Source organism: Felis catus, chromosome B1 (genome assembly GCF_018350175.1).
Source record: "Felis catus isolate Fca126 chromosome B1, F.catus_Fca126_mat1.0, whole genome shotgun sequence".
NCBI lineage: Eukaryota > Metazoa > Chordata > Mammalia > Carnivora > Felidae > Felis > Felis catus.
The window spans coordinates 162,925,797-163,212,659 of record NC_058371.1 but is presented as its reverse complement, the minus strand read 5'-3'; the positions used below and the strand labels follow the sequence as shown (position 1 = coordinate 163,212,659).

Genomic DNA, 286,863 nt, shown 5'->3' with positions numbered 1-286,863 from the left:
ACTAAAGCACACAGAAGTCATGAAACCCACCCAGGTCTACACAGCTAGTGATTGGCAGAATTGAAATTTGAACCCACTGCTATTTGGCTCCAGTGTCCTAGTTGTTAACCACTAAGCTATACAACGTCTTTAAATTAAAGCAAGTTCCCAGGGGCGCCTGGGTGGTGCAGTCGGTTAAGCGTCTGACTTCAGCCAGGTCACGATCTCGCGGTCCGTGAGTTCGAGCCCCACGTCGGGCTCTAGGCTGACGGCTCAGAGCCTGGAGCCTGCTTCTGATTCTGTGTCTCCCTCTCTCTCTGCCCCTCCCCCATTCATGCTCTGTCTCTCTCTGTCCCAAAAAAATAAATAAAAAACGTTGAAAAATAAAAATAAAAAATAAAAAAATAAAAAAAGCAAGTTCCCAGAATTCAGGAAAGGCCACACTTTCCAAGGCTGCACAATTTTTTGGTATTGTTGATTCTATGTCATATTAGCCCTTGGAAGGGAGCGATACTGGTCATTTGTACCCAGTGGAACCAGGCTAATACCAGGAGTGGGGAAAAAGGACTTAGAAACTTTGCCAAGTGCTTGAGGCCGCTTCCCCAGCACCGCCCTGGACCACCTCAGGCTCTACCATGGCCACGGGAAGAGGGTGGACAGGTACAGAAGCCATTCTGGGCTGTTTTGGCTAAATGAAGAGGGGGGTGGGGGTGAAAGGGTTCAGGTCTTTAAAAGAAGAGTCTGACAGACCCCACCTGATCCATTCTCCATACCTAGAAGTAAGTGAGGCTCATCCCACTCTCTCAGGAGGAATGGGGGAGTCTAGCTCCTGAGCAAGCGGACCAGTCTTGCTCTGCGTCACAGTGCAATGATTTTTCTCTCTGAAAAATTTAAATGAAGGGACACAGAAACTGGGAGCTGAGACCTGAGTTTCACTAATGTCATCGCTGGTGAACCACACAGGCCTCGGGATCGGCTGTTCAGCTTCTCCTTGAAATCTGAAACAAATCCATTGAGTTCCCCTCTCCCAACCCTGCTACTTGCTGTTGGTTAAGAGAGCTTGAGTTGTTGGGGCGCCTGGGTGGCGCAGTCGGTTAAGCATCCGACTTCAGCAAGGTCATGATCTCGCGGTCCGTGAGTTCGAGCCCCGCATCAGGCTCTGGGCTGATGGCTCAGAGCCTGAAGCCTGTTTCCGATTCTGTGTCTCCTTCTCTCTCTGCCCCTCCCCCATTCATGCTCTGTCTTGCTCTGTCCCAAAAATAAATAAAAAACGTTGAAAAAAAATTTAAAAAAAAAAAGAGAGCTTGAGTTGTCTTTTCAATACATTTAGTAAGAGTCCCATATAGTCAAAACAGTAGTGGCGCTAGCTTTCATTTCATCCTTCCAAAAACCCTTCTCCCCGGGTTCACCCAACTGGAAGAAGTTTCCTTTACTTGGTTCTTACAAACTAGGTACCATACTTCAACTAGATGCTTCTAAAATAAACCAGTTCTGTTTACACTCCTAGGGTAAAAGCGCCCCGGGGATAGCAGTGTCGTCTGTTGCATTTACTTCTGCATCCCGAACACCTAGTGAAATGCCTATTACGTGGTGGGATTCAGTAATATTAATGATGGATGTATAGCTATGCATAAATAGTTTCTCCCATTTTACGCATTTACTTGCAATATATGCCGTTCTGCATGTTGCTTTTTTTTTTTTTTAAACTTATTCGTATGCGTTGGAGATTGTCAACTGTTAGAGAGGCAGGAGGCAGGGGGTGGGACTCTCCTTTCTGTAAAGCAGAAAATAGGAAAAAAAAGCAATTCTCTGACCCCTTCATGCACTAATCCCAGGATACAGCCATCACCCAGCATGAATTAAAACTGCCGTGTAGGGCATGCCTTGTATGTGACAGAGCCTTCTCTTTGTTGTTTTGAAGCAAGAGGACCCACACGACAGCCACTAGTTCTTAGTGCCCAGCATTCAGGATCTGGCTACATTTTTTAATGTCTATTTTGCCTGTGGACTCCTGTTATCTTCCTATCAAGCTAAATATGAGTGACGTCCACATCATGGGTATTCAAACACGTACGGGATGGATTAAAAGTTAAGGTGCACTACGACATAAGTTATATTAATTTTTCTAATTAGGGTCATTAAAATAACAATAAGATACCAGTACAGTGTCTGGCCAAAATCCAGAACATTAACAACACCAAATGTTGGAGAAGACAGAGCAACCGAAACTCTCACCCATTGCCGGTGGGAATGCAAAATGGTACAGCCACTTTGGAAGACAATTTGGCCGTTTCTCACAAAGCCTACAAAGCCAAACCATACGACCCAGCAGTTGTGCTCCTTGTCATTTACCCAAAGGAATTGAAAACGTATGTCCCTTTGCGAGGTGGATGGAGCTAGAAGGTATTATGCTAAGCGAAATGAGTCAGTCAGAGAAAGACACATACCACATGATTTCATTCATAGGGGGAATTTAAGAAACAAAACCGGTGAACATATGGGGGGGAGTAAAAGAGAGAGAGAGAGGGAAACAAACCGTAAGAGACTCTTAAAGATAGAGAACAAACTGAGGGTTGACGGAGGGAGGGGGATGGGAGATGGGCTAGATGGGTGATGGGAATTAAGGAGGGCACTTGTGACGAGCCCTGGGTGTTGTCTGTAAGGGATGGTCTGAATTCTCCGCCTGCAACCAATATTGCACTGTATGTTAGCTAGCTAGAATTTAAATAAAAATTTGAAAAGAAAAAAAGAAAGAAACCATATGTTCGTTCAAAAACCTGCACACAGAAGTCTGCAGCAGCTTTGCTCATAGTTGCTGAAACTTGGAAGCAACCAAGATGTTCTTGAGTAGATGAATAAATGAATAAGCTGTGGTATGTCTAGGCAATAAATATCATCCAGGGCTGAAAAGAAGAGAGCTGTAAAGTCATGAAAAGGTAGGCAGAGGCCTTAAACGCAAATTACCAAGTGAAAGAAGCCAGTCTGAAAAGGCTGGATATGGGATGATTTCAACCAGATGACATTCTAGAAAAGGCAGAACTGGGGAGACAGTAAAAAGATTGGTGGTTGTCAGGGCTGGGGGGGGGGGTGGGGAGGGTAGGAGGAGGATTTTTTAATGTTTTTCCATCAGGTAGCCTTTGGAATACCCTTGGGACTTAACACAGGCTACTTGCAAAGTCTTTTAAGTAGCTTGTCCCTGCTGCCTGCCCACCCATTGTCTTCATGCCCTAGAGCCAAATTCTTCTGTCTGCACTTGGGTGTGGACTGCTTCCACAAGAACCAGCTAATTCAAGAGTTCTATTCCCAGACAGAGTCAACTTTCTCATTTATGGCCAGGGACATCTCGGTTGCTTCCAGATTTTGGCAATTGGAGCAACATAGGATAAAAAGTGGGATGTGGGCAGACCTCTCGGAATCTAGAAGTTGTAACAGCGGGAGACAAAGGGGTCATCTGAGATCAAAGGGGACCATTTATCAGGGTTACTCTTGTCATAGACTGTTTCTTCAGGGCATTGACCTCACCCTCTGAAATCACTGTGACCAAGAGCTTCTTTGTGTCTCTGTCTCCTCCCAATGGGATGCATGCTTCATGAGATGGGTGCCTCTGCCCGTCTCGTTCACAGTTCTATCTCCAGTGCCTAAAATCACTCCTGGCATGTGTTTGGTGCTGAACGGTTATCTGTGGAACGCATGAACAAAGCAAAGAGAAGGATGGGGATGGTTTTCGGCTTTGTACCAGTCCGGGTGCTTAGGAGTCCTTCATTTGGGGAACCCGTCTGGAAATTATCTAAGAAAGCTTTTCCCTGACACACGAGAGGATCGTTGAGAAAGGAGCAGCCGTCTGGGGTTCGGTGGAAAAAATGCTCCGAAAATGTAGTTACGGCCTGATGTCAGTGGAGCCTGACTTCAAGTGTCTCCGGTCATTCTTCGGGCTTTCGCTAACATTCCTCTCCACGTCCTTCGGCCCACCACCCCACTCAAAAATCACACTCCTATTTTCAGGATTTTGTTATGACATCATCCCTCTTCCAAGTACCGATATCTACATTGGTTACCAATTGCTGAGTAAAAACATCACCTCAGAGTTTAGTGGCTTAAAACAATCATGGTATAATGGGAAATATATATCTGGTCTTTGTCCCCAGTCCCTGACACATAGCTCTTAAAACTCTTGGAATGTACTGAGTGATAAGTGTCTTTATATGCTAATGAGATGAGGGGCGGCCGGGGAACCCCTAGATAGCTTCAGGATGGTGGCTGGCCCCAAAAACACCAAGGCATGATTAGCAAGTTGGCTCAGCCCCTCCACACCCCAATGCCAACCAGTGGGGGGGCAGGAGGGGGAAGAGCTGAAGGTTGAGTTCAATCACCAATGGTCAATGATCTAATCAATCGTGTCTATATAACGAAACCTCCATAAAACCCCCTGGACAATGGGGTTCAGAACTTCTAGGCTGTTACACACAACAAGGTGCCGGGCGGGTGACGTCCCCAGGCAGAGGATGAAGGCTCTGCCTACCATCCCCTCCCCTATACACTGACCTGCGGATCTCTTCCACTTGGCTGTTCCTGAGTTGTATCCTTTATAATAAACCAAAAATAACAAGTAAAGGGTGTTCCTGAGTTCTGTGAGCAGTTCGAGCATGTTATGAAGCCTGAGGAGGGGGTTGTGGGAACCCCGATTTATAAGCTGATGGGTCAGAAGTACGAGAGGCCCAGACTTGGGGCTGGCGTCTGAAGTGCGAATGGTCTTCTGGGACTGAGCCCTTACCCTGTGGGGTCTGCGCTAACCCCGGGTAGTCAGTGTCAGAATTGAATCCAATCGTTCAACACCCGCCTGGTGTGCAGAGAACGGGAGAACCGGTATCGGTATGGAAAACCCACACACATTTGGCCTCAGAAGCGTTGTGAGTGAAAACAAGTCAACAATAGACGTTTACTACCGCGTAGTTTCTGTGAGGAAGGACTTAGGGAGCCGCTTACCTGGATGGTTCTGGATGGGAGTCTTTCTGTGAGGTCACAGTCAAGACGTCAGCCAGGCGGCGGCCACCAGAAGGCGTGACTGGGCCCGGAAGTCCACCTCCAAAGCTCCACTTCACCGTTGCCAAGTTGGTGCTGGTTGTTGGCAAGAGGCCTCTCTTCCTTGCCACTTGAACCTCTCCAGGGGGCTGCTTGGGACATGATGGCTCCCCTCCCAGCAAGTGCCCCCGGAAAGCAAGATGAAAGCTATAATGTGTTTTGGTGTCTGGGCCTCATAAGTCACACCGTGTCATTTCCACAATGTCCTGTGGGTTTCCCAGGTCCGCCCTAGTGTTTGTAGCCGGGAACTACACAGAACACGAATAGCAGGAGGCAAGAATCTTTGGCAGCCGTCTCGGAGGCTCAAACACAGGGCTCAAATATACTTTTCAAATCAATGAATGAATTACTTAATCAACTCCGCGTTTCTCTAAACCCAGTCCGTTTGGATCTAGTATTTAGCACAAGAGCTTAGGCTTCTGGCAACACAAAACTTTTTATGGGCTTTAGTGTTTTCACCCTGGAGAACCTCAGACAAATGATCTACTTTCATTGTGTCTCGAGTCTGAAAATGGGAGTTGTAAAATCACCATGAAATTAAATGACTTCAGAGCCATGAAGAATGTTCATTATTAAAACTCTCCCACAGGCCTGGCCCCAGGCAAAACTGTGAAGCCAGGGAAGCTTGGCTTTTCTAACTTGACTCTGCAAATCTCCACGGCCCTCCCCCCACCACCGTCACCTCACTGTGCAGTATCCCGTTTAGCGGACACAGACGTGCATTTTGCAGGACTCGCTTTCACACACTTTGAGAAAGTTCTGGCTGGAGATGGTAATACTGTGTAAGTGCGTGGTTAAGTAAATTCAGCAAGGTCAGTTTTTGTCCTCTGGCTTTGAAACACATCACCAAATCTTGGGGTGCCTGGGTGGCTCAGTCGGTTGGGCATCCGACCTCTGCTCAGGTCATGATCTCACGGCTCATGAGTTCAAGCCCCCCAGTCGGGCTCTGCGCTGGCAGCTCAGAACCTGGAGCCCATTTCAGATTCTGTGTCTCCCTCTCTCTCCGCCCCTCCCCCACTCACCCTAGGTCTCTCTCTCTCCTTGAAAAATAAATAAGCATTAAAAAAATTTTTTAAATAAAATTGTGATTCAAAGCACAGCCTCCCCACCTATCTTACTCTGCTGTAGGCTTTGTTTCCCAGCACTAGCAAGTATTGAAAGTATTCTAACAAATTATGTTAGTGTTACCCGCTAACATACTACAATGTACTTCCTTATTGTCTTTAATTTGTGTCTTTCTCCCACACCCGCATGCGGGGCCAGAATTTCAGCTCCACAAGGGCAGGAATCTTCATCTGGTTTTCTTTTGTTTGTTTGTTTTTTTCACTGACGCAGTGCCTGGCCCGTAATCCATACTAAATATCTGGTGAATGAATGAATGAGTGCTGGGGTGCTGGGGTACAAGAGTGAATAGAACAAAGTTGTGTCTTCTGCGGGTTTATCTTTCTCTCTCCCGCTCTCCCCATCCAAGCATACCGTCGCCGTTCTCTGGGTTCAGTCCGACAATGATGCAGGTATCCTGTCCTGATCTTCCAGTTTTTTCCTGCAGGGGCCTCCAGCAAGCTGTGACATCTCCTTTCCAGAGCAGCCCAAGTGCCTTTGCTGCAAAACCTACATCCCCAGGTCACTCCAGATTCCAATTTCACACTTGTTCTTAGGAAAATAAAGTTTGCCTTCCAAATGTAATCTGGGCTTCGGGCAGAACACCTGCCTGTTTTCACTCTCAAAATGTTCAGAAATGGGTTATAAGGCTACACGCTTTTGTCAATAAAGATTACCACCCGCCCCCTTTCTTTACTATGAAAGAGACAACGCTGGCTAGTCCCCAAAAGCCACATTAAGAGGAAGAACATTCCAGTAACAGTTTATTAAAAACACAGGACATGCCAAAGGGAAGCGCACAGAGAATGCCAACTGGAATCAGACAAGGTGGCCGGAGAAGCCAGATGACAGGAACACAATTAACAACAACCAATCGCGAACGTTTAAAGGGTTTCATTAAAGTGCAGGAATGCAGTAACCAGCTTATGTAACATCAACCACCCTTCTCCACAGATAATCACATTAGTGTATGTGCTCCTGATGCAGATTAGACCCGAGGACGTATTTTTCCAAGTACCAAAAAGAAAATGGGGACAAAAGGCATTGTATGTCATGACCAACTGGTTGAAAGACTGGAGAAGTAGATATTTTTAAAAAATAGTTATTCATTTTTGAGAGACAGACAGACAGACAGAATCTGAACAAAGCAGGCTCCAGGCTCCGAGCTGCCAGCGCAGAGCCCCACACGGGGCTCGAACCCACGAACTGCGAGATCATGACCGAAGGTCATGTCGGATGCTTAACCAACTGAATCACCCAGGCGCCCCCAAAGGCTAGAGAAATAAAGACAGAATGTGAGTGGGGGAAAGTTGCTGAAACCAGCTACTAAGAGCTACCTTGGGAATTTAAAGGAGTGTTTTGGGGGCAGGGAGTGGGGAGGGACGGACGCACAAAAAGGCTTTGTGACTTCTGGCACTTTGCTGAAGAAAGAAAGGCTAGTGGTACCGGTCCGCAGTCAAGGCCGAATGGCCAAACCTGGCCCTCTACAACTAAGCTGTCCCATAAGGCAGCCACTAGCCACATGCGTTATCTAGAATTAGCTAAAATGAATTGAAATTAAATAGACTTTAAAACTCAGTTCCTCTCAATTCCTCTCCTCTCTCTCTCTCTCTCTCTCTTTCTCTCTCGCGCGCGCGCGCTCTCGCTCTCTCAGTGTGCACCTTTGGAACCCTGAGCCACCTTGTAGAAAGTCCAGCTTCCTTAAAATTGCAATGCTGAATGTAGGGAAGCAACAGAGATATATAGAAAGAGCCTCGGGGCTCCTGCTGTTCTAGCGTCGAGGTGTTCAGCCCTTCCCCTGCAACAACTACCAGCCAAGTGAATGAATAAGTCCTCAGATGATCCCAGCCCAGTCTTCCAGTGTCCAGCTAAGGAGAGAGAAGCTGTTCCTGCTATGCTGTGTTCAAATTCCAGACCCATAGAATCCAGGAGCATAATAAATGGTTGTTTTCACCACTAGGTTTTAAGGTAGATTGTTAAAATTGGAATAGCCACTCTGGGATCATAGAGGGAATTCTCAGCCTTCCTAGGGAAGTCATATAAGATTGTGAAGAGCTGCTAATATTTGAACTCAATCCTGAAGGATGATACATAGGAACAAGGAGGAGATAGATAGTCTACCAGAAACAGAATAGAGTGTGGAAAATACCGAGGCCAGAGAGCAAGGGCTAATCTGGGAACTGTCAGCAGTCAGGTACAACTGGAGTGCAAGTGGGTATGGTAAAGGTAGGAGTTTCATTCATTGGTTTTTACTCATCCATCCAAAAAGTATATATTGAGTCCTATCCTGCTCCGCTTGTGTATCAGTTAGAATTGCTTTTGGCTGCAAATCCCACCTCCAGAAAAATTCGGCTTAAACAATAGGGACTCATTGTTTCCTTAGTGAGAAAATCAGAGGTGGGCAGTCTCAGAAATGGTTTGCCATCTCCAGCCAGTCTCTTGCCATCCTTCTAATACACTGACTCCAAATGTTGGTTTTTCATCTCGATGCCTCGTGGTTGCAAAATGGCTGCAATGGCTCCAGGCATCACAAGCACCACATTCTCTCCTACCACACCCAAAGGCGGGAAGTTACCATAAGTGAGTCACATGGCCACCCCAGCTGTGATGGGAGCAGGAAAGGAGGATGCTGGGAAAGTGAGGCTCTGAGGCACAGGCAAGGGAAAGGGGGCTTGGGAAAAGTTGGGGGAAGACCACCAGCAGTGCCTACCACACCTGGGCACAGCATAGCGCTTTAGACATCATGTCCTTTCAGGATGCCAGATGAGGTTGCCAATGGAGGCAGCACCAGGTTATGCAACTCAGAGCCGTAGAAAGTCGTGGAAACACTGCAGCTAACACACTGATTTGGTCAGTAACACGGAAAGCAGAGGACAGAGAAAGAAGGTGAATGAGAGCGTAGTAATTCCTATGCCACATCTTCACAACTGTTGCTAATCACACACACACACACACACACACGCATGTGCACACACACACGCACACACATACACATACACATACACACGCAGCCACCTAATTACTGTTTAATTCAATAAAAATACTAGGGCCTATTAGAAAAAGCTGGTGCTTGTGGGAAATGGATTGGATAGGACTAGGTCAGAGGCAGGGAAACTAGACTTTCCCCCCAAATCCACCTTGGTTTCAAAACAGAAATTGGAAGGTAAGTTTGAAAATCTTACTTGGTTACTGTATGATCTGCAGAAACATAAAGACTACCTTCTCCAGAACTCCCTTAAATTTCAGTGTTTTAAACATCCAGAGAAATAGGGTGAAGGGAGAGGGTGAAGGCAGAAGTAAATTTCTTCAGATTCAAAAAAGTTTCCAGTGCATTAAAATGGAACAACGTAACCTTATAACACAAAGAAGTATCTGCGCCAGAGACAACGCCCAGCCCCTCCCTAGCACAGGGCTCCTCTCTCCCTTGCAGGAGGGGAAAATGTTACCAATTTTTCACTGAACTGTCAAACCCCATTTTCTCTTCTCCAATTCAGTCCTGGGCTTGATAGATAGAAAGTGTTCAAATAAGAAATGGCTCTAAGATATTCCAAAATAATAAAGCCGCACACACAATTGCTCTAAGCGGAAAGGGTCTCTAAGCATTTTTCAATGGATAAAAAAATATACATGATTACCCGAAGGCTCTGGGTGTTAATATTCAAAAGGCGTATGGAGAGCAAGACTGAACACGAAGGATAAACTGAACATAAAGGTAAACTGGATTATTCTACCAGGAGAGGTTAACCTTTTTCGAGGAAAAGTGAATCCAACAATTAGGTGCTGCGTTTCTCCCAAATGAGTGTTCAGCCAGGAGATTTGGAGGATCTTTAGGGATGACAGAGGACAATAGGTAAGCGTATGTCTATGGATTTTGCGAGGGGATTGAATATAGCTCGTCTGTGGAGGGTGGAAAGGGGGGTGGAGGAGTCCATCTAAGATACTTAAGGCCCCCTTTGGAATTCTCTTCATCACCGAGTTGCCCCAGCCAGGTGTGACCTTAGATGAAATGAGAAAGCCCCCCCCGGGTGCAGTGAGGGGGAGGTCTGAGTAAGCAGAGCAAATACACATTTCTCCGTTGCCCAAGTTTCTTGGCGGCTGCCGAAGCCTGATGGAGCCACACTTTGCACCCCCCCCCCCCCCCCGCCACCAACTCTCCAGCCATTGCTTGGGGTCAGGCCATGCCCGGTTGTTGCCCAGTCCCGGCAGGAGCATGGTACAGGTGAGACAGTGACGTGTATGGTTGGGAAATAAGGGAAAAGGGGAGAGAGGAGTTACAGAGAAACTATACCTCCTCTTGCTCTTCCACAGTTTGTCTCCCTCTGGCCCTCACCCCCCCACCACCACCACACACACACACACACACACACACACACACACATTGTGATGACTAATTTTATGTGTCAACTTAGCTAGGCCACACTCTCCAGATGTTTGGCCAAACACTGTTCCAAATAGTCCTGTGAAGGCATTTTTTAGAAGAGATTAACATTTTAAACCAGAGACTTTGAGTGAAGCAGATTATACCCTCCATAATGCGGGTGGGCCTCGTCCAATCAGTTGAAGGCCTTAATAGAACGAACAAGAAGAGGGAATTCTGCCAGTAGCCCACCTTTGGACTCAAGCAGCAACCCTTTCCTGCGTCTCCAGCCACCATAGAGATTTTGGACTTGCCAACCTCCACTATTGTGTGAATCCATTCCTTAAAAAGCCCTCACTCTGTTGCTGTCATCTGTCATGCTAGGGGAAGCAAGCAGCCATGTTGGAAGTAGCCTTATGGAGACACCCATCAGGGCAAGAAACTGAGACCTCTAGCCAGCCTCCAGAGAAGTTCTGAGACCTGACAATAGGCATGTGAGTTGGCTTAGAAATGAACATTCTGTAGCCTGCCAGCAATGACCCCAAGTGGGCTTAGAAGACTGTCTTACAGTCAATGCTTCAACAGCCCAGGCCAACAGCTTGACTGCAATCGCATGAGAGATCCTGACCAAGAGGACCTCACATGAGTAACACTGTGACCTGCAGAAACTGTGAAATCATGGATATTTGTTGTGCTAAGCTGTTAATTTTGGAGTAATTTGTTACACAGCCATAGATGACTAATACATTTCTAATGGTAACACAACCACTTGGAAAGCAATTCGGCAACATCTACTAGGCAGAAGATCTGCCTGCCTTCGAACACAAAGTTCTAATTTAGGGTATCATAGTGAACAGTTATTATGCTTTTTAGCCACCAAACACTCTTTGAAAACTGTCCTCCATTGGAGGAATTTCCCACCCTTAGCTCCATGTCCCTTGGGCAAAAGCCTGCCTTCTCTTTCCCAGCCTCCCTTGCTGCTAAAGCTGAGGGATATGACCCAGGCTTCCCCATTCAGATGCACCCAGATGAACCTGTGATTGAGAAAAGAATAGGGTGACACTGATTCTGGCATGGGGGATGATGTGACATGGGCCCTTTGGAGGCAGTAGACATAGAAATTCCTAGTGATGACATCCCAGCCTGGCATCACGGGCAAACAGCAGCCCCCCTAAAGACAGTGGATATGTTTCCTCACTACAGGCTTCCAAACATTTATTCCTCACAATTCTGGAAGTTGGGAAGTCCAAGGTCAAGGTGCCAACAGATTCAATGTCTGGTGAAAGCCCTCTTCCTTCATCAAAAGGCTGCCTTCTTGTTATGTTTTCACGAGAGAGAGAGAGAGAGAGAGAGAGAGAGAGAGAGAGAGAAGGGCGGTCTCTTCCACGTCTTAGAAGGGCACTAATCCCATCATGGGGGCTCTACCCTCATAACCTCACCTCCAAAAGTTCCCACCTCCAAATAACATCACACTGGGGACTAGGGCTTCAACATATGAATTTTGGGGGGACACAAACATTTGGTTCATAACACTAAAGAGTTCTGCACTTTAGCAAACAAAAAGACGTGCTAAAATGGTTGCTGCAACCAGAGAATGGAAAAATAAACTGTGGTGTATTTACAGAATGCAATTCTATACGTAGGTTAAAATGAATGAAACATGTATGTGTCAACATAGATCTGAAACTGTAACGGTGAGTAAAAAAAAAAAATAGCAAGTCCTCTTGTGTCATTTTAAAAAAAACACACAACTGAAAAACTACTTTTGTTTATGGATACATACGTAACAACCCTAGTCTTAACATATACACACTAAAGATAAATACCAAGTCCAGGGAAATGGCTACTTCTGGGGTGGGGGGAGAGCAGGGGATTAGGAAAGTGTCTCGGGAACTTCAATCTGTTTTTTAGACAGACCTCGTGTTATGTTACTTCACTTTATTGGGCTTTGCAGATACTGTGTGTGTGTGTGTATGGGTGTGTATGTGTGTATGTGTGTGTGTGCGTCTGTGTGTGTTGTATAAATTGCAGGTTTGTGGCAGCCCTGTGTGGAGCCAGTCTATTGGCCCCATTTTCCCAAGCAGAATTTGCTCACTTAGCGTCACATTTTGACACTCACAATATTTCAAACTTTCTCATTATTATCATATTTGTTATGGTGATCCGTGGTCAGTGATCTCAACTTGCTGAAAGCCCAGGTGATGGTTAGCAGTTTGAGTATAAAAATAAAGGATTGTTTAACGACACAATGGACACAAAGGATTTTTTCAGACACAATGTTATTACACACGTAATAGACTGCAGCATAGCGTAAACAGAAGTTTTGTATGTGCCGGGAAACCCAAAAAATTTATTTGACTCACTCATCTTCTTTATTGTGGTGGTGCTTTATTTCTTTTTTCCCCAAATTTATAGATATAGTTGAGATAACATTGTGTAAGGTAAGACGTACACCATGATGCTGATACACATAGATTGCAAAATGATTGCTACAGTTGGTTGGCTAACACCTCCATCACCTCATGTAGTTACCATTTCTGTAGTGAGAATATTTAAGATATACCTTCTTGGGGCACCTGGGTGGCTCGATCGGTTAAGTGGCCGACTCGGCTCAGGTCATGATCTCGCAGTCCGTGGGTTCGAGCCCCGCGTCCGGCTCTGTGCTGACAGCCGAGAGCTGGAGCCTGCTTCGGGTTCTGTGTCTCCCTCTCTCTCTGCCCCTCCCCGCTCACGCTCTGTCTCTCTCTGTGTCTCAAAAATGAATAAACATTTGGGGCGCCTGGGTGGCGCAGTCGGTTAAGCGTCCGACTTCAGCCAGGTCACGATCTCGCGGTCCGTGAGTTCGAGCCCCGCGTCGGGCTCTGGGCTGATGGCTCGGAGCCTGGAGCCTGTTTCCGATTCTGTGTCTCCCTCTCTCTGCCCCTCCCCCGTTCATGCTCTGTCTCTCTCTGTCCCAAAAATGAATAAACGTTGAAAAAAAAATTAAAAAAAAAAAATAAAAAAAAATGAGTAAACATTAAAAAAAGTTTTTAAATAAGATATACCTCTTAGCAATTTTCAAGTATATAATACAGTATTGTTAGCTCTAGTCACCATGCTGCACATTAGATCCCCAGAGCTTATTCATCTCATAACTGGAAGTTTTTACCCTGTGACAACAGGTCTCCATTCACTCCACACTTCCCCGCCCCAGCAACCACTGTTCTACTCTTGTTTCTATGACTTTTAGATTTCTACGATTTTTTTAGATTTCACATATGAGGGATATCAGACAGTATTTCTCTTTTTCTGTCTGACGTCATTCACTTGGCATAATGCCCTCAAGATCCATGCATACTGTTGCAAGTGACTGAATAATAGTCATATATATGACATATGTAATATTTTATGACCTATATATATCACATCGTCTTTATCCAATCATCCACAGACAGACACTTAGGTTGTTTCCATATCTTGGCTATTGTGAATAAGGATGCAGTTAACACAGGAGCACAGATGTCTCAAGATCCTGATTTCATTTCCTTTGAATCTACACCCAGAAGTGGGATTGATGGATCATAAGTTAGTTCTAATTTCAATTTGGGGGGAACCTCCGTACTGTTTTCCATGGTGGCTGCACCAGTTTGCATTCCCACCAACAGCCCACAGGGTTCCCTTTTCCCCACATTCTCACCAACACTTGTTATTTCCTTTGTCTTTTTTTTTTTTATTAGAGAGAGAGAGAGAGAGAGAGAGAGAGAGAGAGCACGCCCTGGGGAGGGATAGAGAAAGAGGGAGACACAGAATCTGAAGCAGGCTCCAGGCTCCGGGCTGTCCGCACAGAGCCCAACATGGAGCTTGAACTCATGACCTGTGTTATCATGACCTGAGGCAAAGTTGGACGCTTAACTGACTGAGCCACCCAGGTGCCCCTGTCTTCCTTCCTTCCTTCCTTCCTTCCCTCGCTCCTTCCTTCCTTCCTTCCTTCCTTCCTTCCCTCCTTCCTTCCTTCCTTCCTTCCCTCCTTCCTTCCTTCCTTCCCTCCTTCCTTCCTTCCTTCCTTCCTTCCTTCCTTCCTTTCTTAACTAGAACCATTATAACAGGTGTGAGGTGGTGATATCTCATTGTAGCTTTAATCTGCATTTCCCTGATGATGAGTGATGTTGAGCATCTATTCATGCACCTGGTGGCCTTGTAGGTCTTCTTTGGGAAAATGTCTATTCAATCCCTCTGCCTGTTTTTAAATTAGATTGTTCGGTCTGCCTGAAACTGAGTTGTAGGAGTTCCTTATACATTTTGCATATTAACCCCTTAGCAGATAGGTGGTTTGTAATTATTTTTTTCCCATTTGGTAGGTTGCCTTTTCATTTTGTTGGTTCTTTTGCTGTGCAGAAACTGTCTAGTTTGATACAGTCACATTTCTTTATTTTTGTCTTTGGTGCTTGTGCTTTTGGTGTCATATGCAAAAAAAGAAAAAAAAAGAAAAAGAAAAAGAAAATCATTGCCAAGACCAATGTCAGGGACCGTTCCCTCTAGGTTTTCTTCTGGGAATTTTGCCATTTCAGGTCTTGTACTTAAGTCTGTAATCCATTTTGAGTTAATTTTTGTGAGTCGTGTAAAATCAGGGTCCAATTTCATTCTTCTGCAAGTGAGTATCAGTTTTCCCAACACCATTTACTGAGCAACTGCACTTTCCCCATTAAGCGGTCTTGGCTCCCTTGTCAAATATTAGCTCACATATATGCAGAGGTTTATTTCTAGAGTCTTGATTCTGTTCCACTGGTCTATGTGGCCATTTTCATTCTAATACTATACTGTTTTGATTACTATGTGATACAGTTTGACATCAGAAGTGTGATGCCTCCAGCTTTCCGTAATCCCCTCCAGTACGTTAAATTTACTGCTATGCACCGTACTCTATGTACTGCCTGTATACCTGTCAGTTTCCTTGAGGGCAAGGAAATTAAATTAAATGCCTAGATACCGGCAGAATGCTGAGCACATGGCAGATAATTGTTAAACAAATGAATATGGCTCAATCTTTTTTTTTAAGTTTATTTATTTATTTTGAGAGAGAGAGAGAGAAAGAGAGCATGAGTGGAGGTGGGGCAGAGAGAGAGGGAGAGAGAGAGTCCCAAGCAGGCTCTGCACTACCAGTGTGGAGCCCGACACAGGGTTCAATCTCATGAACCGCGAGATCATGACCTGAGCCAAAATCAAGAGTTGGACACTTAACCGACTGAGCCACCCAGGCACCCCTGGCTCAATCTTTTTTTTTTTTTTTTAATTTTTTTTTAATGTTTATTTATTTTTGAGACAGAGAAAGACAGAGCATGAAGGGGGGAGGGTCAGAGAGAGGGAGACACAGAATCTGAAACAGGCTCCAGGCTCTGAGCTGTCAGCACAGAGCCTGACTCGGGGCTCGAACTCACGGGCCACAAGATCATGACCTGAGCTGAAGTCGGCCGCTCAACCGACTGAGCCACCCAGGCGCCCCTGGCTCAATCTTTTATAGCACCTGAGTATTATTTTATATTTGCTTTACAAGGCACTCACCACTCCACCAGACATCTTGTTCCAGATTTAGAGAGTTCTAAATGTCAGAAAAATAAATCTTTCTTAGAATGGACTCACAACTGCCTTCAGGTAGTTTCCCCCAAGCTGCACTTAATAAGCTCGATGCCTGTTCCATCAATGACTCCTTGAACGTGAGGAGTCACACTCTCCCTTTCCAGACGGGGTCGACCATCTCCCCTTTAGTCTTTAGATCAAGCATCTGGATACTTTCAACACATATGACGTACGTATTTCCCTAGTGAATGCTGTTTATAAGAAACCAAATAGATTTCAGACCCAAAAGGAGTAAGACATTTCTCAGGGCCAAAAACTCCATGTTATTTTGTCTATACCCACTTCCAGCACTCAATGGATGCTCAAATTAAACTCTTTTGGCTATTCTTTTCCTGTCCTTGTATAAAAATGAAAAGATAAGCATGAGGTTCACAAAGTCTTCCCTAATATCACCCTTCCTCATTCTCACCCCCCATCCCTGTGGGAAAGAATTCACTGACCCTTCACGTACTTTCCACAGCACTTTGTACAAGCCTATCTCAAAGTACTGATCAAGATGTATATGATGGTGAAGTTTCTGTCTATTTCCCCAGGAGACCATTATTAACCCCTTGAGGAAAGTCTCATTTGTTATTGTATCCCAGCATCTAGCACCGCGCCTGGCACATAGTGGATATTCAACATCTGTTGTGGGCAAGTGCAATAAAATATCTAAAATAAAATTACCTTATTTGAACACAAGATTCCTTTTCCATCCATTTTTAATAAAGGGATAAAGGGGCGCCTGGGTGGCGCAGTCGGTTAAGCGTCCGACTTCAGCCAGGTCACGATCTCGCGGTCCGTGAGTTCGAGCCCCGCGTCGGGCTCTGGGCTGATGGCTCAGAGCCTGGAGCCTGTTTCCGATTCTGTGTCTCCCTCTCTCTCTGCCCCTCCCCCGTTCATGCTCTGTCTCTCTCTGTCCCAAAAATAAATAAACGTTAAAAAAAATAAATAAATAAAGGGATAAAGCTCTGTTTTCCTGGGTCGCGTTGGGGCAAGAAAAGATGACTGTACTTATACACTATACATATTTGGGGGATACTGGAAGGGAGTCCTTGCAGGCTTTTGAGAAAGAAGATACAGGTGTTAGGCTTCCATGTAAGAAATTTGCAGAGCACAGGGTATACCTTGAATTGAGTTTAATAGCATGATTGCTTCCATAAGGGCACTTTGAAGTTCCAAACCAAAGGCCCAGAGAATGCAAGTAACCCGTGCCCCTGTAGGACAATTTCCATGGAGAGGCAGGTATCTGAGCCAATACGCCTCCCCACCTCCTGCCCGTGGGGTACGAAAGCTTTAGAAGTCAACCCTTAAAATGAAATTTTCTTTCTTTTTTAAAAATTAATCCCCATCATCCCTTTAATCTTCTTTGGGGACCTACTGGATGGGTGGGTTAGAAGTCAATAGCCGTGGCAGCATTTTCCCAGGAGGTATGTTCATCAGCTGTTATGAAATCGGAAGTGTGCGTGTTGGGCGTGGGAGTGACAGACACGGCCAGGGTGACTTCCGTTCAAACAGAACCCGAGCTACTGGCATTGTGTTGAGATGCCCCCAAGGACAGACACTCAATCTACAAAAGTGGAGTCCAGAAGAGAGTCCATGGCAACCATCCCTAGGAGATAGGGGGACAGTAAAAGAGAAGGGAGCTAGGAGCAACAGATTGGCTTTTAGCGTGTGGCTATTTCAGGGTTGGCTTTTGAGAGAGCCAAATTTGTGACCCACCCATGGCAAGGGTGCCTTTACGATTTGTGCACAGCCTCTTTGCTGACCCCTTTTACATCTCTACCTTATTCTTTTCAGGGCCTCAAAACTTCATTCGGGAACAAAGTGAGAAAAAATGGAAACTCTGAACACAACGTTTGTGGACGGGTGGGCTTCTCTCGTAGGATATCAGGCTAGAGATCATCAATTCTTTTCTCTTGAGCTGCTTGGTTTTACCAGACAGGAATCCTCCAATTTTCTGCCGTAGGATGGAGAAGGGTACAAAGCCTCTTTCCGTGTCAGAACCCAGTGGGGAAAGGGAACTTGTTTGCGATTGAAGGTATTCACTGTTCACTTGGTGTCCTCCTGCGATTTCACCTTTCGTTGTCCCTTCACAAGATATTGGTGACAGGGTGGGGTGGTAGAATGAGGTAAGTGTATGTGTTCAACACTCTGTGACTAATGGCAAGTCTTTGCAGAGATGTCTGGGAGAAGTTAGCCTCCTGTCAGTGATTCTATGAGCAGGAATGTCAAATAGCCATATGACCTAGAGAATACACGATGAACTTTCTGTACTAGAACCAAAGCTATTATTCTTCAGCTTACCAGTCCAAAGTTCCTTGGACTGTATTAACGTAGTATTTTCCCAAGGGATTAAAAGGATCCATCATTGAGAGTTGCAGAAAAGGTCCATTTGGATTCTAAGCTACTCCCAATCACTAGAGATGTCACACTCTTTGGAACCACTGTTGGCAGAGGTATGGGAACATGCCAGGATGGTCTGGTCCCCCTCCTCAAAAGGGCTACTCCAGATTAAAGGCTAGCATCCTGCCAAGGGTGCCTCATGTCCTCCTCTGTGATCATCATCTCTGGAAAGTCCCTCCAGTGTCCTCAGAGACTGACAGCCTTCCAAGCTGACCCCCAAGCAGACTCAAACCCGGGAAGATTTTGTTAGCAGGTGGACTGGGGAGACCTCAGGCCCTGAGGCCTCGACCCAGCCTGTCCAGAAGATGTCCTCAAAGGTCTTTTTTGGTCATGAGAAAGAATTCAAGGACAGACCCAACACAGTGGATTAGCAGTACAAGCAGGAAAGTTTATTAAATCGAAAGTACACTCTGGAAATGTGAGAACGGGTGAGCTCAAAAGAGAGCTGAACCTGGGGTTTGGGTCTCTACTTTCTGATGAAAGTTGTTAACAAGGGGGAGGAATATTCATCACTTAAGGTGGGGATGAGCAGGGAGCAGGGTTTTCACATCTTACATTCTAGTGGGAATGACGCGGAGCTTATCTTGAAAGGCAGCAGGACCAATTTTAGGAAAGATCTACCCATGCATTCTAATTTGATAAGAAGAGATTCATTTGGGCTTGTAAGTCGTAAGAAACTCAAAAAGAGTAAAGGCAATGGCCCCGTGGAAGCAGAAGGCCAGGTGAGCGGCACAGCAGGATCCAGCAATGTTCCCTGACCCCCAGGGAGGTCTGGACTAGATGTCCCTCCCCATCCATTGCAGAGCTGGAGATCTAAGGTCCTAATTTCTAATGTCTGCATTTTCTCTATTACAGAAACACGTATAAAGGGCTGAACACAGTGCTCAAAGTCTAAGGGCTGATATTACAGCTGTTGTAATTATCTGTCCTCTTTTCTGCCTTTCGTCGTTGGAGGCTGTCAGTACGCGTACACGTTCCCAGAAACACCCTGCTTGTCCGCGACTTTATTCTCCCAAAGCACTCGGATTTTACACTCTAGATAAAACTTCTCAGACAACCCTGAGCCAAAAACATCGGGAAACTTGAAGTCTCCTTTTACCATTTAGGGAGTTACAGACCTCTTTGGTGATCTTAATGTAGAGGACAGGTTTAGACAGGAACAGCAATAGGCATTTGCTGATCTGGGGTCACCCGGTGTCCGTTCAAGCTACTTCCATTAACAGGCTCTGTTCTCATTCTTACGCCCTGGGGCTCAGATGCACACCACCCCTCATGTACACCTAACCCCATCACGCCCCCAAAGCACCAATGATGAAACACGTGACTTCATTCAAGGAGCTCATTCAGCTCCCCCCACCCGCTCCCCACAGTGACTGGTCTAAGGTATCAACAGGTGTTCTAATCAGTGCCGGGGAGGGGGGGAAACACAATGAGACCTTTTGCGGAAATGCTGCAAGGAAGCACGTGCTCTTTCCTCCTGAAGCTGAACTTCACATTGGAAGCTGGAGGGCCACAGCCGTCTTGGAAACAGGTGGGCACTGAAAACAGAGCTAACTCCGAGAGAAAAAAGCTGGAGGAGCAAGAGAGATGAAAGAGATAAAAGGAAAGAGGGATCACCAGATGGGATCTTGGTGGTATTATTTTGAAGCCTAGGCCAAACGTGCTAGAAGCCGGAGACAGAGCCCTGACGTTTCCACCACGTGAGGCAACGATCTCCCGTTTCTACTTGAGCCAGTTGGCACTGTATTTATGGTCACCTGCAAAGAAAGAAGCCTAGTTGTGGAGCTGAGTGGCAGCTACCTACCACACAGAGGAGGGGGAACGGATGCCTCGCTGATGTGACTTGAAGGAGAACAGGTCCAGGACAGCCGGGTGGGATGGGAGAGACGATGTGCCAGCAGCAGACTCCCCCGGTCGTGCTCCGCGAGTTGGGACCTAGCTTGGAAAGAAGATACCTCTGTGGGTGTCGTGCAACACCGCGCCTACTCGTTCGTAAGTGTGGGAGGACACGGGATTTGAGAAATTGCAATTAGAGTAACAGCGACGCCTGGGTGGCTCCGTGGGGGAAGCGTCCGACTTCGGCTCAGGTCACAAACGGCGGTTCGTGAGTTCGAGCCCCGCGTCGGGCTCCGTGCCGACAGCTTGGAGCCTGGAGCCTGCTTCGGATTCTGTGCCTCCCTCTCTCTCTGTTCCTCCTGCTCGCACTCCGTCTCTCCGTCTCTCAAAAATAAATAAAGATTTAAAAAAACGTTTAGAAGAATAACAACTGCCTAATAGGGTAGATGTCCTGGGTCTCTCAGATTCCAGAAAGGAAATGACTCTCGTAGGGTTCAATTCTATGGATTCATCAAAAGATCAGTGGGTCAAGAGAAAGAACCCAGGTCCTGCACTGTAAATCCCAAACAACCCTCTTTTTAATTTTTTTTAATGTTTATTTATTTTTGAGAGAGAGAAAGAGAGCACACGAGCTGGGGAGAGGCAGAGGGAGAGGGGGACAGAGGATCCGAAGCAGGCTCTGCACGGACAGCCCAATGTGGGGCTCGAACTCATGAACCTTGAGGTCATGGACCTGAGTCACAGTCGGATGTTTAACCAACAGGGCCACCCAGGCACCCTCCAAACAACCCTCTTTTTAAACTGAGGTACAAAGTAAACCCCTGTCTTAACTCAGGCTGTTATATCAAAACACCACAGGCTGGGACTTAAACGGACATTTATTGCTCTACGTTCTGGAAGGTGAGAAGTCCCAGATCAAGAAGCCAGCATGGTCGGGGTCGGGGAGGGCCCTCTTCCTGGCTTGCAGATGGGGCCTTCTCACCGGGTCCCCACTCGATGGAGAAGGTGGAAGCTCTGGTGTCTCTCCCCGCTCCTTGTACTGCCCCCCCTACTCCCACCATGGGGGCATCACCTGCATGATCACATGTAAATCTAATTACCTCCCACAGGCCCCAACTCCTAACACCATCCCTTTGGGGTTTGGGGCTTCAATATATGGGGAGGGGGGCGGAGAGGGCAACATTCAGTCCCTAACAATCACCACCACACTGCTGATATTCAGAGAGCTCCTGCCATGTTGTGGCTACTTAACTTTCATGCTATGACCAACCCTTTATGGTTTTCCAGAGGCTGCCGTGGCTATTTTTATAGCTGAGATTCCAGAACCTTCGTTTTGGTCTAGCATCCAGAACCAACGTGCCCCAGTTCTGCTGGAGTGGGCAGCTTTCCTCTTGTGTTTTCCTGCGATTCCAGGTTCGGGCCCGGTTTCTAAAATGGGTATGATGCCCTTGGCCGCTGACCGTGGTGACCTTCCAAAGGAGCTTAGCCAACAGAGTAATCCTTGCTCATATGAGAGACCCCTGCCGTGAAAGCTTAACTTAAACCACATTCCACAAATCACAACCCCCCAGGAGAAGCCTCTGTTCTAAGGAGATGATTGCACTTTTGTCTTTTAAGTAGAGCTCAAGCTCCTGTAAATTTTGTCAGGGATTCTCCATGGATAATGAGATTTGGGAATAGGATTAATACCAGAGTATGTGCTCCCCAAGTTTCTAAGAAGTACTATTATTTAAATCCCGTTTTTCATTTCGTTAGAAAATGATGTTAAAGGGAGTGCAAATTACTTGTTGGCTTGTTTGTTAATTAGAACAATATGAAGCGAGAATTCCATCTTGGGTCAGTTTGAACAAAGCATTCTGTAGCCAACGGACGTACCCCTTGAGTTCCAGAGTGTGATTTCTACTGGTCTGAGCAAAAAGGTTAAAAAAAAAAAAAAAAAGAATAAAAGAGAAGGAAACAAGGCAAATATTCTCATCCTCTCTGTTATGAGGGGCACACGCACAATTGCAGGAAATAACCCCCATCTTAGTGACTTAACTTGAGACCATCTTATTTCTTACTCATGCAAAGCTCAACTGACTATTGGGCAGGGAGTCTCGTGGGTGCCATGGTCTTCTGGCTGAGCCTTAGAGTTGTCACTAGACCCCTCTGGCCCAGGCCAGCAGACATGGAAGGCAGGAGACTAAGGACACATGTGCAGGACGATTTAGAGGCAGAAGTCTCTCTACCCACAGATGAGACTGAGAAATGCACCCTGCTCTGTCCCCAGAAGAGGAGGTTCGGGTTTGGGGAGCTCTAGCTGATTCTGCTACCTCTGTTTTGCCATGGGCCCAGCAAAGCACCCGGCTTCTAAGAAACATCCACAGTGACTTGCTGACCGCCGCTGTGGGAAGGAGACGAAAAACATCCAGACCCTTGTAGGGTCCCTGCTTACACCTCCAGGGTTTCCTACTGCAGAACATTTTCTCAAATTTCATTTTAATATAGAGAGAAAGCATTTCTGGCTGCATTTTCATTTTCATGACCACAAAGGGGTGCCCTCTGTCACTTGGTGAGGGACCCAGGGGCTAGGGCCCTCTCCCCAGACCATCAGTCATGTCAGTCCTTCTGCAATGGTCACGATATGCTCTGCCCCCCACCGCCCCAGACAGGGAGGCTACAAAACTGGAAACTACTTCTGAGGGGCCATTGAACAAGGAACCCTTTCCGGGGACCCAAGGGGGCCTTTGAACTTGGGGCGTACAAACACTTCAACTGTTTCAACACCACAGGTAACTTTTAACTATACCAAGGCTACACCAAGTTTCTGTGAACTCTGTCACTTACAAAGGCATTTCTCATTTGACTGTCCCACAAGTCCCCCAAGAGGGAGACATGGAAGATGTTATTACTCCCCATTTCTAAGGCTAAGGAAACCGAACCTTGAAAAAGATCACTTTTTCCAAAACTATACGGCTACTGAAGAGCCTGGTCAGTACTGGAATATGCCAGAATACGAAGTGTTACTGCCTTTCTCGGTATGGAATCCTCAGAAGCAGATTCTGAGACGAGGGTTTGAAAGCAAGTGGTTAGAGGTGATCCCAGGAAGTGGAGAAATGAGAGAGGAAAGGGAAGGAAGCCAGTAAAGTGTCCCCCGTGGGCAACTGAGGCTCATCCTGCTGGGAAGCTCTGGGAGACACTGAGGGATGTTTATCCTCTAACCTCTGTCTGTTGTTGGCTGAGGGATCTTCCAAGGGCATGAGCTCCCTGGCCTGCTCAACCTACCTCATGCCTAGACTGAGAGCAGACCTTTGTGTGGAGAATCCCCGGGGCTGGCAGTAGGATGCTTCTGCCACGAGTCTGGATGGTGAGCGTGGAGGGGATTTGGGTGGGGCGCCAACAGCATCTGCCAGGCTCCCGTGTGGGACCAGAGGCTCCTGTAGGTGCCCCTCCCTCACCCCAATATCACTCCAACCTATTGCCACTGACTCCTCAATGTGCAGCCCTGGTGAGGACTGTGACTTTCCCAAGGGCACCACATGTTGCCTGAGAGGGCAGGAATTAGAAATAGCTTACGAGGGGCGCCTGGGTGGCGCAGTCGGTTGAGCGTCCGACTTCAGCCAGGTCACGATCTCCCGGTCCGGGAGTTCGAGCCCCGCGTCAGGCTCTGGGCTGATGGCTCAGAGCCTGGAGCCTGTTTCCGATTCTGTGTCTCCCTCTCTCTCTGCCCCTCCCCCGTTGATGCTCTGTCTCTCTCTGTCCGAAAAATAAAAATAAAAACTTTGAAAAAAAAATTTAAAAAAAAGAAATAGCTTACGATAAGGATGTAGGTCCAAGACTGAATCTGGTTCTGCCATTTTCTAAGGTAAAGAGCCCTAACCTATTAGTGCCTATTTCCCCACCAGGAAAACAATATATATTGCAGTGGATGGTTGGGAGAATTAAATTTATAAAAGCTAAAGGGTGAGCCCAATGGCAGCAGGAACTGTGCATGTCTTAATCATCCGTGCATTCCCAGGACTTAACACAATGCTGGGTAATGGGAGGAAGGAAGGAAGGAAGAGGAAGGGAGAAAGAAAGAAAGAAAGAAAAAAGAAAGAAAGAAAGAAAGAAAGAAAGAAAGAAAAGAAAGAAAAAAAGGAAGGAAACAGGAGGAAGGGAGGGAGAAAAGAAAGAAAGAAAGAAAGAAAGAAGGAAAGAAGACAAAGGAAAGGAGGGAGGGAGGAAGGAAGAAAGAAAGGGAAGAAAGAAAAAAAGAAAGAAAGAAAGAAAGAGATGAAAAGAAAAGAAAGAAAGAAAGAAAGAAAGAAAGAGGAGGAAGGGAGGGAGAAAGAAAGAAAGAAAGAGGAAGGAAGGAAGAGGAAGGAAGGAAGGAAGAAAAAGGAAGGAAAGAAGAGGAAGGGAGAAAGAAAGAAAGAAAGAAAGAAAGAAAGAAAGAAAGAAAGACAAAGAAAGAAAGAAAGAAAGAAAGAGATGAAAAGAAAAGAAAGAAAGAAAGAAAGAAAGAAAGAAAGAGGAGGAAGGGAGGGAGAAAGAAAGAAAGAAAGAAAGAAAGAAAGAAAGAGGAGGAAGGGAGGGAGAAAGAAAGAAAGAAAGAGGAAGGAAGGAAAGAAGACGAAGGGAAGAAGGGAGGGAGGAAGGAAGAAAGAAAGAAAGGGAAGAAAGAAAGGAAGAAAGAAAGAGATGAAAAGAAAAGAAGAAAAGAAAGAAAGAAAGAAAGAAAGAAAGAAAGAGAAAGAAAGAGGAAGGAAGGAAAGAAGACGAAGGGAAGGAGGAAGGGAGGGAGAAAGAAAGAAAGAAAGGGAAGAAAAAGAAAGAAAGAAAGAAAGAAAGAAAGAAAGAAAGAAAGAAAGAAAGAGGAAGGAAGAGAAAGAAGCTGACAAATGTCAGTAGCACAGAACCTGATCCTCTAAAGTTTCTCAAAAAGTGTTGTTTCCCAACCTGCCTTGCAGTTTCTTGGCCTGGTGATATACTACAACATCATAACAGCTGAATCAGGGAGAAAATGAAAGTTTTAAGCACTATTAAACGTAGTTTCATTTTTCAGGTGAACCATGAAGTACCGACTTGGAAAAGTGTTTCCCAAGAGGCTCGATGTCTCTCTAGCTTATCTCTCTGTGAAACATTGTGTGGATTTGCCCTCTCTCCTCCCTCTGACCCTGTCCTGTTGTTCCTTCTACCGGGACCAGTAGTTTATCTGCCCGGGACTGCCAGGTGCAAAAGGCAGGGGTGGGACAAAAGCCCTGATTTTCTTGCTGCTTTCTGTACCTTTCTTCTTCCATCCTGCTTGCTTGCCACACACCACCCCTGCCTCCCCGCCTCCCCCTCCACCACCGCCTGTCATACACCATCAGCGAGCCCACGGGAGACCACCTATCACATAGAATCTTCTACCCATGTTGGGTTCCAGTGAATATTACTGTGAATGCTCATGTATCATGAACCCCAAAGCCAGAAGCGTGCTGTGCACATTGCAAGTCATCATGACAAGGCTGAGACACCACGAAGCAACCCGCTCTTTCCACAAACCTTTATGGAGCAACTTTTATATGCCAGGCACCGTGCCTACCTCTGGGGATACAGTGGTAAATTTGGTGGAGCCTATCTCTCCTCTTATGGAACTTGAAGCCTCGTGGGTAGGCAGAGAGCAAACAAGTAATCAGCAAATAAATATTTGAAATATTTATTTCAAATAAATATTGAAATATACCTTTGAATAACGTGGTGGTCAGGGGTGCCAACCTACTGTGCAGTCAAAAACCCACACAGAACTCTTGACTTCCCCCCAAATGTAACTACTCATAGCCTACTGTCGACTGGAAGCCTTACCAATGACGTAAGTGGTCAATTAACACAGATTCTGTATGTCATGTGCATTATAAGCTGTATTCTTATAAGAAAGTAAGCTAGAGAAAAGAAAATGTTATTAGGAGCGTCATAAGGGAGAGAAAATACATCTACAGCACCGTACTGTGTTTACGGGGAAAACGTCTGCATATAGGTGGACCCACACAGTTCAAACCCGTGCTGTTCAAGGGTCAGCCGTAAAGACAGTCATACACAAGGTGGAGGAAATGTACAAAGTCCTATGAGATTCTGTAATAAGGAGAGGTCACCTCACCCGGGAAGTGTCGTTTGGTATGTAGATGCTAAGTAAGAGAGGAGGTATGAGAAAGAGGGGGGGACTGCCTGGTAAAAACTCTTTAGGACGGAAGAAAGCCAACATATGCAAAGACCCAAGAGGCTCAGTGTGGCTAAGGCATAGTGAGCCAGGCACAGCAGGGCCCCGGAGGGAGCCTGAGAATTTCTTCCTAAAGTGATTCTTCCCAAAGTCACGCAGCCAGCACATGTGGGGCCTGGCTAGATTCTGAGCTAGATTATGCAAAGCATCGTTTAAGTCATTCATTCCATGGACGTTTATTGAGTACCTATTGTGGCCACGCACTGTTTTAGGCTTTGAAATAGAGAAGAAAAGGAAACAAAGTCTCGGGACGCCTGGATGGCTCAGGGGGTTAAGCGTCAGACTCTTGATTTCGGCCGAGGTCACGATCTCACGGTTTGTGAAATTGATTGAGCCCCCGCATCAGGCTCTCCCCCTGACAGCTCGGAGCCCGTTTGGGATTCTCTCTCCCTCTCTCTCTGCTCATGTGTCCGCTCTAAATAAATAAATAAATAAATAAATAAATAAATAAATAAACTTTTTTAAAAAATTAAAAAGGAAGAAAACAAAGTCTCTTCTGTCAAGGAGTTTGATCTCTTGTCCAAAGAGCCCCAGATGCCCAAGGGGGACTTTCAGGCAGGAGATAGCCAGTGTGACAGAGGACTGGAAAGAAGTGTGGATGCATTCGAGAGGTATTTCAAAGGTAACGTCCAGGGACATCAGGGTGAATGTGATGGGGAGGCCGCAGGTAACTTCTGGGTGAATGTGATGGGGACAGCACAGGTAACTTCTGGGCCTCCAAAAATATGCAGTGCCTTCTGAATCATCCAAGAGCGAATAGTTTATGTGCAGCGGGGTTTAACTATTTGGATTCCTTAAATGCACAGATACTGTTATGGGACCCCGTCTGAACCAGAACCTGCTCTTTCCCTAGCTGTGTTTTATTTAGGATAAATAAAAGGTGAGTGTGTGAGGAAGGGGTGTCATTTGTCCTAGCAGAAGTACAATATCTAGGTCTACACTGTAGCTTTCTTCAGTCTCTGATTTAAAAATTTCCAGAAGAGTGCTCACTTCGGCAGCACGTACACTAAAATGAATTTTTTTCAGAATGTTTTTTACTATCATGAGGGTTAGTTTCCCAGTGCTGCCATAACAAATTACCACAAATGTGGCAGCTTGAAAGAAGAGACATTTATTCTCTCAGAGTTACAGAAGCCAGAAGCCGGAAATCAGAATGCTGGCAGAGTTGGTCCTTTCTGGAAGTTCTGAGAGAATCCACCCCCAGAGCCCCGCTGCTAAGTTCTGGAGATCCCTGATGTTCCCTAACTTGCTGACATGTCACTCCAAGCTTTACTTCAGTCTCCACTGTCTTTCCCCTTGTGTCTGTGTCTCTTTTTCTGTCCCTTATAAGGACCAGTCATTGGATTTAGAGCCCACCCTACATCCTGGATGATCTCACCTTTAGCTCCCTAGCTTAATTATATCTGCTGAGACCCTATTTCCAAATAAGTTCACATTCACAGGTACCAGAGCGTGAGGACTCGGACACATCTTTTGGGGAGATACATTCAATCCGCTACAAGAGAATAGATACCCATATTAGAAAATGTGATTGCAGGGAAAGACTTTCTGGGTTTTAAGGATGTACACAGAAAGGCATCAGTTTTCTCTTTGTTGCTAAACATTAATTATGACAGTCTTTTTCTCCTTCCCGAAATACCACAGAGAAGAGCAGAGATTTCAGTAAGTTACAACCCACAGTTTATGTATAAACAGAGGAAACAAAAGATTTGTTTCATTGTGCATAGCCTTGGAGATATATACAAATTTTTTCAAGCTAGGACTAATTGTTTAGTTTAAAGGTTGATCATTTATTTGCCAAGGAGTCAGAAAATAACCAGAGATTAAAGAACAGCTGTGGATGAATTAATTTTATCCCCAGTCACATGAGCAAGATCTGGAAATGTACCAGGAGGAAAAGAAAATTAGTTGAAAATCCTGGCCATGTACATCATACTTAAGCCGATCATTCTCAATCTATTTCCCACTGCAAAGAATAATAAGAGCTCAAAGCATACCACAACCCTGACAGTTATCACCCCATATTGCAGAGGAGAATATTGAGGCCACAGGGAATTCAGTAACTTGCCCAAGGTCACAAAGCTGCTAGACAGTAGAGGCCGGGATTGGAACTCAAGCACATATCAGAGCACCTACTTTTTTTTTTTTTTTAACGTTTTTATTTATTTTTGAGACAGAGAGAGAGACAGAGCATGAATGGGGGAGGGGCAGAGAGAGAAGGAGACACAGAATCGGAAGCAGGCTCCAGGCTCTGAGCCATCAGCCCAGAGCCCGACGCGGGACTCGAACTCACGGACCGTGAGATCACGACCTGAGCCGAAGTCGGATGCTTAACCGACTGAGCCACCCAGGCGCCCCCAGAGCACCTACTTTTAATCAGTATGCAACTTTTTTTTAAACGGTGATTTTATTTTTATTTATTTATTTATTTTAATATTTTTATTTATTTTTGAGAGAGAGAGATAGAGTATGAGCTGAGGGAGGAGCAGAAAGAGAGGGAGACACAGAATCAGAAGCAGGCTGCAGGCTCTGAGCTGTTAGCGCAGAGCTGGACGTGGGACCCGAACTCGTGAACTGCGAGATCATGACCTGGGCCGAAGTTGGATGCTCAACAGACTGAGCCACCCAGGCACCCAGTATGCCATTTTTAAGGTCTTTGTTATTTCAAAACTATACATATAATAGTGGTTATTTTTCTGCTGAAGGCATAATGTTGGGGAAACCCCCGCTGGCCTCTACTGAGCACCCACACGTCTATTTCACCCTCATTTTCCTACCTTCCAAAATGATCACTGGACTATATTTTATGTCTTTCTCCAAAAAATGATAGGTGTAAAAATGTCTCTTAGGGCAGGTTGTGTCTATGTGCACAGCTAGCTGGTATAACAAGGGAGTCCAGGCACTGGGGCAACGTCCTGTCAAAGACACCCTCCAAGATTAAAACCAAGAAAATCCTGACTGTGGATTTTGGTGGGGAGGAAAAAAAGGATAAGAAGAAACTTTAGATTAAAAGAAACTCAAAAGACGTAACGATTTTTTTGAATGATGAAAAATAAACAAACCATAGTGCCCAAGGATGCACAGCAGGTGATGAAACTATTTTAAAAACACAAGAAAGTGATAGCAAGAGAAGTCAGCAGAGCGGTTACTTCTTGAAAAAGAGGGACACGGGGCGCCTGGGTGGCGCAGTCGGTTAAGCGTCCGACTTCAGCCAGGTCACGATCTCGCGGTCCGGGAGTTCGAGCCCCGGGTCAGACTCTGGGCTGATGGCTCAGAGCCTGGAGCCTGTTTCCGATTCTGTGTTTCCCTCTCTCTCTGCCCCTCCCCCGTTCATGCTCTGTCTCTCTCTGTCCCAAAAATAAATAAAAACGTTGAAAAAAAAATTAAAAAAAAAAGAAAAAGAGGGACAATGATAAGGCTGGGGCACATGGAGGGATGTGTCTCAAAGTTCAGTTTCGTCTCAGTAGTTACAAGGTGCTCGGCTCACTATATCCCATTAAACCATTCATTGACTTTGTGTGGTGCTCTGTGTCTGTATTCTATTTTGCCTTAAATGCATCTTTTAAATTTTAATGATAATGCAAGCGTATTATTTACAAATCCAGAGGTAAACACCAAGAGAAATGGCTAGAACAGGTGAGTGTGGGTTACTTCTGGGTGTTGCATGGCTTATGGGTGATGAATTCCTATATTTCGTCATAAATCTTTGATGCTGAGCTTTTCTGATTAAAAAATAAATTTTTAAAATAAAATCAACCAGGGATAGTGAAACCTTACTTTTGGCAGGACTGCTAAAAGATTTCATAAGGGATATAGGGCACCCAAACCCAATGTCTAGGTTGTCCCAGGCCCCCCATAAGTAGTTGTGATTCTATTCATTCCCCCATGCCAAATTGCAGGGTGAAGAAATGTGTCCATGACTCTCCAGCACCGCCTGGCACATGGGATGCACTCAATAAATATCTACTTATTAAATAAGTATGTGAATATAGAGGTATCTTTACAAAATTAAAACTGTTTCAATATAAACTTCCTGGCCAAACCTTGTTAGTTCTGGCTATGAACCAGCTTGGAAATGCCAAATCATATTAAAGCATTTGGAATTAGCATCAGGGAGGTATTGGAGCAGGTTCTGATCACAACACTTCAAAAGAATATAGCCCCTCTGACCCCAGAAGCAGTTGAAAAAAAAAAATTTAATTCTAAATGGCGAAACTAGCACGTACGCTCACAATTTTGAAGCTGCCTTTGTCCCCACTCCCGCCCCCAAATGTGAGCTGGATTTGGTGACTTGTTTCCAAAGAATGGAGTATGGAATGGGAAAAATAATGTTATAGTGGTGAAGGGTGTAGATATGACCTTAGCCAAGGGACCAAGATTAATCCGACAGTGGTAAGTCCAGTTGGTAGGACACACCCATTGACTGGAGACAATAAGAAGACCCCTCACCTCAGAGGTTTTCTTTCCAAAAATTCATATCGTTGATCCCATGATGAGAAAAGCATCAGACAGGGGCACCTGGGTGGCTCAGTCGGTTAAGCAACTGACTTCGGCTCAGGTCACGATCTCACGGTTCCTGGGTTCGAGCCCCGCATCAGGCTCTGTACTGACAGCTCAGAGCCTGGAGCCTACTTCCGATTCTGTGTCTCCCTCTCTCTCTGCCCCTCCCCTGCCCGTTTTCTGTCTCTCTCTGTCTCTCAAAAATAAATAAACGTTAAAAAAAATTTTTTTAATAAAAAGAAAAACATCAGAAAACTGAAATCAAAAGACATTGTATAAAATATCTGATCAGTACTCCTCAAAACTGTCGAGATCATGAAAAACATGGTAATTAACTTGATCGTGGTAATTATTTCACAATGAATACATATATTGAGTCCTCATATTGTACTCTGTAAAAAGTATCAGTAAAAGTTTGTTGAATGATTTTTTTTTAAAAAAATCATGAAAAACAAGGAATAAACGCAAAACTACTCCAGCTCAGAGTAGGCTGTGGAGACATGTCAACTGAATGTGTTGTCCTGTCCTAGATTAGATCCTAGGACAGGAAGAGAACATTAGTGGCACAAGTGGGGAAATCTGAATGAAGTCAGGAGGTTAGTTACTAATAATAGGCCAGGGGCGCCTGGGTGGCTCAGTCGGTTGAGTGTCAGACTTCTGCTCAGGTCGTGATCTCGAAGGTTGTGGATTCGAGCCCCGCATCAGGCTCTCTGCTGTCCTCGCAGAGCCCGCTTCAGATCCTCTGTCTCCCTCTCTCTCTCTTTCTCTCTCTCTCTCTGCCCCTCCCCCACTCGCGTTCTCCCACTCTCTCAAGAATAAATGAACATTAAGAAAACAAAAAATAACATGGCCGTCTTGATTCCTTAGTTTTGACAAAGTACCAAGGGAAGGTGAGATGTTAACAGAGGGAAGGAGTGAGGGGATTTACAGGAACGATCGACAATCTTTGCAACCTTGCTGTAAGTCCAATTAAAAGTTGATTTTGAAAATGCTGCCTTTTAGATTCTCTTGTTGTAAAAAAAAAACAAAACAAAACACTCCACCAAAACCTAAGCCTGTCACACGGAGTTGGGGTTGTACATCAGCGTGTGCCAAGTCCCAGTTATAGCTCAGCCTGCCTTTTGGGCAATCTGGCATTAAAAACTGAAGCGAAGAGAACGAAAGACAAGTAGCCTTAGGGAGGTAAAATGTTTTTAACAAAAATCGTCTTGCTGTGACTTCCATTTCAAAATAATGGTGATTCCTTTCTCTCTCTCTCTCTCTCTCTCTCTCTCTGCTATAGTTGAACTCCTGGAATGTACAGACTGACCAAATGCAAGTAGAATGGGGTGGGAAGAGCTTCACAGGGACAGGGGTGACCGGCTCAAGGAACTCGAAGAAGCCCAGTGTGGTGGGAGTACAGGGGGAGGAAGGGAGTGGATGGGAGGAGGGAAGGTAAAGAGAAGTGGCCATGAGGCGGTGCGGGGCTCTGTGGCCAGGGCGTGGAAAGGTTACCTGAGGGAGAGGCCACCGGAGGGTGACAAACCCACAGAAGCACCAGCTGTCCAATGGTCTGTCGGATCCCTGCTGTGATGCTCTGAGAAGGAGCCTACCCAAATGAATCACCTGCATTTACTCGTGAGGAAATCTCAGACAAATCCAAAGGGAGGGGTGCTCTATAAATGATCGGCCTGTACTCTTCAAAAATCCTAATTTATGAAAGACAAAGTCTGAGGTTAAGAAAGCCTAAAGACATGGCCACTAAATGTACGTTGAGGCTTGGATCCTAGAAGAAAAAAATTATAAAGGCGATTTTGGGGACAATCGGTGAAATTTAAATGTGGACCGTTTATTAATAATGGTATTGAATCGATGTCAAATTTCCCGAATTTGATCATTGGGCTGTATGTAGTTAGTATGAAGAGGATGCCCTTGTCCTTGGAGGACACAGACTGAAATATTTAGAGGTGAAGGGCCATGATGTCTCCTGCATACTCGAAGTAGAGCAGCAAGAAAGAAAGAAATAAATAATAAATAAATAAATAAATAATTGTAATAGTGATAGCAATAAGATACACATATATAGGGGCATCTGGGTGGCTCAGTCGGTTAAGCATCCGACTCTTAATTTCAGCTCAGGTCATGATCTCCCCGCTTGGTGAGTTCAGGCCCCACATCTGGCTCTGTACTGATAACGCGGAGCCTGCCTGAGATTCTCTCTCTCTCTCTCTCTCTCTCTCCCCTTTTCTCTGCTCCTCCCCTGCTCATTCTCTCTCTGTCTCTTTCTCTCTCTCTCAAAATAAATAAATAAACTTAAAAAAAAGATACACATATATAAAGAGATAAAGCAAATACGGTAAAATATTACAATCAATAAATCTAGGTAAAGGTATATATGTGCTTATTATTCTATTCTTGCAAGTTTTCTGCAGATTTGCCATTTTTCAAAGTAAAAAGGTAAAGGCAATCCCTCAGGCTGCTGTGCCATGAATAGACTGGAGGGAGCAATCCAGAAGGCTGGTCCAGGCAAACAGAAATGTGGCTTGGTCTAGGCATTTGACAATGGACGTGAAGGGACGCCCATGTGGTTGACATTTTTCTTGAAGGTGAAGGAGTAGGCCTGCGGCATGAGGAGACAGAGGTATCAGATTTACACTTGTCATCGTCACGCAAGTCTACATGTCAGTTTCTTTCACGTTGACCTATCAGCCTAATACTATCTTTCAATATATTACGATAATCCTTAAAGTCACCGTAAACATAAATGTAGTGTTATCATTCATGTAATTATTGCAGACTACATACTCATAACTTGTTCCCACTGATGTAACACATGTTCGTGGAGAGCCATAACCACTCCTGGAGTCTGTGATTAGTTAGACCTGGGGTACGTGAGGGTGAGACCCGGGACACGGTGCTGCTGAAACCTTCCCACTGGCCCTGAGACACAGTCAGTTAGAGAGCCACTGCTCCAGGCATAGTCTTGGCTTTGGACTTCAGTCTCTGACTCCTGTTGTATTCACCTCCCTCAGTGTTTGGGAGTAACCCTCCACTCGGGCTGGACGGGGTTTATTAACCGTTGTCCCAGGGATGGTCTGACAAACAAGATTATTCAAGAGAGTCTAAAGTCAAAGCAACGTGCGACGGCATCACTTTCGTGAAGACTTTGAAACTGTAGCTTCTGAAGTCCTACCTGCTCCTTTCCAAGTCCTACTCTTCACATTTCAGATCCCTCACATTTTATCTCAAGAAGAGCAGGATGAGAATACACTCTGCGGCATTTTTAATTTAAATCGTGTGACTTTGGCAACTGTTGAAACCCACTCCCAAATCAAGGAAAAACATTTCAGCAAAAAGATAAGTCTCACAATTGAACCAGTTGGAAATTCTAGACCCTGGTGAAAGGGTAACAATGGAAAAACACACATAATCAACTTTCAAGCCTCTTTTGGCTCTAGGACACTTGAAAGAATCCAAAACACCAGATGAGAATAGACATCAAGCCCATTTTATACTGTGTTCCAGTAATCTTAAAATTATGCCTGCGGTTACTACCCTTAGATGATAGCTCCAGGGTCTATGTATGTCAAACAAACATGAAACTAAAATATCTCTTTGGGCATTCGTAAGCCCAAATAGTTCTGAAGTTCAGTGTTAGCTCTTGTCCAAAAGGTTTCACAGGGGGCATCTGGCTGGCTCAGGCCATAGACCACGCAACACTTGATCTCAGGGGTCATGAGTTCAAGTCCCATGTGGGGCATAGAGATCTCTTTAAAAAAAAAAAAGTTTAATGAGTCCCTTGCAAAGATACTTACTACAAGGTTGCTTATAATAGCAAGTAAAGAACATAACTGTTCTTTAAATAAGTTATGATATATCCATGTTGTAGAATTATAGGAAATGACTTTTTAAAAAAATTTTTTAACATTTATTTATTATTGAGAGACAGAGAGAGACACAGCATGAGCATGGGAGGGGCAGAGAGAGGAGGAGACAGAATTTGAAGCAGGCTCCAGGCTCCGAGCTGTCAGCACAGAGCCCGATGAGGGCCTCGCACTCACGAACCACAAGATCATGACCGGAGACAAAGTTGGACACTGAACTAACTGACTGAGCCACCCAGGTGCCCCAAGGTAAAGTATCTCTTTAAAAAAACAATAAACACATCTGACCGGAGCTAGGGAAAGCAAGGGTGTTTCTGGATTTAAAAAAAAAAAAAAAAAAAAAAAAAAAAAAAAAAAAAAGCCCAGTAGGAGATCCCTAAATGGCTCAGAAAAGGGGCTGCAAAATTGCTATAGATTTGGAGCAGCTGGGCCAGTCTTCAGTGGATGGATAGGAAGTGAGAAGCCCTTCCACGTGGGCCCCCGTGACTGTCCCTTTAGGCCCGGGAGAGATCCCAGTATCTGTGAGTCAGGGCCTCTGCAAGCCCCGCTGAGGCCCAGCTGCGTGCAGGAGGGCGGCCAGCAACCGGCAGGCCCCTTGTCCTTTCCCAAGTGCAGAAACGGCGCTTATGGAGAAAATGCTGACTTATGTAGACACCAGCAGCACGAACAGCTCTCGGGAGGGCAAAATTTGTCCCAAAGCTGCTCACAGGCCAAGTTCACTTCAAGTACAGGAATGATGAGTTGATGACCTCAGCTCCTTCTGCCCTTTCTTTCCACGGATTGGCCAGAGCAGCAAGCACCTATGCCTAGACCCTGATCTGCTGACTTTGTTGCCCTAAAGGAAAAGAAGACATAAAACACTAACCTTATGTTCTCTGACATTAAGTCTCTGCTCTTTAGCCTTAAACTGCACCGGGTGGGGGGAAGGGGCATGCGTTCCTTCTAGTAATAGTAACTTCACTGTTAACCTGTTTGGGCCCAGAAGTGTTCCTCATCTGTAAATGTGATTGAAAATCTGAGCTATGAGGGGCTCAGTCAGTTAAGTGTCCAACTTTGGCTCACGTCATGATCTCGTGGTTTGTGAGTTTGAGTCCCGCGTCGGGCTCTGTGTTGACAGCTCAGAGCCTGGAGCCTGCTTCGGATTCTGTGTCTCCCTCTCCTCTCTCTCTGCTCCTCTCCTACTCACACTCTCTCTCTGTCTCAAAAAATAAATATTTAAAAAATGAATAAATAAAATCTGAGCTATGAATATGTTTTATTTATTAAAACAAAAGGTTTACATGGCGGGTATGGAGGCGGAGCAGTAACCTTGGAATTAGGCCACAGCAGGGGCACCTGGGTGGCTCAGTCGGTAAGCATCCGACTTCAGCTCAGGTCATTCATGATCTTGCAGTTCATGGGTTCGAGCCCCGCGTTGGGATCTATGCTGATGGCTCAGAGCCTGGAGCCTGATTCTGTGTCTCCCTTGCTCTCTGCCCCTTCCCTGCTCATGCTCTGTCTCTCCCTCTCAAAAATAAATAAATGTTAAAAAAAAAAAAAAAAAAAACTATAAGGAAAAAAAGGAACTAGGCCACAGAAGACACCAAACATGAGCTAGCACCTCTCAGAGGCCATCATCCCTTAAAAGAATAAAACCAGTCATCTAAATGGTATTAGCATAGTCTCACTTCTTCTCTGAGATTAATCCAGGCAACTTCGTTTGTTCCTATTTTAAATATGTGCATGAGTGGAAGGTTTGACTTGTGCCATCGTGTTCAGCCAGTCCAGACCTATTAATGAATTAATAATGACAAAATAATAACTAATGCTTTCTGAACACTTATAGCATCGAATGTATTGAATGCACTGAACTCAGAGGCAAGAGTTGTGTTACGTGTCTGACATATTTCATCTCATTTAATCCGCATAATGTTTAGACATAAGTACTATTATTATCCTCATCCCCATTTTACAGATAAGGAAACTGAGATTGACAAAGAACACACTGCAGGTAGGTGGCAGAGCCTGTATTCAAATTCACGGTGATTTGATTTCAACGCCTGTGCTCTTAACTGCTCTGTTACTGAAAGAAAATCTGTTCTTCAGATGAACGAAAGCTTGGTTCTAAACCACCTCATTATTTGTACCTGGAATTCGAACCAGGTAGCTTTGGTGGCAGAAGTGCCAGCCTCAGTTTTCCCATCCCTAGATGGGAATAATACTAGACCCCATCTCACAGGGTTGCTGTGGGAACCCAAGGCGGTAACTCATGTAATGTGCTTGGCTTAGTATCTTGCACAGAGCAGTTGCTCAATAAATATGTAATACAAATAACTAGTACTTACAAAAGGGTACAAAAGGGTAGACACAGCAGCCAAATGGATTTACCAGGATAGCCAACAAACTCCGTGCAGAAATAGGGTCTGAGTCAGGGAATACTGAACAGAGAGAAGTCTTGATGGAAGGACTGAAGAAGCCATGGGCATCAAGTTCACCTGCTTGATTGATTTGGCCCTGGAACCCACCCAGGCAGAACAAGGTGACTACTTTATCCTCCTTTCCATCCTCCGACCAACAGCGCTATCTTAGAGAAACAGTCAAAATGAGCTCAATCAACCTTATCTGAAAGTTGCTAAGAGAGTAGATCTTAAGTTCTCACAACAACAACAACAAACAAACACTGTAACTATTTGAGGTGAAGGTAATGGTGGTCATCGTTTTGCCACATATATATGTATTATATCATTACCTGGTACACTTTTTTCTTTACATGTTTATTTTTAAGAGAGAGACAAAGCGTGAGTGGGGGAGGGGCAGAGAGAGGGAGACAGAATCTGAGCTGTCAGCACTGAGTCTGATGTGGGACTCAAACTCACAGAGTGTGAGATCATGACCTGAGCCAAAGTCTGACACTTAGCCTACTGAGTCACCCAGGCGCCCCTTACCTGGTATACTTTAAATGGATACAGTGTTGTGCGTCATTTACATTTCAATAAAGCTTGGGGGAAAATCAGCTCAATGTGCTCATCTTGGGGGGGGGGGTGCGAGCCATGAAAGGGCAGCATTAAAGGCTGAAAGATGTTTGGGTAAGGAAATAAAGGAAGCCTTACTTTTTGAAGACCAGATTGGTAGTTTTCAAACTGTGTTCCACACAACCCTGCTTTCAGGGGTTCCAGAAATGTTTTCATCAGGATTTTCCTTTTTTTTTTTTTTTTTTTTTTTTTTTGAGAGAGAGAGAAGGCACAAGTGAGCAAGGGGTAGAGAGAGGAAGAGAGAGAGAATCCCATGAGTTGCAGAGAGAGAGAGAGAGGGAGAGAGAGTGTGTGAGACCAGATGGGGGCCTGAGCTCACCCGGAGATCATGACCTAAGCTGAAGTCAGATGCTTAACCCACTGAGCCACCCAGGCACCCCATTAGGATTTTACTTTTTAAATATAATGTGGTTTAATAATCAACAGACATACTCAAGTGTGTTATAAATCATATTTAAATTCATTGGAGACTTCCAGCTGAAATAACTTCAGAGGTTAACTTATTTTTATGAAGATTTCAAAAACAAAATTCCCCCACTTTCTCTACTGAAAAGAATACTGGAATTTGCGAGACAGCTTTTTAAAAAACAACAGAAACAAAGAAACAAAAACAAAACCCAAAACATTATTTGTAATCATATATCTGTGTGAGCTTGGATTTTCTTAATCCTATGCAAGCAAAACAAAATTCATAAAGCTGGGTCCCGGGACCAATAAAACGCGGCCACTTTCGAAATACCAGGTTCATCAAATAGTCTCATTGTTCTCATTAGCTTTCTAAAGCTAACTTATAAAAGGAATGTAGACTAATAAAATGTGATATAAACTACTATATACACCCACAGTGAGGTTCTACATAAGATTTTATTTTTCAGAAAAGATCGTGCTACTAAGTGAAAAGTTTGAAAACCTCAGCCCTAGCCCATTTGGACAACGGGGTGGGGAGGGAGAAGTCTCATGCACAAGACCCTCAGGTCTCTGCTCTACCCCGACTGCTAAGACCACCTGTTTCTCTTTCCCTGCCCAGACCCTGCAGCTCTGCGGTCCTGTCTGCTGCCGGGCCCTCCTGCCTGACGCCAGGCCACACCAGCTTGGAAAGCAAATCGAGCAAGTCTTGCTAAGAGCTCAGGGCATCAGGTTCCTGTTAACCCGGAACTTCCTTTCCACGTTAGCATTCATCCGTTTACTCCACTTATTGGCGAGATCTGTTCTTGAGCTGGCGGGAGGGAAAATACCAACAGGAAAGGATGGAGGCAAATAGAAATGTTGAGCCTGGCCCCATTTCTCTGGAAAATTCCAGAAAGAGAAGGGGTAGATGGAAAAGTGACGACCTAGAAGAGAAGGCGTATGAGAGAGATCGGAGCCATAAAACTTCACTTTTGCATAAACATACGGAGGACCGTCTTCTAAAATCTAGATTAGTTTATAACTAATAGAAGGGCCATTGTTGTCATCATTATTTTCCAAATAAATGTGGTCACCCTCAAACCCTGCAGCTTCAGCATTATATTTCATATTATTTAGCCATTATACAAGTTAAGCCTACCTCCACCATAAATCTCTGTATTGCAAAAATGTCTCCACTTGTATGCAGAAACATTTCAGGTTCAAGGAATGACGTTAGAGGAATGACAAGATAGACAGGTAATCGCTTAGAGCAGGTTGTTAATCTGAACTGTACTAATGCCTCATATATTTATTAGATATCCAGAAGAGTTGGAGGCTTGTGAGTTTGGGTAACTTTCCAGTGTGAACTGAAAATTCTATCAGTCTAACACAAGACCAGCCATAACTAACTGCTGAAGACCGGTCGTGGGTTCATGGACGTTCAGTATTCTATCCTACTTTTATACATCTTTAAGTTTTCTTATAATAAAGTTTAAATAAGTGTGTGTATTTATTTGCACTGAAATAAATCTGAAATCTATTTTAGAATAGATCCTTCCTGAAATCTATTTTAGAATAGATCCTATCAGTCACCTTCATCTGAATCTCAGTGTGACAGAAGTCACACACTGACCAGCCATGCCTGAGAGGAATAACCGTTATCTCTCCCTGTTCCCTTTGGCTCCGCGATGCATTTTTTCTTCCTGGATGTTCTTCTCACACCTCATTCTCTCATTCACAGCTCCTGTCCCCAAATGTCACTATAGACGTTCTGTCCATACGTCACTCCCTCATTTGTCTAAATGCAGAAGAGAAAAACCCTGAGCCTAATTGTAATTAAAGTTCTGTTGTCTATACCCTACAGTTGAGGGTCAGCAGACATGATTACAAATACACACCTCCAGAAAAAATAATGTAAGGCTGCCCCCAAATGCTAAAGAGTTTTCCAGAAACTCTAAAACAATAAATGAATCCCTACCCCCATATCACCCTTGCAGAGGTCTTACGGTGTTTGTGCACAAAAATCAATAGCTTGCAAAGAACGTTCACCAAAATGTGAATAGCAGAAAAAAGAGAGAACAGTATCTTTTCCCTTGGGCAAAACCGTAAGGATTAAAATTACGCCTTGTCACCTTAGCTGGCTTGCTGTGGGGCACTCTGTCCTTTTACCTCCCAAACATGAAAGTAGCCGTCAGATGTTTCACTGAACTCTTTATATCAGTTCCTCAGTGATGCCATATTTTTTCCTTTCTTTCTTTTTCTATTCTTTCCTTCCTGCTTAGTAACATTAACAAGCTACATAGGACCAGGAATCAACTGCCCTCTGCTCTCCTGTCTTAGGTTCCTCTCCTCTAGCTCCTGCCTGATATCAAGCGCTTGTTTTCACTCTACAGCCTTTTCCAGGCATGAAGCTTCGGATGTGAAAGCAACACTCCTCTGTCTTCAAAGAGATCGTCTTCTTCTCTCCTGTGACCCCGCCCATACCTTGCTCCACTGCGCCGTCTTGCAGAAAAGTGAGGGCCTGTTTAACTAAAGCCTCGATGTGGATTCAACATAACTGTTGTCAGGTTTAGGGTTTGTTTGTAATGAACAAAAAAACCCATGGACAAGTAACGTATATAAAATAAAAGCAAACAGTAATTCTTTTGAGAAAATTCAGGGGTATTTTTAGGTCATTCCCATTAGAGGGCACTGGACCCTGCACCACTAGGGTTCTCAATCACCTCTAGGACCCTGGGCTTCCCCACCTCTCAGTGGCCCTCACCCCTCACTGCCTCTGTAATTCTAAAAGGCTATTCAGCATACATAACAAGGTCCAGACAGAACTGAGACCTTCTTCGTTGGTGAGAATGGGAATTCCTCAGTAGAGTTTGCACCCTCCCTACAGATGGAACTCAGGCCCATCTCACGAGTTTTCAGACCCTGCCTCAAAACTGGGGTTCTGACACTTGGGTGAACTCAAGGGGGCTCTGGAGGGAGTCATACCTGAGCCTGAGAAATTCTAAGTGTGGGTAAATATGCAGGTACCAGGGATCCATAAACAATGAGCAATAGATATCCTATTCTGCTCATAATCCTCACGTTGTATGCCTACCATACTCTCCAGCGGTTTTCTGCTCATCACAGTCCTGCTCTAACTTCATTTTACAGGTTAGGAAAAACTGAGGTCTGGATTTATCCGAAGTCACTTGTAAGAAGCCTCTACAGGAACTGCTAAGTTCCTGTAATGACAACCTTGAATGTGTGTGGCTCATTTTCCCCAGCCAGGAGGATAGCCGATCCAGGCCAACCCCAGGAAGTGGCTTATCTGTCAGTGTAGGACACTCCTGTGTGGATGCTCTCCAGCCGGACCACCAGGAACACAACTGAAGCTGAATGGATCGTGTTTAATGTTCACAGCAGCGAGACCACACATGGTGCGGAAGCGTGGGGCCCTCGGGAACAGCGTGTAGAAAGATCCAGTGGGATTGGGGCTTTGGTCTGGTAATTTGGGGGAAGGTCCAAGGAACAGGGGTTTGCTCTGGAACGAGTGCTGTCGGGAAGTGGGGATAATTCTTTGATGGCGTATCACAATAAATCTCACCTAGGACAGATGAGAGCAAAGCTAATGCTGTCACCAGTAGAGCAGCGGCAGTGACTCAGACTTCGGTGGGAGAAATGAATGTTTGGTAGTTTGTGGCTTGCAGTGACCGTGTTTTTGCCTGGGCTTAGATAAAATTATGACGTGGTCTTGTTTTTTGTGTCACTTCATCGTGGTCACGGCATAGCCTTGTTTGAGGTTGGTGTTTTGTGACATTGGGTGTGTCCAACCAGAAAACACGGTGGCCCAGCCGGAGTGCCAGGTCAGCTCCTAACAACATCTAAAATGTTATCTGTCGCAAGCTAGCTCCCGCCTGTCCGGGCTGTTTTTCTTGTTCTCAGCTCTGTTTAGTCTTGTCTTTCACGTCTGGAAGATGTGGTTAGATTAAAAAAAAAAAAAAAAAAAAAAAAAGCAGTACACCATGGTATCCCAGAACTTAATTATTGAAACTGGGTGGCTCAGTCGGTTAAGCATCTGCCTTCAGCTCAGGTCATGATCTCACAGTTCGTGGGTTCAAGCCCCGCGTTGGGCTCTGTGCTGACAGCTCAGAGACTGGAGCCTGTTTCGGATTCTGTTTCCCTTGGTCTCTGCTCCTCCCCCACTTGTGCTCTGTCTCTGTCTCTCTCAAAAATAAATAAACATTAAAAAAAAATTTTAAACTAGCAATTACTTGCTTTCCATTGTTGTCAGCAGTTGTGTTTTTATCTGCCTTAGAGGCCTGTGGAGAAGGGCCCCTTTGCAAATACCATTCATTAGCACCCTAACCCCAACATTGTGTCCGACGTCTGACTTAGGTGACAGATCTCTAGCACCATCCAACTAGGATGGCAGTTAGGACTTGAACTCAGATTTTATGGCTTTTACTCTGGAAAACAGTGTGGAGGTTCCTCAAAAAATTAAAAATAGATCTACCCTATGACCCAGCAATAGCACTGCTAAGAATTTACCCAAGGGATACAGGAGGGCTGATGCATAGGGGCACTTGTACCCCAATGTTTATTTTTTTTAATTTTTTTCAACGTTTTTTATTTATTTTGGGGACAGAGACAGAGCATGAATGGGGGAGGGGCAGAGAGAGAGGGAGACACAGAATCGGAAGCAGGCTCCAGGCTCTGAGCCATCAGCCCAGAGCCCGACGTGGGGCTCGAACTCACGGACCGCGAGATCGTGACCTGGCTGAAGTCGGACGCTTAACCGACTGCGCCACCCAGGCGCCCCTGTACCCCAATGTTTATAGCAGCACTCTCAACAATAGCCAAACTATGGAAAGAGCCTAAATGTCCATCAACTGATGAATGGATAAAGAAATTGTGGTTTATATACACAATGGAGTACTACGTGGCAATGAGAAAGAATGAAATATGGCCCTTTGTAGCAACATGGATGGAAATGGAGAGTGTGATGCAAAGTGAAATAAGCCATACAGAGAAAGACAGATACATATGGTTTCACTCTTACGTGGATCCTGAGAAACTTAACAGAAACCCATGGGGGAGGGGAAGGAAAAAAAAAAAAGAGGTTAGAGAGGGAGAGAGCCAAAGCATAAGAGACTCTTAAAAACTGAGAACAAACTGAGGGTTGATGGGGTGTGGGAGGGAGGGGAGGGTGGGTGATGGGTATTGAGGAGGGCACCTTTGGGATGAGCACTGGGTGTTGTATGGAAACCAATTTGACAATAAATTTCATATATTGAAAAAAAAAGATCATATTTGTCAGGAAAAAAAAAACCTGAGAACAAACTGAGGGTTGATGGGGGGTGGGAGGGAGGGGAGGGGAGGATAGGTGATGAGTATTGAAAAGGGCATCTTTTGGGATGAGCATTGGGTGTTGTATGGAAACCAATATGACAATAAACTTCATATATTAAAAAAATAATAAAAAAAAAAAGATTTTATGGCTTTTGATCCCTTGCTCTCCCCACATGCTCTGCCGAGGGCACCAACTGGCGACCAACCCGCACGAGAACCTGGAGCGGATTCCGAGTCCGGAAGGACTTTCCACATTGCCACTGAATTGAGCCTAAAATTCTCTCGTCAGAGATCAGGACAGTAACGAAAATGGCGTAGCATCTGTAGGCTCTACATGGGCCAGAGGCACCTTTAGGGTTCCCTGGGGCTCATCTAATCCTGCAGGGCAAATGCAGATTGGGGCAGGTGCAGCAGTGAGACCCAGGCTAGAAGACTGGTAGATGGGTCTTATTCCCCTCCAGAGAGCCACACCCCCTTATTCTTCTACATTCTGTACAAATTCCCACTCGAAGACAGATTCTGAGGTAAGTTTCACAAACTTCCAGACTCCTCAGAGGACATAATTGAGGGACCAGGTCAATCAATGAACAGCCAGGAAGAGGGATCGTCTCCACAGCCTTCACCCCTCCTTCTGTTCAAAGTCCAGATTGGCACAGAGGACCAACTTAGGTTGGCAGCTCATACTTATTTTTGTTCTCTGGGCTTTGGGGTTGCAGAGATGGAAAAATGAGCAGAAGCAACCTCTTTTCAGAGTTTTCCCAAACAATTTATTCTGGGGGTGGGGGTGAATGAGTCTTCACGCAGCTTTTATCACCCATTAAAAATATTTTCCGGGGGCGCCTGGGTGGCGCAGTCGGTTGAGCGTCCGACTTCAGCCAGGTCACGATCTCGCGGTCCGTGAGTTCGAGCCCCGCGTCAGGCTCCGGGCTGATGGCTCAGAGCCTGGAGCCTGCTTCCGATTCTGTGTCTCCCTCTCTCTCTGCCCCTCCCCCGTTCATGCTCTGTCTCTCTCTGTCCCAAAAATAAATAAACGTTGAAAAAAAAAATTAAAAAAAAAAATATTTTCCGGTGTGCCTGGGTGGGTCAGTCTCGCGTCCGGTTCCACACTGACAGAGCGGAGCCAGCTTGGAATTCTCTCTCTCCAAATTAAATAAATAAACTTAAAAAAAAGATATTTTTCTACCCCTCAGCATGGGAAACAGGGAATTTTCACCTGGAAAAGAGCTCCTTAGTGAAGAGCCTCAGCTTGCTACAGGAAGGATGAAGGCTCGCTCTTAAATTGTGTGTTTATTTTCAGTTATCCCAGTACAGAATGTTCTCTCAGGTAAGGTGGATTAAAAGCCTCTTGAATACAAATACAGTTGAGTTGGATCTCAGGAGGACTTGGTTAAATACACAGAAATGGTGGCTTCAACTATTAAATTACATTGCCTCTTGCCAAGTCAAATCTACATCTGTTTTCTTCTCCAAGCTCCCTCCTGTGAGAAGGAGGAGGTAAAAACAAAATAAGAATTCAACCCACAACACAAGCGCCCAACCTTCTCGGAGTTTCTGTGGAATCCCACACTGCCTTAGTAGAACCTGTGTGCTCACTTGTGAAGATGCGTCCACGTGAACTTACAACGCGGATATGCGACGCCAGGGTCATCAATAAAAACTTTATCATGAATGATCGTGTGGGGAATGAGCACAAAATTAGGAATCCTTTTTACAACATTTAATGTCGTTTCTGACTCTGGTGTCTCACAACCAAAACGGAGCTTTTCATTTGTTTGTAGGCTCCTACCTAATGTGCTTTGCTCAAAGCACTTGTAAAACAGAAGGGAACTTGGGACGCATGGGTGGCTCAGTTGGTTTAGCGTCCAATTCTTGATGTCGGCTCATGTCATGATCTTGCAGTCCTGGTATCGAGCCCCACGTTGGGCTCCACGCTGAACACGAAGCCCTGCTTGGAATTCTCTCTCCCTCGCTCTCTGTCCCTCCCCCACTTGTGTTCCCTTGCTCTCAAAATAAATAAACATTAAAAAAATAATAAAACATAAAGGAACTCAAAAAAGGGAACACAGTTGATAAGTCAATAAAGTCATTAGTCGCATAGCTTAGAAACTCTCCTGCCCTGATTGGTCTTGCTAAGTTCAGACAGGCTCCAATTACTTGGTAATAATGTAAAGGGATTGTTTACCTTATTCAAAAATCCTCTGTTAAGACTTTCAAAATTCTGGCTCTTTTGACATGAAATTAAGAGGCAAAACGTTCAAGTCCATTGCTGCAACATAACAGATTTATACACTGGTTTTAAAGATGTGCTGGGACACCTGGGTGGCTCAGTTGGTTGAGTGTCCAACTTTGGCTCAGGTCATGATCTCACGGCTCTTGAGTTCGAGCCCCGCATCAGGCTCTGTGCTGACAGCTCAGAGCCTGGAGCCTGCTTCCGATTCTGTGTCTCCCTCTCTCTCTGCCCCTAGCCCACTCGCATTCTGTCTCTGTCTCTCCCAAAAATAAACAAACATTAAAAAAAAAATTAAAGATGTGCTGTCCCTCCCTCGAAGGCGCAGGCAGAGAGGAACATGGGACTCCGAGGATGGGACCCAGGGGAGAGAGGAACCCGCCTGCCTTATCTAACTGCCCCCCTGCTCCTGGAGACCCAGGCCAAAAGCCAAACTGTGCTCAGTTGTGAATTCCCCTCACACACAGTACTTCCACAATTTCAATCTCTTTTCCACAAATCTTTTCTTTCTGAGGTTATGAGAAAGGAGATCCTCTGTTTCCTCCTTTTGTCCCCCAACTCCCAACACACCTGGCATGTAACAGGTGCTAAATGATGGCTTCATTAGAAATCTCTCCACTGGGGGCATCTCTGGGACAGGTCTAAGTGGTTTATTTTTTTTTTTTTAATTTTTTTTTTCAACGTTTATTTATTTTTGGGACAGAGAAAGACAGAGCATGAACGGGGGAGGGGCAGAGAGAGAGGGAGACACAGAATCGGAAACAGGCTCCAGGCTCTGAGCCATCAGCCCAGAGCCTGACGCGGGGCTCGAACTCACAGACCGCAAGATCGTGACCTGGCTGAAGTCGGACGCTTAACCGACTGCGCCATCCAGGCGCCCCGTAAGTGGCTTGTTTTTAGTACTATCCCACAATCAAAACCTTCCCTACTTAGCAGATATTATCTTCATGTAAATAGAAGGCAAAGGGAGACTTCTTTCTCTGTTAAAGGTGTTTTAGGTACCAAAATACAGAAATGGAGGATAAATGGAGAACACTCCTTATTCCCCAGGAACTGGGTTCCTCTGGCGGCGACAGACCTATCCTACAGACCCCATTTAACAGTTGGCCAACACCAGGCCTAGAAAAGAAAAAGGCTTGCCGGAGGTCTTTCCTTCCTACAGCCTTCATGGAGGATACAGATGACTTTCCCACAAGCCTCTGTTGTTCCAGCTCGGTCACTCAGCTGACTCGACCTGAGAGAAGAGGGACAGAAGCTGAGAGACTGAATGGCACACTGTCCCACTCTTGGCCTGTGGGTTTGCATTTCTCATAATTGGGCCCAGACAGATGCATTCAGATGACAAGTTCCTGCCCACAGGTGGCCCCTTGAAGTGACTGGCTGGGGGCGGGGGGCTGGGGTGCGGTGGGGAAGCCTTGAGCTTTTTAACAGCAACCTTGAGTCTGGGGCTGGAAGCCACATACTTGCCCCTACTCTGGCAGGCCAGTGTAGGCAGTGGTGTGCACCCCGCTGGGGTCCCTCCCACCTCCGCTTGGAAACCACCTAGAGGTCCGGGGCTGGCTGTCACTACAACAGGGCCAGGGCCACACTGCCCGCTCTTGCCTAGAAGCCAGAAGCAGGAAGCTACTTTCTTACTTAAGGAACGGATCTTTTATTTCCTAACTGGGAAAGGACGTGTTGATATGCAGAGTCCCAGCTAAGGAATTCACTGTGATGCCTAATATACCGCCCCCAATTCACCCCACCCCCTCCCCACTGATACCCTCAATTTGCTATTCCCCAAATACAGGTTTCTGGATTACTTCTGTTGATCTTTTTTTACTCGGCGCAAGGGATGAGTTACCTCCAGAACCTTGACAGTGGCATTGCCTTTATACGTCACAATGACCAGAATGTTCTATACATTTCCACCGCTTCAAAATTACATTTGGAATGATTAGCCAGACATGAGACTTGCCAATAACTCACATTTTATAAAAAAGGATTTTAAGTCCATGTGTGTAACATTACCAAGATATAATTCTCCGGGAAGGGAATTCCTATTTTATTTATTTATTTTTTTTGCAAACAATTTTAGAGGCAGGGTGTTAAACTGATTGAAATTTCACAAGATTGACATTATTGCTTAAAGTGCTTGACTTGGTTACAAAAAAAAAAAAAAAAGATTAAGGTACAGATCATTTTAAATAAAAACTAAACTTGTTTTCTTTAGCAACAAAATGAAATGAATGCCACACAAATACAGTAACTATTTTGGTTACAAAGAAATGGAAGCCCAAAATAAATTAATGTAATACTGGAAAACAGAAATTTAATTAGGCAGAAAAGTAGGAAATAATTTTCCCTGACCCATGCCATTTACATGAGTTAATCACAATAGTGCCGATAAATGCCTTGACCATATAATAGCAAATGAGGGCAAAACATTTAGTGCACAATATTTTAATACACGTGAATATACAAAGTTGATCAAAATGCAATGTTTAAAGATAAAATCCATCTGTAATAAAGCTACACTCCAATATCTAAAATAAGCCCTAAGCTCCAGTTAGAACATAGTTCATTGTTAGGCATGCCCATGAAATTAAGCATATCCATGAAAATAAATGCATAGGGACCACTCCTGTCATTTTTTTTTTTTTCCCATTTCACCTGAAATCCAAAATATACCAGGCGGTAAAACCAAATATGACTGGCTTCCGAGTCAAACCAACACCCTCCTGCGTTGCGTTCCTTGGCTCTCTGAGAACCAGTCCATTCGATGTTGCCTTGGAAGGAAAAATGCATCCACGGAACAGGACTGGATGTCAGCTCATTTTGCCAAAAAGCGACTTTTAAACAAATGCCTTTTTAGCAAACTGTACCATAATCTAGACGCTCGGCCAGTAAGCCACCAATAAAGCAAATACTCTTCTCTTCTCTAGGTGTAAAACACTGTAACTTGTTTTAAAACCCTGCAGCAGTTAAAAGAAATACAGCAGGCCTACTCACTCCTGCCAGAAAAGGACCCACAAAAACCCTGCCATTTGAGGGAATATTGCTGAGCCTTTGTGCTATCGTTCACCTCAGAATGGTCTCACCTACCTCACACCATTCCCTGCCCTGCACGAACGATGAACAAGGGTGAGAGAGAAAGTGTTTGCATGCTACTGTCTTTACATAAAGTGAAATGATTCTGGGGAAATGTAGCTGCCTAGTGTTTGTTCCATTTACTGAAGAGGAAAGAAATTACCAGATAGCTCAAAGTTTAAAAGCTGTGATGGAGTGTTGGTGGATAAGTGTGTTTTGGTCTTTCTCCAAGCTTCTTCTCCTGCATCACACAACCATTTTAATGCCTTCGCATTTTATCTTCCATACTTGTTTTTATTCCTAAACTCTATCCATGAATTCAGAATTTTAACTGACCCTTTCAATTACTTCTGTTAAGTCACTGGGAAAAACTCTTCACACATACAGACCAAAAACAAAACAAAACAAAACAAAACAAAACACCCAAAACCAAACCAAACAAAACAAAAAAATCCAAACAAACAAACAAACCAACAAACAAAAACAGTAGTGAATCTGTGACTTAGCATTTAGATGTTACCTCTGTAGGCTTCCAATTGAAACTTTCTTTCTCTAACAAATTAGCCTCAAGAGTCATTCCAAAGATAATTTTAATAGTTTTTCTTATGAACCAGCTCCAAATATATTAGATATGAACCATCATTTTTTAAAAAAAAACTTTGCAACCTACAGTCAAATATATGGGTTATATATAGTACAAACAGTTCCTCGGATCAGTTGCCTTCAATTGCAAAGCGTCTCCTCTTAAAAACGGAATAAATACTCACCTTCCAGGTAAGTGATTACTGCATATGTTTCATGAGGAAAAAAAAAAAAGACAAAATATTTATAAATATGAATTTGCCTCTAAATAAGGCAAGGTATATTTTCATCACTTGTATAAAATAACGTGAAGATCACCCTGTTTTTGTCTTCTCCAGTGAAAAGTAAACCATTTCACTTCAAGCATGAACAAATGAAGTGTTGGCATGCTTATTTAAGTTCTGAGCAATAAACAGTTCAAGATATCTTAAAGACAAGAAATCCAGTTTTCATCTAGATAAAGTGCTATGCTCTTAATTGTTACAAAATGGCTGCTAACGTTTCCAATTTCAATTTGAGTTCACATTATGCCAAACATTTGCATGTTCATTCGCCGATTTATTAGGTAACAAAATAGTATGTTCACAGTATCTTAGAAGTGTATGGAAGTCAACCGACTTCCCAAAGGAAGCCAAGATCTATGCCTCATAGTATTTGTAAGAATCCAAAAACCAGCTCAACAGCAAAATGCCAAATTGACCCTTTTAATAAAAGGTACCAATACTCAAGTGATCTAATAAATACATACATAACAAAAGTGAAAAAAGTAAAAGTAACTACAGTGAGATGAGGTTCTTCCAAAAAACGGTCTTGTCACGCGTTCTAGGAGTCTGAGCCAAAGAAAAGTTGCCATTTTGTTCATTCCTCCGCCCACCCGCTCCCACTTCCTTTGACCCACCTTCACCCCCAGCTGACTCCAGTGGTCCCTCTGGGGAAGGTTCCTTATTAGTCCTGGGACTCGCCAGCGCCTCAGTCAACAGACTGAAATGTTAAAAGGTGAACAGCTGTACAATGCGGCCAATGGTGGTGACACGGCAGTGTCTGGGTCCTTCCTGACCGAGAAGGTGGTGGGTACTGACTGGCTAAGGAGAGCTGTGCCGGAAGCAGTCACCACGGTAGCTCAGCCCTGCGGCCACAGCCTGCAGAACACCAGCCGGCCCGGGCGGATGCCTTGGAAAGCTTAGCAGCGCCAGATAAAGGACAGATACAACTCACAGGACCTTACGGAAGTAGAGCATCACTAAAAACAAATGGCGCAGGGGTATCTTCCTGAAACGTGGTTTTGGTAGAAAGGTAAGAAAAGTTAAGTTTTCACTGTCCACAAAAGCGTCCTCCTCTGGGCTCTGCCTGCCCTGAGCTCCGTGCCTTCTTAGCCTCTGGGGTCCTAACGGCGGCGGGCGGCGCGGGGAGCACAGCCCCAGGCAGGCGCTAGCCACCGTGAACAGCTTCTCTCCACCCTGTTCCACCTGGAGGATGATTTTAGTATTGAGGTTACTCACTTTTAAACGTTTTCACTTGCACAAACTTAAAGCTATAGCTGCAGCCCTAACAGGTGAACTTCTACCCGATTCTGTCCTTGCGTCAGAAAAGAGGCAGGGAAGCTACAAGTGGGTAGCAGTGCTTCCCGGGACAAGTTAAAGGAATGCATTGACATGAGATCCCGGAAGCCACTTGGGACGTTTAGCAGGGACCCAAAACAGACTGTAGACCTTCCCGTAGGAAATGTCACTCTAATTGAGCCAGACGTAGCCGGTGGCGTAGCGTTTCCCCAATCCTAAAATTAGCAACTGTTACTCATACAAATCTTACTACAATCTGATTGCAGTTAACTCTACCTCAGACTAAAATAAAACCACAAGTAGTGCTGCATGTAAAAAACCAAAGGGAGAGAAAGTCTAACCCAGCCAGACCATTACACTCGGCGTAGTACCACTGGCGGGGCCACTGGGGAGGAAAGTCTGCAGAGAAACCAGGGAATAGTGCCGTGAACAGTTCCCCCCATGTGAACTCGTCCCACAGTTCTTCAAGTTATTCTCTTGACTGATAGAATAAAATATATCCGGACTCTGAATTTTTTGATATATCTGACGTCAGGCCATAGAATTCTTCAATAGCTTGGGCATCTATTTTCTGCAATAAGAGAAAGAAAACAATACAACTGTTCAATGGGATGACTGAGAGAAGGGAAGAAAAACAAATGGAATGAACAAGAAGACTGAAGCAAACACTGCTACAAAATCACAACTGGGAACTTTCGACAGCAAACAGCTAATTCCACAGACCTGGCAATGGAGCATGATTACATACATTGCAAATCCTGGAGGAGGGAGGCCAGCCTTCAAGCCATCGGCAAACATATGTGGGCATGCTTTGAAGCAGCCAGGACGCCCGTCTTTCAAATGGTAAACTGGGGGGTCTGGGGAATAACCTTAATTCTTGCAGGTCGTCAGACTTCATTCCCATTAGTGTCACCCTCTGAGCTAAAACGGACCCTGTCTGAGTGTGGAATTCTCTCCGGCTAGTATTCCTTTACAACAAAATCAATATATGGGAACACTTGAGTGTAATATAAAGATTTCCAGGTCCAACAGACTGAAAACATATTTTTAAATATCAATCCATACAAGAAGAATCTGGCATAATGAAAGAGTGCTTACAGAGCTTTTTATTAAGTTTATTATTGGGCTGTGTGCTGACAGCTCGGAGCCTGGAGCCTGGAGCCGGATTCTGTGTCTCCCTCTCCCTCTGCCCCTCCCCTGCTCGCACCCTGTCTGTCTCTCTCTCCAAAATAAATAAACATTAAAAAAAATTAAAAATTTAAAAAATGAAAATAAAGAGTTTATTATTTGGTCTGTAGTAGAGAGGGCTTTAGTCACAGTGGAAAATGAGACTTACATATGAATACGGTTTCAGGGGACAAAGAGATCCCACATCTATGGCTGATCAGTTAACAAGAACGCAGTTAACTCATTAGTCCCCAGTCACACCCCTTTCTGCCTTTCTATAGAGAATAAAGAACAGCAGAATTTAGTCTTGAGAGAAATGTAAATGGTTTTTAAGCCAGGTTATGGGAAAACAGGCCTATTTTAGGAAATGTCCGCACATACACGTTCCCCCAAATACAGTCTACGCTGCAGCCCCATTATAGAGTAATCTGCATACCAACCTCTACAATGTCATCATCAAACAGAAGCCAGAAGCCATGACTCTTCACAATAGTAATATAATGCCCACGATTAGGACCACTGGAAAAGAACAAACACAAGTTATCAAGTTAACATTAACTTCTTTCAAAAACTAGGTACTTCTTTTTAGGCAGTGATCTACCTGAACAACCTCTCTCAGCAGGAGAATGGGTGTAGGTCACGTCTATATCTACATTTATTTGGCCACAATTTATGGAGGAAGACCCACGTGGTGGTGCTGTGGTGAGCATAAAGGAATCTTCTGCAAAGATGCAAAAAAGTCAGGCTTCTAAAGACCCACGGTCCAGTGGGGAAAGCAGATATTCAAATTCAACAAATATAAATGAATAATTACCGTACACCTACTATGTGCCAGACTCTCTTCTGGCCGTCAGACAAAAAAGCAGTGAAGAAAACAGTGTCCCCACTTTCTTGGGATGAGGGCTGGAGAGGCACTGAACAAACTAAAATAGATTTCAATGTATACTAAGTGTGATGAAGGGGCGCCTGGGTGCCTCAGTCAGTCTAGTGTCTGCCTCTTGATTTTGACTCAGGTCACCATCTCACAGTTCGTGAGTTTGAGCCCCGCGTCGGGCTCTGCACGGACAGTCAACGCAGAGCCTGTCTGGGATTCTCTCCCTCCTTCTCTCTCTGCCCCTAGCCCCTCCCTCTCGCTTGCTCTCTCTCAAAATAAATAAGTAAATCAACTTTAAAAAAAAAAAAAGTGCCATGAAACATAAAGCAGAGTAAAGCATGGTGAGTGACAGAGGGAAGTACTATTTGATACACAATGGTGACAGTCCTCTGCTAACCCAAGATCTGAGCAGAAGGAACTTTCCCTGAGAGACGAGGTGATGGTGACGAGCCATGTGATCATGTGATGGAAGTTTACAGCAGGTGCAAAGGTACTGGGCATGGCAGGGGTGGGGGGTGGGGGGTTCCTGCGGGGTTCACTGAAGAGCAAGGAAGCCTGAGCCCAGTGAGCCAGGGGGAGGGGAGAAGGAGGCCACAGAGGTGGGGCATGGGGTATCGTGGTTCGGATTTTGGACTCCACGGTGAGTCAGTCAGGAAGACACTGGGGAACTCTGAGGAGTGGCATCATCTAAGTTTTAGAAATATGTTAAACTATAATATAGAATAACACGTGCTCAAAGGAAAAGGTATGTATCACATAATATGGGAAAAAGTGGAACTACACAGCTGTTACTATTAGTTAGATCTGCACGACTGAGGGAATTTAACCCCAAATCTAGAGTTCCGTTTTGTTTTTTCAGTGTACCACTAAAGTTCAAAAGCCAAATTTGCCTTTGTTTTCTGTCTTTTTTTTTTTTTTTTAATTTTTTTAAGTAACCTCTGTGCCCAATGTGGGGCTCGACTCACAACCCAAAGACCAAGAGTCACATGCTGTACCGACTGAACCAGCCAGGTGACCCTGTCCGCTTTCTTTAAGTACAAGACGAGCCACGCGAACTGTTCTTGCCTTTCTCCGACGCCATCCAGCCACTCTCTCCCCTCCCTGGGCTCTGGACCCCTGGTTTCCCGTTCTTCACACGGCAGGCCTCTGCCCTTAAGACACTCTGCCTGAAATGATCCTCTTCCGATGTGGGCCTTCCTGGCTCATTTTAGCCCTTAGGCCTCAGCCCCGATGTCACCTTGGTAGCTTCGCTTCACCAGTCCCCATCCCTGAAGAGGAACCTTCAACTGCTCTCTCTCAGCGCCCTGTTCATTCCTCATAGCGTTCCTCAAACTCGAAGTCATCTCCCAGTGCTTTTGTTTTGGTGCTGACAGGCGGTGTGCTTACTTGCTAATTATCTATCTTTCTCGCCAGAGGCTCAGCTTCATGAGAACAGGGCCCGTGGATCTTCATCACTGTTCTACCTTCAGACTCTGCTACGAACCCAAGAAACAAGGGTTCAAAGAATAACTGCAGTCGAAATCAGAGAATGAGACCGCACCAGCTGCATCCATGGGCCAGGAGGTCCTGGCGTGGATGAGGGAACGCTCAGCTCCCCAGCCTCGGAGATCCCCAGCGTCCACGGCCCAGAGCCACCTGATCCCCATGTGCAAGGCCAGCCCTGCTCTGTGTAGGAGGACAGTCCTGTCTCTAGTGGGGAAGAATTTAATGAATGCTAGTTAGTAGCACGTGTGACTCGGCACCAGTTGGCCCTCGCTGCCAGGGCCGCTCTGACCTTGAGCCCTCATTACAGAAAGTCACTATTCTGCAACCCAACCTCACTTGTCCTCCAGGTCCCCTATAGGGGTCGCTGCCTTATCCTCACCAATGCTCTAGGGATTAGTCATCACCCACAGAGATCCGTACTGAAAACGTGTATATACTTCTGAGCACCTTCTGTCTCCCCATCACCTGCCCACATCAGCCCACTGCCCGCCTCGGCCACAATGCCCTCCAGGTACCGGGCTCTGCCAGCCCTAAGACCTTCCAGTTCCTGCCAGGAGGTCCCACCCAGCATTCACAGCTAGTTTCCAGATCACGAGCCTCGTGCGTTCTTTAGAAAAATAACTGGTGGAATTCCTCTTCAGGAAAACCACAGAGCTGGCTTATAACCGACCAAAACACAGAACACTGGGAATGTAAGAAAGGATCCTGTGACTTCAGGTCCGCTCTGCATGGGACAAATAAGGTGCTTCAGAGGCGAAGCATCCGCCGCCGTGCAGGGGGAAAAGGAAATCAGTCTGCTCCTCTGCGTGGAACCACGCATCCTCTTGTTATGGTCTGTGCACCAAAATCCAATCCAGGCAGATGGAGAGGAAAATAATCCTGCTCGGTGACACACCCCTACCTAAAACCCAGAAGGGCAGGGGAACGACAGAACCCAAATCTCTTCCAGCTGAGCAAAGGATAACAAACAGGTGTATTTTCAGTGGACTTTTCCATGCTTGTATCTATAGCTATAGAAGAAAAAAATATCTGCTCAAAGGACTTTCAGCAAAACACTTTTCTTCTCCGTATCTAGGAGCCTTCTCTCTTACTCTCTTTTTTCCGGTTGGGGAAGGGCTAAAAACTGCATGAAGAGTATCCTGAAGAGTACATTCTGGATTTATTTTGAGATGATAGATAAGAGCCTGGAAGACATTCTCAGAAGTCCCATTACTACGGAGTCTCACAGCCCAGGAAAGGCATAGCTGCCTCCGTTTCGGCACCCTTCTCGCGTGCACCCCGCCGTGCGCCCCGCTTTTCCGCCTGCCCTCACCTGCCACAGTGAACCACCACAGCGACCAGGTCGTACATGCGGTCCAGGTTCACGGCGTCGCTGGAGGTGTTGAAGAGCCGGAGCTCCAGCGGGAAGACCACCCGGTAAGACAGCTTGGTGTACCTGTGCAGCTGTTCCATGTACTTGAACCGCTTTAGGTGCAGGGCCAAAATCATGGGCAGCTTTTTTACTCTCATCCTAAGAAACCACGAAATAGAAAAGAAGTTGTACCCCCTAAGAGCTGTTGGGGGGCAGAATACACTGCTGCCACACAAATGGAGAGCAGAAGGGGTCTAACAGACTTCAGGTCGGCAAGTAACCACACCGCCCGCAAGAATAAAAGGATGCTTGCACACATACAGCTGGTCAACCTGCTTGCTCGGCTAACCGGGCACAGCCAGCAGGAGAGGAGGGCAACAGCAGCTCTGTTCCTCTCTGGCCAAAGGAGACAGTCCTGAAGTTTTGTACCAATGCAAATACGGTGTGCAACTGCTCTCCATTACTGCCCCCTGCCTTCCAGAAAGGAACAGTATTTGGACAGCCACACCCCCCCTCCACCCCGCCTGGAGATAACGGAGAGGAGGGGTGACCACTTTTGGGAAGAGGACAAGCAGAAGGCTGCAGTATGGACTTCTGGGGTCTGAGGACCACGGGGGGCGCTTGGGGAAACCAAGCACGCTGGGCTCACGCTCACTCACTCTTGTGTCGGTCCCTCCCCCCGTCTAGCTCTTGGTTTCCCCACTCGTAAAATGTAGGGGTTGGCTTAAGGGCCACACTTCCCAAACTGGGCTTGTGGAGCACTGGAGACATCAGCAGAGGCGGGGCTCCTGGGGCCAAGTTTGGACAGCTACTTTCTATTTCAAAGTTCCTCCCTGTGCACTGGCAGAGAGGTTCTGAGAAATCCTACAGTAAAGGAACTGTTCTCTTTTGTCTGATGTAGCATTTCCCAAACTTACATGAACACAGAAATCTTTTTTCACTAGGTGACCATTAATATTCCTTGGTAAAAAAAAAAAAAAAATTCATAAAAACAATAGTTTATGGAGACAACTCTGCTGGAATAGAGATCTTTGGTCCCCTTCCGGGACCCCCATTCTAGGAATGCCCTGAGTCAGTGTCAATGCTATTCAGCATGCACACATTTTCAATGCATATTATTTGAAAAGGACAAATTTTAAGAGACTGTTGTTCAGGAATCTATTGAGGTAAAACCCTGTTCGTAAAAATAAGCAAAATAACGTCTGCAGAAACAGAAGAATCATGGGAAGCCTGATATTTTACAGGAACACACAGTATTTTAATGAACATGCCTTCATGCCATATAGGAAGGCCTGGGCTGGCCTTGGGTTGACTGAGATTGTAAGGACAGGGAGAAGTGAGCTCCCCTGAGGACTCACAAAAGTTAACCAGCTATCACTCCACTCCCATCTGCCACAAGGAGTCACCTTTTGTAAGTTTTGATGCAGCAAGGAAAGATGTGCATGTCTAGGGGGGAAGAGCAGGGAAGGCTGAGCAGAGAAATGATTTCAACCTCAGCTCAAGACCCCTGAAGGTTTTAGATGGCGGTAATGAGCTTCTGTGAGCTATTCTGAATATTCCACAACCATGGGCAGGGTAAATTCAATTCATAGTAAGGCTTCACGGGATAATTAAAATGTCAAATTTCTTGGCTTCCGGGGGCAGATAACAGAGAAGCACTGATTTGCACACATTGTCCAGGGGCTCTAACTTGCTGGTGCTGGTAAAAAGGCAACCATGGATCCTGTATCAATTCAGAATGTGATGCTTCTTATCACCTATCCATGCAACTGATGTGTTATTGATTTCCTCGTGTTTCCACATTAAATCATTAAGTTTTTAAACCTCTTGTGCCTCTAAATAAGAAGTTCCAATATGAAGTAACAATTCTACTAGATATCTACTATGTGTTCTACTCTATGCTAAATCCTTTTTATAATCTGTCTTTAATCACAAGAAAATAGTAATTATATCTGACCACCACTCATTAACCCAGCATAGTATCTGATACACAGCACACAATAAATATTTGCTGAACGAATGAATGAACAAATGATCAAATGATCAGACAAATGGACAACTTTCCAAGGCAGGCACTCTTATCTTAGTTTATCCAGGGAGGAAGGCAATTGACTTCTTCAAAGCTACTTGGCCACGAGCCCAGAGAACTGGGATTCAAAATCAGGTATGGTTCCTTCCCTCAAAACCAAGCCACCCTCTGGGCTAAACCCTTTTACACACCTTTTCTGGGCCTCCTGTTTGCTGCAGCACGTTTCACAATAATATTTCTGTTCACTACACAGCGTTTCCGTGTTGCTGAAGTCTCTGCAGAGAAAAATATTTTCAAGTCAAAAAACAGTCCAAAATGTACTTAGTATCCATCATGTTTTAAACCCTTTATCACCTGCAGGGTAATTTTTAAGTGAATGCAGGGAAAGAAGTAATGAGAAAAGACTTTTCTTATGAGTAGGGGCTATGACTGCCATTACAGCATGTCTGCTGGACTGGGTTATGGTTTCACCTTTGGAGATTTCCAAGGATAGCTTTATTAAGTGGGACACAAATAGATATAGAGTTTCCAACTGATTAAAAAAATACCAAGTTTTAACAAGACTACCTATAAATTGGAGATTAAAAATTATAACAGAAAATACTATTGTAAACGTCCATCGTTACACTGTAAGTCAGGTCCAAAAACCTCAATCACATAAAATGCAAGGTGACATTATTGTATAGTTAATGAAAAACAGGGTATCTCAGGAGTCTGTATTTTCTAAGATCACGAAAGTAGAGATAATGAAATTTAAATCACATACAACTGCCCTTATATTGAACTAAGAAAATCCCAAATTAGCAGGAGATGCCAGCTTTCTACAATCCCCAGCTCCCCGACCCCCCCACCCCCCCCACCCCCCGGCTCCTTTTGAGAACAAATGTCATTGTGATGTTATATCTGTATTCACCCCTATCATGAGACTTACTGCACTACTTATAAGTTTTCATTTTTTAAATGTCATGGCTTTTCATTCTTTTCTGGTCATTGAGATTCTACTTAACATTCCTGTGGTACCGCTTCAAAGGCTGAGAAGAACATCCAGAATATAATAATACCCTAGAGTCCTGAGAAAGCCTGTGATGTTTCTTTATTCATAGGGAGTATCCTAGCACCAGAATGATCAGATTTTATTAAACAGAAAGTGTTATTTACATGGTGTTATGGACTCACACACATAAACAGAGCTTACCAAAAGAAAACATAGATTGCTCATTTATTCACTACTCAAATGTTTACTGACAGCACTCTGGGCTTGGTGCTAGGGGTTCACAGAGGCACCTGCCCTCACACTGCTCACAGTCTAACACGCACACATGCGAGCGAGCCGCCTAAGTGTTCAGTGCAGGTCAACAAGTCATTTCAGGGGCGCCTGGGTGGCTCAGTCGGGTAAGTGTCCGACTTCAGCTCAGGTCGTGATCCCAAGGTTTGCGAGTTCAAGCTCCGTGTCAGGCTCTTTGCAGTCATCAAAGAGTCTGCTTCAGATTTTCTCTCCCTCTCTCTCTGTCCCTCCCCCACTCATTCTCTCTCTCAAAAATAAGTAAACATTAAAAAAGAAAAATCATTTCAGGGGCACCTGGTTAAGTGTCAGACTCTTGATTTTGGCTCAGGTCATGATCTCACAGTTTGTGAGATCAAGCCCCAAGTCAGGCTCCACCCTTGTGGTATCTCTCTCTCTCTCTCTCTCTCTCTCTCTCTGCCCACCCCCCCCCCCCCACCATCTCTCTCTCAAAAAAGAAAAAATAAGAATTTCATACAGTTCTCCTGCCTAAAATGCTTCAACAGTTCCTTAGTGCAATTCAGAATGAAACTCGAATTCTTTGCCATGGCCAGTAGGCCCTCAGTCCCCATACCCCTAGCTGTTCTGACCTCATCTCCTACCCTGCCTCACCTCCTTCATCCGGCTTAGGCCACACCAGCAGCTTTCTCCTGTCCCTCCGGAATGCCATACCCTTTCTGCTTCAGGGCTTCTGCAGGTGCTGCTTTCTCTGCACTAACAGCTCATTTCCAGATGCTTCCATGGCTGCCTCTGCTCATTGCTCAGAGCTCAGCACAAATGTCACCTCCTGGGAGGCTTCTTTGTCCACCTTCTCCAAACCCACTCAGCCTCTATCTGGTTTGCAGTCTTGTTTTCTTCTGAGCACTTACCCTTATCTGAAACCATCCTCCTATTTGATTACATGCCTTCCCTCTATGTGGGCAATGACTCTGTCTCACTCACTGCCGCAGCCCCAGCACCCTGCAGAGCACCAATGCAGCAGAGCATTCCATAATATTTGTTGGCTGAGTGAAGACAGAAGCACGTGTATAAAGTCCAGGGGAAAGCACAGAGGAGGGAGAAATGAACTTGGGGGAATGTGAGTTGTTTCCAAGCGGTGATGTGGAAGTCAGGCTCTCGAAGAAGGAAAAGTGTGCAGGTGGGTAAGAGGCAAGCATTCCAGACAGAGGGAACGCTCCAGCATAGGGAGATGGAAGCAAGGTGTGGGTGTGCCTTAGAAGCTGCTGTGGACCCTGTGACTCTGGAAATCCACTGATGGGGCTCAGCAAGGAAAAGATGTAACCAGACAGTGCTTTCTAGAGTAACCATTTCTGGCAGCACTACAGAGGAAGGACAGGAGGTGTCGAGAGGCAAGAAAATGATTTAGAAGACAATTATACTCAAATCTCAGATCTCAGCTGCTCGGTGCGTAATACAGACTCACACTTAACTGAATGAACACAGGCTAACTCCTTTTTATTTTATTTTTTTTTTAAGTTTATGTATTTATTTGGAGAGAGTGTGAGAGCGAGCATGAGGAGGGGAGGGGCAGAGAGAGGGAGAGAGAATCCCAAGCAGGCTCTGCACTGTCAGCGCAGAGCCCGGCGTGGGGCTCAAACTCACAAACCGTGAGGTCATGACTTGAGCCGAGGTCAAGAGTCTGATGCTCAACCAAAGGAGCCACTCAGGCGCCCCCAGACTGACTCTTTAATGAAGTAACTGATGTGAAATCCTTTCTTGGCCTGCACAGGGTTGGGGTGGAATGGGGCTGGGGGAGACAAGGGAGAGGGGGAGGAGGGTATGGGTAGGTGATGGTGGAGGTTCATATCCATGGGATTTCTACCACAGATACAGGTCTTTATCCAGCTCAAGAGCCAGAATAACCAAGGCAAGCACAGCAGTGAATAAGGAATTAAATACTTTCTACTCTTACTTTTCAAAGAAAGTTTTCTGAAGTGACTGCAGACCCACACGAGTGGAAATACAGCAAAAGTTAGTACTTAATATAAAGACCTGATTTAAAATTCACCTCCATCCTGCCACACCCCGGCTGGCTGCGGGCTTACTGCCACGAGACACAGGGCAATGCTTCCGGGGCATCTGTGAGTTGAGAAGTGGAACATGAGGCTACATCAGGGAAAAGGGCTGACCCCAGCAGGAGACTCGGAGGCAGAGCAGGTCTGTCAATAGAGGCTGTACAGTTGTCGGAATCAAAGCAGGCAACAAGGGGTGAGGAAACCTTTCAAGGAGAAAGTCAAAGAGGAGGGAGAGAGGAGAGAGGCCTTTCTGATGCTCAGGATAAATGACCAAAGCACAGAGGTAAGGTTAGGGGAAAGCACAAAACTCTGTATTTCTTTACAAAGAGTTACAATAGCAAGAAAACATCGTTCAGAAATACACTTTGGAAATGAATCTAGTAAGAAATAGAAGTCTTTATAAAGACAACTATGAAATTCTAGAAAAATGTATGAAAGAAAACTTGAAAACCTGAAGAAAGACTATGTTTCCGGGTGGAAAGACTGTTGTAAAGACAGCCGTTGTGTCCAAGGTTATGTCCATGTTTGACACGTTTTTTAGTACAGTCTTAACTTTTCCACTCAATGCAATAGTTCAGAAATTGATTTTTTTTTTTAATTCTCAAACAACACTTCCCGATAAGTGTCCTGTCATGATCCCCACAGAAAAGGTTACCCTGTAGAAGAGTTAGCCCAGAGCAGCTCCAGGCTGTGCCTGACCTCCCAGGAGCCAAGGGGATCAAGCCACACCTGTAACCTATTTCCTGGTGCACACCAGCTGGGAAACTTTGTTCTGGGGTTGACATCGGCAACATCAGCGGTTCTCCGAGCTGCCCATTAGAGTTACCCGGGGAGCTTTCGAAACACACTCAATGCCTAATTCCTCCCCCAGGCCCCCACTGGATTACACCAGAATCTCTCCAGGTAGAATCCAGGCATTATTGTTCTTAAAGTTTCCCTTTAAGAATATGCTTCGAAGTCTGAGAGCCACTGTGCTCTGTGCTTTGTATACCTTAACATGCACTTGAATCACATGGAGATCCTGTCAAAATGCAGATTCTGGCTCATTCATTCATTCTTGGGGGAGACCTGAGATGCTGTTCTAATGAGATCCCAGGTGATGTCAATGGTGCTAGCCCACAGACCACTGTCTGAGTAGCAAAGATTTAGAGCAGCGGATCTCAAACTTTGGTGGTAGTAGGATCACCGAGAAAATTAATTAAAAACAGTGGCCAAGGCTCACTGAAGTTGCATATGGCCAGGGCCAAATTATGGGAGCAGCCTAAGGGTCCAACGATTGGTGAAGGATAAAGAAGATGTGGTGTGTGTGTGTGTGTGTGTGTGTGTGTGGGTGTGGGTGTGTGTGTATTTCTGCCATAAATATTACTCAGCCATAAAAAAGAGTGAAATCTTGGCATTTGCAACAACATGGATGGAGCTAGAGTGTATTATGCTAAGCGAAATAAGTCAAAAAAGACAAATACCATGTGATTTCACTCAAACAAAACAAAGGAAGGAAAAAAAGACACAACTACAGAGAACAAACTGATGGTTACTAAGGGGAGGTTGGTGGGGGGCTGGGTGAAATAGGTGATGGGGGTTAAGGAGTGCAAGTGTTGTGATGAGCACGGGGTGTTGTGTAATTGCTTAGTCACTATATTGTACACCCGAAACTAATATAATACTAGATGTGAACTATACTGGAATTAAAATTAAAAACTTAAAAAAAAAAAAAAAAGAATATGATGCCCAAAACAAATAAATCATTGTTGGGCCCTGGCTCTGAAAAGAAAAAAAAAAAAAAAAAAAGAGGGAGAGAGAGGCCTGGGTTCACTGAAGTTGAATACTGGCTAGGCCCCCATTTTTATAAACTTCCCCAAGGTGATTTTCATACACACCAAAGTTTGAGAACCAATGAGCAGAGTATTAAAGAAGACTGAAAAAAGAAATCCACAAGAAACACTTAGATGTCAACTATTAGAAAATACTTGGTATCAGTAATAACCCAATACAGGTCAGAGAAACAAAACAGAGAAACCAATAAACAAGCATGCAGCAACGGATGTGTGGTGGGGACAGGAGATATATGAACTTAGTACTTAAAAGAAATTTTCCAAAAGAAGTAGAAAAATAACTCACTTTGGAGAGGATACATTTTTAAAACAGCAACGGGAGAATGAAAAGCTACCTTCCTCCCAGCTGACCTCGGCAGCACTGGAAGAACGGACATTTAATATGAGAGGAGGACAGGGGAAGGGAAAAAAGGTGCTTCAGAGAGTGGAACGTTTCAAGAGAAGGTTTCTGTAAAGGAGCCACAGGGGAGACTAAGGCACTGAAGTGAAAGACAAAAACTACCCAAAAGGCCATAGAAGGGTAATTAAGATAAACTTCACGTATTTGAAGTTTTTGCCTGAGGCCATCCCTGAACTTTTCAAAAGAAGAAAAAACTATCTTGGTATTCACTTCTGATACTGAAGGCTCCCCGGGCCTAAGACAAGGCACTGACATATGAAATATTTGGAATATAGGTCAGTTACAGTATGGATTTAATGGCTTCTGTAGGCCTGTACCCTGAATAGAACCACTATTTATTTCATCATTTCTCTGCAACAAAAGCAGTGAAAACACACTGTAATCGGTCATCTAAAGTCCCTTGAAAGGAGGTGGCAAAGGCCCTACATTCAAATCCTACAATTTTAGGGGTCTTACTTCGGATCAGGTCATGATCTCACAGCTCCTGGGTTCAAGCCCCCCCTCCCCCAAGTGGAGCTCCCAGCTGTCAGCACAGAGCCCACTTCAGATCCTCGGTCCCCTTCGCTCTCTGCCCCTCCCCCACTCATTCTCTCTCTCTCTCTCTCTCTCTCTCTCTCTCTCTCTCTCTCTCAAAAATAAACAAACATTAAAAAAACGTCCTACCATTTTAGCTTGATTTTTAACTTTTTTTTTTGGCCGTCAAAATGAAGGAAAGATAAAATATCAGAAGAGGTGCAAACATAAAAAGAAAACTCATAGTTCTAATTTTAAAAACAAACCTTTAAGAATGCAAACGAAATTAAACCATGAATGGGGCCCAAAAGATCAAGATCTGTAATCATTCCTTCTCCCTTGTCTCAGAAAATGCTAATGATCAGCTGGTATCATTTATTCCCCTAGGGCCTTGGCTCCCCGCTTCACTCCTCTGGGGCAGGTGAGAAAGCCGCCACTCCCAGCACAATACTCTCCAGGAGGGTGAGGGTGGGGGTGGGTGGGCCTGGCAGGGCCTGTCTTCCTGTTGTGGGGGTGATGGCAGGCCTGCCTGTGTGAGGGCAGGTGTGGGGAAGTCAGTCAAGGTCTAGTTTAGGGATGATGTACAATGGCGGCAGGGCAGGCAATTCGGGAATATCAGCCCGGAAAGCCCAATCGGATGGGAATCTAATGTTTAAAAAGGCATTCTGAAGCTATTTCATGCTCATCCATCCCAGCTTTAACGTCTCCAAACACCTCTACATCAGGTATGCATGACTAACATACACATTTCTCAAAATAATAATGATAATAATAGAAACGTAAATCTGGGTTACATTTCTTTATAACAAGGTTCCCCAAAGATTAAAATTATAACTAACAAGTTAGCCCTCCTCTAGCTGGTTGACTGAGATCTCAAAGCTACGGCCACTGCCATCTGCCCTTTTGAGCAGCCCAGGAATTTCTAAGAAGGAAGGGGAAGCAGTCAATCTAAACTCCAAATGCTCCCTAACGCCCACTTGTTTAAAAAAAAAAAAAAAAAAGAGGCGGGGAATGAGGGGCGCCTGGGTGGCTCAGGTGGTTAAGCGTCTGATTGGGCTCAAGTCATGATCTCAGGGTTTGTAGGTTTGACAGCCCTGATTCTGTGGTGACAGCCCAGAGGCTGGAACCTGCTTCGGTTTCTGTGTTTCCCTCTCTCTCTGCACCTTCCCTGCTTGTGGTCTCTCTCCCTCTCAAAAATAAATAAAACGTAAAAAAACAAAATAAAAAGGGGCGGGATGGGCAAGTGATACCTTTCCTCCCAGTCCTTTGTCTGCAACTGACGTTGGCAAAATCATAACTTTCCCCACTCCCTGTGATCATAAGACCTTGGGGAAATAAAAAATGGCTTCTTGTCACAGGAACATTAGGAACCCATGCTATAAACAGAACCATTCAGAAGAAAGAGGCCACCCTGGCCTACAAAACACTTTGCAAATGAAGAGTTAACACACCTGTCCTAGACATCTGGGCCTAAGGCACTTGGACACAAGGGCCGGTGGGCCACACCAACAGGAAGTGCTGGGTAACTGGTCACTCATGGGGGAGCGGAGGGGAACCTGGGGCCCTGGGAAATCAGAAAGCAATCAGCTCCCCACCCGCTCACACAAAACATGAAACCCAGATGAAGCAAGAAACTCTCCCATGTTGACGTTGGTGCCTTTGCCCCGCAAGATGACTTTCTAACAGCCAACCACCACAGCGAGTCCCCTTAACCTATCCTTCTAAAAGGTTCCAAGTAACCTGGACTAACACCTCTGTCACCCAATCACCATTGGTAAAAATCAACAGTGCCTTGTTAGACACTATAAAATGTCTCAGAGCTCTGGGCTCCTGAGCAACGGGGAAGCCTGCCCTGACCACGAGGTCTATCTACACTGGCACCCCCATGACCACGCACTCTGTGGACCTGTTAAATTTCTTCGAGGCACCAATCGTTGCCTGTGGATCCCCCCCAGGATGCAAGTGCTGTGAGGGCCCGGAATGTGTCTGCCACTCACTTCTCCATGCCTAGTGGCTATAGCAGGGCTGGGCTGCTGCTAAGCCCTCCCGACCTACTGAAAACAGGACAGGAAAGAAGGGATGGAGTAGGGAAAAGGGAATCGTGTCTCCGTATCAACTCTGGGCACATTTCCAATGTTCAAGTCAATACACGACACGCATGGAACCCTGGACCTGAGCTGTTCCTGCATTCCAGGCTCGTACCTTCTCTCAACCCTAACAAGGAAGAATTCCTTCTATTAATGATCTCCACAGAATGCCGAAAGGTGGAGGAGAGGCAGTTCCCTTCACCGGTCTCCACTCAAAAGTACATAATTTTTAATATTAGCTTACAAAAAAAAACAAAAAACAAAAAAAAGGGTAACGGTAGGTATGTGCAGCATTTATTAGTTGTGTGATTGTGTCAAGGAGACAAAGAGGAGAGAGAGAGAAACTGATGAAAGCCGAAAGCCCACATCTGTGTTAAAGACTAAAACTTATTTTTAAACTTAATGACTAATGACTTCCACTTGATCCTCTTTCTTCTCAGCAGGATCCTTCTCTAGACCACATATATTTATTTTTAATCTCTCTTGGGAAAGAAGAAACAGAAAATAATAGGATTATATGGGTTTAACAGAAAGGAAGATTACCTCCTGAGGAAATACAGGATTCCCCGCTCCCCCCCTCCCCCCCCACTTATTTACCGGTCTGATCCAAATCTCAGATCACAGTCAGAATTCATGAGGTTACCTCAGACAGTGGGTAATAGATGTATTCTGCTCCACATCGACAGAGAGGTCAAGAAAATCTTCGTCTTTGCTACTAACCTGAAGCAAAATAAGAAAAAAAAAAAAAAGTATTAGGTACAAAATACATAATAGACATAGATAAAATTTTGAATGCTCCTAGGCAACCAAACCCCACGACTGCAGAAACAGCCACGTGCGGTTTTGTACACTCACTGGCAACCAGCTACGCTGAAGACGACCTGGAGAAAATCGCAAATTCTCAATTCACCCACGGTCCCATTCCAGCCTTGATCTAGAACTCTTAGCAGTGAACACTCAACCAGATGTCTCTTCCTCTCTAGTCATTTTCCCCATCATTTCAAAGTAGGAAGTTATCAAATAAACACCCGCATGGCCAAGACTGGCACAATGATAAAAACGGAAATGGAGAAAGGACAAGAGACTTGGAAAACCCCCGGCTCAGACGGTCACCTCTTGGTGAGGCTGTCTGCCAATCCCTTGGAATCACTCGCTCCTGCGCCTCGTCATCCAAACTGTGTCTGGGGCCAGGGAGCCTAGCGTGAGCCGGGCTGGACAGTCACACTAACGGCACGTGCACCTGTCTCGCAGCCTGGGAAGTGGCCATCATTTGCAGAGCCCTGTGCTGTCTGTGGTAACAGCTGGGCCCGGAGCTGGCCGGGGGCCCTGGCTCACACCGGCCCCGTGCTGCGGCCTGCTCTCGGGGGCTGGCTCCCTGGCCCAGCTGTTTGTCAGCCCCTACGGTTCACACCACACCAATCCTGGCTCTCGTACCTATCCAAGCTCACCGAGTAAGTGCTTGCACTTGCCAGAAGTTCACTGGCAGCCTGGCGTTTTACTCTCTGGCAGTGGGAGGAGCAAACTAGCTCAGCAACAACCTTGAAGTGTTCTGCCAATTGGCAACCAAATGAGAAAACACTCCTTTAAGTGTGACATTTACCCTATGACCCAACACTCTACCGCTAGGCCATTCTCTACAGAAATATTCAGAGGGTGGGCACAATCTTTTATATTTCCAGTAGTATACACAAGGAAGGGTATTGAGGCAGGATATGAACTTTCCAGTTCCATATCCTGTCTCTGCCACCATGCAGTGGACGACTTAAGGCCGCTTAGCCTCGGTGTAGCTCAGTTTCCTCATCTGTAAAGTGGGGACAGTAAGAACATCAATTTCATAGGGCTGTCGTAAGGATAAAACAACACACGTAAAGTGCTTTCAGAAGTAAAAGTCGGGGCACCTGAGTGGCTTAGTTGGTTAAGCGTCCAACTCTTGATTCCGGCTCAGGTCATGATCTCACGGTTCAGGAGTTCAAGCCCCACGTCAGGCTCTACACTGACAGCACGGAACCTGTTTGGGAGTCTGTCTCCCTCTCTATCTCTGCCCCTCCCGTGCTTGTGCTCCTTCTCTCTCAAAATAAATAAATAAACTTACAAAAAAAAAACAAAAAAAGGAAACAGTCACTAAGTCGGAGAGTGGTATAAAAATTATAAATGGCCTAACATGGTCTAAGAGCTGGGAAAGGTTTACTGCATGGTGCGTACCACATTAAGTGAATAAGTAGGCTATACTACCATCTATAGGCTAATTCCAATTTTGTATAAAAAAGGCACATATACATCTACACACATATACATGCCCTTCTACATATACACACACTACGTCATTCTGCCCCCCCCCTTTTTTTTTAATGGCACTTGTTACTGCTATGGTAGGATGCATAAAAAGCCCCAGATCTTCACCACTGCCTATACTGGCTTCTTCGCCATATGACTTTACAGATCCTCCCATCAAGAGACAAGCTTCCCTATCCTTGATTCTGAGTTCAGCCATCTGAATGCTTTGGCCAGTGGGATATTAGAGGACACGTTATGAGCAGAAGCTTGAACAAGGACTTATGAAATCGCTCACTTCGTTTCTGTCATCGCCATAAGAAAGATAAGCCCAGGGTAGCCCACCATCCCCAGGAAGAAGATGAGAGACTGACCCCTGGAAGAGAGCTGTTCTCACTAAGGTGCCCCAGACAAGACCAGGCTAGAACAAAACGTGTAGCTAGCCTGTAGACATACAAGTGAGTCAGCTGAAACAGAAACACCCGAGTTCAGCCAGGTCCAGCCTAGATCAGGTGACCCTCAGCCAACCCACAGTTGAATGAATTACAATGAACAAGAGTTGATTTAAGTCTCAGTTTTGGGGTGGTTTGTAACAAAGCAATAGATAACTGATACAACTGTTTCATCACAGTATAAATGTTTTATTTGTATTTTTTTTAATTGTCTGACTCTCCGTCACTAAAATGAAAGTTCAAGACTGGCTCTAGTAATGACTAAAATCTTATGATTTCAACACTCCTCCAGAAAACTCTATAAAGCTCAGAGAACTATAAATAAAAGAAGCTACCTGAAAGTGTTAAGAGAATAAACACAGGGAAGTCCGTACCCGAAGGAAGACAGTTGTATACAATAATAACCTTATGGTTTCACAGCCTTTATCTGGGAAACAAATGCAGTCTGTTTGGTTTTGGAACCAGAAAACTGAATCTGGGAAGCCATGTCTACTGGCAAGAAGGGAATGAGTCTGGGAAGGTATCCCCGCCTCTGTCTGTCCTCATCTCTGCCTGACTCCTGAGCACATTATGCACAGGATACACTCTCAGCAACTCGGCTACAGACAAAAGGGCGGACCCAAGATTCAAGTGGCTGTAGTTGGATCGGTAGTTGGGAGTCCAACCAAGAAAAACTGCCTGCTGAAGTTCAAGAAACACGATAATCACTGAAGAAAAAATAATAGAACCCAAGGACTCTCAAATTTTACATCCTTAGTGTCCTAGATATCACTCAAACTTACAATGTGTGTGAAGAACCAGGAAAATGGGAGACATTCTTAAGACAACTGACACCGATCCTTAGATGACGCAGATGTTAAAATTAGCAGACAAGAATTTTTTTTTTAGCAGGTAAGAATTTTTAAGAAGCTCTTCTAACTATCCTCAGTAAAGTCAAATATACTCACAATGAATGAAAAAAACCAAGACATCTCAGCAGAGAAATAAGAAAAAAAAGGAATCAAATGGAAACTCCAGAACTGAAAAATTAATATGCGAGATGGACCTAACAACGAACCGGAGATGACAGAAGAAAGAAAAAATGGATTTGAAGACAAATCAATGAAAATTACCCAATGAGAAGAATAAAGAAAAAGAAGATTGGAATAAAAAATTAACAGATACTCAGAGAACTGTTAGAAAATATCATACATATAACTGGAGTCCCAGAAGGAAGGAGAGAGAATAGGGCAGAAAAGCTATTTAAAAAATAATGGCTAAATATTTCCTGATTGGGTAAATGATATACACTTATAGATTCAAGGTGCTCAACAAAGACCACGTAAGATAAATACAGAGAAGGCCAGCCAGCCAAGGCACATCACAGTCAAACCATTACAAGCCAAAGGTAAAAAGCAAATCTTAAAAACATCTAGAGAAAGATGACACATTACAAAAGAATGATTCAATTGGAAGCTGCTCTCTCATCAGATATTACGGAGGCCAGAGACAGTGGAACAACATCTTTAACGTGCTAAAAGAAAAAACTGTCAACGCAGAACTCTTAGAGTCCAAAAACAGATCCTTCAAGAATGAAGGTAAAATAAAGAGAATTCATTATTTACAGACCTGCACTGCAACAAAGGCTAAAGGAAGTTCTTCAGGCCGAAGGGAGATGATACCAGATGGAAATCCAGAGCCTCAAGACAGAGTGAAGAGGGGCGCCTGGGTGGCGCAGTCGGTTAAGCGTCCGACTTCAGCCAGGTCACGATCTCGCGGTCCGTGAGTTCGAGCCCCGCGTCGGCCTCTGGGCTGATGGCTCAGAGCCTGGAGCCTGTTTCCGATTCTGTGTCTCCCTCTCTCTCTGCCCCTCCCTCGTTCATGCTCTGTCTCTCTCTGTCCCAAAAATAAATAAATGTTGAAAAAAAAAATTTAAAAAAGACAGAGTGAAGAGCATCAATAGTAATTTTGGGGGCGCCTGGGGGGCTCATTCAGTTAAGCGTCCGACCTCAGCTCAGGTCGTGACCTCGCAGTTCATGAGTTCAAGTCCCACATCGGGCTCTCTGCTCTCAGCGCAGAGCCCGCTTCAGATTTTCTGTCTCCCTCTCTCTGTCCTTCGCCCGCTCCCTCTCTCTCTCAAAAAGAAACATTAAAAAAAATACAGTAATTTTGACATTGCCCTGTGGGGTTTATAATGTGCATAAATGTAAAACATATAACAACTACAGCATACGGACAAGGTATGGTGGGGGTAGGCGGAAGGAATATGCCTGTACAGTAACAAGCTATGTTTTATGTGCACAGTGACATTATTAATCGCAAGTGGACTGTGAAAAGTAAAGATGATATATTGTAATCTCTAGAGAAACAACCAAACCACAATACACACACAAGTGCACACTAAGAGGAATATTAAAATGGAATTGTTCATATAAGCATATATGTATATGTACATATACTCAACATATACATGTATTAAAATACTTTTTTTTTTCTTTAAAGCAGAGGAGGAACAGAAAAATAAAAAACTGAGGGGAGATAAATGGAAAACAAATAATAAAATGGGAGCCCCAAACTCAACCACACCAATAATTACATTAAACATCAGTGGTGGCCTGGGGCTTGCAACAGAGGTTAATTGCTGGGTACACAAGGGATCTTACTAGTGTGACAGAAATGCTTTAAAACCAGATTATGATGATTGCTGCACAACTCACCAAATTACTTAAAAAAAATTTTTTTTTAATGTTTATTTATTTTTGACAGAGACAGACAGAGCATGAGTGGGGGAGGAGCAGAGAGAGAGGGAGACACAGAATCTGAAACAGGCTCCAGGCTCTGAGCTGTCAGCACAGAGCCTGACGAGGCTCTTGAACTCACGGACCACGAGATCATGACCTGAGCCGAAGTCAGCTGCTTAACCGACTGAGCCACCCAGGCACCGCAACTCACCAAATTACTTTAAAAATTACTGAATGGATGAACTTTATGGCACATAAGTTATACCTCAATAAAGTTTTTTAAAAAGTAAAAGACTTATGAAGCAAAAGCTGACAGAATTAGAGGAAGAAATAAAATAACCCCATAATCATAGATATTTTAAACCCCTTTTCTCAGCAGCTGATAGAAAGGTTAGGTGGGAAAATCAAGAAAAATCATAGAAAATGTGAAGAACTCTGTTATGTGAATAATGTATCCAATAACTGCAATATCTATATTCTGTTCAACCCAGTAGTTCTCAGCAAGGGAAACTTTTCCTTCCGGGAACATTTGGCAACATCTGGACACATTTCTGCTGTCACATCTTGGGGAATGCTACTGGCATCTGGCAGGTAGAAGCCAGGGATGCTGTTAAACATCCCATGATACACAGGGTAGCACCCAAAGAGTTATCTGACTTTAAATATTAATAGTTCCGGGGCGCCTGGGTGGCGCAGTCGGTTAAGCATCCGACTTCAGCCAGGTCATGATCTCACGGTCCGTGAGTTCGAGCCCCGCATCGGGCTCTGGGCTGATGGCTCAGAGCCTGGAGCCTGTTTCCGATTCTGTGTCTCCCTCTCTCTCTGCCCCTCCCCCGTTCATGCTCTGTCTCTCTCTCTGTCCCAAAAATAAATAAAAACGTTAAATATTAATAGTTCCAAGGTTGAGAGACTCGTTTTCAGGTACATTTACCAGGATAGACCATGTGTTAGGATACAAAACATGTCACATTAATTTTAAAAGACTGAAATGATACAGGCTATCTTCCCGTTAACCACAGAGAATTGAATTTTGAATCAATAAAATTAAGGTGTCCAGGAAAATCCTAAATAATTGCAAGTTAAACAGCACAGTTCTAAGTAATATATGGATCAAAGGGAAAAAAGCACAAGAGAAATTAGAAAATATTCTCAACTAATGACAAAGAAAAATCAGAATTTGTGGGATCTAGCTGAAGCAGCAAAGGGAAATGTATAGGTTTAAATGTGCATCTTAGTAAACAAAAGAGCAGGGACTATCTTTTCTGCTTGTTTTAAATGCTATATCCCTAGTACTTAAAATAATTTCCAGCATTTAGTAGATAGCCAATAAATATTCACTAAGTGAATGAATACATAACTGAACAAGTGGAAAGATATCTAAATGCCAACAGTGGCATCTGGAAAACAGAATTATAAATGATTTTCATTTTAAACATGCCTGTGTATGATTTGCAAAAAATAAATAAATAACAATAATAATAATAATCCATAGGTATTGCATTTTTTTTATATTAGTAAAACTTTTTAAACCTAAATGGTCCTTGTCTGGGAGAAAATATAACGGATTTACGGCTAACTGAAATCATACATCATTTAGAGAGGGAGGATCAGGTTCTAAGAAAGCTTTTATTTGAAGGGGGCAAAAACAAACAAACATGGTTTCCTGCTGGATGCAAATCTTTTCTCTACTTAATTATTTTAGGGAGGGGAGAAAGGTACAAGCCTAATTAATGAAATTAAGAAGCTTACTGTAACTTTCCCAATTCCCAGTGTAACCTGCTTCCAGAATTTACAGTGTGAGAAAGCACTGCTCAGGTAGATCAACCCCTTGGGGAATATGAAAAAATGGCTCCAAACCACTTCCATCAGGATTCTTCTTCCCTCTGACTCAGACTGACATACTCAAAAGCAATGGGTGATCAAGCAATTTTTTTTTTTTTCCCCTTTCTATCTTCCCAGAAAGCTGCCAGATAATGAAACCATTTTCTTCCCACACACAAGGATCTCATTCTGGTCTAAGTGAAAATACAGCTTGTCTCCAAGGAAACATATATGTCACTAAGGCTCCAATACTCTCAGCAAGCACAGGCTACATCTTCTTCTCCTTTCTTCTCCCCTAGTTCTGGGCATGGAGTTCCCCAAAAACTAGTTGAAAAGGTATCTAGGAAAATTAAGTGACCCTACCTGCTCTTCGTTTTAACAAATCACAAGTCAATTCATAAAACAAATTAATATGTAAGGTATACATATAAATTAGGAGCTTTCCAAGGGCTGTAAGCAATTAACATCATATTCAAATGCGCTTCGAATCCCCAGATGCCTCTCCTTGGCCTGGTGGAAAAGGCCAGGGGGCTATTCGACGCCCATCGGCCAGGAACCGAAGATGTGCTACCTTAGAGCAGTGCCAAAACAGTGGGCTTAGGAAAAGTGGTAACAAAAGCCCACCTGAGGGACTCAGAAGCACCAGTGAGTGATGTCACCTGGCCACACCACCCACCCCAACTCCTCCTCTTACAGAAGAGCTCAGAAGCTCTACTGAATCAGTGTTAACCTCTGCAAATAAGCAAGAAGGAGCCGTATGATTGGTACTTAATAAAGCAGTTCTTTAGACACCCTTTTGGCTCCAGCGACAGATATAAATGTGCCTTAAAGCCCCCGAGAAGCACTAAAAACCACCAGTTTGCAAAGCAAAACCTCAGCTTAAATGGAAAGGGGGGAAATTAACACCAACAAAATTAAGCTCCAAATGGCCCAGCAAATCTTACAAACCAAGCAAAGGACAACCAAAGGAGCGCTGAGACTAGGCTGGAAAATCCCCATGCTGCAATTCTGAAGTGCCTAGATCAAGGTTATCTGGGAAAGTCTGCACTGAATTACCCCCCTTAAAACAGTTTCTCCAAGTCTATTGAAGAGGGAAACGATTTGTCTCCATAAATCTCGTGGTTGACATTTTGCACTGCAATCACAAGCAACATTCACAAAGGGTAAGACCAAGAAGAAAAACAATCACTGTTTTCTAAAAGCATGAAAGCCCGCACAAAGAGTTTTTTGCACAATTGGCTGAGGTGGCTACAATGGCAAGGCTCCCTCCCTGCTCCCCCAGGGGCTCATTTGCCGCTTAGGATCCAGTGCAGTTGAATCCCACTGTGAGATTTCACAAATGTGACTCAAGCACCATCTAAAGGCTGCTTGCCTTGGGCAGAGGACCTTACTCAAAGGCTGCCCCCTATTTCTCAGCCAGTGAAGGAAAACTTAAATGTTAGGTCTTCTTTTACACTAAGTCCTCGACATTTTACAACAACGACAACTACGACATGATGACCACGACAAAAAAAAAAAAAAAAAAAAAAAAAGCCTGCAGGCTTTGTATTTTCTTAGAAAGTAGAGGGCTTTTCTAACAATTAAAGCTTTCTAAAAATGGAATGCACTGCTGGGAAGATTGAGTTCCCCATCTCTGGACAGAGTCCAAGCAGATGCTGGTGACCAACTGGCTAGGATGTCACAGAAGGGACTCGGGCACTGGTAGGGAAGGATTAGATGACTCCTAGGATCCCATCCAGTTAAAGGATCTATGAAATGAAGGTGACCACCTAAGGAACTCCACAGAAAACTCCTGCCACAAATCGAATCCCTTTTTAAAAAACACAGGTTTTTCAGAGTGTGCCATCCTCCATAAAGATACACTCACACAAAAACAACACAAAACGATACACTCACACATTCACATTCACTTCCACCAAGTATAATGGTTGTATAATTAGAATCCCATTATCCCAAACAAATTTGGTCTCACCCCCAATTTTTTTTTTTAATTTGTTTTTTAATCTTTATTTACCTTTGAGACAGAGAGACACACACAGTGCGAGCAGGGGAGGAACAGTGAAAGAGAGGGAGGCACAGAATCCAAAGCAGGCTCCAGGCTCTGAGCTGTCATCACAGAGCCCATCAAAGGGCTTGAAGCCACAAACCGTGAGATCATGACCTGAGCCAAAGTCAGACGCCCAACCGACTGAGCCACCCAGGCACCCATCACCCAAAAGTTCTGAAGGGTATCTTTGGGCATAGGCGTCACATCTATGGTAACCCTTTAGGAAATACCAGGCTAAGTGATAGTTACTGCCATACAAATGTCTGAGAGTGCGGTGTTTGCATTTGTTGGGCTCAAATAACTGTTCACAGACAAAAAGAAAAAAAAAGAAACTATAAATGTGACTAAGCCTATTATCTGAGCCTTCCTGAAAACTCTCACTTAGTTTTCCACAAGACAGATTTAGTAACCGTGTTAATTTCAAAGATAACCAAAAGGACCAGACCAGCCACACCGTCTGCTGCAGACTTCCTGGCTAAATGAAGACATGTGATGCCCCACTGTTCTGGTTCATGTAGCATAAGTTCGCAGAGTATCTGGTACTTCTCCTTCACAGCATTTTATAATCTTAATTGCAAAACTAATTACTTATTTTGTTATTAATGCCTGTCTTCCATGTTGAAAGTTCCAGAAAGGCAAGGCTCTCATTATATCCTTAATATCTGTGCCTTTGCATAGCAGATGTGAGGTGGGTTGGGGGTGGGGGGGGGGGGGTGGGGGAGGGTAATAAAAGAGTATTCAGCTACATAGTCACTGTATTATCCAAAGTGAAGCCATCTAAGGATGGCTCTCTCAAAGGATAGTAGATATAGATATAGACAAGAATGTGGAGAAAGGAGAATGGTCATATACTGGATGTGTAAAATGGTACAACCATTTTGGGGATTTAACATTTTCTGATTAGCATACCGTATGATTAATACATAGATATACACATACATATGTATGTGTGTGTGTGTGTGTGTGTGTGTGTGTGTGTGTGTGTGTGTGTGTGTGGAGGGGGGGGGAAGGGAGAGAGAGTGGTGGGAGGGGGGGAGAGAGAGAGAGAGAGAGAGAGAGAGAGAGAGAGAGAGAGAGAGAGAAAGAGAGAGATTTACGTCCACTATATTATATGTACTGTAAGGTTCACAGCAGCATTGCTCAGAGTTGCCCCAAATTGGAAACAACCAAATATCCACCAAGAGTGAAATGAATTAGTAAAGTGTGTGTGTGGTATTTCATACAATGGAATGAATACTATATGGTGATGAAAATGAATGAACTAAAGAATCCTGCAACAACACAAAAGAATCTTACCAGGGATACAACAAAGCAAAACCAAAAAACAGTACACAAAAGAATACATATTGTATGACTTCATTCATATCAAGAAAAAAAAAAAAAAAAAAAAAAAAAACAAGCCAAATGGAATGATACATTTTAGGGATGCAAAAGTAAGTTGCAAGTTCTACCAAACACTCAAAGCACCCATAGACTGCTACAGGTTAGTAGGACAGTAACATGCAGGAGGCAAGAGAAAAGGCAGAAAATCCCAATAGGAAGTTACTGCGATTTAACTGAGACCGCCTGCCAAGAGCTGAGGGGGCCTGAGCCAGGGTGTGATAGTGGGGGCTGAGAGAAGTAGAGGATTAAAAAGAGCAGTGCCTGGGTGGCTCAGCTGGTTGTATGTCTGACTTTGGCTCAGGTCATGATCTCACAGTTCGTGGGTTTGAGCCCTGAGTCGGGATCTGTGCTGACAGCTCAGAGCCTGGAGCCTGCTTCAGATTCTGTGTCTCCCTCTCTCTCTACCCATCCCCTGCTCATGCTCTGTCTCTCTCTCTCTCTCTCAAAAATAAATAAACATTTTGGGGCTCCTAGCTGGTCAGTCAGATGAGCATCTGACTTCGACTCAGGTCATGATCCCATGGTTCGTGAGTTCGAGCACCACACCGGGCTCTCCACTGTCAGCACAGAGCCCTGCTTCAGGTCCTCTGTCCCCCTGCCTCTCTGCACCCCACCCCCCGATGTCTCTCAAAAATAAACATTAAAAAATAATAAATAAATAAATAAATACATTTACTTACATAAATAAAATAAAATCAAAATTAAATAATAATAATAATACAACGCTCTGTGCTGACAGTACGGAGCATGCTTGGGATTCTCTCTCTCCCCCTCTCTCTGCCCCTCCCCTGCTCACCCACTCTCTCTCTCTCTCTCTCTCAGAATAAACTTTAAAAAAATAAAAGAAAAAAAGAGATACAACAGACAGAACCTGATGACAGAACAGATACGAGAGGTAAGGTGGCGATGGTACCAAGGAATCCTCCCTTATTCAAAAGAGGGAAGAAGGAAAGAAACAGACTATACATCTGCAGATCATAATATTTACAATATAGCTCTAATTCTGATGTTTAAAAGACATGAAGGTATTCTAAAAATACATTACCAAGAAGAATAAAAAACTGCAATGGATTAAAACACGTAAAATGCTAAAATTCATGAGGTCCTCAGAAAACAGTAACACAAAAGAAGGAAAAGGGGATGAAGTATGCCACAGGTTCTAGCCATGTTGGGAAAGTGGTAAAAAATTAAGGCAAAGATGTGTATCATGGAGTCCAGAGTCTAAGAGAATTTAAACCTAACAATACAATAGATGCAGAAGGGAGGTTGGGTGGGGGAGAAGAATTCATTGATATAAAAGAAGGAAGAAAAAGGAATATAAAATAGGACGGTTAAATAAGAACAAAGAATAGAATGGTAGAAACATACTGCCATTTTCCCGTACTTGTTAACACCCCAGGATGCTTCCAGAATGTGGGAAATTCTACAAGACAAACCTGATTTCTTCAACAACTAAACTGCAAGGAAAGAAGGAAGGAAGGGGAACAGTGGGTGGTAATTTATAGATTGAGACACATACTGGCTAAATTCAGTGTGTGGACATTTGGATCCTGATGTGAAGTAACCAACTGCTTAAAAAAAAAAAAAGAAAAGAAAAGAAAAAAAAAGAGACATAAACTGAGAAACTTAAACACTAAGTTAATAATGATTTAGGAGCGCCTGGGTGGCGCAGTCGGTTAAGCGTCCGACTTCAGCCAGGTCACGATCTCGCGGTCCGTGAGTTCGAGCCCCGTGTCAGGCTCTGGGCTGATGGCTCGGAGCCTGGAGCCTGTTTCCGATTCTGTGTCTCCCTCTCTCTCTGACCCTCCCCCGTTCATGCTCTGTCTCTCTCTGTCCCAAAAATAAATAAAAACATTGAAATAATGATTTAAAGGAATTCTTTTTAGGTGTGATAACAATATTGTACTTTTGTTTAAAATGTTTTTTCTTACCTTCTAGAGATCTGTAACAAAGTAGTAAAGGAACTACAAAGGAAGTGATATGTTATCTGAGATTTGCTTTAAAATGACCAGTTTGGCAAGGGTCGGGGGGGAGTAGGGGAGGCATGAAACAAGAAATGATCAAGACAGGCCGACGTGTTAACAATCATAGTAATACTCATATGAGATTTACTCTACTATTCTACTTCCGTATTCATTTGGATTGTACTGGAATATAAAATATAAAGGGACAGAAGGAGAAAGGGAGGGAGGAAAGATCTCTAGATAGAAAAGTATGTGTAGAAAATGTTTTGGCAGGATGTATCTCAAAATGTTCAAGTGGTTCTCTCTGGGCAAATGTGATCACAATTTTTAGAAAATGTTACAAATTTATCATCTCTGGGTAGGGAGATCACTGGTAGCTTTTAGTCTCTTTTCTCTTTTTGCTTAGCTATGCTTTCTAGTTGTTTCTACAATGAACAGATCAGAATGTTGATTCAAAAATTATTTAAAAGGACAGAAGAAAGACTGCCAAAAAAAAACCCCAAAGAACCTCCCACTTAAATCCACATTTTTTAACCATTTCTGGGTCCTAGCCCCTTAGCAAAAACTAATGAGAGCGACTCTCTCTCTCCCCCCAGAAAAATGCACAATCCTATGTAATTTTTCATACGATGTGAAGAAACTCTGAGATTCCTAACGAACTCGGAGGCTTTCTACGTTGTTAGCAGTTATAGTAAATAATAACAGCTGACATTTATTGTATATTTGCTACATGCCAAGCATGGCCCTATGTGCTTTCCGACTGTTAACTCATTTCACCCTCCCACGCAACCCTCTGACATAGCTGCTCTCATCGTCCCCAATTTACAGATGAGGAGAGTGAAGACAGAGAGGCTGAATAATACGCCCAGGGTCCCACAACTAAGGAATGGCAGAACCAGCATACAAACTCAGCAGCCCGGCTCTAGAGCTGAGCTTTTCACTTCCCAAGTATGAGACCATTCATAGAGTTCAGTCAAATATACCAAGCAAATGTGACGTCCTGAGTCGCACTCTGGAGACCATGACTTCAAATTCAACTAACAGTAAGTGCCCACCATGTGCCAGACTCTTCCAGACAGATGAACCCACCCAGCCCTTGCAACAGTGCTGTGAGGGACCCGCCCCAAAGACACCCAGCTAACTGCAGCAGGATCAGAAGCCGAGTCGACTTCCAACTTCAAGTTCACCATCCCATAGCTGATTCCTTTCAAGTTGGAGGGATGGTCTGTTCTAAGCCTCACATGACCTCCGCATGAGCAAAATCTTTTCAAGGTAACTGGTGGAGATCTAGTTTAACCCTTAATTTGCACCCTTAATTTGTGCACCCTTAGTTTGTTCAATATGTGCACCCTTAATCTGCCTGCCCATGATCCAAAGACATCCAAGTTTTGAGATTTTCCCTCATCAGTCTACTTTAGGCACAGCTGAGACATCTTGGATGGAGACACGCTTCCACAAGTTTGCTCATATACATAAATAGAACTGTCTGCATATCCTGAAGACAAGTGCCAGGTGCTTACACTCACAGACAATGCACTCACACACACCACGGCCTGTACCAATACGCACAAGCGAATTACATGAAAGCCCTCATAATGCTCACAGTTTCACAGTTTAAGCATCGAGTTTCATTGGTGAGCGTTCCCTGAAAAATCTCATGGACCCAGGTGAGTTCTGGTTTATTATTCTCTGCAGGTTCATTCATGTTGCCATTTTTTAATTTTCCATTTTGTTTTTCCTGTTTCTTCTCTTCCTGCAGGATGTCCGCAATAGTGTTTAGCAAATAATTTAGAAACTCGTGAGCATCCTGCTGCATGTAGTTATCAAAGAGATCTGGAAAAGAGAAGGTCATTGTTTCAGTCTCTGGTTCTTGAAAAGCAAACACGATGCTCCGTTTTACACACCACGCTTCAGTCTCTATATTGAAATGTCCAGTGGACAGGTATCACATATATTCATCTCTATTTTCCAACTTTAATGGGTACATTTTAAAAGAATTTTGTTCATTTTTCTCACCACCCACCAAGAACTAAATTTCCCATGTCTCCTAAAAGTCATCATGTATATAAAAAGCTACCAAAATTTTTATTTGTTCTACAAAAAAAAAAAAAACCCAAGAAATTATTTGGTAAGTTTCCTGATAAAATATCAATATTTAATATGATGTGACCACCAATGATCGATTATTCATGTTGCAATTTATCTAGAGCAAAAGGGTTCTCTTCCCAAAGATCATATTAAGCCCTGGACCAGACTGGAAGCAGCTTAAACGAAACACATATGGGAGATGAGGGATATATGTGTCTATCTGATAGTGTTCTGAAACCAAATGCGAGTGATTCCAGAAGCCTACTGCTGTTCCCTGCCGTAGGGACAATCAAGAGACGAATGCAGCTGTGCAACTTCGTTATTAATCGCGTTCGCGACAAGACTCGGGGGCGCTCTGCCTCCTGCTCACATTATTTTTATTCTGGCACGTATAAACTACAACAACGTTAAGAGACAGCAATCAAATTAAATGAGACTTTATAAAACAAACATCTGATTAACTGTGCAAGTCTGTTGGAGTAAGGCTGAAATCTAGGATAAACACAAGTTGCCATACCAACTATTTCTAGTCATAGAAATTACCAATGCAAATCTTCTGGAATAACCTAGTCCCCACCACCACCACTCCCCACCCCCCGCCAAAAAAAAAAAAACCAAAAAAAAAAAAAAAAAAAACCCAAAAAACAAAACAAAAAAGAAAAAAAAAATCAGGTGACAGCCGGGCATTTTTATAGTATAAAGATATCAACTTAATATCCTTCAATTGTCTCAGGCATAAAAATCAGAGGTATTATTTTTAAAAGAGCAGAGTCTCCAATTAGAGAATATACAGTTATTTTAATCACTTACGACAACTTTATAAGAGTACCATTTTATTCAATTACTGCATCAACTTATTTATTCCAATCAGTGTACTGGCCTAGAAGGCTGCCTTGGGCAAGTTTTCTCTTACATGGGTCCTATCCAGAAAAAAGCCCCTCCTGATGCACAGCAAATAAAAAGACCATTCCAAAATGAAATGATAAATCAGAATTTGTAAGCTTTTTTTTTTATCCAGTCTTATTTTATGTATACGTGGTGGAAAAGGAGAATTATATCTGCCTTTATGAGTAGTTGGCCAGACCATTTTCCCATGAAAAATAGCAAGAGGGGAGGTACATTTTGAGGATACACAGAACTATGAATACTCCTTTTTTCGGACCTTCAAACACATTACTCACCATTCTCTTTTCTCAGCCTCGAAATGAACTTCTTTGGTGGGATCACGCCAACCTTCTTCTTCTGCGTGGCAATGCTGTGGAAAAGGTCTGCCAGGCACGTCAGTAAGTTTTCCTTCTTTTTTTGCTGGGCCTTGTATGCCAACACATTCTCCCGGAACGGCCGACAGAAGTATAATGCCTGAAGCACGGAGTTACAGTAGCACGTGTTTCCGAACTGACAAAGGACAACAGGGATGGTTCAAGTTCATGGTCTGGAGACGCGCCACCTCCGGTGGGAAGAGGGAGAAGCCCACCCTCCAGGAGCCAGCCCAGATTTCCCAGTATCGGAGGCCTGCTCGCCATGTTAGAAAACCAGCAAACCACTCTAAACACACACCAGTGACTATCTGAGCAACAGGGAAACGAATACAGGTTTATATCAGCCTGGTGCCTCTCTAGCCCATGAAAGTCCCTAAAATAGATAAGAAGCTCTCAGCCTTAATTAAAAAAAAGAAAATCTAAGGAGAGCTTCTAGTGCTTAAAAAGAAAAGAAGAAAACTCGACATAATATGGTGACGAAGGAAAGTAGCTGGCTAAATAAGAGAGGCCATGTTGTAGGGGGGTGCCTGGGTGGCTCAGTCAGTAGAGCGACCAGCCTCGGCTCAGGTCATAATCTCATGGTTCGTAGGTTCGAGCCCTGCATCAGGCACTGGGCTAACAGCTCAGATCCTGGAGCCTGCTCCGGATTCTGTGTCTCCCTCTCTTGCTACCCATACCCCACTCACACTTAGTATGTCTCTCTCTCTCTCCAAATAAATAAACATTGAAAAGTAACAATAATTAAATAAATAAGAGAGGCCACATTAAGACATATCTAAACTCCTATGGTGGAAAATAAAAATCCAAATCAGAACCCAAGAAAAAGAACCAGTTGGTCAGCTGAAGCAGCCTCATCTACATGGGGACTTGTTTTAGTCTTACTCTTCCAAGATTCTGGTGCCCCTGCGCATTGCTTCAGACCCCATGTCCTCACTTACTCCAGAGCAATGGGGCAAAGAGGTGCCTCCCTAGGTCATCCCACCAGCTTCTTCCCCTCCAACTCCTGAGTCACCCTCAGTCTTTTTTCTGCCATAATGGTAAGTGTCCCAACACAACGGCACTCAGTTCCTGGTCTCCTACAATCACATGAGGACTCACACCCTAATATTCTGTCCCTCTCAAAAACCACGGATACTCAGGTTATGATTAAAGAAGGAAAAAGTCATCATCTCAGTGGTTTTCAACAGACTGTGACACCAACTCTGTGGAAGAACACAGCCCAGACTATCACTTTAGGAATCTTCACAGAGAGGAAAATAAAAAGGGAAAAATCTAAAGAAACCACAAGATTAATAACATAGATTTCAAAATCCTTTGTAAGATTAAAATAGAACATGAACATCTTCTCAAGATTGGTTGTTGGCTTGTGTGTCATTTTCCCAAGGGTGAGACAGATGCTCCGCCATACTTAATGTGACATTTCTACGTATGCTAAGAGAGAACATTTCCTATTTTTACATATTTTAATCTACTTTGACATAATTATGTAATAGGAGACAAACCTCTTTTTAAAGAGAAGCTGGAACTTTCATGAATTACCATTTGAAGTGAACATAAATGAAGCTATTAATAAATGTAATCTCACAATGCTTCCACAAACTAGGAAATGGACTTAATTCTTTTTTTCCTCGTTTGTATTTTCCCTAGCTAGGGCAGAATTTTCCACAACTTGAACAACTATCTTCATAGAGCTCAGCAGAGGCCTGTGCATAATGGCTAAAAAAATTGTATTAAAATTAGAAGTCCAGGGGCGCCTGGGTGGCTCAGTCGGTTGAGTGTCCAACTTCGGCTCAGGTCATGATCTCACGGCTCGTGGGTTTGGGCCCCGCGTCGGGCTCTGTGCTGCCAACTCAGTGTCTGGAGCCTACTTCAGATTCTGTGTCTCCCTCTCTCTCTGCCCCTCCCCTGCTCACGCCCTGTCTCTCTCTGTCTCTCAAAAATAAATAAATGTTAAAAAAAAAAAACATTTTAAATTGGAAGTCCGTATTTCGCCAACAGAATGCCCTATATTCTAGTACTTTAGCCTTCCTTCTTCCATCCTTTTCTCTTTGACTCAGTGTATCCGCCTTTGCCTAGACACCCTTTAGTAATGCTTGGCCCTGATCCAGTGGATGACTCTGGGAAGGAAAAGGAATTAATGTTTACGGAGTGTCCACAATGTGCCTCAGCCTTGTGTCAGGGTCTTCAGTAGGAGCTCGCTCACGGATCCTTCATTATAACCCAAGAGAAAGATATCATTATGGTGTCCAATTTACAGATGGAGAAATGGAGGCTCAAAGAGGCCCAGTGACTTGCTCTAGATCACACAGCTAGTGAGCAGCACAGGCAGAATTCAGGGCTATATTACTTCAAAGCCAATGTTCTTTCTATTATGCCACAAGGGGTATTTGTTCACTGAGAATACTTCTAGCTTCCCCAGTGGAAATTACTAGCTGTTACACCTGGGTACTGACAGATTCTGCTCAGAGCGGTTGTACCAGGAAACCAGGTGCTTGTGAGGTGCTTATGAGGTGGAAAACCTTTACCCCAGAGGGAACGGATCAGGTGAGGAAGAAAGCTCACAAGGGTATTGGGTAACATCGCCTAACGACTTAGTCATAACCAGCTCATCAAGGAAGCAGAGCCTAAGTGTGGTCACATGCAAGGCAGCATTGCTGAGCACAGAGAAGATGAGGCCCAGGAATTGGGAGATAAATTGGTCCCAGTCTTCCCCCCCACAATCCACCCCTGCTTTCAGTACCAGCATCAAGTTTGATTGTTAAACAGTTCCTGGTGATGAGCTGGTAACACTTTTAAAACTCTGTACTCATGCATACTGAAACAGAGACTGGCCAAAGACCAGTTCACCTACACGATACAAGCAGATTTGGCCACAAAGGCTAATAAAATTATTCCAAAAGTTACAAAGGAAATCTCATGAGCACCGGGGAAAAAAGTGAGAATGTGACCCAACAATGCAGTAATTAAACCCTTTTTTCTGGGACAACTGACACTTTGAAAAACTGAACTAAATGTCTCCTCCCCAACACCTGCCATTTCTAGGAACTAAGGTGCATGAACAATTATTTAAAAATTGGTGATAAGAGAAACTGCCATGGAGTTGCTTCAAGTACTCTAAAACATTTGATAAAAATAAGACATCTTTATATACTTACATTGACCAATCCAAAATAGTGTTCATTGATTGGAAACTGCTCTGGACCAATGTCTTTTTCCAGAGCAGAGGCATTGGTGCCCTGAAAGAGAAAAATAACAAAGTTTCTATTGTACATAAAATGGACAATAGACTCTTAAGAGAGTCCACTATTGAGATCAGCATCTCTCTCGCCCTCGTGGTGGTTAGTGCTGTTTGTGCTGGGGAAAAAAAGTGTCAGAAGTAAGTCGGTAAAGGAATTAATAATGTCAGCCTTATTTTTCTCTTCATCCAATGTAATCATCCCTTCAAACCCATTCTACCTGACTTCGATGATCTTCTATCAGTAACGTTGGTTTGAGATAGGCAAATAAGCAAATTATCATTAAGAGCTTGTGAATAAAACATTGTAAGCCCAGCAGCTTTTATAATACTTGGTGGTGTAGAGAATCATATCACCACTCTCAAAGTCAACGTCTTCATTCTGATAACGATTTACTGCACGCCCACTATGTGCCAGGTACTATTCCAGGCAGTGACAATGTAACAGTGAACAAAACAGACAAGGAAGCCCACACTCACGGAGCTCACATTTTAGTGAAGAGAGCCAGAAAGAAAAAGCAAATACAATGGACAGTATACAGGAAGGTGGTAAGCGCAGTGATGAACAACAAATCAGGAAATGAGGGTGTGGACCTCAGAAGGAGAGAAATGAAGGCAGGGGGTGGGGGGAGTGTACATAGTTGAAGCTTTAAATATGGCACTCAGAGAAATGCCTTAACTGGGAAAGTGAAACGTCCAAGGAATACTGTGAATAATGGAACGATATACTTTAAAACCCTTCCCAAATGCATCAGATTGGTGAGCCATGTGAACCCAAGTTGAAAGCTCCAACGTGATGATGAGAAGTTACTGGGTACTCCTATTGAGTGCCAGGGACTGTACTATTCATTCTCACAACAATCCTAGAGGGAAGTACTATTACAATGCCTACTTAACGGACAGGAGCATGAAGTTTACAATGATTAAAAATCTGCCCAAGAACCACAGGCAGTAAGTGGCAGAGCTAGGACTTGAACCCAGGAGTCAGGCTTGGGAGCCCCTGAGCTTAACCAAATGCTATGCAGGGCAATCGAATGCACCGCTGAGGGCAAAGTGGCCACTAGCGACACGACACCCATTTCTCCCGGAAGGCCCAGACGAGCCCGCTGCAATTAGGAAAAGTGACCGAAGTCCAGTCCAACAAGGTAAGCCGTTTGGGGTGCGAGGATCAGGCTCCACATATACCTGTGGCTCTATCATCATTCTATAGCCTTCTCTCGTTCTCAGGCTATCAGAGAAGGACTCTGTTCAGAGAATCTCAAACATCGGGGAGACAGGAAGAGACACCGTTGTGTTTTCTAAAAAAAAATGAATCTGCTGCTAATATCTATTCTTGATCCATATAATTGGCATCTCCTGTCATGGGAAGAAATGGCCAAAAGGTGGACTGAGAACCAGACAAAATGGTCACTTGTCAGCAAGAAAATGTTAAATGTAAAATAACCCAATTTTGAGCAAACAGGACTGCAGCAGAAATGGCCAATTCTATTCCCTTATCATAACATCCTGTTTTCATGTGTTTTCTAGGTCCATTATACAGCCCACCAATCTAAATTCCCTTTCCTGTCAGCTGAGACTTTGAGCTCAGTGGTCATTTGTGCATATTTGATAGTTTCACTGTCTTCTCGTGCGCGCGCGCGTGCGGTTTCCATCACCTTTCACAATAAGCGACGCCATATACAAGGCTGAGTCTTTTAAACAGCAGTTATAATATTACAGCAGGATTTTATGGTATAGACAAAAACCACTAAAATTTTTCAGAAAAGCCACATCCCAATCATAAATCAATATAAATAATGCATATTAAATACACCCACGGCCATATCTGAAGCAACATTAGAATATATGGCTTAGAGCCCAGGAGGAATTTCAGATATAAAAGGATAGCGCATGGAGACAGAGCTCATTAAATCTCTCTTTATGAGGTAGCCATATATTCAAGTGAATCCATGATTTTCGCTATTTAGGAATTCTTGGATCGAGTCTGCTTTTCTCTACCTAGCTTAATATTTTCCCACTGGAGGGAGAGTTGGGGAGGTGATTACCCGAACGGAGGGCAATGTTTTAAGAGGAATGACCTGTGCTAAACACCTGCCCTCCTGAGGTCCACACCTCCCAGGTCTGCGCAAGGCCCTTCCCATCTCCTTTTCTTGGCTGACCTCCATTCACAGACGACCTCACCCTCCCCTCTGCCTCCTGCTGTCATCAGGGGTCATCTCAATACCCACGTGGAGGAGCATTCCCACAGCCTGCTCTCTCGGTAACTGGATGTCCTCTTGACCAGCTGGCTTTTATTCCACCCCACTCCAGCTCCTCTGGACCTGGTCACCACCCTACAATCGATCCAGGCTCCGCTCTGCCTGCCAGCTTCCTTAAGCATCCCAGCACCATGGCTACATTCACCTCACCTGATCCTGTCACGCCTCTTCTTTCTTATTCAGCGTAGAGCCCAGGGAGCATGACTTCAATTGCTCTTAAAAACCCTGTCCTCTGGTCACACCACCTGGCAAAAAACTAAGCCAGTAGGAGCCAAATGGTCCGCCATCTCTGAACATACACCCATAGAGATGTGCAATGCTAATGGAAGAAGTCCCACAACGATGCCGGCTGGACTCACTTGAATTCACCAAGCAGGCCCCGAACATGTCCCGCCTCCAATAGTGTCTCTTCAGTGCACTCATTCTCTCCACAGTGACTGTTTCCAACTTTCCTGGAGCTCCTCAAATCTTCAACATCCCCTAGTTCCCCTCTGCCCCACTCACTGGCTTCCTACTCAATAGGGGGACATTTTTTTAATTGGATTAAATTAAACCAGCAGAGAGGAACTCTCGTTCCCAAACCTTCAAACCTACATGCCTCCCTCTGTTAATGACGGACACGTCTCTCGTCCAAGCCCGTCTCTCCTCCACAGTTAGATCCTTCCCGTCAGAATTTAACATGCCTACTGCAGGGCCCTGTAGAGGGTGTTAACATGATGTGATTTCTGCCCAGTGCTGCAAATGTCAAAGTGAAGAATTTAGCATGCCTAACTGCCTCCCCTACTAAAAATGCACACGTGCACACTCTCCCACACATCTCCCCAGTGACCTCCCCCTCATCACTGTCCCATGAGAGCTCAACTTCTTTAAGGAACTCTATTCTGAAACATCTACAGATGAGTCAGATAACTTCTAAGATTTATTTTAAATAACCAGTGGTGAGGTGGGGAGAAGTGAGGACACGCTGTGTTGTTGAAGCTGATTGCTGGGTACGTGGGGCTCGTTATACTATTCTGTTTATACGTTAACATATATGTGTACTGGCAGAGTAATGGTGCCCCAAAGATGTCTATGTCCTAATCCCCAGAACTTGTGAATACATTACCTTGCATGGCTAAGGAAAATTCAGCTTGTAGATGGGATTAATTTGCTTATGAGTTGACCTTAAAATAGGAGGACTGTCCCAGATTATCTTGGCGGGCCCAATGTTATCACAAGCATCCTTAAAAGTGGGAAACACGCAGACCGACAGATCAGAGTGACGCCATGTGTGAAGGACTCAACTGGCCCTTGCTAGTTCTGAAGACGAAGGAAGGGGGCCAGGAGCCAAGGAGCACACGCAACCTCCAGAAGCTGGAAAAGGCAAGGAACAGTCTCTGCTGGAACCTCCAGGAAGAACTCAAATTTATACATCCTATATGTTAGCTCCGGGAGGCCAATTTCAGGTCTTTGACCTCCGGAACTATAAGACAAGAAATTTGTGTTGTTTAAGGCACTAAGTCAATCCTAATTTCTTATAGCAGCAATAGGAAGCTAATACAATTTTGGGAAGTTTTCCATAATACTGTTTAAGATTCTTCTGTTTCTTCACCTCCACATTTCTTCATCTGGATTCTATCTCCACTTCACCCCTGATGAGCTCGAAACATTGCCAACTACAGAGGGCGCTTTTAGCTACCCTGGGCTTTCTACAAGCACTGAGGCCCTCTTCCCTCTTCTCCATGCCTCTCTGTAGGGTCCAGGCAATAACCACTCATGTGGCATCAATCAGCAGCTATCATTTCCAATTTCATCTTCATTCCAGAAAACTTCTGAGCTCATTCAGACTGGATGAATATTGACATTTCCACTGGCTTGTCTCATAGGCCCTCAAAATCAATCTACTCCAAATTAGAGCATTCCCTTCTCCTTCCCCCCAATTCCAACCCTTTCCTGGTATTTCGCCACAAATGACAATGCTGCCACCTTCTTGGCCGACGCTTGGTCTAGCCTGGGGGTCTCGCCCGACCCACCCACTACCATGTCTGTGGTTTCAATCTCTCAGAGCCATCTGCTTCTCTTTCATCTTCTGCCACGAGCAAGGCAAGGTCCCCAGCATCTCCCACCTGAATTACGACAGCCTCCTATGTGGCCTCCAACACCCTCCATACCCACCTCTAACCCCACTGTCATCATGGCAGCACAAGTGTTCTTTGTAAATACAAAGCTACTCTAAAACCCTCCAGTGACTTCCCCTGCTGTCTCCAGCGTCACCTCTCAACACCCAGTCCCTTGTACACTTGGCTGTCACAACAGCCTTTCGTTCCATTCCTCATACAGATCAGGACACCTCAAATTCCATCCCACTCACCACCTGAAGGCTCTTCCTCAGCTTCTTCACCTGCCCGTACCCCCTCATCCTTCTCAGGGCATTCTTCACTGACTACCCCCAGGCTCTGGTAGTCCCTGTGACAGAAAGAATAATGGCCCCCCCCACACCCTAATCCCTGGAATCTGTGAACCTGTTACCTTACATGGCAAAAGGGACTGTGCAGGTACAGTTAATTTAAGGACCTTCAGATGGGGACATCACACTGGATTATCTGGGTGGGCCCAGTGTAACCACAAGGGAGGGTCCTCAGGAGAGGGAGGTGAGAGGCAAGAGTCAGTGAGAAGACATGACAACAGAAGCAGAGTTCCGAGAGTTCCTGGGCGACGGAATGTAGGCAGCTTCTAGAAACTGGAAAAGGCAAGGAAATGCATTCTCTCCTAGAGCCTCTAGAAGGTGTGGGGCTAGCCGGAACCTTGACTTTAGGATTTTTGACCTGTGGAGCTTCAAATGAAGCTCTGAAGTCTGTGGTAATTTTTTATAGCAGCAACAGGAAACTTCACCCACACAACCTCCACCCCCCACCTGGGGACCCATACCTACTACAAGGGGACGTGGCAGGTGTCAGCGGCCATGACCAGCTAACATCAGAAATGGAAAATGGGTGCCTGGGTGGCTCAGTCGTTTGAGCGTGTGACTTCGGCTCAGGCCATGATCTCACGGCTTGTAAGTTCAAGCCCTGCATCAGGCCGTCTGCTGTCAGTGCAGAGGCTACTTTGGATCCTCTGTCCCCTTCTCTCCCTCTGTCCCTCCTCTGCTCGGTCTCTCTCTCTCTCTCTTTCTCTTCCTCTCTCTCAAAAATAAATAAACATTAAAAAACAAGAAACAAAAAAAGAACTGGAAAATGGATATCAAGGGGAACAACCAATGTTGTTCCCAGAGGGCCCTCAGTCAATGTCTCAGAGGGCCCTCAGAGCAAGGTTTGTGACAGAAAAAGTCAGAAACAGCTTGGACTGGTTAAAAAGTTATAGTGATCCATACAATGGAATACCATGCAGCTATTTAAAGAAGTAAGGTTGCCATACAAGTCCCACTATGAAAATCGGTCCAAGATAGAGCAATAAGTAGAAACGTGCTGGCGAGTGACAACGTGCAGGATGATGCTGGAGATGCCACTCAATTTAATCAACAGACACCGAGCCCTGCTTTGTGCCCAGCACTTATATCTGAGGCACACAGCACACGCAGACCAGGCCTGTGTTTAATGCCTAAATTTTTTTTTGTTGTTGTTAATGAGAGAGAGAGGCAGAGAACACGTGTGCGTGCCTGAGTGAGGGAGGCACAGAGAGGATCCGAAGCAGGCTCGCGGTGTCAGTGCAGAGCCCGACGTGAAGCTCAAACCCACAAACTGAGAGATCATGTCCCGATTTGACCTGATTTGATTTCACGATCATGAAATCAAAAGTCAGATGCTCAACGGAGCCACCCAGGCGCCCCTCTGTGCCTACATTCTAATGGAAACCCCTTGAAGAATACTTGGGAAATTATGAACACTAGTCACCAGGGTCTAGGAGCAGGGCTGGGAACTGAGGAGGCCACCAAGGGGCTTTCCGTGTTCTCTTCCCAACTATTCACCCTTTTTACACTGGGTATTGTTATTTTTGTCATTAAAGAAAGTTAATGGGGGCGCCTGGGTGGCTCAGTCGGTTAAGTGTCCGACTTAGGCTCAGGTCATGATCTCATGGTTTGTGAGTTCAAGCCCCACATCAGGCTCTGTGCTGACAGCTCAGAGCCTGGATCCTGCTTCAGATTCTGTGTGTCCTTCTCTCTCTGACTCTCCCCCACTCACACTCTCTTTCTCTCAAAAATAAACATTGAAAAAAACTATAAAAAAAAGAAAGTTAATGAAAATTAGCAAACTAATATCCTGCAGACCAGTTATCTCGAGCCCACAGCACACAATTCAGACTGTATTTGGCCATTTTTTCCTCCCAGTGTGAATTTGCCTTTGGTTTTGGTCACTCTTCTCTCTTGGCCTTGGTTTCCTGGCTGGGGAGGGTGTGGGTGGGGGAGGAGCTGGAATCGGGCCAACCCACTACTCAGGGTAACAGGGAGAATCAAGCAAAACTGGGAATGTCATCAGCACCATGCAAATTGCAAGGTACACTACAAATCCCAGCGCCTACACTCCCACTGCTAGCACCCAGCCCACAGGCACAAAAGGCAAGTGGGAGGCACTGAGAATAATTACTCCATGACCAGATGCTGAACAAAAGAACTTATCAATGGTGGTAAATCACAGGGTCTGGAGGTATAGAAACATAAAGATCTTATTTCCATCAGTAAAAAATTTGGTAACCTTTGAAAAACAATGCACCACACTTTATTAAAAATAGAATCTGAGCTGGGACAAGTTCCAACAAGAAGACTGTAATGTTAGCTCTTCAGAGCACGTCTGAGAGCAATCCTGTGCCTGCCGAGGGGGGGCTACAGAACCACCAAATAAACAACCACCGCCACCGGGAAGGATGAATCGTAAATGCATAGATGGATATAGAAAGGCATTTCTTTTTAAAGTGATTTTAAAGGCAGTTTATAAGGAAAGCATATTAGGATTTCTTCCAGTGGGGGACAAAAGGGAGATAGAATCTTGCTCAGGAGGATGGTATAATCAGAACAGCAGCACTGCAAGGTCTATAAAAGCTAATGAGAATATTGCCAGACTATGGGAGCACCTGAACAAAAGCCACAGAGACCAGGAAGAGCCCTTGGAGATCATCTAGACCCATTTCACAGATGAAAAAACTCAAGGCCCAGAGAAGTAAGCCTACTTGGCCAAGATAACCCCAGGACAGCCCATTTGTCGGCATCCTAGGTTAGGCAACCTCTCTTTCAAGTTTTTACAAAGTAAAGAAGGGCCACACACAAAAAAGGCCAAAGAGAACGTGTAAAAATCTCCAAGTATACACAGAATAAGTCATCAGTTATAAACCCGGAATTAAAGTATGTGACAGGAGGGGCTCCTGGGTGGCTCAGTCGGTTAAGCACCCGACTTGGCTCAGGTCGTGATCTCCCAGTTTGTGAGTTCGAGCCCCGCGTCAGGCTCTGTGCTGACAGCTCAGAGCCTGGAGCCTGCTTCGGATTCTGTCTCCCTCTCTCTGTCCCTCCCCCAGCTGTGCTCTGTCTCTCTCTGTCTCTCAATAATAAGTAAACGTTAAAAAATTTTTAAAAATAAAATAAAATATGTGACAGAAGAAGATAATGTTGTTGCCAAAGACATACTTTTAGGTCTATGTTCAAAAGGCTATTCTACTTATCAAGTAAGTTTTCCAAGTACAAAAGTACATAAAGAACTAGATTTCAAAAAAAACTAGGTTTCCCTGACTTCTGTTGATTAAAGTCACTCCTACAGCCTTACACAGAGGGTGAAACAAAAATGAAGTGATACAGCCCAAGATCTCAGGATGAGTCAGGAGCCACTTGCCAGAATTCAAGGATGGTTAAGGAGGAATAGGGCCACTGGTTCCCCAGCTGTAACCAGTAATAATAACAATGGATAACACAAATCATCCTCCCTACTGCAGTCACTGCTCCAAGGACCTGATGTGTATTTTATTCATTTTACTCCTCTAATCCTCTAAATTTAACTCCATGAGGTTAATGCCATGATTGTTCCCATTTTAAAGAGAAGAAAACTGGGACCCAGAGAAGGTAAATAACTTGATCCAAGTTCACACAGCCAAGGAACAAAACTGGGTTTAACTCACACCAGTATGCTCCTAACCACTGCACCGCAATGACTCTCACGCAGGCAGAGTTCCCTCGGAATCCCAGAATGGCAGAAAGAGAAAATTTGACGGGGTCACAAAGTTGTACAGACAAACCCCTAACTCCGAGGCACCCCTTCAAATAGTCCACAGTGAGCAACATACTTTTCCGTAAAATCTCTATGGAATACTGTAAGATGCTACAACCTGTCTAAAGGAAATGTACAGGGGCGCCTGGGTGGCTCAGTCGGTTAAGCGTCTGACTTCCGCTCAGGTCACGATCTCCCGCTCTGTGAGTTCCAGCCCCATGTCGGGCTCTGTGCTGACAGCTCAGAGCCTGGAGCCTGCTTCAGATTCTGCGTCTCCCTCTCTCTCTGGCCCTCCCCCATTCATGCTCTGTCTCTCTCTGTCTCAAAAATAATAAACGTTAAAAAAAAAAAATTAAAGGAAATGTACAATTGAGGTTGGAAATCGGGAAAAACTCAGGATGTAGTCAATAAGAAAACAGATTTTTTTTCCCCAAAATGGTTTTAAGGTCTGTGAGTCTTTAGCCAAATAGGAAAAGAAGAGAATCTTAAGTTTAACCAGGCAAAAAGAGAAAAACATCAAAAAGTAAAAATGAGTTCTAAGGGGTAAAACGTTTTATACCTAATAATGAAATAATGTGCAATCTTACTACTCTAACTTCTGAATTTTTAGATACTCACAATATAATGAAAACACCTGCATAGAGAAAATAACCTACCAGAAGAATGCATAACAAAATGTGTTTGTTTATATATACACATATAAAAGATATATGTGTATATATACCTTATATGCATATATATATACTTTGTATATATACCTTATATCTCTTATATATGTGTATATACACACACACACACAAACCTTTTTTTTTTTTTAGAGTTTTTTAAAGTAATCTCTACACCCAATGTAGGGCTCAAACTCACAAGCCTGAGATCAAGAGTCACATGCTCCAGGTGCCCCAAAATGTGTTAATATATTAATACAGTTCATCTCTCAGTGTTAAGATTATAACAGGAGTTAGGGAGGTGGGAAGGGGAAGACAACTGGCATGAATTATATTTCAGGGGAAATTTCCCATTTCTGTTAAAATTTTTTTTTTTAATGTTTACCTGTTTTTGAGAAAGAGACAGAGCATGAGTGGGGGAGGGGCAGACAGAGAGGGAGACACAGAATCCAAAGCAGGCTCCGGGCTCTGAGCTGTCAGCACAGAGACTGATGCAGGGCTCAAACCCACAAGCCGTGAGATCATGACCTGAGCCGAAGTCAGACACCCATTTCTGTTTTAATTCAAAGAAAACTTCAAAATATCCAATGCGCTCCAAAAGACAGAAACGCAGGCTGTAATTCTGAGCCTCTTAGCTAACAACTGGTGTGGCAAGTTTAAAACTGGCCACTAGAGCTATGCCTGCTGCAGCTGCCCTTTCTTCCTTTGGCTACCTTTCCTACCATTATGCTTCAATGTCACTTCTTCAAAGCTACCTTTCTTGACCTTTTTCTTACGTAATCCTGTGAGATTTCCGTTTTATAAAACCTATCACGACTTCTGATAACATATTTGTGCTTACTTAACATGTTTTCCCACTGAACCACAGGTTGACAAGTGATGATCTATGGACCAAATCTGGCACAACTGCTTTTGTAAATAAAGTTTTACTGGAACACAGACACAGTCATCCATTTACTTATTGTAGCTACTTTCACAATATGATAGTAGAGTAGTTGTGACAAAGACATTATGGCCCAGAAAGCCCAAGATATTTACCATGGAGCCTTTTACTGAAAAGCTTGCTAATCTCTACACTAGACCATAAACTCGACAAGAACAGACTCGATTACGTCTGATTCGTTTGCCAGCACCTAGCAGAGCACCTGGCATATAAAAGGCACTTAAATAAATTTGCTAACTGAATAAATTTGGCAAATGGGGAAGAGTAAGTGCTACGTGCCACTCATTCAGAAACTTCATGTCTATATATTCGCTTAATTTTGTCCACTAGCCCAAGCCAGATTATGTTTATTACTCCTGTTCTACTTACGAAGAAATGGAGGGAACTTGCCCACCTTCACTCAGTCTGTAAAGGAGACAGAACTTGAACACAGGCCGTTCGGATTCAGAGCCCGAACTCCTGACCCCCAGGCAAGGGAGATGATCTTTTCATTTGTATTGTGAAACATAAAATATAGAATTCTGTGTTCTCTTCTCTCATCCCCAAACAGGGCTGCAATGGAAAAAAAGAAACGACAGGAGTTCTTTACAGCAGTATCACCCAAAGTGTTGATAGTGCCATGAGCTAAGTTCAGAAAGTAAAAACAGGTATAATGAATGGACAAAGTAATTCTGTATCTGTCAAGTTAATCATAAAAAATAGGGGTTTTGAGGGCGCCTGGGTGGCTCAGCCAGTTAAGTGTCCAACTTCGGCTCAGGTCATGATCGCACGGTTCGTGAATTCGAGCCCTGCATCGGGCTCTGGGCTGACAGCTCAGAGCCTGGAGCCCACTTCAGATTCTGTGTCTCCCTCTCTCTTTGCTCCTCCCCTACTCGTGTTCTGTCTCTCAAAAATAAATAAACATTAAGAAAAAATAGGGGTTTGTGTGCTTATGTATCTTTGGAGTTTTTAACTCTATTTTGCTAATAATTCTTTTTTATTGTATTTTATAAAAATATCAGTCTGCCACAGATTGAAAATAAAAATAAAACTGGTCCTTCTCTACAGACTTCGAAAGTAATTGGCAACAACAAAACAGTTAAATGAAATTGAGCTGGTTTTCTTGAACGTGTGAATAGCTGCTCAAGCTCACTTCTAACAAGAGAGACGCAAACTAAAAATATACTAAGACTCCATTTTTCCCCTGACTGGCAAGGATCAAAAGGTTTCTGGATAGCACACTGCTTTGGCAAGGCTGTGGGTAACGAGTCGCACATATTGCTGGTGGAGGGCAATTTGGCAGAATCCGTCAAAGTTACAAATGCAAATCCATTTCTGAGAAGTAAGCCGACAGCTATATTCCCACACATGTAAAATGATATATGGACATAAGGATATACGTTCCCTATAGCCTTGTTTGTAAAAACCAAAGGGTGGAAAACTACCTTTATGCCCATTAGTGCTTAAGTGAATCCAATACATTCAAGCAACTGAATACTCTGTAGCCATTAAAAAAGAATGAGGATGCTCTTCACTTACTACTAACACAGACCCACCTTCAAGGCATAAAAGCAAGGGGCAGATCAGGATAGATCAGTATATGCCGGAGGTACTACCTGTGTTTTTAAAAACTATGAGAGAAATATAGAGGCGCCTGGGTGGCTCAGTCGGTTGACCGCCCGACTCCTGATTTCGGCTCAGGTCATGAACTCCAGGTCGTGGGGCTGAGCCCCGCATCAGCTCCGCACTCAGCACAGTCAGTCCCCTTGGGATTCTCTCTCTTCCTCTCTGTCCCTCCCCTGCCCCTTCTCTCTCTCTCTTCTCTGAATAAATAAACATTTTTTAACAAACAAAAATACTCTCTCTCTCTGACCCTCCCCCATTCATGCTCTGTCTCTGTCTCAAAAATAAATAAAAGTAAAAAAAAAAAAAAATTTTTTTAAAAAGGGGGGGGCCTGGGTCACTCATGCGGTTAAGCGTCCGACTTCAGCTCGGGTCATGACCTCACGGTCCACGAGTTCGAGCCCCATTGTCGGGCTCTGTTCTGACAGCTCAGAGCCTGGAGCCTGCTTCAGATTCTGTGTCTCCCTCTCTCTCTGCCCCTCCCCCATTCATGCTCTGTCTCTCTCTGTCCTATAAATAAATAAACGTTGAAAAAAAAAATTTTTAAATAAATAAATAAATAAACATTGAAAAAATTTTTAAATAAAAATAAAAACTATGAGAGAAATATAAACATATTTGTATATGCATAGGATATGTCTGAATGGAAGCAGAAGAAACTGCAAATATTAATCAGGCCAGTTATAACAACTGGGTGCTGGCTATATTTTCAAGATATATCCTTTTGTACAATTTGAAATTTCTACCATAGGAACTCATATTACCTTTTTAAAAACTTAAAAAAAAAAAATTTTTTTTTAAAAGAAACTGAGCTCAGTTACTTACGTATTTCTCAGGTAGGAACACCTAACTGCAGATGCCAGGTAGTACAAGAGGGTATGTTAGATGCTTATTAGGTGATGAAAAGTCTTTGACTAGATGACGTGCTCTCATTATCAGGAAAGGGAAAAACATTGTATCCTGACCGATGATTACAAAAGCTTTGCCTGCACTGTGCCTCCCCAGGACCTTTCAGTGGGAAATCACAGCTTCTTCCTCCTTTTGTCCCCTCCCGGCTTTCCCCACAAGTCCAGTCTCTGACTGGAAGCCGTGCTAGATTGCAGGGTGCAAACCCAAAGAGGTCTAAGTCACCTGCCCGTGTTAGGAAAGCTACAAAGTGGCAGGATCAAGACTGGAACCTGAGACCTCAGATCCCAAGGCAATCTCCACTCCATCCTTTGGACTGCAGTGCCAGTGGGAAAAACAGGGGCACTAGAAGGCAATAGTAGTAAAATGGTCAGGCTCTGGGCTAAGCACCAGACATTAATGAGTCCATTTCAGCCCCACGATACCACAGGGAGGGAAGTTCTCTTGCCAGCGACATTATGGGTGACAAGCAGAGTCTCTGAAAGGGGAGCATTGGCAACTCTCACACTCAACCACCAACAGTGTGGAAACCCCAACCAGATCTCCTCCACTTGCTAACCTGCCCCCCAAGGAAGCTCGCCAACCTGTAACCTACAAACCACCGTAACAGTATTCCTCCAGAGGCGCCTGGCTGGCTCAGTCGGTAGGGCATGGGACTCTTGATCTTGGGGTCATAAGTTGGAGACCCACATTGGGCACGGTGATTACTTAAAAAACAAACAAACAACAACAAAACCACAAGTGTTCCTCCAATAGTCGGTTATTTGAACCACCATAAAGAACCTCTTATCTGAGCCAATGCCTCCCAAACTAGGAACCATGAATCCCAGTGGGAGGTTAGATAATCTTAGGTGGCACAACTATGAACACTTTTAACTCTAGCAATTATGCATTTTTTATTGAAGTATAATCGACATACAGCACTAAATTAGTTTCAGGTGTACAACATAATGATCTGATATTTGTATCTATAGCGATTATGTTTCTGATATGCATTACAAAAGCATATAACTAGCTAACCAAACCCATTACTTCACAGATGTCTTAGCACAGAATGAGACCAAATTAAAAGAAGTTGGACAGATTTAAGGAAAACTACTACTAAATTCAAGTGGTTCAAAGATACAGTGAAGGGGTGCCCAGGTGGCTCAATTGGTAAGCATCTGTCTTCAGCTCTGGTCATGATCTCGCAGTTCGTGAGTTCAAGCCCCGCGTCGGGCTCTGTGCTGACAGCTCAGAGCCTAGAGCCTGGAGCCTGCTTTGGATTCTGTGTCTCCCTCTCTCTCTGCCCCTCCCCACCGCCTCTCTCTCTCTCTCTCTCTGTCTCTCAAAAATAAACAAACATTAAAAAAAAAAAAGATACAGTGAAGACTGGGAATAAAAACAAAAAAAAACTGCAGCATACAATACACACTAGTTCTGAATGTCCCTTTTATTTTATTTGTATTTGCCCTCCTCTCTCCACACCACACTGCCTCTTCTCAGGTGGATGAGGCAGTATCCCCAATAAATAAAGCACCCTGAAATGCTGCATTTAAATGACAGTGTCCTTCGGCGGCTTAACCTTGGGTTGACCACAAGGCCTGGTTTGCCCTGAATAGCTTTGATTACACCTACAGTAAATCAATTAATGCCTACTAGCTATTTAGAGCATCCCCCTCTCACTGTAAGAAGTGTCTGACTTGGGGAAATAAACTAGAGAGCCTCCCTACTGTCCTATCACCTGCTACAGTGCAGAGCTGAGTGGGGGAGAGTTCTGGGCCTCTCTCTAGTCCCGTTCCTCCCCCTACCACAAACCAGTGAAGAGGGAACCCCACATCCCAGCACCGCAGTCAGAACCACACAAGGTGAATTTTGCCTCTGCTCTTTGCCTGACCTCCTTCCCCCAACTCCACTCCTCCCAAAATGCCCACTAAAACGTAGACAGCGGGTCAAAAGAGAGCAGAATTCCATCAAACCAGTGATTCTCAGATGTCAGTGTGCTATCCTTTGTGGTTTTCAGTGTATCTATAAACTACCTGAACTGGTTAGCTGCTTTCCCTAAAGCCGTTCAACTTCTCTTAACAACAGCTTTGTGCTTTGGGTAACCTGAGGGAAAACATTAATTCCCTAAAAGAACGAGAATAATTACGAAAAGTAGAATGTGTGAGGGCATCGCAGTTCACAAAATGCTTCCACAGGCAGCAAGATCGTCTTTGATTCTTCCCCAGAATGCTGTGAGAAAGGTACTTTATCACCTGCCTTTTTGTGTTATCAAGAGATGAGGAGACAGGCTTTGAAATTTACCAAGCAGGATTCCGAATCCCAAACTCCTCACTTTAGGGAAAAAAAAAAAAAAATTTTTTTCTTTTTTTTCCCTGGGGACTTGCCGTTCTACGTGTGCTTCCCAAACCAGGACAATCTGGCCACGCTAGAAAAGCAAAATCTAGGCCCCACTAGAGGCCTCCTGAATCCGAATCTGCATTTTAACAAGCTCGCCAGGGAATTCAGGTGGACGACGGAATCCGAAATCCCAGGAGCACTACCTCCCTCCGAGGCAATTCTCCCATTCTCCCAGGCTCCAGCTCTTCATTCGATCAGCCAGGAATCATCGGTTGAGCCTCTGGCACGTATGTGCCAGGCACTGCGCTGAATGCCGGTGAAGAAGACAACCTTGAGGAGCCGCCAATCTAAAACCCTGGTGTCTAAGCTTGGGATGTTCCTCAGAATCAGCTGTGGCACTTAAAAAACTTGCAGGTGATTAAAACCCACCGCAGACCTACCTACACCTCTGGACAGTCACAAACTCTGAGACTAGGGCCCCAGAAGCTGCACATCCAAAAAGCTCCATTTCATGCAACCACCTTGGGGAGCAATCTGGCGACACCTAGTAAAGCCCCAGATGGGCACACTCGGAGAGCAGCACTTTCCTTTCGAGGCCTACATCCTGGAGAAACGAAGGCACGTGTGCAAGGAAGACAGGCGTGAGCACGTTCATGGCAGCACTGTTTCCAGAGAAATACACCGCCTTTCCAAAAGAACTTCCGAAAGCAACTGGGTAAACAGGAAAACTCTGTAAGTCCAGCTTCGCTGTCGTTCTCACCGGAAGAGGCCCCAGACGCCAAAGCCAATTTCAATGAAACGAAGCATGAACCACATAACTTGAACTGGGAGGCCTGGCCCGCCCGACGACGTATCACGAATTTACTCTCAACACTCAATGTATCTTCTCCCTTCTAGTCTGTAGTCTTGTCGCTGCAAGTCTTCAGCCCCTTTCTATCACTCCGTCAACCTGTATCTTCCATTCCACCCCTACCGTTTTCAACTTGTTCTCTGGTCTCCCTACTTTCCCCCTGCATCCTCCCTTTCCCTATTTTCAGACAAAACCAATGCAATCCTGACTTTCAAGCCCTGGAAAACTGCCCCGGAGTCGCTGGATGAAAAACAACCCAGCACAATAAACACACGAAAAGATGTCCAGCCTCATTAGTAAACAGGAAAGTGCACATTTTAAACCACAAAGATCCCACTTCAGACTGGCAAAACATCAAGTCTGACAATGTCGGGCGTCTGAAAGCACGTGCGGCCGCTGGCGCTCCCCAGCGCTGCTGGTTGGAATGCAAATCGGCACGACTGCTTTGGAGAGCAACCAGGCAATATATTAAGAGTTGAAGATGCCCATTTCCTTTGACCCAGCAATCTCTCTTCTATGTATATGCCACAGAGAAACTTCAAACATGTGCACAGGGAGACAAGTTCAAAATGTCATGACAAACACAGAAAAGTGTAAAGCCAAGTGCTTATCAACGATAAAGTGAGTATATTGTAGCATTCGCATGGAGAGCAGTTAATAACCTAGAATCACGTAGACTTTAATGGATGAATCTCGAAATCAGAGTTTATTTTTTTGTTTGTTTGCTTTTAATGTTTATTTATTTTTGAGAGAAAGAGCACGAGTTAGGGAAGGGCAGAGAGAGAGGGAGACACAGAATCTGAAGCAGGCTCCAGGCTCTGCTCTGTCAGCACGGAGCCCGACACGGGGCTTGAACTCACAAACCGCGAGATCACGACCTGAGCAGAACTCGGACGCTTAACTGACTGAGCCACCCAGGCGCCCCTCGAAATCAGAGTTTAAAACAAAAGCAATCTCACTATCAGGGAGCATATTTAAAACATGAGGAAGTGACTCTGCATGTGGTTGATGAACATACACGTATCTAGTAAAAGTATACAAACAGGGGATAAACACCAAATGCAGAAGAGCGGTCACCATCTGGAGGAGGGGGGAGTGAAATGAGGAAGGGTTCGCCTGTATTTATATTTTATTTCTTCACTGGGTGGTGGATGGAAACACACGGGCATTCACTCTAGTATTCTCCGTATTTTTCTGTGTGCCTGAAATTTACCACCCAGGTAAGCACCCAGAAAAAGAGTCCCAAGTCTGAACAACTTTAAAGCATTTTCAGGCTCTGCAAGTGGCATGAAAACTGGACGGGCGGGAGAAGAATGGACCGACAGGTGAAACGTGAAGCTTTGGGAACCAACAAGGTTTTCATCCACACGCTCTTAAAAATATCCAGCACAAATAACCATTCTTAAAACTGTAGTAACATCTCATGTAGAGGACTTATGACATACCCAAAATTCTTGGCAACAATCTCCGAACACAAACATTCCAAAAGCCTTTAATGCCAGGTTTGATTGTTGATACAGAATTTATTTGTCTCAAAAAAGTATCTGCTTGTTCATGTTGGAGTGGCTTTTTCTCTTAAAAGATCAGCAAGGCCTTTCAAACCCTTAGATTACCATTGGTTTCACCACAATTGCAATTTAATCTGCAATAAAATATTTGGTCCAGAGCACTAACTAGACTAAAATACACCAAACTCTTCCAGTCTGTTTGCTTTGGGCTGGCTCCATGAGAAGGCTAGAGATAAAACCACCCAGAGACACCTTTTGATGATACCACAGAATTGAACACGATTATAAAGCCTGAAGTCATTCAAACAAACAAGCTGGGGAAAAAGGAAACATGTGACTATAGATTTCTCTTAATTGCTAAGAGAATCAAAATCGAAAAATACTTTCAATTACAACCCCAAATACCCAAATTCCACATTAGTTAAAAAATAAATAGGTTTGGAGGCGGCTGGGTGGCTTAGTCAGTTATGCGACCGACTCTTGATTTCGGCTCAGGTCATGATCTCGAGTTTGCGGGTTCAGGCCCCACATTGGGCTCTTTGCTGATAGCGCAGAGCCTGCTTGGGATTCTCTCTCTCTCTCCCCCTCTCCCTGCCCCTCTCCCACTCATGCTCTCTCTGTCAAAATAAACATTAAAAGAAAAAACAGGTTTTATTCTGTGGGTGAACTGGAACACAAAGTTGATATCTAGAAAATAATATTATAATCTATAACGCTAACTAAATATTGGCATTCAAGTTTGTTTTCATATAGGAATCCAAGAAAAAACAGAGAAAAATCTATAGGCCTAATTGTCAGGTCCTGATCCAACACAAACATCTACATACTAGACCAAGAGGCCAGAAGATGAGAATTTTTTTTAAACCTCAGCCCACCCCACCCCACCCCACCCCAGGCTGCAATTTCTAAACTCTGACCACTATCGGAGTAGACCCTCACACATGACTTTAAAGACCCCTAGCTGATACATTAAACTGAGTCTCCAATTCTCTTTGGGAAGGGGAAACAACAGTAACAGTACTAGAGGAAGAGATAAGTTATGTCTTCTCCCATATTACAAGATGTACATACTTTTTGAATAGTTTAAAAAATTTTTTCCAACTAGTCTCAAAATACTGCCTCAGGCAATTGACTTAGCAAGATAAAATGATCTCTATAATATTCTCTAGCTCTGTTCCAAATTGCTACTCAATTTACTTTCCCTTCATAACAAGGTGACTTCATTTATTTAAGACAATTCAAATACGGCACTCACTATGGTGTCCAATAATATCCTGGGACTGTTCAATGAATACAAAAATGCTAATATGTGGTAAATTCCACACGGTTTTAAATAAGCTGGTTCGGTCCTCAAATGGTTGCTAACCAATTAGGAGATGGAGATTTTTTATAAAGACTCTAAGAAATACCGTTCACTAAGAAGCTTTGGACAACCCCAAAAAGTGTATGAGTTTTACAAGGTGAGAAAGACTAAGGTCCCAAGAAATACGACAACTTGTCCAAAGGCACCCTTAGACTCATGCCTAAAAAAAGAGACAGCCATGGAACAGATGCCAGGTCTAAGCTACGCTACTATAAAATAAAAAATAACCCAACTTTGGTCAAATGCAAATTACGTTAAAGAAACATCCTGCTGTGTTCATCAGCCTTTTCTTTGTATTGCTTCTGAGATTCTGTTCAACGTTCATCTGTGCAGATACCACACCGTACGCAAATTGTTTCATCTTTACCAACGTTATGCCCACAAAATACGAAATTGCTGAGCTCTGTAGGATAGGGACTCCCCTCATTCATGAAGCACCAACACATAGTTTATGCCAACCCAAACATAGCAGGTCCTCAACAAATGGCTGCTATGCGAACGAAACTGTAGTCTATTTGACACACAGCATTTTCTCTATGGTACATCTTAGAGCGCTCCCAACAAATGAAGATTCAATGATTCAGACCAATTTGCATCGGTACAAGTCCCGTTTCTAGAGGGCACACTTGGTTTCTCCTAACAAATGCTTCCTCTTTAGAAAATTTCTCAAGCTCTTCAAACTGAAAACAGGAAAAAAAAAAAAAAAAAAAAAAACCCACACCAAACCTTTTCATTCGTAGAGCCATAAAAATACACAGGAAGTTAAATCCATTGATCTGGATAAAAATCAGAGGATTATCAACGAGGGACATTTCCTCATGCTTGGCAGCAGCTAGTACGTTTTAAAAATTACAACACACCAGCCAAACAAGCTTTAGTCTCTCTGAACCAGATGCGCGGTGTGGCGAAGCTGACACAAGCAAGCTGATCAAGAATCACTACGGCAGGAGTTCACATGGAAGTAAAATGAAAACAAATAGGAACGAGCATGAAACTTCCAAGAGACAATAAAATTTCAGCGGGCAAGGACACAGGCAGAGGGGTGTGGATATTCTCCAGAACGCCCGTATCTAAAACCGGCATGAGAAGTGCGGGGGGGAAAGAGAAGGTGATCATTTCTCAATCACATAAAGGATTTGCTCCAAGTTTAGTTTCTGCTCTGTTGGGTCCTTTCTTGTCTGGTAGAGGAAACAAATCTACTTTTCAGTGCTAGGTTTTGGCTTGTTCAAGTCTTACCTGGATGGATGGTATCTTTTAACACCCTTTCTAGACACATCAGCCTGTTTAAAATATGCCAAACGACCTGCTTAAAAAAAAAAAAAAATGAAGCTGCCACTTGCTCTTACTACAACTACTCAAACCAGCGAGGACCTACCCACGTTCGGAGTGGAAAAGACCAGTCAGAGCCCCAGAGAGAAGCTAAATAGTGAAGAGAGATTCAGACAACACCTACCTGGAAACAATTCATAATCGTGAAGAATTTAAAGGGGGATCCGGTGCAAAGGTACGTGCGGCCAGGTGAAAAGACAGCAGTCGCCTCATCAGCAAGCCTTTTCGCGTGGGAAGGAAGACTGGGAGGGACAGGGGTGATCTGAGCAGCCTTTTACAAGGGGCGGGGTAAAGGACTCCCATCCCAGCCTTCCCATACAGTCTCTCGGCTTGGTTTGCATAAATGATCCTGGGGCTCGTTTACAGCAGTGGCTGCTTCCACCAGGTCCAAGAACGCATCATCTTCATTGGTCTTTTAAACCATTGGAAGGTGCCATAATAGCGAAAAAGAGCTTAATAATAGCAGCTGCCCCTCACTGAGGACTTGCCAGGTACCAGGCCGTGTAGTGCAGGAGCTCATTTAATACAACGCCTGATGAGGTAGGAGCCACTGTCATCCCCTTTTGCTAGATAAGGAAGACAGCAACTCGTTCAAGGACAAAAAGCGGGCACATGTTAGAGCCAGGACTTGCACTCGCTCAAGACAGTGTCTAAACAGGAGCGGAAAAATCCTTTTTTTAGGAATTACTGGATCCTCATTTCACCCGGGTGATTGATGCTAATAACCCTGATGCCTTTGCACTTACGGTGTCGACTCTCCAGACACAGTACTGGCCTGTATCTCTCAAGTCCTCCCTGCAGTCCGCCTCCCTGAGTTTTACTGGAAACTGGTTGTGACATTCCACCCAGGTGTGCCAAGAAGCCCCAGCAGCATGGAGGGGCGGGGGGAGGGAGGAAAGCTGGAGGCTGGCTTCCTCTTGGGACGTGTAAGCTCTCAAGTTCCCAGCCTACTTCAATACAGAGAGGTGTCACCACATCCAAGCAGGAGAGGAACGCCACCAAGGGCTGGGACCATGCCTCACTGCCCTGTAAGCCCGAGGCCACACAGCAAGCACGGGAGAGTATTAGAGCTGCTCTGGTTTCACAGTTCCCCTCAGGAGCTGGTCTTCGCAGAGAGAGAAACCGAGAAGAAAGGCATCACCTTTCCACTGCACCAAGCAACGTTAATGCCACTCGACAGGAAGGAGCAGGAGACCCATCTCTGCGTGGAGAAGGAAGGAAAAGGGAGGAAATGGAACGGCTCCAGGGGCCACCCACCACATCTAACTGGTCCTGCGCCAATACCTTTGCAGCTATCACTCTGGGAAGCCCCAGCCCCTTTGCTCTGCTGGCCAAGGCAGCAGCGACGTCCTACGGTGCTGAAAACCGAAGCCAGGGCCAGTGGGTCCTGATTCCACCCCTGAGCTAACAACCCAGGGCTCCGTAATGCTCCTTGAACATGTGTTAATCTTGTAGGAGAATGTGGGACAGAAGATTTAAAAAGCTGTGTGACGGGGGCAGGGTAGCCAGATCACCTTACCCCAAGGCTTCTCAATCAAGCCTTCTCAGATTCCCTTTGGGGGCCTGTATTATTAGCTTCAAGGGAGGTTCTCCCCCAACTGGCATTAAAAGAACACATGTTCCAGCTTGGGGTGGGGGGGAGACGCTTTGATGTTAGGGAAGGGGACCCTGGAGAATGGAAGTAAAGCACAGTCTCTCACCCTGCACAGGAGGGCAATGCTTTATGCCAGGGGTCAAGCTGAGGCTTCGCAAAGCTCTGACAAGTGGGGGGTGCCAGCAGGACGCACCCTGGGCACCCAAAGGGCTGGAGGCTGTTCCCACAGAAACTGAAAAGGTAGGGAGAGCCAAGGGAGAAACCCAAATTAAAGTGAGCACCACATCATGGACCCAGCCCCACCAGAGCCCAGTGGCGTTCCCTTGCTGCCCTGCGCCCCTGCTCACCAGCCTCTACTGGGTCTGGCAGTGCATCAGGCAGGATAACCCTGGAGACCTCCTCCAGGCCCAAAGACCGCCCCACCCTCTGGGCCTCCACGCGTTACCGCCAATAACCTTGACCCTCCTTCACAGGTGGGGAAATTGAGGCATCCACCACAAATTACCGTGCTTTCCCAACCAGGTAGAAGTTCACTTCTGCACCTACAATTCTGCACTTCTTTACAGCTTTATTGCATTTCAAATTTCTCCAGATACAACCGGCTGCCTTTGCAAAGTGAATTTTAAATACAGTTGAAGGAGTGAACTCAAAATGAGATGAGGGCGGTCAGGGAGACCGGCAGGGCTTTATCTACCGCAAGGGCAGGATGGGTGCCTCCGATCCCCGGCATATCCCCCCAACCCCCAACCCCCCCCCCCCCCCCCAGACGCCTCCACCGCAGCCCGAGGGCGGAGGCACGGCGGCGCGGCCGGGCACCAGCGGGCGAGCTCCCGGGTCCCCGGGCTGGGAGGGGGGCGGGGGATCGGGCCCCTCCCCCGCGGCCGCCCCGGGGGCTGCGGTCCGCCCGCCGAGAGCAGGGGCCGGGAACTTCTGGCCGCGCCGCACGGACCCCGGCGCGCCCCCCCCCGCCCCCGCCCCCACCCCCACCCCGGCGCCCCGCGGGCGTGCGGCTCGGGCTTCCCTTTCTTCGCCTCGTCGCGCCTCGGGCGCGACCCCCGAGGCGGCGCTGGCCGCCACTCACCATATTACAGATGGAGGCGATGTTTCGGACAGTCATTAGTCTAAAGGTTGCAGCGATCCCGCACCGCCATCTTTATAAGGTGAAAACAGGACTGTCCATGGTGGAGCGCTCGCGGTGAGGCCGGGCGGCGGGGCGGCGGCGGCTGCGGGGAGGCGGCCTGGGGTCCGGCTAGCAGTTTGGCTGGGAGAGGGAGGCCGGGAGGGAGGAGGAGGAGGAGGAGGAGGAGGAGGAGGAGGAGGCGGGGAGGGCGGGGAAGGCGGGGAGGCGGGAGGGAGAGCGGAGGGGCGGGGAGTGGCGGAGCGAGGGAGCCTGGGCCGCGGCCGGCGGCGCGGGGAGGAGGGGCGGCCCGAGCGCGCCGCGTGCAGCCCGCGCTCCGAGCGCTCCCGCCGCGCGCCCGGCCCCGGCCCCCGCCGCGCCCGCGCCGCTCCCCCGCCCGCCCGCGCCCCCCGGCCACCCGGCCCGGCCTTTCTCGTGGCCTCTTTATTTCCTGCTTCCCCCTCTCTGGGCTGGAGCGCACGGCCAGGCCCTGGCTCGCGTGGCTGCAGCAACCACACCGCGCGGGTCCCCCGGGCTGACTCCCGCGCGGGGGCGGCCGTCCGGGGCCCGCGGGGAACCGGGGGCCGCCTTGGGCGCTGGGCGCCTGGAGGGGCCGCGCCTCCCGCGGGCCGAGGGCCGGGGAGGCGGGGGCTGCCTAGAGGGCCGGCGGGGACCCGGGGCCGTTTCCCGTCTTCGCTTTTTCCTTCCTGCCGCTCGCCGCCCCCCCCCCCCCCCCCAACAGCCCCGGGTTTTTCATTTGGGGCGAGTGGAGAAAGCCAGGGGCAGGGATGACCACGTCCAACTGTTGGTTTCTCCCCATGGTTCCAGCCAGATGGCACCGGCGGGGACCCAAGAAGTAAATGGGGTCAGGTCATGGGGTTGTTGGAAAGCCCTGGCCGGCAGCGGGCCGGCCGCCTGGTAAAAGGCGCCGGGAGGGGACAAGAATCTGGGGCTGGGCGGAGGCCAGCCACGGCGCGTTCGGGCAATTTGTGACATTAGCAGGTACAAAAGAGAAGTCTGGGTTCTGGCCGAGGACTAGAGACTGCCCAAGGAGCGATTTGAATACGGATAGAATGGGAACCAAACTTTTACGCATCTTCAGGAAACACAGACCTCTCGGGCACGCAGCCTCTTTAGGCTTTGGTGAGGGTGCTGCCTCGTTTCCGGCATAAAAGGTTGTGGCTTGTGGCTCAAAATGCGGATCTACACCGCTTAGCCGATTTGTTCGCCTATAGTGGGGGAGCCGCTTTCCGAAAGAGTGAAATAATTCTACAGAGTTGCAGTTCAGTGCTTTCAACAGAGAAGTTACAGAGGTGGAACCCGTGATAATTCTGAAACCGATGTATTTAATGACAGATCGAATTAGAAACGAATACAATTGAAGGTAGCTTTTTACTAGCCAAGGCTGACATACTGGCAAAATATCATGCCTCCAAACCTCCATTATTTCCGTAGTGTTACGCTGCCAGGGATGAGAGCATTGAGGGCTGGGATCTCGAGGACCGGAGGTGGAAATAGAACACGGACAACTGCTGCCTGAAGTTCTGTGGGATCCTGTTGGCTCTGTTTAGTTCTTTTTTTTTTTTCTTTTAAGTTTGTTTGTTTGTTTGTTTATTTATTTATTTATTTATTTTGAGAGAAAAAGAGGGAGAGACAGAATCCCAAGCAGGTTCCAGGCTGTCAGGGCAGAGCTGGACATTGGGGTTGGACTCAGAAGTGGTGACATCATGACCTGAGCTGAGATGAAGTCAGATGCTTAACCAGCTGAGCCACCCAGGCGCCCCCCCTCCCCCCCCCAGCTCTGTATATTTCAATGGATTTAAGGAATAATATTCCTGCTTATGTTAAGTCATCCTGGCAGCATCTTGTTTCCAAACGGATCCTGATGATGGCAATAGCCGACCTTGACGTCGTATCATCATCAGCCATGATCTTCTATGCAGTCATGGTGGTCAGTTACCACCATAGCTATCAGATGATGATTATTGCCTCTTGCAGGTGGGTAAAATAAGACTCAGAGGGTCAAGTATCCTACCGCCATGGTGTCACCCACGCGTTACAAATGAAGCAGGTCTGAAAAGCTGGCAGAGCACCATGGGAGAGAAGAGGACCACAAGACACCCAATATGGCCAGTTGGGTAAAAGGCCTAAAGAGGTTTGAAGGCTTGGAGGAAGTCACAAAATACGTGCAAGAAGCACACTTGAGGCTAAAACTCAGGCCTCAGGACTCAATTTCACAGACATTCCATTCTAAAGGCATTAATCCAAAGCCTTAAATGATAAGGAAAGTTTATACCATACTAGAGGCATTATTTCTGCCAACATCGGCACAGTGGATTGCAAAGGCCAGAGGATTGAAAACACCAATGACATAATGAGAATTGAACATCATCCGGTTACTGAGTGCTATATCAGCAAGGTCCAAGGATCTTTTGCATGCCTTTTAACAGCCTATAGCCTAAAACTGAAGTGTTCGATACAAACACCCAGATTGAAACTCAGGCAGTGAATTACATACACAACAGATCAATGAACACCGCAGATCTTGTCAGACTCATGAATAATTAAATGTATTTTTATACTGCCACAAGGTTAGTGTTCACAGGTCTAAATTGGAAAAGGCATCAGTTGAAGAAGAATCCTAACCTCAGCATCACTCATCGAGGAGACATTTGGAGGTGATAGAGGTAAAGTCATAAAAATGTTGACAATGAGAGAAATTTGAGGAAAAGCATTTCACATATAGGCCAGCCAATATGAAGGTATGGAGTTAAAATGGAAGGATGGGATACAGGCTAGTCCTAAACAGTCTAAGTAAATTTGAGGGAGGCAGTCACTCCAGATCGTATGGCCCTGCTCCACAAAGTGTGGTCCATAAACCAATAGCACTAGTCTCACCTGGGAGGCTGTTAGAAAGAAGCGTAGACTCTAGGTTCCCATCCCAGACCTACTAAATGAGACTCTTCATATAAAGTGCAAGGAGATGGGGCGCCTGGGTGACTCAGTCGGTTAAGTGTCCAACTTCTGCTCAAGTCATGATTGGTGAGTTTGAGCCCTGCGACAGGCTCTGTGCTGACAGCTCGGAGCATGCAACCTGCTTCAGATTCTGTGTCTCCCTCTCTCTCAAAAATAAATAAACATTAAAAAAAAAATTTTTTTTTTAAATAAATGAAGTGTGAGGAGCACTGCTCCAGCCAATCACTTGTGGTGCCATTCCCAGCGTTTACCTGTCCAGCTTCTAGATTCTACTTCGGGAAACTTTCTCATTTTCAGAACCTAAGGTTCAAGTGTGGCTGCCCCTGCCCCCTGGCGCCAGAGGAAAGCACATGATCCAGGGCTGGCCAATGAGAGCACCTCATGGCCCAGCCACAGTGATTGGTTCAACAAGGAGAATGTAATATATGCGGAGCCAATGAGAGTCTACCCGGGCCTTTGGAAAAATAAGTACTCCCCTTCCTGAGTTTGCTGAACTGATAGGATAAAGTCTAGAGCTTCCATATGTCCATGCCTGAGACTGAAGCCAACGTAGAAAAATGGAACTGAGGAATGTAAGAGAGATCCTAACAACATCTTTATCTACCTGCTGCTAGATCTATAATCTGGACTATTCAGGAATTTAGGCTAGTAAAGCCATAGCTTTCTTTGGCCAGTTTAAATTGAGTGTCTGCTATTCGCAACTGAAAGAATCCTAAAAACCAGTGTCTTCCTGTCCCCCAAATTAATTAGGTTCGATCTGAATTCATGTTTCCTTTTCTTCCCTGCCCTACAAACTAAACCAGTATTTCAAGGTCTTCCTTCAGATCTGCCTCCTCCATGAGGCCTTCCAGATCCCTTCTTCCCACCCACTACCGCTACCAATGAACCACACTATATCCAGGTGGTTCCATAGTCTCCCCTCCGTTGTGACCAGTTTCATGTCTTTCCCTCTCCCACTTTCCCCTTTTTGCTTGGTTAACACTATTGAGCCCTCATGGGTGCCTGGGCCACTCACTCGGTTGAGCCTCCCACTCTTGATTTTGGCTCAGGTCATGAGCCCAGGGCCATGGGATGGAGCCCCAAATGGGGCTCCGCCACTGAGCTTGGAGCCTGCTTGGAATTCTCTCTCCCTCTCCCCCTCTATCCCCTCTTGTGCTCTCTCACTCCCTTTATCTAAAAATAAAATTTAAAAATTTTAAAAAACAACCACTACTCAGCCTTCAGATAAGCCAAGAAAAATTGAGATGCCCTGTTACATGTCCTTATAGCACCATCCATCTTCCCTTCATGGACCTCATATTTGTAAATATGTCTTTGCTGTATAGCACACAGCATGGAGGCAGTAGAATGGATGGCTAAAAAAATGACCCCTTGGGGCACCTGGGTGGCTCAGTCGGCTAAGCGGCCGACTTCGGCTCAGGTCATGATCTCGCAGTCCGTGAGTTCGAGCCCCGCGTCGGGCTCTGTGCTGACAGCTCAGAGCCTGGAACCTGTTCCAGATTCTGTGTCTCCCTCTCTCTGACCCTCCCCCGTTCATGCTTTGTCTCTCTCTGTCTCAAAAATAAATAAACGTTAAAAAAAAAAAATTAAAAAAAAAATGACCCCTGAATCCAGACTGGACATTGTATGGCATTGGCTGTATGACATTGGGTAAGTTTCTTCACCTCTCTTTGCTGCAATTTCTGTCTCTATAAAATGAAGGTGGTAAGAGTACCCCTCCTAGACTGTGACTGCATTAATTTATGTAGACTTCTAAAAATATGCCTGGCACATACTCACCACCGTATAGAATAGCTGCTATTATTGCACATGTGATTATTTGATTGATGTCCAATTCCCAGTCCTTATCAGACACAAAGAGACTGAGAGACAGACCTGTTTTCATTCACCGTTTTACACCCAAAGAAAGACACAATGCCTTATCCATAGGGAGAGTCAAGAGAGTGAATATTAAATTTGGGGGTGATTGCCTCTCTCCAAGTGGTCTGGAAGCTCCTGGAGGGGAGGAGGCTCCTCTGCAAGTTTGTAAAAATCTCATCCGGCCTCAGGCACTGTGCCTGGTGCTTTCTTTCCTTTCTTTTTTTCCTCATTGCCAAATAGGTTATTGCAGCTCATTTGCTATGCAAATGCTAGTAAACATTTGGCTGTCCACGGGGAAAATATTTTGCTGCCTGTAGAGTTTGCAACCCAAGTGGTTTCTGTGGATTATGTTTCAGTTCTGTGAGGAACTTGATGGCAGCCTTTTTTCCTTTTTCACCATGTATCAGACACCTGTTTACTAAACACATACCTTGTGCCAGAAGTTTTGTGAGCCACTGGTGATCCTAGGATAAAAGAAGCCAGTCACGGTGTTTGCACTGTTTCATTTCTAATGCAGTGTTCATTGGCACTGTTTATGGATGTCTTTGCTACTTTTTGCATGCAATTAGTATAACATAAGGACAAGCTAACTTTGGAGTGAAGATCAATTTAGAGTTCCTACAAGAGGGAGAGTGCATCGAAGATCATGAGTGTATCTATGGGTGGTTAAGATTCCCTAAGCCTTTGGAACAACTGGCTTATCTTGAAGTGCCAAATGACAACTCCATGGATGGATTTTTAAACTAGGTTGGGACATGATTAGATTGCTATTTGCTTATACATTTTGATTGACTGAAAGAAAGCTGGCTACCATCTGGAGAAAGGGTCGAAGGAGAGCAAAAGCTCTCTTTGTGAGGCTATTTAGAAATGTGTGGCAAGGGGCACCTGGGTGGCTCAGTTGGTTAAGCATCTGACTCTTGATTTTGGCTCAGGTCATGATCTCAGGGTTCATGAGACCAAGCCCAGCATTGGGCTCTGTGCCGACAGCCCACAGCCTACTTGGGTCTCTCTCTCCCTCTCTCTCTTTGCCCCTCCCCTGCTCATGTGCGTGCACTCTCTCTCTCTCTCTCTCTCAAAATAAACTTTAAAAGAAAGATAGAAAGAAAAGAAATCTGTGGCAAGAAAGTTGTTGGTAGCCTGTGTCCACATAAGTAACAGCAGTGGAAAAACAGAAAAGTGGACAGATTGCAGATGCTTTTGGGAGGTAGTCGGCTGAATTTGGTGATGGACTGGGATGAGAGATGAGGATGAGTCAAAGATGGGTCCCAAGTTTCCGACCAGGATGAAAAAGAATGTCTTTTTTTTTTTTTTTTTTTTTTAACGGTAGGGGATGCTGATGGAGAAGGTTCAGGGGTAGATGGTTGGGAAGAAGTGACATTGGTTTCACAGGTGTTGAGTTTCAGATAACCATGAAAAACCTGAATAGTTATATCAGGTACAAATCCGGGGCTCAGAAGAAATGTCTGTACTGGAGGAGATACATCTAAAAGAAATTAATACATAGAAGATAATGCAGGACATGCATTTATGGGTGACATTGTGTAGGGAGAGTGTCTAGAGTGAGAATAAACAAGGGGAAAGTCAGGAAGGGCTCCACCATGGAAGGACCAGGTGGAGGAAGAGGACCCAAAGAAAACTAACACAAACTAAACTAAACCAAAGTGGTAGAGGGAAAGCAAACAAATGTGCAACATTGCAAAAGCCAAAGAGTGTTTCAACACTGAGGGAACAGTCAAATGCATCAGAGAGAGCTAAGGGATCAAGGAAAATAAAAATAGTAGCAATGGTCAATTCTTGAGCAAGGCTTTAAGATATATTTAATCCTTCCGACAACCCTTTGAGGAAGGCAATATTATAATCCCCATTTTAGAGCAAACTGAGGCTCAGAGAGTGTTAAGTAATGTGCCCGGATTCGTGTACGTATTCTCTCACCAAGACCTGTTACTCAGGAGTCCTTTGAATTGTCTCAAGAGCAGTTTGCAGGGAATGATTAGGAGAGAACACATACTGGAACCGGGTGGTGAGTGAAAGGGAAGTGAGAAGATAAAGACGTTTGGCTTTGAAGGGAAAGAGAGATGGGGGAGTAGAAGATTGAAGCGCTCAAAGGTACCTTTAATGAGTGGCTCTGCCTGGTTTGCAAGGACTTTCCTAATGTGGCTCTGCCTCACCTCTGCCAAATTTTTAAACCAAACTAGCACATCATTCCCATTTCCTGCTTCCGGGTCCTCAGGCTCATGGCTCCCCTCTACCCTCCCTCAGCCAATTATTCTTCTTTCGGTTTCAAGTCCACCCATTCCCAAAAACTCAGCTCGAACCTTACTTCCAGAGGACATCTTCTCAGCCGCGTCTTCCTTGTAACTTTTCATCAAAGGTCACTTTTTGTATTTCGCTAGAAACCTAACATTCCTGGCACAATGCCTGGCATACAACAGGAGGCTCTCAGATAATTAGCAGGTAATTATTTTACCCGAAACCCTTGGCTCACTTGGTCAGAACTGTTTCCTCACCATCCTGTGTTCCTGGTGGTTTTCTCTTTTCTCCAGGTTCTGATCTGAACTCTATAGAACCAACAGCCTTCATTGGGTGTGGGGAAGGCAGAGTTTGGAAGGTAAGTGGGCGGTAAAGAAGGTGAAGCAAATGAGATTTTCTAGAGAGATTTGGTGATAAAATAAGGAGAGATCTCAGCAGCTTAAGGGAGGCAAGAGAACAGTGGAAAGTTTCGATCATATTATTTGTCCCTTTTTTCATGACTATTAGTCCGGGGAGACCCTGTGTATGTTTGTCATCAAAAAATGAGGGGCTAGTGAACCCAGCAGTGCAGCTTGATGAAGGTAGTTATTAGAAGGGTAGAAGGACAGATCAGAAGTCTTAGGGCTTTGGAAAATCCATCTATTAGGTTGCGGAAATTAACATGAAATAACCCCCATCTTCTTAGTAAAGTAAGGAGTAATATAAGCTCCATCACTTTTAAGAGGTTTTGACTGCTTTGTTCACTGCCACATCCCCCAGAACAGTAACGGACATAGTAGGTGATCAGTAAAGTGTTGAATGGGGATAGGATTGAATGTGTTTGAAAGAAGACTGGAAGAAGTCCAAGTATGGACTCTTGAAGTCAGGTGATTTGTTCTATAGTCTGATCAGACTTAGAACAGGCTTTTGTTGGGGGCATTTACATCCCTTCCATTCATAAACACTATTTTCAATAAAGGGAACATAGGTCTTTTTGCCAAATTATACCCTCCTGCCCTAGCAGCCCATATGTGATCACTTCCATAGCTTTAACAAACCCCACTGCCACCACCACCTGGTGGGAGGGCAGGGATTCACATGTGACACCCGAAATGAGTTTTCTTTCAAGGGGCAGTACCTATAATTCTCCTCTTTGGTCCTGTCCTTCTAGAGAGTTGGCAGCCACTGAAAACAAGACACGACCATCCTGAACTCGCTTACTGTACAGCTTGGTCCCCATTCAGGGACAAAGAGGCTCTACTCTTCCATTCCTTTTTAGAGAACAGAGTCAGGGGGCCAGATTCAGGGTGCCACTGACAAAGCCACCTGAGCAGCATGGCAGTGGATGTGATGCTGTTACCTCGTAAAACACCGTCCACATCCTACCTATCGCTTACCATCAGGATGGCCTAAAAGAGATAGGCCGTGAGCAACTGCTTGGCTTAGAATGCTGTATTCATCGAATAGACCTTTCAAAATCTGCATGAACCCAGCAAATGAATTCAAAACTTTCAAGAGTCCTACTTAAATAGTTAAAGATGCTGTATGCTGTTTTGTTACTATTCTGGTTCAGTTGCAGACAGAGCCAGAAGTAAAATTCTGGTCCGTACACCCTTAGCCTTTTATAGGATACCTAGAATTTTATTTAATGTACTTTCTGAAATCTAAACTTTCTCTTTAAACTAAATTTGATTTCCCCAACTTCAGATTTATTTCTTAGGTGCGCTAAGTTAACCATGAAAAAGACCACCACATCTTGTTAAAGAACAGAATTCAGTGGAGTAAGTTGAAACATCTACGTGGCTTTATCTAAGAGTCACATCCCATCTAACTAACAGAAGGGTATTCCAAGGACTTGCATAAAATGGAAGGCTTTGATAGGCAGAACCGGGGTTGGACAAGGAAGTTCCCACCAAAAGAAAAGGAAGGGTTGTTTCTGGCAAGGTCACCTTCCCTTAGGGGGAAGGGCAGGGGGATCTTGGGCGGATCACCTCCCTAGTGCTGATCAGGAAATTCCAGACCGAGTTTAAAACCAAGAGAGGCTGAAACGGCAGGTTAGACATGAAGTCTTGGTGCAGCTTAACACCAATGACTCCATTTGGGGCCCGTTGCTTCTTTTTAACCGTTCCCCCCTTTTGATCAAACTCTCAGCCTCACTGAGAGAGGTGATCAAAATTTAAGGCATTAGCGCTTATCTCAATGGCCGCTCTAGTTCTCGAAGCGTTCATTCATCCTGGATTTTGCTGACTCTGTGGTACTCACAGGTCATGACTTCAGGCTCGCGATTTTTCAGTTGCTCATTTTCTTTGTTCCTTTTTTGTCATCCCAATCTTAGGGACATCGTTTCCTTGGTGGCTAGTGGCTGCAAACACACATGTAAGGCTTTCAGGAGGATGAAGCATACAGGGAGATCATTATAACTCTAAGCAGGATAAGTCCCAACATTTGGAGTGCACTTCAGAGCCATGGTCCCCAAGACCAAACCAATCAAAGAATGACCCCATTGAAGAAGTCCCCCTTTTAAGCCATGTGGCTTGCCCACTGATCTTACATAACAGAGTTGCAGCCTCCACAGGAGTGTTAATCCAGGTACAGCACGTTGTGTTGGCTACAGCACTGACACCTCCTTGCTCAGAAGAGCTTTGGCCAGAGAATATAAGGGTCTTTGCTGGGCAGCTAGCATCTTAGCAACAGAATCTACAGTGTGTCCAAGAGTTAAGGAGAGGGCTCAAACCATTTTCTTGTATTTACTCCTAAACTAGGGGTCAGTCAGGTTTTTAGCCTGTGTAGGAAGAGAATCTCCAACCCTGAAAGAGTCATCCTAAGTGCCTTAGAAAGACGGGTGCTGCTGGTGAGATCTCTCGGTGACCGGGGGCAGATCTGGTCTAGATAATCATGGGAACATAGGGTCCAAATGTGCTAAGATTCACATAGGTAAACATGTCTAATTGGTACATACTTCTAAGTGGGGGTGGGGGGGGTTCTCAGACATAGTTTGCATTGGCATTGGAAATTGAAGAGAAATTGGTCACAGGGAGGATCTCTTGCATCCTGACAAATGTTGCAGTCTGAGAGTTTACCCCCCTTAGCAATGGCCTGGGGGGGTATGAATGAGAGCATTGTCTCTCCATGCCAATGCCAGAGTAAAGAAAAGAAAAAGGAGAAAGGGTTTCATGTTTAAAGTATAAAATCTTGATCCAGCGTCTTGGGTGAAGTGAAGGCAGTCTACTTCCATATCAGCTACCTCTCTTCCTTGTCAATTCAACTGGTAGGTCTGCATCATCTGCCCACATGTCAGGCGGAGCCTTCTTTATCGGTGAGACATGTACCCAAGGCTCAATGTGTTCTAGTTTTGCAGTAGTGTGTGATTGGGAGCACTTGCTAAGGTCCTTTCCAATGAGGAACAATGGGGTTGTCTTCCTCTGATGACATTTCCAGAATAATCAACAAGGTCTAGACTGTGAACTACAGGATCCCTTGAAATGGGATCCGGGAAAGTTTCTTTAATCTATTGACGATATGCTTAAACATAAGACAAACCTAAGACTTACTGTGGCTGGTCATACTAGCCTGAAAGTTGTGTATCTTCAGCAGAAGGTTGTATACCAATAGACACTGGTCTGCCGATGACTATCTTGTGTAGACGGATTTTCCCGAAGGGAGTGCTGTGAACAGTCAGCGAGACCAAAGACAATACTGTAGGCTATGGAAATCCAGTGGTTTCTGCAAGTTTAGACATTTTACATTTGAGGATCCATTGGTTCTCTCAACCTTGCCCGACGATTGAGGGGGATAGAGACAGTGGTATCCGAAGAGGTCTGCAAGGTATTCATTAAGCCTCATATGGTTTACCCAGTGAGGTGGGTGCCTCGATCACTGGAGTTATAGAAGGTATAACCCAAGTGGGAAACACATCTTCCAACAATTTCTTTGCCGCTGTGAGGTCACCAACCGATGTCAGGGGATGGCTTCCGCACACCTGGAAAACACACTTAGGATAACAGCGTATCGATAGCCCGTACCAAGTAGCAGTTGAATGGAGAGCAGCTGCGGGTGTTCAGAGTCCAGAGGAAGGAGGGCTGAGGCTTCCGGGGACAAAAATATCTTGCCAGGATTATGGCCGTGGCAGGCCAGGCGTTGCTGGTAGACTGTTTTTTGCAATCTTGCAGAAGCGTCCCTACCAACACTACTTTATAACTTGAGTCATCCTAAATGCGCTAAGGTGGGCGAAGGAATACAGGAACCGAAAAACGGGGTTTGGTTTATTTAGCTCCAACTGTTTGTTTAATCTACAGCCCTCATTTACCCATCTCCATTTCTCTGATTCAGGAGTAGACCGCTGCCATGTTACAAGGACATCGGGATGGCAAAACTATGGCAACGCCGGGCCATTTTTCACAGAAGCGGAATGGACTTCCTCCACATGTGCCACAATCTGTACACTCAGCTGCTTCTGCCTCTGCACGAGAGCCAGCCAGGGCATGCTCCGATACTCCATGCCTTCAGGGTGAGCCTCAGTTTTGATAACAGCAATTCCAGAAGGTAAGAGAATGGCAGAATAGCAAGCACTAAGAACATCATTTACTGGCTGCCCATTTTTGACCGGAGTCCCGGAGGACGCAAGAAAAATCCCTTTGTCTCCAGAACGTTCTAAAATCATGGATGACTCCAAAGGCACACCAGCTCTCCATATCAATATTAACAGTTTGTCTTTCGGATAACTGGCGAGCTCAGGTGAGGTGTGGAGCTCTGTGGATCTGGCTTGTGACAGGTTTCTGCTTTCTGGTTGGTCGTGTTGAGGAATAACAGCACGACCTGCCTGAAAATTTCCTTTTTTGCCTCTACGGGATGACCCATCAATTAAGCGAGATTAGATCAGGATTAAAGGGGCATCTCGTAAGTCAGGATGAGGCGTCACAAAACGGGAGCTAAGACCTCAGTCCGGGGGCTCACCTTCATCGGATAGCCAAATTAAGGGTGTCGCAACGTAGAAGATGTAGTTTAGGTGGTCAAAGCAGAAGGACCTCAGGAAGTCAGTCGACTTGCGGAGAAACGTTGAGTCGGTGCAGAGCGAGGAAGACTTTGGACAAAGTGTGAAGTTTCCAAGTAGATGTCGTTCCCCTGGGTCAGGCCCACGCAGGCTTCCACTCCCCTAGCAGCTGTGGCTCTAGCTTCACATCAGCTGGGACAGGGGTGAGCAACTGAGCCACACTGTATGCTGTCATGGGCGGCAGGCCTACGTTATCACTCCGTCCGTGTGTGAGCATTCCCAGGACTTCATTATCCCCTCCTTGTACAAATAAGGTGAAGTGTTTTGAATAGTTAGGTGATCCTGAGGCAGGCGGTCCCTACAGAGCTTGTTTTAGTCTTATAAAAATCTTCTCACATTTGTCTTTCCAAGCAAAGGGTTCAGGGACTGAAATTTTAGGGAGTCCACGGAGTTGGAGAAGTTAAAAGAGGATAATTAGGAACCCATAGTCTGCAATAAATCCACAAAGCTGTCACTTAACTTGTAAATCTAAAAGATTCCCGAATTGGCCTAGTTCTTTTTGGAGACAGCTGAATTCCTTCAGAGCTTAGATCATGACCTAGGTACTGAACAATGTCTAGAGATCGTTGTAATTTTTCCTTAGAGACTTGCTGTCCCTTTTCAGCTAAGTGTTGCAGCAAATAGATAGAGGATCCCTCTTTGGTAACCACGCACAGCAAAAAGTTTGTCTACATACCATAAAAGGCTCGGTTTCCCGGGGAACTGGAGGGTACTTAGAGCTCAGTGAAGCTAGTTGAGAGAAATAAGGGGCCTGGGTGAGCCTTTCAGGCATAACTACCCGGGTCCAGTGTTGATAGTTTCAAATAAAGGCAAATAGATAACTGGCTGATGATGTCTCCAGAGATGCCCCCAAAGCAGCAATGAACAGAGTCACGTGGAACTTGGGACATGAGGGTGTTCGGGTTTGGAACAACTGGGAAACCAGGAATGACCATCGTATTCATAGCTCTCAAATCCTGAACGAATTGCCCTCTCTGTCCGTTGGGGGTTTCAGAACAGACGAGATCTATAGTAACTGGTACAGGGAATGATTAGCCCCTGGGCAGTTAGGCCTTCTATTAGGTGGGGTGAGGCCTTGGATGGCCTCATGCTTGAAGGGACATTGAGACAACATAGGGAGAGTTTTATTTATATCTGTCTGAATCATTACGGGTTCTATACTTCTTATTCTTCCAGTGTCAGTATCAGAAGTAGTCCACAGATTTTCGGGCTCCTCCATTAAATTCGGGGACTTTTGTTGGAATTCTTCTTTTCCTGTGTCAAGGACAGACTATAAGGAGCATAAAAGATCAGGTTCTGGTGGGTCAGGAAATTCTAAGACAAAGTCTCCATTGGAGGCAAAATATATTAGCCCTTTTAGTTTAGAAAGGAGAGCCCTACCTAATAGATTATCTGGAACTGACTGGCACAGTAAAAAGGAATGTTTGTCAATAAAAGGTCCCAGAATCATTTGTACTGGTTGAGATAAAAATTCTCTCTGAACTTTATTAGACACCCTCTCCTCCAACTGTGGAAACCTCCTCTTTGCTTTGAGGGTAGGGTTTAAGGTATAACGTGTAACTCCGGTATCTATTAAAATTTGGCAAGGTTTCCTATTAATTTTAACATTAGTTTTCCCTTGGCTATTTAAGGGAATTTCTGGTAATAGTTTAGCAGAGAACCCCTCTGAGTCCCTTCAACTCTGTGAAGGGCCCCCCTTTGAAGGTAAGTATGAGGGCATTTGAGAAGAATTTGCATGGGACCTTTGAGGACAATCTCTTTTCCAGTGCCCCAGTTGATTACAGCTGAGACATCAATCTTTGGACCAGAATTTTGATAATGGACCCCTAGGAAGGTGCAGTGCTAGACGCCCAGGTGTTGTTTGGGTCTCTGGCCTTGGAGCTGTAAAGCTAATAGCTTGGCAGATTTCTGTTTATGATCTTGCTCCAGGGTGCTTTCAAAATACTCAGCTATAGTCATGAGTTCAGGTAGAGTAGTGGCTTCCCATCCTATTTTCTGCCTCTTTATTGATCCACTAATCTCAAGAGATAATCCATGTACAAATAGGGCAGCCAAAACAGGTTGGGTGACCCTATTTATTGCATGGAACCCCAAATGCCATAGAGAAAGAGCTACCAACAGCCTTCAAAGTCTGCCAGAGATTCATTGGGTTTTTTTTTTGTTTGTTTGCAAGTTTGTATAATAGACCAATGAGGACGGGCAGGAAAGACTCTAGGAGTGGCTTGTAAAAGTTCAGCTGCTATTTTGTGAGCTTTTGCTGGGCCCTGAGACCTTGTAGACCAAAGATCTCAAATATCATCTTTGGCGTCTTGCCATCTTGCTTCCTGCATCCATATTTGGCCTTTACCAGGTCCTACCAACATGTATACGAGCTGTATACACCTGGGGTCATAGACCCTGATAATGACTCTAATATCTTCAAACAACTTTTGGGGCTCCTCCCCAGGTTAAGGACATTCTTTAACTATGGCCGTTGGTTCAGTCTTTGGCCAAGGGGTGAAAGGTACCTGAGGAGGTTCACCTACAACCGCAAAGTTTTATTTTAAAAGGTAACTGTCGGATAATCTCTTCAGAATGGAAGGGTAGATCAGACAATTAGTGAAATGTGGGTTCTCAGGGAAAAAAGGATGAGGGGGGGTCACATCAGTCTTTTTATCTTTTTGTTTAAGGTGCCTCTTGTGTCTTCAATTTTTTATTAGCCCTTGTAAAAAGTCTTTTAATGAAGCTACTTTGGAATCTTAAAGCCTTTTGAAAGCTTCTGCTCACCAATTAAATTAGGCATCCCATTCTGTTTGTTCAACTTGGGATCCCTTGCTCTCAAGTGTGTTTCTTAAATGAGCTATCTTGTCTCATTGGGATGTTCCCTGTAGTGGCCATTGTAATTCTAGGTTATCATTAGTAAAGTTTTGCCATTTTGCTAGATATGTGCGGCTTCTAGGATTATAGCTCTTAAACATAAAGTCAGCAGGTGTGCCATAAGCTGGTGCCCTCAACTCTTTGGATATAAAGGATCCCATTTCTTTCTTTTATTTTCTTTCAACTTTATTTATTTATGGGGGGGGGGGGCGGCGTGGCAGAGAGAGAGAGAGAGGGAGAATCCCAAGCAGACCCTATGCTGTCAGCACAGAGTCTGACGCAAGGCTCTCTCTCATGGACTCTGAGATCATGATCTGAGCCGAGATCAAGAGCCAGATGCTTAACCAACAGAGCCACCTAGGTGCCCCCAAAGGATCCAATTTCCTTTTTTTTTTTTTTTGTTTAAATATTCTTCTTCTTCTTTTTTTTTTTTAATGTTTGTTTATTTTTGAGAGAGAGAGAGACAGAGTGCAAGCAGGGAAGGGGCAGAGAGAGGGAGAATCTGAAGCAGGCTCCCGGCTCTGAGCTGTCAGCACAGAGTTGGCTGCAGGGCTCAAACTGACAAAGCCTGAGATCGTGACCTGAGCCGAAGTTGGATGCTTAACCCATCGAGCCACCCAAGCATCCCAAGGATCCCATTTCTGAATTTAGCTAGGTCTTTGTATTTCCTGGAGCCAAACTAATACCGAAGAGGGTCTATCATAGGAGTCCTTGAGGTGGCACATCCTCTAACCACCTTTACATGCTGGATCTGTGCCCACCAACTTTATTGACTTCTGAAATTCCCATTAGCAACTAGCCCTTGTGTAATATTCACCTAAGGCCTCCCACTGGACCCAGTCTAGCCAAAATTGGATCCAGTCTGATCCTGGACCCAGTCCAACTTTGGTTGGTAACCAGTAACAGTTTCGTGTATGGAACCTAGGAACTGGGGAAAGATTTGAGCCAGCAGATCCCAAAGAACAGGACTGTGGACTGATTCCAGACAGCTGCCACCAACAGGTCTCAGTGTGGGGTCAAGGGCTAGAACCAAGGACTGGGGTTTCCAATCAAATAGAGAACTGTAGAAAGTCAATTAGATCAGGAGCTCAATGCAAAGAGAAAAGAGATCAGAACAGAGAACTTAGCAATAGCCCTTGGAAACAGGAGGAGAACTCAAAGGGTTTGCAGGTGCCACGCCTGTGTTTCTTGTTCCCAAATCTGCCAGTTCTCTTCAGTCCCACCCCTGCCACCAAATCGGTTAAAGAATAAAAATTCAAGCTAGGAAATTAAAAGATCTAATTGGATTTATTCAATGTTTCGTGAATCTGGGCAGCATCCCTTAGAAGAATGCTCCAAGGAGCTATAGAAAATGGAAGGCTTCCATTTTCATGCACACAAATAGGGCAGGACAAGAAAGTTATCTGCAAAAGAAAAAAAAAAGAAAAAAGGATTGTTTCAGGCAAGGTCACCTTCCCTTAGGGAGAAGAACAGGGGGTCTTAGGCAGATTACCTCACTAATGCTGATCAGGAAATTCCAGACTGATGAGTTTTAAATTCTACTCCAAGGAGAGGCCAAAACTGCACTAAGTATTAAGGTATTAAGTCTTGGTGGGGCTTCATGTTAGCGACTCCATTTTGGACCTGTTGCTTCTTTTGAACACTCCATATGCAGTAATTATATAGTCATGCTTTCTCTTTCTGACTAAGTAGAAGACAACTTGACACTGAAATCTACTCCCAGCAGAACACACTATCTGGGTATCACTCTTCAGAAAGAGGAAAGCACTCCGTCTAAATTCCCACTACCTTCTTTTCCTGCAAGTCAGACCTTTGGGTTTTAAGAAAGCAGCCTACATGCTCAGCTCTGTTTTCCTGCGAGGATTCAAAAATGGGGGCCAGCTCTGTAATGATCGCTTTCTTGTAGGAAGAGGTCACCCCTGACCCACAATCATTAGAGTGTGAACTTTGAGTCATGGCTCTGCCCTGATCCATAAGCATTCATCCAGAGCTTCTAGGTGACAAATGGCACACAACTGCAAAATTCAAGCCTCTGGCCACTGACCAGAATAGAGCTAATTTATCCCTATAAGATTTATGGTTTAAGTCTCTGCTAATGGCATCAGCAAACTGGCTTTAGACTCTTAACTTTTACTCGTCTTGATCTGGGAAACATAAGTTCTCTTCTATTTCACCGTGGTATTAATTTAAAGTACTGTATCCCCTAAATCACAAGCCTGAAAATAGTGGCCCATGGGTATATTTACTTTAATCATCGCTATGTTTAAAACCTGTTTGAATTAATGCCAACATTTGAAATCTAGACAGTTCTCATAAAAATTCAGATTATTGGCTTCTCTCAAAATGTCAAAAGCCCTAGCCATTCAGGGTCCACATTCCGGGCCACAGCCAGAAGAAATTGAATGGAGTAACCCGCTTCAGCAGAGACAAGTCTCCATAACTCACCAGTCTCCTATCCAAGTCTCTTCACTCCTTTACATTATTCCTGGCCCCCATAGGCATTTGGGTTTACGAAGCCTGCCCTCATCAAATAGCCTCCGAAGCCCGGGATTCTGCCTGGAGGCAACAGTGCTAGACGTGGGCAGCGGCTGGAAGAATCTCCATACAGGCTGCATATTCTGCTTCTCTGCAGGATCACTCAACCCTGTCCTTCGCCACACCCTTTCTATTGGCAGGATACTGGCACAACACAGAGCTTCACCGGCATTCAGTGGGATTTCGTTCAGAGGGAGATCTGGGACTTCCACTGTGCTCTAGGACCCTGATTCCCATTCTGTCTTTCCAAATACAAGGGCAGAAAAGTGCTGAGCGATGTGTTTTAATGGTCTCCAAATCTGCAGAAAAATTCAATTGACAGACAAGTTTGCTTCTTCTTTCGAACATCTGTATTTTCCGCCCCGTGGGTCAGTGCATTCCACAACGCTATGTAATATTCAACAAATCGAGGCAAATGAAATTACAAAAATGGATCATCACTTTTATGGAAAACCAACTAAACAAATGTTTTGCTTAAAATGTCAGGCACTAGGGGACTTTCATAAAATATTAAAAGTGAGTTCCCTGGAGGAGATGAGCAATTCAAAAATAGAACATATGAGGACAGTGCTAATTGATACTTCAAATATGAATGGCACTCCATGTCCTAATGGATGAGGAATTGTGTTCCCTGATGAGATGACACAAATCACACAGGGGGAATCTCGGGGGCCCAGTGGACAGCAGCTGTGTAGGATCTGAGGCTGTGGGTGTGAACAACAGAGGTCCACGGGAATCCACAGGAGGAATTAGTTCAATGCCATGTAGAACCACACTGTACAGGATTTAGGGTTATGAAAGTTTCCCAGAGTCCTAATTATAAGGTGTAGTCTGAACCCAGACTGTCTCAACCAAGATAAAGCTGTGTACAGAGGCCAGCACTGCATAGCACTCCTCGTGTTTGCCGAGCCCTTCTTCAAGGACTTAATTTATCCCACCCTCCCTTCTCCTGAATTATCAGTGGTTAATCTCATGCTCTTATTTTGGAGTAACTGCTTAGGTGTGTACCCACTTTGATGCTTTGTCCCCAAACTCTGATGAGGTGCTCCCAAAAGGCTATCCATTCCATAACTATTTTAGCAATCCCTAGAGGAGTTTTTTTAGGAATGCAGATTCCAGGGTTTATTCCCAAAGACTCGAACCCAGGAGGTCTTGGTGGGGACCGGGTATTTACATCATGTCCCAGGGGACTCTGATGTATGTATGGTCTGTGGCCATACCTTAAGAAATGCTATCGTAGAAGGCTGATGCCCACATTTCAGGATTCCATCCCCAGCAACAATTTAAAAACTTACTTTTGAAGAAATGTAAAACATAAAAATCTTGAATTCATAATAGTATGAAACCTCCTTGTTCTTATTAGAGGTTGTATTACTTTGAAATTTGAAAAATAAAGAAAAAGAAAAAGATCGTATTCTGCCTTTCCTGTATGAACTGTTTTTTTGGGGGGGGGAGGGCGGCGGTAACCAAATAGTGTTTGAGAGAAAGTTGTTCTTTATAGTCCAGCTAATAAAATGCAGAAGAAATTATTTTTTAGCATTTTCTAATCACTATTTTATAACTAATGGGATAGAGAGTTTAAGGAATGAATATAAGTGGGAGCTTAAGACATGAAGTAAAGGGTGATTGTTGATTTTGTAACAGAAGAATCACATGGACACCATCCGGACCCACAGAGGAAGCCTAGAAAAATGGCACAACTGTGCCATTATGTGCCTCATGATGTGATTCACTAGGAAGTGTGAAGTTTTCTTGCCCCAACATTCAACTCAAATCTCATCAGGCCGGTTTATAGGAAATAAAGAAACAAGTTAAGTGACACCAAAGGGAAGAAGACAAATCCGGAAAGTGCCATCGGTTTACAGGACAAATTACTCAATTTCTGTGACAAATCAGCGGTCAGGTGAGGAAGGAGGATTGTTATAGAATAAAAGAGACTTAAAGACATAACCAAATAGGTCGTGTTTGGATTCTGATTAGAAGAAGCTAACTGTAAAAAGACTGCTCAGAGACGATAGGGGAAATCTAAGTATGGACCTGGTATTCGATGATAAAAATGAGTATGGTTAGGTGTGGAAGTAACATATAATTACATTCAAGAATGTTTTTATCAAGGGGCGCCTGGGTGGCTCAGTCAGTAGAGCATCCAACTTCGGCTCAGGTCATGATCTCATGGTTCGTGAGTTCGAGGCCCGCGTCAGGCTCTGTGCTGACAGCTCAGAGCCTGAAACCTGCTTCATATTCTGTGTCTCCCTCTCTCTCTGACCCTCTCCTGTTCACACTCGGTCTCTCTCTCCCTCAAAAAAAAAAAAAAAAAAAAAAAAAAAAAGAATGTTTTTATAGATTAGAAATGCATACTAAAGTTTTTACAAGTGAAATGACACAATGTGTGGGATTTTCCTGAAAATGCTTGAGCAAAGCTAAATCCTTGGGTGGATGAAACGAGATTGGCAAAACATGGCTAATTGCGGAAGCCTGATGCTGGGTATGTGAAGCTTTATGATATTCTCCTTATTGGGAATACTTGAAATTTTCCACCATAAAAAGTTTTTTAAAAACATACTTTTGCTGGGATGCCTGGGTGGTTCAGTCAGCTAAACATAGAACTTCAGCTCGGATCATGATCTCGTGGTTGGTGGGTTCAAGCCCCACGTTGGGCTCTGTGCTGACAGCTCAGAGCCTGGAGTCTGCTTCGGATTCTGTGTCTCCCTCTCTCTCTCTCTGCCCCTTCCCCGCTCATGCTCTGTCTCTATCTCTCAAAAAAATGAATAAACGTTAAAAAAAAACACATACTTTTGCTGTCGGCACTCACCCCCTGTAAGTCAGGCTACTAAGTCAAGAAGCAGGGGTGATTATTATTTAGGAATTAACATTCCTTTCTAAGGATAACTCCCCTGTAAACGATCCTAGAAGGGCATTTGAAAGTCAAAACTCAGTTTTCATATCCAGAAGTCCATTTTTTTTCCCCCTCTCACGGCCCAGAAAAGCACAGCGGTGTTTCCTCGGCCACATTACCCTCTTCTGTGATAGCTTGATGAGACGAAGAGCATAAATGGAAGTTCATTTGCTGCTTTGACAGCTAGAGAACCATTAAAAGACCTTTAAAAGCATCACTCATCTGTTAAGTGAAAGAAAACTCATCATTAGTTTAAGGGAAAACAACTCTTCCCACTCAGGAGTTTTGGGTGGAAAATGCACTAGATAATGAAAAGAGTGAAGCAAAGGTGTTCGTGCTTTGTTGTAGCTCTTTTTCTAGAGCACACGGAGAGCCGCCTTAGAATATACACAACGGACTTTCCTCTTGGTCACCAAAAAGACGATAGCTTCAGATTAAGAATTAAAAATCCCTGAACCAAAAAGCACTCTAATTATCTGGGCACACTTGTAAATTTTTTTTTTTCAACGTTTATTTGTTTTTGGGACAGAGAGAGAGACAGAGCATGAACAGGCGAGGGGCAGAGAGAGAGGGAGACACAGAATCGGAAACAGGCTCCAGGCTCCGAGCCATCAGCCCAGAGCCCGACGCGGGGCTCGAACTCACGGACCGCGAGATCGTGACCTGGCTGAAGTCGGACGCTTAACCGACTGCGCCACCCAGGCGCCCCGTAGATGTTGAGCTCAATACCGTAAAGATGCATGCAGTCCTCTAATTCTGAAAGGCTCTCGGGCACTCATTGCCTTTACAGCCACATTTGGCAGCTTCGCTCACTCGGGGCGGCTAATGAACACCCACAGCACAATTCTCTTGGCCAGGATTCCTTCAAATGCCTGTCTCCAAGCCACCAGACATCAGCTAGGATGTTAACTTAGGCTCTTTTGAGCAATCCCATAATACCTCCAACTTTGTTTTTTTAAAAATCTCAGCCAATGACCTACCGGTTGCTTTTATGGCATCTAGTGCCATTAAAGCCAAGTTCTAAGGACATGAGCAGAGTTTCGCAGAATGTGTTCTGGTAACACCCTCATCGGGATCAACCGGTGGGTTCAAAACTGCAGAATCTGGGCCCCCTCTCAAGTCTACTAAGTGAGACTTTCTGCTGCTGCCGGGGCCTAGATTTCTGCTCCTTAAAGCAAGAGTGCCCGGTGGTTGGTTCTTCCGCACACAATTTGACAACGAGACTTTCCAGAATGGAGGTGGCTCTTCAAGTTTATGAGAAGAACAGAGGGTAGAGAAACAAGTGAACCAGTATCAAGAGGAGGCAGCCAGCCAGCTGGCCAACACTCTGCGAGACAACTGGCCTGGTTTCTAGAAAAAGCCAAAGGCGTAGCCACCGGCTGGTAAATACCTTTTATTTATTTATTTATTTATTTATTTATTTATTTCTATTTATTTATTTATTTATTTTTTAATATATGAAATGTATTGTCAAATTGGTTTCCATACAACATGGTAAATACATTTTAAAATGCCGTATATCCAATCAACGCAGCCATCAGTAGGGATGAAGGAGTCCAGCACTGCCTAGCCGTACTCTTGTCTGTTGGGCCTTGAAAACATCAGGCTAAGTAAAAAAAAAAGCTAGACACCAAAGACCACATGTTGTGTCATTCCATTTATATGAGATGTCCGACATAGATCCATAGAGACAGAAAGTAGATTAGTGGTCGGGGAGGGAGAGTGGGGAGTGGCTGCTAATGGATCAGTCTCTTTTCTGGAGTGCTAAAAATGTCCTGGAATCAAATAATGCTGATGATTGCCCACGTCTATGAATATACTAAAACCCACTGAATTGTGCACCTTAAAGGGATAAATTTTATTGTATCTGAGTTATGTCTCAAAAACCGTTCGATAGAAAAGCTGAAGTTGATCAAGTTGGTTCCTATATCAGAACCCACAGACCGGAAGCCACCCCAGGGGCCTGGCCCTCCTCATGAATCAAAACCTAGGTCAACCTGCACTTACAGGAAACACCTGTCAAAGAAACCTAACGTAAACGGCCACTCTAGTCATCACCCTCCAACTCGGGCTCAGTGAGCTTACCTTATCCTACAAAATAGGACCTGCTAGTCTTATTTAAAATCTCTGACTTCCTAGCCACTCATGCCCAGTTTCTGTTGCCCCTTCTAAGGCTCTATAAAACTCACTTTTGCCCAAAATCCTTCAGGAAGAGTGCCCCACTCTTGTACTCCCCCAAACCATGGACTGTGTTCCCTTGAACAAAGGACATCGAACTTGTTACTAAATTGTTTTGATTTGGGGGCACCCGGGTGGCTCCGTTGGTTGAGCGGCCGACTTTGGCTCAGGTCATGATCTCACAGTCCGTGAGTTTAAGCCCTGCATCGGGCTCTGTGCTGACAGCTCAGAGCCTGGAGCCTGCTTCTATTTCTGTGTCTCCCTCTCTCTCTGCCCCTCCCCCATTTGCACTCTGTCTCTCTCTGCCTTTCAAAAATGAATAGTTAAAACAAAATTAGAAAAAAAATAAATTGTTTTGATTTTGTTATTTGACAAAGGTGTTGTGGAAAAAAAGGGCATTTTTTTTCTTGACTAAAGGAGGCTTAAAAGAAATGAAATATAACCAAATACAGTGAGTGGACCTTGTTTGGATCTTGATCCAAACAAATTGTAAAATAGACAATTTTAGGCAATGGGGAAAGTTGAATATAGTTTGGAATTATTGTTTATTTTCTTAGCAATCATACTGGTATTGTTAGGTATGATTATGTCTTTTCTTTTGAGATGAATACTGAAATAGTTAGGGGTGAAATAACATGATATCTGGGTTTTCTTTAAAATAATTTCGCAAATTAGCCTGCAAAATGAATGGTTTTAGTTGATAGTTGTTAGCTGAAAAATAAATACACAGGGGTGTGTTGAATTTTATTTTTGTGCATAGTTGGATATTTTCTTTTTTTTTAATTTTTTTTTATTTTTTTTTCAACATTTATTTATTTTTGGGACAGAGAGAGACAGAGCATGAACAGGGGAGGGGCAGAGAGAGAGGGAGACACAGAATCGGAAACAGGCTCCAGGCTCTGAGCCATCAGTCCAGGGCCCGACGCGGGGCTCGAACTCACGGACCACGAGATCGTGACCTGGCTGAAGTCGGACGCTTAACCGACTGCGCCACCCAGGCGCCCCTTTTTTAATTTTTTTAATGTTTATTTATTTTTGAGAGAGAGAGAGCACACAAGGTGGGGGGGGGGCAGGGGCAGAGGGAGAAGGAGACACAGAATCTGAAACAGGCTCTGGCTCCAAGCTGTCAGCACAGAATCTGTCTCGGGGCTCAAACCCACGGGCTGTGAGATCATGACCTGAGCCAAAGTGGGACGCTCAACTGACTGAGCCACCCAGGCACCCCTGGATATTTTCACGATAAAAAGTTAAGAATAAAGGAACTTGGGGTTTCTTTTTTTTTTTTTTTTTCAACATTTATTTATTTTTGGGACAGAGAGAGACAGAGCATGAACGGGGGAGGGGCAGAGAGAGAGGGAGACACAGAATCGGAAACAGGCTCCAGGCTCTGAGCCATCAGCCCAGAGCCCGATGCGGGGCTCGAACCCACGGACCGCGAGATCGTGACCTGGCTGAAGTCGGACGCTTAACCGACTGTGCCACCCAGGCGCCCCGAACTTGGGGTTTCTTGATTATCTTCACTTTTTTTGATTCCAAAACTTTCAGTTGTAGGATTACACACTACAGTGTCAGGATGAAATTAAAGGGAAAATATTAGAGGTAGGTCTTTAGTTTTGAACTTTCCAGCAAGGAAAGGCCAAAGGGAGAATTTGAATACCTCCTTGAATTCAGAGAAATGAATGGACAAAATAGAAAGGCACTGGGCTCAAAGTTCTCTGGTCATTTTAAAAAAGAAAACACCGGGGCGCCTGGGTGGCGCAGTCGGTTAAGCGTCCGACTTCAGCCAGGTCACGATCTCGTGGTCCGTGAGTTCGAGCCCCGCGTCGGGCCCTGGACTGATGGCTCAGAGCCTGGAGCCTGTTTCCGATTCTGTGTCTCCCTCTCTCTCTGCCTCTCCCCTGTTCATGCTCTTTCTCTCTCTGTCCCAAAAATAAATAAACGTTGAAAAAAAAATTAAAAAAAAAAAAAAAAAGAAAGAAAACACCTATTCACATTCCTCCCAAGCCTCTTGAAGTTCTAAGAGGATGAAATTATTGTTAACTATTCAGTTGATACTTTAAGCAACGAGTTAATTTCACATGAAAATCAATTTGTGTCTAATTGGTTGGGCTCCACATTTTATTGTGTAAGACTTCCTGTGGTGATCGATTGCTTCAGAACTGAATTTTACTCTTACAATATACTAGAGACATTTACGTGCCTCAAAGATCTGCCTGCCACTGTATACACACACACACGCATATATAACTTAATATTATATAAAATTATATATGTATATATATAACTTAAGGCTGGCTTTTGACCAGGGAATTCACCCAGATTATCCTATCTTTCGTATGGGAGCATACCATGTGTCTTCAGCCCCTGGTTTCAGTGTGCAAGGGGAGGGTGGCCTATGTGCTTCATAATCAAAATCCCAGATTCTTCTCCAATGTCATCTGGCCTGATAACCCTCTTGCCACGTGTTAATTAGGCTTTGGAAAAAAAACATCGACTAGGAAATACTCTACCTGGACGCCAAAAATCTTGGACATGTGTAAGTTTGAGAGATCATAAACATTCTTTTCAGGTTATTGATACTGAGGAGGCTGGTTCCAGTGCCCTCTTTATGAAGAGCCGTGGAGGAAATTGTTTCAGGAGTATTTGTGTTTGTCTTGAGTGAATGGTTTCTATTTTCTGATTTTTGCATCAACTGCCAGGCAGTGCAGAGCAAAATTTTTGGCCTTCTTCCAGCAAAGTGTACAGAGCCTCATGGGTATATTTTGTGTGCTAGACCCCGCACTCCAATTTCCTCACTTTTTTTTTTCCCTTTTTAAATCTCATTGCAATGTATTCTTGTAAACTACAGCCAAGTCCTCTTTGGACTAACATGGGGGTATAAACAAGAAAGAAAGAAAGAATAAATTACAAATAAGCAAATACAAAAACAAATACAAAAAATATTACAAATAACTACAAGTTGTTTTCAAATACTTGGTTAACACCATTTCACTTTTAACATGTACTACTGCCTTCTTCCTTTATATATGGATGTCTGGCTCCCTTCTGACATTTATCACCTGTGAACAGAGCTGGGGTTTACCGCAAGTGTCGCGAATGTAGGGGCACCTGGGTGGCGCAGTTGGTTAAGCATCTGACTTCGGCTCAGGTCGTAATCTCGAGGTTCCTGAGTTCGAGCCCCACGTCAGACTCTGTGCTGACAGCTCAGAGCCTGGAGCCTGCTTCAAGATTCTGTGTGTGTGTCTCTCTCTCTCTCTGCCCCTCCCTCACTCACTCTGTCCCTCTCCCTCTCTCTCTCAAAAATAAATAAGCATAGGGGCGCCTGGGTGGCGCAGTCGGTTAAGCGTCCGACTTCAGCCAGGTCACGATCTCGCGGTCTGTGAGTTCGAGCCCCGCGTCGGGCTCTGGGCTGATGGCTCAGAGCCTGGAGCCTGCTTCCGATTCTGTGTCTCCCTCTCTCTCTGCCCCTCCCCCGTTCATGCTCTGTCTCTCTCTGTCCCAAAAATAAATAAACGTTGAAAAAAAATTTTTTTTAAATATATAAATAAATAAATAAGCATAAAAAAAAAAGAATGGAGAGAGAGCAAGACTCAGAGGGCTTTCGATATATTATTAGGACTTTCCTACATTGGGAAACCAAAAGCATGCCTTACAGAGATGGTCTGAGAGTAATGCGTGTGTGTGTGTGTGTGTGTGTGCACGCACGTGCAAGACGAGCGTGTGAGGTATGTTCCATCCCAAACGGCGGAGAAAAGCAGTGTCAGACTGTTCCCCAGTCATCCCCAGCAGCTTTTTTTATCCAGAGGGCTTGGTGGCTGTTCAGAGAGTATAGGCAGTTGACCATTTTTATGCTTGAGGTTGTGGCTGTCAGGGAACCTTTCTGCAGGTTGACTCATCTTTTCGAAGTCTCTAAAACCAATCTCGTTTTGTGTAGGAGAGATTCCTGGAGCTCAAAACCAAGCTTCTCCACACCTGCCCTCCAAGCTTGGCCTGAGACCTTCTGCCCAGTTCCGGTAACTGGGTCCACCTTCTAGTGACCTATCTGGTCACTTGGAGACCTGCCCGTTCGTACCAAATTCTTCCTAGAGCCAGGGTCACGTGGTCAATCTCAGCGTGGTGACCCAGTGTGCTCTCTCCCACCAGTTCTGGAGTCAGGCAGAGAGAGCGCTGCAGCAGGAATTCCAAAGCCAGAAACCAGTTCCCGCCTCTACTTGCGTTTCAACACACAGTTGGTTCATCTTCTGGGGCAAGTGATCACCTGTCTGGGTCGCGGTTTCTACATGTATGAAACGAAACCGTCACATTACCTATTCCTCAGTGTTAGCGTGAGGATTCAAGGAGACAACATGTGTCAAAAACCTAGAACAGTGCCCGACACATAATAATAAGCGTGCAATAAAAGCTGGCCATTATTCTGATGATTCAGCAAGAAGGCCTTGCGGTACGAACACGGAATTGTCTCCCTAGCTGTGCCGTGCTAGGGATGTTGTTGAAGGAGAGCCAAAGCTTACCTTTTCGCACGCGTCCGAGCAACCCAGGCCGGTTTAGAATGAAGCTGCTAAAGTTTAGCTTCCAGGCTTGGGAGGGGCCCTACAATGTGTTCACATGTTTGAGTATTTTTGTTCAATGCATAAGAGTAGGGTGTTTTTGCCTTCTTTTCCATGAGAAGGACCACTCAAATTGTCTCATTGTCAGGCCTCCTAAAGTCTGGCTCCATCTGGTACCCAAGTCATATTATATCTCTGGAGCCACCACGATATGGCCAGATGGGTGCTGACAGCAGGGAAATTGATAAATGGGTATAGACTTATAGATAGGATCGTACACGTTAAAAAGGCTGACTTTAAATGGTGTCATTCGCTTAGATGAGACACCTTTGCTCCAAAATAAAGACTATAAATTTTCTTCTAATCTGTCTTTAGAATTGAATGAATGTTTGCATCATACCCTAAATAGGTAGCTCTCTAGTCTAAAAAATGCCACCTTCATCTTGCTGCTTAATCAAATTTCACAATATCCTCTGACTTGGCAGATTAGTTGCTGTGCAGAATGTTTTGGCCCCAGGCTATGTTGCCTCCTCTGTTGGCGCTGATGGCTTTTTGTGGCCCTACTCTATAACTGGACCCCATTGATTTCCACAGCTGATCCCACTAAGCCTTGCAGAAATTGCCTCCCACCGCTCAGCAAACACATTTTGCCACGAATTTAAAATAACCTCTATAGGTAACTGTCACACTGTTTCCAGTGAAGAAAACATCGCCAAAACTTAGAAAAGAATGGAATGCAATATACAAAAACACTGGTTCTTAATAGAGCAAATCCATGATGCTTCGGGCCAGCTGAGATGCCACCCAAGGTGCCCAAATGCCTCTGCAGATACCTGTAATGAGTCTAGGTGACCATCTCGGGACACTTGACCCCGCTTTGAGGCTGCAGCCATAGAGAGGAACCCAGGCAGGGGATGCAGTGATTGTCTCTACCCTGTTAGGATCATGTCTATTGGGGCACAAGGGTAGACATGAGAGAGAACAGCAAATGCGTTGCAAGGCAGACCATGATGTTTTCTTCATCTGATTTCAGTGAGCGGTTGCCCTGCTGCTCCCAGCCATTAATCAAATGAGCGTCTCTACCTGTGGAAGGTGTCAGCTGTCCTTTTGAAAAGCACTATACAGGTGTCCCTTCACCAACACAGGTTTGGCCTGCCCAGGGCTGCCTCTGTGTGGACTTTTGAAATAAATACAGTGTGATACTGTTAACGTATTTCTCTTCCTTACGATTTTCTTAGTACCATTTTTCTCTAGCTTTAAGAATACAGAATATTTAAACCTATAGTATACAGGATTGTGTTAATTGACTATGTTATCCGTAAGACTTCCAGTCAACAGTAGGCTATTAGTAGTTAAGTTTTGGACGAGTCCAAAGTTATATGCAGATTTTTGACCATGCTGGGGTCAGTGCGTCTAACCCCCACATCGTTCAAGGTTCCACTGTACTGTATTCTGATATCACGTTCATACAGGTATCTACAGAAGGGCAAAATAGGCTTTCTTTTATTTTCTGTAATGAAAATGATTATTATTTTATTTTTAAACAATTTTTTAATATTTATTTTTGAGAGAGGAGAGAGAGAGAGAGAGGGAGAACAAGTGGGGGAGGGGCAGAAAGAGAGAGAGAGAGAGAGAGAGAGAGAGAGAGAGAGAGAGAATCCCAAGCAGGCTTGACTCTGCCAGCACAGAGCCCAGGACTCGGACTCAAGAACCATGAGATCACGACCTGAGCCAAAACCAAGAGTCAGATGCTCAACCGACTGAGCCACCCAGGCACCCCATGATTATTATTCTATTTTCTGATTACAAATAATATATACTCATTGTAAAGAATTTGAATGGCACCTCAGAAATATTTGAAAGAAAAAAATTATGTGAAATCCCACCATCTTGAGAGAAACACTACCAACAGTAACCATCTTTTCATGTAGACACACGGACTATATATAATATGTGTATATATGAGCATAGATACAGATACATAGATACTTGGGTTTACAAGACACATGTAGTTTTATCATTGACATTTTCTCTCTCCTTCTCACTCCTCCCCACCACTCTCTGTCCTCCAGATAACCACACTAAGAATAGGTTGTGCTTGCAGATGATGAGTCTTGAGGGACAAATAGGGATTAAGGAACAAAGGAGGAGACGTGATGGGCAGTCCAGACAAAACGGCATGTGCAAAGGCAAGGAAGCAAGAGCTCTTAGAGCAGTGCTTCCTGAAACTTCAACGTGCATATAAATTACATTGGTTGAAATGCAGATTATGAATCGGCAGATGAGGGATCAAGCCTGAGATCCTTTTTTTGGTTTGTTTGTTTGTTTGAGAGCCTTTACTGCTGACAAGATTTCAGGTGATGTCCACGCTGCTGGACATCTTTGAGATATAAATTGCTGTGCTATGCAATATGGTATCTACCAGTCACACATGACTATTTAAATTTAAATCAGGGGCGCCTGGGTGGCTCAGTCGGTTAAGCATCCGACTTCAGCTCAGGTCGCGATCTCAAGGTTCGTGGGCTCCAGCCTTGCATTGGGCTCTGTGCTGACAGCCTGAAGCCTTCAGATTCTGTCTCCCTCTCTCTCTGCCCCTCCCCACCCCGGGCTCTCTGTCTCTGTCTCTCAAAAATAAATAAACGTTAAAAAAAAAATCAAATTAGTTAAAAGTAGGGGCGCCTGGGTGGTCCGTTAAGCATCTGACTTTGGCCCAGGTCACGATCTCATGGTTTGTGAGTTCGAGGCCCGCATTGGGCTCTCTGCTGACAGTGCAGAGCCTGATTCACATCCTCTGACCGCCTCTCTCTCTGCGCCTGGCCCGCTCACACAGTTGCATGCCTTCTCTCTCTTGAAACATAAACGAAAACATTTAAAAATAAATTAGTTAAAAGTAAATAAAAATTTAAAATCATTCCTTTGTTGTACTAGTCACATCTCAAGGACTGACTAGCCACTTGTGGCTCCATAATGGACAGCACAGTGATAGAACATTTCCATTATCACAGAGAGTTGTATGGAGCGGTGCTGGACAGAACATTCAGGGAAATACAGATAGTTCAGTATGGCTGGATCATAACAGGTGTGTGGGATGGGGGAGGTAGAAAGATAGACAGGGCATTGGTCTTGATCCTGGTGGCAGTGTGGAGCCATGTAAGGATTTCCAATGGGGATGATAGCAGTGTGGGGGTTATACTGGGGGAGGGAAGACCGGAGGGAGGGAGGCTGAACGGAGGCTGCCGCAGTGGGCCAGAAAGCAGATGATGTAAGCTAGAACTAAAGTTTAACAGGGAGTGGGTAGTACAAGAGGGGAGACTCGAGGGATGATCTATAGAGAGAACTGACCGAATGAAAGGAGGTGAGGAAGCAGGGTGCTGAGAATTGGAGAGGAGGCAGAAAGAGGAAGTCATCTGGGCTGAATCCTGGACCGCGGGGGCTAAGGAAGTGTTATTCATCAAGAGGACGCAAAAGTGTGGGGTTGGAAGAAGAGAATGAACTGCTTGAGACAAGCTGATCTGTGGTGTCTCTGGGTCCACCGGATGAGGATGTGTGCAGGGCTTGTGGGTATTTGGTACCTGAAGCTGGGGAGAGCAGTCTTGGCTGAGGGATCACCTCTGCATGGGGGGGGGGGGGGGGAAAGCAGGCAGGCTGGGAGCCCGGCATGGGGATCCTAGCTCTGCCAAAGTTGTGCAGTCTAGGAAAATCACTCAGGCTTTCTTGGTCTCAGTTTATGATCTCTAAAGTGATGATAATGATATTTTTATGTAAAAGACTAAACACTGTGACGGGTTCATAAGCCCATTCAGTGATACTAATAATATTCTCATTATCTCCCTTGCAGAATTGTCTTACGAATTAGAGATGGCGTGTATAAAGTGTCTGATACTCAATTAACGAGTTGTATCACTATCATTCCTGGGAGGTGGGCCAGCAAGAGCAAACAGCGAAAAGGCAAGAGAGTCGAGAGAGAATGTCGCCGGAAAGGGTAGGACAAAAGAGGGAGGAGGAAGGTGTAGGAGGAAGAGCAGGGAAGAGTGGAGACTTAGAAACCAGAGGGAAGAAGGAATCAAGGAAGGAGTGGCCGGCTATGTCCAACGCCACAGAGAAGCTAGAGGAGATAAGGAGCATTGGATTTGGTCGCTGAGAGGTCACTGGTGACCTTGGAGAGTAGTGTCAGGGAAATTGGGAAGAGGAAAGTCAGACCATACTGACCTGAGGGCTGCATGAGGCTGAGGCCGAATAAGGCTAGAGACCTGTGTTGGTGTGGTCTTTCTGAAGGTCTCTTAGGAAGGGGAGGAGAGTGTGGTTTGGGGGACTGGGGGACATTTGATGGAGGGAAGGTTTCTTCAGGTTGGGGGAGAGAGAGAGAGTATATATACATAGAGAAGCTAAGAGCCAGGCAGAAGTGAGAGAAGAGACAGGAAGGGGAAAAACCCCCAAATAATGGATAGCTTGTGAGGCTGTGGCAGGCTGGCGAGAATGGAGCCTGGAGCTCAGGGGCAGGGACTTCAGGGTGGTCTAGGGAAGAGGGACCTATTTGTTGAGGAGGGAGTTTGGGGAACTAGGACAGCAGAAGCCCGTCAGGTCTCCTGTGCCTTTCCACCTGGATCCCTGGTCCTCTGGATCAAGCTAAGTTCTCTCAGATGGGACAGATGTCTCTCAATCAGATCTGGTAATAAAGCCAATTGGTTCCATTTTCTTTAAACCGAATTAGAAGCATTTTTATCAACGTTTATTTATTTTTGGGACAGAGAGAAACAGAGCATGAATGGGGGAGGGGCAGAGAGAGAGGGAGACACAGAATCAGAAACAGGCTCCAGGCTCTGAGTCATCAGCCCAGAGCCCGACGCGGGGCTCGAACTCACGGACCGCGAGATCGTGACCTGGCTGAAGTCAGACGCTTGACCGACTGCGCCACCCAGGCGCCCCTAGAAGCATTTTTAATACCACACACAGATTACCCTGAATTTATACAATGAGTTAATTTCACTCCATCATCTCTGTATTAATTTTAATTAAGTAATGTTTTTCAGAGCTGAGAAGCCATTTTTCCTCTACACACAATGAATGGTTTCGCCTTTTCCAATGAGCTGCAGTTGTCATTTGGCCAGGGTTGTGTGAAGCCTTCGGACCGAGGTGGGTTTCTCCCTGAGTTCAAGTTAAACACTCTTTGTACTGATTTCATAACCTCTTTCAGTTTTTATCACCTGGTTGGGGAGGAAGACATTCTGCACAACTACTGCCAACCCCACTAGATCGCCACTGGATTCCTACATTAGTCTCTTTATTGAGATTTTCTTTCTCTGTCCCAAGATTCTTGCCATGCAACTTGTCCACATTCACTGACATAATCGAAGGGAAGGTTAATGCCTCTCAGACATCCGAAAGGACTAAAACAAGAACAGGTTTGAAACCAGAGACGTGTTTAGAAGAATCTGAGATAAGAAAGGTAAACGCACGAGCAAACTGGTGTTCCCTCTGCCATTTACATTGCCAGTTACATTACTTTAACCCATTTTACATTGATCTTATGAATATCTGCAAAGTAGCGGCTGGCTGCCACGATTAATAAAATTTACTCCTTTTCTTCTCGGCAAAAGCAACTTACTGACTCTCAAACCACACCCTCCATCAGATCCTATCATTTCCACTCCTAAAAACTGCTAGAACAGCTTTCCATTGTTCTTAGCATGTCATATGCCTTCCACCAGGGCCTCAAGCTTCGTCTGGCCCGGAGCCACCCTCATCTCAGACCGCTCTGCTCCTACCTCCTTAAGTTCCATTTACATTCTGGGCTCCTTAAACGGGTCAAGTGCTTTCCTGTTCGTCCACAAGCTGTTCTTTGTGCCTGTTGGACCCCAACCACATAGATGGCCTGTCTTAATCAGCCTGTCAAATGTAGATGCTACGTTTCCCTTCCCGCCCCACTTTACACACCTGTGGAAAGGCAGTGTGGTGTTTTGTTTTTTTAACATTTATTTATTTTTGAGACAGAGAGAGACAGAGCATGAACGGGGAGGGTCAGAGAGAGGGAGACACAGAATCCGAAACAGGCTCCAGGCCCTGAGCCGTCAACACAGAGCCCGACGCGGGGCTTGAACTCACGAACCGCGAGATCATGACCTGAGCCGAAGTAGGACGCCTAACCTACTGAGCCACCCAGGTGCCCCCAGTGTGGTGTTTTAAGGGGCTATACTTCCAGACTTTTTGAGTTGAAATCCCCGATCCACCACTTACTAGCTAATTTGTCACCTTGGAAAGTTACTCAGTGTGTCTGTTTATCCACTTAAATGTGGGGCTGATAAGATATTTTGAGGACTAAATTTGACAACGGATGGTAAACTCAGGACTGTAATACAAGTTACTTTAGCACATACTCCGATTTTATTCCGCTTGTTTGTCAAGTGTGAGTCTGTCACCTAGGGAAGGTTTATGGTGCTCCCCAACCGCTTGCTGATGGAAGTCCCCTCTTTGAACGCGGTTAACGAATGAAGGAACAGTGGTCCTTTCAGGTTTAGGAGGAGCCGCTGGGTGAGCCTGGTCAGAGAGACAAGGTCCGGCTTCTCTTTAAGCTTCCAGATTAGCAAGACAGACTCAAGACACATACTGGACTGGTGTAGTTGTACGAAAGGGAATCTGGATCCTGGCACAGCCCTAGAGTAACCACGAACTCTCCCTAGGAGGGGCCCCTAGGAAGGCACAGCGCCTGCGAGAACCACGTCCTTCAGGGCCAAGGGGAGGCGCCAGGGCTCCGGAGCTTCCGAGAAAGATGCTCCGGCAGGCCTAGCGCATCCTCCGCCCGCGGAAGAGCGCGGAGGAGCGCGGAGGTGCCCGAAGGAGCGCGGCGGTACCCGAAGGAGCGCGGAGATGCCCGAAGGAGCCCGGAGGAGCCCGAAGGAGCCCGGAGGAGCCCGAAGGAGCCCGAAGGAGCCCGAAAGACCGGGGCGGGCCGAGAACCGCGGGCACCAATGGCCGGGCCCGCCCCGCCCCCTGGCCGGAGACTTGAGGGGATTGGCTGCCCGCCTCCCGCTGCGCCGCCGACCTCGTCGCCGCGCCACCGCCGGGTTCTCTGTGCCGCACGCGAGTCGTCGGCTTCAGTCCCGCGGAGCTGAGCCGTAAGTGTTGGTGGGCATGGGGGAGGGTGCCAGGCCTCCGGGCCCGGGTGGGGCTGCGCTCGCCCCGCGTCCCCTCGAGCTTTGCCCGCCCGGAGCTCCGCTGCTCCCGGCGGCCAGGACGGAGGGGTAGAGCAGCCCTCGGCGGCCCGGGGGGCGGGCGGTCCAGCCCGTCCCGGGGCCGCGCGAGGCACAGACGCAGCGCGGAGCCGCCGGGAGGCTTCCCCGCGGGCAGGCCCGAGCGCCCTAACCATCTTGCGCTTTGCTCCCCCAGGGCGCGGCCGCAGTGGCGGCTGCTTTGCGGCGGGTTCGGGGCCCGGCCCCCGCCTGCGAATGCAGGAGCCCGACCCGGGGCCTGCGGAGTCGGTCTCCGACGTGTGCGGGGCTGCAGCGGCCTGACTTCCAGGCTCAGGTATGTCCCCGTCCTGGGGGGAAAAGCGAGGCGCTCGGCCCGGAGCACGTGGCCAATGGCGACCGGGGGTTCCCACGTGCTTGGTTCCAAGGCCCCCCAATTGGCTGCCCCTTCGGATAGAGGGCATGTAAGTTCCCGGCTCCCCCACCCCCCGCAGGACAACTGCTTCCGGTGGGTTTTCCGACTTGGCCCTGGAAACCGCTGAGGTTCAGGGGGTGTTGTCTGGAGAGGAGAGCAGGGGTCGTAGAGAAGCCTGTAAAACCCCAGACCGCCCTTTCCTGTGCCCTTTTAAGGTTGACGCAGTGCCTTAAGAGGCTAACACAGAAGGGTAAAGTAAGTCTCCATAAAACCCAGGGATGAGACTAAAACTCCTCTCTGGATCCTGTCTGGAGTCACAGCGGAACCAGAGGAAATTTTTCTTGAAGTTTCAGCACCTTTGTGATATTTTTATACGTTAATAATAGCACAGTGATAAATTTAACCTTAACCTTAGTTTTGACGATACTTTCAGAGATGCCTTTTATTTATTTATTTATTTATTTATTTATTTATTTATTTACGATTATTTATTTTGAGAGAGAACATCCCAAGCAGGCTCTCCGCTGCCAGCGCAGAGCCGGAAGTGGGGCTCAAGCTCACAAATGGTGAGATCATGATCTGAGCCAAAATCTTGACCCCCATGCTTAACCAGCTGAGCCGCCCAGGTGCCCCAAGGGCAGCTTATTTTTAAAGGTGAAAAACCCAGGTATTGGAACAGTGCATACAAGGCTTTTTTTCTGCGCCTCCTTTGAGACAAACTGAAAAGAATGTACCTCAAAATTTGCTTTCTGTTTAAAATGTAAAAGGTCATTTGAAAATTTTTCTTTTTTGTAGGTTGAAAACTACAGGCACAAGCCATGGAAGCTGGAGTACTCTAATGCTGGTATTTTAACTGATTTATCCCAACTCTGCAGTTTACAACATACACATGCCTCTAATGAGGTCAGATATTCTTATTTCACTTGTAGCAGCCATGTATCCAGTGCAGGACAGCCCTGGCAGTGAGGGCAGCACAGCAGGTGTTCGATTTCTCATCTTGTCATTTAGTTCTTCCAACTTTGTGAAGGTGACGCTGTGCCCTCATTTTACAGATGAAGCAACCACAGGTTAGGTACTGACTCAAGCTCCTGTCACATGTGTAGCCCTGAACACGGATCCTCATGTAACTTTCTGGCTACGTGACCTCTTGGAAAGGTCCTTCCCTCTCCTGGCATTTCATGTTGTAGTGTAACGGTAGAAATGCTGAAACAGATGAGGCCAGTTTGGTCAGGGGAGAGCACAGAGGTATTAAGAATATAAGCTCTTCATAGTATTTAGTTACATTGAACCTACAGAAGTTGCAATTTGGCACAAAGGGAGCATCTGTCAGCATGTTAGGTGGTTTTGATGAATGAGCAGAATGGCCATGAAGGGGGGATTTAAAGGGCAGGACGGTGCTAGATTGTTAGAACTCGAAAGTATTGGGCTGGAGTGATGGGGGAAGGTTTTGTATGGGGAGAAATGTAACTGTAGCAAGATGAACAGAGCCTAATATCAGCTAGTTCTTCCTTCTGACCTGCCCTGATTGTCTGTAAATACCTCGTTTTCCAGTAATTTTAAATAAAGATAATTAATATTCACCTTGGAGTGTGTGTGTTTTTTTTTGTTTTTTTTTTTTGGTTTTTTTTTTTTTGAGGGGCAGATGGGGAGAGATTCTCAAGCACTTTCCATGCTTATCTCGGATCTCCACGTGGGGCTTGATGCCACAGCCCTGGGCCGAAATCAAGAGTTGGATGCTGAACCCACTGAGCCCACCCCCACCCCCCCACCCCATCCCCACCTTGGAATCCCTCTTAATGCTTATTTCATAACACTGTTGCAGCCTTTGTATCTAAATTGCATTTTTTAATACTACCTATTACATTATAAAACCCAGCCTTGTGATTTTTAGGTAATTTACACAACAGATGTGTTAGAAGGCCAAAATTGCTAGAGGGGAAAAAGTGGGAGGGGGGATAGGAAGTACATGTATTTGCACTGACTGGAGGACATTTATAAGCTCAGACAGGGCTGGCCAGGGAGTGCTGATGATAAAAAACCTGAAGGAGATGATGTGGGTGTGTGTGTGTAGTTGGGTGAAAAATGTAAGCAGTCTTAAGCCAGGCAGTGAAACAGTGCGGAAAAATAGGGAACTCATTTTTTTTTAAGGTGCCACAGAGACCAGGATTTAGAACTATAGACAACTGTCCGGTGTGATAGCCATTAGTCACATGGGGCTATTTAAATTTAAATCAACTGAATAAAATGAAAAATGTGGCTCCTCAGTTGTGTCAGCCACGTTTCAAATGCTCAGTAGTCACAAGTGGCTAGAAGCTACTGTACTAGCAACAGATACAGAACATATCCATCAATACAGAAAGTTTCATTGGCAGTACTCTTCTAGAGGTTATAGGGTGTTTTACAGAAGAGAAAAACCTATGGGATAGTGGACTGAATAATGACTCCCAAAGATAATCGAGTCCTAATCTCAAACCTGTAAATGTTACTGTATTTGGAAAAGGTGATTTGCAGATGTGATTAGATTAGGAATCTGGAGATGGGAAGATTATCCTAGATAATCTGTGAGCCATAAGTCTAATCACAAATGCCTTTGTAAGAGGGAGGCAGAAGATTCCATGCTCAAAGGAGGAGGCTGTGTGAAGACAAGTAGAAAGAGATTAGGGACGCCTGGGTGGCTCAGTTGGTTAAGCAACTGACTGGCTCAGGTCATGATCTCACGGTTTGTGGGTTTGACCCCCACCTCAGCTCTGTGCTGACAGCTCAGAGCCTGGAGCCTGCTTCAGATTCTGTGTCTCCCTCTCTCTCTGCCCCTTCCCTGCTCACTCACTCTCTCTCAAAAATAAATATTTAAAAAAATTTTTTTTAAAAAGATCTGATTTTGGCCTTGATGATGTAGATACAACTTCAGGCTAGGTAAGGCTGGCAGCCGCCAGAAACTGGGAGACTCAAGCAACTGACCCCCTCCTCCCCAGAGCATATACTTGATTTCTGGGGCTCAAAAACTGACAGAATAAACTTCTGTTGTTCTAAGCCACCGAGCTTGTAATCGGTTGCAGTAGCTAGCCTCTGGTAACTAATACTTTAGACTGAAAGCTTCAGATCACAAGTCTAGCTGGAGCTGGAACCTCACCACATTGCCTCCTACGCTGTGTTTTTATTATGGGTTATGGGTCTGCGGGTCAGGGGGGTTAGATTTTATCTATCCATTAGTCGATTTTTTAAAAATTTGAGGTATGGCAATGAAGTTAAACTTTATTTAGATTAAAACCATTAGAGACATGAGCAGGTGGCTAAAATATGGAGGATTAGCAAATGCCTGATAAAACAACACAGATGATCAACACTAATATAAAAAAATCAATTTATGGTTTATTGGGACGTCATTTATGTACATTTTCAGTAAATTTCATTTACACAGTACAAAGCACCTCCAAAGATCAAGCTGTAACAAAGTCAGTAATAAAAAATTAAGATAATATGAAAAACATCATTCTAATTTTTGCCTTGTGGGCCACACAGCTTTGACCAGCAGGGTCCCAGAGGTAATACAGACCATTAAAATGAGACCATTTTTCCATAACAACCTCAATTAGTTTTGGCTCATGTTCCACAAAATGTAAATTTGGATTTCTGGGAGTCTTTTAAAACAGCAACAAAAAACCCTTAATAGTATAACTAATAAAACTAGTCTTTTCAGAGTCACTGCCATGGGGCTCTGACTTAAGTCCTATATGTTGCAATTTGGTGCATCTAAGTTGCTACAATACCAATACTGAATGATGACAGTGTCCTACTGGAGACTAGAAAGGAAACTGGGGCAAAAACAAGTTTCTCAATGAGAAATTCATCCTGTTGTACTCAAAATCTCTTCTTATGGGAAGGAACAACATGTGATTCAAGTAGCTCTTTAAACTAAAATGCTAATGTTAATGGACAAAAATAACTGAAATTGTTTTCTAGGTTTATCAAAATTTCTTTTCTGTGAAATCATTTTTCACCTATTATCTTGTATCTCATTCTGACATGAATTACCAATGCTTTTCTATTAATGTTTCAGCAAAGCTACCATTTGACTTGACCATAAATGTACTTAAAGCTATTTGTGGCCAACTGAATATCCAAGATCGTACCTTCCCTGTGATGAATGCTTATTAGAGCTGAAGCTTAGGATATGACCCCACACTCAGTAGCACACGTAGACAATGTGAAGGTCAGAATGCAGTTCCTTGTTGTTGATGAAGAGATTGTGTATGTTGTTATTCACACGTTGCTAACTGCAGTCATGCCTTTCAAAACTCGAAGCATGGAATCTCGTTCTCCTGGTGAAAGAAGTTAGGAACAAAATTGAACTCTATTTGTCTACCCTTCAAGCCAAATTCCAGACCCAAACAGTTTATATATAAGAATCCATTTGAAACTAAAATTTAGATTACATAAAGAATAGAAAGTTTTGTGGGCTTTTGACCAAAATCAGGTCCTGATTTCGGGGTGGGGGGAGTGGAAGGGAAGAGTATATTTTTACTAAAACTGCCCACTATTCCTACAGCCTCTTCTGTTTCATTCTTGCTGACAGATTTGAATTCCAGTTTCCAACATCTGACCTCAATCTCCCACCACAAAAATTCCATTATTACAAGTCTGAATATTTCTGCCTAAAGATGGCCATTCTTTTCTTATCGTTGTTGAAATAGTACCATAAAGGGGCACCTGGGAGGCTCAGTTGGTTGAGCATCCGACTTCAGCTAAGATTATGATCTCACGGTTCGTGAATTCAAGTCCCGCATCGGGCTCACTGCTGTCAGTGCAGAGCCCGCTTTGCATCCTCTGTTCCCCCCATTGTCTCTTTGCCCCGCTCACACTCTCTCCCTCAAAAATAAATAAACGTTAAAAAAATAACATGAAGTATTTCCATACAGAGTAACACTGATGTCCAGCTCCCTGTTGAAAGTTTAACTGCCCAGACTGTAGGTAACCTACTGATTATTCAAATGAGCTCACCCTGAAAAGACAAGGTAGAAATTTAGGTACTACGGTAACAGAGGGCCAGGTTCCCAATAAACCTCTAGGCTCCACGCTCTCTCCTTTGTCACACTCAACTCCGCAGGTTTGACTCTGCTCAAATCATGTACCTACAAAGCCAACGGAACACGTTTGAAAAAGCTCAGCTCACTTGAGATTCAGATACAAGTTACTCCAAGACCAGTGAAACTAAACTGTCTGTAGGATCGTGCCCTGAATATATACCCAAGTGTCAGGTTCATGTGCAGCTCTGTTATCGTTTGGCCTCGGCAGGGTCCTGAACCACAACAGAATGAGATATAATCCTCCTAGAATCTTCCCTCATGTGCAAGTTTTCTTTCAGCATGAGTTTGTTTCTTAGTCCACATTTCACTTTTCAGCTATCTGAGCCAACCCGATTTCTGACCTTCTCAATGTTTTCCCGTGTTCTGTGGATAACTGGACAGCCACTTTTCACATCACCATGGATATCATCTCTGCCTTCTTTAAACCTTTTGTGCCAGTCAAAAACTCTTGCTCTCGACATTACTTCTTCACCATAAACTACTTTTAACATCTCAAGTGTCTCACTTGCAGATTTATTTAACTTTACACAAAACATTAATTCGTTGCTCTAAATAACGGTCACTCATTTTGATGGTGGAAAAAAGAATAATTCTATTCACATGTACTCACAAGGTTAGTGGGCAACCTGGAAAGCACTGCTGTGCCAGCTAAACACGTACCTGGGCAACAGTCACTCCTGTGATTTCACAAGCCACACATGGAAAAACAGTCCAAACAGAAGAGTGCAAACAAGCTTTGGAGGAGTTGATGAAGGTTTCGGCATCATATATATACCATCTCAGCTTGAACACCTTGTATTTTCCCATATACAAAAGGGGAGAAAATAAATCAGCATTTTCTTACTTGTCGAGTGGCTAAGAAAATGGTATTTGAAATATATGAACTATGCGCAGGGAGCTTTTAGCCTCCCCACCTCCCAAAAACCTCTAAGGTAAAAATCCATCCGAATAACAGTATGGAAGATGCCATTTGTCTTGGCTGTATGTTTAGAAAGAGCCAGTTTGAAATTGTGGGGCTTTTTTGTTTGTTTTTAACACTTTATTTTTTTAAGTTTATTTATTTTGAGTGTGAGCAGGGAAGAGGGGCAGAGGGAAAGAGAGGATCTTAAGCAGGCTCCACACTCAGCCCAGGGCCTGATGTGGGGCTTGATCTCATGACCATGGGATCAAGACCTGAGCTGAAACCAAGAGTCAGACGCTTAACCAACTGAGCCACCCAGGTGCCCTGAAATTATGGTTTTTCTAATGATGTTGATTGATAGGTCAAATGTAAGATATCAAAATAGTTTATTTCCAAATACATAACGAGAATAGATTTGGTTGTCTCCAGTGTGTATAATACAATGTATGTAGTTGAGTGTTTAGGAATTCTAACATTTAAACATCGTAACCTATATTCATCCTGCACATACTATCTAGTGTATTCAGAATTTAAAACAAACACACATACACTGAAAAACAGCATCTTGTAAGCTTTGAACATGAATTTCTCTCATTTAGTTCTGAAATCAAAACTTGAAAAGGTTTCACAAATTATGTTTGTACAACCCAAATGCTGGAATTAAAGTTACCCAATGATTGGTTGCAAATATAGACTGTATTTGATGAGTTCTGCTGTGTGTGTGTGTGTGTGTGTGTGTGTGTGTGTGTGGTGAAATATACAGGCCATAAACCATTTTTAAGTGTGTAATTCAGAGGCGTTACTTACATTCATAATGTTGTACAACCATCACATTTCCAGGACGTTTCCATCATCCCAAACAGAAATTCTGTACCTATTAAATAGTAACTCCCATTCTCTCCTCTCCCTGGACCCTGGTAAACTCTGTTTCACTTTTTGTCTCTATGAATTTGACTAAGTTCCTCATATCGGTGGAATCATACAGTTTTTGTCTTTGTGTCTGGCTTATTGCACTTAACATGTTTTCAAGGTTCTCCTATGTTGTAGCAGGTATTACTGACTCCTTAAGGTTCACAAATACTCCATTGCATGTACGTACCACATTTTGTTTATCCATTCCTTTCTACATTTACTTGGGTTGTTTCTACCCTTTGGCTATTGGAAACAATGTTACTATGAACATGGATGTACCAGTAACTGAGTGTCTGCTTTCAGTGGATCATATGGTAACTCTGTGTTTCATTTTTTGAGAAATCATCCAACTTTTTCAAAGCAACTACACCATTTTGCATGCCCACAAGCAATGCACAAGGGTTCCAGTTCCTCCATATCCTCACCAACACTTACTTTCTACAAACTTTCACACCGGTGGGTGAAAATTCAGGTATCTACAGGGTTAAGTATTTGCTTCCCAATCCTCCTTTGCCTCCCCATCTCCCCAGGCACCCCCCCACCCCCCGCTTTTTTGGCAGTGCTTTTCCTTCAGTGAAAACACAGATAATGTTGTGGTTTTTGACAAGCACAAGAATTCAATAAATACTGATATGCTCCTTTACTGGAGGAATCCGCATTACCTTTTTGGGAGGTGAATAGAGCTGCTTTAAGTGTCTGCATTAGAAACGAAGTTCAAAATGTAAGTGTGACTCCACTTGAACTCTGTAAATTAGCAGAAAAAGCAAGTGTTAAAAACGGGCTGGGACACTTAAGTAAGGCGGTTAAACCCTAGAAGCATAGTATACTGTACTGTACTCCATGAACTAAAAAGGGCGTTAGCATTAGAACCACAAGTTCACCCACTATTTTTAATCCAAATGTTCCTTTCAAGGTTGCACACCCTTCCACATAGGTGGAGTGAGTCAGTACCTGGCAGGGCTTAATCGGGTCTCGCTTTCCTACCACGGGGTCCTTCTGCCAAGTGGCAGCAGAGCGTCTCTGCCAGCCCATCTCCGCTCCTGAGGAGAAGGCAGGTAAAGGTCCAGCCCGAGAACCCAATGCCCGGGCCGCGCCTCACCTGGGCCTCGGGCTCCAGGGTGGGAGGAGACGCAGCTCCCAGCCTGCGCCTCGTCAAAGTCCCTGGCCGTACCCACGACACCAGACAGCCCCCTACTCAGCCTCGACCGGGCAAAAGGTTCCAAGAGCCGGAGGAGCCAGACCAATTGACAAAGCACCGCCGAAAACCGGAACTCTCGCGAGACACAAGACTACTGGGAGGTTCGTCGTGCCAATCAGCGGATGGGGGCGGTCCCAGAGCGCGTTCAATTGGCTAACCATGGGAAAGCTCGCGTTCCATTGGCATCTTTTCTGGCCCCAACTCCACCCCTCGACCGGAATGCCCGCCCCCTTCAATGGCCCCACCTCTGAGCTGAGTGGGTAGGGAGGAGGGGAAACGCCTACAGTAGCGGTGGGTTCCAGGTGCTGGAGCTCAGGCGCCCGAATGGTCCTAACCCTTTACCTGGGGCACCATAGGAACAGGTCACGCTCAGGTTCTGACATGTTCCGTGGTATTCCTTACCTCGGCCATTTACTCTGTATTCCACACTATCCGGTCTTCGGCAGGGAGGTGATTTTACCTGTGCTTGAAAGAAGGCAAGGTTGCATGGACTAATTAAGATGTTTCCCTTAAAGCTTTCTAATCCGAATACCTTATATCTTGCTCTGCATGGTATGCAAGGAGCATTGATTTGTTTGTTTGATTTGGAACAATAATTAAACCCATTGTGCCTTCCCATTAACTCATCAGAAGAGCCCCAGTGAAGTAGGTGCTATTACTGTCCTTGTCAGCCCTATTGCCCTACTTTAATTCACGCCTTCATAATTGCTTGCCTGGATTATTTCTACAAACAGCCCCTTAGCTCCTCTCCTTGCTATCCTCTACAAAGCCGAGGATTAAACTTTCTAATGCAAATCTAATCATGTCTCAAATCCTTCTCAGGTCTCTCAAATGTCAATCCTTCTGTGGCCCTGTGTTGTCCACAGGTTCTGGCAGAAGCTGCTTTTTATCAAAATATGACATATCTCACGATCTCGCGGTCCGTGAGTTCGAGCCCCGCGTCAGGCTCTGGGCTGATGGCTCGGAGCCTAGAGCCTGTTTCCCATTCTGTGTCTCCCTCTCTCTCTGCCCCTCCCCCGTTCATGCTCTGTCTCTCTCTGTCTCAAAAATAAATAAACATTAAAAAAAAAAATATGACATATCTATGGTAAGTACACAAATCATAAATGTGCAGCCTGCTAAAATTTCACAAATAGATCACACTAGCAGCCAGCTCAAGAAACAACGTAACCAGCATCCCAGAAGTGTTTCTAATCACTAACCACTTCCTTCCCTGCTCAGAGTTATCCACTATCCTTAGAATTGTTTAAGTGGTCAGTAGAGTAGCATCCTTGTGTTTGTACATTATACAAAGGGGTCCATTACAGCATGTAATCTTTTATGTCTAGTTTCTTTAACTCACTTTTATGTTCATCAGGTTCATCCATACGTTAACTACATTTATAGTTTGTTCATGAGGATGCTGTATTGCATTTCACTGTGTGAATACACCACAATTTGCCCAATCAATTGTTGATAGACATTGGAATAGTGTATATTTTGGCGCTATTAAAAATATTGCTGCTATGGACATTGTAATAGAAATCTTTTGATGAACATGATGAACGCATTACTCTTGGATATATACCTAGAAATGGAAATGTTGGGCCATAGGTTGTGCCGTGTTCAAATTTAGATATTTTTAAACTTTTCCAAAGTACACCAATTACATTCCTATCAGCAAAATATGACAGTTCCATCTTTTCCACATTCTCATCAACACTTGGTATTTATCATCTTTTTTCATTTTGGCAATTTTGGTGGATGATAATCATGTCTCATGCGAGTTTAATGTGCATCTCCCTGATGATTAAGGAGGTTGAGCACCTTTACATATGTTTATTAGTTGTTTATAATTTTATGAAGTGTCTGTTAAAATTTTACTCATTTTTGTCAGCTGAGTGTCTTTTTTATTTGTATTTTTCCTAACGTTTGATTACAAAAAATTTCAAATACTTAGCAAAGTTTAAAGAATTTTACAGTGAACATACATAAATCTGCCATATAGATTCTATGAATAACATTTTATGAAACATGCTTTATTACATTTCTATCCTTTATCCATCTGAATGTTGTTGCATTTCAGAGTAAATTGCAGATAGCAATACATGTCCTGTAAATACTTTAGCCTGTATATCACTTACGTGAAATTAAGTTCACAAACCTTTATTGTATATTTGCTGAGTTTTGAGCAAGTGAGTCTTGAGTTCTATGCCTCCTCCCAGTCAATCTTCATTTCCACTTTCCTGGGCACAACCTCCATTCTCATTCATTCTCCACTATATAGCTTTATGTGTTTCAAAATTTCATAATCCTGGAATGAACAGTGTGTGCTCCTGTGTAAGCCTGCTTTCACTCAGCATACTGCATTTCTCATTCCATGTTGTTGCATACGTCAGTAATCTATTTAATTGCTGAGTGGTATTCCACTGGACACATATACCACAGTCTGTCCATATGTAAGCAGTTTTCTTGTATGCATCCTTTGTCAGGTATATGTGTTGCAAATATCTTCTTCAATTCTGGGTTTCTTTTCATTCTTTTAGTAAATGAAGTCTTTTGAGAAATAAACAAGTTCTTCATTGTAATCTTCCAGTTTGTTGATTTCTATGTTGACTGTTTCTGATGTAAGAAGTCTTTGCTTACTCCAGGTTATTGAGATTTCTCCTGTGTTTTCTTCTAAAAATTTCACTATTTTAATTTGCCCATTAAGAACAGTAAACTATTTGGAATTGACTGTTGTAAGTGGTGGGATTTAGAAGTAGATCCAGATGCTTTTTCTTCCATGTGGATATCCAATTAATCCAACGTGTTAATTTTTTTTTTTTTTTTTTTTTTTTGAGACAGAGACAGAGCATGAACGGGGGAGGGGCAGAGAGAGAGGGAGACACAGAATCCGAAACAGGCTCCAGGCTCTGAGCCATCAGCCCAGAGGCCGACGCGGGGCTCGAACTCACGGACCGCGAGATCGTGACCTGAGCCGAAGTCGGACGCTTAACCGACTGCGCCACCCAGGCGCCCCCCAACGTGTTAATTTAAAAGATCATTTTCGGGGCGCCTGGGTGGCCCCCAACGTGTTAATTTAAAAGATCATTTTCGGGGCGCCTGGGTGGCCCCCAACGTGTTAATTTAAAAGATCATTTTCGGGGCGCCTGGGTGGCGCAGTCGGTTAAGCGTCCGACTTCGGCTCAGGTCACGATCTCGCGGTCCGTGAGTTCGAGCCCCGCGTCGGCCTCTGGGCTGATGGCTCAGAGCCTGGAGCCTGTTTCCGATTCTGTGTCTCCCTCTCTCTCTGACCCTCCCCCGTTCATGCTCTGTCTCTCTCTGTCTCAAAAATAAATAAACGTTAAAAACAAATTTTAAAAAAAATAAAAGATCATTTTCCCCACTTGCAGTGTCATAAATCAGGTAGCCATGTGTAGACCTATTTTGCACTGCTATTGTGTTTGATCCATTTGCTTTGTCTATCTTTGCATCAAGACCACCCAGTCTTCATTACTATTTGCTGTATAAAGACCCTTTATAGTACATCACTGAACTGAAATTTCGATTTAATTAAATTTGATCTAAATAGCCATGAGTCTAGTGACCACCAAATTGGACAGCACAGATACAGAACACTTCCATCCCCATGGGAGGTCCTGTTGATAGTACTGCTTTGGAAGACATCTAGAGCCCAATACCAGATCCTTCGTAGCAGACAGGCCATTTTGAGTTTATTGCTGGACTGCTCTTCAAAAATATCTGTGTATAATCGCATTTGAGAAATTCAAAACACATCTTCCCACATGTAGGTAAGACACCCAGCTCTTTTGACCTTGCACTTTCAGCGATGAAAATATGCTTTGGGAGACATTTCCTATGATGAGACACCATAAAATATGTAGCCCCAAATCATGTGAAAAGATGCCTGCTGTAGTACCATTACATGTAGTTTACTATTTGTTCTGGTCCAAGGTCACACTTAATTCTCTTTTAGAGGTCTTTTCTGGGCTGTCACAGCTGTGTTTGAGAGAGTTTGCCCTTACACCTGCCATCAGAAGGCTGAGTCAGATCCGGCTCCTGTGTGTAAGGAATTCCTCAAACCATTTTGTCCTGTTTATTCCACCAGTCTTGTGACATAAAATGATGCACATGTACTTATTATGTACTTCAGGTGTTACTTTTTACAGTAGATGTATTTATTTCTCCCTACAATGCTTGAATTTGAAAACTTTCTTTTTTAATGTCTTTTGTTTTATAGTACTGTGATGGCTATTTTATTTTATTTTTTTAATGTTTATTTATTTATTGAGAGAGAGAGAGAGAGAGAGAGAGAGAGAATGTGTGTGTGAGCAGGGGAGGGACAGAGAGAGAGAGAGAGAGAGAGAGAGAGAGAGAGAATTCCAAGCAGGCTCTGTGCTGACAGTTCAATGCAGGGCTCGAACTCACGACCCATGAGATCATGACCTGAGCTGAAATCAAGAGTTGGACCCTGAACTGACTGAGCCCCCCAGGTGCCTCCTGTGATGGTTATTTTAATTTGTCTTCAATTTCCAGACTTGAGTATAGCACAGGGCTTTACTGGCAGTCTACATTTCCACTGGGGCAACGAGTATTTATGGAGCACCTACTCTGCGAGGTGCCCTGAGAGAGGCCCTGGAGAGACACTACGATGAATAATAGATAATAGTTACCACTGAGCATCTATGAGAGCTCTCACATTTGCATTTGTTATTTTTAATGATCATAACAATACTCTAAGGTAAATACTGTTACCTCATTTTTCAGGCGATAAAGCTAAGGTTTTGGGAGGTCAAATTTCTGCAGCCAGTAGGTGCTAGAGCTGAGATTTAAGCTTTGAATCCCTAACCTCTCTCCCACCTCTGTGAGACCCTTCAGACTTCAAAGGAGCTTTGTTTCCTCTCAAGGAACACCTTATCTTGTAAAGGAGACAAACATGATAACCACAACCCACAGGAGAACAGACATTACAAAAGGCAGGGGGATGTACATGTAGTCAACCTGTGGGAAATGAGCCACATTGCCCAGCAACTTGGTCTTGTGAAATTGCCCTGAAATCTCTTCTTCTTCCTGAACTCCTTCTAGAATGATCTGAGAAGTAACATTTCCTCTCCCTGTCTTCATTCTGCAGCCAAGCTATTCTCTGACCCTACGTCTGAGGAAGAGGCATTGCTAACAAATGGTCAGTGCCCTCTTTAGGAGTACAATACTCCAATGATCGCTCAGAACCAGAATCTGTTAGCACCTCCAGAGCAAACCTCTGAGTCAATGTGGAAAAAGGACCCGCAAGGATGGGCCCTTAAAGGGGATTCTGCCTCTGAACATAGTGGCTGGGTCTCTAGTGCTATCTTGGACCATAAGGATAAGGACCACATCCTAGGTGTTATGGGTTGAATTCTGTCCATCCCCTGCTCCCCATATTTATATGTTGAAGTCCTAACCTCCAGTATCTTAGAATGTGACCTTATTTGGAATGTGATCTTACAGGGTCATTGCAGATGTAAATTGGTTAAGATGAGGTCGTACTGAAGTATCATCCTAATCTAATATGACTGGTGTACTTATATAAAAGGGAAATTTGGACACAGAGACATACACACACAGGGAGAACACTATATGAACACGAAGATGAAGGCAGAGGTGCCTCTACAAACCAAGGAATGCCAAAGGTTTCTAGAGATCCACCGGAAGCTGTGGGAGAGGCCTAGAACAGATTCGTCCTTATAGTCCTCAGAAGAAACTGACCCTGTCAGCCCCTTCATCCTGGGTGTCTGGCCACCAGAACTGTGAGACAATAAATTTCTGTTGTTTAAGCCACCCAGTTTGTGGTACTTTTTTATGACAGCCCTAACAAATAAATACACTAGGGATGGCAAAGAAATGAGGTGGAAGGAATCTGAGCCCCCGAGGTGCTTTAGGGAGCACAATCCCCACCAGCCTTGGTGTCTATAATCATCTGCCTTGTTTTAGGCACATACTGGCTGTGTCTTATCTGCATTAAAGCCAATACTAATTGACATTCAGGATAAAGTCCAAACTCCTTATCATGACCTACCAGGCCCATCAAGATTTGGCCCCCTCCTTCTCTCCTGCCTTGCCCCTTCTGACCCCACACATTCAGTCATATAGCACTACTGTCCTCCCAGATCCCCCTCTTAACCTCTTTCCTCTGTGCATGCTTCCTCCTCTCCTTGTAGTAGCTTTCTCACCCCTTTCTCTCTGCCTGTGTTCTTTCTTATCCTTCTTGGCTTGGCCATCTCTTTACTTAGGTTTCACATCCTCCAGAATTCCTTCCTGGACCTCCCTGGGGTCAGTTTCTGATCTCATGCTCCCAGTGCTTCCTGTTATCACAATGTAGATCCGTTATGTTGTAAACTGTGAACTACTTTTGGAGTTCGGTGCCTGGCCCATCATAAATACTCATTAAATTTTGTTCAATGGTGAAGGATCACTAAGAGTTTTCCTCATTCTATCGATGGGATGATGTGTTCCAAATCTCTAAAAAACAAACTTATGTAGATTTTTTTTTTTTTTTTGAAGAGCAGACCAACAATAAACTCAAGATGGCTATGAAATGAAGCATCTGGGATTGGCCCTTTTTTTTTTTCCATTTTAGTCATGAGTAGCTTGAAACATTTTTTTTAATTATTTAAGTATAGTTGACATACAAAGTTGTATTAGTTTGGGGTGCACAACATAGTGGTTCAACAATTCTATACATTCTACGGTGCTCACCATGGCAGGTGTATGTACCATCTGTCACCACACATTATCACAATATTATTGACTATATTCCCTATGCTGTACTTTTCATCTCTGTGACTTATTTATTTTATAACTGATATTGGCTTTCAGATGACTTGTAAAGCAGTGGGGTCTATAGAACTTATTGTGAGTTTGGAAATGTACTGTCCAATATGGTAGCCACAATCCACGTGGCCAATAAAATCAAATTTCATTCCATTCAAAGTGCAGTTTCTCAATATGGTAGGTTGAATAATGGCTTCCAAACATATCCACCTCCTAATCTCCAGAACCTGTGAACTTTATGTGGTAAAAGGGACTTTGCAGATGTGGCTAAACTAAAAATCTTGAGATGGAGAAATGATCCTGGCTGATCTGAGTGGACCCTAAACGTAATTACGTAATATAAAATGTAATATAAAACGTAATATAAACGTAATATAAAAATGTCTTTATAAGAAGGAGACACAGAGTGACTGGACAGCCAAACAGAAGAAAATAGCGCTCCAGCTGAGGCTATGCTGCTGGCTTTGAAGATGGAGGAAGGACTGTAGGGAAGGAAGCTTTGGAAGCTGGAAAAGGCAAAGAAATGGGTTTTTCCCTAGAGCCAACAAAAGATGTGTGCCCTGCAGACAGCTTAGTGTTAGCCCGTGAAACTGATTTCAAACTGTAAGACAATAAACATGCATTGTTTTAAGCCCTTGCGTGTGTGGTATTTTCTTACAGCAGTTGTAGGAAATTCATACACACAGTGGCACTAGCCACGTTTCAGGAGCACGCTGCTGGACAGTGCAGTTCTAGAATCCTCTGCTTGGTGAGGAAGTATCTATGATAGATCTAGACACCGCATCTTTCAAAATTTAGAAATTCTAAATATTAGTGATTTGCTACTTGTATCCAACATGGGTTTGGGATGTGATTCTTTTGCATAGGAAAACCAAGCCAAGAAAGCTCACGTATCTTCTGTTGAAGCACATCATCACAACTACTGTGAATCAAAGCCTGTCTCTGATATTGTGATCCGTTTCTTTCAGTAGAGACCATTTCTAAATGGCCTCGTTTACCTCATAAAAATTGACAGCAATCAGAGATGCTTCCATTCAATTCATCTTTCTCTTTGGAACACTAAAAGCATTATCAAGTCAGATACAAATGATACCCCTCTTGATAAACGTCTCACTTAATAAAAATGGTGATTTTGATGTCTCGGTTTTGTTTGGTCCATGTGTAGTCCAGGCGGGAGCCTCTGATCTTTGCTTCAAAAGGTCCCACACAATAGGCCACCCAGTGCTGTGCTGCCGGTTTCAGCATCATGCCTCCACCTGTCTGCACGCGTGGGAAGGTTTTATGACAGCCAACTGTTAAGAAAGTAAGGGGCAAACTTCTTTGAAAATGGTGTGCGTGGAGGGGGGGGGCGGGGTGGGGAAGTACCACCAGACAAACTCTATTAAGCCAATTACTAAACCACCTTGAATTATACTCCTTAACATTAACACTCTAAACCTAGTTGGAAAAGGTGGCTCATATCCCACCACTGGCAACTCTTTTTGCTTGAATTATTTTATTGTTGGAAAATATACATAACACAAAATTTCACCACTTTTTACCATTTTCAGCGTATCATTCAGTGGCATTAGGAACTTTCACAATGTTGTCCAACCATCATTACTATCTGCTCCCAGAAATTTTTCATCTTCCCAAGCTGAAACTCTGGACCCGTTAAAGAATAACTCCCCATCCACTCTCCTCCCAGCCCCTGGTAATCTCTGTTCTACTTTCCGTCTCTATGAATCTATTCTAGGAACTTCATACAAGTGGAATCCTACGGTACTTTGTCCTCTGACTTATTTCACTCAGCATGATGTCTTCCGGGTCCATACATGCGGTAGTATCGAGCAGACTTTTATTCCTTTTTAATGTTGAATAATCTCCCGCAGGATGTACACACCACATTTTCTTCATCCATTCACATCCATCAGTGGACACTGGGTTGTTTCCATCTTCTCACTATTGTGAATAACACTGCTATGAAAATTGCTGTACACACTGACGTGTTTTAGTAGGAGCCTACAAAACCCCAATAACCAGAAATTGCACAGTGGGAGAAACAGGTTTAAAGTCTCCCCTAAATTTGTGGTTATAAACTTGGCCACCCATTAGAAGCACCTGGGATGTTTTAAAAAATTCCCCATTCTCAGTCGGTTGTGCATCCGACTTCGGCTCAGGTCATGATCTCGCAGTTTGTGAGTTTGAGCCCCGCATCGGGCTCTGTGCGGACAGCTCGGAGCCTGGAGCCCGCTTCAGATTCTGTGTCTCCCTCTCTCTCTGCCCCTCCCCTGCTTGTGCTCTGTCTCTCTCTGTCTCTCAAAAATGAATAAATGTAAAAAAAAAAATAAAAATAAAAAACAAAATTCCCAATGCTCATACTGCACTCCAGACTGATATCAGATTACCTGGAAATGGGACCCAGGAATCAGTATCTTGTGTAAATCTTACCAGTTGATTCTAATGTGCAGCCAAGCTTGAGAACTAGTGCCCTGAACAGTATATTGGTAAACATAGCTTCACCTCAAGCTCGTTTCCCTTCCCTATAATCTCTAAATCATACTTAGGCTTTCCTAGACCTTCAAATCCAATTTAGCTGAATTAACTTCATTTTTCTATTTTCAAGATCTGCTAAGCCAAAGCACTTCACTTTGTAATTTAAGTGTGAAGGACGCCTGGCTGGCTCAGTCAGTAGAGCACGCAACTCTTGATCTCAGGGTTATGAGTTCAACCCCCACGTTGGGCGTGGAGCCTACTTTCAATTAATAATTAATTAACTCATTAATTAAAAATATAATTTAAGTCTGAATGGGAGGGAAATCTCAGATCTACCTATCATTATTTTTTTAATTTAAAAAAAAATTTTTTTTTTCCAACGTTTATTTATTTTTGGGACAGAGAGAGACAGAGCATGAACAGGGGAGGGGCAGAGAGAGAGGGAGACACAGAATCGGAAACAGGCTCCAGGCTCCGAGCCATCAGCCCAGAGCCCAACGTGGGGCTCGAACTCACGGACCTCGAGATCGTGACCTGGCTGAAGTCGGACGCTTAACCAACTGCGCCACCCAGGCGCCCCTCTACCTATCATTATTAAAGGAATGTTTGCTCCTATCGGAGACAAGATGAATATATTCAAATATGTTTTAAAAACACTTACGCAATTTGATCCAATAATGAAACCCTAGACACATCCTCTTTAACTTCAGGACTCAAGGTGTATTCCCACTGACACAATGATTCAATATTGCTTTGGAAATTCCGTGTTAATATAATGAAACATGAAAAGAGAAAAGCACCATTATTGATATGTGATGTAGGTGATATTCCTAGAAAATCCAAAGGAATCAGCTGGAAAATATCCTGGAGATATAAAAATAGGTAAATGGCAATAAAAAAAAGATAAAAGTCAATAGGATCCTTGTATGACCAGTAAGAGACCAATAAGAGATCTAATCTGTAACAGTCACAAAAATATAAAATACTTCAAACAACAAAAGATGTAGTATATATTCGTGTAGTTATAAACCATATTGGGGAGTGCCTCAGAGATTGGCCTGTAAATCAGGCTGCCACCCTTAGTGGCTGTAGAAACTGGGAATTTACTTAACCTCTCTGTGATTTAGTTTATCTATCTGTAACATTGAGATAACAATAGTGCCTCCCTCACAGAGCTGGGAAAATTACAAGTTGAAAATGTAGAGTGCTTAAAACAGTCCCTGCTACATAGTAAGTATCCTTTCAGTGTTAGCTTTTAACTTTATTCCTGGGAGTCTTTTGAAAAAGGAATTGAATAGATGGAGACCTGTGACTTTTTTTTTTTTTTTTTTTTTGAGAGAGAGCGAGAGCACGAACAGGAGCACAAGCAGGGGAGGGGCAGAGAGAGAGGGAGAGGGAGAATCCCAAGCAGGCAGCGTGCTGTCAGCACAGAGCTTGAGGGAGGCAGAATTGTTCTCATGAGCCATGAGATCATGACCTGAGTGGAGATCAAGTCCGATGTTTAACCAGCTGAGCCGCCAGGTGCTCCACACAGCATATTCTTAAATAGAGTGAGTTTACAGGAATAAAGGATGGAGGGAGACAGAAAATAAATAAACATCGGATGACCAGGTATGTAAGAAATAGGTTCTGAAACTTGATGCTAAATATTTTTATGTCTGTTTTCCCTCTTGAATTTATCACTGCATAATGTGTATAAATTATGCAATTTTTATTTTCCTGCAAGCCCAATTGAATATATAGAGAATGCTAAATATAAAATTTATTTATTTATTTTTATTTTTTTAAAAATTTATTTATTTATTTATTAAATCTTTTTAAACATTTATTTATTTTTGAGACAGAGAGAGACAGAGCATGAATGGGGGAGGGTCAGAGAGAGGGAGACACAGAATCTGAAACAGGCTCCAGGCTCTGAGCTGTCAGCACAGAGCCTGATGTGGGGCTCGAACTCACGGACCGCGAGATCATGACCTGAGCCGAAGTCGGCCGCTTAACCGACTGAGCCACCCAGGCGCCCCGAAAATTTATTTTTTAATTCACATGGATTAGAATATAAAAGAATGCCCAGAGGAGCGGAGGGCTATTATCAGCTTTTACAACCTATTATGGAGCCATTTCAGAATAGCAGTCGTATAGCAGAAGTCTGCTTCAGTGAAAAAGAATCCAGAAAGAGATGCAACTCCAATTTAAACTTTTTTAAAGTTTATTTATTTATTTATTTACTTATTTATTTTTGTAATATTATTTTTAATGTTTATTTACTTTTGAGAGAGAGAGAGAGAGAGAGAGAGAGAGAGAGAGAGCGCAAATGGAGGAGGGGCAGAGAGAGAAGGAGACGCAGAATCCAAAGCAGGTTCAAGGCTCTGAGCACTCAGCACAGAGCCCGACGCTGGGCTCGAACCCATGGACCACGAGATCATGACCTGAGCTGAAGTCGGACGCTTAATGGACTGAGCCACCCAGGTGCCCCATCACAGCTCCAATTTAAAAGAGAAACAGAAAACCTGGTTGTATAAGATTTTTCAAAATCACAAAGGTAAGGAAAACTAATGAATATATTTTGATAACTGATTCAAAATTTGAAAACAAATAGTCTATAGGTAAGAAATTAAATATAAAAGCTTAAATTTATGGAGAATTCTTAGTAGACAATTTTTGAAACACAACTGTGGAAGAAAAGTCCATTTCTCTCTGCTTTGAAGAACTCAACAGAAAGGGCTGGAATATCTGAATATCTGTTACAACTTTAAATATCTATAAAATGGAAAAAGAAAAGCACAATAGCAGAACGGGAGGTTTGAAAATCAAGTTTGACACAAAGTTAATCCCTCACTTCTATCTCCACTTCTACAGTCCTGGCTATAGAATCTCTTACCTTGGCCTCTGAAATAACCCTTCCTCCAGCTGGTGTCTCTGCTAATTCTGTTTCCTTTCTCGGCAAGACAGGCTGGGTGATCCTTATAATTTTTTTTTATTTTGTTACTTTTTAAATGTCTATTTATTTTTGAGACAGAGTGCATGCACCAGTGGGGGAGAGGCGGAGAGAGAGAGGGAGACAGAGGATCCAAAGCCGGCTCTGCGCCGACAGCAGAGAGCCTGATGCGGGGCTCGAACTCACAAACCCTGAGATCATGACCTGAGCTGAAGTTGGGTGCTCAACTGACTAGGCCACCCAGGTGCCCCCTGAGCGATCCTTTTTAAAGGATCATTGCTTTTCTGAAGCACTTAAATAAAAGTCACAACCCCTAGTCAGGCTGACACAGCACATGACCACTCTACCTTCTCCTACCTAGTTTCAGTGGCTGAACTGTCCCACTTGAATCTTTATACCAGCTGTTTCCTCTGCCTGGAATACTCTTCCTGGCCCCCATCTCCATAAGGCTGGATCCTTTTTATCCTTTGGACCTCAGCTTAAATTTTTCTTCCTCCACAAAACCTTATCTGAGACCCCAGCTTAAAGTAATAATGAAACTAACATTTATAAATTATTCTTCTATATGTCAGGCATTTTCTGACACTTTGTGTGCAAAGCTCATACTATCTCACAAAAACCCAGTGAGATAGTTTATTATTTGTCAAAAAGAGCGTTTATTATTACTTATTTATGCTGTTATGCTTTCTTGCCAGATGCCTTCGGAACAGGTGCTTTCTGACCCTTCAGAGCCTTTGGAGGCACTGCCTTCTGGCCTGCAGCGTTCAGGACAGGAACATTCTAGGCTGGAACCTTCTTGCCCACAGCAGCCATCTTTTTTGCTGGCACCCTTGCAGCAGCTGCTGAAGCCGCACCCTTAGCAGCAACTGCTTTTTTGGGGAGAAGCTTTCAGGAGAGTTGCTTTTTGTAGCTTCCTAACTTCAAGCTTGGTTATTCTGTTCCTCATTTTCTTTGCCTTCATGACTTTGTAATGATCAGAATCTGTCATCTTGGCTTTCCTTTCTCTGGTTTCAATTTTCTTGGCCCATCTCGTGGCTGCCCGTTTGATATCTGCCTTCTGCCAGGCTTGTCAGACATACTTCTGGCAGGCACTGTGAGGGAACTTGACGACAGTCAGTGAGTGGCATGCACCTGAAAGGCACAGCCTGTCTCCTCACCTGACACAAAGGTCCATCAGCCAAAGCCCTGTTCTGGTCAATACCATCTACGATCATGAACAGCTTCCCAGCGTGAGGTCCAAGGGAGACGTAGGCCACCCTGGCCAATCTCCATGAAATGCTGTGCTGGCGGCATTTGGCGAGAAGCTGGATTTTATTTTTATTATCATTCCCATCTTGTAGTAAGGAAACTGAATCCCCAGCAAAGGTATGCAAAGATCCCGATATAACTGAAAGGCTAGCTTGTCGCAGATTTCACTTAATTGCTCTGCTGGGTATAAGGTAGCCTGCCAACTACTCATAATCACATCACTCTGTTTTTATTTTTACTTTTTTGAAGTGTGATTTGTTTGTTTGTTTTTCTTCTCTTGATCGAATGTGAGCCTTAATTCTGTTTTGTTCACTGCCGTGTGTTCTGGACCTAAAACAATGGCTAGCACAAACTCAACTACCGTTTGTTGAATGAATGGATGAGTAAATAAGCAGATAATTAGGAAATTGCTGAACTTGATGAAGAAAACATACAGGATTACGAAAGGACAAAAGGATCGTTTTAAAATTCTCGTTCAAACGTTTACTCTGGAAAAAAAAAAAAAGCCCACCTTTTTACTCTGAATTATAGATTCACAGAAAGTTGCAAAAATATTCACCCACATTCCCCCAGTAGCAAAACTATAATATCAAAACCAGGATATTAACATTGGGGGGCGCCTGGGTGGCTCGGTCTGTTGAATGTCTGACTTCTGCTCAGGTCATGATCTCACAGTTCGTGTGTTGGAGCCCCAAGTCAGACTCTGTGCTGACAGCTCAGAGCCTGGAGCCTGCCTCAGGTTCTGTGTCTTCCTTTCTCTCTGCCTCTCCCCCACTTGTGGCTCGCATGCTCACTCTCTTAAAAATAAATATTAAAAAAAAATTAGAAAAAAGAAAATTAACATTGGTATATCATGACAGTGTTCCATGGTTTTATGTGTTTTGTCATGTGTAGATTCATGTAACCACCGTCACAAGCAAGACACGGAATTATGTCACCACAAGGATCTCCTTCAAAAATAGATTATTTTGAAAATATAATAATATTTGGAAAAATTTGGAAATTTTGGAAAATTGAGAAAATCATCCACATTTTCCTTAACAATTATTTTTTTTTAATTTTTTCATTGTTTATTATTTTTGAGGAAGATAGAAACAGAGAGCAAGCAGGGAAGGGGCAGAGAGAGAGGGAGACACAGAATTGGGAGCAGGCTCCAGGCTCTGAGCACTCAGGACAGAGCCTGACGCGGGGCTCAAACTCACAGACTGCAAGATCATGACCTGAGCTGTGGTCGGCCGCCCAACTGACTGAGCCACCCAGGCGCCCCAACAATTATTTTTATTATACGTGTTTTCCCATAGTTGTTATTACTTTGTGCTATAATTTTTTTTAATGCTCAATGGAATCCTCTTAATTTTTGATTTTTGCAGATCTCTTGGTTTGAAAGTTACATTCTACAAAATTGTTGCAAGGTAATAATGCAACTGTTCCTCCTGAAATACTCCTTTGCAGGAGTGCTGGTTAAGACTGCTACATTTAAATACTCTATCTTCTATAAAGTCACAATGTAATCATCACAACAAAAAGTATTTGTTCCCCAGTCTTCCATCTGTATAACACAGAATTGAGTGAGGAACTGACTTCATTTCCTTTAAGTAATTTAAGTGGTTTTCTTGATCACTTTCATTTTGTACTTAGATTATCTAGATCCCAATGATGAATCAACTTTTAAAGAGGTTATCTATATACCTATTCATTTATGATATATATATATATATATATGTATATATATATATATATATATGTGTGTGTGTGTGTGTGTGTGTATACCTGTTCATATATGATAAAATAGTTCATTGTTTCCGGAAAAAAAAATAGACTGACATGAAAAGCTGGGGTTCAGGAGTGAGTGCTCAAGAAAGAATTCTTGAGACATCTTTGGTGCAAAAAGTTGGTCTTCCTAAAGGGGACAGGACCTGTGGGCAGAAAGAGCTGCACTGGGGATGTGAGGAGTGGCTGATTACACACTTTTAAGTCAGGAGGGGGTTAGGGATCGCATAAGTCTCTAAGGAATTTGGAAGCAAGGTTTCCAGGACCTTGAGGGGCTGGGTGTTGTTGGGAAAAGGTAATTTATTACTGTAGCAAAACCTTAGTCATGAGACCTTTCAGATGTGTATCAGTGGGCCATATACATATACATGTACATGGAGGATGATTGCTAACATATATCTTGGTGGGGTGGGTAGAGTTAAAGGAAGTTTCTACAGGGATTTTTTTTTTTTACATGATCCTGGAGGTTGGGCTAATGTCAAGCTAAGGTTGCCTTTTTCCTCTAGCAAAGTATTAACATCGAGGCAGCTTAGCTCCTTGAGGAAGGTCACTCTGCCTGTCCCAAGTACTTGTCAATGGGCTGCAAGTTATAAGGAAGTTTAATTTTTTCTGTATTCCTTTTGCCTTTGTTCTCCACATCACAGAGGAGTTGAAGAAATCAGTATGAACTAATTTATTTTACTATGTCTAGACATAGACATATAGGTACCAATGCATATACATGGATTCATGGACACAGATTTCCTAGCTTTGTCCATCAAGGGTGGGCACCCTAATAGCAGTGGCAATGAGCATACCTTGTACCCTGCTTTTGGGTTTCTCAATAACATTATCAGGAAAAGGAACCATGGTTCCTTGGAATATGATGGGTCCTGAGGCTGGGCAGGAAAACCATAAGGTGAGGCTGGAGCATCTTGATGCTCCAGGAAGGAAGTGTGAAACATAAAACAAAACAAAGGACGGGAGTATGTCAAAAGGATCCGGGAGCCAACTTGAAAGAGCTCTCAGAGGACACAGCTGGGACAATTTGAGCAATAGTAAAAATGACAGTCCTGCATTACAACCAAAGAACAATGTATATATCCAAGAGTCCATACTGATAAAAATGACTGAAATAAATCTTACTGGCAGTAGAATTTCAATTAATAAACAGAGAAGTAGAAAACCACCACGTAAAGGCCACAGTGATAATTGCGGTGGCATGATCTACTGTTAATGCTACAATTTTGACAGTTCAACTTTAAAAAGAAACAGGGCATTTGCACGATACTTCGATTTTGATGTTTTCAATTCAGGCTACCAAAACTTCTAAAATGGTATCAATCTGCAAACAAAACACTTAAGAACAAGATCTTTTGGAGAGCCACCTTAGTCCTATTTGTAGATTTAAGACATTGAAATCATTCACCACTGTAACAATCATTTGGAGGATTAGTGTTAATACTAAAAGAATTGATTACAATGGCTCTTGATTTGTGGCATCTTTGAGTCTCAGTAAATGTTGATAAATAATTCAGTGAATCGCTAAAACATCTGGTGAGCCTTTTGAGTTGGCTAATAAATAATGAACTCTTTTCCCAACCAATGTATTGTGTTCGGCTGAATAATGGATATTTTCCCTGTAAGTTTCACATATCAAAAATGTCTTTGGGTCCATCATTAGTCAACTTGAAACTATTTTCTAGGACTGTCCATCCCCTACAAACTTTAAATATGGAAGCAGGAAAGCCTATCTTCTAACCCAATAATGTGGGGCTTAACATATTTCAGAACCATTCATGCTATTTGATAAGACTATCTTTCCAACAGACATTTTCTATCATGCCAATGACCACACTCTCCTTTCACTTAGTCATTGGCATTGTGGAATACGCGTTTAATAAATACATTTGTATGTACGTATGAGGTTTCGGATGTACCTGACTACTTGAAGGGAACAAAGCAAGCCAGAACGAGAACTCCAACTTTTATAATCAACTTTATTCAAAAGTTTTCAAATTTACACCTGACAAAAGTCAATGCAAAAGTTCAAATCTGCCAGAGACTCATATTGGCTACAGGTGAACTCAATCTTACATTTAGTTAAGCAATGCCCATGGTCAACTGTGAGGGCTTTGCACGCATTCTTTCATCTCACCACAGCCCTCTTCACTGTGATTCCACAAATACACCTGTCTTTGTGAAGCTTACATTCTGGCAGGGAGCAGACAGCAGGCACACAAGCAAACAAATAATCTAGTTTTGTCTTAAACTTCTTTAACACTGACTATGAACACTGAATCCAAGGGCCAGTGGCTATCAACCTTCTATTATGAAATTAGTAACAGACTCATTTTTATGGCCAAAAAAGCTAAGTAAGCAGTACTGGCCCTACCCACCCTTACTGTTTAATTCCATTTTACAGAAGAAAATTGAGGTTACTATGAATCTAGATTTCTTTTCCCCATATCTTCCCTTGACGGCTTAACACTTGTGCCACTCTAACACAGCACCCTGCATCCGTCATCTGCCTTATGATCCACATACCACACCGGATGCTGAGCCCTGCATGCTTATCTTCCAGTGGCTTCTCTAGTTTCAATGCCAAGAGTTCAGCCACATTTTGCTTAACACACACAGGGAAGAACTGTTATTACGCTCTGTCTCACTGGACTAGGCTGTTTCTTCAATCTTTTGACAACACTACTATGAACTATAAACCCACTTCTAAGGTGTACCCAGAATTACTGGGTTTATGTTGCATAACTTGTAAGAATTATTTTCTATGAAAAAGTTGTCAATTTGCTAAAATGTTCATCAGTTTGTTTATATTCAACTTTTAAAAAAGGGGGTGAGACTCTCACTGCCCACGCCTCTTATATGTAGTCACCTTCATTAGCTTCTGACTTATCCTTTCTGAGTGGTCTATTTGCAAAACTGAGTAAATCTACATATATACACATGTATACTTTATTTCCTCTGCTTTATGAACGGCAGTGCACCAGATACCCTGTTGTGCACCTTGCTCTTGTTTTTAGGAATAATGTAATCTTTAACATGTCATCTACCCTTGGAGTTTATTCACCTACAAACTGGAGAGGATTCTATAGAAAAATGTAAGGACCTCACCACAGGACTGGGCAGATGACGTGTTCAATACAGTAAATGCTGCCCCGTCTCTACAATCCTATCCCCTGCCTCTGCCCATGGGAAATCAGATGGCTACCATTCACCCCAGACAAACCTCCCCTTTAGACTGGAGATTAAATGTACACGGGCAACCAGGAGGGCACATCAAATCCTCCCAGCTATTAAAGGGTTTACAGCTTCCTCCTGAAGGGAAAGTCTTCAGTTATTAAACACACAGGTTCAAATGGTTGAGGGCCTACGAATTAACAGATTGATAGGAGCAACATTTATCATATATGTATGTGGAAGCCTGTAAAGGGCCGCCACTGAACAGCCAGGGATAAGGTTTTATATACCAGCTTAATGGGATGGGGAGTGGGTATTAAGGCTTCAGTGGAAAGTATGGAAGGTGCAGTTAGGGCTTATTTACACAATTCTTCGGATGCCCAGATACCAAGTCAGGCTCCTCCCTTACAAAAGGCTCCCTGGAGAGAGGGTTAGGACAGCTGAATTCTCAGAAAGGCCTGCTTTACTCATCAAAGAGAAGTCTGAAGTAGGCCTCTTTCTGCAGCTGCTGTTTGTTCAGATGCTGTCAGTGCAAAGGAGTCTTTATGCCCTTCTGGTGGGGCTGGTCCCCTGGTTTCCTTGTTTGAAACCTCACATGAAGTTCCACAGGCAAGGAGCCCCGTGTAGTGCTGTGAAGAGGACACTTGGGCAGGAACTCGGGAGGTGAGAGATCTGCGAACGGCAACACAGATGAGAACAATGATGAAGCCGAGCAGAACAAATCCAAACATGTGGCCCCAATGTCCACTGAACCAGTCTCTCACTCCTGAGACGAGGTCAGTCCAATTAAAGGCTAATTCCCTCATTCGACGTCGACTGTCGATCCGTTCCTTCACACTGTTCAAAAGAAACCTCACTTCTTTTGACTTGTTTACATAGAGGCAGCACTGGTTGCCAACGATCGTACACGTTCTTCCTTGTTGAGCAGCCGATAGATCCAGATGGTGATTTTGGAGTGCAGAGAGTAAGCTGCTAACTCTTGACTGGCGCGCCTCCGAGGTCTGCACCGTGGCAGCCAATCCTTGTTCGGTGGCTTTGGAAATGTTTAGAATTGCTTCTTCTAGATCAGAAGTTCCCAATCTTGAAAAAAGGGCCCTTGACGAATTGGGGTTGTGATAAACGGGTGGAGGGTCTATGACGTCTCGTTGCGTACGTCTGTGTGGTGCTACTTTATGTATTAAGGAGCCCACACCTGTAATCTGGCTACCATTGAAAGCGGGATACTGGCTGACGGAAGGTGCTAGGTAGCCGAGTCCACATCGCCCTGACCAGTTAGGTGGGAACTCCTTATATACTTTATTACCACATAAGATAAAAAGACCAGAGTTGTTCACGGACAAGGTCAGAGTGGAACGTGTGACCCACCAGGCTGGCATCGGGTGTCCACCATGACCTTTGTCATTAGTTATGTTGGCATCTGCACATCTCCATTTACCATGTGCCTCTGTCAGCCTATAAGAACAAAACAAGTTGCGAAATATCTGGTATAGAAGACCTTTGGTTTGATTCTGGCAGCTATAGAGATAGGTGTCATTACCTAACCAGGTCATTCCAGAATTTTGGTCCACCCATATGTAGTCTTGGGTATTGGGCAGACCGACCAGGGGAAAAGGTGAGCTGTTCCAGGTCCCAGTCGTGTGGCCTGCAAACCAGGAATATTGTCCAGTGACTAGGCAAACATTTGCATCATAATAATCCGTCTTGGACTCATTTGCAACATCTATAGAAGGTCTGAAGGTGCCATCTGTGGAATCAAACCATATTGTTTGATTACAGTATTGTTTTGGTACGTCACCTAGGAAGGGTCCAGTGCCATTTTTGTTTTCAATGCAAACAGAAAAATTTCCCTCCAAAAGTCTCACCTGAGTTAATGACAGACCTTGAGCTTCTGCAGAAGTTTCCCAATGCCAAAGTACTCTACCATAGGAGGAAGTAGAGTGATTGTGTCCTCTTGTTTGTGGATACCATTCCCTTTTATGCATCCACTGTCCAGAATGGGTCCACCAGGTGCTTGCATGGGCAGGAACAAAAACTAATTCAGGTTCTTGTGCGTTATCTAGGTGTTGACATAACCAGCAGTCAGATAAATTAGCTAAGGTGGCCAGGGTTTGGAAGAGGGGTGGGAGTGGGTACCGGGATTGTGCTTGAATTGTTGAAAAAGCAGTAACGGTTAGCTGAAGCAAGACACAGTTTGAAAGGGAGCCCATAGTGGAGGGACAAAGGGAGACAAGATTAAGACAAGCAACCTCCACCCAATCTTTCTATAAATAAAAGAGGTTTGTTTTTGTTTTTAATTTCTAGGTCAGAGAGCTTCCCAAGTCCGGGAGAGAGGCTTCAAGGGAAGATAAATGAAGACAACGTTCTTGATCCAAGATCTTGGACAAAGCTGCCTACTTCATGGTGTCATCTGCTTCTGGAACCTGGGAATCCTCAACTTGAGGTCACTCGTATGGATGGCCTTCTCACTATCATGTAGGTGTTGATCTGGATCTAGCTTGGTGTGTCTCATGTGAATCCAGGAAGATTTTTATTTCGAGGGCAGTGTTAGCAGTCCTTCTAAGGCCTCTTCCCAGTGAGGTCATAATGCATGTTTTCTTCTAAAAACTTTGATGGATGCTCCAACCCCTGGTAGAAAGGTATGGCAAGGCTCTTTAGTAAGTGAAGATCATGTGTTTTTCACCTGTTGGTGATATGCTCCAATACTTCTCTCTACATAACTGTCTAAGTACTGTTCGCTCAAGGGCCCATAATGCTCACCCAAACAAGGAATGGAAGCAGCCCTGGGTGTAACGCCCGAGGTCGTGAAACCCCCCACAAGAGACCACCAGAGTCGTAAGTCAAAGCCAAGCGGCAAGGGTCGTTTATTGCAGGTTCGAACCTGGACCTCCGCGCACTCGTTGCCAGTGACGCTAAGAGGCCCCGATCGGGGTTGGTACAGCGTTTTTATAGACAGAGACAAATAGCATAGGGGAGGTTTCAGATTATGGGGGGCCTGATTAGTTGATTTTAAAGTAAGGACATTTGTTGTTCTCTGATTGGGCGTCCTTTGTCTGTCCTTTGGCGGGAAGGCTTTGTCCGTTACTTGTGGTGGGAGAAAAAGGGGGAAGGGGGAAGGGGGAAGAGGAGGAATGTGTTAAGCAAGCAAGATTACAGAAGCGAGAAAATGCTGGTAAGTATTTTCATAATCTTAGGGTATAGCAAACTAAGTCTAGAAAAATGTAACGGTGCTCACATCGAACAATAGACAAGACATACAAAATTTTAAATTCATTTTCTACATGGGGTGACCAAAAATGGGTCAATTTCAAGTATTCTGGACCTGTTGTTTCTACCCAGTGAGGTGTGGCTCCAGAGGCTTTATGACCTTTGTGAGCCAGTGTCTTCAGATGGTCTCAATTTACAGTCTCACTCTCACAGGTTGTTCCTTCTTCAGTGACAAATACCAACACTTGAACTGAATGTACCATCAATGTCAAGGTTAAGTTTGAATCCACCATTTGTGCTCTGAGATGTGTTAAAGTATCACAAGGGTGCTTGAACCGAAAGAAAAATTTCCTCTGGTTCCGCTGTGACTCCAGACAGGATCCAGAGAGGAGTTTTAGTCTCATCCCTGGGTTTTATGGAGACTTACTTTACCCTTCTGTGTTAGCCTCTTAAGGCACTGCGTCAACCTTAAAAGGGCACAGGAAAGGGCGGTCTGGGGTTTTACAGGCTTCTCCACGACCCCTGCTCTCCTCTCCCGACAACACCCCCTGCACCTCAGCGGTTTCCAGGGCCAAGTCGGAAAACCCACCGGAAGCAGTTGTCCTGAGGGGCGTGGGGGAGCGGGGAACTTACATGCTCTCTATCCGGAGGGGCGGCCAATTGGGGGGCCTTGGAACCAAGCACGTGGGAACCCCCGGTCGCCATTGGCCACGTGCTCCGGGCCGAGCGCCTCGCTTTTCCCCCCAGGACGGGGACATACCTGAGCCTGTAAGTCAGGCCGCTGCAGCCCCGCACACGTCGGAGACCGACTCCGCAGGCCCCGGGTCGGGCTCCCGCATTCGCAGGCGGGGGCCGGGCCCCGAACCCGCCGCAAAGCAGCCGCCACTGCGGCCGCGCCCTGGGGGAGCAAAGCGCAAGATGGTTAGGGCGCCCGGGCCTGCCCGCGGGGAAGCCTCCCGGCGGCTCCGCGCGGCGTCTATGCCTCGCGTGGCTCCGGGACGGGCTGGACGGCCCGCCCCCCGGGCCGCCGAGGGCTGCTCTACCCCTCCGTTCTGGCCGCCGGGAGCAGCGGAGCTCCGGGCGGGCAAAGCTCGAAGGAATGCGGGGCGAGCGCAGCCCCACCCGGGCCCGGAGGCCGGGCGTTCTCCCCGCCGCAAGGGACCTGAGAATCGAGCCCCACTCACCGCCGCACTCCGTGAGACACAAAAGCCCGCGAACACCAGAGACCCAGCCAGAGGCCGGGGCTAGAAAGTAGGCAGCCAATCCCCGGGAAGGGGGCGGGGAAAGGACGAGGCGGTGGGGGAGAGCAGCCAATCCTAGGGAGGCCTGGGGCGGGGTGGCAGGGAGAGCAGCCAATCCTCGAGAGGGCGGGGGCGGAAAGGGGCGGGCCCGGTAATTGGCGCCCAAGGTCTCAGCGCGTGGGACTTTCCTCTCTGGCTTAGACTGGGAGACTAGTCTAGTTCCTTTTTGGAGCTTGAGAACCGGGGCGGGAGAATGGCGTCCCTCAAGACCCTCGTGGATGTGATTCTCTCAGGCCAACGTTCCTTCCTCGGGGACTGTCCTGGAGAGGCTTTGGCCCTTACCTCTCCCCAGCTCAGCCCCTGGGCCACAGCTCTGGGTCATACAGCCTCCTAAAATCCTGAGCTGTTCTTTACTGTGCCACATTTTTATCACATTTGAGTGCCTGCTGTGTGCCATGCACGTTTCTAATCCTTAAATGGATGAAACAAAAGCCTTAGATGTTACAGTGGAGAAGAAAAATCAAGACAAAAATACCCAATATATCTTAGGGTGACAAATGCTAAGGAGAAAAATGTAAGTATTTTATTATTAAGAAGAAGAATGTTGTGGGGGATGGGGATAGGGCTTTTCAAACCCTTCAGCTTCCCAGTCCTTCCTCCCAGTCCCTGAATGAGCCTGCAGCAGTGGTTTAACTGCTATCCAAACTGCCCCTTGCTAATGTTGACCAGCCAGCCATTTCTGTGTTTATCTCATTGTTATCTCTTTTCTTCCCTCTCTTTTTAAACTTAAATTTACATTTTATTTTTCCCAAGTTATTTTAACCTCGTAAAACATGCATATTTTCATAGTAGAGTTAAGGCCGGGGGTAAGGGGAACAGCGATTATGAAATAAAGTGGAAAGAGACATGCTCAGTCCTTGGGAGCCCGTAGCCTCCTATTGGGATGTGTTTGTTTATTTATTTATAGAACCCATAGGAGTTGAGAACCTAACATAGGCCAAACGCTGCGCTAGACCTGGAGGTATACAGATAGTGAGGGGGGAAAAAAAACCCCAAAATGTGAACCTCGCCCTGGTGGAAGGGTCTAGTGGCTAAAATAGACATTAATACAAGAATCACATCAAAAATGTAAAATTAGCACTTAACAAGAGTTACAATAGTAATCAAAGACTCAGCTTTTGATTAAGGAGAAAACTGAAGACAAGTTTATGGGGCAAGGGAGAGGACCCTCGGGTATAGTTCCACACAGAGGGGAATGCATGTGCAGAGTGTGTGTTCTAGGAAAGAGCTCAGTGCTTTCATGGAATTGCAGGAAGGCTGCTGTGACTTCACAAAACGCCAAGGGCGGGGGCGGGGAGGGGGGGTGTGTGGAGAGAAATACAGGAGGAGGCATGATATAAACTGGGCTGCAGTGGGGGATGTGGCCGGAGATGCTGGTGGCTGCCAGAACATGCCAGAGCCTGAAGTCCGTAAATGATGCTTGTTGATAATGTGTTGTATAGATGTATGTCAATAAAACATTGCTGTCGGCAAGGCTGGCGTGTGTCAGGCCAGCGTGTTAAAGATACTAAGAGCTAACCTTCTTGGCGCCCTTTACTACCTGCTCTGTATGTGTATTGAGCCGCATAGATGATCTCATTTAATCCTTTTACCTGCCCACTGGGTGCAGCAGGCGTGATGAAATTCCTCATTTTGTTCCTGAGGATCCGCATATTGCTAATATTTTGTGAGAACTACTCTATTCCCAGTCTAGTAGTATAGATGGCTGCTGGACACGTTAGGGTTTCTAAGCACATGGGAAACACTAGCAACACTGACTTAAGTTCCACTGCAACACTCGTACACTAACACACAAACGTAGGGGAGGAAACGAAAATCAAAGCTGCAGTGGCCAGATGGTGGACACAGGATGGCAGCATGGAATTCTCAACTTCTGAAACTTGGAAGGTGCTTTTTCTTAAAAGTGATTGCGGGATTTAATCTAGAACTCTTTTAAAATCCAGAGTTGTAGTAAGGCAGCTATATTAGAGGTTGCATGTTGACCAGCTGACCCTAAGCAATCGTGCTGCGGTCCTATCGTGTTTGATTATATTGGATTTTAAATACTGCTTTTTCTTAAAAGAATTCTTTAAAGTGATTACATGCTACCTATTTTGTTTAGCATCCAATGGAGCCTGTGAACTTACTGTATAAATGAGTTTTGGTTGGTCAGTTAAACTAATTAGCATTAGGTATCCACTTGAAAGTACAGCCATGATGAACTATTGAATTCTATTAAGGAAAATTGAATGAAGAGGCAGCCTCCTTCTTCTGTAGCACAATTTTAATGAGACTGCTTGGGTTGAGTCCTGTTCTATATCAAAAAAGGAACATGAATGCTTTCAGGTTCTATTTTTGGCTCTACCACGGGCTTTGCTATTATACCCAGAGCAAGACGAAACCTGTTACTTTTTTTCCATTTGCAAAATAAATGTAGGCAGTGCTTTTAGCCTTTTTCACAGGAGTGGCAGGATTAATAAGCGCCACAAATGACCTTGACCTGTTTTGTAAACTGCAGGTGCATTTTTATTGCCATATTTTCATGACAAATGGAGATCGGTTAGTTTCATACTTCCCTCCCCCCCCCCATGGGTTAATATCAAGCTAAAACTTTAAAGTCTGGAATATGTGCTTTATCAGCTGCTCTTCAACATTCCAGTTTCTAAATTCAAACAAAAGGAGAATAAGATAAATCTTTCAAGTGATAATCAAAACAGTAGAAAGGAAGTGAAAGAGTCGCCTTGTAAATGGAGGTCTGTTCATTTTGTTTTCAAAATTGCACTCTGTTTTCAGTAAGATGAGTAAGAATATCTGAAATACATTATTAAAGCCTGTGTTGAATGAAGCTGACTTGCTGGAAAACAATAATGTCAAGAGTTGGTGTGTCAGGATGTGGTATCGGTGGGCGTTTACCAGTTTGAGAAGTTTGTGATAATATGCTTTTAAGAGTGATTGCTGACCACTCTGGGATCTTTCTATGGATCCCAATGCTGACGCGGTGGACCTGGGATTGACGGTGCAAGAGGAAGAAAACACTCTTGCACTTGGGGATTTTGCACAGCTCCAGCTCGTCAGAAGCTTCTTGTATCCATCCTAGGCGACTGTTACTGGTCTACATGCTGTGGGCGTGGGCAGCCCTTATTGTGGTGATTAGGTCAGGCACACGTGTAATTGACTTGGTTTTGAAAGACAGCATCCAGGTCAGCGTCACAAGGAACGAAATCGATTACTTCAAATACTGAGCTGGTTCCTGGAAAGTGCGCGATTCCCCACGCCTCCAAGTTCCAGGTAGAGGTGTTTCCAGTAGGGTAACATACCTGTCTGTCTCTGCCCCCTTCCTCACTCTTCTCCAGGGAGGAAGGAGTCCCTTCTCTCACTGATGAGTCTGAAGAAGGAACTGGGCTACGATGGGCAGCCTCCCCCCACGACTCTGAGACTGGCCGACCTGTAAGACCTAATGTGAATTTTGTTTTTTGCAACTGAATCCCTCTAATATATTTGCTTCATGCTTCTGGCTGTGTGGATCTCCATGGTTGTTATTTGGACTCTGGGATGAATGTTACATAAAAATTGAAAATAATCTCTCTTCATAAAGTTCTCCCAAATCAACTCTCACCTCATTTCAGTAACTCAGTGTAGAAATTGCCCTTTTAATATGTGCTGGAATTCAGATGAAATTGAACATAGCAAATATTCTGTCTTTTGCTCTTGCTCACATTCTCCTGTGGCTGTGGAAGCACAGAGTGAATGTGAAAAGTGTAATGTTTTTACATTTGACCATTGCTGTTCTTGCTTTCATTACAACTGTGATCTGTGTGAGGCCGTATCATTTGATCTAGCACAGTAGCTAACATGTATTTGAAACTCGGCACTTATTTGTTGAGTAATGAATGACTAAGTTCAGGGTATTGAGACTGAAAATGTCTCGAAACCATTTTCAGGTATTTCATAGTGCCTTCAATCAATAGCAGAGTCGGTTACTCACAGATGATCTTGTCAAGTCCCAGGGGGTGTTATCCAGCTCATACTGGGCCAGACTCATCATGGAGGCCATGGGTGTGCAGAACTGAGGAAGCTGTCCCCCAATTGAGGGTGCTACCACATTAGCCTGGACCTCACATAAACACATAGCAAAGAAATACGAAATCCCGGCCACACACTTCTGGATGGAAAGAGTTAAAAAGGATAGAGTCCATCTGGACACTGATTACGCAGAAAATACCACCAGCCCTCTGGGGCCTGAAGCTCTATCCCGGGCCCTACAATGGCTGTATTATCATCTCTGTCACCGTTAGCCTGTGCCTAATGCACTCCTTTCTAGTAAGTGTACTTCTTCTGACTCCCTGGACCTCTCCATGTCACATACTCTAACTGCCCATCCTTGCTCCAGCTGACCTATCCCCAACAGGCTTGGTCTCCTTTCCTAGACCCCTGGGGACTCTCTTTTTCAGCCATATGCAGGAAGGGTGGTCTGTATTTCCATTCATTCACGTAATTGGACGGAAGCCACTAACTGAGCACCCACTGTGTGTTGGGCACTGGGCTATGTGTCTGGGCTACAAAAATGATCCAGACATGGTCTTGCCTCTCTGAGAGCTCATAGATGATGTCGTACAGTCAGTGATGTGGTTGAGGTCGCACTGGGCACTTGTGGGGCACCGAAATGAGGCATCGAAGCAGCCTGGGAAGTGTGCCACGAGCAAGGCCTCCTTTCTCAAGTTGCCATGTTCCAGAAGAGCTGGAGATTGAACTGAGAATTTCAAATAGGCCCCAGACCCAGACCAAAAGGCGCTGTGAAGCTGAGCATGTAGTCAGGAGAAGAGGGATAATTAGTTGTGGGTTCTGGAGAGGAGGAAGGAAAGGAAAGTTCTGCAGACAGTAAAGAGAATGTCAGGTGTTTAGACTTTCGGGCTTAGAGCACCAGCCCTCTTTGTGATGGAAACTTGCTGGTACCCTTTTAAAATAGGTGTTAGAGAATCAGGGCTAAGGGGTAGAAAAGTGTCCATTTGCTAAATTCTCTTATAATACCTCAGGAAAAAAATTGTGTGTGTCCTGTGGGCATTTTTACTGCCATTTTAGAGGAGGGTTATAGTTTTCTAACAAGCTTCGTTCATTATAATGCACATACTTGTATCAACAAGTTGAGGAAAAACCTGATTGACATTAATCTCAAAGGTGTTGCTGGGAAGGTGTTTTTGTTTGGTTGTCTTTGAAGTGAAGATCAGAGGTGATTCTTTGTCACCCACAGAACTTTGATGTTTTCCTGAATTACTGCTCACAGCCAGGTAATAAACGCCAACATACGCAGGCAACATCCACAATCATTTTATGACCACGTGAGAAATTTGTTGAGGAAAATGTAATTTGCTACTGCTCAGCGTGACTTTGAAAGTTCCTGGGTATCCTGGGAGGGAAAACTAGTTCTAGAACAGCAGCATTAACATCCATTAAGAAAGTCTATGTAAAAAAGCGGGTTAACTGACTGCAGTCAAATGCATCAAAGAGGCAAAGAAAGGACTCGCTTTAGTCCAGTTGGTGTGGGAGGGAATGAGGCTGTGAGTCTGACCGCTGGGTGTCCTGGACAAGGCTGAGGCTTTGCACCTGGACAGGCGCAGCTTGGAATCCCAGCTCTGTTATTTACTAGTTGTGTGTCCTCAAGAGAAGTACATCCTCTCAGCTTCCTTATAAACAAAAGGGGGATATTGACATTGTTGTCAGGATTAAGTGCAATGACATAGTTAAGGTGCCTCATATATAAGTGTGTGCTCGGAACTGTAGACACATTGATCTTGAGCAAAATAGTCATTTCGCCAAATTTTGACTCTGAAGTCTCAAGGTATATGTCTTGGCTTTGAATGTACTAAATGCCTTGCTTGCCCAGGTCGTCCTCATGTAATACTGGCTTACGTCTATCCTCGTGGCCACAGATGTCTGAAGATGTCAGACATGACTCATCAAAGGTTGTGGAGGAGATCTGGGGGAGAACCTGAGGACCTGTTTATTCACACACATAACTACAGTTATTTTACATGTTAGATTAACAAAGGCACGGATGATTTCTGGCTCTCTCTTACAAACATTATCCTCTCCTTAATTTAATTTATCCTCTCTTTATACATAGAAGGAGGTGAAAGTAGTACTTAGACTTTGAACAGTAGAATGGTTGCCCAATCCCTGGGAAAGTCCTGCTGTGCCTTAAAGCCTCAGGAGAAAAGAATAGGGAATTAAAAAGGGGAGAAACTTGGGGCGCCTGGGTAGCTCAATCGATAAAACGTCCGACTTCAGCTCAGGTCATTATCTTGTGGTGTGGGAGTTCGAGCCCCGCATTGGGCTCTGTGCTAACAGCTCAGAGCCTGGAGCCTGCTTCGGATTCTGTGTCTCTCTCTGTCTGCCCATCCCATGCTCATGCTCTGTCTGTCTCTGTCTCTCAATAATAAATAAATGTTAAAAAAAAAAGGGGGGGGGGAGGAATTCTGTGTGGCCCATCAGAACAACCAAATTCATCCTTGCATCCATCCATCCATCCATCCAACCATCCATCCACTGCCATGTTCAGATGCCTGCCCAGCAGTTACCTTCCTGTTTGGAGAATTCCCTATTGTATGAATCTTGGGCAAAGGCAGCACGTGTCTCAAACATACACTTTCCTCTGCCCTTTAGCATCTAGGACATGGGAATATGCTCTTGGTTCAGCTAATGGGACTCTCCTGCCTAGGATCTTAAGCCTGACGCAAATCAGCAAAGAATCAAGGACGCTGGAGAGAGAGAGAGAGAGAGAGAGAGAGAGAGAGAATGTGTGTGTGGCAATGGTATGAGAAATAGCATCAAATGTCTACAAATAGCAGTGTCTAGCAGAATGGTGCCCTCTCCAATTATGGCATGATTTTGCCTTTGTCTGCTCAGCTTTTCTCCTACCTCCAACTTTGTGGTGAGTCCTGTCTTGGCTTGTTGTTTTCTGGGTCTTTGGCACTCAACATGGAGAGAATGTGTGTGAGTGACAGGGCAGGAGACAAGGGAAGAAAGAGAAAAGAGAATAAAGCTTCCAGGAAAGAGAAACATAACGATTCTGAAGTAGTGTCAGACTATGGATGAGTAGGAGCCCTGAGACCATAAGGAAGTGTCGCTGTGGTATCTGACTCAGGTTCCTATGTTGGCCTTTGAAAATACAATTAGTGACTACTGTTACTTTTTAATTACTTTCTTGTTCCCAGACTTTTTTCTTTGAGTGTGCTTAATATTCATTTTGGCAGTATGAGCCCCAATGGACAGTCTACACTTGAATGGCCACTCCTTTTTTTGGCCTTGACTCTTCTCTGTGACTAGTTGAGTTTATTCTCCTTCTCACCCGGGGGGAACTGCCCAGCATCTTGTTACAGGTTGAGGATGAAACTGACAGAGGAAGGCAAAGCCAGTTAAGCCACAAGCATACAGAATCATAGCCACAGGATTCAGATAATTCTGAATGGGCTCTACCATTGGACTTCCAGTGAAGTGTGCCAATCAATTTCCCTGTTAGTTAAGTAAGATCAAATTGGACTTTCTGACTTGCAGTTAAACGCATCTTAAACTGATATGGTCACATGGTGGAACTAGCCCTCAGCGTGAAGCAGAATACTTGGTTTACTCCCAGCACACGACCCGTTGGCTGTGTGACCATAAGCAAGTCCCTTCACCTCTCTGGGACTCACCTTCCTCATCTGAAAAGGTGAAGGTTTTGAACTAGATCAGTTGTCCTCAGCCATGAGTGGTCCTGCTCCCATAAGAAATATTTGGGAAAATGTGGGGCATTTTCATTATCACAGTATTTGGCAGGCAGGGGACAGAGATGCAAAATGTCGACAATGCTTGGGATGATCCCCTACGATGAAAATTTGTCTCACCCAAATTGCCTCTTGAGATACTGTCAGGATAGAGTCTTTATATCAGTGTTCCTTAATTTTGGACAATATTAATCACCCTGGGGAGTTGCTAAAAATGTAGATTCATCGTCTTGCTCCAGATCTACTGCATCAGCATCAAGATCCCCCGTGATGCGATACAGTCTAAACTTGGCTTTACTTGTTCGTTCACCTCACCAGGCCGTAAAATGCTGACAGTATAAAAGTTTTCTTATGAGACTTGAAAGTCACAGATGCAGAGAACAAAGTGGTGGTTGCCAGAGGTGGTGTGGGGTGTGGGAGAGGTGGGTGAAAGGGGTGAAGGTGGTCAAAAGACACAAACTTCCAGTTATAAGTCCTGGGGACATAATATACATACAGCATGGTGACCACAGTTAATAACACTGTATTATATTTGAAAGTGGCTAAAAAATAGATGATAGAAGTTCTTATCACAAAGAAAAAAGTGACTACGTGCAGTGTGGATGTTAACTAGACTTATTGTGGTGATCATCTCACAATTTATACAAATACCAAACCATCCCTTTGTACACCTGAAACTAACATAACTCATAGAATGTTTCATCAACTATATCTCAATAGAAAACATACAAATCGTATAAAGTCATGTATAATATTTGAAAAATGTAGTCGTTAGTATTGGAGCCCTCACAGAAACCTAATTAAAAAAGTTACTATCCTCATTTTACAGGCTAAGGAAAGTGCTTCCTTATCATTACAAGCTAGTAAATACAAGGGTTGGGACATGAGCCCAGATATGCTTGACCCCGAGCCCTGAAGTCACCCTCTTTTACTACACAGTTCCATACTGGTCTCTGTCTTTGTGATATTAACTACCAAACAGACAGACCAGAAAATGCTTTGGCTGCTAATTGTAACCATGCTCTGTTCGTATAAATGATAGACCTCTAAATACACGTGACGGCTGTATGATTCAATATATTGTTAATAAAAAGCTAGTTAATAAACCAGTATGTATAGCATGACTCTATTTGTTAACTGTATTTCAGATGTTAATAGTAGGAGTCATTATGGAATATACTTTTTGTTTTTTTTTAATTTTTTTTTACCGTTTATTTATTTTTGAGACAGAGAGAGACAGAGCATGAACGGGGGAGGGTCAGAGAGAGGGAGACACAGAATCCGAAACAGGCTCCAGGCTCCGAGCTGTCAGCACAGAGCCTGACGCGGGGCTCGAACCCACGGACCGCGAGATCATGACCTGAGCCGAAGTCAGCTGCTTAACCGACTGAGCCACCCAGGCGCCCCTGGAATATACTTTTTGAATGTAATCACGTTATACAAGTATGACAGAGATGGGTGGCTAACACTCATGTTACCCCCTTCCTTGGCTTAGAGTTATCACTTAGATGCAGTTGCCCTCCCAGAAGCTACATTTCCCAGCCTCCTTTGCATCCAAATCAGGACGTATGGCTAATTCTCACCCATGGAGTATGAATAGAGTGGTGTATCTCTTCTAAACTGAGACTTTTAGGGGCACTGGGATGGCTCAGTTGCTTAAGCATCCAGCTTTGGTTCTGGTCATGATCTTGCAGTTAGTGACTTCAAACCCCACATCGGGCTCTATGCTGACAGCTCGGAGCCTGCAGCCTGCTTCAGGTTCTGTGTCTCCCTCTCTCTCTGCCCCTCTCCTGCTCACACTCTGTCTCTCTTTCTCTCAAGAATAAATAAACATTAAAAAAAACTGGGACTTGTAAGAAATGGGGTGTGCCTTTTTTATACTCCCTCCACCATCTGGTAGCCAGGTTCAGAGGACTCCAAATTAACAGGGCCTCTTGAACCCACAATTTGGAAGGAGCCCAGGTTCCTGAATGACCATGGGGACGAACGGCTACTGGTTGAGCAAGACACCTACAACGACGAGGAAGAAATGAACTTCTGTAACGCTATGTCACAGACATTTGGGGTTTGTTACAGCATTCTATCTGATTCAACTAATAGGGTTACTCTATGTAATACAACTCAATTATACATACGCATCAATAATTATAATTTTACTCTCTTCTTTTTATACATATGTGACGACAAAATATAACATTTCTGAGATTCAAAGGTTTAGCTACAGCAATGAGCAACCTCACAGATTTTTAACTCTCAAAATTCACATCACATCAAGGATATTGTAGGAACCACAGACGAAGGAGGAAGAAGCTGGCAGATTCTCTAGCTGCCTCTGAACATTTTCGTTCACGTGGAATCTGACCATATATAGAAAGTCATTGAAACATCCTTGAATTATTACTACACCAGAGGGACAAAGAGGTATCAGAGATTCTGAAGCTAGCTACTGAGAAGTTTGCTTTTTCTTGATTTGAAGGGCATTTCATACATAATAAGTATGTATAAACATGGGGCGACGGATTACAAAGTGCTATTAAGGACGGAAAGAAAAGTGGATAAAACATCTGCCTATCTTTTATCGTGATACCTTGAAAAAATAAGGGAAGCTGAACTTAATACCTAATTGACTACAAAGACTCACAGGTGTTTTGAAAAGCCGAACAGTGCGTTGGATTTAATTTCCAGTCGGTTATGTTGCAGTATCTTATCCAAAAACTCATAACGAACTGCAGTAACCTCATCCAAAGGCAACAAAGGCAGCACTGACTTAACCACGAGGCCTGATAAGAACCCGAATAGTACACGTCAGCCTCAACAGGTTTAAGATTTCATCAAACTTTAGAAAGAAGATGGGAGAAAGATGCAATTGCTTGAGTTAACGGAAGAAACCAAAATAGTTTAATTGCTTAGCATGAGAGTGAAAGCACAAAATGAAAATTTGGTGAAAGAGTTTACCCCTCAATAGAAGGGTGTGTTTATTCTCATGGACAATATCAAGGTCAAACAGAGATGACGTTTTGTTTCTCATGGTTCCGTGAGCACTGTCGTCTTCCTTAGTGAGGGCTTCCAGGAGGATGGAAACAGACCTTTGTGGACAGAGGCTTGATTTTAAATGGATCATTCACGCTGCCTGGCTCTGTCTACACAAAACCAAAATACCTAGATAAGGAGTATAAAGCTTGGCAAATGCCAAATGATGCCAAGGTTTCTGATGTTTCCAAATATCCAAGGGTTTCTGCAAATGTCTCCAAATATGTAGATGTAGATGTTGGCTTTTTAGTTGACAAAATTCAGACAAAGACTGGACTTCTTATATTTAGCACAACTATTTTTAGCTCAAGCTTCTATCAGTGCTTAGGGATGGATGATAGGGCAACTGCTTCAAATTCCTGACCCCAGGAAGGGCTCATGTAGTCAGGGAGGGCTTTGGAAAGATGCTTATCCCTTCAGGCTACCATGGGGACTATTACCCCTGCCACTTGAAACCCTGTAAATCCTCTAAACATTCCTGACTATTCTGGAGAGGTAAAGGCATGCCAATAACGTAAGGAGCTGGTAAAATGACCTAATGAACAACCTAGTGCTGGGCATTCGGTAGATGCTCAGTATATGCATGAGAACATGTGGCAATGGGAAGACAGTGTTCACAGACTTCCTTTACCACTTACCAGAGCCTGAAGCCACGCCTTGGTGTAGGTGAATTTCCTATGCTTCAATCTCAGATGGATTTTTCCACTTGCATTCACTCTTGCCTACTTAAGATGCTGTTCCCGCAGCTCTCCCCTCTCCTACATAAGAAAGTTTTCTCTCTCTTTCCAAGAGCCTTTCCATACACTTGCACACATGCCATTATCTTTCCCATTCTGTAATGCGTGCGCGCGCGCACACACACACACACACACACGCCACCTTCTTTTCATTATACTTCCTCAACCACTGAAGAGAGCCACAGCCATACGCTCCGGGGTCAGCTCTTTAAGGAGGCCTCGCCGAACGCCGGCCTCCTGAGGCAGGGGGACCCTCTCTCATTCTCGTTCTCTCTCTCTCTCTTTTGGTGGGTTTGAAATGTAATTGGTTTTGTCTCCAGGATTCCTCACCCATACCTGGTCTCTCTTCACCTCACTTAGGGGTTCAGACTCAAGAGGGCAGGTGCAAAGGGAAAGAGAAGGTCCCCGTGGGCCATGCGATGCGGGAGACGGTGGGCGGCAGACTTGGGGTTCCTGCAGCAGGCGTAGGGGCAGCAAGGAGTGGGCAAACATCAGGTTCTAGACCTCCATCTCTTCGGTCTACACAGTGAAGTCCCTGTCTCCGTTCTTGTCCAAGGACAACGACCCAGCTCCTTGGGCAGCTCTTTTTATCACTCTTTTTACCGTATCTGCCTCTGGTGCTGGTAGTGGCCCACTTGGGCGCGGTGCGCTGGCCGTCTGGTGGCCGGGGAGATCCCAGGCGTTGGGGTAGGGTGGGGGGCAGCCAGGTGCCTGCAGGGTGCAGGGCCCCGCCTTCCACAGCAGGTGGCTGTCCGGCTGCAGCCCTGAGGGTGAGTCGGGGTGAGTGGCCACGGCCAGAGTGGCAGCACCAGCTACGGAGAGTGCACCACAAACAGGAGGCCCAGGCTGGCTCCGCATGTATTTTAGAGCCAACTTCCTGAAAGACTTGTCTGTACTCATTGCCTCCAAGTCTTCTCTCTTTGTTTCTTTTTTAATGTTTATTTATTTATTTTGAGAGAGAGAGAGAGAGAGAGATCGCCAGTGGGGGCAGAGATTGAGTGAGAGAGAGAATCCCAAGCAGGCTCTGGGCTGTGAGTACAGAGCCCAACGCGGGGCTCCATCCCATGACCGGGAGACCACGACCTGACCCGATATGAAGAGTGGGCCACTCAACCTCCTGAGTCACCCAGGCACCCCAACTCCTCCTCCTCCTCCTTCACGTGGCTTCCAGGACATCAGTCAGACTGTCCTAGCTTTCGGCCCATCTCGGGGCTAGCCTTTGTCTTTTCTCAGTCCCCTTTGCGGTTTTCCCCTCTTGCTCCCATCTTTGAAAGTTGGAACCCCCACAGAGCTCAGTCGTTGACCCTTTCCTCTTTTCTTTGCAAATACGTGCCCTTGGAGATTTTCTTTAATCTTGGAGCTGTAAAATGACCACGCATATGCCAGTGACTCGTGAATTTATATCTTCATGCCAGCCCTCTCTCCCAGACTCCAGACATCCATCTACCTGGCTGCCTTCTCAGGATCCCCACTTGGCTGTCTGGAAGCCTCCTCAAACTCAGCACTTCCCCAGCTCAAGTCCTGATCTTCACTCCTCTCAAAGGCAATTCCATCCTTCCAGGTGCTCAGGCCAAGGCCATGGGATACATCCTTGACTCCTATTTCTCTCCTACCCCACACTCCCTTCATGCCCCACAGGAAATCCTGCTGGTGGTACCTTCACAGCATGTCCAGAATCAGACCACTGTGGTCACCTTAGCTACTCCCACCCTGGGTGGAGTCACCAAGACCTGCCACGGCAGAGGCCCCTTAACAGCCTCCCTGTTTCTACCCTTGACCCTTGTAGTCTGTTCTCAACACAGCGGCCGGAGTGATTTTTACAAAACGTGAAGCATCACGTTACTCCCGTGCTCAGAACTGTGCAGTGGCTCCTCACCCCCCAGCCCCCCGCAAGACCTGTGTGGTCTGTGCCCCTGCCACGTCTCTGACGTCGTCTCCTCCCAGCCTCCCCTTCAGCCCTGGGTTCCACCCACGCTGCCCCTCACCTGCCTGGAAGGCTCCGGGCACGCTCCTGCTTAGAGCGCGTTCTCCTGGTATCTGCCGCTCTAACCCCCTCACCCCCTTCCAGTCTTCCCTCAACTGTCACCTTCTCACTGGCGCCTATTCTGATTACCCTTCTTAAAATTCCAACCTGAGCCCTCTGAATTCCTGGAAATCCTCACTGTACTCTGCTTCTTCCCCCACAGCGTGCCCACTGCCTTCGTATACTGTGCAATTACTTGTTTGATTCGTCTGCTTGCTTTCATGTTGTTTGCTGTCTGTCTCCTCCCCCCACTAGAACGGGAGGTCTGCTAGGGCCACGATCTTCATCGGTCTGTCCACGGATGCACCCCAAGTACCAGGAATGGATCCCGACATCCAGAGAACACTCGCAAGTGTTTGCTGAGAGAATTGAATCAGCAAGTGGAAGAATCTGGTTGTCAGGGTCTCCTGCTGGTGGTCATGAGGTGCCATTTGCCGGCCAAAGCACTCCATCTCATTTGATCCTCAAAGGAGCCGCACGACATATGTTTATCTCCTCCATTTTTCAGAAGGTCTGAGGAATATCACATAACTGGAGGAGGCAGAGGCAAGACGCGAACCCAGAGTGTCCACGTTCACCTTCCCCACTATCCTTACACATTCCCAGTACATTAATTGGCACAGGTTTTCTGCAGGGCAGTTCAGCCTTATATGGGAACAGCTTTACAGATATTCATACCCTTTGGTCCAGAGAACTAGTCACAGATGTGCCCAGAGACCTATCTACACCATTGTTTGTACAAGCAGTGCATACCTGGGAACTGATTTTTTAAAAATCATGGTATATTCATTCAATGGAAGACGATGTAGCCAACGCTGCTGACGGTGTGAAAGGATGTATGCTGAAGTGGAGAAAGCTCCCCAGCATGTGTCTGGAAGAAACACCAGGGACAACATACCAGGATGCAGAATTGTAGACGTGTTATGATGCCCTAATTTTGAAAAATTACATTATTTATGCAGAGAAGATGTCTGGAAGGAATACACCAGAATGTTAATAGTGGTTGTCCTTAAATGTGTGATTATGGGTGATTCTTATTATCTCTAGACATTTCTGTGTAACTGTGTGTGTGTGTGTGTGTGTGTGTGTGCATGTGTGTGTGTAACATTTCATAATGGGAAAAGTGTTGTCTTTACAAGGAAACACTGCCTCAACATTAAAATGTACTTTTCTATGTATATGATACATTAGTAAATTTTATGACAAAACTAAACATACCTGAATAGCTGAATCAACGATTAGATTCCTGTGAAATACTGAATGGGTTCTAAGAAGTCAGAATGTTACAATTATATCCAAGACTAAAGTAGTTTCACTGCATTATGATATCTTTATCACGATCAACTGTAACGAACCATTTCCCTTAAGCACACTACATTTTCCAAGTTTTAGTAAGGTTTAGTGTTTCTTTTCCTTTCTTTTTGGAGCTATCCCCCCAAATAAGCATTACATTCTATTTCTCCATAGAGCACTTGGATCTCTTGACTTGGAGAGAAGTAACTCATTCCACAGCACAAAGTACCTTGATAAGTTGTTTCAAGTACTTTGCCAGTAAAACATATTTAGACCGTGTCATCACATTAAGAAATTACTGTACTAAAGTGCATTCCTAAGCAATTGCTTACATATATAAGTTTTTCTTTTAATGCCATTCCTGGAGAATGTATTCTTTAAAGCCTATCTTGGAGAATATCATTTTGTTTTCTGATTACAAGCTATTTTAAGAGCTGTCAGAAATCTACATAATGCAAGGAAGTACTGTGGGGACTTCTAAACATCAAAAATCAGGACAATGCCAGAATGATTAGTTAACTTACTAAACAGAGAGGGAAAAGGACACATTTGCTTATGAAACAACTTGAACGATTCAAAAAGGATAATGTTCCCAGATTAATGATCATGCAATTTGAAGTGACTTTTTAAATATATACTTTCTGAAGCCCAGATAGAATCTTAACATTCTTGTGGGTTTAAAGATGAAATATGTCAAAGGATTGGGATGAATTTATTTTTTAAAAATTTTTTTTAACATTTATTTATTTTTGAGACAGAGAGAGAGAGAGCATGAACAGGGGAGGGTCAGAGGAAGAGGGAGACATAGAATCTGAAACAGGCTCCAGGCTCTGAGCTGTCAGCACAGAGCCCGACGTGGGGCTCGAACCCACAGACCGCGAGATCATGACCTGAGCCGAAGCCAGACGCCCAACTGACTGAGCCACCCAGGTGCCCCTGGGATGAATTTATTAAAAGAGAGGTTGTAAAAAAATAGAGTGTAAGAGCTGACAGAAGGTGCCACGCTGGGTGGGAACACACACACACACACACACACACATACGCATGCACAGATGCGTGTACACATACATGCACACACACGCACACGTCCAGGCATGCACAGATGCATGCACACGTGTGCACATGTATATAAGTACACACACAGATGCACACACATTCATGTGTGCACAGATGCCTGTACACATAATGCACATGTATTCACAGGTACATACACATGCACACACATTCGTGCATGCACGGTTGCATGTACACACATGCACATGCACACGTTCACACGTGCACACGTGCATGTGTGCACACACACCCACCTGTTCACACAGTCCCTACAGCAAACTGGGCTCAGTTCTGAGAACTTGAAGATGAGCCATTAAATGCCTGCTCAAGGGGGTGAGTTCACACAGGTCAACATAACCTAAGAGAAAGGGACAGCTATTGAAGAAAGAACATAAATGCCATCAACTTCAAAAATGTGGACAAAGGTGCCTGGCTGGCTCAGTTGGTAAAGCATGTGACTCTTGGAGTCATGAGTCCAAGCCCTGTGTTGGGTGTTGAGCTTGCTTAAAAAAAACTGGGTACGTTGGCATGAAAGCTCCACATCAGGAATATAGGGCATAAATTTATGGACCAGGTGCATTGTTTTCCAGAGTATCACAAGGCTATACACAGGGATAAGAGAAGAAAAATAATTAATATGTGAGAACCCCATGGACCAGAGATTATCAGTGGAATGCCTGAGCAGAGCTGGAAGACTGGTGGTCACCTACCTCCGTTTTCACCCACACTCCCCCTACACGTTTCTTCCTGTGCTGTCAGGACCGGGCCACTCTCCCCTCAGGCAGGCCCTGCTCCAGCCCTTCAGCAGCCAGACCTGCCTTCCTTGGAGACCTCTCTCACTGAATGACTGTAGGGAGCAGTCGGGCCAGGCCATCAGGTTTTCTAATCTTGCAAGAGAAGGAAAGGCCCACAGGTCTCTCAGAGCCTCTGCCTGCAATGGACCCAGCTATTTTTGCCTCTACTCAGGTATTTTCATACCCATTTTACTCACAAGGAAAACTGAGGTCTATTCTAGGTTACTCAGCTAAGAAGCAGTACCATCAGGAATTTAAAATTAATTCTGCTTTGGGGAGCCTGGGGGGCTCGGAGAGTTAAGCATCTGACTCTTGATCTCAACTCAGGTCTTGATTTAGCAGTTCATGCTCCTCACTGGGCATGAAGCCTACTTAAAAAATAAATAATAATCACTCTGCTTTTCCCCAAGACTCAGATGCTTTAACCCACACTGTCATGGCACATAGGAGTTCTAGTCTTAATGGTAAACGTTGAGAGTTTTTCACGAAATGTGGCTTTTAGACCTTTAACAAATGGTGACAAGAATTTCTGGGAGAAGCTGGTTTGGGGAACCCTAGTTCTTAACTTTGCTTTTTCTTTCTCTCTCTTCTGTCCACTCATTCTTTCCCTCCACTCCCTTGATCTTTTCTTTCTTCGAAACTTGAAGGAAGCCTTTAACTCCTTCCTCACCATATCCAGCCTGCCATCATCTCTGACAGCAACCTGTGAAATTTTCTCCATGAATGTCATGTGCGGGCTCCAAGCAGGTGCCCTGGCCACACCCCTTCTGTACTGCCATCCACTGCACAAGTTCTGTGCCAAGCCCACGTTCTTGTGCATCTAGTAAATACTAGCTGAATATCCAGAACACCACACCTCTCGGGAGGCAAGGCCAGGGACCCAGGCCGCCCCCACCATTCCCGCCGCACTCTTTCTGGATCTTACTTCTTTGCAATGGGATGGAGTCCCATTTTCATTTTTCTTACCCCACGAGGAAAAAAAGGGAGAGAAAGAGTATTCAGATGGGTACAGGCAGGACATGGACCCTCCCATGTGACGACCCCCAGAAAAGCGATAAAAACCTGAACACGTGCTTTAGTTGTTTTCTGTTTCAAGGTTTCCATTTTCCAATAGAACAAAACGTTCTCCATGGAAACAATTTTCGTGGGGATAAAAGATGGGTCATAACAGGCCCGTGGTAAGGAAGTGTGAGCGGAAGAAAGAATGACCTGGATCACAGCAGGGACCCAGCTCTCCAGACAGGGGTGGGGCGGGAGCAGATGTGGGCCTGGCCTCTGTCATCCTCTGAACTCTTATGCGAGGCTGCCTTTTCTCTAAAATCTGCTGGAACCTAAAACGAAACACCTGAGCCATAAAATAGGTGGGCTGACTTTCAAGAAAGCCCACCCAGCCATCCTTACTAATGGTACTGCAGCTCTGTTTGTAAATAAATTGGGATCAAACTGATAGATCGAAAGGAGTAATTATAAAGCAGTAGCGTGTGTGTGTGTGTGTGTGTGTGTGTGTGTGTGTGATGTATACTATTTCAGACACATTCGAGGGTATTTAAATCAGAGACATCAGACTGAGTTCAGGTATTGCCTCCTCCAGGAAGCCCTCCCCGACGCTTCTTGCATGGCCTCCAGAACAGGTTAGGCCTTCCTCCAATAAATGCAGCAACCACTCAGCATGCCCAGCAGGACTTTACCCAGTGTCCCTCCTCACCAACTTGTGAACTCCTTGAGGATTATTAGGATTGTGTCTTTTTTTTTTTTTCCTCTACAACACCAACACCCAGTCCAGAGCCTGGCGCATAGAGGCCTTCAAGACTTGTGTGCTGAATTGGAAGTGCAGCATCTTAAGACTTTAGGTAGTTGGTGGCAGGGTGATTAGTGGTTTGCATTCAAGGGTTATGGAGCCAGACTTCTTGGGACAGATCCTGCTGTTAGCTTACACTAACTGTGGCCTCCTAGACCCCAGTTTTCTCATCTGGAAAATGGAGGCGTGATTGGTACCCGCCTCTTTGGACTGTTGAGTGATGAATGAGAATTATTTAAAGAGCTTAGCCTGGAGTCTGCTGCTTAGCTTAGTAGGCAGTTCATAAACAATAGCTTATCTTACTATATTATTCGGTAGAGGGAGCTTTTCAGAACAAGAACAAATGGGCTCTAGTTCTGTCTCGACTTTGCCTCTAATCCAGAATTTAGAGACCGACTCATCCTAAATCCTGCTTCTCTCTATGTGACGTATGAACACGTCCGGCTTTACTGGAAACCACATTCTGGTCATTTATTTCGGAAATCTGAGCTCTGAGACCAAAGGCTCATGACCGCTCTCTGCTCAGGGCGCAGGTCAGTTTAACTTTGGCATTTCTGAGGAAGCCTACTTCTGTCCACGCCAGGGCAGTGAGCATCATTCCACTTCTGTGCGCTTAAAAATTTCTTACTGGTTGCCAGGTTACAGGATGAACATCAGAAAGACAGAGCGCTGTTTATTTCCAAATCTTTAAATAGTTCACAGAATGGATAAAATTAACATCCTCCCTAAAAATGATGACTTCTACTCCCGCTAAGCCCTTTTATTATCATGGCCTCATTAGTTAACATAATACTTTTAGGACGCGGGCAAGATAGCCTCCCTTTTGCAAATGGAGAATCGAAGGCCCAGAGAAGTTAAGAAGAATCTCAAGGTCACCCAGAGAACAGTTATGTGTGTTGGAGGGGCACTGGAACTTAGGACCTTTGACAATGAAGCCAGTGTCCTATGTTATAACACATCTTGGCAATGTAAGAAAGATTCCCTTCCTTAAAGTCTTCAAGCACTATAGCAGAGGCTGCTGTTTATCCACTCTTTCTGTCCTCCTTTATAATAAAGTATCTAATTTTAACAAGGCACATAGACGCCCTCCATTCTCCAGTCTCCCTAACAGACAAGTTTGGCTACATGATTAAGTGACTAAGTTCTGGCCAATGAGAGTTGGTGGAAATGATGCGTATCCTGAAAGGGAGAAAACATATCTTCCTTCCTCCTTTCTGCCCGCTGCCATGTGGATGTGATGGCTGGAGTTCAAGCAGCCTTTTTGAACCATGAGATGGGGTAAACTGTGTTCTGTGGTTGGCCCATGGAAGACAGAAGGTGCTAGTCTCTGAAACTATGGACAGGCATCCTTGCCTCTTATGGATTACACAAAACTTAGCACATGTGAGAGAAAGATATATTTGTGCCTGGTTTAATAGAGTTATTATTTTGGGTTTCTGTTATTTATAGCTGAGCCTAACCTAAACAAGCCTAACCTTTTTCTTTTGTACCAAGAAAAAAAAAATATCCCGGATTATTCAATGAGGGCTGTCGGGCCATACACAGCCTATCCCTGGCTTACCTTTTCAACCTCACTTTGCACCCATCTTCCTCTGGCCCCCTACACTTTAACCCTACTCTTATTTCCCACACACTGTTCCTTCTGCTTAGGATGATACTGCCCTGGAGAGTTCCTCCTCATCATTGGGGTCTCGGTCGATGTGCTCCATTTTTAGAGAGACACTCCTTGGCCAAACACCTCTCTCATTGTTCCTTTCCCTTGTAGCTTTTCACTGTGGAAATAGGTATTTCCTTGCGTGGTTATTTGTTTCGTGTCTTCCTTGCCTACTGGATGCTAGCTTTAAGGACTGAGGGCTATACTCTGGTCATACACAGGGCTCAGCTGTGGCAGACCGTAGTTTCCAAAGATGTCGGCAACAATATTTCCCATCCCACATCCCCTTTTGCAGGGCGGCCTGCCGCAAGAGGTAGGGTCTGTTTCTCTGCCTCTTGGAATCTGGGTAGGCCTGGTGACAGCTTTTACTCCTAGAACGTGGCAGAGGTGACCCAGTACCGGTTCTAGGTATGGCCTTCACCCGGCCCAGCTTTCCACGTTCTGCTTTCCACTTTGAGGCCAGTTGCCACGTGAGAAGCGCAAGTACCCTGTGGACACCATGCCTTGCAAAGCCCCAGGCAAGTGGAGAAGGCCTAGAAGGTAAAACACTACATGAAGAGGGAAGGAGAGTCCGTGGAGCACCATGTCACCTGCTATGTGAGGGAGCCTTTGGTGGTTCAGCCCAGATGCGCCTTTGGACGACGCCGGGCCCAGCCACGGTCCGCTGGCAACCATGAGAAACTCAAAAGGATAACCTGCCAGCCAGCAATAGATAATGTGAACACTGGCATGGGTAGGCAGTCAGTAACGATGGATGATGGCTGGATTTTATTCTTTTCATTATTTGATCGTTGCAGCTAAATACCCACAGTACTTCTGAGACAGGCCTAGAGCCAGAGTGTCTTCCAGGGTGCAGTTCCCACCCTGAGCCACCCCACCCTTACTGGAGGCTTGTGATTTAATGCTTGCAAGACAAATGCAAGCAGAAGATGGCTTCTCCCGCAGGAGTGGCCCCAGGAGTTGAGGACACAGCATGAGAGAAAGGGTAGGAGGGTCAGCAGGGCGTCACTGGTTTGTTTGCTTGCTGTGGCACGTGTCACCTTTAAATCACCGTAATAAACACAGCTAAAACATGGGAACAGAGTGAGATGGGCAGGACGTGAGGGAGGTCATGAGAGGCAAAAAGGTGGAGATGGGACACAGTGTGCGAGATGTCCGCAGATGTCCCGGGGCAGTGGGGTTATAGGCAATTAAAACACTTTCTGCCTGGGGCGCCTATGGGCACACTCCACAGAGCATGTGACTCTGGATCTCAGGACAAAAAACACCAAAAAACCAAAACAAGCAAACACACAAAACCCTACCTTCTTCCTTTTGCTCATCCAAGTTTTCTAAACATCCTTCAAAACATTTCCTACTCCTTTATTAAAAATAAGAAATACACTTGGGGCGCCTGGGTGGCGCAGTCGGTTAAGCGTCCGACTTCAGCCAGGTCACGATCTCGTGGTCCGTGAGTTCGAGCCCCGTGTCGGGCTCTGGGCTGATGGCTCAGAGCCTGGAGCCTGTTTCCGATTCTGTGTCTCCCTCTCTCTCTGCCCCTCCCCCGTTCATGCTCTGTCTCTCTCTGTCCCAAAAATAAATAAACGTTGAAAAAAAGAATAAGAAATACACTTTTATTTAAAGATTTCAGTTGTGCTGTGAACTCTATAGAAGGCAGAAAAAAAAAAAACCCCAAAAAACCAAACCCAAGCCAAATTGAAATAAGATGAAACAACCAAAAACCCAAACTCCCACACTGCATTCTTAGCAGTCAGTAATTTTATTTTTTTTAGTTTTAAAGGTCATCATTTCAGGAAATAAAGAAATGAGTGCATCCCAGAGTAGGTTATACAGGACAGTGAGAGTAAGCATGAGTGGGTTGCCCAGGGCGGCTGCATTCTGGAAAGCGGGCACACAGCACATTCCCATTTTTATCTTTCCATGGAATATTTGATTTGCTCCTCTTGGGTCATCAATGCTTCATCTAGCAGTATCTTGGATTTATCAAACCCTCTGACTTATAATTATCTGGCATTAAGTTGCTGTTTGGAAACTATTTTAGGTCAATATGCTCATTGGTGTGATTAATTATACCTTATTGGGAGACCAGAATTTATTCTCTGGAAGTGTAACCTTTTCTAATTTGGAAGGAGTAATTTTCAGCTCACCCAGCTCAGGAACTGTTTTAACATTGAATCACCAGGACAGAATCACTGCTCCTAAAGTGGGCAGCACAGCGTTTGGAAATATGAGAAGGAAAAGACATCAAAAACTAGATACGTAAGCTTGGGAAGGGAGTAGCTCTGCTTTTCCAGATAGGACCCACCAGGGTTCTCCTAACGGCAGGTTCACGACTGTTTACTCTCACTTCATTCGACAGGAGTTTATTGACTCCTGCCTGGATGCCAGTAGCTATGTAGGCCACTGGTTCACCATAACATGTGGCACTCATTCATTCATTTATTCAGTTAAGTGTTTAGTGAGCCCCTACTGTGTGCCAAACATTACTGTAGGCCTAGATTCGTGGGTTACATCAATGAACAAAACTTTCACTCTAGTGGGAGATTACATTCCAGTGCAAGGGGAGAAGAACCATAAAGTTATCCATAGGAAAATGATATAGTGGGGCGCCTGGGTGGCGCAGTCGGTTAAGCGTCCGACTTCAGCCAGGTCACGATCTCGCGGTCCGTGAGTTCGAGCCCCGCGTCGGGCTCTGGGCTGATGGCTCAGAGCCTGGAGCCTGTTTCCGATTCTGTGTCTCCCTCTCTCTCTGCCCCTCCCCCGTTCATGCTCTGTCTCTCTCTGTCCCAAAAATAAATAAACGTTGAAAAAAAAAATTAAAAAAAAAAAAAAAAAGAAAATGATATAGTATGTTAGAAGGTTTCAAGTATGCTGGAACATAAAAACCGGGAAGGCGCATCAGGAGGACCACATGTGTATAGACACAATCTTGTAATTATTTAAAAAATTTTTTTTTATAACATTTATTTATTATTGAGAGACAGAGACAGGCAGAGCATGAGCATGGGAGGGGCAGAGACACAGAATCTGAAGCAGGCTCCAGGATCTGAGCCGTCAGCACAGAGCCCGACGTGGGGCTAGAACTCACAAACCACGAGATCATTACTGGAGCCGAAGTTGGACGCCTTACTGACTGAGCCACCCAGGCACTCCTACAAAAATTTTTTTTAATGTTTATTTATTTTTGAAGGAGAGAGAGGCAGAGCATGAGCAGGGGAGGGGCAGAGAGAGAGAGGGAGACACAGAATCTGAAGCAGGCTCCAGGCTCCAAGCTGTCAGCACAGAGCCCAATGTGGGGCTTGAACCCATGAACCGCGAGATCATGACCTGAGCCAAAGTCAGATCCTTAACCAACTGAGTCACCCAGGCACCCCTAATTTTGTAATTATTAAATAGGGTGGTATGGTGCATAGAATAATGGTCCCCAGAGGTATGTCTGAGTCCTAACCCCTGGAATCTGTGAAAGTGACCATATTTGGTAAAAAAGTGACCATATTTGCAGCTGTAATTCAGTTAAGGGTCTTGTATGAGGATTCTCCAGAGAAATAGAACCTGTAGGATAGATGGATGGATAGAGAGACAGACAGACAGATAGACAGGAGAGTAAATTTACTGTAGGAATTGGTTTACGCAGTTATAAACGCCAAGAAGTTCCATGATCACTCTCACAAGCTGGAGAACCAGGAAAGCTGGTAGTGTAATTCAGTCTGAGTCCAAAGGCCTGAAAATCAAGGGGCTGATAGTGTAAAGCCTGGTGTATGTCCAGAATCCTAAGCACTGAAGCACCAGAGTTCAAGGGCAGAAGCCGGATATGTCAGCTCAAGCAGAGAGAGAGCAAATCTGCCTTTCTTTGCAGTTTTGTTCTATTCAGGCTTTCAGTGGATTGGGTGATGCCCACCTGTGTTGGGGAGGGCCGTCTGCCTTATTCAGTCCTCCAATTCAAATGCTGGTCTCTTCCAGATACAACCTCGTGGACGCACCCAGAAGTGATGGTTTACCAGCTCCCCGAGCCTCCCTGAGCCCAGTCAAGTTGATGCAGAAAGTTACCCACCACAAGTCTTGGGATAAGATCGTCCTGGATTCTCCAGTGGCATAAATCCAATGACAGCTGTCATTGGAGGAGGACAGGAAAAGGCAGAGAGGAGTATGAGACACGTAGACAGGTAAAGAGTCCACAAGCAGAAGTTGGCAACCCCGAGCCAAGGAATGCTTGCAGCCACCAGAGGCTGGAAGAGACAAAGAAGGATCCTCCCCTAGGGCCTGTGGAGGAAGTGTGGGCCTGTCAGCACCTTGACATGGGGCTTCTGGCCCCACAAACTGTTCGAAAATAGATGTCTGCTGTCTTTTTTTTTTTTTTCAACATTTATTTATTTTTGGGACAGAGAGAGACAGAGCATGAACAGGGGAGGGGCAGAGAGAGAGGGAGACACAGAATCGGAAACAGGCTCCAGGCTCTGAGCCATCAGCCCAGAGCCCGACACGGGGCTCGAACTCACGGACCGCGAGATCGTGACCTGGCTGAAGTCGGACGCTTAACCGACTGCGCCACCCAGGCACCCCAAATGTCTGCTGTCTTTAAGCCACCCAGGTTGTGGTAACTGGTAGTCCTAGGGCATGAATACAGATGGTAAGAGTAGATGCCATGGAAAAGTAGTGTCTGAGGAAGTCTTAAAGGATATGGGAAGTCTGCTGTGTGAATATCCAGGGGCAGGACTGTGGGCCTACAGAATGACCCGCTATCAGGGAAGGGGTGCAGGAGGGGTCAGAGGAAGGGGAATAGGGAGCGACAAGGACAAGGAAGTAACAGAGAAACCAAAGCGGGCTGACAGAGCATGTGGGGCCTCCTAGGGCATTGCAAAACCTTTGGAATAGTGGTGCATGTGGAATGAACCATAAAAACACCACTGTTGAGCCTCTGTGACATGACGAGTACTGTGACAGGTTCTTCGAGTACTCGCGCTGAGCCCTGCCCAGATTCCTGACCCACAGCATCATGGCAATAGTGGAGAGTTGTTAAAGTGACCAAGTTTTGGGTGGCTCATTGTGCAGCAATGCGTAACTGATAAACTAGCCGCGTCCCCTCTCTCCGTTCCTGAGGAGTGTAAGGAGTCAAGACGGAACCTTGTACCTCGACTCACAGATCTAGCACAGACCCGGAAGGCCTCGGTTAAAGACCCTCTGTCTGTCTCTACTTGGCTTAGGAGATCCAGCTCCATTAGAAGCTATTCCTGACACTAAAATGTTATCAGTGCATTTCTTCGGGTGATGTAGTTATAGGCAGTTTCCTGCATTTGTTCAGTTTTCCCAGAATGAGTAAAAACTGCTTCAGTAATGAGGAAAGATACTCTATGTAGCTCTCTTCCGTAACTATGGGAGCCACTGTTCCTCCTGTGGTGTCCTCTCCCTCCAGGGGATAGCCTTGAGGTCTCCACACCTTCTTTCTCCAAGTGACAGGAGCCACTGTTGGTGGACTGCACCCAGCCACTCTCAGTCCTTTGCATCTTTCCTGTTGGGCCTTAAAGAGCCAGATACTCATTTTCCTAGTCCGCTTGCAGCTGGAGGTGACCAGGCAACAAAGTACCATCCAGTAAGATACAAAAGCAAGAGTTTTCCTTTCTGGGAAAGGAAGAAAGAGAGAAAGGGAGGAAGGGGGGAAGGGAGGAAGGGAGGAATGAAGGAAGGGAGGGAGGGAGGAAGGAAGGAGGGGAGGAGGGGAGAAAGAGAAAAAGAGGGAGAGAGAAAGAAAGAAAGGGAGAGAGAGAGGAAGGAAGGAAGGAAGGAAGGAAGGAAGGAAGGAAGGAAGAAAGAAAGAAAGAAAGAAAGAAAGAAAGAAAGAAAGAAAGAAAAGAGTAAGCTACACAGGAGATTTATTTTATTTTATTTTATTTTATTTTATTTTATTTTATTTTATTTTATTTTATTTTATTATTTTTTTGCTCTCCCCCTGCTCACATAAGACATGCTCACATAAGACTGTGATGTCTGGAGGTCCTGCAGCCATCTTGTAACCATGAGGCAACAAGCCCACTGTTAAAAAAAAAAAAAAAAAGTCTGCTTAAAAAAAAAACAAAGACAGAAACAAGGAACAAGGCCCCTGGCTTCTTGATATCATTATTGGCTGCAGAACCATCCCTGGGAGTAAATGTTGACTACTTGTTAACTAATGACAAATCTTTTGTGGCCGCTGAAATCATTCTTAGATCATACAATAGCCCTATGGGTATTTAACATTTTCTTACTAGTACTTAGTTTGTCCATGCAGCTAAATCCAGTTTCTTCCACTGTAAATTAATCCTTTTCCCTCTTATTTTCCCTCAGTGGAGACAAAGACTTGTTGGTTACCAACCTTTGCGCAATTAAGCCCATTAAACATGTGACAGCTGTGGTAAAACTGCTTGGGAATCCAGTTTATGGAACCTATTTGCCTGTCTTCAGTTGGGATGGTGACAGTGTCACTACTTTGCCAAATCCGGGCAGTTTTGGCAGAAGTGGTTAGGTGACATGTGTCCTGCTGCTTTCCTTCTTGGCCTCACTGGCATTGTACCCCCACTAGCCGCCATACCCCTGCCCCCCCTCCCCTTATGGGAAGACACACGCAGGAAGCCTGTGGACTTGCACCATTGTATCAGAAGCAAAGATACGGAAAACTTCAGGTCACTCTCAGCCACATGACCCACACTAGTTTTCCGGTTTTATTTAAACTTTGTATTACGGCAATTTAAACCATATACTAAAATGGAATAGGATTACAATCCCCCATATACCCAGCACTCAGCTTTAACAATGAATAATTCACGACATTTTTTTATGTTCTACTCCTACCCACTTAACTACTTCCCATATTATTTTGAAATAAACTCAGACATCACGTTATGTCATCTACATACATTTCAGTTTGCATTTCTAAAAGCTAACGAGTCTTTTAAAAGTATAGCAACAATATTACTAGCATACTTAAAGATAATTCTGTAATATCATCAAGTATGCAGTCAGCGCTCATATTTCCAACAATTATCTCCTAAACATTGGATGAATTACAGCTTTTGAACGTGGCACAAAAGTAGCACATACTCATGGAGGAGCTCTTGCAAAATATGAAAAAGCACATAGAAGAAAACTTAGACTCACTCATCATCCCAGAGGCTGCTGCCAATCTATCTGGTGCCGGGCATGATTAGAAAAAGACGGACCGGGGCACCTGGGTGGCTCAGTCGGTTGGGCGTCCGACTTCGGCTCGGGTCACGATCTCACAGCTCGTGAGTTCGAGCCCCGCGTCGGGCTCTGTGCTGACAGCTTGGAGCCTGGAGCCCGCTTCGGATTCTGTGTCTCCCTCTCTCTCTGCCCCTCCCCTGCTCATGCTCTGTCTCTGTCTGTCTCAGAAATAAATAAAAACATAAAAAAAAAAAAAGACGGACCTTCTCAGTAGGCACAGCTCTGTGCCAAGATGTCCACCACTGCTGTTCTCTCAAGTGGATGCCCTTTTGCACAAATAGCCCCTGCACATTCACAGCCCTGAGTATTTCATCAGTGTTTACGTTTTGGAATATAGCTTTTCAGATTTTCTATGGATATATACATAATTTTTACATAATTGCTTTCATACTGTACACTCTGTTTTGTAAGCAGCCTTTTCCACTTAATAGAAGGCCATAAATGTTTCCCCATGTCATTAAATTTGCTTCCAAAGCATGACTTTCTGTGGCTGCATAGGGGTACCATAATCGATTTAAGCAGTGGCCAATGCTTAGGCCAATAGTCCTTGGAGAGCGGGGCCTGTCTTTGGTCGATAAAACTCAGGCAAGAACATTATGTCCTCGGGAGAAACATGAAAACAACACAGGGGAGTTTCCGTATATGCGTTGCATGATCATGAGGTTTAAATTGGTTCCGCCCGTGGATTTGGGAAGAAAGCAAAGGTATGGTTCCACTTAGTTGAATTCATGCCTTGAGGGGCAGGGAAAACTGTCCCTTGACGTGTTTAGATTCCTAGCAATTCCATAGTAAACAAGAAGCTTCAGAGAAGAGTAGTGGGGCAAGAAAATAGAACATGTTTATTAGGACAGTCACTCCCACAGTTATGCAATCAAGAGATTTGGGTTTGGGCAACCAACCTCAGCCAATGTGTGAAGTTAACAGAACGTAGCGGGCTTAAGGGTTCTCTTGGATTGGTTTTGTTGGGTTTTAGGTTATGAACACAGCCATCCTTGGAGGCAAACCACCAACTGATGCCTTGTAAGCAATATTGTTACAGACTCAAGGATTTGGCCAATGGATTCTCAGAAAACTGCCAGCTCATAATCTCCATCTCTTGGGAATTAGGATAGACAATGAAGGTTAATTGCAAAGCATCCACTTCCCCAAACCCATAACCCACAGTCAGCCCTAAGCCCGAGCCACGGTATTTTTTTATACTAGTTCTTATCTTTACTGAATGCACTGAACTAAATGACTCCGTTTAATGGAGTCATTGGGACAGGGTGAGGTCAGAGGGCAGATGTAAACCAGAAATTCCTAACCCCAGAGGACACTCCCCATGGGTCACAGAGTTTGGTAAGTGCCTTGAAATTCCTCAGATGGGAAGGCCACTTAAAAGCAAATGACCAGTGTTATGCTGGGCAGCTTAGAGAAGGATTTAGAGGAAAAGTCCCTCTGATTTTACATCAACTCATAAATGAAAGTTTAAAAATGGATAAGGAGCCCGTATCGATGGGCTTTGATGGAGGAGGGCGTGTCTCAGGATAAGAGGAGGCACAGAGTGGTGGGTCTTTCCCCAGAGAGGACTTGTACACAGCACATAACCTGCCAGGTCTTCTAAAGTCCTATACCCATAACTGAGCCATCTTTCACCCAGTCCTTGCTTCAGAAATGCTCTTGGATGGCGTGTCGCTTTCCTAGGGGCTACTGTGACCATGTACCGTAAACTGATGACTCCGAACAACAGAAACGTGTGCTCTCATAGTTCTGGAGCTTGGAAGTGTGCATTCCAGGAGTTGGCGAGGCTACCCTCTCTCTGAAGCCTCAAAGGAGGACCCTACCTTGCTTGCTCCCTCCAGCTTGGAGTGGCTTCATATAGGTGTTCCTCGGCCCGGGACTGCAAAACTCTGATCTCTGTCTCATCTTCACATGACCATCTTTCCTCTGTGTGTGTGGCTCAGTCCACATCTCCCTCCTCTTATAGGAAACCAGTCATATTGAATTAGGGTCCATCCTAATGACCTCATCTCAACTTGATTACATCCACAAACATTCTGTTTCCAGGTAAAATCATATTCACGGGCTCCAGGGGCTATGACTTCAACATACCTTTCTAGGGACACAGTTCAACCCATAATGGATAGAAAGCCAAAGGCCTAGGACTATAGATCCAGTTTTATCACCCATTGCTGTGTGATCCTGAACAAGTCACTTACCGTCCCTGGGCCCCAGGTACCCTCATCTGTCCCCACAGGAACCCTTGTGGCCTGCAGACTCAATGCAGTTTGAACAAGGGCCCAATTTGTTTCTGCTTAGTCAGTGAATATACTCACGGTAGAAAGGGTCTACCAGGGGAGAAGCAGCATCACAACTCAGAGGCCATGCCAGGACAGGAGAGGGCTTCCTATCATGGCAGATTGGGTATGTCGAATGGGGAACGAAGGGTGCGGGATCCCTCCAGCAGTCTCTGGCAGGACCCCTGTGATGCCGACAGCCAGGCCCTGAAGTAAAGAGCAGTCAGCCAAGTGGCCATGTTCCTTCTCCCGAAGTACCACAACCTGCCAGCCCCCAGGGGGACAGCATTCGTGACCATCAGTCCTAAGGCCTCATAAGCACAGTCCGTGGCCCTTGGCTTCCAAAGCTCATCATCACCAGCACAAACCGGTGAGACCCACTTGGCTCAGACGACTCAGTGTAATCAGTTCTGAGGAAATATGCCTCCCCTCAGCCCAGCTTAAATATTTAGACAGCCACAGTGCGTGTATGCTTCGAATGCAAAGCCCGTGAGTAGGTGAGAGGATTTTAGCTCTGGTGAGACTGAAGGAACTTGACATGTTATTGAATTGGGGGCCACAGAAGGTGAAGCCGGGCAGTTACACATTCCAGGAATGCGGATGTGGCGCTCTCGGCGTGTATCTGAGGCTGACAGGGTTTGACAGTCTCCATCTGGGAACAATAACCTGCGAGCTGCAGACCAGGCCGGGAGGAAGGTTGCTCTGCCTCCTGGCTCTGGCCCCCTCTTCTTCCCCTCCGCTCTGGGCTCCCACTGAGCTGGGGAGGTGGTGGGGAAGTGCTCGTCCCCCCCCCCCTCCCCGCTTTGGGCTGCACTTGGGAATTTTGGAGAAGGCGGGCCTTCTGGGGGGTCAGCTCACTGAATGTTTGCAATTCCAGGACCAGCAGGCTGAGGACAGAATCCATTTCCCCCACTCTGGGAGACCCAGGTGGAATGTCATGGGGGGAAGGCAATTCGGGATGCCAACTGATCACCCAGCCGGCTGCCCGGGGCCTGCGGTGGGGCCAGGAGGTGGCGATGTGTTTATGTCACCTTTAATGCCTCGGGATTTCTTTGTGTGAATGGGGGAGGGGGCTTTCCTCTGTGAGGTTCAAAGCACCTTCGCAAACTGCCTCTGCTAATCCTCACTCTGATCTGAATTTTGTTGTGTAACTAAACTGATTACAAGAATTTGGTGAATCAGGCCAAGGCTGGGCGCCTGGGACTGACTTCCTCATGCTTTGCCCCTACATGGTGCACTGGCCCTGGGGCGAGGCACTGAGGTCTGGGAAGCTTGTGGCACAGAGAATGTTGGGCCGAGAAAGGTGGCTCAGGGACCACATCACACAGCCTAGCATGGTCCTGTTTTATAAACGTGACACCGAGGGTAGCAAACGGACAGGACAATTTGTGAGTCCCAAATCTCTTTTCGTGGCCCGGAATGACATGTCTGCCTGCCTTCTGGTCATCCCCATGGGTCTTTCAAATGAAGCCTGCCCAGAACTCAGCTCAGCATCTTCCTGCTCCCTCCTCTTTCCCTTAGACTGTACCAGGCCCCTGCCCCAGGGACGCTTGGAGCCCTTCTCTCCTGCTGTCTTCGGGTTAGGCCCCTTCCCTCAGGGACATGCTCACCCAGCGCCCACACCAACCCTGCTTATGTTCCAGGACCCCAGATTTTCCTGCCCACACAGCTCTGAACTTCTCCCAGGGTCATGCAGGCCCCCGGCCCAGGTCAGTCCCGTGGAGGGTGCACTCCGCTGCAGGGGCAGCTGTGGGAGGGCACGGGGGAGCTGGGCTTGCAGGCCGGGCTCTTCATGGTGCAGGTGGAGTGCAGGCTTTGGCCACTGGTCCCCCTGCGTTCTCCAGCTCCGCTGTACATCACCATCTGGAGTTCCTGAAACCAGAAACCCGCCATCATGTTCGAACCCCGCCTCCCAGCCCAAACTGATCTTCCCCATCAACTACTCTCCAAGTTTCCTCAATGCCACCTCCAGAATGGCTCTTGCATTCTCTCCTTCTCTTCCTCCAGCCGTCTCTGCTCTCTTCTGCCCTCCTGGATGAAGCTACACCCGCCTCGATACTTGCCCCTCTCCAATTCCTTCTCTGCATTCTCGCTAGAAGGTTCTTTCGTGCTCTGATCTTGTGGCTCCTTTATTATTCACACTCTGGATGACCTCTGCTTGGCCTCTGGCTCTCAACTTGGAGGTCACCTCTGTGGAAGTCTTCTGTGACACTCCCAGATAGGGTCAAGGTTGCTGCCAGTGGACTACCAGGAAGCCTCACACTTGGCCCCTCAGCACATCCCCACCATACATTACAGGTGCCTGTGAATTTTCTAGAAGCCCCACTGGACTGTGAGCACTGTGTTGGTTCTTGGGTCCACAACGTCTAGCACAATGTCTTAGGCAGGTTAGATGTTCAGCAAATATTTGTGGGATGGATAAAGGGTCCAGACAGATGTTACCATTGCTAAGACTAAGGCCTCGATCTTCTAGCCAAAGCCAGACTTCTGAGTGCCCCTCCCAGGTAACTTCTCAGACCCCTGGGTTTTGAAGAGAGTTTAAACATTGCTGTTAACCTAAAGCATCCTTGGAAATGTAGCAACATGGAGCAAACTCAATTTACTAGAACTCCTCTGGAGGAGGAGTATAGTATAACATGGTTGGAAACTATCTTTTGATATTCTCTAGGGGACATTGGAGTAACAGGTTAAGTATGCTGCTTCATGACGTGTTTTTTGTTTTGTTTTCTTTTGTTTGGTAGGTGGGCATGCAAGTTTGGGGCCGGAGAAGAATTGCTCAGGACAGTAAACTGGAGGCTGAGCTACTACTAACAGTCCTCTCTCCTTTCCTGCAAACCACCCTCGGTGTCTTCATGTATAACACAGCTTCCTCTGCAGTCAGGAGCGGCTGTGTGGCTGGACTCTGGCCATTGAGATGTGAGTAGTGTTGCCATGGTACTTCTGGGAGGGCTGAATAAAAAGTAGAGGGTGTGCAGACTCTTTCTGCCCTTCCTTTTTAAAAAAAATTTTTTTTTTAATGTTTATTTATTCTTGAGACAGAACACGAGCAGGGGAGGGGCAGAGAGAGAGGGAGACACAGAATCCGAAGCAGGCTCCAGGCTCAGAGCTGTCAGCACAGAGCCCTATGCGGGGCTTGAACCCACGAACCGTGAGATCATGACCTGAGCTGAAGTCAGACGCTTAACTGACTGAGCCACCCGGGCGCCCCTCTTTTTGCCCTGCCTTGATTCCTCCTTCCAGTTGCCTGGAATATGAATGTAATGGCCGGAGCTCCCAGCAGCCATGTTGGATCATGAGGCCGACTTGAAGGATAAAAGCAATGAACTAGGATAGTGGAGCAGAAAGCTACAAGGAACTTGGGTCCTATTGAGTTTGTGGAGCCACTACAGCAGCCCTCTAGACTGTTAAGTGAGAGAGGAATAAACCTCTTGCTGAAGGTATCATGGTCAGGTCTCTGATACTAGCAACTAAATACTATTTCCAATTGAGTTGGGGCCAAATGTTTAGCTTGCCTGGGTTGCTGTATGCCTCAGCTGGCTCTGCTCCTGGCCCTTAGCCCAGACCTCTCCTTACTCCACCTTCCTCTGCTTTCTCTTCCCATGTTGGCAGAGCCCCAGGTACCCAATGATTCCTGTGGGCTGCCCGTGAGCGATTCCCTCCTAACTTAGCAAGGTGCACTCAGCCTCAGGTAATGCATCTGCATGCAACAGGAGACTGGAGTGCCGAAAGAGTTATCAGCAGGGGAAACTGAACCATAAGCAAGACCCTAACACGCCGCAAATGGAGACTCTCAGGAAGTTGGACCTTTTGGTTCATCACGGAACTTGCTTCCTGGAATAAGTTGATGAGACGTGATTGTTTCCTTGAAATGATGGACAAGAACAGCACCAGAATAGGATGTTCCGAGCCCTTTGTACAGCTCTTCCAGGGATCCGGGCTTCAAGGGAGACACGGAGGAAAATGGAGAAGATACCCTTCCAGCGTGGAAGGGAGACAGAGCAGGACGTGGCAGGCACGCCAGTCCCCAAATCCCTGGCCTTCCCGTACCAACGCTCCTGCTTCCGATGGCGCCTTCGTATTTCCCTCACACGTGCGCCTCATCGGCCGCTGTGCCACCTGAATGTGCAATGTGGGTTCCCCCTGGTCTCCAACCCTGGAATGGGGTGCGCTGCGTCTATTCTGTGGGACACAGGAGCCCAGGGCTTCGGGAAGTGAACTGACTTGCCCAGGATCACAGAGCGACTCGGCGCAGAGCCAATTCAGTAACAAGAATGACAACAGCAATAATAACAACAACTAAGAGTTATGTCGTTAACGTAACACGCAATAAACACGGTCAGATTCCGGTGTTCTAGATGTGGGGACAAAGACACAAGTAGGTTAAACACACACTCGGAGTCCCCTGGCCGGTTCACAGCAGAACCTGGGTGGAGGGCCACTCAGTTCCGTGTTCTTTCTACCACAGCACAGGGGCTTTCCAATTTTTGGAAAGGCACTTCTTTTCTTTAGTGTCTTCCTGCAGTGGTGTGCTTCCATCTGTGTGTAACCGGAAGAGAGAGGCTTCAGGGACACGATGGTGTCACACGTGGTGTTGGGGGACAGGGTGCCAGAGGCAGGAGAAACTGCTCCCTCGGTCCCCGCTCTGTTCTCCTCTTCTGCCCGGGCAGGGAGGGCCTTGATGGGCAGCTTGGCAGGTGACACGTTCCCCAGGGGTGATGTGAGCGGAGGACCCTTGAGTATCTACACAGGTGAAACACTAGGCAACAGGTGCCCTGATAAAAAGCTGGTGCATTATTTTTACAGACGGGATCCTGTTTGCTGCTTGAGAGCTCTGTGTGTGCAGCTTGACTGAGAGCAGGTCTGTGGCGACACATCTACAAGACCGGCTGTCAACCGTCCACCTTCTACCTTCTCTTTCTTGAAAATGCAAGCTTTTGACATTAGTATTGTTTAAATCTGAATACCTCTTTCTTTATGATTCTGAAACATATTCTGATGCTCTGAGGGCGGGGGCTTCTGAGGATCAGTGGTGCCCCTTGTGACATCACCATAGGTGAGTGCTCTGGGGGCATCAAAGTAGATGTGGCCTGGGCCGTTAGGGAGACACCCCTATATCCCGTGGGGGGCCCCAAGCTCGGCTGTGCTTCATGTCAGCAAACACCAGTGGCTGCTTTGTCCTTTTTATCTCTTTTCATGCCCTGTATGATCTCCTTGCTTTCGTACCATTTTTTGCCTCTGACTCCCGCACGTATGTCCTGTTGTCGCTCCGTCGACATCTTGACGTGGACAATGGACACCATGAACTCAACGTGTTCACATAGAACTTCCAATCACCCCCTTGCAAAGACCTCACCCACGGCTTCCCTTTCTCAGTGAATGGAAACCATCGTTCAATATTTCAGGTCCGAAGCTTTGGAGCCACCCTTGGCTTCCCTCTGTCTCATACCCAGCGTTCAGACTCTCAGAAAATCTTGTTGGTCCAACTTTCAAGCTATCTCCAGTATTTGACCGCTCTTACCACCCTCACTGCCACTGCCTTGGTCCACCCATGTCGCTTTCTTCTCTCACTTGGATTATTGCGTGACCTCCTAATTGGTCTCCCAGCTTCCATCTTGGCCTCTTCTGTCTACTCTCAACACGTTAGCCAGAATGAACTTGTTAAAATACAAGTGGGATTATGTCAGTCCCCTGTCCAGAAACTTCCAGTGGCCTCTTGACCCTCGGAAGAGAGCCATAGTCCTAGCTAGGATCCACAAGCACCCCCATGATGTGCCTCTCCTCCCCACGACATGGCAAACCTCATCTTCTGCTCCCATCCCCTGATGCTGCTCTGCTCCAGACTCCTTACTTCTCCTTCAGCACCCGGGGCCACTATCACACCAGAGCCCTTGCATTGATTGAAACTCTTTCCTCTTCCTGAATGCCTCCCCATCACATCCTTCCCCACCTTGGCCACACAGCCAGCTCCCTCACTTCCTTTAGGTACTTTCTCAGTGAGCTCTTCCTGTCCATCCTATCTAGAATTTTACCTTCCGCCCGCACTTTGCCCTTTCCCCTCCAAGGCAGATGCCACTGTTGCCCTGCTCCGACTCTTCTCCCCAGCCCTGCACCCACCCCAAGCTGCTGTGAACGTCGGCTGCCAATGGCTCCCAGATGCCCTACTTCTCTGGAGAATTGCCTTCGATGAACAGGTGCTGGCTGCCCTGCCCGTGCAGCCCCTTCCTCACTCGCTTCTGCGTGCCCATAGCCAGGAATGCCCTCATGGAAAGCATTTACAGTTATTAAAGCCAAACAACATGGACAGACTAGAAACCAAGCCCAGAGAGGCAAGTAGGTCCCTGATGAGTCAGTAGTGCGGAACCCTCCCGATCTGAGCCCTGCCTGGATGGTCTCATTCTGCAGCTCCAGCCCCGTAGTCACTCCTGGCTGGAACACAACCCCGGCACCCCCTGTGAAGTTGTGCCCGACTCAACCTTTAGAACGAGTTAGCCAATGACTCTCGGCTTGCTTTGGCAGGATTACAACCCAGAGAGAAAAGGAACTTTCCCCTTTGTCCTTGGCCATTTCCACCTCTATCACACATTCTGATCGCTCACCCCAACAAGGAAGAACGGCTTGTGTGGATGCCCTTCCACCTTTTACCTTTCCTCATGCACCTAGTTTTTAAATCGCACCTGTATGCGGATGAACAGATTTCCCTTGTTTACCATATGACTGAGACAGGAGCAGGGAGACAGTGGGAGAGAGGGGGTGGCTAGTCTTGTGATCTTCCGCTGCGTCAGCTTAAGCTCTCAGACCTCTATTTCCTGTGTTAAGATGTATATAATAACAAGGCTCACGGGTGCCTACTTGACAAGATTATTGGAAGGATTAAATAAGTTAATATATATCAAGCACTCAGATCAGGACAGCCGTATTCAATGTGGGGAGGGACCACAAAAGGCGTCCATGCTGTGCTTGGCTGGCCCTGTCTTAGGTCACAGCCAAAGTATGCAGCCCAGGGCTGAAGGCAGTGATGGAGGATGATAAGAACTCGGGTGGCACAGGGACAGGGATAGTGAGGCTAATACCCTCACTTCTGAGATGAGGAACCTATCCTAGAACCCCAAGTTTCTCGGTTTGAGTCCATTCCTTTCATTTTATTATTTTTTTTAATGTTTATGTATTTATTTGGAGAGAGAGAACACAAGCAGGGGGAGAGGCAGAGGGCAGAGAAAGAGAGAGAGAGAATCCCAAGCAGTCTCCACACTCAGTGGGGAGCCCGACGTGGGGCTCAGTCCCACCACATGTGAGATCATGACCTGAGCCGAAATCAAGAGTCGGAGGCTTAACCGACTGAACCCCTCAGGCGTCCCGTGATTCTATTCCTTTTAGAACCCACTGGTCACCTCCAGAGTTGCCCCCCATTGCCCAGGCCATGGGATTATTCCACACACACACACCCAGCTCACCTGGCCTCATTGCTACCCCAGCGGGCATTATTTGTCTGCCCATCCCCCCTCCACATCCCACCCCGGCAGTGCTGTGGCTCCCGTGGTATTCTGGGGCACCGTGGGGGGTGGGGGTGGGACAAAAGGTGGACTGTTATTTAGCAGAACCAGACATCCACTAGCACGATCAGGAGGCAAGCTGAGGCTGATGATGAAGGTCAGGAAGAGGTTGGGATTTTCAGAGCCTGTCGGAGCCTCAGACCCCTCCCCACACACTGCCCCGCCCCAAGCAGCAGCAGGTTTAAATCGACCCGTGCATTCTCTTTGTCCCAAATAGGCTGCTGGAACCCAAGGGAGGATGAGGACCAGTCGACATTTTCTCCCACAGACAAATGTTTCTCTCATCCAGCCCTTTGCGCAGGAAAGCCTGACCCCCTCAGAAACAGCGGCCAGAAAAATCCACACTCCTCATAAGCCTGCAATTTCCCACTAATCAGATGTCTAGACAAGAATGGTCCCTGCCCCTTTCCTGTTTGCAAATCTGCCTTGACAAGTCGTATCCTCCTGACAGCACCATTAAGATGTTCTTTATTTCCTCTGTGGGCCTTCGGAGACTCGGCTGCTGGAAATACTATCAGTCTCTGGATCAGCTCACTTCTCTTGAAATCACGCTCTGATATTCCTCTGCTTAAATTTCATTCTCTTGAGAGGAGCTTTGTTAACAAGGCAATTAGTACTGCTTTGAACGTAAGTAGAGTACTGTGGGGTTTGCGGCCAGATGGCCTGCCAGCCGGACCCGATTCAGGGCTGCGGTGACTTTGGGGAGAGTGCCATTCTCACTGTGGCCCAGACCGGTTTAGACAACACAATGTGCTTCTTTAATGCGGTGGGGGAAACGGTGGTGGGTTTCAGTTTCCCTCCATCCATTGGGGACCAGGCGGGGCTCTCCTTTAATTTCCTTCTCTTGGTATGCTAACATAATGGAGGTTTAAAGCAAAATCTCCTTTATTTATTTTTAAATTAGCAATAGAATAATGGAGATCAAGGGCGGCCGGAAAATGAATCCCCAGCTGCTTCTCTGAGGAGCCTGGGGAACCTGGGCGCTGGGTACAGGGTCCTCACCACTCCCACCTCCTTCCAAATCCCGCCCACCCCTCCCTGTACCTGTTGGGACCTGGACCCGGCAGTCGTGGACCCAGGGGTGGCACCACCCTCCAGGTCAGAAATGGCTGCAAGGACTCCCCCTGGCATATAAAAACTTAGTGGCTTGATTTTATTTTAAAAGCGTTACATGCCCACGGTATTTGGAGCCTCTCTGCTTGGCGTCAGAGGCCCAGCTGTACCACTTACAACAGGTAGAGCTTCTCTGCACCTGTTTTCTCATCTGTAAAATTGTCACAATAATATTCCTCCCTCTTAGGGGTATAGCGAGGATTAAATGAGGTTATACACGTGAAGGGCTTAGAATAGTATCCGGTACAGGCTATGTGCCAAAACCGTTAGCGATCACTTTTGGAAAGCCTTACAATTCAAATATCATAAATGGGTATATGTAGTGGAAAGCAAATTTTTTTTTGACCTCTAAAGTCAAATTTCTCTACAAAGTCTAATTTCTCTAGAAACAACCATCGTTACCAGCTTATTAGCTATGGATCAAGGGATGGTCAAAGCACGTGCGTGTATATAGATACTGATATAGATATGCACAAATGGAGAGACAGAGAGCTATAGATACAGGTAACTTCCAATTCAAAAAAACCCCCACAGTAGATATTATATATTGGTCGGTACTTTTAAACAATGTACAACAGAGGGGAACCTGGGTGCCCAGTCGGTTAAGCGTCCTGCTGCGGCTCAGGTCACGATCTCACGGTCCGTGAGTTCGAGCCCCGCGTCGGGCTCTGTGCTGACAGCCCAGAGCCTGGAGCCTGTTTCGGATTCTGTGTCTCCCTCTCTCTCTGACCCTCCCCTGTTCATGCTCTGTCTCTCTCTGTCTCAAAAATAAATAAACGTTAAAAAAATTAAAAAAAAAATGTGCAATAGAAAGATGTGTTATAAGTGGAAAAACAATAAGAAACCTCATTCTCCACTAATCCTTGTAGGTCGAGCTCCTTCTTAACAGCTGAATAGCGCCCCTCTGTCAGCGGTGCGGAGATTCCTTAAATGGGGCTCCTGCTGCGGGGCCCTTGGGTGGTTTCACCCCCTGTATTTTGACAGCTTTGGCTCCCGCCGCTCTTTTTCCTCCCCTCTTCCCAGTTCGGCACGAGACTCCTTCATGAATCTTTTCACGAAGAAGTGGAAGCAGATCCTCGTGTGCCCTGAGATGGTCCGGGCTCAGGTGAACCCTGGTGGCAGCAGGCTTTATCTCCAGGGGGCGGTGCCCCAAGTCCACAGGCAAGAAATTTGGAACGCCTGGGGCTGGTTGGTCTTACGCAGGTTGGTCGAGTTTTACAATCGTTCGGGGGTGCCTGCATGGCTCAGTGGGTTGGGCGGCGGCCTTGGGCTCAGCTCATGGTCTCCGGGGTCACGAGTTCGAGCCCCACATCGGGCTCGCTGCTGTCAGTGTGGAGCCTGCTGTCCCCCTCCCTCTCTGCCCCTCCCCTGCCTGCACTCTGTCTCAAATAAACATTCAAAATAGCTTTAAGTTATTTTCAAGACACCACCCCAAGGAGATATATTTGGATGTATGAACAGTTGTAGATTACAGGCAGATTATGGTCTGCGTACGTACGTGCACATCGAGCTCGCTTTTTCTGGTCTTTGGGAATCTGAACAACAAGCCACTAAACTTACACAGCCATTTATCTCACTTTCTGATTTCATTGTTTTTTTTTTTTTTTTTTCCTCCCGGTTGCCCTGGAAGAACGTTTAATTTTAGCACCACATAACGACAGCTCTAAGAAATAGTCTCCCTTCCACCCCAACAGGCTTGGCGATGCAGTAACTTCAGGTATAAATAACAATTGGCACGTCAGCGGGTGGCTCAAAGATTAATAAGGCTGAGAGAAAACAATGATGTCTCAGCTTCTCTCTGGATTTTGGAAACGTCTTTTTCTGAGAGCTAAGCCTTGAGGCAAAATTTTGAATGTTGGTAAATTCGTTTGAAATAACCGGAAGGTCATCTGGGACGCAGCTCTGAATAATGGAAGATCGGATTTTTCAGCCAGATGGGCCTGCACGGGCCCCACCGGGTCTTGGCTGTGTCACCATGGTTACTTGACCCGCACAAACCTCCCAGACCTGGGTTTGAAACGGGCGTAAGGTGTTATCACCGGGATCAAGTGAGAGTAACGTGGGCGAGCCTGGCAGGCAGCAAGCGCGCCATGTATATTCATCCTTTAAGGCGCCTGACATCGCCCCGTGTCTAAGGCCTTCGAAGCACAGAGATGAGAGAGAAGAGTCTGGCAGCCTTTCGTGTTTCTCTTTCCTTTTCAATTATGTCTTCGTGGAATGGGATCGAGGGAGCCAGGCGCCCCCCTCTCCCGCCGACCTCACAAAGGGCCAATGTCTGTGGGCTCGGGACGTCTGGAAAAGCCCATTAGGCTGACATGGGGCCCCGCCAAGTTTTCATATGGTTTTCATATTACCAGGCTCGTGTTGACTTCCGTGAGCTTTCTCGCCACAATCCCTCTGTGACTCCGGGAGAAAGGAAGTGCAGGCCATCTGAAGTTTAGGTTGCACACCCGGAGGCAGTCAAGGGTACAAGGAAGGAGAAAGCCTCCCGGGTCAGTGCAGAACCTGCGTGAACAGCTCCCTCCGGTGCCCACCGCCTTGCCGTCCTTCCCAGCCTCCCAGCCTCCCAGCCTCTGGCATGCCCTGTCTTCCCAAGGACTCAGTCATGTCTCCTGTCTGCTTCTTTCCCATAGGAGGACGGGAGGGGGAATCTGGCAGGCGAACCAAAGCCATTAGCAGCGTCTGGTCTGGCTGAAGCGGCTGTCCTTGGCCTCTGCTGGGCAGATGTGGGCTGGTCCGTCCGTCAACTGCCCTTCAACAACTGCTCCCCAGGCCCGTTTCAACTCAGGCGATGGTCATCCAGAAATAAAGACGGGTCCTTCCTAAGTGCTGTGTAAATGGAGCGGGTCTGGACATGGCTTGTGAGTACCGAATCAAGTCCACAACGATAATGACAATAGTTACTGTTCGATTCCACAAAGATGTAGCGAGCTCCGTATTTATTGAGCTCCAACTCTATACCCGGCACTGGACTGGTTCTGAACAAAATAAGTAACAGCTAAGCTCTCTCGTGTTGGCCCTGGCACAAAGCACTTTTTATCAGTTACCTTAGTTCATTCGCTCATTGGCATCATGAGGTAGATCCTGTTATGAGTCCTATTCTTCAGATGAAGCAACGGAGGTTCAGAAAGACAAAGCTACTTGCCCCAGATAACATCACTAGAACGGAAGCCACAGGTACGGTGGTGCATTTGGGCAACAAATGAGCCCAGGGCCCTGACAGCCGTGGAGTGACCTTGACCGTCCAGTGTAGCCCACCTGAGATGGCCACCTCAAGACTTCTGTTGTGCGTAGCCACGTCTAACCATAACCGCTGCTCTGTAAAGTTCCTTCCGGCTCCGGAATCCTGATTATGAACACAATGCACCAGCTTCTAACCTTTACAGCCGGACAGAGCTCTACCCCATTCCTCGGCTTTCACCACCCCCGCCCGGACTCAGGACTTTCCCCAGCTGAAGCAACGGGAGGGATTCTCCGCCCTGAAGAACACGCCCTCGGCCTAGGAGGCCTGGCTGTGCCTGATCTTGCAACCGCTTCTCACTCCCGAGCCCTCACCTTGTTCTGGGACTAAGCCTCCGTTTCCACCAGAACCACCCCTCCACCCCCTGAGGTCCTCCTCATCCAAGGCCCTGCCCCGCTGCTCCTTCTGGCACTGGGATTCGTCCAGAGCCAGGCTCCTGCTGGGAGTTCGCTACCAGGGATAGGGAAGAAAGAAGAAGGGTTTTGAAGCTCCTCTACTTGGAGAAGAGCTTCCAGTTAATGGCGTACGTGGGTCAGGTTGGTGGGAAATGGAAGGATAGTGCCTTTGGGGTTTCAGGCCGTAGGTCTGGATATGGAGATTCCAGGAAGGAGGAGAACGTTAAGTCTTTTGCCTGCATTTTCAACACTGGACGCCGTATTTTATCACAATCTGGTGGCGTGACCAACGACTTCACCTCCTTCATCTCCATTTCAAGCCCCGCTCTGACCACCACTTTCCACTTCTGCTCCCTTCCTCCAGTAGCTCATCTCAAACTGTTCTTTGGCCTCTGGGGGTAGAGACTCCGTTAGGCAGTTTACTGCCCCACTTCACTCCTCTTCCAAATTCTGCCTCCCGCTTAGTATCCACGGTCCATGTTTATAGTCACTTCCGTAGAAAACCCCTCAACCCCTTTCCTCCTCTCTCTCTTTTCATTGTACTTTCCTGGCAAAAACGAACCCTACTCAAATCCTATTCCATGTCCGCATCAGGCTGATGAAGAAGGCTAGAGAAAAGCACTCATCCATGGAGGCTACTTTCCCTGTACATTCTTGGTCACTAACCTCAGGTCAGCCTGAGTCTGCTCGGTAATCCCCGTATGTGTTGCTAGGACCTCCCCCAGCTGCCCCGTGACTGAGTCACACTTCCGCCTCCCTCCTCCATTCCCCAACGCCTCCCTCCCTATCCTCACGCTCAGGCGATGGTCTTGCTTCCTGCCTCACTGCCGGAATGGAGCCATTGGAACAGTACTCCACACGTTCCCCCACCTGCACCCTCCCCTCCCTGCTTTGCTACCGGGGTGCTGACCTACCCCTGTTCAGGAGGGAGAGGCAATGTCAGCGGCATCAAGGCAGAAGGTTTTCCTGAAACTCTCAACAAACTTCCACTTCCTTTATTGCATCGGCTGGAAATGTGTTAGATCCTCCTCGCTGCAAAGGACACTCAGAAATGAGAGGTTAGCCTTTTCTGCTTCCTTGGCAGAAGCAGCAAGGGGAGGGGGCTGGGACTGGCCGCTGGATAATGGTCAGTAGCGTCTGCCACAAGGACAGACTTATTCTGAGACTCATTCATGCCATCAGAGTGGTTTCCTGCATGGTATGTTGTTCTCCTGGAGGTTCCCTCCATTTTCAAAATGTGGGGCCCCCATGGACACAGCCTTGCGTGGTGCCGGAGTGCTTTCTAGCCAGGCTAAGGGGAGTGGTGCAGCTATTCCAGGCCTTTCGACTTCCCAACCCCAGCTCAACAGGTCAACCTTAATGGACACTCTAACTGCTACTTTATCCAATGTCTCAGTCTCAATCCCTGCAAATTGAACATGAGTGTGTGGGTTGGGTTTTATGTTTTTTCTTCAGGATTCCTGGATATTTCCTCTTATTCCTTCAACTCCTTCTTAATATTGGGAATTTAGACTGGTTTATTAAAAGAGACACAGATGCACTGAAACAGTGAACTGATTAAAGCAATGATAAGAGAACAAAAGCTTGGCAATGAAGATGTGAAATAATTACACCAGAATATTCAGGAAAAGGAATACGCATCCTGTTAACCTTCAGTCGCAGAGCTGGACTTCTTAGGGTGTGTGATGGTGTGTGGTTGTCATTAAAGAATGAAAGGGCGTCTCACCAGTCCGTTGACGTGGTTCATAAAATCTGCCAAGTTTGAGATCTGCATCTTGGTCAGCTTCTTTCTGTCAAGGAACCCCCCAAGGAAGGCTCATGGCAGTGTCTACTCTAACTGGTATCATGAACAAGCCACACGGCTGCAGAAGATCTTCACTAGAGACCGGAAGTAGGAGGTGATGAATGGGAACCTGAGGAGCCATTGTGAACGACTGGGGAACGTTCATCAACTGTGAGGTTTTACAAGAGGCAGACAACAAGCACTCCAAGGGCATTGCCTTTGTCACGATGCCACCGTGTAAGAAGTAAAGGCAGCCGTGCGTGCACAAGGTGGATGGACAAGAAACCCTCTGAGCGAGCCAAAGAGGCCTGTCTCAGAAGAAGACTCTCAAAGGCCCATTGACCTGCACAAAAGGTCTTTGGTTAAGGAAGACCCTGAAGAACCCCTCTCGTCAGTTTCTTTTTAGCAGTATGAGAAGATCAAAGTAATTGAAGTCATGAGAGAGATGCCATAGTTTGGGTAACCTTCACTGAGCATAATTCTGTCAATCCAGCTGTTATTCAGGACCACAGAGCAAATGGCCACAGAAGTACCCCAGCTGTGAAGTGAGGGGAGCATTGTCTGAGGGTTGGCCAACGCTTCATCCAGCCCAAGGTGGACTCTTCAGTGGTGCTTGAGATGTGGTTTTGATGGAACCACTTTCCTGATGGGCAAAAGCTCCAGTGGTTATGGTGTTTGGTTTTTTTTTTTAATTATACTCTTTTTTTTTTTTTTTAGTTTTTATTTAAATTCCAGTTGGTTAACACAGGGTGTAATATCAGGTTCAGGCGTACCATACGGTGATTCAACACGTCCATACATCACCTGTTGCTTATTTCAGCTGTTACGGTGGTTTTAAGGGCAGCTGTAGAGGAGATGGGATACAGTGGTGGCAGAGAGGGTGAATGGACATGGAAATGACGGAGGTCATGGAAGCTACAAAGCAATTTTAAGAAACAATTAATCTTCAAAAAACTTTTTTTTTTTTTTTTTTTTTTTTCGGGAAAGGACCAGGTAGCTGGGGTAGGGGCAAGAGATTTTAATCTCTGCTGAAAACAAGTGTTGGTGGGAGCGGAAGGCAGCAGATGTGACAGGGAAGCTGCATTTCAGTCAAGGCTGACAGGCGTCCTGTGTGTCCTGTGTGGCAGCCAGGGTCCCTCCTGACAGGTCACTCTGATGCCTCAGGTTGATAAATATTTCCAATGTCATTCCTGATTAAAATAGATTTGTGAACTCAGCCGAGCAGTACCTGGCCCCCTGGGCCGTATTTCACAGTATGCCTCTTTAGGCCAAGGCCTCTGGAAATATCCCTAAGTATCCCTCCTTCCTTCTGTTGGACCGACCCCATGTTCTCCAGGGCCCCCAAACAGCCCTGGGTCAGTGGTCTGAGGATCAGGGAAAGTCAGAGTCATGGGGACATCTTAGAAATGTTCTAATCCAACAACTTTATTTTACAGACGAGAAGGGTGAGGTACAGAGACGTGACCACCAATGTTACTATGCAGTCAGTGCGACCAGAATTCTTGTCTCTTTACTCTCACATCTCTGTCATCCCAATTTATCTCTGTGTTGTTTGCTCTATTCCTTCACTCTTCAGATCCAGATGAAAACTTGAGGCCGTACCAGTTTGGATTGCCCTTGGCAGCAATCATTTAAAATGGAAGGACATGTCTTACTAGTTACTTATAGAAAGTCTTGGAGGGAGATGCTTTCATTCCTTCCTCACTGGCCTGAAGCTAACAACAAAGGGCCAGCCTTCGCATTGCCACCGAGTTAACTTTTTATCCTCGCGCTTGCTGCCTTCTGATCACCAGATGGTTGCCACAGCTCCAAGCATTTTGACATCACATCAGTGTCACTGCAGAAAAGAATGGGGCAGGAGTGGGCGAGAAACAAAAGTATATTTCTTTTATCCAGCTAGAAGATGGTTCCAAAAAGCTTTCTGTTATCTCTCATTGGCCACTCTCGGTGGCAAGGGAGCCTGGGAAAGTAAATACCTAGCAGAAGGAAATGGGATATTTATGGCTGGCAACGATTTATCACGATGCACTCTTTCAGGCTGGGCACACTTCTACTCAGAACAAAATAGGATCTTGTTGGTTAGGAAGAAAGGATCGTGGGGGAAGAATATGGTGTGTAGGGACAACTTATAGAATCTGCCACAGAGATCACGGAGCTTGGTGGAAGGAAGGTAGGCTTCGGGGTCAAAAAAGACCCGGGTTCAAATCCAGCTCTACAGTGGCTTGCCCGTTTTCCTAACTTGAAAGGCAAGTGATAGTGGCACCCTGGTGGCTCAGTCCATTGAGTGTCAGACCCTGGATTTTGGCTCAGGTCATGATCTCACAGGTCGTGAGATCAAGCCCCACCTTGGGCTCTGTGTGGAGCCTGCTTGGGATTCTCTGTCTCCCTCTCTCTGTGACCCTCCCCCATTCTCTCTCTCTCTCTCTCTCTTTCCTGCACACATGTGCCTTTTCTGCCTCTCAAAATAAATAAGTTAATAAATAAATCTTAATAAAAATAAAGTACAAGTAATATCAATAATGTATGTATTGTCTGACACATAGTAGGGGCCCAGAGAATTGCAGCTATTGTTGTTACTACTAATAATCCATCCAGCACTTTCTCATAAATTTCAAGTGTTCACGCCCTCACCGGTCTTGGAGGTAGGGAGTCTATAGCAATTCCTCAGACTAACCTAAGATCGCAGGGGAAGCAGGTGGTAGAGGTGGGACTTAGATCTGGAGACGCAAGCATCACCTCCCTCACTGCCCCATGCAGTTTGACTGTCCAGTGCCTGTGGGCCGGCCGTCAGAAATGCCATCTAATTCCACTTTCCTGTCTTTCAGAGACGCACACCTAAATGCAAGGAAGAGAATCAGAAAGCTCCCTGAGGGCTCCATGGCAGCACATCCTGGCCTGGGTAGACCCCATTCTGTTTCGCCATCAGGAGGCAGGACCCCAGAAGAGATTATTCATTTATGTAGGCAGGAGGGCATAAGTTGGAGATCTGCTTTGACTTGCCTGGGCGTCCATCTTCCCATTTATGACCAGGAGTGTTCTCACCCCTGGTGCAGGCAATTCAGAGGGGCTGACCCCACCCACGATGCTGCAGGGCTGGCCTGCGGTCTAGACCTGGACAATTCACATTTTCTATCCTCTTGGCCAAGACGATTGATTTTGGGTTGGGCGTGTAACCTGAGCCAGGCCAAATAGACTCAGTTCTGGAAGTTCTGTTGGCGTTACTGGAAAAGAGGTCTTCTCTTTCGGCCAAGAGTCTCTAGCTGTGTGGCTGATGTAAGCCTGGAGCTTCCAAGGACAAACACTTGGCCAGAGCCTGCCTGGGAAGGCAGGCAGGCAAGGGAAGAGAAGCCGACAGGAGAGCTGTGGACCTATGGATGTTGCTGGAGCCCATAAATCCAGCCATGCTTGAAACCACCAAATGTACCTTTGGATTTTCCAGTTACACAAGCCCAGAAATTCCATTTTGATCCTTTAAGCAGTTTGAATTAAGTGTCTGCCTTTTTTTTTTTTTTTCTGCAGGAAGTATTCTGACTAATTTGAAAAGAGAGATTCTTTTCTATCCTCCCTAGATAAAATGAAAACCATTCCAACCAGCTTTGTTGTTCCTCTGCTCCCTAGCTGAGACCAGTCCCGCTCTCTGAGCTAATGGCATCGTGGACTATTCTTCAGCAGCAAAGGTTGACACTGTGACTGACCCCATCTCCCACAATGACCCAAGGATCGAGGGATCTCAGCTTGAGTAAGAGACAGCTGTGAGCAGAGGCTTTCTGTGGAAAACACTCAGGCTTTCTATTGCTTTGCTGGCTCAGGCTTTCTGTTCAATGAAATCTCTTTTCATCGTTTTAAGCAATTAGACATCCGCTGTGGTATTATGTCCAGGTCACTACTATATAAGCCATCAACGTGCCATTAGTATCGACTTCCGGAAAGCATCCCTGTGCTCTCCGGGTAGCAGGCTTGGTGGCTGTTAGCTCACGTTCAGTAAATCATGCAGCCAATGAGAAGGCAGAGTTGAAGTTTTGCAGAAATTAGGGCAAGGCAGTCCATAAATTTTTACTGACTTCACCTTTCTCAGTCAAGTAAGTGTTTAATGAGGTAGAGAGGAAGGTGTCATCACAGGTCTGAAATTATTCTCCACCATCAGCCTTCCAGGGGGAGTAAAGCCATTTATCTATTCCACAGCACGGGCTTGGCAATCAAGCCATTTCTGATGTCTGGTCTGTCTCCTGGGGGGCTGATCCCATTTGTACACATGCTGACCTTTCGTCATGGAAGGAAGGCCACCCGGTTGGAGGAGATTTTATGAATCTAGCATGTGTCTATAAATATGCTCCAATTTTCGCCTCTTTCTTTGGACCTCTTTGCCTTCAGCTTTCTTCACATCTGTTCTAAGCGGGAGGACAAGAATGAGTGGGCGCAAATAAGACCGGCCCAGTCCTGGGGTCTGGCAGGATTTGCCTGGGGGCTGGGTGCACATATGTCTTGCTTTTTTGTCTTTCTCTGCCCTTCCAACCTCCAACCTTGGCTGGTTGGCTGGTTCCTATTCTTGGACTCACCCTGAAACCCGTATGCATCTCCACTTATAGCAATGCCAGGCACGTGGTGGGCATGGAATCCAGCCGCCCGGGGGGCACAGCTCCAAAGTCACCATTAAGTTTCCTCTACACGGTACTCGAGGGGAGCCATTTATATAGAAAACAAGGTGAATGGGGTCCCTTGGAATTGGACAACTAGGCAACTGCACTTAATTTTGTTGATGAATAGATGGATGAATGAATGAAAGAAATCCTGGTTGGTCATATTTTGGCTTCCCTATTTGGACACCCAGGGCTCTCCTTTTTCCTAGCTTGCCTTTAAATTCTATTTATAAGTAGTGGCTAAATGTTATCAGCCTCTGGATTAATTCTGTTCCCATATCTAACTGCTTTCCATGTAAGTAATTTCACTGATTCTTCTAGCCTCTGGGCAAGTTCTGCTCAACCAGCCAATTCCTTAGGCTCCTGGCCCTCATCATCCCCCTTCTCCAGATTGGGGGCCGCTTTTTACCTTCTCTCCCCCATCTTTCTTTTACTCCTGCTTGATACTGCAGGGACTTCTGCCCCTGGAACATCAAGGCACCAGGATCAGTAGCGTTTGCTTCCTTGTTTCTCGTGCAGTAACAAATGTCAGAAATGGACCATGATTCAAGTCAGTCATTGCATCATGGTCCATTCCTGACATTAGCCGCGGCCACAACGTTTCTTTTCTTGGTTCCTTTGGTCCCTCAAACCCTTTGGTTCTCGCTGGCTCTGGAGGGCCCCTGTCTTGCCAGTCGGGGTAGCCGGCTACTGTGAGAGGGGTTCACCACTGAGTTTGGGCCCTACCACATACCAAACACTCAAGTCTAAATGCTCTGCTCTCTAGCTTCCAAATCCTTCCATAATCTGGTGTCATTTTACTCATCCCTCTGAGTTCCCCCTGCCCATCCCAACATGATTCATTCCATCAGTGAAGCCTCCTCCACTTTCTCCATGAGGCCATGTTAATTCCTCCTTCAAATGCAATCCCTCATCTGTCCCTACTTCTCCTTCAAGGTCCAACTCAACGTCCAGCTCTTCCAAAGAGCCTCCCATGGCTACTCCAGCCCTATTGATTTTCCTCTTTCTCCTTCAGTACAACTTGGCATGATTAAAAAAAAATTAATGCTTTATTCATTTTTTGAGAGAGACAGAGAGAGAGAGACAGAGAGAGATAGAGCATGAGCAGGGGAGGGAAAGAGAGAGGGGGAGACACAGAATCCAAAGCAGGCTCCAGGCTCTGAGCTGTCAGCGCAGAGCCCAATGCGGAGTCTGAACTCACGAACGGTGAGATCATGACCTGAACCGAAGTTAGATGCTTAACTGACTGAGCCACCCAGGTGCCCTCGACTTGGCAAGATTTTTATGCATCATGGCAAATCATCCATTCTTTCCCCTGTAGGTCTTGTCTTCCTAGCTAGACTACCCGTTCCTTGGAGGCAGGAATTGTGTCAAATAATTTCAACGACGTTCACATGGCCTCATACACGGGGCAACTGAGCCAATGAACTTGACTAACCCTACTTCATAGCTAAACACCTAGTATCTCTGGAGTATCTTCTTTTTAAACTTTTAGTATTTGCAAAAGCACCAACTTTATCAACTTTTCAACATCATGTTGATAAGGACAATTGAAGGTAAGTAAGTTTGCAGGGGAAGCAGAACGACCTTTCTGCCTACGACAGAAATAGAATCCTCTCTTCCAACCCCCTGCTGGAACGCGTTCTCTATACATAATGGTCACATGGGCAGAACATACGAAGCAATCGGAGGTTTTGTGGATGATTAAATGCTCAAGTGGAGCTGTGGCATTTGTCAACAGCCACCAGTGTTGCAAATGTGCTGCTGGTCACTGTGCCGGGCTTATTGTGAAGCATTATCCCTACTCTGAATGGAGCTGCTGTTATGTAATAGAAAGACAGAAGGTGGAAAAGCAAAACACCAAGACACAGACTTTATTTTTTTTTTAATGTTTATTTATTTTTGACAGAGAGACAGACAGAGCATGAGTGGGGCAGAGAGAGGGAGACACAGAATCCAAAGAGGCTCCAGGCTCTGAGCTGTCAGCACAGAGCCCGACACGGGGCTCGAACTCACAGACCACGAGATCATGACCTGAGCCGAAGTCAGACGCTCAACCGACTGAGCCAAGCAGGTGCCCTGGACTTTTTTTTTTTTTTTAAAGCATTTTTGCAACTTTGCAGAGTACCTTGGAATTAAATTGAACTCCACTCTGCAGACTCGATTCTGAGTGATTTCTTTTTCTGGCCTTGAGACTCCTGGGCAAAATGAAGAGCTGATTGAATCGAATGCTTAAGTTAAATTCAAGAAGTGATACTCTTTTCTCCTCCCCGACTAGGAATGAGCTGAAATTCTTGGCTTTGGCATTGCTTTTCCTGGTAGCTGGTCCTAAGCTTCCTATGCTCTGACCCAAAATCCACGTAGGTAACCTCCTGGTCAAATCACGGTCCTGTAGCTGTGATCCACACGGCTCTGGGCAGACATGCTCTTACCCCGACAGGTTATATGTGAAGTCACTTTTAACAACTGCAGCCTCTACCCAGCTCCCCCCTCTACGCACAGCTGGGGATGCCAGCCCTCCACTAACCCGCTGCCCTCCTCATCCTTACATTTCACACATTCCATTCCAAGTACAACCTCCTCCACCTGCGAGCTGCGGCAAAGATGAAAAGGTGAGATAAAGGCAGAGGGTAGTGGGGACTTTGCCCAGGGTAACTAGACAGTAGAACCTATTGAGAAGTGGGCAGCAGGTTGCGAGCTGTGGGGCTCTGGAGCCAGACTGTCTAGGTTCAAATGCGGCTCTTCCCGCTTCCCACCCGTGTCATCTTGAGCAAACCGCCTGTCTTTCCTGGGTCTGAGTTCCACATCTGTGAGCAGCCATGACAATGGTATTGACCTTGTCTTGTAGGTTTGTGGGAACGATGAAATGAGTCAGTATGTAGACAGCACCTGGAACAGTGCCTGGGACGCCGTATGTGCATCATCAGTATTAATTCTCCTTGTAGGGGAAGGCATGCAAGTCCCCTAAGACCCACATGAGACCGCGAACAATGGAAAACCACATCTGCCAGTTCTTACACAGAATCTTCTCTGTTCATTTATATTAGTCAACAACTATTTGTTGACCTGGTATCTGCCAGGCACTTGCTAGATGCAGAGAATACAGGGGTGGGGAAAAAAATCATAGTATTTGCCCTTGTGAGCTTACAGTCCAGCCTGCTTGTCCCTTAACTATCTTTGTGTGCGGTGTGCAGCCGCTGGTCGCTTGGCATGTAGCACTGTGGCTGGCCCACAGGAAGCTTCAGGAATTATTTCCCAGTGCTCTCCCTCCAGGCGGGCTCCACACGGACATCCTTGATTCACTCCCCACTTAGATTCCAGAATCAGGCACCCACCCAAATCCTGATAAAGTCACCTCCTTGGCTCCCTGAGACACCACTCCCTTTCTCTGCTCCCACCTCCCCAAAGAGCACGTTGGTACGTCAAACACACTATATTCCTGTTCTGTCATTTCGGCTCGTGCTGTGGTTCGTCTCCAAGGCATGCTTGGTGCATGTAACTGGCCTGCTCGGTGTCTCCCAAGCCTTCCCCACTTCCCCTCTGCCACTTCCGAGTCCTGCCTCCCATCCTGGGCCCTTGACCTAAGTCCGCTCTCCTGATACCCGAGCTGGCCATCGGCAGCCCCCTGTCCACCTTCACCTCGACATCACCTAGAACCGCAAGCCCATCCCCTTTGTCCGTCCGCTGGCATCAGCGGCAGGAGTGAGCCAAGACTAAGCCCGTGCGTGGAGCAGCCCAAGATCCTCTCTCACCTCTGTGCTCTCGTCCCCATCCCTCCAGTCCTGACTCCCCCAGGCCTCCCTGGCCACACGTCTAGCTTCCTCAGGCCCTCTCCACTGCTGCCTTTCTCGAAGCATACGAAATGCACAGATTCGTTGATTCAATCATTCGTTCACTCACTCACTCATTCACAAGCACCCATTAAGCGCTACTACGTGCCCTGTACTAAGCACTTTTCTAGGTTCCGGAGTTAGAGCAGAGAAGAAAACAAGATCCCGACTCTCATGGAGCTTACACTCTAGTGCGGAGAGCTGGACGATAAACAAACAAGTAATGCAGCATGTCAAATGGTGAAGGGCGTAATGAGCTTGGAGCATACAATCAAGTGCACTGGCGGTGGGGGTGGGGTGGGGTGGGGGGGGAGTGAACTGAAGGGGAAGGATGGAGGGAAAGAGCACGGCAGCCTGTGCTAAGGAAGGGGCCTCCTCAGGGTCACGCTGTGTCATCACGGGGAGAGAGAATCTCCCCGAGCCTGCAGTGACCAGGGCAGCAGTCCCAATATCGCTCTCCGCCCCCTTCCTGGGCCTGATGGGCCCTGTGACCGCAAGGAACCTGCGCTTCCTGCCCTAAGACCCGTGGTGCGGCTGGTTGCTAATGCAGTGCACTAGTCGGTCTAAAAGAAATCATTCCAGGGGCGCCTGGGTGGCGCAGTCGGTTAAGCGTCCGACTTCAGCCAGGTCACGATCTCGCGGTCCGGGAGTTCGAGCCCCGCGTCAGGCTCTGGGCTGATGGCTCAGAGCCTGGAGCCTGTTTCCGATTCTGTGTCTCCCTTTCTCTCTGCCCCTCCCCCATTCATGCTCTGTCTCTCTCTGTCCCAAAAATAAATAAACGTTGAAAAAAAAATAAAAAAAAAATAAAAAAAAAAAATAAAAGAAATCATTCCATCTCTTGCCTGCGGATAGGGAGCAGAGGAGTGTCCCAGCTCTTGGCTCTCCTGCGCGTTTTGGCGAATGAACACAAGAAAGGCTGCCCCTTGCTCTTTCCAGCCTATCTCTTCATCTGGGCCCAGGTAAGGAAGAATTTGGGAGGGGATTTGACTGAGTTATAAATACGCTACTGCCCATAACTGATCAAGGGACAATCCAGCTGAAGCAAGAACTCTTCACTTCATTCTCATACTGGAGATATCAAAGCTCTATAATCAAAGGCACTTTCATAGGCCTGATCTCGTTGGATGGTTAACATATCGTATGTCACAACATCTGTTCTAATTCTTTTGCCATTGAGCTAAATATATTTTCCAGTTAGCATGGGGGTACACATTCTGTGCAAAAAAAAAAAAAAAAAAGGTACATTTTTGTTGTTGTTTGGTTTTCGAGCCGGTTACGAAATCTCTCAGACTACACTGGGGTTTTCCTGTCTTATAAAACTTAAGGACGTGGATTGGATAGTTTTACATTCCAGATGAATCATTAAGGGGCTTCACATAACGTCCCAGGCAGAAATGCTCCGGCCCATCTTCGTGTTCCTCATGCTTTGGGTGTAGAATTCCTCTACGAGCTACATTCTGCTGTGGGCAACTTCTATTTTGGGGCGAAGTTGTTTCTTTATATAGAAACCTTGTCAAATCAAGTGAGTACATGAGTCATTTGTGCATATCCCGAAAGCCATCCCATCAACTTTTTCTCCTCTGCTAGTCTCTTTTCTTTTTTAATTGGAAGGAAGTGTCTTGATGAAAATCCTAAATTTTCACAGACTACGGTGAGAACGGTAATGCTTTTTGGCGGTGGCCAAGTTTCACAGTCCTTTAAGAAATGATCACGACACCATTTGCATTTTCACTGACCAGGTAACCTGTATCTCTGCAAACTTGGGGCTCCGCTTCTGTAATTCACACCATAGCCTGTGATGCTGTAGACATTGCTGAATGGCCTGACACAGTGGTGCTAATCAGGGCTTAGAAAGTATTTGGGGGCGCCTGGGTGGCTCAGTCGGTTAAGCGTCCGACTTCGGCTCAGGTCATGATCTCACGGTCCGTGAGTTCGAGCCCCGCGTCGGGCTCTGTGCTGACAGCTCAGAGCCTGGAGCCTGTTTCAGATTCTGTGTCTCCCTCTCTCTCTCACCCTCCCCCGTTCATGCTCTGTCTTTGTCTCAAAAATAAATAAACGTTAAAAAAAAAAAAAAAGAAAGTATTTGGTGGTTACTGTATTTCTGAGAGCTAGATAAAGCAATGAGAATCAGTGCCTTTGGGACCAAACAAGACTTCATTCCTCTCCATTCCACTGGCTAGAGGATTTGAGGAATGGAGGGAAGGGAAGCTGGGTCTTCCCTCATAACGCAGGTGGATACTTATGGAGAGTTGTGATTTCCTTTTAGTTTTGCATAGTATGCTAATGAGCTGAGGCTGCGGGGAGAGGCTTTGCCCTCTGTGCATAGACAAATAAGGATGGCTAGGGTGTCCTTTGGCGACCTCTAAGGCACCCTGAGGAGAAGTTCGAGGGCAAATATTAGGTGTGTCCAATCTACTTAGGAATTTGAAACCCAAGATTCTGTCAAACAATTGGCTCAATTGTCTGAATCCTTCTGAACCTTTCTGCTTGGGCGTATTTCCTGATCACAGTATCTTGTCGAGTGTCCCAAGAGTGCTCATTCCTGGGGAACCAAGGCTGATACTTATTTCTCTCTGTTCCTTTGTTTTCTGCACAGAGGATGAGTGAGAAATGGGAACGGGCAGATGGGCGCGCTTGTAGGCATGAAAAGAAGGAAATTACCTACAAGAACATTAGCACTATCACGTTTCATTTAACTAAAGGAACTCCTAACAGTGGTTTTATTAACAATGCATAATGTCATTGGACATTGTCATCGACAATGACACTGGACATTGATGTTCCATGTTCTTTGGGAAAATGGGCGCCATGAGCTTTCTTGCTTTCAGTGAAAACACAGCGGAGATTCACTAGTTGTTCCCAGTAATTTTTAAACCTTGAATTTATTCTGGGTTATGGTCATCAGATTTCTTATCAAATTCATCATCTAGATTCCCAGAAAAATGACTTGGGTTGTTAAGACTGGAATCAGTGAAAGGAGAAGAAAATATCAGACTTTGCCCTGAATGAAAAAAGGATGATTTTTCACCTTTCCTTTTACTTTCAGCTTATATATTGCATTGAAAAAAAAGAAAGAGGGTGGAGGAAACCGTCCAGAGTAAGAAAGATAACATCTGATAGAGTAGCAAGGGAATATAATTGTAGAACACTAGTCCCTCTTTTTTCCCTGAGTGTGGAAAGGGGGAAATGTGGGCCATTTGCTACCATGGAAACCAACCAAAGTATGTGGGAGGGGGAGGGGAGGCCCATTCCAGGAACTTAAGGTTCTTACTTGTTTCAGAGTTAAAGTGTTCTAGTCAATAGGTGATCTTTGTGATGGCAAGAGGGGTGTGTGTGTGTGTGTGTGTGTGTGTGTGTGTGTGAGTGTGTGTATCCTTTTTATTTAATCGAGTTTCGAGTTCCAACTTGCCTTCCCTCCTACTTTGCCTTTTGAACCTCGTGATTCTGTCTTTCAGTACAGCTTCAACCAAAGGGAAAGTTGACAATTAAAAAAAAAATCATTGAACATCCGCTGTGTACCAGGCATAGCTCTACGTAGCGGAGACATCTAACACACACTGCATAGAGCCACTGGGTGAAACCTTATATTATGCAGATAGTTACATCTATTTCTATTTGCGTACTCAGAGATCTCTTAGAAAGTAAGCAGTTTTAAGTTTATTTCCTCCCCCTTTCAGCCAGGTCGTTTTAATTTTTAAAACTGAACGTTAAAAACACTAGTCATCCTCAACACAGATGCAGGAGACATGCCTCCTGTGTTTGCGGTTCCTTCACAATTCCATGTCACAGGCATCTGCCTTTCCTTTTCCCTTACCAGTGCTTTAGTCCTTCCCAAAGGAAAATGACAAAGGAGCCACAGATCAGGGGTTTGGAAAGCTCCTGAGTGGCGAGTCAACATCAGTCTCCCTGGTAGGAAGCCACAGGAGAAAAGATACAAAATCAGCATAAATGTGGGGAGTCCCCCCATCACTGGAAGCATCCATGAGTAGGCTGGACAATCTCTTAGTAGGAATATTGTAAAAATGGAATTGGACTAGATACTTTATTGTATATACAGTTTTAGATTCATGTCAAAATTGAGCAGAAGGTACAGGTTTCCCATATACAGCCCCTGCCCCCACCTATGCATAGCTCTCCCACTCTAAACATCCCCCATCAAAGTGGTATGTTAGTTTCAACTGACGCATCACTATCACCCAAAACCCAAAGTTTATATTGGGTTTCACTCTTGGCGTTGTGTATTCTATGGGTTTGGACAAATGTACAGTGACATGTATCCACTGTTACAGTATCACACAGAGTAGTTTCACTGCCTTAAAAGTCACCTGTGCTACACATATTCATCCCTCCATCTCTGTCTCCCCGCCCCCCCCCCCCCCCCCCCGCCCCGGGCAACCACTGATCTTTTTACCTTCTTGGTTTTACATTTTCCGCAATGTCATATAGTTGGAATAAATGGTATGCAGTCTTTTCAGATTGTTTTCTTTCACTTAATAGTATGCATTTAAGTTTCCTCCATGTCTTTTTGTGTTGTGACAGCTCTTTTTTTTTTTTTTTTTAGTGCTGACCGTTCCATTGTCTGGATGTACTAATATCCTTTTCAACTGTGTGTTTGTTTCTAGAGTTTGCAGGATAGCACTGATAGAGTATCCACAGAGATGAAATAAAAAGGAAGGCACAGTTGCTTCATAGCTGTGACTTTCAGCAACGGAGGAGCGGCTGAGCCTCAGAGTTCTGAAGGAGGGATGTTGCCGATACTAGGGGTCAGTCTCAATGTGGCCTGGGCAGAGACCAGGACTCCACGCAAACAGGATGTGTGAAGGCTTGTTCGGTACAAGTGGCGGAGACCTAACTCAAACCAACTTAAAGTGCCTCAAAAGTGAACGCTTTTGACTCTTATGACTGGGAATTTCGATGGGCAAGTCTGGATTTTTGGGCCTGACTTAATACAGGGCTAGAAAAGATTCCATCAGTGTGCTGGTCCCCATGCTTTCTTCTGGGTTGGCATTGTTCTCAAGCAGACTCCCACCCAAGGCTGCTGTGATGGCTACCTGGAACTTGGGGCTCACTTTCTACCAGCTGATTAACATCAGGGCAAATGAAGCATCCTTTTTTTTACCAGCCAAACTCTCAGGGAGGGATTTCATTGGCCCAGTCCCGAGTGAATCCCTGGGGTTTATTGGTATCCATTTCTGAAATTAGGGACTGGTAACCACCCCCCCTCTCCCCACTGCCATTACCCGAGCAACATGAGAGTGGGTAGGGGACATATCAAAGGGAATATTGGTGAGCTCTTACTAAAGAATGGAAAAGAATTCTGTGCAAGTGAAATCAATAGATGTTCCCTGTGTTGGACTATAGAAAAACATTTTAAACAAGCAGAGATGGGTGTAGATACACAGAAGCAAGGAAAACAGTGGTTTCAAAGCAATCAATTGAAAACTTCATTATACTCTTTTATAATTGAAAATTAAACGTCTGGGGGAGCCTGGTCTCTCTTTTTGCAGGCCTACAAGTTCTTTGGGCTGCTGGAGTAGTAGGGAGGAAATGGGCTCTCAGCTTCACTTCCGTCCATTTCTCGTGTGCTGCTGAGACTAGGAAGCTAAGCACGTCTCCCAGACTCATCTAGGGTAATGGATACAAATTAATTTCATTAACTTGTTACGGAACTTGGTCTGGATCACCTGGCAGAAAAACCAAGAGGCACTCGGAGGTCTTGGAAGGCAGGAAGTTTACTTTACACTGGCGGGCTCAGAGGAGATCACTCTGCAAAGATCTGCATCTTGAGCACAAGTATGGGGGACAATTTCTAGTCTGTTACTTCTGCATTCTGCATTAGTAGTAATTTGGTGTGCACGCGCGCAGCAAGCGGTGCAGGAAGAAGAACCCAGAAGGGGAGTCTTGGGTCAGGGACTGAAATATCCCTGTCAGTCTTGTCGGCCATCTTATAACAGACTTTTCCCTATCATTCCCCTCTTTGATGCCCCTTTAAACAGATCTAGGCTGTATTACAGGGCATCATCTTCATTTATTACGGGCTGGTCCTTTCCCTTAGTTCTCTGACTTTGGTTGTGACGGTTCCTGACTGGTTTACAAAGTAACGGCATTTTTCTCTGAGGAAGATGCAGGTGCCCCCTTTCTCGTCAGTGAGGAGGTCAAGTGCCCGTCTGTTCTGGAGGGCAACTCCTGCCAGGGAACTTATTTGGCTCTGCAGGGACACTAGGGAGTCAGCCACTCCTTAGTCCCACAGAAGAGCCTGTGCCTCCTATGCCAGTCTCTGTCCCTATGGCTATTCCTGTCCCTAGGAGGACTGGTGACAACACACTCATTTAGCCTGGGCGTTAGGGCTGAAGGTTTACAAATGAGGCCCAGACTAGAGGCAACCAATACCGACAAAACATCCTACCCGTAAGAGGAAGGTGAGTGAGAACAGGAACCTCTAGCTGTTTCCCCAGCTTTCTGGGGCAACCTCTGCCAATCCGATGGCAAGGAGTAAGGACAGTCTATTTATTTTATCAGACCAGTGATTCCTCAAGCTTCTGCTGTGTGTAGACCAGTCAGCTTCCAGGGTATGGCTGGAGCAGGGCTGAAGGTCCTAAGACTCTAAGGCTCTCCAGAAGATCGCTTTGAGTGGGTTTGTTGGACTTGGGTCAGTCTTTCAAGTCTGGGGCTTCTCAGGATTGGCCCTCTTGACTCTGGAGTGGTGGACCCATGGAATGATACCTGTGACCTTGAGGGCAGTAGGGGTGGTCGGAATAATGGTATGAGGCCCAGTCCATTGTGGTTTGAGAGGGTCTTTTTTTCCAATCGTTGACCCAGACTGAGTCCCCTGTACAGACTGAGAAGGCTGTACGGGGGATCCTAAAGAGATTGAGTCCCTCTCTACGGTATATCGTTGTAACTCTATTAGGGTGGCCCCTAAAGCTTGAAGTTGTTTTCTTAATCCCCTATCCTCTATTTGGTGTAGGTTTCCTGGGGAGGCTCCCTAGACACGGAGGGGGCCTCCCATATATTAGCTCAAAAGGGGAGGAACCTTGAGTTCCTGGTGTGCGATGGGACATGCAGGAGGGCCAGGGGCAACGGGTCCGGCCATGGGACGTCTGTTTCCTGACAGAACTTGGCTAAGCTTCCCTTGAGGGTGTGATTCATTCGCTCTACTTTCCCCGAGCTTTGAGGCCGGTAACCAGTGTGAAGCTTCCAAGGGATGTTGAGGGAGTTGGTTAAAGTTTGCGTAACGTCCGCCACGCACGCAGGTCCGTTATCACTGTGGATTGTGGCCAGTAGGCTGAACTGGGGACAGTCTCTCTCAGGAGGACTTTAGCTACCTCCCGGCTCTGTTCTGTCCCGGTAGGGAAAGCCTCGACCCATCCAGAGTACGTACAGACTATTACCGGGAGGTATCTAAATCCTCGGCTTGGCTGGACATCTGTGAAGTCTATTTCTAGATCTTCAAAGGGGGTAGCTCCTACCCTTTGGACACCCGGCAGGGGTCGCGGTGCAGATGGGGCATTATTCCTGGCGCAAATCACACACCATTCGCTTATTGCTCGACATAACGCTGGCAGCTGGCTGATGTAGCATTGCTTTTTGAGGAGGGCCTCTAATGCAGTTTTTCCTAGATGGGTAAGTCAATGGTTTTCGCCTACTAGATGCCCTCCTAGGGCCGCTGGGACGAAGATGCACCCGTCTAGCAGTTTCCGCCATCCTTCGTTGGTCTGGGTGGCCCCTTCGATTTTGGCCCATTTATTTTCTTTTTTAGTATATTTTGGTGGAGGGGTATCTGCCGGGGGTGTCAGGGCCATGGTAAGGGAGGGGACATTGTCTGCCTCCCTAATGACTGCTACTTTACCTGCCCCATCCGCCAGGCGATTTCCTCCTGCCGTAGGGTCGTCTCCTTTCTGGTGTCCTTTGCCGTGTAGAACTGCAACCTTTATTGGGAGCCAGTCAGCCTCGGGGAGTTTTAGTATTTAATATTTAGAATATTTCGTGTTCTTTATTTTTGATGGCTTTTCCCACCGCGGTGAGGAGACGCCTCTCCTTGTAGATTGCCCCATGTTTCCATACAGTGGCAAAGGCGTACCAAGAGTCAGTGTAGACGTTGACTCCCTTGTCTTTGCTGATGGTGAGGGCTCGGATTAAGGCATGTGATTCAGCCCGTTGGGCTGACCATCCCACAGGTAGGGCATTGGCCTCTAGGACTTCATCTGTGGTTGTCACTGCATACCCTGACTTTCAAACGCCCTCTGTGATGAAACTGCTACTATCACGGAACAAGGTGAAGTCTGGGTTCTGTAGGGCCTGGTCACGCAGATCTGGGCGGCTGGCGAATACTTTATCAGTCACTTTAGAACAGTCACGGTCTGGTTTCCCTGCCTCAGAAGATAGGAAAGTTGCGGGGTTTAGCGTCCACACTGTTTCAAGAGCGACCCGTGGATTTTCGCAGAGGAGCCCCTGGTATCGTGCTAGCCGAGAGTTGGAGAGGAAGCGGTGTCCTTGAGTGGTCACGAGAGACGCGACAGCATGAGGGACCTTGACATTTAGTTCGTGTCCCAGGGTGAGTTTATCTGCTTCCTTAATGAGCAGAACTGTGGCCATCCTGTTGCCACTGGGTCCAGCCTCTTCGACTGCTACTGGTCTTGCCAAGGGCCAACGGTCTGCGACCTTTTCCTTCTCATGCACAAAGAGATTAAAAGGCTTTTCTATATTTGGCAGGCCAAGGACTGGTGCCTGCCCCAAGGTGGCCTTTATCTCTAGAAAAGTGGCTTTGGCCTCCTCTGTCCAGACAGGGGGATTCTCCATCTGGCCCTACCAAGAGATTCTCGCTATTGCTGGGAATCTGGGAATCCAGATTTGGCAGAATCCCACAGCCCTCAGGAATTCTCGTAGCCCCCTTTTAGTTTGGGGCTGGGGTAGGGAGGTGATGACCTTCTTTTTCTCTGGCCCTGGTGCTTTTTTTTCCTTGGGCGAGGAGGAAGCCTGAGTATCAGATTTGCTGTTGGCAGATCTGTGCCTTTTTTCATGAGACCCGATACCCTGAGTCCGACAGGAGCTGGAGGAGGACCCTTGTGCCCTCTCTCTCGGGTATTGCTGCAAGGAGGACATCATCCCCATACTGCAGAAGGGTGCAGCATGTGGCCTCCCTTGGCAAGCCAGTGAGGTCTCTGGCCAGTGCCTCCCCAAAGAGGGCAGGCGAGTTTTTAAATCCCTGTGGGAGGTGCATCCAAGTCAGTTGTATCTGACGCCCTGTGTCTGCTTTGGTTCATTCGAAGGCAAACAAGGGTTGGTTCAGGGGGCCAAGCAGAGGCAGATGAAGGCATCCTTTAAGTCTAGGTAGGTAAACCATCTGGCAGAGCCTGGGATCTGGCTGAGGAGGGTGTACGGGTTCGGGACCACTGGGTGCAAGGAGCTTAAACTGGTTGGTATCCTCCTACCGGCTTCTTGACTGCAAGAGTGGGGTGTTCCAGGGTGATTGGCACTCAACCAGAATGCCTGCTTCTTTGAGTCTGGTCAGGTGTTCTTGGATGCCTGCCCTTGCCTCTTGTGGGGAGGGAGGTATTGCCGCTGTCTCTGCAGTTGAGCCCCTGGGATTAACTCTACAATGACAGGGGCCCGGGTGTGGGCAGTTCCGGGGGGGTTGTCCTTGGCCCACACAGTAGGGAAGGCAGTCCTGAATTCGGGTGGGCCACTTGGCTGGGCCTGGGTGCAGAATAGCCTCCATTTGGATCCAATCGGAGGCTGGTGCCTCCTGTTGGCTCAAAGGTTATTTGGGCCCCCAGCTTTGAGAGTATATCCTGGCCGAGGAGAGGGATAGGCCACTCAGGTAAGTAGAGGAATTCATGCCATACTGTGTGGCCCCCAGGTTCACATAAAAGTCATAGTTTGGCCCCCTACTTTTATTTTGACTGTGGGCTCATGGGGGCCAAGAAGTGAGCCTGGTCCTCCTCAGTCTGAATCGATTTCTGCTAGACCTGTGATGTCTTTTTTTGTAGGGTTCTTGTGCGTATCGCTGGGTTTTGGGGACATTTCCCCGGTTGGGACATTTATTCTTTTAATGTCCTTTCTCCTTGCAGTAGGTGCAGTGATCCCTTGCTAAGGAGGTTTTGGGCCTTCCCCCTTTTGGTGGCTGGGCCTTCCCCATCTTTTTGTCATCGCACTCTTGTGCCACGGGGTATAAGCATCTCATAGCCTTTCATGATAATCCCTGGGGGATTTCCCTTGCTGCTGGGCATGTTCATGGGCCCCTTGTTGGATCCCCCAGAGGAGAGCCTCTTGGTACCGGTGGCTGTGGACTGGCATCTGGAGAGTGCCTGTGCCTGGCTGAGGGCACAATCTGGCCACTGGTCCAGGGGAGAGAGGATCTTCCAAGTCCGGACGTGGTGGGGAGACCGAAGGTGGTGGAGTATTGGGAACCAGGGGATTCATATGGTGGGGGCAAGATTGGCTCTTCCCCCGGATCACCAGTGAGAATTTGTGGAGGTCGAGACTTCTGTTGACCTTCCTTGGGCCACTTTGTCGAGGCGACTAAGACCCTAGTCTGTCCCTGTTTGTTGCAGGTAAATCGCACCCAAGGGGGAAGGGTTTGGGCAACCTCTAACCAGGAGTCCGTATACGGGAATTGATCAGGGTAACCTGGGTGTCTGGTGACAACATTCCAGACACGGCGGACCATTGGGACACCTAAGATTCCCTCCAAGGGCCATCCTACACCAAAAGTGTGCCATTCTAACTCACATAGGGTCCTTAACTTGCCGGGGGTCATTTTAATTCCACAGTCTCCTGAAAACCCCTTCTTTGCTCTGTCCCGACCCCATAATGTTCCCGTGAGACAGCGTCGCAAAGACAGAGTGGTAGGGGTGCCCCCTCTAATGAGGAGACCAGTCAGATACCCGTCTGGCCGTGTCCCGAAGGAATTCAGGTGACGCTTAGCCATAGCGGTCTCAGCTTTGTAACTTACGATCAGAAAACGATTCCGATGCTACCGTAGACTGTGTGCTGTTCACCATGGAATCGCAGACCCGCAGGGCCCACTCAGACTCCCTGGGCTTTTGGGGACCTTAAGGGTGCCCACCCGGGGAGCCACAGAATCGAACTTGGCAGGCAAGCCAGACCGAGTTGCACATTCACACTCACATACATACCAGAGGTTATCACATTCCCTCCCACAGAATTTCTACCTGTGAGACCACTGAGGTCTCCAGGGAGTGATCAGGTCCCCCTTCCACCCCTATGGGTGGGCCAGACTGAAGTGGGGCCCTAGGCCTTACCAGTTCCGATGTCTGTCAGGTCCAGGTCCTCACCTGCCAAGTCTCCTGAGTCTGGGGGAAACTGCGGAGCGGGGCCGGCCTGAGGCGACCCAGCAGAAGACTGCCAAAAATCAAGCAGAGCTCGCCTTCGCCATTGAGATTCCTTGTTCTGTCACCGCCTTGCCATTTTCCCAAACCGGTGGCAACAAAAGGCCAACGCGTTTGGGTTTCCCGGTCAGGGAACCAAATGTTACAGAACCTGGTCTGGATCACCCGGCGGAAGAACCAAGGGGCGCTCGGGGATCTTGGAAGGCAGGAGGTTTATTTCACACCAACCCGCTCAGAGGAGATCACTCTCCAGGGGTCTGAGGCCTGAGCACAAGCACGTGGGACAATTTCTAGTCTGTTACTTCCGCATTCCGCATTAGTAGTAATTTGGTGCCTGCGGCAAGTGGGGTGGGAAGAAGAATGGGGGGGGGTGTCTTCAGTTAGGGACTGATAATTCGCCAGGGGTCATTTTATTTCCCTATCAGCCCCGTCGGCCATCTTATAACAGATTTTTCCCTATCAAACTAGATGCTCTCAGATAAGATTTACAAGGCAGAAGCAGGGAGGACGCCATCTCTCTGTGGCTTGGTTGTTTTCTGCTGTCAGGCTCCATTGTGGAGATGCTGGGCTTTTCTGCCCTGTCCAGTCACTAGCTGTGTGGTTTTTGAGAAACAGTAGAGTGGAAGACGTAGGGCTCCCTGGGTGGGCCAGTTCCGCAGCTCTGGGCGTCATTTCTGCCGGCTAGGACTCTAGGCCATCTGACAACATCGAATGCAGGTAACTCCCCACATTGATGATTTTTCTGTATAAATTGCTAAAGAGGTGTCTGTTTATTGGATCTAAACAGGCGGAGTTGACAAAAGTCTAAAACATAGGTCTGGATGCTCAGGGAGATCTGATTTGAGAGCAGCCCTTGCTGACGTGAGCAGAGGAGAAGGTCATTTGACTTCCCTGGGGTGTGGTCCCACGCAAGAAGGGAGGAACACACGCTATTTCTGGGGCTTTTTCTTTTTTTTTTGTCAATAACTGTGCCTGTCCTTGGAAATCACCAGGACTCTTCCTTCTGAACGTCGGGATTCTCTCAAGGTAAGGCTTTTGCTTTTATTACCGAGCACCTACTGTCTACTCGCCAATGCTGTTTCCCCTGCAGACTAACCCATGTCAGTCCACACTCCCCACCTCTGAGGTCTCTTTCACACTCGCTCAAACAGGTGCATACGTGCACGTGCACACGCACACGTCCCTGTACTCAATACGCAACATTTTCAACGACTTGAATTTTTTCACATTCTTCCTTGACTCCCACAATCCAGGTGTTTTGATCCATCATGTAATCGTCTGGCTCCCGAATTTTCCCTCTCAAAGCATTTTCTCACATTGTATTGAAATTGCTCATTCACTTCTCTGTCTCCCATGTTAAATGTAACTGCAGTGATGGCAAAGACCGTGTCTGCCTTGTTTGGCGGTGTAGACCCAGGACCCGGCATAGTGCCTGCTATACCCATGTCCCAGACATTTAACATTGAATTTATATTCTTCTGTTTTTTTTTTTAATTAAAAAAATTTTTTTTTTTTACATTTATTTTTGAGAGACAGAGTGAGAGACAAAGCACAAGCAGGGGAGGGGCAGAAAGAGGGAGACACAGAACCCAAGCAGGCTCCAGGCTCCGAGCTGTTAGCACAGAGCCCGACACGGGGCCCGAACCCATGAACTGCGAGATCATGACCCGAGCTGAAGTTGGACGCTCAACCGACTGAGCCACCCAGGAGCCCCTATATTCTTCTGTTCTAAGGGCTTGCAGAAATTGGATTGTCTCAGAAGCTCTCAGATCAAAGATCAGCTCTAAAGATCAAAGGAGGTGATAGAAACTCCAGGTGCTGAGGCAAAACTGGGACTTGGCAAAATGTTTCTTTTCCTCCCTAGGTCTCTCATGTTCCCCACCTCCCATCCTCATCTCTTTTAGCTCAACCAGAACAAACAAACAAACAAACAAACAAACAGAGAGAGAGCAGTTCAGACCACTTTGCTGCATTGTGTCACAGGAGACCATCTCACTGTGAACATCCTGGCTATTTTCTAAGTTATTCATCCTTCTTAGACTTTGGCCCTGTCCCTTCTATGATACGTGGTCTTAGAGGAATTTTTAATCTAAGACTCTGTTTTCTCATTTGGAAGCATGGGGCCTTACAGATGGCCGCAAATTCCTTCACACTATTCCCATCTTAAGGTGGCATCTGTGTCTCTGCACCTTGACCAATGGAGTATAGCAGAAGAGATCTGTTGCACAGCCCTTAAGAGACTGGCAGCTTCCTGGGGTGCCTGGATGGCTCAGTAGGTTAAGTGTCTGGTTTCGGCTCAGGTCATGATCCCCCCCCCCCCCCCCCCCCCGGTTCAGGAGTTCAAGCCTCGCATCTGGCTCTGTGCTGACAGCTCAGAGCCTGGAGCCTGTTTGGGATTCTGTGTCTCCCTTTCTCTCTGCCCCTCCCCTGCTCATGCTGTGTCTCCCTCTCTCTCAAAAATAAGTAAACATTTAAAAAAAAAAGAGAGAGACGGGCAACTTCCGCTTCCTGTCTTAGAATACTAAGGGAAGCTACCCGCCATGCTGTGGGGGAGCCCGAGCTAACCACAGAGAGAGGTCAGATGGTGAGAGAGACGCCAGCTCGGTCCAGCTGTCCCAGCCATTCCAGCTGAAACGCAGATGTGTGGATGAAGAAGCTATTTTGGACACCCAGCCCCGATGAGCCTTCAGATGACTCCAGCCAAAGCTGCCATCCAACTACACAACATGAGAGGCCCCAGGTGAGGACTGCCCAGCAGGGCACAGTCAGCCCACAGAACTGTGAGCCACTAAGGTCTGGGGTGGTTTACTAAGAGCAATACAGAACTGCAAGTGGAAGTAATGATCATATCTACCTCCTGGGACTGCTGTGAAGGTAAAGTGAGATTCTTATATGCTGAATCCCTAGTCTGCTGCCTGGAATAAAAACAAGCTTTCAGTAAGTATCAATTCCCCTGCCCCTCCCTCTTCCTTTTTATCAGTTCTACCCATTTCCAAGAAGGGGTAACTCTCAGTGTCCTTATCTGAAGCAAGCAGGGTGGAGGTGGGCGATTTGCTAGGCGTTTTTTTTTTTGTTGTTTTTAATTTGAAGAGCTCCCTTTTCTTTTTCTAACTTTCTCTTGTGTCTTTCTTTTCTGTGTTCTTTAAAGCACAGCCAGATCATTTAGACCTAAAATAAGAATACCAAATCCAGCCTTTTGTGTGTGTGATTTTTCAGACAGAAAAATCATAGGTTTCATACAGGCTCGTGGTCATGAAAATCAAGCTCCAGAAGCGAAAATGATCCAAAGCAAAATTCCCCTGACAATTTTTGTCATGTCTGTGTATGAGTGTGCGTGTGTGTGCAAAAAGCAGTTAAAAACTTGATGCAATTATTTGACGATGTATAAGCATCATAGAATTACAGGCTTCTTCGGGGGAGTGGTTAAAAAGTACATGATTCCCCGTAATCATAGTCTTGCTACGTTTGCTTTTATAGAAAACAAAATTCAGGTTTGATATAAACCGCGCAAAAAGACCTCATGCATATCGGAAATGCTCTTTTTCCTTCCAACTCAAATGGCAAATTAATTTCATTCTTGTGATCTTCCTAGAAGTCAACCTTTTATCATGTTTATTGCCAAGGTTGTGTGTCTTGGCATCTCCCCGTCGAATTCCCACAAACACCTAAACGGAAAGGCAAGAGGGTTCATCTTAGAGTCTGAGCTGGGTCAGTTTAATGAACTCTGCCAAATACCTGGTCAGTTAAGTTCAGGGCATGCGGGGCAATCAAACTAGATGCCTGACACATATCGATAAAGGAATGGGTTTATTTTACTTTTTGTATTGAAATCTTTAGTGGAGGCCTGGACACAAAGCCACACCGTGGGCTGCCATATGCCCCCAGGATAAAAGCCTCTGGAACAGCTGGGGGCCCACAAGGTTAGAACGGTGGGGAGGAGAGCCGTTAGCCGAGAGAGGGAGAGGGAGTGTTCGGTGACATTCTGCAGTCAGTTCCAGCTACAGAATGTCGCCCGGATGGGGCCTGCCACTGAAGACTTCCCCTAAAAAGAACGCAAGGGGCTTGAGCTTGGGATTTAATGAGTGCCAGCCCACGTCTTCCTTGGCATCAAGTCAGTTAACCAAGAGTCTTGCCTTTCCTTATAACCACAAACTAAGGGCTGCGGACCCTTTCCGGGTTCTGTCTCCCAACCCAGTCGGTATCCAGAGACAGCTGGGGTTACTGTTTTCTTTCCATTTCACAGCTCTCTGAGGAGGTGTGACTGTGTGTGAAGCGCTAGAAAGCTTGTTCTATAATTACCTTCTGATTTGCCTCTGAGCGCGCAGTACACCCACCCGACCGGCTGTGTGTTCACGCGCTGCGTGTGTTCACGACCCTGCGCGCTGGGGTCGGAGAACGTGGGTCTACAACAAAATGGGTGACATGACTTTGTCCCAGTGGTAAATATCACATCTCAGGGGAGTGGATACGGGGTCTTTGTAAGTAATTGCCATCACAGCCAAATCTAGGATCCAGACGCGCTCAAGTCAGTGCAACCACGCCTCAAACGAAGGAGACTGCACGGGGCCAGGCAGCTGGATGCGCGCTTTCCGACCCCAAGGGCTCACACCCCCGAGGCCCTGGCCAGCACGTTCCCCACCGCGCGTGGGCGTGGGCGTGCAGGCCGGAGGCCCCGCAGCGTGCTTCGAGAAGCAGGCGCACGGGATGGGGACCCGGGGGGGGGGGCTGCCCAGGATCTGCTCTTGGAGGGCCCTGCTCGCCGCCGCCGCATCCCCCGCGCCCGCCCGGAGGCCCAGCCCCGTCCGGTTCCCGGAACCCGAGGCGCCCCCAACCACGCAGCCACAGCATCGGCCGCGTGCCCGCTCAGCGGGACCCCGGTCGGCACCGGCGCTGCCTTCCTCCGCGCCCGCCACTGGTTGCGCCTTCGGCTCGCGCCCACACGTTGCCCAGTCTCGGGTCCGCAGCCCCATTTTCCGCACGCCTCACGGGGCCCCACACTGGCTCCCGGCGCCCCTAGGGGCGCGGGGCGCGCTGAGCGGCGCCGGGGGCGGAGCCTCGCGGGGGCGCCCCGGGATTGGCTGCGGGAGGCAGAGGGCGGGGCGAGCCCCGGAGAAAACAGCGCGCGCGCAGCCCGGAGGCCGTCCCAGTCCGGATCTGGAGCTAGTCCGAGCAGCTGCGCGGCTGCGCTTTGGTGCCTTTATTCCGCGGACCCCTCGGGCAGGGTCCTCCCACCGGCTCCAGCGCAGCACACGCGTCCTCCCGCCCCGCAGGTGCCGCGTGGTGCAGCCCCGGCTGGAGCGGCGATGCGCCTCATTCAGAACATGTGCACCATCGCCGAGTATCCCGCCCCGGGCAGCGCCGCCGCCGCCGACTGCTGCCTGGGGGCGGCGGGCCGCCGCCTGGTCAAGATCGCGGTGGTGGGGGCCAGTGGTGTGGGCAAGACCGGTGAGTCTTCGTGCTCGGCAGTCCCGGGGGCTGGACGGGGGCGGCCCCCTAGGAGTTGCGTGTGACCGAGGCGTGGGGGAGAGGTGGGAGCTGCAGCTGACCGCCCGTCCCCTCCTCCTGATCCGCTGCCCCTCCGGAAGGACCCGAGCCAGCCTTGCCTCCAACTCCCTTCTTGGACAGATGAGGGAAACGGGGATCCTGAATGGCCAGGCCACCTTCTGGGCACCACCGGCGCAACTGGGATTGGAACTTTGGGGGTTTTGAGCCTCTGGCAGTGCCTGGAACTGAAAGGGAACTTAGTGAACGGAAGCCCTCCTGGAGGACTTTAAGGTTGGGAAAGACATTCGTCTCTTGGAAGGCTTAGGTGTGGCTCAGGCGGGCTCAGAGGAGGCGGGTGGGCCAAATGACCCTTCCAGCTGGACAGAGCCATAATTCATGATGCCTTCTAGCCCCTCTCCGTTGTGTCTGGAAGAAGGGTCGAGGAGCTGCAGGGTAGGAATTTCACTTGGTGGCTGCCCGGCTTGCTTTCTCTGCGAGAGCTGTTTCCCCGGGCTGGGGGTGGGGTGGAGACCAATGTAACTTCTCATGCCAGAGTGAACTCTCCTTTTTCGTTTCTGCTCTGCAGCTCTGGTGGTCCGCTTCCTCACCAAACGATTCATTGGTGACTACGAAAGGAACGCAGGTGAGCAGATGCAAAATCTGGGGAGAGCCCTCTCAGCTTAAACAGTACTGCGGGGTCTCCCAGGCAGGCTCCTTCACAGTGACAGTCTGGGCGACAGGATCCTGCCACTTCCAATTTTGCTTGCCCCCTCCCGTGCTCCCCCCCCACCCCCATAACTGCCATCTGGCCTCATTCCATTCCAAGCCCATTCATCATTTTATCAAGTGCCTGAAAGTATTCTCCTTGGTATGTTTTAACTATAGGGACCCCAGTTGGAAGCACCCTTTGTACTCAAGAGCCTCCCCCTTCAAAACACTCCTGCAAAAGTCATAAAAAAAAAAAAAAAAGTTGGCCAACTCCTCCCCCCACCCCTCTCCCTCTCTGTTGGCTGCCTTTCAGAGGTGACCTTTTAAAGCAAAGGCCAAAGGAAAGCAGTTGTAAACCTAAAGTTCTTTTTTCTTAACAAAGAAAAAATAACCGGATGGTAGAATTTGAGGAGGAGGGCTCCCGAATAAATGAGAAGACACTATTTCAATGTCTCTGATTAAGGATGGCCACTGGGGAGGCTTAAGGGCTTTCTACCTATGCTCTGTTAGCAAATTGCTTAAATCCTTAGACCATATTTAGTACCTAAGGGGATTATTCGAACTGTGCTGCATAAACCATCCCAAGATAAGGCATTGCAGCCTTCTGCTTTGATGTAGATTTGGCTACCATCATGTCACGTTTTTTATTCCAACTGATAACGTTGGCTGTGCATTTACGAACAATATTTGCCTACCAAGCTATTGTGCTTAATGATTAAATTTACATCAAAGAGTAGTGAAGTACTAAAACAAAAACAAATGCCATGCATGCTGAACAAGAAGATTTACTTCAAGGAAATACTTTAGATATGGAAGAAATTGGACAAATCAGTTTCCAAAATCCTGCAGACCTTGCCTTGGATTTAATAAAGCCACAAATCTGGGGTTAACATTGCAGTTAAAAAAAAAAATAACTGAGATGAGCTCATTAAGTAGAATAAACTATAGCTTATTTTTGTGCATTGGTTCAAGTTATATTGTCTTTTCTATTTAAAAAATCCATGTTTTAAAAGTTGTACAAGAAGGAAAAACTTTTTTTTTTTTTTTTTTTTTTTTTTTTTTTTTGCCTTTACAGGTAATCTCTATACCAGACAAGTCCAAATAGAAGGTGAAACCCTGGCTATTCAGGTTCAAGACACGCCAGGTATTCAGGTAAGAAGCTCTGAGGTTCGGGACTAAGTCAGGCTGTGGAATTGTTCAGTTCTCAGGATGCCTCATGCTAAAGAGGAGAGAAATTTGGGGGAGTCCCATCTAGGCCTTTCCATGTTGCTTGTCACTTCCGTGTTATTTGGCCGTTGGTCAGTCTTTGCCTGGCTTAATTTGGGAGATTTGGCTCAGGGGCACAGATCTTCTCTTAGGCGGATTCTGTCTGGGAGGAAAGACCAAACCACGCTTGGAATTGGCAAAGTTTCCTTGCTGTGCTTAAAAAGAGTGGTTTTTACATGTGTGTATTTGGTATTAAAAATCAAACATTTAGGTGTAGTCTGCAAATGCTTGGGATCGCTTTTATATTGTGGAAAGTTACTCTATAGACAAAAGAGCCATGCTGGTATATGTGTGTGTTTTTTTCCCTCTTGAACTGGGCAGTTCTCCAGGTTTAAATGCTTCCAGCTCCTATCTTTACTTCCCCAGACTTACTGTCTAGCCAGTTAATTTCCCATTTTGTGCAACTACAAAGTCTCTCTGCACGGAGTTCTCTGCAGGTCAATTTTCCACTCGAGTGTGGTGAGCTGCACTGTTATTTATTCCAACCGTGTGCAGCTGGATCAACATATTGTCAAGAAAGCCGGACTGTGTGCGGATATAACTTGCTGATGGCCTGCCGCCTGGCGTGACCGTCGAGGGCGCTTTTGAACCCGCTGCCCAGCCAGGCCAGGGCTCTTTCCGGCCCTCACCGTTCGCCTTGCCGTCACCCCTGTCTTTCAGGTCCACGAGAACGGCCTGAGCTGCGGCGAGCAGCTGAATCGGTGCATTCGCTGGGCAGATGCCGTGGTGATCGTGTTCTCCGTCACTGACTACAAGAGCTATGAACTCATCGGCCAGCTCCACCAGCACGTGCAGCAGCTGCACCTGGGCGCCCGGCTGCCCGTGGTGGTCGTGGCCAACAAAGCTGACCTGCTGCACATCAAGCAGGTCGACCCTCAGCTCGGACTGCAGCTGGCCAGCGTGCTGGGCTGCTCGTTCTATGAAGTGTCGGTCAGCGAAAATTACAACGACGTCTACAACGCTTTCCACGTCCTGTGCAAGGAAGTGAGTCACAAACAGCAGCCCAGCAGCACACCAGAGAAGCGGAGAACCTCCCTCATTCCCAGGCCCAAGTCCCCCAACATGCAGGACCTGAAGAGGAGGTTCAAGCAAGCCCTCTCTGCCAAAGTGAGGACTGTCACCTCCGTCTGAAGCAGGGACACTCGGGGGGGTTTGGTCTTCCCAGGAAGAGGGCCTGAGGTTCTTGCAGCACAGGAATGATGGGTGCTGGCAGTCATTCACGGTTCCAGCAGGACCCGGAGCAGAGCGGCCAGGAGGGTCTGTGGGACTGCTACAGAAACTTCCGTTCTGAGCCGGGGAGGGGGGGGACAGGATTGATGAGGCTGGAATGAGCCCACTGAGCCACTCTGAGTATGTGAAATGTGTTCCACGTCTTTTCCTTTGGAGTGGGGAGGGCGGCGTAACCCCTTTGGATTTTGTTCCTGACCTTGTAAATGGTGGTCAGTTGCAGTTTCCGCAACTGTATGGATGTGGTTGATGGTGGGAATGAGAGAACAGCTTAACCACTCCCTGCCTTTCCACGTTTTTTCTCTCTTTCTTTTTTCCCTTTTCTTCCCCCCCCCCGCCCCCCCAAGAGGAAGGACTGCTTTTTCCTCTTACGAGTCTGATTCGCATCTCTGGAACACTGTTCCTTACAGAATGCCTTTCTAACCTGAAGGACACCCGAGATTTCTTCTTTAAAGAACAAGGAGGAAAATACTACCCCCACCCCCAATAAAGGGTGGGGTTTATGGGCCAGATGTTATGTATATGGACGGACATCCGGAAGCTTATATGGCTTGCAGGAAGGGCTGCTTCCTCCTGACACAGGAGGAGTATGTTCAGTTGAGCATGTGTTAAATGGTTGAGAACTCAAACTCTTCAGCCCCAGACTTTGAGTAATTGTGAGACTGTATAATTTTTTTTTTTTTTTTTTAGCTGTTGCATCAGGTACAGGAAAAAAAAAAAACCGTGTTCATTGATTTTGATGTGATCTGTGTAAATGGCACACAGCAATGACGTTGGGTTGTTTCCTAGGCCTGGCCGAGTGTGGCTTAAGTACGGAAAACACTGTCTTACAGCGAGTGCACGGATACAGGGGCGACCGCCAAATCCCGTACACAGACGCACTTTAAGAAGCCACTCATGCTTTGGCTTAAACTGTAATTAATTTATTTTATGTACAATAAATCTCATTTTAAAAGCATAGACCTCTGGCTTGGTCTCCATTGAAATGTTCACTTTCTGTCCTTCAGACGGAGTGTCCCTCAGTGACTTGTCCTTACTGGGCACTTTGGGTGAGGCGTTAACGGCCTCCTAGGGTTACCTCTTGGTTTCACAGCCAACCGACGAGATGCCTTCTCTTCACCCCCTTTTACAGAGGAGGAAACAGGCTTACAGACCAGCTAACCAACTTGTCAAAGGCCCCACCCAGCCTGGGAGCGCTGGAACTGTTTTTTGCCGCTTTCTAGTCAAGAGTAGCGTGTCTCCTATTCATTTCCTTCACGACCCTCCAAGTAAAGCGAAGACAAGCGTCCAGCTCTGTGTCTTAGGCTGTTAGGACAGCTCGGCGAAGCCTCGAAGATAACACGCTTCTGTACAAGATAACGGCTTCTCTCTAGACACGTGGCTTATTTGGCAAACTCCTTGGGGTATGGTGCTTTCAAAAAGTGTGCTTTGTTCCCATTGTAGAAGCTCGGAGCTGTTGATCTGGGGCTGCTCAGGAGCCCTTCCTGCGTCTGCTGCTGCCACAAACGTAGGAGCCGAAACCTCCGGGCTTCTCTCCCCTGCTTCCATCTGGGACTGGGAGACCTTTCATGCAGGCCACGTTGAGTTGCCATCTTTGCGGGCCCGTAACAACACCTCTGAGGAGGGCCTTCACGTACATGACCTCATTGAATCCTCAGGGTACCCCTGTGAGGAGGGAGGGGAGGAAATAGCACCATTTACAGGTGAGGAAAACGGGCTCTGAGTTTTGAGCGATGTCCGCAAGGTGGCACAAAGGACAGGAGTCAACGTCTTCTGAATGTATGCCATGTTCTTATTTCTTCATAGTGTTTCATGCACAGGGCACTGCTTGGCCATGGGACCAAGGCAAGCAGTCAAAATGGCCGGCTATTGAGGGCCTACTGCGTTATGGTGCCAGACTTCCAAATCTCTTTTCCCACAGGGTAGATATCCTGCCTGCTCTTGACAGGGCCTCTGGTGACACCCCAAACCTGCCTGATATGGAGGGCAGTTGTCCACACTTACCCATAACCTAACCTCGGAGAAGGTGATGGGTGGGGGGGGGGGGCCAGGGCGAGGAATGGTATTCGCGTGAGATTCTAAAAATGCCTCCGTTCAAAGGCACTGACAATCCCCTCCAAGGGCTTTCTGCTTGCTTTTGGTTTCATTCGTTTTCTGTGGTTCTATTAACAGTGTCCAGTGACCAAGAGGTTAAACTTTATATACCTAGCAGAGGTCCTCTACCCATGTTCTGGAATTAACGAAGACACAGAGTTTTCCTGGGGGCTTTATCTCGGAAATGTGCTGAGTAGCGCTGCCCCGCCATCCATTTACGGGCACACCGTTTCCTTCCCCACCCCCACCCCTGCCCACGAGCCTGCAGACGTCTGGGCCGTCCTCTCCTCCCTGTGAGCTTCACGTCCTGACCTCCTGGCACTTCATGGTTGCCCCTCACTTTCCCACTATGCTGGACTCCGTCGCTCTTTACCTCGGAAGTTAGGGTGGGAAGGGGGTCTCAGAACTGCCCTCCATCCAGGGGGATGAAGTGTCTGTGAGAGAGACCCTGCTGGGAAACCTCCCAGGTCCCGGTTCTGCGCAGTGTCTCAGGCTAACTTAAATATTTATAGTTCTGGAAGGAACACACCATATTTTCTTCTCACGAATTTAGCTTCGTGTTTGAAGCACCTTTGCGCATCTCTTTCATTATTAGTGTTTCTTAATCCCTCTGTGTTGGTTTTAACATTTCTGAACTGCAACCATATGGCACTGAGAAACCGCGTCTCCCACCTAGGACGGGGACCGCCTCGTTGGCCACCAGGGGAAGGAAAGGGAGGGATCGGTGGTGGCTGGGGGGTGATGGAGAAAGGAAGGGAATTAGAATTCGTTGAGCATTTGTAATGTGCCCGATTATAAAGGCTCTCCTTTCATCTTTTGAAGAGTCCTCTGAGGAAGGTAATGCTAGCACTCCCATCTTAAAGATGGGGAAACTGAGGCTCAGGGTACATCACCTGCTTGGGCCACACAAGGAGTAACAATGAATGTTGCTGTTTATTGAAACCGGTGTCAGGCTGTAGCGGGTATGGGAAATAACGTTCCCCACACCAACCCCACAGACGACTTTTAGTCCCTTCTACAGGTAGGTGGAAGGGAGGTGCCGAAGAATGAAGGAGCTGGTCCAGCTCCTAAGGAGTGGATTCAGGACTCCCCCCGCCCCCCACGCCCGTCTGGAGCCACAGCCCAGCCCCTGGGCAGCCGGCCCCAGCTTCCCCACTCCCCTCCTCCAAGCAAAGTGCCCCCGGGGTGCTCTCCTCTTCTTTGGTGGACCCTGGTCCTCCCTGCCCGGGCCCACTTTCCTCCATCCCCCTGTGGCAGCCTTGGGTTTGGGGCTCCTCCCCGGCCCCAGGCCCCCTGGCCGGCCACCTCTGCTGTGGCCATCGGCCTGGCTCACTGGCCTCCAGTCCCAGCTCGGTAATAAAGACACAGGCAGGGGCTTGGGGGTGGGGGGGGCAGCACCACCCACAGCCCGTCAGCCTCACGACCGACCGGATTCGGGCCTGTCTTGCTGTCTGGCTTTCCAGTTTCCTCCCCGCCGCAAATCAAAACCATTCGGAGCGCTCTGCGGCCCGCCGGCTGTGTGGTGTGCCGGGTGGGAGAACCTTCCTGCCTTCCCCGGGGCTCCTGCCAGCCCCCAGCCTGCTTGGAAGGTGGGCGTGCCCACGGGGCGCCCCTCGTTCTGGAGACACGGGCCACTTGGACATTTCGTTTTACACCCCGAGGGAGAAAACAAAGGCGTTTTCCGAAAAGGCTTGTGGGCAGATCCGTCACAGGAGAGCAGTTGGGTAACTCTTGGTCCTGCCCCTGCAGGGGTGGGGTGTGGGGATTGCCCTGCAGAGTCTCTGCCGGTAAGTTAACACAGGCCCTCAGGGGATGGCCAAGACGGAATCATAGGGCTTTATTTATTACAGTAACTACACTAGGAGACCTGATGTTTTCTGCACTCTCTTTAGAAGTTTCCCGAAGTTCTTACCGTCCTCCTTACTTCCCTAACTTGGTGTGAAGAGAACAGGATTAGGGTTGTTACTGATTGTGGCAAGATCCCAGCCACCCCCTCTCCCTTCTCAAATACGCTCCATCATCTGGTTTTCTCTTTTTTTTTTTTTAATTTTTTTTTAACGTTTATTTTTGAGACAGAGAGAGACAGAGCATGAGCGGGGGAGGGGCAGACAGAGAGGGAGACACAGAATCGGAAACAGGCTCCAGGCTCCGAGCCATCAGCCCAGAGCCCGACGCGGGACTCGAACTCCCGGACCGCGAGATCGTGACCTGAGCTGAAGTCGGAGGCTTAACCGACTGAGCCACCCAGGCGCCCCTGGTTTTGTCTTTTCACATTCCTTTTGAGAGAGAGACCGAGGAGTTTTTTAATGTTTCTTAAGGAGGGATGGCAGACATTTATAATACTGGAGTATTTGTTACTGAAATTCTGGTTCTGCTAACCAAGCTAAAATAAACAAGAGTGGTCTTGAGGGGAGCTTGACGGAATTCTTTGTTACTGGGATAACACTGGAATGGAAGGGGCCCTGGTGTAAACAGAGCCATTTCCATAGCCCTGGCCCTCTGGGGACAACCTTTGGCGGACACGGCCCCCGGGGTGCTTCCAAACGCTCGGCGTGCCCGCGCTGTTTGCCGCAAAGCGGACTCCAGACGGAAGGTTCACCAAGGCAGACGTCAATTGCTACACAGTATTTACACCTCTATCAACTGTGTTTGGAGAGAGTGGCCTGTGAGGTCCTTGGCAGAAGGGCCGCATCTGTGTGTGCTCGTTTTGTCCCCGCCAGCCAGAGTTCGGGTGGCAACACTCACACCCAGGCCCGAGAGAGAAGAAACCAGCACGACAGCCCGGCCGTCTTGTAAGCCACCTTCAGGCAGCCCAGATCCCTTTAGAATTGGCACATTGGCGTGTGGTTGAATCGGGTGTCAGCCTCGAGGAGGTCAAGCTCAGAATCCACCCAGACTTCGGGGCTAACGTTCATTCGTGATGGAGAAGCTGCTGTCGGAGACATGAGGCCCTGAGTGAGCCATCATTAGACATTTACCACCAATAATGGGGATTCCTACAGGCTCTTGGCCAGCTTTGCCATGTGCCATGTCCTAAGTGCTTCACACGGATTTATTATTTTACTTCTCACGCCAACCCGAGGAGGTCGGCCCTATGATCGTCGGATTCCACGGTCCGCTGAGAACCAAAGAAGTGAACCGCAGCGTGGAAGAGGTGGGATTGGAACCCAGGCCATCGGCGCCTGGCCTCTGGGCTCTCCTGTCTTGGAAATCTGTGGCACCAACGCGTTCCTCCTTCTCTGTTTCCTCATCTCGTGGCTCCCAGCAATGCCTCTGAACTTTCTCTTCGTTTGACATTATTCTCCTGTTGAGACTTTATCATATTGCGAGGAGACCTCTTTGCTGTCCTCGCTGGTCAAGGCCCGGGCCTTGCCATCACGTGCTAGCGGCTGTGTCGGGGCTGGCTTCCGTCCATAGCAGCTTCTCTCGTGAGGTAGGTACCTTCCGTGAGCATGCGTAATTTCCAGATGGAGGCACTGAGGCTCCGCGAGGTCCACAACCGCTGTTTGTGAGCACAGATGAGACCGAACCCAGGGAAGACTTTGGAACTCTGTTCACCGACCTTCACAGGGGGTCAAGAACACAATCCCTTTCTCCCTTGTCCTCTCCCACTCCCCGGCAGTGAGCACAAGAAGAAGGCAACACCAAGGAGGTTTTAGGAGGTTCTAACAAGGGGGCCGACGTGCCATTTCCCGAGTCCCTTCTTTTTCCTTATCTGACGAAGGCCCTTTGCGGGATTTATACCACGTCTCCATTAGGCTCCTGCTTTTTTAATGCAAGGGACAGGGTTCTGTCCTGTGTCTCCTACCTTCTTATTCAAACCAAATTCCGGCCACCATGAACTTCCTTTTTTCTCCAAAGCCTCCCGCTACCTGATTGCCTGTCTCGCTCAGTTCCTCCAACCAGTGACCACAGAGATGGAAAAAGATGGTGATAAACCTAACTTGTGACATTCCCCGCACACAGAGACTGCCTTTGACCATATTTACTATAGTACTGAGGGCATCTGGGGGGCATGGTAAATGCTAATGGACAACATTTACAATCAGGAACGCCCTTCTTTTGTTAATTCCAGACTAGCGGCTTTTGAACATTCTTTTTTTAGAGAAAAAATTAACTTGTAAGAATACATTAAAGCCTCAAAAGTAGTACACAACTACACGTTTGCCGGGAAGAAAATTCGAACCACACAGAAGTCTACCAAGAGTGAGACTCCCCTCCCCCTTTTCTTAGCCCTCCCACCCAGACTCCTTCCCAGAGGTAACTACTTGTTAGCCGTTCGGTTTTTGTATTTCCAGAAAGTTTCCTTTGCATACGGACATATGGCTTACCACTTAACCTGGAGCAGATGCTCACACAGGGCGGGGGCACCGGGAGAAGGCTCAGCTGCTTGTTCTGTGAGAGCCACAGAGTCAGGGGCGCGGCTGGCTCCTTCAGGAGCATGGCCCGGAACCTAGCAGGGTGCCCGGGACGTGCCTCTCAGTATTTGGAAATGAATGAATGAGTGGCTGAACAGATGAATGAATGTACATTGAGACAGAGAACAGGGTACATAATTTTTTAATTTTAGAAAATAGCGAGGTTTGCTTTGATGATCATTTCTTTTGGGCTTGCCATTTGCTTCCTTATTCAAGTTCAGACTTCTGGGTTAGGGGAATGAAAGAAGCATCTGGGGTCTCCGTATTTCAGCGCCATGAAAGAACCGGTTTCAGGTGGAAAACACACTTGGATCACAAACAAACACACAAACAAACAAACAAACAAAAAACCACCCCCAAAACATCGGTGTCTCTAAAAACTTGCTTTGATTGCATCTCAGAATGATTTCCAACTTCACAGTGTTTCCCTAAAATAACATTATTTTATAGAGAACTAGAATCAGAGGCACGTGAGGGTTTTGATCTACATTTGACTTCCTCTACCTGTTCCGCCCTCTCTCGAACTGTTTGTCAGCTTTCCCTCTTTATTACAAACATCTTTTGGAGATGCCAGAGAGGTCCGTGAACCACACACCTGCGAGTGTGTGGATTAAGCAGTTGCTTTTTGCCAGAGTTCTTAAACAATTTCACTGGGTTTTTCTGACATGACCAGAAGGGAAAGTTAGGCAAACCGAAAAGAGAGCTCTCTATTTCGACAGCAACGCTACTGAATTACAAGTCCCAGGGGATGGGGTTCCAGTCTCGACTCCCTGGACCAGGTGGTCTTTATGGGGCCTTCCTTTGGGAGGGGAGGACACCTTTTACAGCCAGGGACAGGCCTCCAGTCAGCCTGTCTCCCACCTCTGTTCCGAGTAGACATGTGGGCCGGCCTGGCGAGCACGCCGGGAGGGCGCCGGACTTTGTGACGGCAGGCGGGCCACCAGCCCGGTCTTACTGCTGCCCGCCCCTCCCTCCCTTCCTCGCCTCTTCAGCAAGGTCTCAGATCCCATTTGCAATGTTCCCCTCCCCCCCCCCCCAGTTACATAATCTTAAGGAAAACCAAACTTTTTTCACACTCCTGATGTGAAGCATGTCTAATTTCTTGAGCAACTGCAGATCAAATGGCTTGTAATCTACCAACACTCGCCAACAGGCGTTTATTTAGAAACAGTGAGCTTGCGGCTGGAATCAGGCAGATTCCAGGATCACAGAATCCAGGATCACAGGAATCAGGACCACAAAGAGCGGGTTGAGGAGAAACGGGGATGATGTCAAACGTGGCCAGCTGACAGACAGTTTGACACCTTTAGAAAAATGAAAGTAATTCTTTTTTTTTTTTTTTTTTTTAAGTTGTTGGGAATCCGAGCAGAGTACTTCGCCGCATGGTTGCCAAGACCCTTCAGACAGAATTCTGTCACGGCCACCGTTAGCAAGGGGACACCGGTTTGGGAGGCGTATCTTGAACAGAGACAGGATAACGGTATCGGTATTTCCAGCTCAGGTAAGTCTCACCCTTGCAGATGCTCAGAAGCCAAGGTCTGGATGCAGCCGGTCAGTCGCAAATAACAGCTCAGGAATGTTAAATGGCTTCAGGAGTCGCGTGGACAGCACGATAACCTATCAGCAGGAGGGGACAAACACACCACAGACAATTAGGGATACCGATCCCAGGTTATCGGATGACAAGAAATAAAATGCAGTGTGTTTCTACGGGGAAAGGCACGGAGGGGAATACCGTGGAGATCAGGCAGAAGGCGGCCGCTTGAACGCCACTAGAGTCCTGGGCGGAAGGGAGGGTGCACAGCCTGGGAAGAGATGGCCCGTGGGACAGCGGGGCTGTGTTTACGGAGCCTTTGACCGCTTGGCACCGAGAGTGGCCGTGCCCAGCCGCCGCCTTACTGCTGAACTGAATCCACTCATACCGTAGCTTTGTGATCCAGTAATTTGACCTCAATACAGAAGTTTCTCTCTTCTCCAGGAAGCCTTTGCTCCTTCAGGGCCCCCGAGAAGGCACACCCAAGAGGTGGATGTCCTTGTGGGTGCTAATGATGGTGACTCTGTTCATATCCTACTACCCCAAACTGGGTGGTTTAAATAGCTGAAATTTAGTGTCTCATAGTTCTGAATGCCAGAAGTCCAAGATCAAGGTGTTGGCAAGGTTAGTTCCTCCCAAGGGTTGTGAGGGAGAATCAGTTCATGCTCGCCTCTCAGCTTCCTTGTGTCTTCACCCCACCCTCTATCTATGCATGTCTGTCTCTCTGTCCAAATTTCCCCTTTTTATAAAGACACTGTCATATTGGATTAGAGCGCACCCTAATGACCTCATCTGAATCTGATCACCTGCAAAGACCTATGTCCAGTAAGGTCACCCTCACAGTGTTCGGACTTCAATATCTTTTGGGAGGGGGACACGATTCAACCCATAACAACGATGGAATAATGATGCTAGCAGCTAATGTTTATCGGGCCTTATGAACTGCCAGGCACTCAGGATGATCTCATTTGATATCCGTTTCATCTTCCTTACAATCTTATGAAACAGGTGTAGTATTCCTATTTTGCAGATAAGGAAAATAAAGTACAGAGAGGTTCAATCACTTGTCCAAGGACAGACAGGAGATAGCTGAGTGAGGATTCCAACCCAGGCAGGCCGAGTCCAGGGCCCAAGTGCCTATCTGGTCACTTCTGTCATGTCAAGGGGTCTGGGCCAGGCCACTTTACTCCCCCTTTTCTGGCCCGTCGCTGTGGTGACCCTTCCTGCTTCCTTCATTCTGGACCTTTCCTCCCGGGTGGCTTTCTCTCTGTAGCACCGGAACGACTTGTTCCCCAGGGCTGCGCTGGCTCCGGCTCCGTGATGCGCCGTGTAAGGGCTGGTGAGGTTCGCACAGGCGACTAGGTGAGGAGGTGACTGTGGACATGGGGAGGGAGGCTAGAGCTGGAATCCCATAGCCCAGCGCCTGAGCAAAGGGGACTGCCAGGCTGGCGGCGGGACGGGGCTTCGCCCAGCCACCTGCCACCGGTCACGTGCCGGTCGGTGCCACACCTTCCACCACCTGCCCCTCCTGCCGCCCAAAACTGTTCCGGGTGCACCGAAACCAAGGACTTAACCAATTGCCAGCTCACTGGTCAAGAACGGAGCCCGTACCCCAGTGTGGAGGAAAGGCAGACGGGGCCCGAGTTAGAGGAGGAAGGAGAGAAGAAAGCATTTTGTCATTTTCTTCTTCGTCTTCTTGTTAGAGAAGTGGGGATTACTAACAAGTTTTCTGTTTAAAGCAACAATGAGCCTTTGAAAGCTGCTGTTTTACTTTTGCTCGAAAGGGAACGGTCTGAAACAATACACGGCTCAACGTCAGCCAAGGTATATTTCGGGCGGGGGGAAGAAAATACACTGAAATCTGTGCTCACGCTTGTCCTTGAAAGCCAGGTGATGAGAGTTTGAGAGCAGCAAGTGAACAGTAGCATCCCCTGTCACCTGCACACGTGGTGGAGACGCCATTTCAACACGTGGCTCTGGGGAGGGTCTCCACTGACTCCTCAGCGTCGTCCACGCCGAGCCATTAGGTGGCGAAGAATGCCGGGTCCCAGGCCCGCCCGCTCCCCAGACCCCCGCAGGGCCCGGCTCCGCTGCTGCTTGGCTCTATGCCCCAGGGAAGGTCACTTCACTTGGAGCCTCACACTCCGTGTCCCAGGAGGAAAACGACAGCCCTGAGCCGGCAGCGTCGTGGCAAGGATTAGATAAAGTCAAGTGCGTAGAACACAGGGGGTGCCCAGCAGCTGTGAGCTGCTCTTTTATTGTGGTTTTGTGACTGGGTCAATATCTAAACAGGCAAGTATTTAGCATGAGGGCTGAACCAGAGGGTGTCTGGGACATGTTTCGTGGAGGGCTGAAAAGAAACATACGGAAAACCAAACCTGTGTGTGAAGTGAGCTAGGGGGTCTCCGAGAAGAGGAGAAAGCTGAGACCAAGGACCCCTGCCGGATGGTACAGTGGTTAAGAGCACAGGCTTAGGAGTGCCTAATCTGACTTGGAACCTAGCTGGGCCCCTTGCTGGAGGAATGACTCTGGAGACGTTGCCTAATCCCTCTGAGCCTCAATTTCCTCATCGGTAAAGTGGGAATGACACCCCTCCCCCAACAGGATAATTACGCAGATCGCACGTGAACATATACATAAAATATTTAGCACAGCTGACAGATTCTAGAGGGGCTTAAAATGGTCCCCGCTATTATCGTTTTCATTATCATCACCATCTGGGCTATTCTCGTCCCCTGTCGCACTCCCTCCCTCCAGCTCACAGCAGTCCCCGGGCCAGTGCCGGGGAGAAGAGGTGCCAAAGCCATCTTACCCGAGTGTAAATCTGACCGTATTACTCATCGGCTTAAAATCCTGACTGCCTCTTCCCTGTCCTCTGATAAACCCAACCCTCCTAGAGAGCATCCCGGGACTGCAGAACCCGATGGCTGCTCAGCACTCCAGATGTCACCCCCTCGCTGCCACAGCAACCCCCCCCCCCCAAGAGTTTTACGTTGCAGCCACCCTCCACTATTCGCAGTTTCGCCAGTGGAACTTTGGGAATGCTTTCCTACCCTACTCTTTGCCTGAAGACCTCTCAGTCCTTCATCGATCTATTCGTGCATCACCACCTCCAGGAAGCCTTCCAAGCCCACCCTTCCCCAAAGACGGAGTGTGTTCCCATGGGTTGGTTTCACACCATATTCCTTGTTGCCTTAGCCGAGTCTTTCCGCTGTGTCTGAACACGGTGCCGAAAACGTAGCAGGTCCTTGATATAGTGACTTAGCGAATGATTACATGAACGAACAAAGACGGTCGGACAAGGAAGGAGGCAGTGAGTTTGGTGAGGGTCGACAGGAATCTTTTCACGCTGGGAGGCTTTAGTAAAAGACAGCTCAAATAGCTCTGGGAAAATTGTTCCAGATCAGTTCAACTATTTGTCTAAAGCCCTCACTGGGAAGCCAAGCAGGACTGCATGGCTAACACGACATTTATACTGTAATGGTTGATGGTCCTTAAGCATTTTCACATCTTAGGGATCTTTCGGTCTCCAGACTCATCAGAGCACTGTTAGAGGTTTTTAGTCTAAGGCATTTCTGCATTACTTGATTAAAATAGTTCTAAACGTTCTAAAGAATTAGCCAAATGGGGGACAAAAAGGCAGTCAAAAATGAGAAAGAGAATCCTTAAGAGAGCCCGAAATCGGCCTGTTAGACATAAAATTAAAATTGTATAAACTACCATCAGATGTGTGATATCAGGCAGACTAAGCACGAGAGAATTCCTTTAAGAGAACTAGTTTTCTCCCAGGCAGCCGAGCGCACTGATGAGGATTTCATCCATGAGATTGGGGGGGGGGGGTGACACCAGGGCCCCCAGAGCCTCTGAGCAAGCCCTAGAGCCCTTTGCGCTCCAGCGGGAAGAGGAGGGTTCAGTCTCTGTTCTCAGATGGGCTGGGGCTCCCGCAGGCGCAGGCCAGCCTGCGACACTGACCCAGCCCTCTGGCTTTCTTTCCATTTTCCACTCCTGCAGGCCACCACTATAATTTGTAGGTGCCAGCATCTTCCTGTTCTATTTCTGCTGAACACGGAGGAAGCGGGGCAGTCCGGGATTTAGATTCCACATCCAGCTGATTTCTAACACTGTGCATTGAAAGAAGCAGGGGATAACAATGGTTTTTCTCCTTTTTTCTTTTAAACTTGGGAGATTCTGAGGCGCCTGGGTGGCTCAGTCGGTTAAGCGTCTGACTTCGGCTCCGGTCACGATTTCGTAGTTCGTGGGTTCAAGCCCTGTGTCGGGCTCTGGGCTGACGGCTCGGAGCCTGGAGCCTGCTTCGGATTCCGTGTTTCCCCCTCTCTCTGCCCCTCCCCAGCACACACTCTGTCTCTGTCTCTCTCTCAAAAATAAATAAACATTAAACTAAAAAAAAAAAAAAAAAAAGATAAACTTAAAATCCCACGGATGTTTTCCTCACAGTAAGAAGCTTCAGAATAAAATATATCTAAACTGAAAAGAGAGAGAGAGAAAAAAAAGGAGGTCACAGGAATCCTCTCCTTGGGGCTTTCAATCGAGTTTAGTATAACCTGGAGCGAGGTTTTTAGAGCCAAGATTTAGGTATCCTGAACCCTGAAGTTATGCAAAACCCTGTGTGTAGGAGCATATTTCTCAGCCTCCTTTTTGTCCTAGCACGTTCTCACTAAATACTCAGCTCCAGAAATGGAGAACCGCTAGAAAGCGTGCATGGGGGGCAACGTGCACTGCCTATGAAAAGCAGGGGACGGAGGGGCTGACCTGCCCACACGGCCTTCCTCTGTCTCCTGAGCTGGCCTTTCCCTGTGTTTTCTGGAAGGGTCCTTCCCTGTTATTTTCCTCCCATAATCTCAGGCTTCTGCAGGCCTCTTGGCCACCATCCAACCAGAGTTTCGCCTGCAGAGCCGTCTGGGCACGGGGCCCCACACCAGGCGGCGAACGAGACAGAGGCCGGTGCCAGGCGCGCGCACTCCAGAGCGAGGGGAAGCCTACCAAGCTTCCCACCTCCCGGCGGTGGCTGCTCGGGGTGGGCGTGAGGTGGGGGGAGCTGACTCTTGGATCCCTCTTTTTTTCGTAGTCGGAGCAGAAGGCCTCTGCAGCGGCCCTATTTGCTCCTCGGCACGTTGTCCAACAACCACGGGCAGGGAGTGGAGTTTTATTTATTTTTTTTTCAACGTTTATTTATTTTTGGGACAGAGAGAGACAGAGCATGAACGGGGGAGGGGCAGAGAGAGAGGGAGACACAGAATCGGAAGCAGGCTCCAGGCTCCGAGCCATCAGCCCAGAGCCCGACGCGGGGCTCGAACTCCCGGACCGCGAGATCGTGACCTGGCTGAAGTCGGACGCTTAACCGACTGCGCCACCCAGGAGCCCCGGGGAGCGGAGTTTTAGAGTATGACAACAGTCCCTTAAGACTAGCAGGTGGCAGGTGTGGTTTCTGGATTCCTTGTTTCACGCTCCCCTTGTCACCGCTTGTGGAAGAGAATTCATTTCTAGATGTGCCTCGAATGGGTTCTGTTTCCTTTGGAGAGCTGGTCGCTGAATGCCTTTCAAACCTCAGCCCACAGGCCTTCTCCTCCATAAGGAGCTGTGCCAGAGGAAGGAACCACCCCTCACCCCTACTTATTCCCACCACAGCACCTGTCTTCTCAGCACACTTCTCCATGGCTGGAGTTTTCATGTTTGACATCAGTCATTCGTTATTAGAACGCAAGTTCCGTGAGAGCAGGCACAAGTCTGGCTTGCTCCCTGCTCTATTTTTAGCACAAGAACAGTGCTTGGCACAACAGCAGCCATTCACCAAATGTTCACGGGATAATCAACTGATCCCACTTCGTGGATGTGATTTCAGAGTCCTGTACTTGAGTCCCAAGAGCACCCATGTAGATAGAGAGAAGGTATGGATTAACAGCAGCTGTTACCAGAGTCAGGCTGGTTTTAGTTGTCCGTAATCTCAGAATGAATTGACAGGTTGGTGAGTTCTCCAGAAGAGCTACTTTGGTCTCATACTCCGATACTGTACGTGAAGTTTCTAGCGTTCAAGATTCAACATTGAATGAATAATCATGACACTCAGCAATCCTGACCCTGCTTGCGGTGCTGGGAATAAATAGTAAGAAAGCCCAAAGTCCTGACGCTGGAGGGGAGCAAGCAGGCCGAAGAGTGGTAGGAAAAGACCCGAAGGGAGGCAGTCCACTCTTGTGAGGCGGTAGAGGCCCGTGTGGCCGATGGGCCAAAGGCCCCTCTCCTGCCCTCATGACTTGCCGGTTCCCCCCACCACTGCCGGCCCCCGTGGTCCTTCCAGAGCCAAATGGCAGGCTAGCAGGAGTCTCCCAGGATGCTTAAGTCTTGCCGGCAGGACTGAGGAACGTGGAGAGAAAAGGCTATAGGCTCAGTTGATGTCGGTATATCTAGAACAGCGAAAACTGAGCCAAAAGAATCCGTCCCGCAGACTGTGGGCTGGGCCTTGTAGGCTGTGGTGGGGACAGGGAGGAGGCGGCCCCATCTGTCTCTGCACCGGCCAGTCCACACTGAGGCATGGCTCTCCGTTCTAACTGAGTGCGAGAGGGAGAGACGGAGTGGGACTGAGGAGAGCCACCACAACCGCCAGGGCACCCCAAGATGAGTATCGTGGGACCGAAAAGCCTCGGTTTGGAGAACAGAGCCAGGGGAGACCATGTGGAAGAGGGACGAGCCTGATTTGCCTGTAAATTCTGCGGGGCCCAGGAGCTAGAACCAGCGCTAGTGAGTGAGGCTCTAGAAGGCAGATTTGGATGCATCTAGGGGAGACAGTAAGGGCCGCCGAGACTCAGGCAGGCTGCAGGGGGAGGGGGCACACCCTCATCTCTGGAGATGTTCAAGTGTAGGCTGGATAGGAAAGACAGAATATAAGTGTCAGATAGGTGGGGCGCCTGGGTGGCGCAGTCGGTTAAGCGTCCGACTTCGGCTCAGGTCATGATCTCGAGGTCCGTGAGTTCGAGCCCCACGTCGGGCTCTGTGCTGACGGCTCAGAGCCTGGAGCCTGCTTCGGATTCTGTGTCTCCCTCTCTCTCTGCCCCTCCCCCGTTCATGCTCTGCCTCTCTCTGTCTCAAAAATAAATAAACGTTAAAAAAAAAAAAAAAAGCGTCCGGTATATTATCGCTGCTTACGTCGACAGTCAAGCCAAGTTAGTTTCTTGGCTGAGGGTTTGTTGGGGACGTAGATTTGGTAGAACCTCTTCCTTTCAATCCGTTCGCCTGTTTCTCCAGCAGACGAGGAAGCCTGAGCCGACAATGGCACCAGTCCGCGTGCCATCTCGTGTACGGCTACAGCAGCAAGGCCTAACGTCCGCTGTTCTTGTAAAAGCAGAAAGCTAGCTGCTCATGTCCCAGATCCTGGCAGAGTTGGCTGCAGAAGTAGGGCAGCTGTGTCTTTTGAGGGCGAGAAAGGGAGATCTGCCTCTGAGGCGGGTCGCTCCACAAACATCTAGCTGATCCACCTCCTTGCAGAAGCTCGGAGATGCACGGCACTCTGGTGCCCCTGCCTCTTCCGCTGGTCTTCCCTGCTGCCCTTGGGGTCTTCCTGGGGGCCCCTTAGCTCTTCGGGGGACCTTGTGGCACAAGGGCAACAGAGCAAACCAGGCTGCTCCTTAAGCTCCAAATTCTTTGAGAAGCTCCTTTTGCGGAGGTCTGAGCACACGGTCAGATTATAGCCAAGCCACTGCAGCTTCCAGGTCCGGGTTGTCAAACGCAGGTCACACAGCTTTGGAAACGTCTGCACTTCATCCTTTCAGAGCGGGGATTAACATGTCTGTCGGGGTGTCACAGCGCAGCACCGTTCCGGAGAGCTAAGAATCCGGTTCACCTCATTAGGGGCAGCGAGAAGTGTGCTTTCGGATTTTAAAAACGTCTTGCTCGAAAAGACAATTGCTCACGAAACGGATCCTCGACACTGCCGCTCAGCGGCCCGCAGAGGTGGCACAAAGCCGAAGATGACCCCCCAGGGGCGACTCTCAAACGGGGGCGAGGGGGCAGAGGCAACGGGAAGATGACGTATGCCGTCCGGGGGCTCCTCGGGTTCCCAGAGGACAGAGCCTCAGCTGCCCCTGGCGCGAACCAGCCCAGCAGTTGGCACTTCTCTGGCTTTTCTCTCTCTACGGTCTCTTTTCAGATTCCCTCACTTCTGCTTCTTGGGATCATGTAAGCTGCTCTCACGTCCCTGTGTGTTGGGGAGCCCACAGTAAGGCAAGGACTTGGAGTCTTACTGAGTTGCAGGTTCTGCCTCCTCGGGCAGATCCGCAGGCAGGGGGCTCGCCTTCTCCCGAAGCCTCTCCCCTTGGGCTCCCGGCCTCAGGCCAGCGGCTCACACCCCTCCCGCAGGGCAGGGGGCTGCTGCTCACAACAGTAGCCACCCTTTACTGAGAGCTAAGGGTCAGGCACTGTGCTAGGAATGACACCCTCTCCCCTTACCTGATCTAAGATTCACAGCCACCCTGGCCCTGTTCCATCAGCGAGAAAACTGAAGGCTTTGCCCTCCCAGATCAGCTGGCTAGTGAAGGACAGAGGTAGGACTCAAAGACAGACCTAGAAGATCAAGAGGCCGGTGTCTTAACCACGGGGCCACTTACAAGGGGGAATGAGAGGCACCTGGCAGGAGGCGACAGAGGAGAAAGAGACCACATTTGTCACTGCCTTGACAACGTGCCTCTAACTGCCACGGTGGGGAGATGGTCCCTGGGAGCAGCCCTCGTTATCTGGGGCCTGGAAAGCAGTGAAAACTCTTGAGTAGTTAAAGGTTTATATACCCCTCAGGAGACACACGAGAATATACGCCCCTCAGGAATCAGGACCGGGGACAATAGCACCTTAGCCCTTGAAGCCCAGAGGCAGAAGAGGGGACCATAGGTGACAGCTCTTCTCCCTCCACCCCCATCCTGAGGACAGCGGGCCCTGGAGTAGAGGGAGGGGGAACGTGACAGGGAGGGGTGGGTGGGACACGAAAGGGGGGACGGAGACAGGGAGAGGCGCCAGGGAGCCGAAGGAAGGACGGGAGGGCCCCCACCCACCCTCTCGTTTCTGCCTCAGGGCCCTCGTTCACAGAGGTCTCAGTACCTGGGTTCCTGGCTTCAAGGACGGCACGAGGTCTTTGATCATTTTGGCTTCTGAGACTGTGACCCCGCCCACCACAAAGAGGATCAGGAGAGGGTGGTCGCTGGGATGGGGCCGGCTCACCTGCAAAACAAACCCCCACGGGCATCAGTGGCAGAGCGCTGAGCAGCTGGGGGCCCTGCCCCTTGTCCCTCCGCGGGGACCCCAGGGCTGCCGCCCCCTCGGGCAGGGGACGAAAACAAGCCTCCGAGAGAGGGCGATTCATTAGGGATCAGGTATGTTAGCGCGCGGTGAACCCACCGACCAGAAGAACGCAGACCGCGTCACCGTGTCATACCCCTTTGAATACGTTGTTGAAAGAAAGGTTAAGGTAGCGGGGCTATTAAATAGGAAGAGAAGGCTGGGGGACAACTTATTCACTCCTTCCTTGGCAGCTCTCAGGTGTCAGCATAAACATGCCTCCCAGTCGTCACAGAGCTCTGTTTATTTTCTCCCAAGAGCTGGCCACAGCCTGTCGTTATCGGATTGGTTGGTTTGTTTGTTTCCCTATTGGCCGTCTCCTCTTCTGGAACTGGGGATCTGGTTCACTGCTGAATCCTCAGCTGACCTAGTCTGGCACATGGGAGGTGCTTAGTAAATACCTGGGGGATGGATGGACGGTCAGAGCCCCGCGGGGCTGGTGGTGGAGAGGGTAAAAAGAGGCACGGGCCCGGCACCTGGCCTGGGAGCTTATAGTCCAGTGCAGGCGTCGCACCCTTTACTTCCGCAAGCCAACCTTAGCTGAGAACCTACGGTGTGTGGAATGGCCCCCCCCCCAGATGTCGTGGAGAATTGTCCGGATGCCTTATGATTTCACCCATAAGGCCAAGTCTTATACAGTAAAATTAGAATGACTTGCAGAACCTCCCGGGAAATGCAAGATGACCAACACATAGGCTTAGTGACTAATGGAAGGGCCCACCTGGAAGTTTCCGAAGACACTATGCTTTGAGCCCTACCCGGAAGCCAGCGCAGGTCTGGGGAGGAGTGGGCAGGGGAAGTGGTGTGACCCAGGTTCTAGAGGCAAATGGTCATCCGCTGGGTGGAGCAGGCTGGGGGCCTGCTCCTGGCATCATTGCAGGTGTCTGTGTGGCGTCATAGCAGGAAGCATGTTGCCAACTGCCCTCACGGCCACCTCAGCCAGAGGCGGGAGAAACACGCTTTGACTCCACGAAGGAGGGTCGACGGAGGCGGGGGGCGTATACACTCATTCACACGAATTCCCAACCCGTCTTCTGGCCGTGCAGACGGTCCCCAGGAGCAGCAGGGTGGCCAGCAGCCCCAGAGGAGGCCCGTTCTCCCGCCCCTGCTTCAGCTCCTTTCTCGGCTGGGTTCCTCTGGCTCCCTTGCCTGAATATACCCACTTCTCAACGTCTTATTTTAAAAACATTTAAAAAGGTAATACATTCAGCGTTTCCAGTTATATAAGTTACTCTTTGGCTTCTGGAGAGGAAACTCAGAATGGAAAGAAGGAAGGGAGAGAGGGAGGGGGAGAGAAGGAGAGGGAGAAGAGCAGGGAGAGGGAAAGGGAGGGGGAGAGAGAGAGAAATCTAACCTTTTCCGCCGGAACGGGTGGTGGTGAATACTGGGAGCTCTGATCTCCAGAAAGATGGCCTCCTCCTCCCCCCCCCCCCCAGCTTCTTGCCCTGTAGCTCTCCCTCCCCTGGAATGCATTTGTTGACTGCTTTCGTCCAAGCCACGTAACATAGACCCAAGACAATCCTGCTTTAGTCACCCTATTCTCCTGGATTTGCTCTCACTGAGGCCATCACGGCCAGCACATGTAGGAGTCAAGGAACACTACTTTGTTTTCATCTAACAGGTCATTTCTGTGGCGTCTGTCACAATCGATGACACCCTGCTTGGCTACTCCAATAGCACTCTCTGTTGGCTGCTCTTCAACCTTTCCGATCATTTTCTCCTCAAATTTCTTCATGAGTCTCTTTTCTTGGTCTGCCCCTCTCAATGTCCCTGTTCCTCAGGGTTCCATCTTGGCCCTTTGCTCTTCTCACTCCAATGCAGCATCCCTGAGATGAGGACCTCACCACTCTTTGCCTTCCACAATCTTCTGTATACTTCCCAAATGTATGTCCTTAGCACAGACACCTGTACTGAGTTCCTGTGGACATGCCCACCTGGGTGTCTCCCAACAGGTTTCACATTTGATGCATGATCTTCCCCCTAGTCTATTGCCCATGTCGACTTCTTTAAAAAAATTTTTTTAACGTTTATTCATTTTTGAGAGAGACAGAGTGCGAGTGGGGGAGACACTCTCTGTCACTCTGTCAGCACGGAGCCTAATGCGGGGGTTGAACCCACAGACCGTGAGATCATGACCTGAGCCAAAGTTGGGCACTTAACCAACTGAACCACCCGGGTGCCCCTGCCCATGCTGACTTTCTAACAGTATCACCATCTTCACAGTCCCCTCAGCCCGACACCTGATGGTCACCTTGGACTTGACTCCCTTTCATTTCCCAGATCAAGCCTGTTAATTTGTACCCGCCCCTCTCCCCCTCCAAATCTGTGGATCTCTCCTTGATCCCCTTGAGTTCCACTGTCCCTATTGTGGTCGGGCCCTCACTCCGTCTTACTAGGTCACTGCCACAGCCTTCTGGTTCATCTCCCTGTGCCCGTGTGGCCACCCCCTCCCCCCCATTCATTCTCCTCGTTCCTGCCTGAGGAAGCTTTCTAAAATGCACACATTTATTGTGGAATATAGTGAGCACTCCACTAAATATTTTTGTGCAGTACCTTATTCAACCCTCAAAACATCTTTCGGAGGCAAACGCAATCACGGCCGCATTTGGCAGGTGGAGAGTTGTAAGTTTACACGCGATAACTCAACTGTGGCACCAGGGGCCAAGCTCCAGAGGCCCGCTCTGAAAACACCCCTCAGCCCTCTCCTGTGCTTGCTTTCTCCGCGAGTCTCTGAGGACGGAGTTCGAACTCCTTAACTCAGCATACATGGCTCTTTCAATGTGGCTTTGCTTCGCGTCGCTACTTCCATCTTCAGGTGTATACTGTTTCCTGGAGTCATTCACAGGAATTTGAGCTGTGCCTGACTGCATGGTATTTGAGGGGTTTTTTGAACATTTTGGTAAATATATGTCCCTTTATGGGACGCTGGCACTGAAAATTGCATTTATCACAGTGTTTGGTCTGAGTTATTTTCATAAGGAACTACGGTTACTAAATATCTTGACTATCACTGCATCGTATGTTTTATGTAGCACGTGTAGTTTCCTCTGTGTAAAGTACCCTCTCCTTCTCTTCTTTACCTCCTTCCCTCTTAGTCTCTTTAAAAAGCATCCCTTCCTCTGGAAAGTTCTAATTGTCTCTTGACTCCTGTCCCGTGACCCGAATCTGACACACACCTCTGCCTTGGCCTTGTCCAGCTGGACCGCTGCCTTGATATACCTGCCTGTCTCCTCTCCTGGCCAGTGAGCTGCTGGAGGGGGAGGACCGATCATATTTATCTTGGGATTTTGGTATTTGTGGCTTTGAGCATAGACCTTGCTCGTGGTAAACTTTCAACAGATGTTGCACGAATAAAATAAGTGGATAGATGAATGAATGAGACGCATGGGTTAGCTGGAGATGCCCTTCTTAGTTCTTAGAGATCTTTTAGAAAGTCTTTTTTTTGCTTCACGTGTGGGTCTTGCGGCTGAGTAGCTAACCTGAGGTTCCTTCTCGCCCTGTAAATAACGGTTTCTCACTTGATCCTGGAACAGAAATACAACTGGCTCCAGAACTTCAAGTGGTACAGTATGTTCCCCAAAACATATGCTTTCCATAAGAGAGTCTGGACTCTGAAGTACCCTGGCAAGAGTCTTGGAAGGATATATTGAAAGATGAAAAGGAAACAAAGAACAGTAACAACAAAGAACAATACCCTGGGGCCAAGGAGTTGAGGGAATGTTGGTTTTGGTACAAATAAAAGGGTCCGATGCATCCGCGTTGCCATTTGCTCTTGTGGTTTCTGTTTAGATTTATGTTTTGATACCAGACTTTCCTTCTAGAACACGTCGAGTGGGCAGGCTGTTGGGAGGCGGGGTCTCTCAAAGTCTTTTCCATCAGAATAACACATTCCTTATAACCGGCCCTCCACGGCTGCATCCCGCATGCATGTGAGTTCGTGGTGAAAGGCGCATTGAAGCTAAAAGCTCTAAGCATTATTTTTGCCCTCGCAAATGTACAGAGCAGTAAGGCGAGTCAGTCTCCCCGCTCTCTTCACTTTCCAAGCCTTTGCTGGCTGTGATTTTCCGGCATGGGTTCTGGACGGAGAAGACAGTCTCTGTCCACCGTCCATCCGTCGGAGCCTTCGAAGCGCAGGCTGCCAAAACCTTCTGCGCAGCTCTGGGCCCCGAGAGAGCTCCTGGATGTCCTGATTGGTTTCCCCGAGCAGGGTTTCCTGTGCTTCCGGTGTCCCTGGCGCCCTCCGGGAGTTCTGGGACTCAGTAGTGGACGGACCAGAGAAGAATCCCTGCTGGTGTTCAGTTTATACTTCCGCCGGGGAGAATGACAAAGGAGGTAAGGAAACTGGCAAGGAAGGAAGGTGGTAAGGGTTCCGGAAGGAAATAGAGCAGGGGGCGGGGCCAGCGTGACTCGATGTAACACCGAGAACCTGTGAAGTAGATAGAGGCTCCGGTTTACAGACAGAGAGAGACAGTGAGGCTTGAAGGGGCTGAGTAACTCGTCCCAAGCTGGAGGGCTGAGGCTGAAATCCACGTCTGCCTCACCGCCGAGTCAGACCGCTCCACACACTCCCATTTACAAAGCGATTCTTCAGACTGAAAGCATTTTTATTAGCTTTCATCTCTTAAGGCCACACTTTTCACTCTTCAGCGGCATCAGCCAATGACCAGGTTCCCGGTGGAACTTACTCGTTGGATCACACTGCAGAAGGTCTCCACGCTCCCAGAGCCACTCTGTGGTGTGGCTTCACCCCCCTGTCACATTTGCTGCGGTGGGTGGTTTCCTCTTTCCCGAAACTTCCCCCACTCCGTCCTGTTTCTAAGCCCCCTAGGTTTCTCTCCTTAGAGGGCTCTGCTTGCTTGGCCTCCTCCATTACACATCGTGTCCCTGACTGCTCGGGCCTCTGGTCCCTGCTCTTCTCCCAAACACCCCCCTGGGTGCCCCGGGCCCTGCCCATGGTTCATGGGTCACCTGCACCAGCAACCCCAGATTGCTACTGTCGGCCCAGGCTCTGCTGAGCTGCAAAGCTAAACCCTCAAATGCAACTTATCTTGCTCTCCCTTCCTGCTTCTCAGGAACGTTAACACCACTCATCTAGTCTCCCCACCCCAGGTGAACGACCCTAGACGATGTCTTCTCATTTGCTTCCACATCTAAGCAACACCCTGTCCTGTGGAACCCACCAGCACTGTGTCCCTGCCCTCAGGCCCCCAGCCCGGCTTGAGCCCCCCGGATCTCCCCATCTTCTCACCTTCCCTCTGCTGCCCGATGCAGGTCTGGCCACATTTCCCCCCTCACTTGCCATCGCCAGGGCCACCCTTGTAAAATACAAATTGGTTATACGTTCCTGCGAACCATTCGATGGCACCTCAGTGTTTTGGTCAAATTTCAGACCTCTAGTCTTTCCTGATCTGGCTTTTGCTTATCTCTCTGCTTTTCACAGTCTTCCACTCCCCCCATCCACCCTCAGCTCCAGCCCTTGGGAGCCATGCACGATTCCTTCAATGGCACTGATGGCTCTGTTCCTAACTTCTGTTGCTCTGATGGCATTCAACTCCCCTGGGAAGCCTTCTCTGACTCCCTGCCTGGCTCCTCCTTCTCTGTGCCCTCCCATCTCATCTGGCACACCGCTTCTCCCTCCTCCCCGCACTCCTCAGTTTTCTTGTCCATCTCCCTAACAAACTACAGGCCTCACAAGGTGAGCTCTGCCAGGGCCGGCGGGGCATCTCGTCTGTCTCCATGACTCCCTTGCCCACAACAGCGGCGAGCACACAAGAGAGGCCCTCGATAATTGCTCACAGGCAGACAAAGATCGTAGACTGCCCAAACCAAGTTTTTGTTTTTGCTTAATGATTCCTACCGTGAGAGAATCCATCTCACTAGACCTTACAGATCGTATTTAGCTAGTGTTAGACCAAAAAAAAAATCAAGCCTTACTTCATAGTATGAAGCATAGTTAAGAAGGAGAAAACATAAACAATGGTTATAAATAGTGTCGCAGACAGAGCTTCCAGGCCGTGTGCTGATTTAATCAACGGATGCCAACAGGGTTTCTTCTTGTCAGAAATGCCGTCAAGTAGAATGGACCTCGGCCAACAGTTCATCTCTCCGTCTCATTTTCCTGTGCAAACAATGAAGAGCTAGACTAGATGGTCCACTAGAGCATGCCTAGCTCTTATAGTCCAAGGGTCCGACATCCGGTCTCACCTGAGGCTCATCGTTTTTGCCCTTCAGCCCCCACGGCATCCTCCACCCCTGCTGTGGGTGCCTCCGCAGGTGTCCGTCCAACACACATGTGAATGGCCTCTTTTGTCCTCACGGTTGTGGGGTGGGCTCCCGGCAGCCATGTTGTGACTGAGGGGTGTGATCCTGCCCCTCAGACTGGTTCAGGAACGGGCCGCTGACCGAGGCTGGGCCAATTCGAGACCCTGCCCTGGGAATCAAGACTTGACCCGAGGTAGATGAGGCTCAGTCAAAGCTGAGCCCAAAGCTGTGGCACAGCTCCCCGGCCACTCGTTCGACGAATCCCGAGCACCTACGGAATGCCGGCCTCTGTTCTTCTGCGTCTTCTGCCAGCCAGGGCGAGTCTCAAAGAACTGTCTGGTTTCCAGGGGCTTCCCTGATGTCAGTCCCAACCCTTCCTGAGGCCCACCACATTGCTGCCTTGAGTTCCCTGAGACACTCCTTGGTCTTCACAATACATGATCCCCAGTAAATGATTCCATCAAACATCTTCACTTCAACTGGAAGAGTTTCAGTTCTGATCCCCTCTCCACTACCAGCATTTCTGGCCTTGTTGAGCCACTTTTCCTGCGGACCCAAGGCAACGGAGCTCTCATATCAATTCAGAGAAAGGCCCAGAGGCAAGCTCTGGGTCTTCTTCGAGTCTTTTTCACAGATCTTCTCATTTTTTTTCCAATTAAGCATGGCCACATAGGACATGGAACAACAACAACAAAAGCCTTCTTAAAAAACACATGACAGGAGGTAAAAGGGCCTCATGCAATTTCATTAGTTAAAACCCACCCTCCTCAGGCCAATCCCAACAGAGAAAACATCTTGACAAATCGTGTCCTTTAGTCAAAACAAGTTGGGGGCCAAACACATGGAGTAGATACAAGATATGTTCTTTTCAGGAGGCTGAACTCCAGACCGCAAATTCCAGAAATGCATTTTAAGAGCGCTGCCTATTAGACATGCTAGTTTTAAATTAAATTAACGTTGAAGCGAGAGGGGCAAGGTATGTTTCGATTTATGTATTAGATCACTATCAAGCGTTCCCGTAAGGAGATCAAGGTGCTCCGTGCACAAGCGTCTTAGAGAAATGCTTGGCTGCTTGACGAATGCCAGGTTCTGACAAAGCCGTTTCTCCCCAGTTGGAGGGTCCCCCTCCCCCCGCAGGCATTGCCCTTTGAAGCCCAGAGCTTTATGTGGCTAAGCACAAGTCTACCCTCTGGTTGAGGAGTGACTTCGGCTGACTTGAAACACTTTCTCAGGACTGCCTGAAGAATGATCTTGTGGGCATATTCCCTCTTCTCCCCAGCTTGTGGGCCTTCCCTTCCAGGGCCTGACACAGTGGAGAGAGAGGGAAGTAGGAGAGGAAAGTTGTGCAGCGTCTAAGCACTCAGGAAGGTTTGGTTTCGTTTTTGTTTGGTCAGCTTTGAGATTCCACTTGATCTTAGCCAAAAGGCCGAGAAGCGATGGTCAGCTTTGAGATTCTATTGTTCAAACAAATGATGGCAAACAGGCAGGTCTTCCATTGTCCAAGCCTTTCCGGAAGCACTTCTTCTGAAACCAGGTCAGGAGCGTGAGTGAGTTTTCTGTCCTCTGGACTGGAGGAAAAACTTGTTACACGTGGCCCAACACTGCCCTGTCAGGCTGGACAGCCAAGTGCAGATGTAGGCTGAATGCAGACTGTGCTTTCCAAAAGGGGCCACAACATATTTTCAAGAGGAAGAGAGTAAGTCCCTTCTCCCTGAACACAGGTGGGTATGTGTGACTGCTTCGACAAACAGAGCACCGTGGAGGGGATGTCGTGCGACTTCTGAGGCTCCTGACTGGCCCTCTTTCAGGATGCTTGCCCTTGGAATGCAGCCGCCATGCTGTGAGGAAGTTCGGGCCATGGAGAGGAACCGCGTGCCTCGGCTCACCGGCCAGGCTGAGCTACCGGCTGATGGTCCGCGTCAACTTGCTGACCACGTGACTAGGCCATCTTAAAGGTGACTCCTTCTCTGTCCCGCTGTGCACAGAGTGCAGATTCAGGCACCCAGTCAATGACCAACAGCATGTGAAGTCAATGTGTTGGGATGGCTTCTCACGCAGCAGGAGACGACCAGAGCAGGTGGGGTTGGAAGACTTCTCTGGACAGTCTTTACGCAGGGAAGTACACTAAAGCAATGTGGGAACGTCGCGGTAACAAGCTGCCGTAGGATGCAAATGAGGGTTTTTTGTTTTTGTTTTTAAATGTTTATTTATTTTTGAGAGAGAAAGCGACAGAGTGTGATTGGAGGAGGGGCAGAGAGAGAGGGAGACGCAGAATCCGAGGCAGGCTCCAGGCTCCGAGCTGTCAGCACAGAGCCCGATGTGGGCCTCGAACTTACAAACTGGGAGCTCATGACCTGAGCCGAAGTCAGACTCAACCGACTGAACCACCCAGGCGCCCCCGGAGGATGCAAATGAGGTTTTGACTTTAGTAAGGGCAAAACCCAGCAGCCTTGACTTCCCCCTCACAGAGTTTTGGTTTGATGCAGAGAATCTTAGATGCACATCTTGTACCCTCTTCTCTCCACGGGACTTTAAGCAGAGTAGAAGACGCTCTCTTCTGATGGCTTCCCTCCATCTCAAAGACATAGCTCCTTGGGAAATCACAGTTATTCCTCAAAGCCCACCTGGCTGTTCCTCTTTACATTTCTTCCACTTATTTGATTGAAGCCCTGAACGTGTGAGCCAGAGGTAATTTTCCCTGTCAGGTTCTACGGTGTGGTTGGAAGCCATTGAAGCCCGTGTAGAAACAGAACAAAAGGACCCTCCCTTGGGGTGCCAGGGTGAGGAGGGCTTTGTGGCCAGCCCACTGAGACTCCTCCCGCCCCCTGCAGACAGATGACATCCCCTGGCAACTGACAGCAGAGGCCTGGCAGCTGGTGGTGTGGAATGGATTCTGACAGCTGCCGGGAAAACACAAATTCCCCCTTTTTCTGAAATCCATTACTTGGAAACCTCCTTTTGAGATCCGTCTCAAGGGGCCAGAGCATTTCTTCACGGGCCCTAACTCCAGGGATATGAATGGAGAGAAACAGAGCAGCCCAGGACGGCTCCAGACACCTTCCCAGGCCAAATCCTTAGGACAGTGAAGCTTCTGATTCCAGGAAGAGCTGCAAAAAACACTCTGCAGAGTTTAAAAGGGTAATTTAAAAAACGTGAGGTGTCACAGTTTATGAAACAGTAATGGAAAACGCGAGTGGCTGGTCTCTCCCAAGGGAGGCTCTCTGTTGGCCTGACAGTTGCGAAGTCCATTAGCATATTAAAGGCACTGTGCCTTCCCAAGCAATTTCATTTGTTGTCTCACTCCGTGTTCCCCAAACATATTTGGTCACAGGATCCTTTTGCTAAGAAACAGTTGTTTCTATGGAACATCGCTGGACAAGAGCGAGTTGGAAGGCCTCCTCTGGCCTGTACCATGCCACTGGGCAATCTGGAAACACGTATGGTGAGCAGGGTGCAGGAGGGTTGGAGCCTTCACTATGCCCTTGGCCAACCACGAACATGAATGCTGCAGCCCGTCGGGCCATCCTCAGACCTCACTCACCAGGGCCTGAAAGTCCACACGTGTTATTTCAGCCTCTCCTCAGGGCCAAGTCCAAGCTTGTGAATGAAGGAAGAGGGTGCTCGACTGGAGGAGGTTTCGGAGACCATGCCTAGCCTGGAAGTTTCTCCACAAACTGGCCATCGTGAAGGGTTACTGGACAACCTTGGACTTACATGCAACACGGGAGCCCCCGAACATGTTCCGGAAGCTGATCTGTAATATGTTATTTAAAAAAAAAAAAGAAAGAAAGAAGGGAAAATCCACCAGCCATGGGTGCAGCAGACACAGCTGATAAGTGGGGGCAGCAGGAAGGAGACCCGGGCGGCCCCTCCAGCCTGTTTACTGCTTTGTCTAGAGTCTGATTGTCTGGCTTCTGTCCTCTGGCTTTTAGAGTAGACCAGTTTTCCTGGCATATGCATTTATTGAACTCTGAAAAGGCCAGATCTTCTATGTAGATTAATTCATGATTTCAAAGACGCTTTGAAGTAGGCAAAACATTCTGTTATTTCCAAGAGTTATTACAACTGAAATCCTGATGTAGACTGGGAGGCCAGCCTGTAATCTTGTTTAGATCCTTTTAAATTTAGAAACTTTATAGTAAGTTAAAAATAGGTCTCATTTGTTTGCTTTCCATCCTTTTATCCCCATGGCAAAGGCAGTTCAGTCATTTTTGACCTGCCCTTGATATTAGCCAGAGAAAGTCTAGCACTTGCCACCTGGGAGTCTGCTGGGCTAAGACAAAAGTCATTTTCAAATGGATTTCGGGGTGATGCTAGTCATATGACCGAGCAGAGTTATTCATTATCCTACCTAAGTTCTGGAATTAAGAGCAATAGACCATCGGCAAGACCTGTGACGAGTATATGGATTACGTGAAACTGTGGGTCCGGAGGAGAAAAGTTTTCATTAGTGCTATCCTGGAGGGCTTGTATTCTTATTGGAAAAGACCACAGCGCTTAGGTCAAAAGAAGCTGGATGAGGCCGGCAGGTCGGGCTGTTTATAACCAAAGTTAAATAAAGACTGTACCTGATTTCAGAAGAGCCCAAAACACTGGCTGTTATCTTATACGGTCCTCACCAGGGTGAGCAAGGTGCCCGCATTTTCGTGCCCATCCAAGAGAGCAATACAGTCAGGATGACCTCTTCATGGTTACTTTACCTTCATAAACATGCTAAATCCAGTTTTAAGGAGATCCGTGAGGCCTGAAGACATGTGTTCGATATCCACCGGATCTGGCTTCTCAGGATTAAATATTTCCTCCACAACCTGCCTCAGCAATGGCTTATAGGATGCCTGGAAAGACAAAAATATTGTGCTGTCAGTGAAAGGGTTTGTTTGGTTTGTCTGGAGCAAAGACAGCTTTATCTGCACCAGATGAAACACAACACGTTTATTTTGACATCAGGCAAGGGCGGTGATTTTGTGTGCGTGAGAAGACAATTAGAACAACACTGTTTTGTTTTGTTTTGTTTTTTGGTAACGTTCACCCTGATACTCTGGCACTGTTTTTTTTTTTTTTTTTTTTTTTTTTTGTTGTTGTTGTTCTTAGCCCTTCCCACAAGCAAGTATCTCTTACCAGAGCTGTGAGCCTCGTACAACTAGTTTTCCCATCAGGGTTTAAAGTGACAATGTTACGTACGAAAAACACAGGAAAGCAAAGTATTGTCATTTGATACAGACACGACGAGGGTCTCCGGTTTTCCTCGACATCCTCAGACCTATGCCTCCCTGGGCGAGGAACTGGAATGTTTTCTCACGACATCTCGTCATGAACGCAGCCTCAAGCAATCCCTCCTTCCTCTGTGGAGCTCATCTCCAAGTAGGACTTGGCCAGAAAATGAAGCCAAGGTGCCAAACAGGAATCTGACCAAGGTCAGGGCTTAGACAAAGCAGGCTACATGGCACCATAAGAATTTCGGTAGAATGAAGCTGATGTTGATTTGCCACGGCTCCTACAGTTTGATAAAATGGTGCTCCGACTGTGCACGTTTAGATAACGTTTGGAGGCCTCTGACCAGTGCACTTTTTTTCTCTTTTATACGTTTATTTACTTTTGAGAGGGAGAGAGAGAGAGTGTGTGAGCGCATGAGCGGGGGAGGGGAAGAGAGGCAGAGGGAGACACAGAATCTGAAGCAGGGTCCGGGCTCTGAGCTGTCAGCACAGAGCCCGACTCGGGGCTTGAACTCATGAGCCGTGAGATCATGACCTGAGCAGAAGTCGGACACCTAACCCACTGAGCCACCCAGGGGCCCCTGACCACTGTGCTTTCTGAGCATGTTTCCCCCCCGGCCTTGATCTCCTTCCTACTGTGCTCTTTCTCCGCCTCTGTTCTTCCCATCGGCTGACCACCTTCCTCCCTCCTGCTGCCGTCTCGGCTGCTCTAGTCCCACAGGGCACCGGAGTCTGGAGTGTGAAAGCCGAAAGCAGGAATGTCTCCTCCCCACACAGTCTGATGACTACCACAGCCTCAGAAAAGCCAGGCTCTGACAGAGCCCTGCCTAGATGTTTCGAACTCCTTGTCTCTTTGCATTGGCCGAATCCGTGACCAGACTCTGGCAAGTGTTGAGGCTACTTGGTGAACTGACTTCATTTTTTTTGGGGGGGGGGGTTGTTTTTACTCTTATTTTCCCTTTATTCCAATTTTCTTACCTAAAATGTTTTAGGGATAGGGGTGCCTGGGTGGCTCGGTCGGTTGAGCGCCCACCTCTCCGTTTATGGCTCGGGTCATGATCTCAGGGTTTCCTGAGTTCAAGCCCCGCATTCGACTCTGTGCTGACAGTGCAGAGCCTACTTGTGTTTCTCTCTCGCCCCCTCTCTCTCTCTCTCTCTCTCTCTGCCCCTCCCCCACTCATACTGTCTCTCTCTCAAAACAAATAAATACACTTAAAAAAATGCTTTGAACTAAAGCAGGGTATAAACCATCAAAATAATAAACAATTATTTAGGGGCGCCCGGCTGGCTCAGTCAGTGGAGCATGTGGCTCTTGATCGCGGGTTGTAGGTTTAAGCCCCATGTTGTGTGTAGACATTACTTAAAAATCAAATGGTAAAAAAATAAACAATTATTTAGCTGGGACATAACAGGCTCATTTATCAGGGCTAAAACACAGGGAGAAATAGCAACTACTCAGCTGAGGGGAGCAGCCTTCATATTTATTAGTCCGTCTGACTACTGATCTAACCCAGAGATCTCACAGGTAAATGTTCATGAAAGGTAAAGCACTGAGCACGAATTTAAAAGACAGAAATTTGGGGCGCCTGGGTGGCGCAGTCGGTTAAGCGTCCGACTTCAGCCAGGTCACGATCTCGCGGTCCGTGAGTTCGAGCCCCTCGTCAGGCTCTGGGCTGACGGCTCAGAGCCTGGAGCCTGTTTCCGATTCTGTGTCTCCCTCTCTGTCTGCCCCTCTGTCCCAAAATGCTCTGTCTCTCTCTGTCCCAAAAATAAATAAACGTTGAAAAGAAAAATTTTAAAAATAAAAGACAGAAATTTAAAAACACAAAAGCAAAAACAAGGAGTCTACTTTCCCCGTGATAAAGCTGTTTAAGATCTGTTTTTAATTTTTTTTTTTAACATTTATTTATTTTTGGGACAGAAAGACACAGCATGAACGGGGGAGGGGCAGACAGAGAGGGAGACACAGAATCGGAAGCAGGCTCCAGGCTCTGAGCCGTCAGCACAGAGCCTGACGCGGGGCTCGAACTCGCGGACTGCAAGATCGTGACCTGAGCTGAAGTCGGACGCTTAACCGACTGAGCCACCCAGGCGCCCCTAAGATCTGTTTTAAAAATTTATCACCCAGGCAAAAAGGGAAAGGTTTGAAAACACGCACTTTTGATGCAGCCGCGGGGAACCAGACCCTCTCACGTGCTGCTGGCGGGAGCGCAAGTTGTTGCAGTCAGTGTGGAGAGCGATTGGCAGTTCCCGTCACAATGACAAGTGCGTTTGACCTGGCAAGCCCACCTCTAGGAATTTATCCTATAAATATGTTACCACACGCAAATGAGACCCATAACGGGCTGTGTGTTGTCTGTCGTGGAGAAGATTGGAAACAACTCACGTGCCCATTGGTAGGAGCTGTTTAATAAATGGGGTAAGTCCACTGCAAGAAATGCCACGGAAGCAGAGAGGGACGCTCTCGTGTTGATCTGGCAAAAAGCACAGGGCAGGATAAAGTGTGGGTGGGAAAAGCAAGGTGAGGAACAGAGTGTGTGCTGGGCCGGCATTTGTATAAAACGTGTCACAGGGGATTTGGAAGCTTGTAGCTGCGGAAATACGCGAAAGATAAATGGAGATGTGATTTACTGAGACTGCCATGAGCAGTGATCATGGAGTGGAGGGCAGGACAAGGAACGAAGGCAGTGTGGGGGGTTGGGGAACACTTCAAGATACCTCTTTTTCTTTTTTTTTTTTAATTTTTTTTTTCAACGTTTATTTATTTTTGGGACAGAGAGAGACAGAGCATGAACGGGGGAGGGGCAGAGAGAGAGGGAGACACAGAATCGGAAACAGGCTCCAGGCTCCGAGCCATCAGCCCAGAGCCTGACGCGGGGCTCGAACTCACGGACCGCGAGATCGTGACCTGGCTGAAGCCGGACGCTTAACCGACTGCGCCACCCAGGCGCCCCAAGATACCTCTTTTTCAAAAAACACAGTTAAAACACTACGACAAAGGCGCCTGGGTGGTGCAGTTGGTTAAGCATCCTGCTTCGGCTCAGGTCATGATCTCAAGGTTGGTGAGCTTGAGCCCTACTTTGGGCTCCACACTCTCTCTCTCTCTCTCTGCCCCTCGGATTCTCTGTCTCTCCCTTTTTCTCTGCCCCCTTGCTCACTCATGCTCTCTCTCTCTCTCAAAACAAAACAAAACAAAACAACCCCACCGCTACAAATAACAAGAGTGAGTTTTTCTTTTACTTGTTAAAAATTAACGTTATTTATGCCTGGAGGAGACTCACGTAGAGCACACTGAAATGTTAATTAGGGTTGTCTCTAGGTCCTGGGAGTAACGGGCATTATTTTTTTCTTTTTCTAAATTTTCTAAAGTTCACAGATAGACTTCTGGAATCATAAGATAATGCAATCGATATTTTCAATGTTAAAAAAACCAAGGGCGGGGAACGGCCGCTGAATGTTGCAAATCTTCCTCTCTGACTAAACTGTCTTGAGAGCCCTTTTGTCATCTCAGCCTTTCTGGACGTTTAAATTTTACTTTCATCTTCAACTTAAACTTTAATCTCTTTAAACTGCTCCCCAAGGAGAAGTCCTTTACCAATATTCTGTTACCTTTTCCAGCAATATCATCAAATATTCATCACCTTCTTCCTTAGTAATATCATCTCATTTGTAGCTCAGCATATCTTCCACTGGCTACAAGACTGCATTCTCTAGCCTTCCTTACAGCTGGGTACAGCCATGCAACTAAGTTCTGGAAAACGAGAAACAAGCAGAAGGGTACTTGGACTTGCAAAGGTCTCCTTTTTTTTTTTTTATTTTTATTTTTCAACGTCTATTTACTTTTGGGACAGAGAGAGACAGAGCTTGAACGGGGGAGGGGCAGAGAGAGAGGGAGACACAGAATCGGAAACAGGCTCCAGGCTCTGAGCCATCAGCCCAGAGCCCGACGCGGGGCTCGAACTCACGGGCCGCGAGATCGTGACCTGGCTGAAGTCGGACGCTTAACCGACCGCGCCACCCAGGCGCCCCCAAAGGTCACCTTTTTTAAAAGGGAGGGGTATGCTCTTTCCCTTCCTCTCTTCTGCTGCTTGGAACATGGAAGTGATGTCTGGAGCTCCGACAGCCACAGTGGCATACAGGGCCATCCATTCCTTCGAGATGCTGGAGCAGAGAGCTGGAAGAAACCTTAGCTGGTGACGGCTGGCAGGGCCATAACACGAACAGACTAAATCGACCTACTCTACATGACAATGCAAAATGTCCTATGTTTAAGCCATGATTTTTCAGATCTCTGTTCCTTGCAATGGAATGAAATTCTAACTGATACGAAGTGCAAAGGGAATATAAAGAAACGGGCCATGCCTTCCCTCCAGGAGCTTACATTTATTTATTTTATGAGCCTATATACAGTTATATAGAAGAACTTGAACAGAAACCCAGACAAATAACATTTAGGCTGTCATGATTAAGAGGGGAGAGAGTATGTCCCCCCCAACCTACAAAAAAAACACAAAAAGGTTGTTGCTCTCCAAAGGATGCACTTCCTGCAGGGGGAAAGAGCAGTGATGGTGGGAGGAGCTCAGACAGGAAAAAGTCTGTAATCCAGCTGAAATGCTGACTCAGTACCTCCTCTGTGCAAGAAGCAGTGGGCCAGGCATGATGGGATGGTTCTCTCCAGTGCAGTCTGTGCAAACAGCAGAGACAAGGAAGCCTGGAGGGCCCGGGGACCTCGTCTTCTCCCCTTTTCCACTTTCAGCTAAGCTCTGGGGAATGAAGCACCCGGGAGAAGATACCCATTGAGCTGGGGTTCCCCTTGGGGGTGAGCAGAGGTTTGGAAGGGCTATTCCCTTCATAGTTTCATTCTTGGGATTTTGTGATCATTGGATGTTAGCGGGGAAGATTGTAAACCCTTTTTATTTTATTTTTTTTCCCTAAAGTACGTAGGTAACATTTATTTAGAGTGCGAAAAGAAATTACAACTTCAATACAGAAAATAACAGCAAACACGCACACGATCTAGCAAAATAGCATAGTTGCTTTTATTCATTAATTGCTTGATGTATCTCCATGATAGTCATTTCTTAGATCTCTTGACTGCATTCTCTCGGATTATCTTTTCATTGGACAGCAATTTTGAAAAATCATTTGCTATAGAGATGTGACAGTGATTAAGCTCTTGTGTCTCCAGTCCAAACCCTGTCTTCTGTACTTAATTCTGTGACGCTGGCCTGTGACTCCATGGACTACCTGTGTGCTTTGCCATCTAGACCTGCTGGACTCCGCCAACAGGGGGCACTAGAGGGATGCTGGAGGCAGGAAGAGCAAGCGCGTGGTCTTCCCCGTTGATTCGCTGTGCCCACCAGCATCACCCCCTTGATGGTTCCTCACTACTGGATGCTCTCCCTTCTCTCGACTTTTAAGTCACAGGATCCAATAAATTACCTTCTCGTTTAAGCCAGTTTGAGCTTTTTTCTTTTATTTCCTATTTTCCCTTGTAACAAAAAGCACACTAACCCATGTTTTATTAAAGAGACGTTGGTAAGGTTTTCCTGCTTAAATATATAGAAGAAGACCTCTAATTCTTTACTAAAACTACTAAGCACAGAACAACAAAATAACACCGTCCATTAAAAATTTTTTAAAAACGTGTATTCATTTTTGAGAGAGACAGCATGCACGTGCACACGCTAGATTGAGTGGGGGAGGGGCAGAGAGAGAGGGAGACACAGACTCTGAAGCAGGCTCCAGGCTCTGAGCTGTCAGCACAGGGCCTGATGGGAGGCTCGAACCCACAAACCGTGGGATCGTGACCTGAGCCGAAGTTGGATGCCCAACCAACTGAGCCACTCAGGCGCCCCTAACTTTGTCCACTTAAAGAGGACAATTTGGGAAAGACTTTCTCAGGCATAACACAGTACTGGCCTCCTGACTTCTTAGCAAACCCATTTCTTAGTTTTTCCAATTAGGGTTTTAATGATGAAAGCTTCTGGCTCCTTCCTCTCAGCCACTTAGGTTGGATTGCTTTGTGTCTCAAATCATGTCTTTGAAATCTGATCGGAATGCACTGCTTCAGCAATGGCTTCTTCGATGAGAAACCTCTGACTGTCATGGAATTTTCTATTTAGCCAGAAGCCACCCACTTCTCAGCAAAGGACCACGTAGAAGGTGGTGATAGGGGAAACAGATGTGTTCCCCTAGTGCTCGGCTCAAAGTTTTCCTCCCATGCTAGAGAGGGCTGGAGGGGAGATCCGTTGTGTGGCTTGCCTCCACATTAAGAGAGTAGGGCATAGTAATTTAACTTTCCCAGTCAAACAATTTCTGTCAGTTCACCTTTGGCAGGTAGGGAGGAGAGGGGTTAAGAACACAGGCAAATTCGTTCTTTCCTTTTCTTGCGGGTCATTTATTTCTTGCTTGTATCACATCTGGTGCGTGTTGGTAGTGGAGGGTCTATGCCCCACCCCCCAACCATATAGGTACTCGCCAGGTCCCTTCTGTTGAGTGGCTCCACCATTCTCTAGGGCACTGGAATCCCACACGGAAGCCTATGCATCTCATCAGCAGATGAAGGAAGAGAGGCACCGTGGAGGACCTCCAGGGAGATTTTAGAGGCTTAGGCTGAAAGTGTTCTGTATCACTTCTACCCACCGTTTATTGGCCAGAATTAGTCACAAACCTAAATTTACCCAGAAGGGAATCTGGAAAATGTGGCCTAACTGTGCCCAGGAGGAAAAGGAAATGGAGTTTGGGGAACACAGAGCATTGTCTCTGCCACAGACACCCTGTAAAGTCTGTATTGAAACATTAATATAATTATTTCCTTAACTGGCAAGTTGCATGTTATAGGCAAAGGATTATTAAACCCTTTTCCCTTCTTCTGCATAAGAATTTGACCTTTGGTTGACTTTCTAGCTCTGTTTCCCTGGAAACCTGATAAGAGAAGAATGTCAAACTGTAGCCAGGCAAGATGGCTTATGATAAAATTGACCCCTGCTTAGTGAATTGCATTAGACTGGAGAAAGCTCTAAATGTTGGATAGAAAGCCAGAGCTTTGGGCTCGTCTGAGTACGATGATTCTTGTATGACTGGGCACGTCCCTTGGAGGAACGCTGGAGGCTGCCTGTGGAATTGTTCCAGAGAAACTGGCTCCTATAGGATGTGAAGTTTTCAAGCCAGGGGACTTCTGCCCGCCCCCCCCCCCCCCCCCCCCCCCCCCATGAGTCTAGTTCCCTTACTTCTGAGCTGTTACCTTGGGACCAAGCTCCCAGGGAACTGCAAGGACTGCTTCCTGAATGGTCACAAGGACTACTCCAGAGAAGAAAATTGCCTACTGCTCCCTGAGGGCCAGCTATGTCCCTGTCCTAGGCAGACTGGTGCCAAGTGGGGGCCTTGACCACATGGCCAGCTAATCCATTAGGCACAGAAGACACAATGCCTAGAGCCCACCAGACTTGCAGGGACCCATGAAAATGTATTAGTTTAAAATCAGAAGGAAAGAAAAAAATGAACTTTTAGGTCAAAGATGTTTTGATATATAATATTGTCTCTATACCAATTCAATTGTACAATACAATTAAAAGGTTTTTTTTTTTTTAGTTTATTTATTTAGCTTGAGAGAGAGAGAGTGTGAACAGGGGAGGGGCAGAGACAGGGAAAGAGAGAATTCTAAGCAGGCTCCATGCTGTCAGCGTGCAGCCTGACATGGGGCTCAATCTCACAAACCAGGAGATCGTGACCTGATCTGAAACCAAGAGGAGGATGCTTAACCGACTGAGCCACCCAGCCACCCCCATACAATACAAATTTTAATATTTTTTATTTTTATAGAGGAACGGGTCCATAAAGGTAAAAGTGACTAGGGCCACGTACATCACAACATGGCCTTTTATGACAGGCTCATGGAGACAGCCTGAAGGTTTGGTAGAGTTGGTAGGGCCTAATGAGATCTCTGATTGGTATTATACATGAAAAAGTTGGAAGTTTCAAAAAAATTGGTCTTATACCAGAAACCCTCTCTTTAAATGGCCAGGATGTCTTCCAGAACAAACTGGACTCTTAAAAATATTGTATTTAATCAAAATATGAAAAATAAAATATTTGTGTCTATGTCTCTGGTTACTCTTTTATGGTATACTTAATGTATGAGAAGGTCTAGAAGACTCTTTTATTGACCTGATTGGAGTTCTTGAACGTATTGAGTACAGCAGCAGTCGCAGACATTATACGTAAGTCAGAGACCATTTTGAGAAAATGGTCCAACTCCAACATCTTCTTGAATTTGGTGCACCTTAAAGATGGTCCAAGATAGTCAGAATCCAAGCAAACCTAAGCTGTTGCCACAACCACATCCCCATCAATCAGCACTGCTGCCCTTGGCTTTGTTGATTGGTGTTGGTGCAGCCACGGACCCTCTCAGTCCTGTTACTGAAGATGCCTCTCCCTTTTATGCAGACTTGATTCGAAACAGCCAACTTCTCAGGAAAACTAGACTTGCAGAGAGACTGTTCATTTTGTTTCAATCCATGACTGTACAGAAAAACATCTGTTCAAAACTGCTGATGGCTTTGTCTGTTCCATGGCTTATTTATTTTTATATTTTGCTACACTATGACTGATTTTTTTTTTCTCCTTTCATCTTCTTAAAAGGAAATGGGTTGCTCTGAAGATTGAAAAGTGGTTCATTTGCCTATCTGTTCATCCATCCATCCATCCATCCATCCATCCTTCCTTCCTTCCTTCAAACCCAAAAGCAGATTACTTTGTAAAATTTTGAATGTAGTCCCTTTAACTTCAATACGACAACAACCTAAGCCCAAAGCTATTAACTAATCTGCTTGAGTTCACCCAGGCAGTTAGAAGGAGACTACAGGACAGAGACAAGTTTCCTGGTCCCCAGCGTGGTCCCATCTTGTGTTGATTCTTTCAAAAAGGACGCTAGCAGGTCTGGAGTTTGGTAGATAGAACCAGGAGGAAGAAGAGAGCTTAGCACTTGGAAAGAACTCGGGCCGCCGGGGCTGGGGATTGCTGACAAAGAGACTGGTCCTACGGACTGTTCGGAGAGCCGCATTTCACCAGGCACCAGATGAATCAAGCCTCCTTGGGCACTGCTGGTTCTCCATGCTCTTGCTTGGTGTGCCAGGGGCACAGGAGACAGTACACATCTGTGGAAAGTTTTCTCCAGCGCAGCCCAGCACAGCACTTTGAGACTTCTGCCAAAGCCAGTCATGTGAGAGTCATACGGTATTTTGTCTGAAAGGGCGCAGACGCTCTTCGCCCTGAGACATCGGCCTAATAGCCTCCTGATGCTGCAGCTGAGGAAAAGCAGCACATCAAACACTGTGGCATTCAGGGAGGAGGTGCAACCCCCCCCCCCCCGAACTGGACCGTTTGCAGTAAGAAACGAGAGCAGAAGACTTGCTTCACAAGCAAAACCGGGGGCTTCGGTTTCCACTCAACAGAGTCTACGAACACAAACTCCTCCGACAAATGGGAGTCAGCAACAAACTCTTACCAGACACAGCAGCTAATGGTGCAGTCAGCTTGAGAATGACTCCCCTTCTGTGTGGCCCTTTTCCTAGCAAAGGGAAAGGCGAAATGCTCCGAAAGAGGACTAAGAAAAGGCCTATTTTGTCCTTCCCTACAACTGTTACAGCAAATGCTTACATAGGGCTGTTTGTGTCAGCTCCTGCCCTAGAAGCTTCACAGGTACCAACTCACCTAATCATTGGAGCATCTTTATGAGGGAGGTACTATTATCAGCTTCTTTGTACAGAGGAGGAAGTAGGCACAGAGAGGTGAAGTAACCTGCCTAAAATCACACAGTTGAGGGTGCCTGGGTGACTCAGTCGGTTGGGCGTTCGACTGTGGCTCAGGTCATGGTCTCACAGCTCATGGGGTCACGCCTGTGTCGGGCTCTCTGCTGACAGCTCAGAGCCTGGAGTCTGCCTCAGATTCTGTCCCTTTCTCTCTCTGTTCCTTCCCACGCCCCCGCCCTTTCTCTCTCTTAAATATAAACATTAAAAAAATAAAAAATAAAACATAATAAAAAAAATAAAACCACACAGTCAATAGGACTATGGACCTATGAACCCAATGCTGCTATGCTGGGCTATGAACCCAAATGCTACTGTTAACCTCCTTGCTAACAGCCATCTCACTAAGCATTAAGAGTATGAGAAAGACCATTGTGGATGGAACCATCTGGTCCCACAGTCCGGAAGCCTTCCATCTGTCCATCCATGCATCCATCCATCCATCCATCCACCCACCCACTAGGTGCCAAGTATTGAACTGAGCTCTGCAGATACCATGGTGAACAAACATGGATGCTGTCTCCAGCTTTGGTAGTATGTTCTGCAATTCAACAGCTTCAATGACAGCCTCATGATCCCCAGTCATGCCCACTCTCCTGGCTGTAGCCGAGGTCCTGGTTCCCTGGGAGGGCCAGGTGTGTGGCGATCTTCTGGGCTCATTTCTGGAGATACATTCTAGCTCCCCCTCCTCCCAGCTCTTCCAGAGATTTTATATGTACTTCATTTCTTGTATGAAATCACGTTCCCTTAAAATGACGAGAGGGGTGTTCTCGGGGCTGTGGCTGACGCATCTTCCGAAAAGACTAAAGGATGAAGGTGAACTAAGAGGTGCCTCCAGTGCTAGCAAGGGTACCGGAGTGGCTCTGAGAGCCAGCTTATGCCCTGGAGCAGGAGAGAGGGCTTCTGGGAGGGGGCCTGGGATCCAGGGAAGAGAGCCCAGATGTGCAGCACTGCTTAGAGCTAGAAAAGGAATCTGGAGGTAGACCAGGTCTAGTGTTTTCCTGGGTGTCCCAGGGAGCCCAAAGCATCTCAGCTAGGCTCTGTATACAAACAGCGTGGAGCTAGATAGAAAGCACACTTTCTATCTAGGGCTGAGGACCAAGTTGGGAGAAGAGATGGATAGAAAGTTGCCAGGTCAAGGCCCATCTTCAAAACTAGACACAGCTGGACTCTGAGTCTAGTTTGGACATTTGTCTTTTTCTCATTATACCTGTATGCCAACAAATCCTCTGCTATATGATAAAGATATAGGTATTGCATTCACGATGCCCTCAACAAATATTTATTAAGCTTTCACTATAGCTAAGTGTCTTCTAGACACTGAGGATATGGCAGTGAACAAAGCAGATCAAAATCCCTGTCCTTACTGGGCTTTCCTCTATGACTGAGAACTTTAAATTCAAAAAATATTAAAAAAAAAACCCAAACAAGTAAAACTGACCCATAATCCCATCAAAAACTCTTTCTCTATCCCCATAAATATAAAGCAAGAAGTCAAAGAGTTCTTCCTTATCCATCCAACCCTTCTCAACCCCTACAAGATAACCATCATAAATTTTTTCTTAGTTGTAAAAATTTATGAAATATACATACCCATATACTTTTTATTTTATTTTGTTTTGTTTTCAAACAAAGATAGAAAAAAGCTTCACAGAATGATCTACATTACATGTGATTTTCCCCCCATCTAATAGATCAGAAACCTCTGTTTTAGTTTGAGTTCTCCAAGAAGTAGAGCCTGAGACGAGGGTTTACTCACAGTCCCGCTAATAAGCACATTAGAGTTGCCCCATTCATTTCAACTGTTTCACAGTATTTCACAGCCTGTGTCTGTATCATTATTTACTAAATCCCCTGAAGATACACACACACTCCCCACCTTGCCCCCCACATCCCACTCACTGACATTTAGGATTTTCAGTGAATGGGTTGACGTTATTGACTCACCATAAGGGAGTCTATACAACAAGGGGAAATTTCTTTTTGTGAAGGCCATGGTTGCAGGACAGGGTTCTGAGGTCTGGAGAAATGACAGCAGTGTTGGCAGCAGGGCCATAACATCTAGAAAATATGTCATTGTCCTTATCATGCCCAAGATTTATAGCTAATACACATTTATGTGAATTTGGCTAAATTAGTCACAGTGCTGATCATAAAATTGAAAAGAGCTTATTAATTCAGTGTTTTATTTGCACTTTGCCAAATGCAGCAGCAACTTGCTTCTTGAAATTCTTTGGTCTAGGGGTGCCTGGGTGGCGCAGTCGGTTAAGCGTCCGACTTCAGCCAGGTCAC

At 46.3% G+C, this 286,863-nt stretch overlaps 5 protein-coding genes, 3 long non-coding RNA genes, 2 other non-coding genes and 1 pseudogene across 20 annotated transcripts in view; 5 read left to right on the top strand and 6 right to left on the bottom strand.

The window, feature by feature from the left end:
• Positions 1-47,839: 47,839 nt before the first annotated feature.
• Positions 47,840-108,168, bottom strand: USP46 (ubiquitin specific peptidase 46). 3 transcript variants are annotated; one of them, XM_023253109.2, is made up of 9 exons: positions 107,957-108,166; positions 85,292-85,372; positions 82,059-82,272; positions 80,393-80,622; positions 66,775-66,851; positions 58,194-58,277; positions 55,935-56,132; positions 52,704-52,782; positions 47,840-51,667 (listed from the first exon to the last, which is right to left on the bottom strand). In XM_023253109.2, the coding sequence occupies exons 1-9, from the start codon at positions 107,990-107,992 to the stop codon at positions 51,566-51,568; spliced, it is 1,101 nt and encodes a 366-aa protein (XP_023108877.1). In that variant the 5' UTR covers positions 107,993-108,166; the 3' UTR covers positions 47,840-51,565. The 3 variants fall into 3 exon arrangements, with proteins under 3 accessions (XP_023108877.1, XP_023108878.1, XP_023108879.1); XM_023253110.2 differs by lacking the exon at positions 107,957-108,166 and adding an exon at positions 105,406-107,507; XM_023253111.2 differs by lacking the exon at positions 55,935-56,132 and having other exon boundaries at positions 107,957-108,168.
• Positions 107,867-126,912, top strand: LOC109499180. 2 transcript variants are annotated; one of them, XR_002741892.2, is made up of 4 exons: positions 107,867-108,035; positions 115,372-115,436; positions 119,387-119,791; positions 124,656-126,912. It is a non-coding gene; the product is annotated as an uncharacterized LOC109499180 (long non-coding RNA). The 2 variants fall into 2 exon arrangements; XR_006597104.1 differs by lacking the exon at positions 115,372-115,436 and having other exon boundaries at positions 107,868-108,035.
• Positions 126,913-141,270: 14,358 nt separating this feature from the next.
• LOC111560188 (putative uncharacterized protein DANCR) lies at positions 141,271-144,298 on the top strand. 2 transcript variants are annotated; one of them, XM_045056382.1, is made up of 3 exons: positions 141,271-142,231; positions 142,503-142,767; positions 143,514-144,298. In XM_045056382.1, the coding sequence occupies exons 1-3, from the start codon at positions 141,984-141,986 to the stop codon at positions 143,682-143,684; spliced, it is 684 nt and encodes a 227-aa protein (XP_044912317.1). In that variant the 5' UTR covers positions 141,271-141,983; the 3' UTR covers positions 143,685-144,298. The 2 variants fall into 2 exon arrangements, with proteins under 2 accessions (XP_044912317.1, XP_044912318.1); XM_045056383.1 differs by having other exon boundaries at positions 141,277-142,231; positions 142,503-142,640.
• Positions 142,921-143,040, top strand: LOC111560356. The gene has a single exon (XR_002742101.1). It is a non-coding gene; the product is annotated as a small nucleolar RNA SNORA26 (small nucleolar RNA).
• A 1,769-nt stretch (positions 144,299-146,067) lies between the features above and the next one.
• On the bottom strand, positions 146,068-150,912 carry LOC102900785. 3 transcript variants are annotated; one of them, XR_002156368.3, is made up of 6 exons: positions 150,787-150,912; positions 150,567-150,655; positions 150,278-150,359; positions 148,463-148,594; positions 147,717-147,847; positions 146,068-147,037 (listed from the first exon to the last, which is right to left on the bottom strand). It is a non-coding gene; the product is annotated as an uncharacterized LOC102900785 (long non-coding RNA). The 3 variants fall into 3 exon arrangements; XR_440173.4 differs by having other exon boundaries at positions 150,567-150,899; XR_890264.4 differs by lacking the exon at positions 147,717-147,847 and having other exon boundaries at positions 150,567-150,897.
• A 12,303-nt stretch (positions 150,913-163,215) lies between these two features.
• On the bottom strand, positions 163,216-164,427 carry LOC101086804 (annotated as a pseudogene).
• Positions 164,428-167,992: 3,565 nt separating this feature from the next.
• On the bottom strand, positions 167,993-173,692 carry ERVMER34-1 (endogenous retrovirus group MER34 member 1, envelope). 3 transcript variants are annotated; one of them, XM_019829500.3, is made up of 2 exons: positions 173,596-173,692; positions 167,993-173,309 (listed from the first exon to the last, which is right to left on the bottom strand). In XM_019829500.3, the coding sequence occupies exon 2, from the start codon at positions 171,412-171,414 to the stop codon at positions 169,678-169,680; it is 1,737 nt and encodes a 578-aa protein (XP_019685059.3). In that variant the 5' UTR covers positions 171,415-173,309; positions 173,596-173,692; the 3' UTR covers positions 167,993-169,677. The 3 variants fall into 3 exon arrangements, with proteins under 3 accessions (XP_019685059.3, XP_044912316.1, XP_044912315.1); XM_045056381.1 differs by having other exon boundaries at positions 167,993-171,832; positions 173,596-173,619; XM_045056380.1 differs by lacking the exon at positions 173,596-173,692 and having other exon boundaries at positions 167,993-171,832; positions 173,172-173,588.
• Positions 172,772-172,891, bottom strand: LOC111560357. The gene has a single exon (XR_002742102.2). It is a non-coding gene; the product is annotated as a small nucleolar RNA SNORA26 (small nucleolar RNA).
• Positions 173,693-173,815: 123 nt separating the features above from the next.
• LOC109499179 lies at positions 173,816-198,188 on the top strand. 2 transcript variants are annotated; one of them, XR_002156366.3, is made up of 3 exons: positions 173,818-174,226; positions 177,045-177,138; positions 197,794-198,188. It is a non-coding gene; the product is annotated as an uncharacterized LOC109499179 (long non-coding RNA). The 2 variants fall into 2 exon arrangements; XR_002156367.3 differs by lacking the exon at positions 197,794-198,188 and having other exon boundaries at positions 173,816-174,226; positions 177,045-177,300.
• Positions 198,189-242,366: 44,178 nt separating this feature from the next.
• On the top strand, positions 242,367-246,864 carry RASL11B (RAS like family 11 member B). The gene is made up of 4 exons (XM_003985387.6): positions 242,367-242,666; positions 243,292-243,348; positions 244,489-244,565; positions 245,340-246,864. The coding sequence occupies exons 1-4, from the start codon at positions 242,525-242,527 to the stop codon at positions 245,808-245,810; spliced, it is 747 nt and encodes a 248-aa protein (XP_003985436.1). The 5' UTR covers positions 242,367-242,524; the 3' UTR covers positions 245,811-246,864.
• Positions 246,865-252,544: 5,680 nt separating this feature from the next.
• SCFD2 (sec1 family domain containing 2) overlaps positions 252,545-286,863 on the bottom strand; it is a 405,365-nt gene continuing 371,046 nt past the window's right edge. The window contains exons 7-9 of one of the 2 annotated variants that reach the window (XM_023253104.2): positions 274,250-274,384; positions 263,052-263,171; positions 252,545-254,035 (exon numbers count right to left, since the gene is read on the bottom strand). In XM_023253104.2, the coding sequence (XP_023108872.1) occupies positions 253,943-254,035; positions 263,052-263,171; positions 274,250-274,384 (348 nt within the window). In that variant the 3' untranslated portion in view covers positions 252,545-253,942. The remainder of the gene's footprint in view (positions 254,036-263,051; positions 263,172-274,249; positions 274,385-286,863) is intronic. The other variant, XM_023253105.2, reaches the window with a different exon arrangement.

Coding starts and splice junctions, on each gene's coding strand:
- RASL11B (XM_003985387.6), top strand. CDS start 242,525: ATGCGCCTCATTCAGAACATGTGCACCATCGCCGAGTATCCCGCCCCG. Junction 243,349..244,488: donor TGACTACGAAAGGAACGCAG/GTGAGCAGATGC, acceptor TTGCCTTTACAG/GTAATCTCTATACCAGACAA. Junction 244,566..245,339: donor AAGACACGCCAGGTATTCAG/GTAAGAAGCTCT, acceptor CCTGTCTTTCAG/GTCCACGAGAACGGCCTGAG.
- LOC111560188 (XM_045056382.1), top strand. CDS start 141,984: ATGCCCGAAGGAGCCCGGAGGAGCCCGAAGGAGCCCGGAGGAGCCCGA. Junction 142,232..142,502: donor CAGTCCCGCGGAGCTGAGCC/GTAAGTGTTGGT, acceptor TTGCTCCCCCAG/GGCGCGGCCGCAGTGGCGGC. Junction 142,768..143,513: donor CCCCTTCGGATAGAGGGCAT/GTAAGTTCCCGG, acceptor TCTTTTTTGTAG/GTTGAAAACTACAGGCACAA.
- USP46 (XM_023253109.2), bottom strand. CDS start 107,992: ATGACTGTCCGAAACATCGCCTCCATCTGTAATATG. Junction 56,133..58,193: donor AAACAGGAGGCCCAGAAAAG/GTGTGTAAAAGG, acceptor GTGGTTTCTTAG/GATGAGAGTAAAAAAGCTGC. Junction 52,783..55,934: donor GTGGTGGTTCACTGTGGCAG/GTGAGGGCAGGC, acceptor GTTCTTTTCCAG/TGGTCCTAATCGTGGGCATT.
- ERVMER34-1 (XM_019829500.3), bottom strand. CDS start 171,414: ATGGGCTCCCTTTCAAACTGTGTCTTGCTTCAGCTAACCGTTACTGCT.